General features: G+C 48.7%; 13 protein-coding genes and 1 long non-coding RNA gene across 26 annotated transcripts; 6 read left to right on the top strand and 8 right to left on the bottom strand.

Annotated features, from left to right (window-relative positions):
* Window positions 1-639: 639 nt before the first annotated feature.
* Window positions 640-4,251, bottom strand: ATP5PB (ATP synthase peripheral stalk-membrane subunit b). The gene is made up of 7 exons (XM_065698288.1): window positions 4,126-4,251; window positions 3,957-3,999; window positions 2,855-3,000; window positions 2,251-2,414; window positions 1,777-1,902; window positions 1,375-1,554; window positions 640-790 (listed from the first exon to the last, which is right to left on the bottom strand). The coding sequence occupies exons 1-7, from the start codon at window positions 4,151-4,153 to the stop codon at window positions 719-721; spliced, it is 759 nt and encodes a 252-aa protein (XP_065554360.1). The 5' UTR covers window positions 4,154-4,251; the 3' UTR covers window positions 640-718.
* WDR77 (WD repeat domain 77) lies at window positions 4,045-9,388 on the top strand. The gene is made up of 10 exons (XM_065698287.1): window positions 4,045-4,522; window positions 4,665-4,850; window positions 4,937-5,078; window positions 5,152-5,201; window positions 5,800-5,870; window positions 6,235-6,289; window positions 6,547-6,618; window positions 6,723-6,831; window positions 7,260-7,328; window positions 7,542-9,388. The coding sequence occupies exons 1-10, from the start codon at window positions 4,222-4,224 to the stop codon at window positions 7,699-7,701; spliced, it is 1,215 nt and encodes a 404-aa protein (XP_065554359.1). The 5' UTR covers window positions 4,045-4,221; the 3' UTR covers window positions 7,702-9,388.
* Window positions 9,389-12,165: 2,777 nt separating this feature from the next.
* On the bottom strand, window positions 12,166-27,028 carry C19H6orf132 (chromosome 19 C6orf132 homolog). The gene is made up of 5 exons (XM_065698524.1): window positions 26,757-27,028; window positions 22,379-22,494; window positions 17,549-17,624; window positions 14,318-17,204; window positions 12,166-13,961 (listed from the first exon to the last, which is right to left on the bottom strand). The coding sequence occupies exons 1-5, from the start codon at window positions 26,899-26,901 to the stop codon at window positions 13,856-13,858; spliced, it is 3,330 nt and encodes a 1,109-aa protein (XP_065554596.1). The 5' UTR covers window positions 26,902-27,028; the 3' UTR covers window positions 12,166-13,855.
* An 8,724-nt stretch (window positions 27,029-35,752) lies between these two features.
* On the top strand, window positions 35,753-39,017 carry GUCA1A (guanylate cyclase activator 1A). The gene is made up of 4 exons (XM_065698365.1): window positions 35,753-35,950; window positions 37,720-37,869; window positions 38,403-38,493; window positions 38,857-39,017. The coding sequence occupies exons 1-4, from the start codon at window positions 35,753-35,755 to the stop codon at window positions 39,015-39,017; spliced, it is 600 nt and encodes a 199-aa protein (XP_065554437.1).
* A 3,056-nt stretch (window positions 39,018-42,073) lies between these two features.
* GUCA1B (guanylate cyclase activator 1B) lies at window positions 42,074-49,430 on the bottom strand. Of its 2 annotated transcripts, none has more exons than XM_065698147.1 (5): window positions 49,311-49,430; window positions 48,297-49,036; window positions 46,218-46,367; window positions 44,741-44,855; window positions 42,074-44,104 (listed from the first exon to the last, which is right to left on the bottom strand). In XM_065698147.1, the coding sequence occupies exons 2-5, from the start codon at window positions 48,498-48,500 to the stop codon at window positions 43,977-43,979; spliced, it is 597 nt and encodes a 198-aa protein (XP_065554219.1). In that variant the 5' UTR covers window positions 48,501-49,036; window positions 49,311-49,430; the 3' UTR covers window positions 42,074-43,976. The 2 variants fall into 2 exon arrangements, with proteins under 2 accessions (XP_065554219.1, XP_065554220.1); XM_065698148.1 differs by having other exon boundaries at window positions 49,371-49,424.
* A 3,209-nt stretch (window positions 49,431-52,639) lies between these two features.
* IRF6 (interferon regulatory factor 6) lies at window positions 52,640-59,889 on the top strand. 2 transcript variants are annotated; one of them, XM_065698506.1, is made up of 8 exons: window positions 52,640-52,775; window positions 55,920-56,096; window positions 56,990-57,194; window positions 57,626-57,748; window positions 57,828-57,974; window positions 58,165-58,557; window positions 58,923-59,041; window positions 59,311-59,889. In XM_065698506.1, exons 2-8 carry the CDS (start codon window positions 55,923-55,925, stop codon window positions 59,530-59,532), a joined length of 1,383 nt encoding a protein of 460 aa, XP_065554578.1. In that variant the 5' UTR covers window positions 52,640-52,775; window positions 55,920-55,922; the 3' UTR covers window positions 59,533-59,889. The 2 variants fall into 2 exon arrangements, with proteins under 2 accessions (XP_065554578.1, XP_065554580.1); XM_065698508.1 differs by lacking the exon at window positions 52,640-52,775 and adding an exon at window positions 55,325-55,537.
* A 289-nt stretch (window positions 59,890-60,178) lies between these two features.
* Window positions 60,179-61,365, top strand: C19H1orf74 (chromosome 19 C1orf74 homolog). Its single transcript, XM_065698566.1, has one exon. It carries the CDS (start codon window positions 60,244-60,246, stop codon window positions 61,066-61,068), a length of 825 nt encoding a protein of 274 aa, XP_065554638.1. The 5' UTR covers window positions 60,179-60,243; the 3' UTR covers window positions 61,069-61,365.
* Window positions 61,366-61,888: 523 nt separating this feature from the next.
* Window positions 61,889-76,483, bottom strand: TRAF3IP3 (TRAF3 interacting protein 3). 3 transcript variants are annotated; one of them, XM_065698560.1, is made up of 16 exons: window positions 76,360-76,483; window positions 73,663-73,981; window positions 72,685-72,793; window positions 72,174-72,231; window positions 71,935-71,959; window positions 71,173-71,202; window positions 70,508-70,603; window positions 66,666-66,737; window positions 66,259-66,399; window positions 65,641-65,778; window positions 65,358-65,493; window positions 64,563-64,625; window positions 64,425-64,484; window positions 63,728-63,879; window positions 62,493-62,765; window positions 61,889-62,152 (listed from the first exon to the last, which is right to left on the bottom strand). In XM_065698560.1, exons 1-16 carry the CDS (start codon window positions 76,362-76,364, stop codon window positions 62,069-62,071), a joined length of 1,761 nt encoding a protein of 586 aa, XP_065554632.1. In that variant the 5' UTR covers window positions 76,365-76,483; the 3' UTR covers window positions 61,889-62,068. The 3 variants fall into 3 exon arrangements, with proteins under 3 accessions (XP_065554632.1, XP_065554633.1, XP_065554634.1); XM_065698561.1 differs by having other exon boundaries at window positions 73,663-73,978; XM_065698562.1 differs by having other exon boundaries at window positions 62,493-62,606; window positions 76,360-76,478.
* On the top strand, window positions 62,894-128,319 carry LAMB3 (laminin subunit beta 3). Of its 9 annotated transcripts, none has more exons than XR_010616684.1 (25): window positions 101,081-101,236; window positions 101,380-101,770; window positions 103,496-103,653; window positions 104,384-104,448; window positions 104,754-104,908; window positions 113,237-113,351; window positions 113,535-113,608; window positions 114,011-114,193; window positions 114,779-114,842; window positions 115,111-115,286; window positions 115,648-115,771; window positions 116,436-116,624; window positions 116,707-116,862; window positions 117,427-117,623; window positions 118,432-118,543; window positions 119,127-119,499; window positions 119,856-120,016; window positions 121,220-121,428; window positions 122,783-122,983; window positions 123,653-123,797; window positions 125,036-125,243; window positions 126,217-126,358; window positions 126,815-126,991; window positions 127,182-127,302; window positions 127,427-127,514. XR_010616684.1 is itself a non-coding variant. In XM_065698557.1 (25 exons), exons 4-25 carry the CDS (start codon window positions 104,400-104,402, stop codon window positions 127,955-127,957), a joined length of 3,498 nt encoding a protein of 1,165 aa, XP_065554629.1. In that variant the 5' UTR covers window positions 101,083-101,236; window positions 101,380-101,770; window positions 103,496-103,653; window positions 104,384-104,399; the 3' UTR covers window positions 127,958-128,319. The 9 variants fall into 9 exon arrangements, 8 of the variants coding, with proteins under 8 accessions (XP_065554630.1, XP_065554626.1, XP_065554631.1 ...); XM_065698557.1 differs by lacking the exon at window positions 127,182-127,302 and adding an exon at window positions 127,821-128,319 and having other exon boundaries at window positions 101,083-101,236; window positions 115,651-115,771; window positions 127,427-127,580; XM_065698551.1 differs by lacking the exon at window positions 127,182-127,302 and adding an exon at window positions 127,821-128,319 and having other exon boundaries at window positions 101,083-101,236; window positions 127,427-127,580.
* Window positions 78,522-81,895, bottom strand: LOC136023751 (11-beta-hydroxysteroid dehydrogenase 1-like). The gene is made up of 5 exons (XM_065698564.1): window positions 81,666-81,895; window positions 80,390-80,520; window positions 79,680-79,791; window positions 79,407-79,592; window positions 78,522-78,895 (listed from the first exon to the last, which is right to left on the bottom strand). Exons 1-5 carry the CDS (start codon window positions 81,751-81,753, stop codon window positions 78,537-78,539), a joined length of 876 nt encoding a protein of 291 aa, XP_065554636.1. The 5' UTR covers window positions 81,754-81,895; the 3' UTR covers window positions 78,522-78,536.
* Window positions 83,048-88,159, bottom strand: LOC136023566 (11-beta-hydroxysteroid dehydrogenase 1-like). The gene is made up of 7 exons (XM_065698127.1): window positions 87,943-88,159; window positions 87,753-87,844; window positions 87,043-87,173; window positions 86,385-86,496; window positions 85,591-85,776; window positions 84,186-84,329; window positions 83,048-83,502 (listed from the first exon to the last, which is right to left on the bottom strand). Exons 2-7 carry the CDS (start codon window positions 87,838-87,840, stop codon window positions 83,246-83,248), a joined length of 918 nt encoding a protein of 305 aa, XP_065554199.1. The 5' UTR covers window positions 87,841-87,844; window positions 87,943-88,159; the 3' UTR covers window positions 83,048-83,245.
* Window positions 94,642-95,645, bottom strand: G0S2 (G0/G1 switch 2). Its single transcript, XM_065698236.1, has 2 exons — window positions 95,528-95,645; window positions 94,642-95,266 (listed from the first exon to the last, which is right to left on the bottom strand). Exon 2 carries the CDS (start codon window positions 95,228-95,230, stop codon window positions 94,931-94,933), a length of 300 nt encoding a protein of 99 aa, XP_065554308.1. The 5' UTR covers window positions 95,231-95,266; window positions 95,528-95,645; the 3' UTR covers window positions 94,642-94,930.
* A 335-nt stretch (window positions 128,320-128,654) lies between the features above and the next one.
* Window positions 128,655-144,036, bottom strand: CAMK1G (calcium/calmodulin dependent protein kinase IG). Its single transcript, XM_065698563.1, has 13 exons — window positions 143,988-144,036; window positions 139,866-139,983; window positions 136,847-136,975; window positions 136,296-136,370; window positions 135,429-135,567; window positions 135,178-135,301; window positions 134,569-134,644; window positions 133,923-134,035; window positions 132,909-132,987; window positions 132,398-132,485; window positions 130,882-131,303; window positions 130,297-130,427; window positions 128,655-129,281 (listed from the first exon to the last, which is right to left on the bottom strand). The coding sequence occupies exons 2-12, from the start codon at window positions 139,955-139,957 to the stop codon at window positions 130,334-130,336; spliced, it is 1,431 nt and encodes a 476-aa protein (XP_065554635.1). The 5' UTR covers window positions 139,958-139,983; window positions 143,988-144,036; the 3' UTR covers window positions 128,655-129,281; window positions 130,297-130,333.
* Window positions 144,037-153,987: 9,951 nt separating this feature from the next.
* Window positions 153,988-180,764, top strand: LOC136023596 (uncharacterized). Its single transcript, XR_010616643.1, has 6 exons — window positions 153,988-154,167; window positions 166,358-166,414; window positions 166,743-167,943; window positions 173,604-173,777; window positions 174,251-174,396; window positions 179,511-180,764. It is a non-coding gene; the product is annotated as an uncharacterized LOC136023596 (long non-coding RNA).
* The last annotated feature ends 45,397 nt before the right edge of the window (window positions 180,765-226,161 follow it).

The raw sequence follows: 226,161 nt of genomic DNA, 5'->3' as shown, positions 1-226,161 counted from the left end.
TTCAGGGAAAATATTTCCTATTAAAAAAACCTGAAAGGCTTAGGCTGTATAATACACATTACACTATTTCCCGTGTTTTTCCAGGAAAAAACCCCACACTCTAGAATAAACTTATCCACTTCACCATTTTCACTCTCATACTGGGGATTTCAGTTGAAGCAAAGTCTTCCCGTTGCTTTTGACACATTTCCTGCCAGCTACATCCTCTCTTCTACAGAACAGAAAGACACTTTTGTCACTATTTGAAGCCTGGTTACGGAAGTGGTTTGGGGGTTTTTCAGATCATTTTTAAAAGGACATTTGTTCAGAGTACCACCAAGTATCAGCTCAGGTGAACGGGAGCATGGGTGCTCATCTGATTTTAGAACACGTTTACAATTTCAGTAGGTATCTACAGGTCATTATCACACCGAATTCTGTAACAAAAACTGATCACTGTATTAGAACGTGAATTTTGCACTGTGAAGTTCTGTGCCTGATCTCTGGAAGTGCTCATGAACAAAAAGGGAAGCAAACCAAACCGCACATACTGACTGAATAATCACCCATGATGAACTAACTGTAGTGAATTTATGTGACCAATCCAGCTACTTCAAAAAGTTGCTACTGTTGCAACTACTAGTAAAAGACAGCAGAGGATTTTGTTTGTTTGTTTAATGATACTTTAGAATTGTACAGTTTTCAACAGTAAGAGACATGTCAGTGGAATTGGATGCGGTTATGCTGTTGCTTGGGCAGTCTTCGATAACGCCTTCAGGTCCAAAATGCATTTTGCAATACTCTCCTTCTGCTGCAAAGGAAAGGAAAACAGCTTTCAGGAGACAGACTTCATGAAAGACATTTAAACATGTAAAATATTCTTTCTAATGTACTTTAAATATTCCTTTTTAGAATCACAAAATGGGTTACAGATCATCAGGGATACGCAGTTGTAACTCCTGAAGTCAGATTCAAATCCAGTCGGTGACCTGCACTAAAACATCTGCAGGCAGTGCTAGGAACATGTTTTCTAACTTTTGTTCTCTGCTTCATTCCTTAGAAGAAAGCTCATCTACAGCCCATCTGCAGATCTTAAGCTGCCAAAGTCTTATACGGAGAATGTGACAAGCAAGTTCCCCATTAGCTATACATCTTATCACAAGCCTAGCTCTATGCTGCACTACCACCACATACCAGCTTAAATCACCAGCAACACAAGCACCTAGTACTGAGTAACCAGGGTTGGTAGCTCTGGCTCAGGAACAGGAGTGCGTTGCAGCCTTGTTTGGAAGTCACTCAAAGATGACCTATCATCTTCTGGCTTAAGCCAAAATCGCTGGACAGCACTTATTTGTACGGACTAAAATGTAAAGCAGATTAAAACCAAGCAATTACCTGCTGAGGTGTGATGCTCTGAACAACGCTTTTCTCCACCCACTGAATCATGTGATCTTGTTCTTTCTGACGCTTTAAATTCTGCATAGCCACTTGATAGTCCAGCCTTTTCTTTACTTCGCTGTACACTGTCAGTAACCTCTCTCGGTAATTAGCTTCCAGCAACATTGCGATATTATTCTAGACAAAGATGACGAAATGAAAGGGTTAATGTTTGTCAAGAACACAAAACAGCAGCAGAACACATTCTATAGCAAAAGCTGCTGGATCTGGCAGTGGAACAGGCCCTGTCTGCAACACACCGAGGGCAAATGGTTCATTACTTGGCAGTGAATTAAGAGGCTTCCAGGTTATGAAGCAAAGACTGCAGAGGAAGCGAGTAGTAGGGCTGGAGCTGCATACCCGCTTTGCGTCAAAGAGGTAACTGCGGCCTTCAATGCGCCACTGCTCCTTCTTCTCCTGTTCAATGGCAGCCTCGAGACCTTCAATAGATTCATTTTTCACAGCTTGAGCTTTAGCAAGTTTCTCCTGAAAAGAAGAAACAAAAGCCATGCCTCAGGAAGAAAGTAAACTGCAAGAAAACAACTTATCTGTACTTCATTAAGATTTGAGAAACGTCTGAATAATTGTGCCAGGGTTGAGGTTAAAGGATGGCAAGTTGGCCAAACCGGAGTTCACAATCAAGTCATTCCTGCTGGTATGAGGTGTTCCATTTCTGAAGTAACACCACCAATGTAAGAGCTAAACCATACCTTATTTAAGCAACATTACTCAGGTATTTACAACAGCCTGGACACAGTACTCTTCCAAATCTTCAAGCAGATAACCTAGAATAGTTAATAACTTCTACAGTTAGATTATGGTTTGGTTTGTTACCTCATTAAGTTTGTCAGCAAAAGCTGCTACATCAGGCCCAAATTTCTTTATAGCATAAATGATGACTGATAATATGCAGGCAGCTGCAACTGTCTCATGGTTCACTACATAGATTTCTTTCGAAAGAAAGTACAGTATGAGTCCAGTTCCAAGCATGTAAGGCCCTGAAGAAAAAATAAAGCAGCATCATTTGTACAAAGCATAAAGAGGCTCATTGCAGACGTAGCTACTTACTAAAAGATCATGAAGTACTCTCTTTTACCATCAGGAAAAGCAGAAACACAATACCACCAACAGTGGTACAAGGACACCCACAGAGGTGGAAGCAACTTGCAGAATGACTGATGCTCATTCGGAAACAGACAGAAAACTCCATATAAAGGTTTTGAGGATCAGCAGGCAAAGCCATCTTCCTGCAAGATCAAGCTCATGACATTCCTTTAGCTTTTACTTAAAGCTAAAGGAGCATCAGAGCCAGAAGTGCTGTACTAATTCCTCCCAACCTCCTTCTGCTTATGCTTTTACCTTTTCAGCAAGCAGTAGTGGTGAACAGAACTAAATCAGCCTAACTAAACACACTATTTGTAATAAAGTACACACTCACCTGTAACTCCTGTTTTAGGATACAGGAACTGGAAAAACTCCTCAGGGATCAAACCATGGCGCACTTCTCCTCCTTTCTCAGGCAGAGGTGGCAAAGGAGCCAAGTGCTGCTTACTTGTATGCAGTGGTCTTGTGGCATGCAATACACTGTAAGTAATTGAGAAGTTTCTATTAAGCATCTTACTTTATAAAACAAACAAAACAAAAGCTCAAAGGAGGTTATTCTACCCCTCTCCTCTGCTCTCGTGAGACTCCACCTGCAGTACTGTGTACAGCTCCCGTGTCCCTAACATAAGGGCATGGAACTGTTGGAACAAGCCCAGAGAAGGTCCACAGGGATGATCAGGGGGCTGGAGCACCTCCCATACAAAGACAGGCTTAGAACATTGGGGTTGTTCAGCCTCGAGAAGAGAAGCTGCGTGGAGACCTCAGAGCAGCTTCCAGTGTTTGAAGGGGGCTACAAGGATGCTCTTCATAGAGGCTGGAGTAATAGGACAAGGGCTGATGGGTTTAAGTTTAAATGGGAGATTTAGGCTGGGTATAAAGAAGCTCTTCCCTGTGAGGGTGCTGAGGCGCTGGCACAGGGTGCCCAGAGAAGCTGTGGCTGCCCCATCCCTGGCAGTGCTCAAGGCCAGGTTGGACACAGGGGCTTGGAGCAAGCTGCTCCAGTGGAAGGGGTCCCTGCCCGTGGCACCGGTTGGAAATGGACGATATTAGAGTCTTTCCTAACCCAATTCTATGATTCTATGAAAACCACTACCCTTAGGTGCGGGTCAAACACATGCCCCATGAAACAGGGAAGCACCCATCAGACACGCCTCCTTTGACGAAGTGGGTGGGCCTACATAACCTCCAGAGGATCCTTCTCACCGTTACCAAGTTATTAAACCTCCGACAATAATTAGAAAAACGAAGTAAAACCCCAAACTAACGTTATTTAACCCCAACGAGCGGCGGCTTCCGAGGCGCTCCCCAGGCTGCCAAGGCCCCAGCGGGCCGGCAGGGAAGCCGGGCCGCGCAGCGCACCAGAAGCGCCGTTAGGCCTCGCTCGGAGGTCAAAGCCCTCAGCGCGGCCCTCTTGTCGCCCAGCCCCCGGTACTCACCCCACGGCGACGGGAGGCGGCAGACTCCTCAGCGCGGCCGGGGCTGAGGGAGGAAGAAGGGCAGAGAAGCGGGTCAGGAGAAAGCTCATGCAGGATGCTCCCCCCTCAGCCCAGCCCAGCCCATCCCGCCGCCCTCACCCCAAGGGGAGAGCGCTCCCTCCCGGCTCACCGGCGCGGAGGACGAGGCGGGACAGCATAGCGACCGGCACCGGGCAGACAAGCGCTCCGTCCCCTCCCGGTGACCGCCGGCCGCCTCAGCGACAAGATGGCGGCGGCAAACGCCTCGCGAGACGGAGCGGGGGAACGAGCTCTCTCGCGAGAGGAGGCGGCGGCGGCGCGCGCGGCGCGGGAGCACGTGGGGGCGCCGCTCGGCTCCGGTCCCGGTCCCGATCCCGATCCCGATCCCGATCCCGATCCCGCCATGGAGGAGCCGCCGCCCGAGCAGTCCCCGGCGGGTGAGGAGGAGGATGCGGAGGATGCGGCTGCGGCCGGCCCCGAGTGGAACATCCCTCCCAACGCGCCCGCCTGCATGGAGCGGCACCTGGAGGGCGCTCACTACCGCGCAGGTAGCGGGGCCGCGGCCCGGGGCCGGGCAGCGGGGTCGGGGCCCGGGGAGGGGGGGGGGACCGCTCGGTCCGTCGAGGAGGAGCGGCGGCGGCGGCGGGTCCTGCCCCTCGTCCTTTCCCACTTCCTTTGCCTCCCTCCCAGACGGGGCCCTGTTGCTGGGCGCCTCGGGGCTGAACGGGCGCTGCTGGGCCGGTTCCCTCTGGGTGTTCGCCGACCCGCGCCGTGCCCCCAGCGAGGGTTTCTGCACCGCCGGCGTCCAGACCGAAGCGGGTGTCGCCGACCTGTGCTGGGTGGCTGACAGGGGCATCCTGGTGGCCTCCGACTCCGGTAAGAAACCGGGATCGCGGTGGTACCCCCCCCCACCACCATGCTAAGGTGGTTCGCTGCTCGCTGAGGTGGGTACCCCCCCATAGGCGCCGTGGAGCTCTGGGAGCTGGATGAGAAGGAAACCCTCATCGTCAACAAGTTCTGTAAATACGAGCACGATGACATCGTGGTGACCGTGGCCGTCCTGGCCGGCAGCACCCAGGTTGTCAGCGGTGGCAGGGACTTCTGGTGAGTGTCCCCATCCCGCCTGCCCTGTGCCGAGGGCCGGCGCTGGGTGCTGAGCGCTTGCTCTTGTCCACAGCGTGAAGGTCTGGGACCTCCCGCAGCAGACGGTGCTGCACTCCTACAGAGGTGAGTGCCACCATCATGCTGGTTGCTGCAGGCTGAGCTTCTTCCCGGCTGTCTCACTTGGGGCTTGTGATCTAATGCTTGCCAGTCTATGAAGTCTTTGGCATGGATTTGTTTCTTTGTCTCTTGTTTGTTTTCCCCATAGAATGAATGCTGTAAGGCTTAGTTTGCCTTGCATCTCTAAGCGTAGAGTGTTCCTGCTGTACTGAAATCTTGCTGATGCTGGTGTGTGATCTCTTAACCTGTCTTTGGGTTGAACAGCCCATTCCAGATGCTGATCTCTGGAGAGCTGGCTTTGTGCTGTCTGCTGACAGCAGAGACTGAGCTCTGATTGATCCTCTCCCCGCTTTGTAACTGACCTCTTGTCTGAGGGGGCTTCCTCAAGCTTATGCAGCTTACAGGGACCTTGCAGCAGCTCGGGTTGGATTTGGCAGTTCCATCAGTTTGGTGGGAAGCACTTGGCTATTGCCGAGCAGAAGTTATCCTGTGTTTAGGCGTAAGCTGGTCTGTATCGTGGGGCTGTGCTTTCAGAGGTCCTTGGGAGTATGTGGGAAAGCTGGGTACAATCTTTGAGGCTCTTTATTCTTTGTGATTTTGGTAGCTCACTCCGATGCGGTGACATGTGTGGCTTCCTGTCCTGGTAAGGACACCGTGTTCCTGTCCTGTGCGGAGGTAAAGCCCACTCTCTGTCTAAATCTACCTGATAAAAGTAAGATTTAACTTTAGTTGCAGTTAAATGCACTTCCCAAGAAACCACCGATTGTGTTCCAAGCTGTATACCTGTGTTATTTCAATGTTCTAGTCAATGAGCTGACAGTCAGCTCACCAGGCAGATGTCTACAGGTTTGTATTAAAATGGGGGAGCTCCTGGGGATCACTGAAGAAGCTGACTTAAAGTTAATGGCAGCATCCTTTTGGAAGCGGTGGTGTGGTTTGGAATGTGACTCAGTAGCAGTTCTGCAGTGAATCTGAGTTTGTGTCTACCCCCTGCCACCAAGAGATTGTAAAATCTTTCTCATTCACTTTGGATTTATAGGACAACAGAACTTTACTCTGGGACACCAGATGCCCCAAACCAGCTACTCGAATTGGTACGTTTCTGCCTGCAGTCACTGCTTTGTGTATGAGTTTTTGTTAGAGGAAATAAGTCATTTCATGTCTGACTTCAAACCTAGCAATGCGGCATTTGCCTGGAAAAGCCTATTAGAACCTAAAGACATCTAGCACCACGCAAGTGCAGCAAGCTTTCAAGTATTTGTTTCAGCGCGGTAGCAGTGCTAAATGAGGTAGTGTAGGAGTATCTTTGTGCTGCCTCTTTTCACACACATCCCAATTTATTTACTCGCAGTTTGCAGTGCCTGTCATCACCTCCCTACCTCAGTCATGTGGCATCCACACAAAAGTGACATCTTCGCCCTGGGTAAGAAGCGATCTCATTACTTGACTTGCAGCAGACAAGTCAAGGTCTTTTCTTTTCACGTGACAATTTTGCTAATAACTTTGTTCTCTTTTCCTCTCTTGAAGGTGATGAAAATGGAACAATTGCACTCGTAGACACAAAGAACCCTGATTCTGCCCTCAGCTCCACTGTGCATGCCCGAAATATCACGGGGTTTGCGTTTTCTACACATAGGTACAGTCTGATCTACTGGCATATATGACTACATACACCTGGGAGCCTTATTTGTTTTAAAACCTATTTTAAAACCACCAGGTTTCATCTTTCTCTTGAGAAATCAATAGAGAAGAACAAAGTAAGCCAAACAGGGTTCTTGCCTTTTGAAAAGAGATGTGTCAACATACATGAGAACACTCCTGCAGCCATCAGAATTACTGACCCACTCCCTGTGGGGATCTTTCTAATTACAGTCACTATTGCTTGAAGGATTACTTGCTTTCTGACGCTAATATTCTTGCTTAGCGTGCTGACAACTTGCCATATGATGATGAAAACGTTCTGTAAGATTTAGCACCATAACAAGTGTGCTCTTCACAAGTCTGTCCCTAAGAAGCTTTCCTGTATTTGCTTGTTCTAACAGTGTTTTCATCTCTCTTCTCTAGTTCACCCTTACTGGCTTCAATCAGTGAAGACTGTTCAGTAGCTGTTCTTGACTCAGACCTCTCAGAGGTGTAAGTACTAGGCAGAAAGTATTCATTACCGTGGCTATTTGTCTTGTCAGCTTCTCCTTAAGTTAATTATTTATCCATATGCTGGGTGGAAGATGAAGATGCTCCTTAAACAGGCGAGCACCATCCCACCAAACTAGCAGTTAAGCATTGCACAAGCCCCTAACCCTTTTAGTGACAATGCTTTATGGCTGATGGAGTGTTCGTGTTTTGCAGGTTCAGAAGCCGTTCTCATCAAGACTTTGTGAAAGGCTTATCGTGGTCTCCTTCAGACAATGCCTTGCTCACTACAGTCGGATGGGATCATCAGGTTTTACATCACACTGTCCCCATACCGACTACTGAAGCTTCTGGAGTCAACTGTGTAAAAGAATAGTTTTATAAACTCATGGTCCAAATTCCTTCCTGGCACTACTTTGATTCTGCTGAAGTCAAGGGGGTGTGAACTGGAGTTCAGGGTAGGGGCTGTTGTCTGCCTTGAAGCTTGTGACTAAGAAGGTTCCTGTAGTAATTTTGAGTTAGGCATAAGTTAGTTGCAAGCCAAGCTTTACCCCCTCCTCGGGAGCTCGCTTCACCTGTGATAAGACTTCAGTATTTTATCCAGAGAAAAATTGACTTCAGGCACAGAGGAGACTTGGGAAGACAGGGAATTGGGTATAATTAAAAATGAGGACTCTCAATTCCTCCCTCAGTTCTCCAAACCATCCATGGAGTTTATAGAAATATTGGGGTGGGAAGATTAAAAACAACAAGGGCAAGAGCCTCATCCTTGAGCAAAGTTCTTTGCTATGTAAATCAAGTTTTCCAATTAAATGGTGTGTTGGCATTGAAAGACACTTGTCCTTAACGCAGCATGTGTTTTAGAGGTTGGTCATCAATATCTGCTAGTGTGGATCCTGTGGTGAGCACTGTTTGAAATGCAGGTATTGGAATACCAGTGCTTGGTGTGAGGAGTTGTGTATGATCAGGATCCCAGCTGCAGCCCTGTAGTTACACACATTTGTGACAGTGCATGACAGGCTGAAATACTGGGACCTGTGATCAGCATTGGCTTAGCAGCTCAAAGGGCCATGACTGTAGCATGCTGAAAGCCAAGAGAAGTTAGTTGCTAAGGCTCTTTGACACCATGTTTCATCTCCTCTGTGCTGAAGACAACTTACTCAGAGATAAGACCTGTGAACAAAAGTGAATTTAAGGGAAAAACTGGATTGATGACTTCAGTTTTCATTTGCTTGCTCTTATAAACAGGCTCTGCTTAGTGATAAATGAATACTCCTTACACACTTGTGACTCCTTGTGCCGGTGACTGAGGGGACCAAGCATTCCCATAATCACCGAAGCAGACTCCACAGAATCCTTAGTGTTTTTTGTGGTATGACACATACTTTTCAAACAAACTCAGCTGTTGCCCTGGAACGTATTTAATTGAAAACCAGATCATTGCTCTGCATGCATCGCCACTGCTCGAGATACAGCTTGGTCTGGCCGAGTGTTTCCTAGACAGAATAAAGCAGGTCCTGACTAATGAAACAAGAAATCCCATTGGAATGAATGCTACTCCTGTTTCTTTAGCACGATAGCAACACTAACACACCACTTCCACTGGGCTTAACCCTGCGTAAAGACAGGCTTAACTTTGAGGCAGACTAAGCTTTCCCAGGCTCCATACTTTCTCTTTTTAACCACATTTGCTGCTTTAATTCCTACATCATACAGGTGCTGACAGAGCAAAACTTCCTGATGTAGAACAGTGGATGGGAAAGGTAAAAAAGCTTTGCTAAAAACTGACAAGTTTCCTCAAAAGTACAAGCAAAACCATTACCTGTTACGGACCTGCGATGGTGTGCTAAGAACTGAAACAGGCCTTATGTTGCTTGTAAAAACGTTGTCTGGGGGGACAAAAGCAGAAGACGGTTTTTGACTCGGTCGTAGTTTTCATTTGTAGCTGGGTATAAGCTTCTCCAGGCCACTTCTGTAGTAGTGAAGAACCAGCCGAGATCATGCACACGATTAAAAGTTGTGATTTCAATCCCTGAGATTAAAACTGTTCTTAAATAAACGTACACCGTATCCCTGTTTAATGCCAGGATGATTCTTCAGCCATAGGGCAAGGTAGGCTGGAAGCCCTGCTTGTTTGCAGGAAGCTTCTCTTTCCGAAGCTTGGAGTAGGTTTAACTTCTTTTCAGCTATGCTGAGTGGAAAACTGTCCAGTATTAAACCATGTTAAGTTCTTCCCATCACCACCCAGTGAGCAAAACACATAATGGACAGTGAAGCCTATATGAACAACCGGGCATTATTGACTTATTCCTGCTTTTACAATGGCTTAAAGACTTCTAGCAGCACAACAAAACAAGAGATGAATGCTTCAGCATCTTTGGGTGAAGCTTTATGTTCTGCCACAGGAGGGCAGCAGCTGCCAGCTTGAGCGGCGCAGCAGCTTCCATCCACCCCCCCCAAATTGCACATTTCTCTAAGGAATATCTATTTCTTGGGCTTTACCACTTACGTTTGGGGGGTTTTGCCATCATAAGAAGCACGGAAGGATGACTGTATCTAGGAGTCCTTCTTGTTGCGTTAGCTTGGCTCCCAGCTGCCCTGTTGCTGGCAAGGCTGTATTGAACAGTTGCACCCGCATGCAGGCACAGCCACCAGCAGTCCCACATCGATACCTGTTGACGTGGTAGCTATGGAATGGAGCAAATTCTCTGGGGTTTGTGGTATTCTCGCCCTGTGCCTGCACTCCACACTGTTCAGGTTGGGTAGATACACCATGGCTAGAGTAAAAGCTTCAAACATGCACACTTCCCTCGTGAAGAGCCTGGTTCTGTAGCCAGAGCAGGATGAAAGAGCATGCACATAGCTGTAATTCAGAGGAATAAGCCACTGAAGACAAGCCTGCCTTTAATGTTGCTGCTCGCATTGCTCATACCACGTTTTCAATTGGAAGTACAACATTCTAGTTAGGACTTGCAAGTACGTACGAGTTCCATTCCTAATGAAAAGCCCCAACCCAAGGACTATTTATAGAAGCAGCACAGGCCGAACTGCACAAGCTCCTCCGCCAGCCTGCCTAACCAGCTGGATGTGAGGGGTGTTTGCAGGGATGGGGCCGTCAGGGCTTGGTGCCCGTTCACTCCTTAAAAACACTTTAAATTGCCATAGGGTTTATATCAGGTGAGGAGAAATTGGACCCAGCCCTCTATAAGCTGAAGTTCAGACTGTTGCTGAGGCCGGTTTGAGCTGCATTTCCCTGTCCTTTTAATCTTCCATGCAAAAGATGACAATCTGACAGCAGACAGACCACTTAAGCAATACTAAAAGAAGTCAGACCACACATAATAAAACAATACGTCCAGACATATTTAATGCAAGAAAGTTGGTGTTCAATGGCACTCATAAATAAGAGACTTTGTTCAACACTTTACAAGTAAAGCTCTCAGTTATACTACATTAGCAGGTACTTTTGAGGAAGAAGCAGCTGCAGGGGGTAATTTAAGTTGCATCAAGACCTGAATGACCAAACTGCATCAGAGAGGGCTGAAGTGAGACTAATCACATCGTCAGGCTTCAAACTGGGCTATAAGGTTGGTTCCTGGGCTCCATCGCTACTCCCCTTAGTTTCTTCCTCTTTTATTGCTAAATTCATATAATGAAACAGAGCCAAGGAGGAGCACAACAGGAATCAGAGCACATCTACGTGCTGTCCTGACACAGTTACCTGACAGAGGAAGAAGGGGGCTCTTCCCATCCCTGCAGCTGAGAGGTCCTTGCTCTTCAGTACGGATTTAACTTCATCCATAAGTGCTCCGGCTGCCAACAGCTCTGTCAGTGGTTTCTTTGTACCCCAAACAGTTCCCAATGGCCCCAGCATAAACGTGTGGTTGTTGCTGAAATCTGAGGCTTTTGCTTAATGCATTCAGAAGGAGCAGGGAGAGCCCAAAGTGTTTAAAGAATAGAACTGCTTAAAACATGCATGCCAACCAGTTTTACGGCTGCGAGCATGTCCTACCTGATTTACTTACAGCCTTAGTCCACCGTGCATTCCCAGCAGGGGAATGAGTGTTGGCTGTTTCATAGAGCTGACATTATCGTGCTTCTAATATTAAATATGAACAAATACACACCTAGAAACAAGACACTCCACGCTGTATAACACCACCTTACAGCTACCTAGGAATCGCATGTCTGGGTGAAACAGTAGATGTGAAATTCGAAGCAAGTGCTTCACATTTTGCCCTCAGAAGAAAACACTCTCGTGTTGGGGATACGCTATAATTTAGGAGAGTTCTTGAGGGGGGAAAAACTCACTCATACAGCCACCCTGCATTTCAGGGCAAAGTCAATGTTGAAGGCTGATGTCTCCCAACAAACCTTTACATTTAAAACTGCTTTTGAGAACTCATTTGCAGTTATAACTTCGTATTTTGGGAAAACAATATCAGGAAGGGGAAAACAATCAGGCTGCAACATTATCAGAAAGGCATCTTTGGGTTGTTTTGAGTTCAACTTCATCCAACACTAAACCATGACCCCAGAGCCACCCAAAGAGGGTCATGGCTTCGCTTCCATAGTAAGAATCCTCCAGGTACTCCTCACATGGAGAAGCTTCAGTGTTTTAAGAGGGAGGACTATTCTGCATGACACTGGCACACCTAAATACCCAGCGTGCTACTCCATAGTCGCTTTGCTCCATAAACATTTGTTCAAGACCAACACCCAGATATTTAAAACGTGTTCTTTCAATACCGGCTGGGGTGAGCGCATCTGGAAACCTTCCAAGTCTCTGCGATTTACTGGCATAGAAATGCCATTTGAATTAGCTGTTAGACCCATCGCGGTGTTTGCATTTTCACTTTATTCACAGCAAAGTAACGTTCAGAATACTCGGAGGCTGCTGCAATACTCGAACCAGCGGATCAATGATTAGGTGAAGTTGGAAACAACATGAAACACAGAACACCAACAACGTGACGATATCGAGATAACTCGATAACTCCACCCCGAACAGAAATGCATCACTGAGTTTTGGAGTTGAATCGTAGAGCAAAACCTGCTTCCAGGCACACAGACACAGGAGTGTGCAATGCGGGCTTAGCCGGAGTGGTACTAATGGTATTGATAGGATCGAAAAGAGAAAGTGCTTTCCATAAAGGTAGACTCATGTCTCAAAGTGCTTTTAGTTTGTCAGTGATTAGAAAACGTCCTCTACAAGTTTTTACACTTATCTTACAATGATTCTCAGCAAGTTTACTTAGAAGGAAGATCCTAGGTTTCTGGTTTCAGGAAGTTGGGATTGAACACTTTGGTCTATCATGAGGCTGCATATCTCGCTCTGTAGTGTTTTATACTCTTTAAGGCTACTCTTATCTCTCACCCCATGACATAACCATCACTGGAGGCACTGGCAGGAAGAGGGGACAGGCTTGCACCCAGCACCCAGACAAGCACTTAGGGAAACCGGCTCCCTTAGGTGTCACTGCAGGAATTCCACGCACCAGGAGCATTGAATACTCTACAATTACACTGAAATTTAGCCTTCTTAGTCCCCCACATCAGCCAAACCAAAGCCAAGTCTCAGTATAACAGCTTAGAAGGACTCTATGGCTTAGCTTTTAGAGGTGGGGTTTACATGGGAATGAAGTGGCAAGAGACCCCTCGAGGAAAGCACCACCAGCACAGCACCTTGGTGGGTCACTGACACCCACCAGCTGATAAAGGACTGCTCGGGGTTTTAAGCCTCCGAAGTGCTTTACAGCCACCCACCCAGGCCTCGCAGCCTTCCTCCGTGAGGAATAATCCCCAACAGAAACACAGTGACCAAAAGGCATCGGAAAGCAAGGGCCCATGCTCCCAAAGCTGCTCCCTGGGGAAGGGGGCTCAGATCTTGGGGGCAGAGCTGTCCCTGGCTCAGCAGGACAGGCACTGAAAGCCAGGAGCTGGTTTTAAGGCACTGGAGTAATTGATTTGCTTAAGGCTGTGGTAGGAGGTGGGGACAGAAGAGGTTAGGATGTAGACATCCTAAACTCCCTTTCCATCCAATTGGCCTCACGTTCTTACTTTAATTCCCCTACATTTAGCTTGCTTCCATTAGGCACATCTCCCAGTTGGTTTCCCCCTTTTCCTGAGCATTTTGATTTAAACCAACTGAAAAACCCAACTGAAAACCATCTCTCCAGTGGTGATGCTCTTTAAAGAGAACTAAGGATACTTTTTGGCTTTCTTAGAAGACCTATCAGTCTGAAAGGAATACAGTGGAGGGGAGAAATAGGAGAAGGAAAACCATGTTTGCTCACGTAACGAGACAGCAGCCTGTCGTCTGCAGTAACTACTCTCCATCACAGTCATCCAAGAAGAGTCCAAGTCCCGGGTTCGCTCCCCACCTCCTCCATCAGTGGTTTCAAGCAGTGCATTTGCCAGGCTGGGTTGGGACCACCCCTGGTGCCCAAAGAGAAGCAGACAACCAAGTGAGATGCCTTCTTCTCGCTTCCCAGCCAGACGAAGGTGGCAGAGCAGCCCTGAGGACAAGCCTATCGGTGCCCGCTCTGGTAGGTGTAGGAGATGGGCTGCCGAGCCCCAGGCCTGACCGTGAAGGTGTTGGTAGGTCCACTGTACTGCGAGGTGCCAGGGAGAGGTCTGGAGGGAAAACAGAGGGAAAGTCATCGAAATCCAAGGAAACACTTTGGGTTTATTCAGTATCACAACTCTATACTCTTTAATCTAGTGGAGCAGGGTGGCTTTTGTCACCTTTTGCCTCCATTCAGTGGCATGAGGTGGAGAGGGCCATAGGCACCATGGTTATGCCTGGGACCAGTGCCACATCCATGGTTCCTGGACTGAGGCGGCAGGAGAGGAGGAGCAGGCACAGCCAGGCACCGAGTGGCACCACATGAGCCAAAGGGCAGTGCCTTATCCCTGTCCTCTCCTTCCCATCCCTCCTCTCCTTCAAACCAAAGGGACAGGGGAAGGCACCAGCTCAGGGCTGCACGTACCTGGGGGCTGCCACGGCGCTGGGGGGTGAGAAATCCCCATTCTGCCCTTTGTACTTGGCATCGGCGCTGCTGTACGGAGCCGCTTTCCCAGCGCCATCAAGGGACGTCCTCCGGCCCTGGGCACTTGTGGGGCCGTTCCTATGGCCGGAGCTGAGGCGACGGCCGCCGTCCCCGGCAGAGGAGCTGTAACCCCCGGGGCCATAGGAGGAGAGGGTGCCCGAGGCACGGGGGGCTGCAGCAGCCCTGGGGTAGGAGCTGTCGGGCTCGGAGACATAAAGGCGCTTCTTGATGAGCGGGCGCGGGTTCGGGCAGCGGCTGATGTACCCGGCAGAGCTGCTGTAATCCGGGTACTGCGGCACCAAGGCGCTGGTCCTCCTGCTCGGCTCCGGGGCTGGGGGGTCGTGGTTGCCCCCATAGTTGCGGCCGTAGCCGGGCCACCTGAAATACCGCGGGGGCTCTGAGCCCCGGCTGCAGTCGGGGAAGCTGGGGCACTTGCGGTTCTCCTCCCGACCTGGGAGAGGCCCCTCGGTCTCATCCGCCTCGTTGCTGAATTCGGGGGGGGGTGGGATAATCCCATAGTCCAGCACCATCTCCCCGTTCTCCTCCTCCCTGTGCACGCCATGGCGGGGTGGGATGGGCTGTTTCGGCTGCCCTGCCTCAAGGAGCCCTCGCAGGAGGCTGGAAGCATCAGCCCGCCGGTGCCCGGGGATGCTCATGGGCTGCGCATCACCCACAGCGCGTGTATCCCGGCCCTGCTCCGAGGAGCTGGAGAAGGATGGAGGTCTGCTCCAGCCCGACCCCGCTGGTGCCACCGCAGGCAGCCGGGGCACCACGGTGAAGGAGCCAGGCTTGGACTCATGGCGGTAGAAGCTGGTGGAGGTGGTGTCCGACGAGGCACTGCTGGGTTTCAAGGGCAGCCTGGCCCGCGGCACGGCTCCCACCTCACCCGGCTGCCGGCCCCGCTGGGCTCGCTGCCGGGCTGCCAGCAGCAGAGCCATGGGGGACCCCGGCTCCACGCGCTCGCCCGTCACCGGGTGGATCAGCTCCTCCTCTTGCCCTGCTCCCGAGGGGCTCCTGGACAAGCCCATGGGGCCGGGTGGCTCAGCCGGGCTCGGGGCACAGGGTGGCTGGGCTGAGCCGGCCCCAGCCCGGTGCACCTTGTACTGGAAGATGGGCGCATCGGGCTGCGGTGCTGAGCTCTGTGCAGGAGAAACGGGGGGTGATGGTGAGGTGGGAGCAGGGGGCTCCTCCACAGGGCCCTGAGCTGGGTCTGAGGGGCTCACGCTGGTGTTGAGGGGCTCGGGAGAAGGGGTCGAGTTCTCTGTGGTCTTGCCTGTGGCAGGAGCAGGATGGTCCTCGTGCCCCGTCTCATCCTTCTCCACTGCAGCCGCTGGTGCTGGGAGCGGGCTTGGGGCTGGTTTTGGCAGCACTGGTTCACCCGGGTCAGGGCAGCTCTTCCTCAGGTCAGGAGGGCTCTTCCTCAGGTCAGGAGGGCTCTTCCTCAGGTCAGGGGGGCTCTTCCTCATACGGGGGGTGCTGCCACCATCCTCGGAGCCCTGTTTGTGGCTGCTGAGCCCCATGGCAGGTTTCCCTTCTTTCTTCAGGGACAGCACAGCCTCCAGCTCATTCCTGATCTTCATCACGCTGCGGGGCTGTGCGGTGGAGCCGCTGTCCGGAGCGGGGAGCCCCGTGCTGGGAGAGCCACCATTGGCAATGGGGATGCTGCTGGGCACCTCTTTCTTCTCGCTCTTGCCTTCTACAGGTAACTGCACGTCCTTCCCTGCAGGCTGGGGCACACTGAGGCTGGGTTCATGGCTGCTGGTGTGGTTGGTACCAGCATCCATGGGCTGGGGAGCAGCCGGCTTCTCCGCTGGCTTCTCCTCCCTCCGTGGGGAGCGCAGGAGGGCAGAGAGCTCGTGCCGCAGCCTGCTCAGGTTGCCAGCATCCCTCCAGTCATCCTCAGCGGTCGGGTAGTCCGGAGGAGGGAGGTCCAGGTCGTTGGCAGTGAGAGGCTCAGGGTTTGGAGGAGGAGAGTCTTTCTCGGCTGGTTTGGGCTGGGGAACCTTCTCCACCTCGGAGCCTGGCTGCGGGGACTGGTGCCCAGCAGGATTCACCCCTTGGCTGAGCCCTGCACCCGGCTTGGGGCTCAGCGGTGGGGGTGTTGGCTTAGTGATGGCCTGTCGCAATGGGGAATGCCTTCGCTCCGCTTCTCCTGCGTAAGCCTTGGCCGCGGGTCTGATGGTGAAGCAGGGCGGGAGCGGGGGCCGGGCATGGGGCTGCCTGGGGAAGGGCTCCTGCCCCATGGGCTGGTTCTCCTGCACCGGGATGGAGGAGGACCGGGCTGGGGCTGGCGGGGGCACCTTGAAGGACCTGGGGAAGGTGAGGTGGGGCTCAGGACAGTGCTTGGGCTGCAGGCTCTCCTTTGGGCCAGGGGCAGCAGGGACCCCAGCCTCGGCAGGGCAAAGCGGACCCTCAGCATCCGCCTGCCTCGTGTTCAGCACCGTCTCGGACTTCCACTTGGAGATGCCGGTGCTGAAGGGAGCCGGGTCCCGGCTGAGCGGAGGAGCTCCCGGTGGGGCTGGCGGGATGAAGTCCGGAGGAGCCGGTGTGCTGGGCGAGGGCAAGGCAGAGGATGGAGGCGGCGGAGCTGCCATGGCAGGAGGTGGTGGCACCACCTCAGGCGGTGGCGGTGGAGGCAGCATTTCGGGTGGCGGAGGGACCGGCGAGGCTGGTGGTGTGGGTGCCGGTGCTGTTGGAGGGGGTGGAGGGGGCACCGATGGCGGCGGAGGGATGTCTTCATCCAGGTCATCCCCATCGAGAGCCTGTGGGCGCAGGTCCCCCACCGAGCTGTACATCCGGTAGTTCCCATTGATGTGGGAGCCGGATCCTGCAAGGAAGAGCGAGAGCACAGCAGTATGAGCGCCTTCTCCATCAGTGCAGTGATGGCCAGCGCCGCCTCTGGCCAGCTATCCTCCTAGGAAGCTGGTTTATAGTGCCGAGCAGCTCTTTAAAGCTCGCAGCACTGTAACAGCCACTACGCCTCACCCCTTAGAAATGAATTCATTTTCAATGACTTCAAAACCAAATTAATAGTAGACTCTGTTTTGGTAGGAAAATCCCATGATCACACTGTCTGCTCCAGCGCTTGGTACCCGCATCCTTCCTTCCCCAAGGGCACGGTGCTGCTGAGCACTTAGTGCCACCCAGGATGCAGCAGAGGAGATCCCTTACCAAGAGCTGGTTTTTCCTCAAAGTCTTCTGGCACCGACGGCGTTGGCACAGCCACCCCATGGGATTCTTGGGCATTCTGCAGTAGTTGAGAAGAAGGAGCTGTTAGTTTTATGCCCAGGGTTATCAGAGCACAGGCCCCAGCCTGTATAACTGCTAAGTTGTCTACACAAACAGGAACTTGATGGGATGCAGGGCTGTTTCCAAGACATGGAGTTATAGGGCTTAAAGGGATGAGCAATAAAGGTTGCACAAGCCACAGCCACAATCCCCCTGTGCTGGTCAGGTGAAGAGGGGCTGGAGAGGCGCACGGCTCTTTCACATCCACATTTAGGGCTCCCCAGCCCCAGTTTCTCACCATTCACATCCCAAGCACGGGTTCTGTGGGCACTGCTCCCCACCAAGCACTGCCGGCTCGCGCCACAGTCAGGCACGCACCACACCGAAGTCGCAGGCAGACCTCCAGCTTTTTGGGAAACAGCAGATGTGAGCACTGAGGAAAAGTGCTGCCTGTGTGGTTTGTGCTTCACTCTCAGTTACTCCCTTTGCATTCACGCTGAACACTCAGCAGTGCCTTTAGCCAGTACAGGACCATGCAATTTAGCAGCCTACACATCTGCCAGGATGCTTTGTGTAATTACAGCCACCCACCAGGAGATATTCATGGCACACTGACTCACCTGCAGTGCTGACCAGGGCTCCTGCACACCTACCAGGCGCAGAAAGCCTCTCCTTCCCTCCACTGACTCACTGCAGGGAGATTGCAGCTGCTCAGCACGCCTACATTAACATGTCCTGAACACAAACTGATGCTGAATCAGGCTGTCAGCACAGACGTGACGGAGGCAGTGGCCTGGACTTCCACATACCAGCACTGGGAGAGACCCATAGCACAGAAACAACACTCCATGAGCAGCAGAAGCTCGCAGACCCCACGGGCAATGGTCAGGGACACACTGTCCCATTCCCAGGCTCCAGTGTCCACCCTCTTGCACTCCTGCTTACCTGGGGCAGGTGTTTGCATTAGCTGTTAACAGCCCGTTATCCTGCCATCAGCCTGCACCAGTGCAGTGCTGTTCTGCATACAAAAGCCTAGATAATGATTGAGCCCTGCCCTTTGCCTTTCACTGGTATTATCACTATTTTTACAGGAGATTGCTACGGGATTCCAAAGTCTCCTTGATCAAAGGTTAAGTTGGGTTTATACAGCCAGCCCCATGCAGGGTGCAGACAGTGCATTAGCATCACACAGCCCTGGGCATGGGGAATGAGGAAGAGGAGAGCTGCTGGGGCAGAGCTGACTTGAGGAGCAGCAGCCTGGGCTCCCGCAGAGAGCTTTTGACAAAGCAATAAGGAAATGCAGGTTTCACTTGCAAAGTCCATCAGATGGACCAAGGATCCTCTACAACCACAAAGATCCCTTCTGAATAATGAACCAGTTATTGGCAAGCCAGGAGAGAGTGAGTGGGAATTCACATTCCTGGGATTGCACAACCAAATGGACAACTTTGTGCTGATGGAGAAGGCGAGGTTTGCTGAGGCATGAGGACGGCTCTGCTTGTGGTAAGCCAACAGACTAGGTGAGCCTTATGGCCTCAGCTGAGACCTCTTTACTGCTCCCAAAGATACTGTACAAGGTAGAAGAAAGATCCTTAACTTCAGCTGGAAGCCAGAGGGAACACAAAGGCTAACAGAGGCACTTCAAGGGCCGGTAATGGAATTGTCCAGAGCAATGAGATAACAGCCCCAAAGAGGAGTATCTAAACCAGCTCCAGCAGTTCCCATTTGCCATGGAAATGTATTGCTGCCAGTCTGCAGAGCACACGGGGGATCTGTTCATTTGCAGGGAAACAAAGACGTCTGAGCGCTGCATTCCAAGCGCCATACGCGTCACATGTTTGGGTAGGAGTAGAAAGGGAACGGCAGTCGGAAGAGATCCATGCAAAGCTGGAGGAAACAGGCCGCATAAACGAGGAGCGATTTCGGACGTGTCATTTCGGCAGGGCCTCAGGACTGGGCGAGCCTGTTTCACACCAGAAGTTTCTGTAGCAGTTGCGAGCGCTCAGCATCTCTCCAAAACCGCCCGTCCCCACGTCATGAGCTGCCTTCGGAAATGGAAAGCATCTCCATGCGCTGCCAGGCTCCAGAGATGGATCGGGAGATTGCTCCCCTCTGCCGCGTTTGCTCGGGGTGTGCCCAGCCCAGCAAAGCTCCAGCTGATTCAGAGCAGGGCTGCTGGGGGCGGTGCGCCAGGAACCAGCATTTCCAGTTTGCGGTTCCTGAATCAGATTCCTGCGCGGAGGATCCCGGCGGGGGAGCTTTCGCTGTAACCACCAAGAATCGCTTTGCAGCACCAGCACACAGCCAGAAACCCCCGTTCTAGTGAAGGGGCCTGCCTGTCCTCGCGGTGCCCAGCTCCCCAGTCTCTCAGGAGCCCATGGCTCCCATAGAATCCCAGCCTGGTTTGGGTTGGAAGGGACCTCAAAGCTCCTCCAGCTCCAAGCCCTGCCCCGGGCAGGGACCCCTTCCACTGGAGCAGCTTGCTCCAAGCCCCTGTGTCCAACCTGGCCTTGAGCACTGCCAGGGATGGGGCAGCCACAGCTTCTCTGGGCACCCTGTGCCAGCGCCTCAGCACCCTCACAGGGAAGAGCTTCTGCCTAAGAGCTCATCTCAGTCTCCCCTCGGGCAGGTTCAAGCCATTCCCCTTGGCCTGACCCTACAGGCCCTTGTCCCAAGCCCCTCTCCAGGTTCCCTGCAGCCCCTTTAGGCACTGGAGCTGCTCTCAGGTCTCCCCTTCAGGAGCCTTCTCTTCTCCAGGCTGCCCCAGCCCAGCTCTCTGAGCCTGGCTCCAGAGCAGAGCTGCTCCAGCCCTCGCAGCATCTCCGTGGCCTCCTCCGCACTTGCTCCAACAACTCCACATCCCTCATCCATTAAATGAACTGGGTTGGGTTTAAGGCTGCTTCTTACAAGAAACTGACCAATATGCAACCAAAAGACATCCTGGGGTGTCAGAGGGACCAAGGTATCTCCAAATGTGAAGAGCTATCCCCAGACTCCAGGTTTTGAAGCAGAGCTGTGGAACTCGGTGGTTAACTAGAGGAATTTATTCCCTCAGGATGTCAAAGCTCTGCCAGCACCTGCAGAGCCCAGGAAGCCGGGTGGGCAGGGGGATGCGATGGTACCCAAGAGGCAGCCAAGCCCCCTTTCCTGCAATCCCTGCTGGGACTCGGGACAGCCTAAGGGAAGGTGATTTGGGGGGAAGCATCCCGGCACAGGAAGGCTGCGGGGCAGGGTGTGTGCATCCTCCTGACTCACAGCTGTGCCTCCGAGCTGCTTCCCAGAGAGCCGGTGGGTGCGAAGGAAGGGTTAAGGCCGGAGCTGCAGAGCAGCTTGGCGCAGACAGGTACGTGGCAGCGGGAGCGCCTGTGCCAATTCCAGTCCCAGTCAAACCTCATCAGAATAATGCAAATACCCAGCACAGACCAGTCCTTCCGAAATGTTTCTCATTCCTCCTGGTTTCTTTAAACCTGTTACTCTTGGAAGAGAAGGACAGGCTTGTGAGGGACCCTCACAAGAGCAATAGAGGGGAGAAAAGCCCCAGAGCCAGCAGGAAAGCACCATGGCTTGGGAGACAGCCCTGAGCCTTTATCTCAAGGACGCACGTACTCCTTATTCCTCCATCAGACACACTTCCACTACCATAGCATCTGAAAGCTCTAAGAAGGTGCAAAAAGCCCTCTAGAACCCTGGAGGGATGGGGTGCCCACTGTGGTCGCACACCCAAACTGTGCTACTGGAGACGGGTCCCTCAGGACCAGTCTTACAGTTCCCAGGATCCCAGACGAGGTTTTTCACTATGATCTTCAGGAAAGCATCACAGAGGGCACAACCCCTTTGTAGAACCTGCGTAACCCCATAACTTCCGGATTATGCTCTCCGATGGATATAATAGCCCCTCCCGACAGTTGTCACCCCCCACCCCAAGCTGTCCTCCCAGTGACACCCGCACAACCCCAGGAACTCCCAATGGCACCCAGATGACAGCAGCCAGCCCATTCTCTGCTGAAGGTGGTGGCTGCTCTAAGGGACAAGGATGTAGGAGGAAAAACATCCTTTGCTGTCAGAGACGATTTCCTTGTCAAGACCAAAGGCTTTGATGTGTTTTACTGTCTTTACTGACCTCCACTTCAGATTTAGCTATTGCCACCTCCAGACTATCTCTGAGCAGTCAACAGCTCACTGTACTCGCACACACAGCGGCAGGGTTGAAGCCAGCAGTGAGTGCATGTGGCTTCTGGAGTCCCAGCTGGGTTAAAGCCACCTCCGAGCCCTCTGGGTCTGGCTGCTTTGGTGCTTGCTGCTCAGTCCCTGCATCCAGATGGAGCACTGGGAATGGTTTCCCTTATACAGGGATTGAGAATCCTCCTCTGCCCAGACGCCTGCTGCGTCACCTCCTCGTTCCTGGGCTGTAAACAGGACACAGCTTTGCTATTGCTGTCTCCAGCAACACGGGTGATCCAGAGCCAGATACTGCCAGCAGCGGTGAGATAAAACGTGGTGCAAGCCAGATCTATCATCTACATGCTCAGCAATTTTTCCTTTAATTGAAAACACAAATCTAATGATGCTTACGTCTGATGCCTGAGCATCTTGCTTATGTCCAACACAGCCCTGAACTCAGATCACCTCCTAATCCCTCGTATCCAGCATTATTATAGAGTGGTTCTGCTTTTCATTTACTTTCTTCCCTCGGGTAGAGGATGAGAGCAGCAGCCAGCCCAGCTGGTTCTGGGCACTGCCACAACGAATCCCAGCACCAGGCTGGATACTCACAAGGGGTAAGAACGTCAGCAGCGGCCGGACTCTCGGACGTGGTTTAAGTGTTGCCGTGCCAGAGTCAGTCATTGTCCCAAAGCGATTGTCGCCATAATACACTTCAATCACATCACCTGAGGGGAAGAGAAGACTGTTAGGATGCGCAGCCACAGCACTGTGTTTGAGGCAACAGGAAAAACAAGCACAACACCTGATTTCTGTGAAGAATTTGCTGTATCAGCTCCCAGGAATGGCCAAAACCCATTAGATTCTGAGGAACATCCAAGTGTTTTGAAGATAGGGGAGAAAGACCCCAAGTGCTGGCAATGCAGCCCCACACTGCAGGGCAAAGAGCCTTCCCAGAGCTCCACATGCCGGAGTTTAATAAGCACAGATGTCAAGGTCTATTCTGAAAGGCTTATTTCGAATAGTAGCTAACTGAAATGTACCTCAGGAAGGTCAAAAGTTAGCAGAAGCACTCAATTCACTCCCCACCCAGGTGATGCTTAGGGAAGGAAAATGCTTCAGGAGCAACTGTACAGTGCCACAATGCTCTGACCCCTGGGAGAGCAGGAGTGGGTCCAGGGCTGGTACCCACAGACCAGCTCATGGACTTGACGACCACAAAGGTCTTCTCCAACCTAGTCAGTTCTGTGCTAAGCTTGGTCAGGATCTGACCTTGGTCAATCCATCTCCCATCAATTGATGGGAGAGGCAGCAGCAGAGCCTGACCACACCAGATGGAGGGAGGGAGGCTCCTGCCCTTCCTCACCTGCTGACCGCTGCCTCCGAGTTAATTACAGGTTCTTGTCTCAGCCCTCTCATGACAGCAGGTCGCTGTCATGACACCACAGAGGCAGCAGAGGCATCCCTCACCTTTGCCTTGTGGCAAGCAGGAAGGGGCGAGCAGAGGGGAATACCTCCCTGCACCGCTCGGACACAGCCATGGAAATGGGACACACAGGGGCTTCCCAAAGAGGATTTTCCCCTTGTTTTAATCCCATCATCCAAGGCAGCAGGAGGGAGGAGATGCAGCTGCTCTCCCTGCTGTGGTTGAGCACCACCAGCATCCCTAGCTGTGCTGCTGGAGCAATCTCTGACCCCGGATGCAATTGGTACCAGGGGACAAATAGTGCCTGCCACAACACTTGGACACCTCAGCCTGCCTTACAGAGACATGCTCTGGACAGCAGCTACTCTCAACGAAGTCACCGTGGCAGAAAGCAGCCACAGAGCCCCAGCGTCACAAGCAGGAAAAGCCACCAGGTCCTCCAGGTTCCCAGCCCTGTGCTTTTTACCCTGAACCACACCTTTTTGGGCCGGTTTATTTCTGACCATGAATAAAGCTCATAAAATTAGTTTAATTACGCTCTTTGTGTCTGCTTAACAGCATGAATTAACAGGCAGAAGCACCGGAGCACGTAAACCCCACCTTGGCTGGAAGGAGACACACAAATCGTAGCCAGGGAGACCAACATTAAAGGGAAAACAAGGGAAGGAGGAGGAAAACAAGCAGAATGGCTGTGAGCAGAGAGAGAACTGCAGGAGCGCTCCCAAACAGCCTTCCATAGGGGTTTCAGTGAGAAGAAAGAAGCAACCAACCTCCCTCTCCACCCTGCAACACCAAGAAGTGAAGAGCTGAGGTTTTCCACCCACTAAAAGAGGTTGGAAGCGAATCCTTCCGCTAAAGTGTGAAGCACAGAAAGTTCCTGTCGAGTATCAAGCAATTAAAAGCCAAGGAGCAGAAAGGGGGAGGTTGCAAAAGCTCCACAGCGAGGTGAAGGGGCCGGGCCGCGTTTCTAAGCCCCCAAAACCCGAAGCAGGATTGCCTGCCTTAGGAGCCAGCTGGTGGTGTCACCAAATCCCTGCCCTGCTTGGACAGGCAGCGATCGGGCAAGAAGTTCTTAGGGAAACAGAGCTTTAGTGAAGAAAGAGGAGGGCAGACGCTCCTGTGCGCGGTCTCGCTGCTGAAAAGCCCATGCATGAACACCAGGAATGAAGAACCCGGCCACGCCAGGGGCTGGGCAGCAGCTACCCCAGCCTCTGCTGCATCGATAGTTCAGGGGCAGATGAATTCCACACAACCTTGAAACCTGCCACTGCGTCCAGCAGGAACGTCAGCTTCTCCTTCCTCCCACCCACTACACCACAAGTTACCCTGGGATACACCCAGGAGCATCCATCGTGCTACCGCTGCCCTTATGGTCAGCCACGATGTCCTCTCCCTTCCACTACAAGGGATCCTTTGCATAAAGGACATTTTCACAGAGCCCCAGACTGGTTTGGGATGAAGGGAGGCAAAAGCTCATCCAGCTCCAACCCCTGCCACGGGCAGGGACCCCTTCCACTAGAACAGGGTGCTCCAAGCCCCTGTGTCCAACCTGGCCTTGGATTTCTTTAGCTTTCAAAATACCAAGCACTTCAGTTCGTGTGGTCCCACCAAGAGTTAGCAGGGCACAGGAGGAGCTGCTGGCTTCCCCAGGACAGCAGAGATGCCATCAAACAATCACTATTTTCCCATAACGCCCTGGGTGACCCCAAATCCAGTGAGTAAGCAGCATGAATTAAGGCCAATGCAGCATGAGAGTTTGGATTCAGACAGTTTGGTGGAGCAGTGATAGAGCAGTTCAGAGACTTGAAACGATGGGAGTTTATATTAAACAAGACACCAGGTAAACCCAGTGAGAAACTGCATTGAAGATCACAAGGTCTTTGATCCTAGATTACTAAGCATCCCTAACCTGAAGGTGCTTAATTAAAGTCAAATGAGGTGCTTGTAGTTGTGTTTCCTTTGCTAGATAAACAGGACTTGCCTGCTAAGAGCCTGTCACCAGCAAGACCTGTGCTCTGCCAGCCTCGTTTCCTGGAAGGAGGGATCAGGAAACGCCTTTGGAGGCCGCAGGAAGCGGCTCCCTTCTACCTTGGCTACACTTTGGGCACTTTCTGACATTCGGCCTGTCCTGGAGTTGTGTCCTCAGCCACGGGAAATCAAACAGGCAAATCTGCAATGCAGGCAATGGGACTTCTCGCTCCTTGGGGGTTGCATCACCTGGAGTAGGCGCAGCAGGTTTGACGCTGGGGTATCCACAGCAAGGAGGCGGCACCAGTCACTATATTCAGGAATCTCTGAGTCAGTGACATGCAGACCTACACCCATTCCACATTGCTTAACTTGTGTTTACTTTGTACCAAAAACTAAGGTGGGGATCAGCAGCAGCAGCGGACTCCTTCTGGCAGCGGCGATGGCTTGAAGCTGCACAGCAAAGAGTCAACAAACAGCGATGGGGCTTCACCGTGGCACTGCAGAAACCGAGGGTCGGGAAGGTCTGAGCCATGGACTGCGGAGCTGTGAGCACGGCATTCCTGGTGAGGAGCCCGCAGCTCCGCACACGCTCCTCTGAGCGCGGTCACTCAGCGCCGGTGTGTCACAAATTACATTAATGATATAAGTGCCGAGGGGATGCTGAGGAGTGATTCAACGGCTTTTATAGAGGCTCAGATTTCAAGGACTGCTGGCTTTCACTTTGGAAGCTGATCCACACAGCAGTTCCCCACACCTGAGAGGAATGCCTTTGTACTGCAATTGCAGCCACGGAAATCAGGCTGCTAATAAGCAGACACAGCAACTCCTTTTCTTTTTCCTTTTTAAATCCAAACCACATCAGAGAGCAGCTTGAATCCTCCTCGGATTTACAGCCCGTAGAAATCAGCGCTTTTCCTTTTGCGCTCGAGAGTTGCGCGAACCTCTCCGTCCCGTTTTCATTTTATCTTTAGTTTCACCGGCTCAGCCTTCAGGGTGTAACCACCTTGCAACAGCATTCATGGACAATACTTCAACACTGCACAGCTCAGCAAGCACCCAGGCCGTTCCTAAGCTTGGAAGGAGCTGCTGGAATCTTACAGCCACCAAACTTCATGCACAACCTGCTAATCTTTTATCTACCTGGCTCCACTGCTGTTAATTTGGCTCCCTCCTCCATGAGCCTCCAGGGCACAGTATTGCAATTAAAACCACGGAGAAACACAAATAAACCCGCGGAATGGGCAGCCCTCAACCCCCTCCAAGCACGGAGCCCTGCACGGAACAGGTTCCTAAAGGAAATAAGTAAAAGCTGGGGAGGCGCTGATCGAACGCGGAGTGGGAAAGAGCTGCGGGGAGCAGTAAACGGGATGGAAAGCAGCTCGCTTTAGGCAAGCTGGAGCTCCCGGAGAGGGGGCCGGGACCCACCGGAGCCCGGCGCAGGTCCCAGGCTCCCCGGAGGGCCCCTTTGTCCCGGAGCCCGCAGAGCGCACGCACCGCTCGGAGGACCCCGGCTCCATCCGCACTCCCTTCCCGTCCCCCCGGTCCCTGCTCCCGGAGCTGCCCCCCTCCGGGAGGTGGGGAGCGGACACTGACCGGTGCCCCCGGCGCTGTCCGAGGTCACCTCCTGCGTGAAGATCCACGGCGGGTTGGTGGCGAACAGGGAAGCGGCGGCGGGGCTGGGCTGGCGCTTCCCGAAGAGGCGGCTGAAGGTGCCCTGCACCGAGTGATGCTTCTTCATCGTGGCGAGCCCCGGCGCTGCCCGCCGCGCTCCGCACCGGCATCCCCGCCGCACCGGGGCCGCTGCCACCACGCAGGGATGAGGGGGGGCCGGGCCCGCAGAGCCCCTCCCTCGGCCCCTCCCTCCACCCAGGTGCCTCCTGTCGCACCGGAGCCGCCTCTGCCCCGTGAAGCACGGGGTGGTTTGGGTTGAAGGGAGCTTAAAGCTCCTCCAGCTCCAACCCCTGCCATGGGCAGGGACCCCTTCCACTGCAGCAGCTTGCTCCAAGCCCCTGTGTCTAACCTGGCCTTGAGCACTGCCAGGGATGGGGCAGCCACAGCTTCTCTGGGCACCCTGTGCCAGCGCCTCAGCACCCTCACAGGGAAGAGCTTCTGCCTAAGAGCTCATCTCAGCCTCCCCTCTTTCAGTTTAAAACCATTCCATTGTTTCACCACATCTGATTCCTCCTCCCAAACCCACCCCAACCCACACTATCAACCTTTTCAAGTTAGCCCCATACTGAGCATCCAGGTTTGAGATCTGCAGGTGTCCTTGAGTACAAGGAAATGCCAAATGGGGCCAGGGGAATCTGAAGCGCAATCTTTTCCCTCTGCTCTGTGTGTGTGTGCTGGGAAGCAAATTAGCACTGAGCTTTTGGGGAGAGCATCCAAGTCCTCATCCTCCACGCACAGATCCACACCAGCTTCAGGGGGACTGTGCCTGGCCTTAAACCTCACCCCAACCCAATGCAACCTGTGTTGTAACCCAATGCAACCCGTGTGCTGTGAGTGCTTGGGACTTCCTTCATGCAAAAGCTTAAAGATAGTGAGACTTGACCCCAAGTCTGTCTTGGTTTCGGGTACAAAAGCAAATGTCTAACATTGATGGCAATTTTCTGTGTCATACATGTCAAAAATGTGAGTTAATGTGTAACATTGGTTATTAATAAATGCTGGGATCTCTGGAGAACTTTAAACCCCAAATACCTGTCAAAACATTAACTCTGAACACAGCTCACAGCTTCAGGGCAAAGCCACCCTCTCTTATACCCATTCCCACCACATTTTTAGAGTTAAATGATGGAGGCTTCAGTGATAAATATCACTTAATCACTTCGAAGTTAAGATTTTTACCACCTTCCTTTTTTTTGCTACAAAGCTCAAATTAGGACAGTGAAAAATGAGTGCTGTTAGGGTATTTCAAAAGGAAAACCTGATCATGGCATAAACTGCCAGGCAGCACTTAAATACAGTGAATTAAGAAAAGGAGGGTTAAAATCTGGTACCACAGGGATTCAGTCCCGCAGTTGTAGCGTACAATCACACAATGGTTCAGGTTGGAAGGGACCTTAAAGCTCCTCCAGCCTCAACCCCTGCCACGGGCAGGGGCCCCTTCCACTGGAGCAGCTTGCTCCAAGCCCCTGTGTCCAACCTGGCCTTGAGCACTGCCAGGGATGGGGCAGCCACAGCTTCTCTGGGCACCCTGTGCCAGCGCCTCAGCACCCTCACAGGGAAGAGCTTCTGCCTAAGAGCTCAGCTCAGTCTCCCCTCGGGCAGGTTCAAGCCATTCCCCTTGGCCTGTCACTATCTAAAGGGGGTGTGCACAGTTATGCCCAATGCCCCATGCTCGAATGGCAGCCGGCTCCCAGTCCGCTCTTGCGGCAGCGGTGCTGCGGAAAGGACAGCTCTGTGCCATGCACATGACCTGCAATTAGTGGGACTCACGCCTTGCTGACAGTTATCTTAACTGCGGCTTGTGTGGGACAGGGAATGGAGACAATCCTGCAGACATCTGCCCGGGAACACGCCACAGGGACCGACAGTTGTGTTTCAGATGGGATGGGAGGAAAAGGGATTGTCCTGCCTGCAGGCAAGAGCAGGAAGAGAATGGAAACTGGGAAACGGCATTCCCCCAGACAGCTCAGTGCAGGACCCAACCCTGTGAACCCCAGACATGTAAAGAAAATTCACTGACAGCTCTTGAAAGCAGAAATTGGATGAAACGAAGGACCTGGCAAGGCAGATTGACATTAGATATTAAGCCAAAGCTCTTCCCTGTGAGGGTGCTGAGGCGCTGGCACAGGGTGCCCAGAGGAGCTGTGGCTGCCCCATTCCTGGCAGTGCTCAAGGCCAGGTTGGACACAGGGGCTTGGAGCAAGCTGCTCCAGTGGAAGGGGTCCCTGCCTGTGGCAGGGGTTGGAGCTGGATGGGTTTTAAGCTCCCTTCCAACCCAAACCATTCTGGGATTCTATGATAGGCAGGACATATGTGCTTGCTGATATTCAGTCTTTGGGTGAATTTGAGCAGGATATGCAGACAAAGTGAAGGAAAAGGGGAAAGAAAAGAGGAGCTATTTTAAGAAGAGAAGCCAATAAAATCCCATGGAATGAGAAAGCCTGGGCTCGTGCACGGCGGTGTCCTACAAAGTGTCATTGCACCAGAGACACATCAAAGGGGCTGCAGGGCCGCAGGGATGCTCTGCAGGATGAGGAAGGTGTGATTCAGCCCCCGAAGAACTGCTCTGCCCTGGGCCAGGGGGGACTCCAGAGCAGCTCTGGGCTTGGGAGCTGTACCCGAGCCACCGCCAGCGATGGTTGAGCCTCACCCTGGGTGGTGCGCGTTGGAAAACACACTCCTCACCGTGAAGGGCTGCGTGTTCCAAGGTGAATTTATTACCCCAGCGAACACAGGCTGCTCAGCCGCTCTGCAGGGGCTCATGTGCACCCTCCTGTCTGTCTGTTCCAGGTGAAAAACGTTTGCTCTCGACCTCCCTCCTCCTAACAAAGCACAGACCTCACCCCAGGGAAAGCCCAGGGCTTGCAGGAGCGGTGTGGAAGGTTTGCTTTGGGCAAAGCATTAATGTGAAAGGGGCAGCAAAGATGCGCAGCGCGGTGGTACGGCTGCTATTCGAAGGGAGGACGAGTGCCACTCTCCTATCTCCATCGAGGCCACACAGCTAAAGGTGGGCCTGGCACAGAGCTCAGGAAAGCACTTGGAAGATCGCCATCAGATTTTATGGCATAGAAATGGCCATGTGAGCTCTGCTCTGATGTAACACGCCACAGTGTGAGGCTGCCTTTGATCCTATTGCAGGTAAACACCCCAGAACAATCTGCCTTCGCATCAGCGTGAGGAGCTGCACCCTGCAGATGCATAGGGTGCATCTGCAGGTGTGTGAAGCGCTTGTGCGGTGCAGATCCTCATCCAGACCTGGGGAAGGATGGGAGGAGAAACCCTCCTGCCACGGACAGGCAGCAGCGGTGGCTCCGGTCGGATGCAAACCCTCCCTTGTCCCATAGGAGAAGCAGCTCCCTCCTCGTCTCCATGGCTGACCCCCTGTGCTCCCCAGCACCCCGTGCCCGAGCAGCCCTGCTCAGCCTGGGCCCCGCTGTGACAGCTCCCACCCTCATGGTCGCAGTGGCCCCAATGGTCACAATGGCCCCAGCAGCCGCGGCAGCGCTGCCCCCAGCTCCAGCACAGACGGTCCCGTGCGCCGGGGTCCCTGTGTGCTGGTCCGCAGCAGGGAGATGGCCTCGCAGGTGGGAGCTCACGGCTGGGCAGGAGGGATCCCGCATTCCCTGTCCCCTTCCTCGGGTGGCCGGGATGGAAGGGTCCTGGTGGTGCTGGTGTGATGCCTCGTCCCGCCCCTGCGGCACCACCAGCATCTGCTGAGAGCTCAGAGCAAACCGCGTGTGACAGCCCTGGGATGGCTCCATAGGGACAAGCTGCAGGATCAGGGCTCCCTTGCTGCAGGGCAAGGGGGGTGACAGCGGCACAGGACAGGACGGGCAGGGGAACCCTCATCTAGAACGGAAGCCCGAACCCTTGGTGATCCCTTGTTATACTGAAATCATTGTTCTCTCTGTGACCCCACCTGTGAGGATGTTCCCTGACAGACAGCAAGCAGTTTAGCAGGGATTAGGGATCTCTAAACACATGCTGCATGCAATAGGATTATGTGGGATTCTTCATTCAGCCACTGAGCTCTGGCAGTGCCAGAAATAGCGCTGTGGACATCGAGCTGGTGCTTCCCCTCAAAGACAGCGATCACGGAAGCAGATGCACTCCCCCAGCAGGGAGGATGCTTCTGCCAAGCTTTAGGTGCCCCGAGGGATGAGCAGCAACTCCCGGGGCAGCCGAACCCCATCACAAGAGTGCTTCACAAGGCACGGTACCCTGCCTGTCACCGGGAACGGCTGTCAGCCCCCATCACCGAGTGCATGCAAGGCTTGCACATCTCAGAAGCATCTACATGACTTAGCAGCTGGGTTTGCAAAGCAGCCACGGCCTCTGCTCCCCACCCCAACTGCACTGCTTTAATAACACGAGCACCTCCCTGCTGGGTGGACGCAGTTGCGGTCGTGTGCGTACTTGTCTCTTATCTTCCGAAGCGAGAAAGGCCACGAGCTGTAATCATGCATGCATGTGAACAGGATCGTTTCGGAACAAATCCGTGTCCGGGGCAGGGCCACACAAACCGCACCGAAATGATGGTCACGGTACAAACTGTGCTCTTCAGGAGGCAAAATCCCGTGATTTTATCCATTGACTTAAATGGAAAAGGTAGGGATAAAATGTTTGAGTGCTGGCTGAAATAACACTCGTCCTGAGCTCCAGCAATGGAACCTTGCGAGCATCTGGCAAACAAAGTGGGGAAATGGGTGGCAAAACCTGGTGGTGAATCCATGGGGATGTGGGCATTTCCCTCGAAGGGGATTTCTAAACAATTTGCTGGTGTCCCCCTCCTACCAGGTTTCGGAGGCAGTGCTCGGAGCACAGGGGACAGAAATAGAGCACCCAGTAAATAGAGCACCCAGTAAGCCGGGGCGTCACGGAAACTGGGAAACCTCCTTAGTGGGTTAAAAATAAAGGCAGACAGCAAAGCGTTTATTTAGGACGCCCAGGAGTAAAGCAGTTAATTGCTGGGGAAGAGCCAGTTTCCATTAGCACGGAGGAGTCATCAATGAACACAAGATAACTGAGTCACGGTTAAATAACAGCAGCAGAAATAGCTTCTCAGTCAAGCAGAGCCTTGGAGCAGCCACGGGTGACAGCTCAGCCCCACGGGTTGTCTTGGGGCACACGTCCACACCGCCTCCTCTGCAGAGGGGAGGTGTAAATGCACAGCGAAGCTGGCAATGGAGCGAGGACCACAGGGACAGCTCGTGCATAGGGCTGGTGGCACTGGCTTTGCCCCAAGACTTGGAATCATAGAATCATAGAACAGTTAGGGTTGGAAAGGACCTCAAGATCATCCAGTTCCAACCCCCCTGCCGCAGGCAGGGACACCTCACACTAAACCATCCCACACAAGGCTTCATCCAACCTGGCCTTGAACACCGCCAGGGATGGAGCACTCACAACCTCCCTGGGCAACCCATTCCAGTGCCTCAGCACCCTAACAGGAAAGAATTTCCTCCTTAGATCCAATCTAAACTTCCCCTGTTTCAGTTTGAACCCGTTACCCCTTGTCCTGTCACTACAGTCCCTGATGGAGTCCCTCCCCAGCATCCCTATAGGCCCCCTTCAGGTACTGGAAGGCTGCTCTGAGGTCTCCACGTGAGACCTCCGCTTCAGCAACGTGACCCAGCTGGTGGTGAGGAAGAGCTCTGCCCGTTATCAACAACCGGCACTTTCCCTGCACATCCCCGGGAGGGGGAAACCCACGTAGAGATTGGGAAGAGCAGTGAGCACAGCAGCGCAAGGCGCAGGGTGGTGGTAGGCACCCACAGAGGGACCTGCAGGCTGCTGAGCCGATGCCCCAGGCTGTTTGCAAGGGACAGTGCTATGGTTCTGTCATCACTGATACATCCCATTGCGTCTTGTGGGCCAGACGGGGTTGAACCATTTTCATGGCTGGTTTGCCATAGCTGTGGTTAGGTGCAGGCTTTACAAGGAACAGGCGCTGCTGTCATTTATAGCTGTTACAGTTGAGATCTTCATCTGGGGCTGGGGTTCCTTGTGCCAAACACAGAAAGAAATTGCATCCTCCAAAAGAGATGGAATGGGGGAGCCAGGTCAGACTGACAGCAGGAACATCAGAAACTGGATAGCACTTTATATTCCCTCTGCCCTGTTACAAATAACCAGCTGAAACGCAAGTCAAGGGAGAATCAAGTGCATCGAGTCTTGCCATGTGCATTTCTCACTATGATTTCTTCTATTTCCACTAAGCTGCTTCTGTATTTCCAGGGCATCATTTGATTTTAAACTCACTTTAAGCACTTTGAGCAACACCACCTTTGATTTTTAGCTAAAGAAATGGAAGTGTTCAAGGCCAGGCTGGACACAGGGGCTTGGAGGGGAAGGGGTCCCTGCCCATGACAGGGATTGGAGCTGGATGAGCTTTAAGGTCCCTTCAACACAAACCAGGCTCTATGAAATGTAAATGCCTGCCTTCCCTGCATTTACTCTGCCTACTTGACTGCCTTTGCAATGGGTGTAAGCAGGCTGGTATTCCCTAAGCTCTCCTGGTTTGCTTAACTTGCTGCTTTTTGGTTACTAGCACATAACCCTTGCATCAGGGCCTTCTATCCTGGGGAGGAGAGCAAAGTGTGCAGTCAATTGCAATGCATTTGTCTGGTTCTTTTGCCCCATAGAGGACTAAACCACCAGAAGCCCCTGGCAAAGACCACAAGAGACCAAAGGGAACAGAGGAGACCAAAGCGAAGCAGGACGTCTCCCACTCGCCGCCCATCCCAAAGAGCCGGCCACCTCCAGCACAGCACCACAGGGACCGGCCTTTGGCTGCCCACTGCATTCCTTTTGTCGCCCATTATGGGAAGCGTCAGCCCAGTTCCTTCCATTTTCTCTTCTACCAATCGACTTGCTCCAACTCGTACAGCCCCTTCTACACGGCGCAGAAGGCAGCGTGCGGGTACCGCTTCCACCGCGACACCGATCACACCAGGAAGGTGATGGATGTCCCAAGTGCAAACGTTGTGAAATGGAGACCCATCCGGGGCAAAAAGCCCCAGGGAAACCCAATAAATCCCAAGAAATGAAACCCGCGATGTGTTCTGGGGTGACTTCAGCTTCCCACCGGGTGCCTGAGCGACCACCAGTGAGCACACAGGGTGAGGAATGGGTGGTGAAGCTGTCACTGCTCCTCAGACAGACGTGCAGGGTGGGTTTTGCTCTCAGATCCTAGTCCGGTTTGTCCTGTCATTTGTTGCTACCAGCTTACGTGGAGGCACTGTGTGAATGGTGACCCAGCCAGGCCCATCTGCACAAGGAACCTGGCTTCTGCTCGTGCTTTGAAAGGACTTCTTCCTTCACTAGGCTTTCCCCAGACACAGGCAAAGCGTTGTTGGTAGTGAACGGAAAAGCACGTTTCATTTGTGGTGCTCAGAAAAGAGATGCTATTGGAGCTGAAATCGCGGGGGCACGCGCCTGCAGCTCTCCTCCGGAATGCAGCATGAAATATCCGAGGCAGAAGCTCTTCCCTGTGAGTGTGGTGAGGGATTCTGATCCTGGACAACTGGATGTGCTGCTAGCAAGCACCTGAAGGAGCTGTTGGGCCTGTATCCACATTTAATACCCAACCTTTCTGCTATGAATGAATGTCTCAGTACTGCAACCCCTCTCTGTGCCACAGGACGGGCTATCCCAGCCGCATCCCTTTGGCAGTGGGTCAAGGTCCAGGGCACCCATTAAAGTACCACTTTGCTTGCAGAGCTGTGCCTGTTGCTGCTGGCAGTGCAGGATTAGCTCTTCCCAAGCTAATTCCTTCTTCGTAACTGTTTTACACCTGCAGAATGCCACTTGCTTTAGCAGAGTTACTCCTAATTTGCAATACTGAGCTCTGCAACACATAAAAGCTGGGCTTTTTGTCTTAAAGTTATATAAATGGATATAAATTGTTACAGGACAGACTCTCTGCAGGTTGAGATCCAGTTGTCACATCCATTTCATTACTAGTGGATGATCTGGTCCATGCTAAGGTTATGCTTTATCTCCCAGTCCTTCCCTGCGTGCTGTGCATCAGGGTAAAACCACCATTGGTTGTGGTCATATTTACATGGTAATTCATCATAAATGAAAATCGAAGCTGCATTCAACAGCACTTGCATCAGCTGAGTGCTGGTAACATGGGATGTGCCATGTCCAGTACTGAAGAGACAGAGCGCAGGGCTCCATCAGCTGGGAGGAATGAGAGCATCAGCGAGAAGATCATCACAGCGTGTGGTGTCTGCATTTAGAGCACTTAAAGCTTCCCCAGTCAAAGCAATTATGCTTCTATGTTTGTCTCAGCACACCAAATTTACCCTCGTGCAGCAGCTCTTACAGGAGATGAAGTGGTGCCTCCCCTTTCCTGAATTTCAGGCTCAGACTGGAAATCCTCCAGGCAGAGGAGACCAAACCTCAGTAACAGCACTTCCGGGCGGTTCTTCTCTTTCTTCTCGCTCTGATTTTGGCCCAAAAGATATTACTTATGTGTCCACCCGTCCGTCCCCCCCCAAAATCATAAATGAAGTGGATTAGGAGATTACATCATCACAGAGAAAATTCCACCCTCGTAATCCCTGTAATCTGCAAGACTTGCCCATTTTACCTCCCTGCTATTTTAACCCTCAACTCTTAATGCCTGGCAGGAGCCCATCACCCCCCTGCGCCTCATTGGCCGCCAAGGAGGGATTTGCTGGGTACTTAAATGTCACCCTCTTGTCCAAAGCGGATTTTGTGCTTCGGAGTTTTCCTGGGCAGAGGTGGCTTTTGCCTCCATCACCCACACAGGGGCAGTTGGGTTCTTCCCAACAAGTGATCCCTGCAGCGCCGCCGACACCGAGACTCTAAAGGCAAGAAGCAGAAGTCGAAAAGAAGCCCTCAGATTCCACCAAACACCCATTGCTTTGGCTGCAAAGTGAGTGGAGATGGGGAACATGGACGGGAAGTCCGTGGAGGAGCTGAGCACCACCGAGTGCCACCAGTGGTATAAGAAGTTCATGACGGAGTGTCCTTCTGGCCAGCTCACCCTCTATGAGTTCAAACAGTTCTTTGGCTTGAAAAACCTGAGTCCTGCAGCCAACAAATACGTTGAGCAAATGTTCGAGACGTTTGACTTCAACAAGGTAAATATTGTCCTCCCCGCTCAGCCTGTGCAGGGCTCGGCGCTGGGTGTGATGTGTATGGGGGGTATTGGGGTGGATGTGGGGTGGATGTCTCTGTGCATGGCAGAGGGGTTGCACCAAGGTGATCTTAAGGTCCTTTCCAACCCTAACTGTTCTGTGACACCATGTGTGTCACTGTGGATGGTCTGAATCTCCTTGGTATCATAAATGATAGTTAAGTACAGTGAAAAATGGCAGCAAAACCTCCTTACTTATTGCCTGCTCTGGGGGAAATGAGACTTGGCCCTGAGCCGATGTTTTCCTTTTAAACGACTCAAATAGCGTGGTTTTATCTGTGTCTGTGATCCCTTTCCAATGAAGTGCCCTTTAATCCTTACATATCGAGTGCTGTGACAGAGGAACAAGTGAGCGGGGTGAGAGCAAGCACTGCATTCATGCAGAAACAGCGAGTTCCCAAGCGTGGCACGAGCTCTGCTTTGCAGAACAGACCTGGTGTGGTTTTCTATTGTTTTAAGTTCCAGATGGATTAGAGTTTCATCGATTTTATTCCCCTGTGCTCAGTCCCGTACAATAAGGAGCTCAGGCCTTTTATTCCCCGTGTAAAGGCTTTGCATCTCAGGCTGTGGCTATGCTGGATCCCTGGAGCGGGGTAGTCCCAGAGCATCTGCATGAGCTTGGGAATGCTGTTTTCCCCCCGCTGGAGCCATGCGACAAAAGCAGATGGATGCTGTGACTCCAAGGGGAAGCAACATCCAGGGCCTTGGAGCAAGCTGCTCCAGTGGAAGGGGTCCCTGCCCATGGCAGGGCTTGGAGCTGGAGGAGCCTTAAGGTCCCTTCCACCCCAAACCTTTCATGATTCTATGATTTTATCTTTAAGCCTTTACCTTGTTCACTGCCCCGTGTTTGAACGCCTGCCTGAAAAGGGAATTGATGCACAGGAAATCCTGCTGGGAATGGGGCTTAGTATCAATTTATACCTAATCTGGCTCCTGCAGCAGCAGGATAAAGCAGATGATCTCTCCCTGAACCGGCCTTGATGGCTTCTTTCATTGACAAAATGCTGGCTTATTCTCTATTGCTGACTGCCCATGGTTTGTAGCTTGTATCATTTTCCTTCAAAGCGCTTTCCATCCCAATGGTTTGTGCCATCAAAACGCTCTGTGGCACTTTAGCAAGCACCCTAGAAGCTGCGAACATCACAGGGCAGTGTCATCGGTGCCAATGGTACCATAACCCAGCCTGGGAGCCGTCTGTGGGTCCCACTGAACGTCTCTCAGCGCTGCGGTGTGAGCCGGTGCTCGGCAAACACTGGGGAGGAAAGTCAAAGATCGAAGTATTTGTGCTTTTGAGGTAAGCAGACGTGAAGCAGACACACAAATGGCACAGGGACAGAGCAGCTCCTTCCCAACACACTGGGGTAGCTCCGGAGCTCATTCCTCTCCTGAAGCTTTGCATGTGAGAAAAGAGCTGTAAAGGATAACATCAGGTAATCCATCAGGGTTCATCTGTATAAGCCTGTTCCTCTTTGACCTCTGAATTACCACTGCTTTGTATGGGCTCCTTCCGCTCAGGCTGGCTTTGAAGTTTAGCCCAAGCCATGTGCACCCACTGAGTTTGGTTGTTATCAACACACAAGAGCCCTGTGTGGACTCACAGAGCCCTCGGCACATGGACTCTTCCAGTGGGGACATCCATAAACTGGGCAGGCAATTCTCTTACTGCCTGACTCTGCTTCGAATCTCATTCAGATTCTCCCCTTCTGCTTTTAGGATGGCTACATAGATTTTATGGAGTACGTGGCCGCTCTGAGTCTGGTCCTCAAAGGGAAGGTGGATCAGAAGCTGCGGTGGTACTTCAAGCTCTACGATGTGGATGGGAACGGCTGCATTGACCGAGGAGAGCTGCTGAACATCATCAAGGTGAGCGGGCTCAGCCTTTTCCATTCCTATCACAACAAGGGTCATTAGATGCAGGTACATGGAACGGTTGCGACAGGAATATTCCAACCCGAAGGACACCTCCCTGGTAAGTGAACAGGCAGCGGCCAAACCTGCTGCGTGTCCTCCGCCAGTGCCACCGGCCCGGCCGCCCTGCCTCAAGCACCCCACTCCTGCGCGCTCAGACACGCAGCAAGCCCTTGTCTCGCCGTCGCAGGCTGTTTAACCACGTCCACTGCAACCCAGGCTGAGATAAGCACTTCAAGTTAATCATAGGATTTTCAGAGGTGGACGGCTCCTGGCTTATCCCAGTGCGGCCGCTTAATCTTTTAATGCATTGATTGCCTTTTTAAGTGACTTTAATCTCCGGGGTTTTTTAGCAAGGACTTTTTCCTTTCCGAACTGCCTGCATCACAGCTTTGGTCTCTCACACCTGGTCACTCAGCTGCTGGTACCCACAGGTACACAAACCTCACAGCACTCGGTACTTATCCCGTGTCCTTCTTCCCCTCCAGGCTATTCGAGCCATCAACCGGTGCAATGAAACGATGACGGCTGAGGAATTCACAAACATGGTGTTTGACAAAATCGATATCAACGGAGACGGTGAGGAACTGCCTTACGCAAAGCCAAACCCTGCTCCCACCGCCCCCCTGCCCCGCAGCCCACAGCAATTCCACAGGCTGGATGGCCCAAAACACCAGGATGCGAGGAGAGCTGGAAGAGAGCAGCTCCCCATGAGGGTTTGTCTCATCCCCTCCATGGGCTGGAGCCAGCCTGAGGGGACACTGCAGACTGTCCCTCCTTGTACTGGCAGGCTTTAGCCGGGATGGGGTTTGGGGTGTACGACACAGACCTGGCACATCAGGAAGGGCCCCATGTTATGGTCCATGTAACGCCGGGGGGGGCTGCAGTGGGAGCAGACAGGCTGCAGGGCTGAACAGACCTTTTCCCAATGTGCTCCTGCAGGCGAGCTTTCCCTGGAGGAGTTCATGGAGGGTGTGCAGAAGGATGAAGTGCTGCTCGACATCCTCACCCGCAGCCTGGACCTGACACACATCGTCCGGTTGATCCAGAACGATGGGAAGAACCCGCACAAGCCGGAGCAGGAGGCAGAGGCTGCCCAATAGGCTCCCGGGATGCCTTCCCTTCCTCTCTGCTTTCTCCCCTTTGCATCCTTAAAACAAATGTGTTTGTGGGAGCTGCCCCAGCACTGGTGCAGCCAGCGATAGACTATAGGGACCAGGGTCTGCTCCTAAGCTACTGCTCCCCTGGCACATGGTTCAGGGGAGTCTGGGGCTCTGCCTTGGTCCTGCCCAGAGCAGCAGTGAAGAGGGGTGCTGTGACGGCAGCTCATCGTGCTGCAAGCACACATCTCGCCCCAGGACTGCCAATGGGACCTCTTGTGTGATGCAGGGACACAGTGCACCAAGAGAGCCTCACACCAAGCAGTGGCCAACACCAGCGTCTGCAGGGGACGAGCCCTGGGGCTGCCGGCACTTGGCCCCGGTGAAAGGAGGTCCCCAAAGGACACAGGTCTGAAACCTGCACAGCAGACCTGAACCTTCTCTCTCCATACACATTTCCAGAGCACAAGATCAGCATTTTTGGCCGTTTCTGCTTCGATTTGCTATTATTCTGTTAGCAATCGTTAATGATCATGTGAGATAAAACCACCGATGAGCTAGGAAAGGGGGAGTGGTGAATGCAGCAGCTTCTCTTTGTTTTTAAAGCATTAAAAACACAGAATGGTGCCTTTTTTTTAACAACTCTCTGAACTTTCAGGGCATGCTATTAGATCTTAGGCAGAAGCTCTTCCCTGTGAGGGTGCTGAGGCGCTGGCACAGGGTGCCCAGAGAAGCTGTGGCTGCCCCATCCCTGGCAGTGCTCAAAGCCAGGTTGGACACAGGGGCTTGGAGCAAGCTGCTCCAGTGGAAGGGGTCCCTGCCCGTGGCAGGGGCTGGAGCTGGAGGAGCTTTAAGGTCCCTTCAACCCAAACCAGGCTGGGATTCAGTATTTCTGTTTGAAATATCTGGAAGGGCTGTGATGGCAGTAACCTGAGAGGGAAAAGCTGTGCGTGCTTTGTAGGAAGATTCCTGCATGTCTCATCAGCTGCACAACAGAACCTCTCCTCCAAGTTACACTCTGTGGCACCCTCGAGTGGTTTCAACTACAACGGCAGCAAACTGCACACGGTTTGAAGGGCTGTGCTGCTAGAGATGGGCCAGACACCATGTCCGCACCATGAGCATCCGCAAGCACCTGAGTATTCCTGAGCAGGTAATGAGTACCATCCACGGCACAGTGGGCTCAGGGAACATCCCCTGCGGAATAAACCCCAGTCACCCCTTATTAAAGCATCCTGGGCACAGGAATTGTATCTCCTGGTGCTGATAAGCAGTGCCAGGAGCAGGGGCTGTGCCCAGGACCCAGCACACGCACAAGGAGGTTGTGAGAGCAGCAGCAGCTCCACACCGAGCTGGGGCTGTGCCTTGGCTGCTCCTGGAGAGGGATTTCATCACCTCATGGTGAGGCAATACAGGACACCAGGAAGGAGCTCCTGGCTAGCTGAAAGTCTTGTTATTTGGCATTGGATGCTTGTAACTCATAAGCAACTTTCTGACCATTTTTCCTGGGCATCTTTTTCATTTGACTGTGTTTTACCATGAAGCTTTTGTACTTCCAATCTCATAGTGCGCTAATAAAGCTGGTTTACAAGGTTATTGCAGGTTGCGCTTTTTCTCACTCAATCATTCTGCTTCCAGCAGGACACATTTGCTGTCCCATACAAGTGCAGAAACCTTTGCTTTGGCATCATGAAGCCGCCAGAGGGGAGACCGAGCTGAGCTCTTAGGCAGAAGCTCTTCCCTGTGAGGGTGCTGAGGCGCTGGCACAGGGTGCCCAGAGAAGCTGTGGCTGCCCCATCCCTGGCAGTGCTCAAGGCCAGGTTGGACACAGGGGCTTGGAGCAAGCTGCTCCAGTGGAAGGGGTCCCTGCCCGTGGCAGGGGTTGGAGCTGGAGGAGCTTTAAGGTCCCTTCCAACAGAAACCAGGCTGGGATTCTAAATACAGGGTATTTAGGGGCGATGTGTTTGAGATACTTTCCAAATCTGAGGTGCACTTCTCTTTGAAGAGGAGGAGGAAAGTCATCTTTTCCCATCCTACTAGACCTGAGCACAGTTATGGTGAGAAATTGAGTGTGGTGAGACCACAGGAAGTCCCTATAGTGACCAGCAAGGGGCTGTACAAGTCCTGGCATAGCCGTTCTGTTCAACATGACATGGGAAGCTGCACATGGGTGCTTTGGGAATGACCTGGACACAAACCTTTCCCCTGGGCAGCCACCAAACCCCAGCTATCCATGGGTGAAGCTCCCCTCTCAGAGCACAGGAAAATAAAGAGCACGCCAAGCAGAGCTTTGTGCTTCCCCCAGAAATATCCTGGAGTATCCCAAGACAGAATTCCTGCTGCTCCCTGGTGCCTCTCCCCACCAGCCTACTTCAACAACAGCCTCACCTTCAGCTTTCTTACCTGATTATTCCACCTTCAATCCTGCCCACCTTCAGACGCATCAAACATCAGAGCGGACGGCAGAAGCTCAGGAACATCACATGGCATTTGCCTTTTCCAAGCCATCCTGTCTCCCAGTTTAGACCCCAAAGAAATCCGATCAGTCAAATCCAATTCTAGCTGGGCTGTAAGTCTGGAAAATGGATTATGCAAAAGGTCTGACATCAACAGCTTGATGTGAACGTGGCATTGAGTTTGGGAGGAGATCAAAGTGTTTATACCTATGGGTTTAAAAATAGGACCAAGACTAAAGCACCTTGTGGTTTCTTGACAAAAGATTACACAACTGATCATAGGAACGTTTTTCCACTGGGTTATGCCAGCACTAACACAGGCATTGCCACCATCCTGGGGCTTCCCAGGCCAGGGGAGATAGATCCATCCCACCAGCACATCCAGTGCTTTGAATCCTAAATGCTTTGAGGTTCCGACTTCAGTCCTGGCAGGGTTAGAACAGGCACTGTCTTCTCCACCTTCTAGTTGTCTTACCCAGGTTAGCTGTTACACTTAACACCTCCTTAAATTCATTAAGTCAGTTCTAAAGACAATGGTTTTGATCATGCTCAGGTCTTTGCCTTCACTCTGAGTGAAAATAAGTACTCCAAACCAGGCAGAACTTTCATACACAATTCCTTTATTAAATCCATGTGTTACAAAACTTCTACCACCAAGCGTCCAAGTGCTCAGTGTTAGGATGCCCTCTACCACCCCAACAGAGGACTGCTGGTGTGGGGGACACCCAACTCCTCTGCCTGATGTGACCAAGTGAACAGAGTAAGAGAACTGAAAGCACTGAAGTAAACCTGCGGAATGCAGCTATAGTCACTAAGCATCCACGTAAGAACTGTGCAAGCAGCAGTGTGTTAGGTTGGTCGAGAGGCTGAAATTTAAGGAAGTAGAGATTTGCATCCTCCCATGAAAACATTTGTTGGAAAACAAGCTGGAAAAATCGGTGAAGAGAATCTTTTCTTCTTCTCAAGTCAGAAGTCAGGTTTTTCTTCCAGCTCTTTGGCTGCTCAGCTATTGACCTGAATGAGCTTTAAACAGCTGCTTTACAGCAGCATAAACTGGAAGTCCAATGAGCTTTGATAAGCGAGCATGCCACAAGCTGGTGTGTATTTCCAGAGCACTCTTCAAAAGGCCATTTAGACATGGAAATGTGCATTCGAACTCTAGCAGTGATTGTGCCTTATCCCTACGGATCGCTCATATTCCTGAACTTGTTCCATTGGTTAAGTTGCCAGGACAAAGCAGCGAACTAACCGACTAATGAAAGATAATACAGTCATAAAGGCCACAAAAAAGGGATTGCAAATCTTTTCATGGGTATGAGCTGGCCCACTGATCCCATGGGAAAATTAAGCCACAAAAACTCATGTTATTTTCTTGCTAACAACTAAGGTGAACAAAACCATTGTTTCAACCCAAATTGTCTTTCCACATACATGTATCTATGTAGGAATATGGGATAGAACAGCAGCTCAGCCTACAACTGTGCAAACTTTATGCCTATATCCTGTGGCTAAGTTAAGTCCAGTGTAAAACCACTGTACCACTTCAGTAACTCAGATTCTGTCACTTGCGCCATTCTGTGGTCCTGCTGATAAAGCAGCACCAATCCTCTCACTGCAGAGAGCAAAACTTTGCTCTTCCCTTCTCTCTCCTTCCACTCAAAACTTGTCCCAGTGCAGTGAAAGTCCTGGAGCTCCTCAGGCTCATTCAGTCTTCACAGGGCAGGGAAAGCTGTTTAGAGGGATGATTCAAGTGAGAAACAGGGGCTCAAAAGGAGCAGAACCACACTTGCACAAGCCTGACCTCTACAAGTGGCTGTCAGGAAGAGGTACAATTTCTATTGCTGCTCGGTGTTTGGAAATAGCTTTTTTCCAGCCACACAGAACCCAGGTCTCTGAACAGGAAGCAGGAGCAGAGTCTGGTCCTCAGGAGGGAGATGCAAGATGGAGTTACTGCTCCACATCCCAGCCCACACCTTGTTTTCCTCAGCTGTATATTGGCCTGGCTCTGCTAATAATCCAGTTCTCACATTTGATAGTCACTTGTTGGTGTTCAATATGTATAGTCTACTAAACATACATACAGACATCCTGGATGTATGAAGACTGCCAGACCACCTCTTCTGCTGTTACTTTTGGGTTGATGTGTTCATGTCTCGCATGCCAACACTACTCTGCACTGGAGACAGTACCGCTGTCACTTCCCAATCCCATCTGTCATCAGGCTAAAACCCTGCTCAGGATCCACTACAGGAAGCCACAAAGTCTGTCCCTTGGGGTGCAACCAAAAACCACAGCTGGCAAACATGGTATTCTGTACATAGACTGACTTATACGTGGGGTACCAGCAGCACATGGGTTTTAGATTGAGATAGAGCTTTTTAAACCACTGAAGTTTTCATCTGGATGCCGAGATTGTATTAAAAAGGAAAACCACTACCACCCTAGAGCAAGAGAGCCACAGTTGTAGTCAGCATCACGTTTTCAGCTGTATCAAACCTGAATTTTCTCAAAACAAAGCACTCTTTCTCCTCTGCTCCAAGATCCATCCCCCAGGGTTTACATCCATTTGTAACATCTTCATCACCCACTTGTCCTTCCTGGCCCCATCAATGAACTCATCAAGAGACAGCTGCCCTGTGTGTGAGATGAGGGGAACAAGATGGGGAGACAAAACATGACCAGTAAGGCAAGAAGGGGAAGGCAGGAAAGAAATCCATCTATGTTTCAGAAAATATGCTAACAAGACAAAAGCTGTACTTCATTTCCCCATGCACTTCAGCCCAGCTAGCTGACAGACAAACCACCAGGCTGGAACCCAATGCATTCACACCTACCCCAGCCCATCAGCTAACATGAAATGCTGCATTAGCTTACACATGCTCTTCAGAAGGACTGCAAGTCTGATCCTGCAAGCTCCAATTTGTTTGGAGCTACTGTCTTTACTCAAGGTATTTGTGCTGGGACTGGACCTGCACTCTGGCTGCTGAAAGCTTTCAGAGGGCGAGATGTGTGTGGCATCAAAATCCAGTCAAAATAGTGTATTATACATACATATATATGTATATATATAATCCTCTGTGTTACACATAATTATTCTGTCCTGCTGCACCAACTTCCCCGATTCCAAACAAACCAGAACCAAACCCAATGTGTCTAATGTGAGTAACATAATAGCCCTAAGTGATTTCTCGATAGACATAATTAAAGTAGCCTGCCCAGCACAGATAACTTCATTACACATGAATGCAATCTGAGCCATCGATCACTTACCATCCCCGTTCTCATCCACCAACTGAAATATCCTGTCCACAACCTCCTCTGGTGTGAGCAACGGGGTCCTCTCCTCCACCTCTGACCGACACACTTTCTTCAGCTTGTAGATGGACTGAAAAGAAGTTCACAGGTTAGGAGAAGGACTGGAAAATGAAAAGCAGTGAACTCCATTATCTCCCCAGCAGCGTAAAGGTCTTATACAAAGGCTGTGGTTTTAACCCTTCTGGAAAGATCTGACAGTCGACAGCCTCAGACCTTTAATGAAACCTCTGACCTTATGCTCACACACACTGTGGATTACTTCATTTGCTCTTTGAAGCAAGTGCACTCCCATTTTCCTTACGCATCATGGTCACACCTCAGGGTTCCTTTGCAAAGAACAAGGAAAGGGCTTCACGGTTGGGAAAATCTGACTTTGGAGCATGACTTCTTAAGATCTGAGGCCAGGCACATCTGGACTTAACCTGACCTCTCCCCCAAGGAACCCGTGCCCAAGCTGCAAGATCAAGCCTGTATTAGCACACATTTTGACCCACTTTGTCACTGCAAAGGGGCAGATTTTATCCATTCCTCCCATGACAGCCACCTGTGCATTATTAACTTCACTCCCGAGGCTGACGGGTTTTGTCTGAACTCTTAACAGAGAGGGGATTAGGAAGAGCCTAACACAGCTCGGGCCAATTCCTGCCTGACCTCAAAACTATAATCGAACCTGCCCCAGACACACACCCCAGATCCTCCTGGTGCTACAGGTAACAAACTGGTCACACCTTCCGGCCAAAAGGGTCTGTCCACAGACCCAGTTTCTGTTTTCCCCTAAGGTATTTGATAACCATTGACAGAGCCTCATGGGTACTGCTGGGCAAGGGTCAGCACCTGCAGTATAGCACAAGCACCAAGATACTTACCTAAAGACATTTACCTGAAATAAGAAGCCAGGTACCCTGTGTGTGAGTGTCTGCTAAGCCCCATGCCTCCCCTCACACCTCCACACAGTCACTAGTTACAGCTAAGGGCAGAACAACAGAAACCCAGAAATCAATCACTGCAGGAGGGATTTCCACAGATTTGTGCCTCTCTATATCCTCACCAGCTACTAAGGCAGGAAACTTGACTCCTGTAACAGGCACGGGGTGAAACCCTCTTCTGCTGGCTCCTGCTATGGATCTTGGTGTAAGAAGGATGAAAGGAAAGGCAGAGCAGAGGTAGAGGAACTTCACGACAGTACCCCATGCCTTGTTTCTGAGCAGCAGCAGAGCCAGGTTGCCCACAGCCAGTAGAATGATTCCTCAACCACCCCATGGGGCTCCATCAAACCACTGAGCACATAACCCTTCCTCCAAGGTCAGGCAATTTCACTTCCTCACTATCCCACAACTGCCTTGAAACCTGATTATCACAAACCCCATGAACATCACTACATTGGCAAAGAACAGTGATTGCTTAAATGAGTGATGAGGCAATGCCTACTTACCTCAACAATTTCCAACAGCTCAGGTTTATCTATGCAGCCATTCCCATCCTTGTCATACACTTTGAATGTCCACCTCAGCTTGTGTTCCAGTTTTCCTCGTAAAACAAGATTCAAGGCAGCTACATATTCCAGAAAATCAATGGTATTATCCTGTCGGAACAGGAAAGCAGCTGCTGAATGATACTTAACTGGGAATACTTGCTGTAAAACCACTTACAAAACCTGGATTAAAACTGCCAAAAGATAATCCCATGGGACAGCTATTTCACAGACCATTTGTGCCAGTTTGAGACCATCGGTAAGCAGTCAGACCCCTGTGCACCAAGGATGAGTCCAGGAGGAGCGTGACACTGGAGAGGAAAGCAATTCTACGCTGCAATAAGGGGGAACACGCACCAGGACTCCAGAAGCTGGTGATTTAAATACCCCAAAGACAGCACAGATTACATGGAGGACAGGGAGGCAGATGAGGATCAGTGCAGGAGGTAGTGACTTTTTGGGAAGGGCTTGCCATTCTCAGTGACCTCAATTGCTTCACCACCAAGACCAACACCCAACCATCACCCCATTCCTCCATCCTTCCCTCTTCTTTGATCTCCATTCAACTGAGGAAAACTTCAGCCATGGAACGGATGCAGAGCTCTCTCCACAGCCTTCGGCAGGCACCCCTCACGCAGACCAACACCATCCCCAGGGATGAGCCAGGGCCCCAAATCACTTTACAGCCCTCCCCACCCCATCTGCAAACCCCCAGGTCTGGGCTGTGCATCTCTTTCCTGGCACTGAAATGCTCTGCAACAACACAACCACAATCAAACACTGCTGAAACTGGACTTTGAAGGCCAGCAAGCATAAAGAATTGAGCTTCTTACCATATTACTGATAGTCCTTCAGATGGTTAGGTCCTGCTTAACTGATTATACACCATGGGTACATTCAAGCAAAACCATGAGCCGAAGCCTAATTTGGTGTTCTTAAAACGTGCAAATACCAACATCCCTTAAAAAGGGATTTTCAGACTCCTCAGAGCTGCTCCTCAGAATGGGACTTCACCTCCTGCCCACCGCTTGCTCCGCAGCACTTCCAGCACAGCTTTCCAAACAGGCCTGGGCCCTGGACCTTCAGTAATTTGCAGGAATTTGGGTTTTGCCAACTTCAAATCCCAAGACCAGCCTGGCCAGCCCACACCTTCCAGAGCTTTTCCTTATCCATCCTGACAAACTGACTTTTGCTGCCACTTTCATGTGATTCTGCCACTGGTTGCAAGGGAAGCTTAAGGGACATTGGTGTACCTGAGATAAGACAGACTTGTTGCCCCTTTTGCTGTAGTTATACACAGCAACCCCCCTACTTTGAACATGACCAAGAGCTCTGGGGGCAAAAAATGGAGCAAGCATTGCTTACCCTTTTCAAGATGACACAAAAGCAATGAAATGACATTTGTTTTGAGTATCTAAAATAGCACAGGCTACGATTAGGTTCTTTTGCACCAGCACATGGGTATGCATGAACTGCTACTAAACCAGAAAGCCCACTTTTCCCAGGTGTCTGATAACAAATACAGCAATGGGAATTAAAACCAGAATGTCCCAATTGTTCAGCATTCCTTTGCTTTTGAGCACCTAAAAATCAATATTTTGTTACATGCCACCTACTCATACTGTATATATACATTTCCTCCAGTGTATAGCAAGCCTGAGTAGGACTTTCCTCCATAACCCTTCTATCACAACAGAGATTTGTTCCTCATGTAACCATCTTGGTTATTTGAGGCTCTTTCAACACTGCCTCAAAAACTGGCTGCCTAAAGTTCATAGGATCACAGAATGGTTCAGGTTGAAGGGACCTTAGAGCTCACCCAGTTCCAACCCCTGCCACGGGCAGGGACCCCTTCCACTGGAGCAGCTTGCTCCAAGCCCCTGTGTCCAACCTGGCCTTGAGCACTGCCAGGGATGGGGCAGCCACAGCTTCTCTGGGCACCCTGTGCCAGCACCTCAGAACCACCAAACCCACCCCCAAATAGCAGCAGAAAGACATGAATTATTAGATAAGTAATTGCAACACCTCCTCACCACTTACCCCATTCTTATCAAAAGCTCTGAACATGTTTTCAATGTACTCCGCTGCTTCATGGTTATCCTGGACCCCGAAGAACCGCTTGAATTCATGCATGAAGAGGGTCCCACTGGGACATTCGACCACAAACTTCTTATACCATTCCTGCAGTTCTGCAACATCAATCTCTGTTTGCTCCCCTTCAGCATTGGTGAACTGCTGTCCCATTCTGCTCCGTAAAGCAAGATAAAAACAGAACCAAAGGAAAACCCTGCCAAAGCCCTTTGCTTGTATCGTTCTTTTGTCACCTTTAGTTGCTTGTTCTTTGTCTTCTTGCTGTCTTGTGCCTTTACTTGATGCTAATGTTGCCTCACTATTTCACCTTCTTTATGCTTTGCTTTCTTCTTCCTCTTTTTTCCTCCTGGTTTTCACCACCACAGCTTTGGCTGCTCACTTGGTGATCGTAGAGTTGCTTCTCTGCCTTAGGGCAGTATAAAGTGTGGCATCAGGCACGTTTAAAAATAGCTAAGATCATTAGGAGATTCCCACTTATGAGCCACGGAGACCTTCAGATGTTCCAGGCTGTGCCCTATTTAGGACCGGAGTCCAGATGCTCAGGGTCCTTCTGCACACTAATAGCTTCATGTCAAAGAACTTGAAAGCCAGGGGTCACTGCTGGGGCTTGTATGACCTTCTTGTTGGGGATACCCAGTGTTTCAGAGAGAAGGGACATGGTATCAAACACCAGCTACAGGAAGCAAGCCCTGAAAAATAAAGCACACACCACTCCCATGAAGACATCTGCTAATGGATAAAGGTAATTAAATGCCTACTAAAGGGTTTCCTCTTTATAAAGGGATCAAGAGAACAAGTAAATGCATGCATGTATAAATACATGTATTTGTCCCATTTTCACAGCTCACTCTTAAAACTCTCAGTTAAAAGTAACAGAATTATTTAATTCCTCTAGCTTTTGAAAGCATTGAGCTATTCTTATTCTCCCTCCATACCTTTAATTATTAACCCATACCTACTTACCCTTACTAATGAATATTACTTGTTTCTACTCTAAAAGTCTACTCTAGCCTTATTCCATACCATGGCAAGCTCACAGACATCCAGTACCAAAGCTCAAACCCTCCCCTTACATACAGCCTACTGCTCTTTCCTTTAGCTGCTAGAGCCACCAGCTTTTATCCATATCATGCCAGGTGTTCAGAATTCAACCATTATCCATGTCAGCTGGAAGGAAATAGCCTGTAGCTATAAATGTGTCTGAGCCAGCCTTATGTTTTGATGGGATTCTTCTTTTAAGAGGATTGAGGCAGCATTGATAGGAAATAGTAGGTGCCCTGTTGCAATAATCCCTAGGCCTAAAGGTTCTATGCTATTTGCTTCTTTAACAAAATGTACTTTTGTTTTTTCATTACTTTGGAAAGAGAAGCTTCTAACATGGGTTAAGTTTCAGCCTAAAATTCAATACTGCAGAACAGCGCAGTGATTCATCTCCTACAGTAGGAATAGGGTTTTCTCTGGACCTGCTTGCTCCTGTAACACATCAGTGGTAGTGCATGTGGCTGTGTGTGTAGATACAGATAATGTAGTGTAGTATAATTTTGCACTTCTCTGTGTAAGCATATCCAGGCAATGCATGGTTTCATTTCAGAGTCCTAAGTGTGTACTGCCTCTGTCCTCTTGCAAGCATGGAGATGGATGGGAAGGACTAAAGCAGTTACTAAGAAAACTAAGACTGCTCTCTTAACAGGCAGGTACATTTTAATCTCATTTTAACAGGAGTATTGTTGGTTTGTCTTTGTGCCTTAAACAGTACAATGCAATTAATACGCTCCATCCTTCCCTTTGTAAAGGCTTCAGCCCACACCTCTTAGATGGCTTGTCTGCAGCAGAACAGCTTGAAATCTGGCTCATCAGGAAAGGTTATGCTGAATCTATTCCCCAGCACTGGTCTCTGCTGGACTTCTTGGAGCAAAGTCTTTGGCACAGTCACTGTGGTGTTTATAAGCCAGTTCTGTTGTGTTTTCCACTTCCTCATCCTCAGTTACAAAGGTCATGTAAAGAAACAGCTTTTTCCCTCTAATGGTATTTCATAGAACCCCAGACTGGTTTGGGTTGGGAGGGACCTTAAAGTTCATCCAGTTCCAACCCCCTGCCGTGGGCAGGGACACCTTCCACTGGAGCAGCTTGCTCCAAGCCCTTTCCAACCTGGCCTTGAATATACCTTGAACCATCTTGGCAAGTGCATGGGTTCTCTCTGGGTCACAAAGAGCTGCTGTGGGACACAGCGTGGGGAGACCTCATTGCTCTTTCTCCAGCAGCACATCATGGGAGTTCTGCATGTGCTGGGGTGAAGCTTTCCACCATTTCGTGCTGTGCTCCTGCACCACGGCTGCATGCTGGAATGCGAGTGCTGTGAGCAGACAGCAAGACTCCACATGCCCAGGACATTGTCTTGCCTCATTGCATAATGTTGTTTTGCCTTATGGGAACTTAGTGATCTGTTCCCAGGAGAGAAAATGGTTCCTCTTTGTTTTGATGACTCCAGCCTTTTCCAGCCAGGAGCAAAGGACTGCAAGAGACCCGGGTTATAAAGCTTAGCTGGTGTTACCGCAGGTATCACGATACAATCATGTTGCTAAAAGTACTGATGTTAATTTGGCACTGCAATAAAAGTCAATCCTATAGCTCCTGGTATGAAAATTCCTCTGCATTGTCCCAAAGTGTGAGCTCTCTACACTGTGTGAAAGAGCTGCTGCCGCACAGCCAGGAGGTTGTCACTTCACGCAGTACAGTCTGCCAGCCAAAGGGTTTCTTCATCTGGTTTGGAAAAGATGCAGGTAGAGGTAAATATAAGCAGGAAGAGCTAAAAAGTGAAGGGGTTGGTGCTGTTTGGCTGCTGGGTTAGGATCAATGCTTTATGTATTATGTCAGAGCGAACACTTTGGATGAGGAGTTGCAAACAGCTTACATGCCTCGTTACATGTCCTGCCTAATGAGCTATCCTTAGATTCTCACCTAGAGAGCTCAGAAGCTGCAGAGTTTCCCAGCTAAGAGCATGGAAAAGGAGAGCTTGTTTCCTGTCGGTTCACTAGCACAACATGCTGGCACACGCTGCAGCGCTGGCTGCTAGAGACGCAAGTAAAGCACAAACCCTGCGTTGGGCTGGAACACTCACTGGTATGGCATCCGCGTTGCCACTCGGGGAAGGCACAGGCTGTAATAAAGGTGCAGGCGGGCACAGCTGCCTGGTGCGGGAGGACCAGCCTCAGTGAAACTGGAGGCAAAAAGAGATCCTAAACCCACACTGGAGCGGCCCTCACCTGTCATTTTGCTCCATTATGTTCCATACCACAGCCATGACCTGCCCTAAGACCCCACTCATGGGCTGGGCAGTCGAGGGTCATTATAGAGGGTCTAGAAGCAGCAAAGCTCTGTCCCAGTTGGTCTCAACTCTCTGCCTCAGACAGCCCAGGGTGTGTGGGTGCGTGTGCTGCATCACCGGTGTCTGCTTCCTCAAGCATCAGCCCACAATGAAAGCAGACCTGTGGCATCCTTAAATTTACCCATTGCCAGGCAGGATGGGCATGTGGACAGGAGGAATGTGGGGAGGATGAAGGAAGCTTTTGAGGAGAGATCAAAGATCCCTCATAGTTTGGCTGGGAGTTCAGCTCTCTGTCTGCGTCTCTTCCCAGCTGCTTGCTATTTGGCCATATATTGTGTGTTTTTATACAGTGGGAATAACTATGGGGGAGAAGGTATTCATCATCATGGAATGGTTTGGGTTGGAAGGGACCTCAAAGCTCCTCCAGCTCCAGCCCCTGCCACAGGCAGGGACCCCTTCCACTGGAGCAGCTTGCTCCAAGCCCCTGTGCCCAACCTGGCCTTGAGCACTGCCAGGGATGGGGCAGCCACAGCTTCCCTGGGCACCCTGCGCCAGCGCCTCAGCACCCTCACAGGGAAGAGCTTCTGCCCAAGAGCTCATCTCAGTCTCCCCTCGGGCAGGTTCAAGCCATTCCCCTTGGCCTGTCCCTACAGGCCCTTGTCCCAAGCCCCTCTCCAGGTTTCCTGCAGCCCCTTTAGGATTTTTCTCTGTGTGTGAAGACTTTCAAACGTTCACCCAGGGCTGCTCCCGGGATACGTCACCCTTCCCAAAACCGGGATTCAGCACATGAATGGAAAGAGACGGGAAATCCCCACTCTTCTTCCCGTTCATCGAACCCCATCACTAACACCCTGCAGGATCCCCCCGCTCCTGACTCACGGCTCCCCACCTACGAGAAGACCCGAACCGGGCGGGGGGGGGGCGTGGCCTCCGGGAAGGGGGCGTGGCCGGGCGGGGCGGGGCGGCGGCTGCGCCGGGCGCACCTGGGCAGGTGCGGGCGGGGCTCACGCTGCGGGTGTCGCCGCGCTCCGCTGCCCTCGCCCCCCACCCCCGGCTCCGAGAGCCCCCGCGGGCCCGGAGCCGCCGCCCGCCCGCAGGGAGCGGTAAGTGGTGCGGGGCGGGGGGCGCGGGGCCCCCTCCGCGGGGTTCGGGGGGGACGCGGAAAGCCGGCGGAGCGCAGGGCGCGGTGGTGGCCGCGGGAGGGTTCGCGGGACGGGGCCGGGGGTGATGCCGGGTCGGGCTGCCGGGGGGGGGGCGGGCAGCGGGAGGACAGAGCCCGGTGTCTATGGGGCTGCGCGCTCCCTGCGGCTGTATTCGCCTCAGGCTACGTCTATCGGGTTGGTGTAAACGAGGCCCAAAGTTAGGGCGAGGGTGACTCGTCCCATCCCTTCCCCTCCGCCTCTTGTCGGACCAGAGCCGTTACCATCCTGGGAACCCAAATGATCGGTAACGGCTCATGCCCCTTCCGAGGTAACAAGGCTATCGGGCCGTGGAGGGGGTGAGGTTACACTGGGCATAGGGTAAGGGCTCGTAGTGCCCAGCGGGTGTTGCTGGCCCCGAGCAGGGCAGGGAGTGCGGGTGGCTGCAGGAAAAGCGATGTGCGGGTCTCTGAAACGTGGAGCTGTGGGTTCCCAGTGCAGGGACGTGATTAGGTGTTGGATACTCAGCTGAAGATTCAGTCTGTTTCTGTGTGCGAATACTAATATTAAAGGGTTGAGCTGCTTGCCTTTGAAAATACAATACAGATCCATGCAATACAGGATAATGCCAAGGTAATGAGCAGAGGTCTGTGGTGTAGCAGCAATGGTCCTGGAGAAGACCCCTTCCTTCTTTAGACGCCTCATGATGAGGGTAGAGCGGAAGCACATTTGGGTGTGCAAGATGGAGAGTGAAAGCTTCTATGCAGCGAGGCTGAGACGGGCGTCAGGTCATACCGTCCTGTGTGATGTTACACTGGTTGGCTCTGTGCTGGACCCCCAGAACTCTCACAGTCACCCAGGATTGTCCCTGACCTTGGTCTCCCATCTGCAGCCCTCAGGGAAGTGGCTGCAGGATGTCTGCTCATTCCTGAGCTTGCTTGAGTTGTTCTTGTTGGGGTGAATGTCTCCTCTACAAGGAAAAACGTCTGACTTAATAATAATTGTGGTACAGGGAATAATTACATCACTGACCAGAGATGCATTAGCAGCACAGGGATGTGCTAATTACACACACACACACAGAGCAGCCAATCTGAGTGGGAATAAAGCAAACTGGAGGATCCCTGGGTATGTGCACTGAGGAGTCCTGAGTGCTGCCTTGGGCAATTCCCATTAATAGTGTGAGATACTCCCCGAGCTCACCCTCACGGCTCCAGGAGCCTCCGGCATTGGTGGACCTGCCAGATCGAAGTTGAAGGCTGTAAGAGGCTGACTCACTGTCTGAGCCCAGCGATGGGATTCAAGTTGGTTTGGTCTCGGTTATCGTGTCAACAAGTCGTTGGTGATAAAAGGTCATAAAGCATTGTAATGTGGTGTATTGACAGACGTTGTCTGTGAGCAGAGGGACAATTCCGACCTCATTCGGCAATGCCATTACACCCTCCATGGGACTGAATGTATTTTGTTTGAGAAGCACGAGTTTTATTTCCTGATGTGTGGGTTTGAATTTACTCCTGGTCTTGCAAATGGGTATGTACATGGTGTATGTTATTAGAAGCAGAGGGAACTGCTTGTAAAGTTAAGAGACGATGGAAACAAGCTTAGTTTCCTTGTTACAATGAGAAGTAATTCTTCTTTTTCCAATCAATATCTGGATTTGGTCTCAATTCTAAGTCCAGGATTAACCTGGACTTTGTGTCTTTGCAAACACGCTACTGAAAGTTTAATTCTGATAGTGCTTTCTACCTGGGGAACTAAGACAAGAAGAGTTTCAGAAGCACAGGAATAACTTTGATGACTGCTTTCTGATCCTTTGCAGCTCCTGGGGAGCAGTCTGCTGACATGCCCAGGTCCCTGATGAAGCACGTGTTCAAACTCTTACTTAGAGATGATTTGCAATTGAATCTGAATGTCTTCTTTACTTAACAGAGAAAATAAGCTGTGTTCAGATGAATTTTCTGTGAACACTTGCATCTGAATGGGATCTGCAGGTATTTGAACAAATAAAACCTGTTCCTAGACTAGTTCTTGGATAGGATGTTTTTCATCTTATCTCTGCTACTAGACACATTTTGCAACTCCTGCAGCAGTATTCAGGGCTTATGGCAAAGGTTTTGCCTATCCTGTAACTGCTTTATTCATGTCATTTCTCACATCTGTTTCAAGATTTACAAATGAATATGGGAAAGACACCTTCAAAGCACACCTGTAGTGTAAAAAAAACCCCTTCCAAAACCTAAAGATACCAAATGCTGCCTCTTCTTGCAGAGGAATAATCGTTACTTCTGTTTGTTTGCCTTTTTCTCTGTTCTGCACTGGAAAAATACTATTGGTTGGCAGCAAATGTAGCAGCAACACCAAGCTACTTGAACAGCAGCTTTGATAAGTTAATTAAAGCATTGCTATTAGGAAAAAAAACCCTAAACATTAAGTCAACATCGCTTGATTTCTAGCAGGAGTGGGGGCAGACTTGCAGTTCACGTCCTTCTGGATAAACATCCTGGTTACTGTAGGTCAGTGATGTTTGCGCATGGTTTTACTGCATTCAGGGCACTCATGAAAAAGTCATTCTGTGATGAAACAGTCCCCTCCCCTTCAGCCTGACGCTTCCAGCTTCACCTCAACTGAGGCAAAAGCCTCTGGTTTGGCACAAGATCGTTTTTCTCCTCCTCGATGCAAGTCCGACGTGACTGAAGAAGCACTAGATCGGGCCCTTTTGCTAAGGCGTACGTGGAGGCTTTTGAAACTCTCCTGCCTGTTCTTGCTGTGGCTTGTTTGTGGCTTTATCTCCTGCACTACGTTTATGGCTCGGGTTTGATTGGGGCTCGCCCTCTGTGTGCTCAGTTCACGCACAACGCGCAGTCTCTGCTTCCCACACTATTTAACAGTGAGTTGTTCTTGTAACAGTTATGGTCCCTGTTTAGTGACGTATCTGTAACTCCTCCTGGCAGAAAAGTCATCTAACTGAACCCAAATTCGTGGTTTCAGGGTGCAGGAAGGTAACAGACAGCAGCAGTGACACAGCATAGGGTCCTTTTTCATGGAATTAACTGTATTTAAAGCATCTAAGTCTCAATTAACCCTTAGCAGCTGCTCTGCCTTTTGCAGACAATGGCATTACACCCGCGAAGAGTCCGCTTGAAGCCATGGCTGGTGGCCCAGGTAGATAGCGGGATGTATCCTGGCCTCATCTGGCTAAACCGAGAGGCGAAGCGGTTTCAGATCCCCTGGAAGCACGCAACTCGGCACAGCCCACAGCACGAGGAGGAGAACACCATCTTCAAGGTGAGGGAGGGGAGAGCTCAGACGCTCAGACACACACGGCTCTTAACCAGAGACAAAGGGTTGAATTGTTGGCCCAGGAGCTGGGCAGATATTTCAGTATCTGTTTCCAGGCACATTCTGTCCTATTTCTTTGACCTCAGAAAAGCCACTTTGTGCACCTGGATGCCAGGCTTGGCACTGAAAGGCTGTGGAGTTCTTTAACCCTTTCTGACCACCTAAGGCCAGATGATGTCTGATTCCTTGGGCTCTGGGAGATGACTGCTATTTACTCCACCTGCTTGGTTTAGGATGTGGTAGCTGGCCTGTTCTTTGCAGCAAACCATTAAATACTGTTACTGTTAAATAAATCTGAAGAGGTCCACCACAAACTTCCATTGCTGCTGTCCCTAATATTCTTATCCCAAGGGATTCATTATAACTCCTACACTCCTTTGAGGAACATCTGACCTCTGCCTCTGAGGGATCTCGGACTGATAGTCTGATCTGGGGCTGAGAGAGGGAGAGGACCAGTTGGACGGCTGTGGCTGCTCTTCCACTCTGTTCCAACCGAGCCTGTTCCGCGGTGTGCAAGTTATGGCTCACTGTCAAAAATTGCTTGTGGTGCCGAACCTAAGAGACCTAGAAAAACTTAGTGCCCAATGCTGTAACACTTAATGTGTATGAAGATGCATGCATGGGGTTTGGAAATTTGGATTTACATCTTGTTTTCTCCTCCTCCTTTTAATGGGAAAAACTATTAAAAGCGGGAATTTCCATTGCTGTTATCAAAAGAGGTATAGTTCAGACTTCTGCAAAGAGAAGGATTTTACAGTGAATTTGTTTGGAAGTTTGATTTCTGATAAAAGCTGCTCTGTTGAGAAGGCTGGACTGAGCACGGTGTACTTTGTCCCCAGGCATGGGCTGTGGAAACAGGAAAGTACCAGGAAGGAGTCGATGAGCCCGACCCTGCAAAGTGGAAAGCCCAGCTCCGATGTGCTCTTAACAAAAGCCGGGAATTCAATTTGATGTACGATGGCACCAAGGAGGTGCCCATGAATCCTATTAAAATTTATGAAGTGTGCGATATCCCGCAATCCCAGGGATCAATCATTAATCCAGGTGAGGGCCCTGCTGACACAGGGCTGGCTACCGAGAGGCGCTTGTCCAATGCGAGTTCCTTTCCCTCAACATTAACTCTCAAGCTGCCTTTGTGTGCAGCAGAAAGCTGCCGTGTGTAAACCTGGCTGTGCTTAAACTAAGAGGACATTGAATTGTTGTGTACCTGTAATAAAATGAATAAAGCTGTACATGCTCAGCTAAACAGTCACATATTGATGATAGCTTATCCTTAGCTTTCTAGAATTATGTGTTAAACTGAGAATAGCACGTGGTATGGATCCGCTTTTCCCTTCTCTGCTTCTATTTGGAAAATACACAAATAAATGTCCAATATTGTGCAGAGCCAATATGAAGATCACATTATTATTTCAAGGAGTGCATCACTGTGTTTCACGCCCATCAACTACCCACAAGAATGTGCTTGTTTGTAGGCTCCACTGGCTCAGCTCCGTGGGATGAAAAGGATAATGACGTTGATGATGAAGAGGAGGAGGAATTGAATCAATCTCAGCATGTCCCTATTCAAGAGACATTTCCATTTCTTAATATCAATGGTTGGTAGCATAGACTAAGGTATCAGTGAAGGAATTTGCTTGTAAAGTGATTTACTGAGGAATCGCTTCCTTTTTGTAGATTCTCCAATGGCTCCAGCCAGTGCAGAAAACTGCAGCCCTGAAGCTGTGTGGCCAAAGAATGAACCTCTAGACATGGAAATGCCCTCAACAGCACTGCAGCATGACTTCTTCAGCAGCCCTGAGCTCTGGATCAGCTCTCTACCAAGTATGTATATGGATTTCTACGGCTTCTGTCCTTGTTTTGACTTTTTCACTGTGGCTGTTTGGCCCTTAGCATGGGGAGCTGTGTATAGTTTAAACATCCCTGTGCAGTGTGGGTTGTGGGGTGTGTGTCTGCTGCTGATGCAGTACATGTAAAGGTCCAGGAAAAGCCATACTGACAGGTTCTCTCTCAGTGACAGACCTAGAAATCAAGTTTGAGTATCGAGGGAAGGAGACCGGGCCGACAACGACTGTAAGCAACCCGCAGGGATGCAGACTTTTCTATGGAGAGCTGGGTCCTATGCCAGACCAGGAAGAGCTCTTTGGGCCCATTAGTTTGGAGCAAGTGAAGTTTCCAGGAACAGAGCAAATCACCAATGAAAGGCAGAAGATCTTCACAAGTCGGTTGCTGGATGTTATGGACAGGGGACTGATCCTGGAGGTCAGTGGCCATGCCATCTATGCTGTCCGGCTCTGCCAGTGCAAGGTGTACTGGTCTGGTCCCTGCGCACCTTCTTCCACCACACCAAATTTGATTGAGAGGCAAAAGAAAGTCAAACTCTTCTGTCTGGAAACGTTCCTAAGCGGTAGGTAACTCCTGCTTGTGGGAAAGAGCTTTGGATGCTGGTCTCGCACTTGGTGGCACTATTGGAAAGGGTGGGTGCACTAGTTAGTTTGCTTGTGCTCGGAGCATGGGTAGGAGCCTCCATCTCCCTGACTTCAGAGGACATGGAGCAGGTGTGCATTGGAAGAAAGTCAATGTGCCCTCGTGTAACGCCCTGAAAAACCCTGGAGCGCCTTGCTGTAAAAGAAAGCTTTTCTGGTGCAAGAAATACGCTGTAATTGTGTATGTGTAAGAGGTGGCTCTGGCAAAGGGCAGTGTGTAGGTAAGAGCTGGGAGTGTTTCTAACCGCATGAGTACAACCCTGCAGCATTGTGCTTTTCTTCCTAGAGCTGATTGCCCATCAGAAGGGACAAATCGAGAAGCAGCCACCATATGAGATCTACTTCTGTTTTGGAGAAGAATGGCCTGACGGAAAGCCCAGGGAGAGGAAGCTGATTGTGGTTCAGGTAAGAGCTGAGGCTCTGAGGTGACACGCACCTTGCTGGGGACCAGTGTGTCGGCTCTGGATGGAAGCCTGCAGACATGGTTCTTCCCTGTTTGGGTTATTGACACCGGGAAACACCAATAGGGCTGATGGGTTTTGTGACAGCAAATACAAATGTTACTCAACAGCATCAGTCTGTGCCTGTCGTTAGGTTAGCATGGAAACCATCCCCTGCATCCCGGGCAAACCAGCAGGACTATACTGTGTGCCCCAACCGCCTCTTTCACGCAGGTCATTCCCGTGGTGGCCCGGATGATCTATGAGATGTTTTCGGGTGACTTCACGCGCTCCTTTGACAGCGGCAGCGTGCGCCTGCAGATCTCCACCCCCGACATCAAGGACAACATCGTGGCCCATCTGAAGCAGCTCTACCGCCTGCTGCAGAACCACCAGGAGGGGTGGCCCATGCAGGCGCCCGCCATGCACATGGCGCAGCCGCTCCCGGCACAGTGACAGGCGCTTGGCTCGGCCCCGGGCTTGCTTTATGTTGTACATACAGAAAAAGTTATTTCCCTACCGAGTGCCTTGCCTAAATCTGAATAAAATCAGTGTAAATCTGGGCTTCTGATTCCGTTTCAGTGGTCTTGTGGTACCTTTGGGAGCATTCCAAAGCAAGGGGATTGCAGGGGTACCGTAAGCTCCTTCACTCTTTCCAGCTCTTTAAGAAACTCATGTACAAATCACATCTTCAATGCTGTGGTATTTTTTTTAATCGACTATTGGTATTTTGTATATAAATACGTGATCATTATTTTTCCCCTCTCTAATCTGTGCTCTATTAAACCTGCCTGGAGCGTATCACTTTGTTTAGTTTTATTTCTCTCTTTTTAAGTGCTTTTCAGCTGACAAGCTGTACACGTTTATCGTTAAATAAACCAGCTCTGTGTGCTTTGAGAAGCCTCCTTGTCCCGCATACACCTCCGGAAGCAGGGCAATGGCTCCGTGCCGTGCTTCTCACACACACATCGCTCCCCTAAGCCCTGGCCGAGCGCGATGGCAGCGGCCTGCTCCCCACCGCCCCTTTCCTCCTCGTTGAGGCCGGGGCGGAGCGGCCTGCCCGGGCGGGCCCCAAGCGCTCCGCCCCGGGCTCCCGCCTGCGCCGGAGCCGCGGCCGCCCCGGAAGTGCTGGGCCCGGCGGTAGCTTCCCCTCCGCGTCCCGCGGCCATGGGCGCCGAGGCTCCGGCGGGCAGCGCCGTGCTGGCCCCGCAGCTTGTGGCAGCGGCTCGGGAGGAGCTGGGCGCCGGGGCCAGGCGGCGGTTGCCGGCGGGCCGGGCCCTGCAGCTGGCCGGGGAGGTGTTGGCGGTGGCGGCGGGGTTGAAGCCGGCCCTGCTGTACGACTGCGGCGCGGCGGGGCCCGGCGAGCTGCGGCGGTACTTGGAGCGGCTGAGGGAGGCCGGGCTGGCCCCGCGCCGCATCCATGTGCTGAGCGTTGAGGGCTCGGCCCTGCTGCTGCTGCACCCCGGGCTCGCCCGGCGGAGGCTGGCGGCCGTGCTGGGCGCACACCCCGCGCCCTTCGTGGATGTGTCGGCAGGGCGGCAGTGCCCGGTGCTCTGCGGGCCGGCACAGGCTGAGGCCATCAGGGGCCATCTTGAGACCCTCTTGGCCCACTTAAGTGCTGCTGAGGCCGCCAGCGCCGGCCCTGTGTCCTCCAGCGAGGTTGTCCCCGCGGGCTGGAACCTCTGCACCGTCGTCGGGGTGCTGCTGGGCTACCCGGCGGCGTACACCTTCTGCACGGAGGAGAGCACTGAGAACTGCCTGGCGCTGACGCCGCTGAGGGTGTTCACAGCCCAGGCCTCCTGCCCCAGGATAAAGGACGGCCTCGGGGTGCAGATCTACTCCTTCAGCATCCCAGAGAGCCTGTGCGGGGAGCTGGAGGAGGCGCTGGATGCCTGGTGCGAGGAGCTGAAGGAGGCTTTCGGTGCGCAGAGTGACTTTGTAGGTCTGTGCATCTCGAGCGAGGTGGTGTCTCTGCCAGCGGTTGCCTTGTAAAACACGAGCAAGCTCAGACTTCTTGGCCTTTCTCACTCGCATCGCGGACTCGGGATTCCCCATGCGTGTGGCCCACAAGAGGCCGTTGAGCACCAAAGGGTGAAGTTTGATGCTCTTGGGCCCCTGACCTCGTAGGCTGGTTGAAATCGAATGTGTGGCGTTGCAGAAAACCAGCGTGGATGTGCACACCTCGTGGTTTAAGCATCCATCCTGACTGCAGAGACTGCCCTGTGAAGTCAGGTTCTAGTTATTTGCTGCCAGCGGCTGAGGATTAATAAACACAATTGGAACACCGCAGTATCTTGAATTTCTGAAGCTTACTGTAGGCTCCACATTGTATTGAATGAGGGGCAAATGCTCCACTAGAACCTGCACCGTGCAGCTCCAAAAGGGGCTTCAACCCCTTGTCTTGGTTGGATCAATGTGCTAGCAGTGAAAGGGAAGCAGATGTGGCTGTGGGGATGTTTGGCCACAGGATGGGCTATCCGAGCCATAGGCTGAGCTGGGCACACAAGGTGGGAGATGGGAAAACTGCTCAGTGCATGAAGGAACTGTGCTAAAACACCTCCCTGAGCTGGGCTTCTTTGTCAGGTACCAGTAGAGATGGTCCAGGGTCAAATACCTCCTATTTAAGGAGGAAATAAGAGAATCCTGTAGTCCTCTCATGCATGAAAGCCAGGAAGGATAATCCCAAGTACATGGGATACCCCATCCCTCCCACCCTGCACAGGCCCTGACAGTGGTGGCTTTGTCCCTCAACACTGTGGGGACTGGGCAGCACAACTTTCAACTGGTTCAAAGCAATCAAACCAGCCAAGGCAAGGGGGATCTCCAGCCTTTATTGGAGCTGCAGGAGTTTGGGGTGAGGAGTGTGGAATGAAGCTTCCATAGACACTAAACACACAAGTAAGAAGCAGCAGAAGGTGTGCTGTGGCAAGGGAATGTTACTGGTGGTGAAGAAGTCAGTTCCTGCGGTGAAGTCCCTCATCGAGAAGGTCCCTCATGGTCTGTAACTTGCAAGGAAGGAGGCTATGGCCATTGTTACCACTGCCACCAGGAGAGGGACCCAGTGACCGCGCCGTCGCTGCGAGGAGAAGCAAGTGTTACAAGGAAATTGATGGGGAGAAGAAACTTCTTATCCCTAGCAAACATGTCAAAATGGGGATATTTATCTGGGACTTTAGAGCAGCCTTCTGATACCTAAAGAGGCCTACAAGAAACCTGGAGAAAGACATTTACAAGGGCCTGTAGGGACAGGACAAGGGGGAGTGGCTTTAACCTGCCAGAGGGGAGACTGAGATGAGCTCTTAGGCAGAAGTTCCAACATTCCAACAGAAACCAGATTGGGATTCTATGATTTTTGCAGACCAGTCTGCAGTCCTGGTCCAAAAGAATTGGGAATCGGGGTGAAGAGCATCTCGCACCTTCGCCTGCTTGCTCTGGAAGTGGTTGAGCTCATCCCGGCACTGGCGCAGCCTGGTCAGGCAGGAGCGGTATTCCTCGCTCAGGGCCTCCAGCTCCGAGCGCAGCTCCATGCACTGCAAGCACAGCAAGGGGCCGTTAGCAGGAGGGATCCCCTCTCTTCCGTACCCCCCGACAGCAGCAGGGCTCCCGCAGAGGCTGCAGCGCTTCGCCCGTGCGTGGGCACTGCGGTGATGGGGGACTTTCCCTCCTGCTACCTGTGTGTCCGTATGCACCTGTAGGGGACAGAGCAGATCTCAGCGTTACTGGGAATGTGGTGATGCCACAGCCTGTTGCCATCTGGACTTTGCTGCCATCTTTCACACCAACATGGGAGAGACAAGCAGCAGTTATTTTCGTGACTATGGATGTGGGTCAGGAAGGAGTGCACACTCATGGCAGCATTTGCCTCTCCTGCTGAAATTCATTCTACGTTTCACTGACTGCAAGAGCAATTACAAAGTCCTTTAAACTCCATGAAACATGGGACAGGTTGTGCTGCATAACCCCAAAACCCAGGGAGCACCTTCTGACCTGGACAACCCTGCCACCTTCCTGATGAGCAGTGCATTAGCAGAAGAGGCTGCAGGAGCCAAAGGGAGGGGTAATGGAGTCTCTCCCCAGCTGTTCCCTTTTAGCTGTGATTGTGCTTCATAAAACCCTCCTCCAGGTGATGCCTGATGGTGGTGGTGCACTCATTGGCCTGAGTTAGTAGGACAAGCTCCTTTCCTGTGTGGCTGCAAGCTCTGCAATGGTAAGTTATAAATCCTTTTTTGTAAGTCCTTGCTATCTGATTGCTGCTGTAAGAGCTGTGGGGCTGTTGTTGGCAGGGGACATGGTTTGATGGGAAACACCATGTAAGAGGTTAGAAAGCTTTGAAGTTTTGGGTCCCAGTTGCAAGGACGTTGGTTTTGTTGGCTTTGTTATGTGCAAGCCTTTTCCTTCTTGCCTTCTTTGTGCTCAGGGTTTCAGCTCTGAAAGTGTGGCTTTGGCTTTTCTGAGGCTGAGACTCTCCTGTCTATGAGTTTGCATGGAGAGGGCTTGCAGAGGCTGCATTGGGGGTTTAGGTAATGCTGGTATCAGGATAAAAAAATTGGAGATAATCCTTACAGGAGGTTCCCAACTTCCAAGAGCTTTGGTGCCTTGTGCTGCTGCTGGAGTGCCTACACCGGCATCTGTGGTTCAGCGACTTCCTCACCTCATTCTCCTTCGCTGTAAGCTGGAATGTCTTTTTCTCCATCTCATCCTTCAGGCTTTCTTCTCCCCACTCCTCCTCGGGGTGCTCTAACAGAGCTTTTTGTCTCTCCTTGTCAGGAGTGAGAGGTGGGGTCTGCGTGGTGGAAACCTGGTCTAGAAAACAGTCAGGCTTCTGGTGAGAAACAGCTCCAGGTTTTCAGTTTGCTTTAGAGCTTGTTTACTCAGTGTAGTTTAAAGGTAATATTTGTGTGCTACACACACAGCAGAGGACACAGGAGCTGGCTGAGTTATCATAGGCCTGCCTCTGCAGTAGCAATAAGTTACTCATCTTTACAGGGGTTTCTAAGTAGTTGCCAGAAAGGGAGGGAGAGTTAAAATGCCTTTTATTACTTTTTTTTTTTTTTCTCCAAGTACAACTGTAGTTGCAGTTCTAAACAGGAATATATTTTGGTTTGGGGGGAAAAAATGGCATAGCCACTGAAGTAGAATTTGCAGTGAAATCCATTTATTTTTACAAGTGTTTGCCATCATAAGTACACTTAGGGTTTAATGTTAACTAGAAAAATGTAATAACTTAGTTTGTGCAGCCTTAAAATAATCCTTTATTCTAACACAGTGTGGACTTCTCCTAGAGTCAGGTCTAACATTCCTGTGTCCAGTGTGAGCAGGGCTAGGTGGGAGTTACAAAGTTTGCTGACCTTTCCTTTGTGCCATTGCCTCCTGGGTCTTCTGTTTGTTGGTCTGGTTCTCTATCAAGTCTGTGAATGTAGAAAGTCAGTGTTACAATCCCCAGCACTGATGCTTTGGGTTGCTTTATGTGTGTTCGTGTTACTTACTGTGCAAATGGCTGACTGTCGCATCCAGCTTTACCCTCTGGTTTTGTTCTTCTTGCAGTTTATCTGAAATAGTGGTAAAAGGGAATCGAGGCTGATGTAAAACTCTGCATCTTTATGCAAGGATGGCAACTTTCCCCTTTTCCACATGTGCGGGGGGGATGTTGTTGAGCTCTTCTCTGAGGGGATGTGATTTTTTAGCTCTGAAGTGCTCTTTGAGTTTTGGCAGTTTTTTCTAGTGTGCCTCTATTAACTTACAGTTTATTTTAAGGCTGTTTGAGACCTGTTATGAAAACAGAGCCGCCACCCATTTACTCTTCCTTAGTTAGGCTTTAAAATAGCCACTTGAAGAATGTGCGTTTCCTTGTCTCTATCTGAATTAGTGCTTTAGGACACTACTGGCATGTATTTATACGCTGATAACATCCACTGCCACACAGCAGCTCCTCAGACAGTAACCCAGGGAGGCTTTCCTCACTGTGTTTGATGCGTCTAACAAGGATGCAAAAGTCCTCATCAAAGCTGAGGACCCTGAGATTTTTCTGTTTTCAGGTCTCCTGTTCCACCCTTTCTTCTAGAAAAGTCACTTAAGGCTTTTAATCTAGTTGGAAATGACTTTAGGAGCCCTTTGGAAACCAGAAGGTTTCATGGCAAGCACAGCACAGAGAGTGAGCCTTTTGCAAGTGCATGTGCTTGGCTTTAAGGAGCAGGTTTTTAAGAGTGTTTTCTTTGTACCCTCCCTCCTTATATTCACCTGGAGGACAGACCCCCCCTACCATTCCCCTGCACATATGATACCTTTGATGGCACGGATGTGCTCAGCCTTCAGGTCATTGTCCTCCTGCAGGGTGCTGGCTTGCTGGTGGAGGGCAGAGTGCTCGCTCTGCAGCCTGCACAGGGCCTGGTGGAGCTGCTCGTTCTGTGCATCTGCTTGCTGCAGGTGAGAACAGCCCCAGCATCAGCTCAGCTTCGAGTTGAATGTGTGACCACTGTGCTTCATCAACAGGGGTTTATTATTCAGAGACCTCAACCTGTGGGCTCCCAGTGGACTGGATGCTGTTCCTGTGGGGAATTGACGTACCTGAAGTTTGCTCTGCAGAATGTGGAAGCTGTTTTCAAGCTCAGTGTGTGCCGTGGTCATCTGGGTCAATTCAGCTTTGAGAGTGGTGTAGTGCTCCTTCCAGAAGGCAAGGTCCTCTCTCGTTGCTGCCAGGCTTCTCTAGGGAGGAGAGCAAGGACCCACGGGTGGGCTGTGACTGGTGGTGTGGTGGGACCATGCCAGGCTGCCCTGAATGACACCTGCAGGTGCTCATGTGAGCTGTGTGGGGCTGGGGCAGCACTGCCTCTGCCTGTACTGTGATGGTTGTAATAACCTGTGTGGGGCTGATGCCATCTGATGGGCAGAGTGAACCTGGGCAGAGGCTTGGTTGTGGTGCTGGGTGTTTTTAAGCCTGGTAATACTTGGGAGATGATTTACTTGTGTTTTCTGACAATTCCAGTTATCCTGTGTGTCAAAGGAAGTTTGGGGAAATCTGTTGTCATATTATAGAGCAGCTCCAGAAAAGATGTCCCTGAAGCCCTGAGGTCCCTGGATGTGTGCGTGGCTTGTTCCCTCTGTGAGTGCAGAGCAGAATGGGAGGGCTGTGCATCGCGGTTGGACTAGATTAAAGCAAACCTAGGTGTAAACAGTGTTGCTTACCTCAGAGTTTTGCAGCTGCTGTTCAGTCTGCAGTTTGTCCTCCAGCATCTTCTGAAGAGCCTCTTTGGCCTTCTCCTCATAGGTTTGCTTCTGGTCCTCCATGTCTATCAGGATCTTCTTCACACACTCCTTTGAGTAACTCTTCAAAGGAAGAAGTGAAGTGCTTGAAGGGGTCTTACCTGACTTACCTCTAGTCTTGTTAAGCCTGAGTGTTAGTAAATCCAGAGTGTAAAAGCTGCTGCTGATTTGCTGTGAAGCATTGCTTTGGCAAAGAGGACAAATCACTTTCAGATCTGTATCTAATCAGATTGCTCTAGAAACTGAGACCTGACTTCATCACATGCTTGGGTGTTCTCTTTTCAAGCCTTTCTTCACCCATGTTTGTTTCTCAGTGAATCAGATGTTACCTGGGTGCAAGCCTGCAGCTGATTTTCAAGCGCCCTTAGTTTGCACTTCAGTTTGTCTTCGTTCAGCTGACCCTGGGGAAGAAATAGGTGAGCTGATATGTGGAATCATGGACTATACAATATGCCCCCCGTGGTTTGTTAGCTTGTGTTTTGATTCACTTTCTTCCTTCATCTATAACATTGTTTCTAAAGTCTCTTCAATGCTTAGAGTTCAAACAAGCCTTCACCATCTCAGAATAAACGGGATATGGGGGAAGTAAAACTTTTATGTATAGAAGAACACTCCCGAGGCAGTTCTGCTGGTTACTGAGTGCAGCTGCTTGCAGTGAGATGAGAAGAGCAAGGGGATTTCAGGTTAGTCTGGATGGGTCTGACAGAGCACAACTGCCTGTCCCCTTGTATAGCCCTGTACCTGGCTGATGGCTCCTCCCTGCAACACTCCTTCCCTCAAGTTCCAGCTGGTGCTATGGTCTTGCCTTGTTGGTTCCCTTAGGAAATAGGCTGGGTCTGTGTTGCAACATCTGGCAGTTGGGCAGGGGGACAGAGGGCAACAGTGATTCATTTCTCTCATTATAATCTCCTCTCAGTGTTAGTCAGACTTTTGTTTCATGAAACCAGCCTGCATGCAAATTGAGATACATTTTCCACCAAAGAGTTCACGTGGGCTGGTTTTCCACCACCGATACTGAGAATGCTGCTATCTTCTCTGCTTACTGCTGTTTGAAGTCAAACCTCTGAAAAGCAACTCCTTGATGTTACAGGAATAGCTGTTAGACCCAAGCAAAACCAGATTCTCTGGTATTTTAGCACTGGGTTAGGTGTACACGGTCTAATCCCAACTAATCTTCCCAGTTGAGTTGTTGGTACAAAGAACGAAAGGCTTTATCTTCTCAGAAAGTAGGTGAGATTTTAAAAAGCATTTTTATAAGTGAGATAGTGTGCCTAATTTTCCTCTGCAGTTTATTGTATTTTATTCTATCTGGTTGGAGGATGGAGGCCTTATGGCTCTTGTGCACAGATGTGAATGACCATGGAAAGTGCAAGGCAGCACAGAGCTGGGCCTTTCCTATGCTTCACAGCAGAAATGTGTTGGCAAACTCCTTTCATGGAGATACAGCTTATAAATTGGGGAAAAGAACCTAAAGATTTCCCTACATGGAATAAGTTGTTTGTCAGGGCTGCTACCAGAACAGCATGGCAGTGTGGGGTGAGTGAGTGTGGGAGGAATAAGAAATGATGCTTCTGACCAGAAAAGTTATGTGATCAAATCGTGGTGAAGCCTGTGTTGAGGATTACCTACATGAAAGGGGCTGCTTTCAAATCCAAACACCAACAAACCCCCACCCAAACTAACCAAAACTAAGCCCAAAAATACCCACCGAGAGCCAGGAAGAGGACAGGGTTAGGGTTAGCATGCTTAAAATAGTCTTGCAAATACTATATTTGAATCCTCTGTAGCCTTCTTCTTTAGAGAGTTTGAGGTTACCTGAATAGGCAGCTCCAAAGCCTCTCCCAAACTCTACTGCTGTCATTTAAGTATTGCCATATGACTATTTTAAACTGATTTTGGTTGTCTTGTGATCAGTGAATTCTCTGCTCCTTCCCTTATTTTAGGTAGCTGGTGTAAATCAATAATAATAAATGCTGTTTCTGGAAGGCTTCCAGTTTGCCTGAGCACAATGCTTGTGCTAGACAATCGAGTGCATATAGCAGTAGCAGTAGTAATAATGCACTGGAAATGACAAAGAGCATAAACTCTGCAGAACTTCAGAGTACATCCAAAAGTAAGTCAGGTTCAACTTCAGAGGTCAGGAAGGGGAAAAAATGTATTAAAGTAGTAATTTTCAAGAAGAGAACTACTTAAAATGAATTACTTTTAATAATCAGAACTGAGGCTTAGCTTCTTTCATCTGGCAGCATTCTTGAATCAACAGCAAGTTTTACAACAGATTTAAGATACAGACCTGTGGTAGGAAGGTCTTAACCTAGAAGTAAAATTGTAGGAGGCAGGAGGAACTAAATGCTTTATCCCTTCAGTTTAACGGCATCCCCATTCTTCTGCAGAGCATTCACTTGCTCCATTGAGCCAGAAGCACCCACAGGCATGAGCAGCACTTCAGAAGTGACTTTGTGGCTCTTTCAAGGGGGAATGGCTTTAAGCTGCCAGAGAGGAGACTGAGCTGAGCTCTTAGGCAGAAGCTCTTCCCTGTGAGGGTGCTGAGGCACTGGCACAGGGTGCCCAGAGAAGCTGTGGCTGCCCCATCCCTGGCAGTGCTCAAGGCCAGGTTGGACACAGGGGCTTGGAGCAAGCTGCTCCAGTGGAAGGGGTCCCTGCCCGTGGCAGGGGTTGGAGCTGGAGGAGCTTTAAGGGCCCTTCTAACCTAAACCTTTGTGTGATTCTATGACTTCCACTGCACAGCATTGTCCATACCTCCCTTTGCCAGCTCTCCTGGAGAAACACCTTGCCTCCACCCTCTCCCTGTACCTCCCCTGGACTACCTCCAGCATCTGCCTTGCTTTTGGCTCCTGTGCCAGCAGCAAGGTAATTTTTAGCCTGGTGGAAGGCTGAAAGGGAGAGGCAGCAGCAAAGCCTCTGTTGTGCAGCAGAGATAGCAAGAAGCAAAGTGCACCCACCTCTTTCTAATCTGAGGTTTCATGGCTACGTCCTGCTGAGTGTCAGGATGCTTTTTCCTGCTCATATTATATTTGAAGCAGCAAGCGAAGGCGGAAGTTTCTAACCACAGCATGTCTAACACAAGGGGGTTTTAGACCGTCTCACCCAATCACTTGCTTTTCTGCCCCAACAGGACTTTCAAAGCACTTTTTTAAAGGTGCAGTGAACTGTAAATTCATATTTGATTAAATAACCCTGTTTTAAAGGCTTCATACATTGCATAAAATGCATCACTTTAATTTTACCTCCTGATAAGAAATAAATCTGGGTGCTGGTTCACTGCTGCCCATAGGTTTTGTTTGAGCTGTGAGGAAATGGTTTGTTGCAGAGCCATGATTCACCCATTGTGCCCCCATTGTGGTGCTGGGTCCTCCAATCTGTGTCTGGGGCCCAGAATATATCCCTGAAGGAAGCAGGGCAGTGGTGGGATGGAGGATATCCCCACACATCCTTGTGAGGAGCAGGCTGGATAGCTGGGAGCTGGGTGGAATGGATGGGGGGGGGGGTGGGGGTTAGCTGTTGTGATCCCAGATTAAGCAGCATCCTGGGTTTTTTCCCCCATCCAATGCAGCGTTTGCCAGCACTTGAGTTCATCACTGTGGTGCATCTGAAACTTTTATTTTGGCCAAAAAAAAAAAACCAAAATGGTTCAAAATGATTGCAAGTTGTTTTGACTAGAGATGAAAATTTGGTGCGAGATGGTGGTTTGGGTTTATTCCATTTTTTTTTTTACCTATTTACACACTTCTGATTGCTTTTTATTTAAGAAAAAGCAGGAAAGGCAAATATAAAACCCCCTAAAACCTTGCAGAAGGAAAGGGTTTTATGCTTCCTGTTGATCTGCAAAGTGTGTTTTATAAGTCTCTTGGGGCACAAAAGGGGGGGGAAATGTGAGGCCAAGTGATGCCCTAACTTTGTTTTGTGTTCAGCCCTCCCTGAGAAGAGAGATGACAGCAAGGAAAGAGGCAGGACAAGCAGCTACTTGCAGGGGAACAGCTCCATATGATGTCTTGTTTGCTGGGTGACAGCATTGCCTGTTAAACCTGTAAAGCACTGGAGCTGGGCAGAGCTACAGATAGAAAGGGAGCCCCATGGGGTGCTCGTGCTGCTACATGCAAACCCAGTCCCACCCATGGCCCAGCAGGAGCCTCCTGCAGCTCTCTGGTACCTGCCAGGACTTTTCTGATGCTTGCAGCAATGTGGAGAAAAGCTCCTGCAAAATCACCATCTTCTGCTTGAGCAGCAGCTCGCGGTGCAGGGCCTCCTATGGGGAAGGGGAGAGCTGGTCAGTGGGGACAGACAGGTCTTGGTGTGCTGTGGCTTATGTGTAGGGCTTCTTGGCCATGTTAAAGTTTGGCAGGCAGCACCCTTTCATTCATTGAGGGACTCTTCATCAGGGACTGTGGCGATAGGACAAGGGGTGATGGGTTCAAACTGAAACAGAGGAAGTTCAGGTTGGAGATAAGGAAGAAGCCCTTTACTGTAAGGGTGGTGAGGTGCTGGAACAGGTAAGTGCTCCATCCCTGGCAGTGTTAAAGCTCAGGTTGAACAGACCCTTGGGCAACATGATCTAGTGTGAGGTGTCCCATGGCAGGGGGTTAGGACTAGATGTTCTTAAGGTCATTTCCAACCCAAACCATTCTATGATTCAGTAATGATACTGTTCAAAACACATGTAGATGAGGCCCTCAGTGCCATGGGTTAGTGGTGGCCTTGGCAGTGCTGGGGAATGGTTGGACTTGATGATGGTAAAGGTCTTCTCCAACCTGGTTGATTCGGTGGTTCCCAAAGTCCTGCTTTCTCTGTGGGCAATTCACAATATTTGGTACCTACCTTGAGGTAGTTGGATAACTGCACCATTTCCTGAAAGAGAAAGGGCAAGTGTTTGAAAACAGTGGGTTTGTTTCTGTTTATAAACACTTTATGAACTGGCTCCAAAATCCAAGTATTTTGGAATCGAACTGAAGCTAATGGCCTGGAGGAGCCTGCTGGGCTGCAGTTGTTTGGTTTTTCCCATGGAAGTAACTGGTTTTTGCAGTTTACAGCATTGGAGTTGTGGCATCTTTGCCATGTCATGTGTCAAATCTGGGCTGCTACTGAATGAGACTAAGAGATACCATGGAGATGCTGTGAGGGCTGGAGCAGCTCTGCTCTGGAGCCAGGCTCAGAGAGCTGGGCTGGGGCAGCCTGGAGAAGAGAAGGCTCCTGAAGGGGAGACCTGAGAGCAGCTCCAGTGCCTAAAGGGGCTGCAGGAAACCTGGAGAGGGGCTTGGGACAAGGGCCTGTAGGGACAGGCCAAGGGGAATGGCTTGAACCTGCCCGAGGGGAGACTGAGCTGAGCTCTTAGGCAGAAGCTCTTCCCTGTGAGGGTGCTGAGGCGCTGGTACAGGGTGCCCAGAGAAGCTGTGGCTGCCCCATCCCTGGCAGTGCTCAAGGCCAGGTTGGACACAGGGGCTTGGAGCAAGCTGCTCCAGTGGAAGGGGTCCCTGCCTGTGACAGGGGCTGGAACTGGATGAGCTTTAAGGTCCCTTCCAACCCAAACCATTCCATGATTTTATGATATCCATGGGACAGAAGTCCCTGTGTTTTTCTTACCTTATTTAAAACTGCTATCCCACAACTGAAATAAAAAAGAGAGCATGTTACTGAGGTGAGCATGGTGGTGGGGTCTGTAGCAGTCAGTGGCTTTGGGCACCAGCTGCTCCGAGCAGAGTGTTGGTATTTGCACAGTGAAGCTTGTGCTGAGGTTAAACATGTTTGAGCCTTGGAAGCTGCTGCTCTGCAGGTATCTGAATCCCCAGCCCTGGGAGGGAGAGAGGGGAGGGCCAGCTTACTCTGTCTGTTGGCTTGAGTCTTTTGCTCCTGCCCTTGGGTTTGTAAGGGTCTGTGTCCCTGTGAAAGCAAAGTGAGAGGATGTGAACGATCCCCCCTGCCTGAGGGGCTGTGAAATTCTTCTGTTTGGGTGTCCATCTCAAATGGCATTGCTTCTAGAGTGGAGAGCTGCTGTTTAAACACTATCCAGTAATGCAACTCAATAGGGACCAGAGGAGAGTCCTGCTCAGATGGATGGAGAGGTGGAAGTGAAGTGATGCTGCAGACTGAAGTTATCCCCTAGGCCCCTGGGTACTCTGGGGCACTCACAGGGAAGCCATAGGGTGCTGATAGCTGTGGCCTGTTTTATCCTTCTGCAGGAGGAATATTCCTGCACCTGCAGGAAAACTCTGATTGGGGTGGTAAAACCCTGTGCAGGAGTGGGGCTGCTGGCAGGGGAGCTTGGGTTAGAGAATAGCATCCCAAATCACTTGATGGAGATGTGGGAGGGAAACACAAGCACCCTTCACCTACCTTGGGTGTTCACACCTCGCCTGGGGATGGCTTCTGCTGAAGTGCTGCAGGGGATGCTGAGGCTGAGCGGGGAGAGTGCAGGGGGGAACGTGGGGCAGCTCCATGGGTGCTGGAATGAGAGAGCAGCTCGAGTCAGCATCTGCAGAACGGGCTGTGAGGAATGGAGGGGAAGGAGCTGCGGGCAGGTCAGTGTTTGTACCTGCGGTGACTGGGTGAAGAGCATCAAGGAGATGCCAAGAAACCATGGCAAATCATAAGGATCTGCTGCTCTGGCTCCAGCAGCTCCAGAGCTCTGTGAGGAAGTGGGAGAAAACTTCCTGGTTTAGTGACCTGCAGGAGGCAGGTAATTGCTCTGAACTCTCCTGTGGTACAAAGGGAGCTTGAGGCCATGCCTGTGGAAGTCATCTTGTGTTCCACTCCCTCTGCTCACAGGGGATTGTGAGGCCCCTAAGATGAACTCGTAGCCTACCAGGGCAGTTGTTCATTTTGCATGGGTTATGAACTTAGAAGGAAATCTGTTTGGCTCCAAGATTGTGGTGTTTTTTGTTGCCTTTTTCTGTAGATGTTACTCGGGCAGTGAGCCCTCTGGGTCATTGTTAGCTGTGCAGCACAGGGTTGGTAATGAGTACCAGGGAATCTCATTCCTGCATCCTTCCTGCTAACAGTGAAGGTGCTGGAGGGAAGCCGGGTGTTTAGAGCTCAGTTTTCGAGGGTAAAAGTAATTTATGTAAGTGCAAAGCTATAGTCTGGCAGTTAGGAGGTGGGGTTGTGCTGGGAGGAATGGCAGAACATCTCCATCTGGTTCACGGTGTGGAAAACAGGAGAGGAGCGGGAGGGAGACAACAGCATTTATCCATGCTGAACTCCACAGCTTGTTAGGAAATGCACATTTTGGTCTGTGCATTCCTGCTTTTTGGATGTGCTTCGATGTGTGGGTGCTGGTAGTGCATGCTACCCAGAGCAGACAGAGCGCGTTACCTGGAGCAGGATGGATGGTCTTGGCTCCAACCGCGCAGAGGGATCCAGCGGGATGCGCTGTCCCGGCGGTGTCCTTCCAGCATGACCCACCACGTTCCTCCTCCTCAGGAACTCCCTTTGCCGGGGGCTCTGCAGCGGGTCCGGTGCCCCGGCCCTGACGTGGCGGCACGCTGTCACGTTGTGCCGCCGCCGCAGGCTCTCCCGCGTCTCCTGCCGCCGCTCACACTTCTCATCGTAGCTCTCGTGCCTGCGCTGCAGCCGTGGCTTCTGGGGCTGGTTGATCATGGTGTCTGTGACTGCTCCGGGGTCCTCTGTCCTGCTGAAAGCAAGGGGAAAGTCATGATCTGAGTGGAAACTGATTATTCCTAGGAGTAAATGCATGTGAAGTATGGGATGCTCATCCTGGAATCCTCAGGCAGCGGGTGCAAGCGAAGTTCCTGGAGAAATCTGTTGCTTGTGAACTTGCATGCATTGTCTGTATTAACACATAGTGCTGTTCTTGCCCCTCTGAGTGGGTGCTGTCCTGGGGATGCTAGGAACAGGATTTCAAATGCAGCCTCAGGCCTCACTTCCAAGTAATGATGCTTCCTCTGGAGAATCTATTTCCTGATAAAATTCCTGTTATTCAAACTGATTCTATTGGGTATGCTGTTACAGTTCTTTAGCCAACCTAAAGGAAATAGTGGAAACACAGGAAGAGTGATAGAATCTTATCATAATTTGTTTGTGTTGAAGGGACCTTAAAGCCCATCCAGTTCCAACCCCTGCCACAGGCAGGGACCCCTTCCACTGGAGCAGCTTGCTCCAAGCCCCTGTGTCCAACCTGGCCTTGAGCACTGCCAGGGATGGGGCAGCCACAGCTTCTCTGGGCACCCTGTGCCAGCGCCTCAGCACCCTCACAGGGAAGAGCTTCTGCCTAAGAGCTCATCTCAGTCTCCCCTCGGGCAGGTTCAAGCCATTCCCCTTGGCCTGTCCCTACAGGCCCTTGTCCCAAGCCCCTCTCCAGGTTCCCTGCAGCCCCTTCAGGCACTGGAGCTGCTCTAAGGTCTCCCCTTCAGGAGCCTTCTCTTCTCTTGTTGATAGCTGCTGTTTCTGCTCTGAACTTCTCATAAGTGTGCCTTTCTTTTGCCAGTTTGTTGGTTTTTTTTCTTTAATAGGTCTGAACAGAGGTGCTGGTTTGTGACTTAACCCTTGAGAAGCTGCCTTGTATTTCTGAGTGGTTTGCTTCAGGCATGAATTCTGCCTCTGTTTCTGGGGACTTTGTGGCCTGAGAGAGGAGCTCCTCCATTCCAGCTCTGTTGCAACCATCTACGTGTGCGCACAGGGTGTAGATATGAAACCTTCTCCCTCTTGCTGACTTCTCCGCACAGTTGCAAGCCACCAGTGCATTGTGTTCTACTGGACTTTAGTCATACCGAGCTGAGCAATAGCTACCCACAAGCACTCTTCTTCCTTCCTCCCCTCGAGCTAAAGTTGTGTCCCACTCTCCTGTCCCCTCACCCCGCCAGCAAAGGGGCTCATCATCCCTGTGCACATCCCATGTACATTGCTCAGAGGGTGCTCAGCCCCGGGGGCCTCTTCCTGGGAGCTGCTGTGACCATGTCTGGAGCTTTTCTTGTATTTGGCAAATCCCATTAATGTAGGAAGGAGGGGGAAAAAGCCCAGTTTAGTTTCTGACAACTCAAATATTCTTCAGTGTCAAAACAAAACCATCAAAACTTCATTGGTGTCTCTCTGTCTTAAGCAATAAGGAAATAGTTGAGTCTAATGGGGGGGGAAAAATGGGAACAAGTAACTCTTATTTAAATGTATAATACCTCTGTGCTTTTTAGAATGTGTAAAACCTGCTCCATAATCCCTTTTATTGTCCTTGTGCTAACTGTGGTGTACTCAAAGCTGGTTGCCAGTTTCTCACTGTGGGTACTTCAGCTCTTGCTCTGGGCTGGGAAGGTGTCTGCAAACCCCCATCCAGGACAGTGATCCCAGGGCTGAGCCTGTGATCAGGTTCAAGCCATTCCCCTTGGCCTGTCCCTACAGGCCCTTGCCCAAAGCCCCTCTCCAGGTTCCCTGCAGCCCCTTTAGGCACTGGAGCTGCTCTAAGATCTCCCCTTCAGGAGCCTTCTCTTCTCCAGCTGACCCAGCCCAGCTCTCAGAGGTTGAAAGCAGGTAAAAAAGGCTGAGCAGGTTGTTCCCATGCAGCTTTTGTGTCGGTACCACACCAGTCCCACTGTGCCCACCCAGGGCCTTTCCCCATGGTGCACACATGCTTTCCCTGGCCCAGAAGCCAAGGCAAGGTCTGGCAACAGCTTCACATAGTAATCCAAGGTGGGTGTATGCCAGCACCCTGTGATGTGCTCCCTTGAAGCTGAGTATGAGCCCCATAGCATGGGGCAGAGCCTATGTCTACAACCAAACTGTTCCCAGCTCTTCAGGACACTGTAAAAGAGTTTTTCAACCAATTTTTCTTAGTTTTAGAAATGGCCCAATTGCATGTTCAGTCCTGACCGCGGATGTCCTCCTTGGTCCCTGCTCATCCAGCTCTTCCCATCAGGAATAGCTCAGTCCCTCTCCCACCTCTCTGGGCTGCCCAGCCTGGCACAGCGCATTGCAAGAGCAGAATTTGTAATAGCCTCAGTGAACCAAAAATGCTCTTTCAAGCACGGTAAAGCTTACAGAATCACACAGTCCATTACTCACCCCATGCTGAGCAGACTGTTGAGGCCTTCTTGACAAGCTAATACTCTTATTTCCTCCTTCTGCTACCCTAAATTACCCTCAAACACGTCCTTTCACTTTGCTTTCCGAACTGTTACTCTTCTTGCTTCAAGGGAAACCAAAAAAACCCACCCGAAACAAAAAAGTGCTTCTTGCTGGTTCATGTTACAGCCTCCTGGTGTCAATGGTGTAGGCTGAAAGTGGGGCAAAAAGAGGAGAAAAAGGTGCATGCCGCTGCCTTTAGCGCAGCGTTTTCTGCTCCCCTTCATCCCTCACCACCCTGGTGCTGTGGGCACTTACCTGACCCAAAGGTCCTGTCCTACCCCTCAATGTCCACGGCAGAGCTGGGTGTTATCAGGCATGAACACGCTCCAACTGCCATCTCTCTCCCAACCACCTCATTCTGCTGCTCTCTGCTCTAAAACAGGAAACGTTGCAGCCGAGCCCCGGTTCCTGTCTCTGCTCACAGCCCGGCTGTGGGGCGCAGGGGCCAAGCTTGCAGTGGGATTTGGGCTATCTTGGGACCCCAATGTCCCCAGCTTCTCTCTAAGCAGAGGTCAGTTGTCTTTTGGGCCATCTCCCTGCAGTGGTCTCCAACAGGCTCAGGTTGGGTGTGGGTTCATGGAGCTGCTTGTGGTGTTTGGTGACTGAGTCTCCCCAAGCTGCTTTGGGGTAGAGAAATCCATGCTTGGGGAAGTGCAGTAATGCTATTATTTTAAGGCTTTTTGCAGATTGGAAAGGAAAAGAAGTGTGTATGGGCAGCTGAGGAGAGGTCACCAATGGCCAGGAATTCATCAAGATTAAGGTCTTTAGAGAAGTGAAAGCTGTGTTAATGCAAATCATGCAGAGAGGTGGGTTTAACCAGCTGGGTGCTGATAAGGGCTCTGTGGCCTTTGGAAAGGAACACAAAGTAAAAGCAGAGATCTTGTAACACAGGATTTATTTTTACAAAGACCAGCCTAGAAGGGATGTATGACCAAGAAAAAGGTCACGGTTTAAAGAGGCTCCTGAGGGTTTGGGTGCTTTGTGCTGTTCATTCTGGCTGTGGCTCAGCGCCACTGCCTTTGTGGCTCTTGGTGTGGGAAGGCTGAGCAGGAAACCTGCTGGTGAGCAGGATGCTGGCAGCAGATCCTGCTGTCAGGAGCGTCTCTAAAGAAGCCTCTTGGTCAGAAAAAAAGCCAAGAGTTCACTACTAAAAAGGATGTTTTAATGCTGTGTGTTACTGACTTCTGGTGTATCCTAGAAAGGCAGAGAGAACTGGGGTTGTTCTCCCTTAGGAACCTTCTCTAGGCTGACCTTAGAGCAGCTTCCAGTGCCTAAAGGGGCCAACAGGAAAGCTGGAGAGGGGCTTTGGTCAAGGGGCTGCAGGGACAGGACAAGGGAGGGAACGGTTTTATACTGAAAAAGTAATTGAGCTGAGCTCTTAGGCAGAAGCTCTTCCCTGTGAGGGTGCTGAGGCGCTGGCACAGGGTGCCCAGAGAAGCTGTGGCTGCCCCATCCCTGGCAGTGCTCAAGGCCAGGTTGGACACAGGGGCTTGGAGCAAGCTGCTCCAGTGGAAGGGGTCCCTGCCCGTGGCAGGGGTTGGAGCTGGATGGGCTTTAAGGTCCTTTCAGCCCAAGCCAGTCTGGGATTCTCTAAAACTGTCTCAGGTTGCCAGGGTGCATCAGCATGGGGCTGTCCTGATGGCATAGGAAAGGGCACCCAAGTAGCCAGATTAACACCCAAACCCCTCATGTCTGGCCCAAGGTGTCCTGGCATGCTCCCTGCCCTGGGGGCTATGGTCTTTTGATGTTTTCCACCTTATAGTTGCCCCTCATGAGGGAGTCGAGGAAGTCGGGGGCTATGGCCTGGAGGAGCATCAGTTTGCCCATCAGATGGGTTGGGTAGTACAGCTCCCGCTGGCGCAGTGCCCCGCTCTTGATGATCTCCAGGGCACATTCCTCCTTTGGCGCCGGTTTATTCCGCACGGCATGGGAGACCGCTCGCACCGCGTTCTCTGGAGGGACAGGAAGAGCAGTGTCAGATGGAGGGGCTGCCATAGGCACTTACTTCCTCCAACAATCTGAGCAGCAGTCCTACTTAGAGCAGTTAAAACTATAGCAATGGCCTTCCCATTCCTTTCTACCTCTTGAGTCACCATAGGATGGAAGCCCCACCTTCACGGGTTTACTGCAAGGATAGGAGGGTCAAAGCTCTCAGACCGCACTTTAAGGAGCTGGAGCTCTGTTTCCTTGATTGCACAGCCCCTGCAGCCTGGGTTCCAGCAGTGGTGGCAAAGCAAGGTGCTGAGCAGGCTGGGGCTGGAAGGCAGGTCATGGGCTTGACTCTGCCCGGAAATGCATTGTCCTGGAGTCCCAGTGATGCTGAGCTCACCTGTGTCAATGTAGCCCAGGACGCAGAGTGTGATGGAGATGTTGACCTTTTCCAAGATGAATTCCTGTCTCAATGAGCTGAAAAACCCTTCCAAGGCAAACTTAGTTGCAGTATAGGGAGCAATAAATGGGGTGCCAATTCTACCTGGAACAGAAACACATCAGGGTTTGTGTAGTGGGCAGACCAGGCTGCGTGGCTCTCCTTTCCTCTTGCCCTTCAAGTAGCTACAATATTGAGGTTTAGGGAGTTGGAGTTAGCTGTCATGAATGCTTGAGAGAAATAAATAAATGCAGGAGTGTTTCAATGTTGCATATGGCATGAAGTACCTTCAGATGTGGGCAATACTGTTCGTGTTTTGCTGTATGTATTCCCGTATGTAATATGTGGCCATGCAGTGGTGTATCATTGACTTCAGTGCATGAAGGTGATTAGTGGGTGCAAAGAGAATGGCAGAACAGGGCATGGGATATAAACCCCCCAGAGGAGTCAAATTGTGCATCCAGGATAAATCCTATGCTAATCCTGACCCCCAGTGGCCTGTAGCTTTCTGCTATATGGTCCTTATGCTGTCTTTTGAAGAGGAGCTACAGCAGGGATCCCCTGCAGGCAGAGGTAGGGATGTGGGCAGGGAGAGCCTGGCCCCTCGTCTGCTCACCTGCCATGGATGAAATGACAACGATGCTACCATTGCTCTCCTTCAGCATGGGAAGGGCAGACGCTGTCATTGCCACATAGCTGAGGAAGTTGATCTCCAGGAGCTTTCGGACGTGCCCAACATCCCCGTCAAAGTAGTTGAAGTTGCTGCGACCGATGTGATTTAGGATGAGCATATCGAGGCCGCCTGCAAGCAGAGTGTGTTTGCTGTTAGGAACCAGCATCTCAAAACAAACCAGCTTTTCGGTGGCTGGGATGGTCCCAAAGCACCTACCCCAGGTGTTCTCAGCCTCCTTCACCACCACATCGGGGAACGTGGCATCTTCCATAGAGCCGCTCACATAGCGGGCGGACGCGGCGCCCAGCTCCAGGCACCGCTTCACTACCTGCAGTGACAGTGAGAACAGCAGTGGCAGTGGACTCCCTTCCACAGAACCCCTATCCCACTGGCAATGGAATCCCCTCCAAGGACCACCCTGTCCCATGAAGGCTGTTCTGTTTTGGGGTGAATGGGCAGCCGTCACCCTGTTCCACTGGAAGCCCTTCTCCCTTTATGGGAGGAGACACATTGCTCAGAGAAACGTTTCTGGCTGCAGAGTTAATAGTACAAATATTTCATATTCAGAAATAGGAATATGATTGCTCAACTTTGGTTTGTTGTATACAGCATGCAAAACCAGTTCAGACTTTGAGGAAGGGCAAAGTTTGATCAGACCAGGCCCTGGGCAGACAAGTGGTGATGATCAGAATTCACAGCTGAAGGCTGCAGAGAAAGAAGTGCTGTGCTTTCAGCTTTGACCACACAATTTGTGGTAGGGGTGTCTGTATGTTAGAACAGGCTCATGCTGGGGAGACACTGGACTGGATCTGTGTGCTGTGTGACGTCCCCACATGCATGGGATAGGGTGGATATCTGTGTGCCTGTGGGGTTCAGGGTTGTGAATGGGGTTTGTCAGCCCGACATGAGCTCTGCTTGCCATTTACTTTCTTCAGCTTGGCCTCTGTGCGTGCCGTGAGCAGGAGGTGGGCCTCCATGCGTGCGAGGTGATAGGCCATCTGCTCCCCGATGCCGGTGCTGGCTCCGGTCACGATCACCCGCTTCCCACGGAGCATCTCTGGAAAGGAGGATGCAGAGCTCGGAGCTGGCACAGCCCAACTGCTTCCCCCCCCAACCCTGGTTGTTAATCCCAGTTTGGTGGGGAGCATGTGTGAGGCTTGAGCTCTGCATCCAGCCTGGGAAGACTTTTGGACATGGCAAGGGTTGACAAATAGAGTGGGGAAACTGCATGTTTCCTAAGTTGTGGTTTAAGCCCAGCCCAGGTAGCTCAGCACCATGCAGCCATTTGCACGCTTTTCCCCTCTCCAGGCAGGATGGGGAAGAGAATTGTGAGAATGTAAATCCCCACAGGTTGAAGTAAGAGCATAACAACTGAAGTATAATACACTACTACTAAGGGAAATACCAAGGGGAGAAGAATATAAAACTCAAAGGGGGAAAGGAAAAAAATCCCAAGCGATGCACAAAGCAATTGCTCAGCACCCACTGTCCAATGCCCAGCCTGACCTGAGCGGTTTCCTTTGGGTACCTCCCCCCAGTTTCTATACTGGGCATGATGGAATACCCGTTTGCAAAGTTCAGGTCTGGTGTCCTGTCTCTGCTCCCTCCCAGCTTTTTTGCCTCTCCTCACTGGCAGAGCACGGGAGGCTGAAAAGTCCTTGATCAGAGTAAGCGGTACTGAGTAACAACTAAAACATTGTCATGTTATCAGCACTATTCTCAGACTAAAGCCAAAACATAGCACTGCACTGGCTACCAGGAAGGAGAAAAATAACTTCGAGCTGAAACCAGAATCGTCAGATCATAGAATAGTTCGGGTTGGAAAGTACCTTAAAATCATCCAGTTCTGACCTCCTGCCGTGAGCAGGGACATCTCACCCTAGACCAGGTCACCCAAGACTCTGTCCAGCCTGGCCTTGAGCACTGCCAGGGATGGAGCATTTACGGACAACCATGCGTCCTAGCAGACCCACTTGTAATTCCAGGAGCTTTCCTGTGTGGTGCAGAGTGCTCTGACCGCCTGCACTGGGTGTTAACTGTGCTCCTCTCCCAGCCCTCAGCCCTCCCGTGCTCCACCTTTTCAGTGTGTGCTTTGAAATGCCCCTCCAACAGCCAGTGCTCTTCCATGTGGGCACGTGTTGCTGCTCCGGCAGCAGCCTCACTAGTTGTGGATTTAAATGTGATTTTTTTCCAATGACTTACCTTCGTTGAAGTTCTCAGGAGCTGAATAAAAATAGTAGGCCAGCACCAGTCCCAGCAAGGCGATCAAAATCTTCAGTATCAGACCCATCCCTCTGCAGAAGTACAGGCAGGAACAGGAGAAACTCCAGAGCTCTGCCTGCAGGCAGGTTGCAAACGAGGCAGGGAGTGATGGCAGTGTTGAACTGGTTCTGACCTTGCACACGTTTGCGCTTGTATCTGCTGGGCCCTCCTTTTGGCTTCCGGTGATTCAGCAAATATTAAACTAATCAGAAGTGTTGTTTTGGACTTTATGCTGTCCCTTTGTCCCCTTGTCTTGCCAGGAATGATAGAATGGTTTGGATTGGAAGGGCCCTTAAAGTTCATCCAGTTCCAACCCCTGCCATGGGCAAGGACCCCTTCCACTGGAGCAGCTTGCTCCAAGCCCCTGTGTCCAGCCTGGCCTTGAGCACTGCCAGGGATGGGGCAGCCACAGCTTCTCTGGGCACCCTGTGCCAGCGCCTCAGCACCCTCACAGGGAAGAGCTTCTGCCTAAGAGCTCAGCTCAGCCTCCCCTCGGGCAGGTTCAAGCCATTCCCCTTGGCCTGTCCCTACAGGCCCTTGTCCCAAGCCCCTCTCCAGCTTTCCTGCAGCCCCTTTAGGCACTGGAGCTGTTCTCAGGTCTCCCCTTCAGGAGCTTTCTCTTCTCCAGGCTGCCCCAGCCCAGCTCTCTGAGCCTGGCTCCAGAGCAGAGCTGCTCCAGCCCTCGCAGCATCTCCGTGACCTCCTCTGGACTTACTGCAGTCCAAACTTTTAAAGGGCAAAAGCCACTCTACATGTGCTGGTTTGTGTAGGTGATCTCAGGGCAACCTACACAGTAAATCTGGTTCCTGATTTTGTCTTAGAAGGTGAGAAGCAAACAGATCCTGGGGAGTGCTTCAATGGGAAGAGTTTGGGGAGGCTGCGCACTGCTTTGTCTCAGGATAGGTAATGGTTGGTGCTTGGGTGGTTGGATCCATTTGAGATGTAAATGCATCAGCTTGGGCACTGCTGCCAGTGCCCAGGAAGTGGTGTAGAGCCTACTTGGGCTGTGGTTTTTGCATTCCATATGCATCACTCATGGTGCCTGAGCTCTTAGCCTGGGGTATCAATGCAGCAGCTCCATGCATCTAGAAGGCATCTTCCAGTTATAAAGTTTGTGTAATAATCTACCAAGTTTGGGAATTTTTATTTGGGTAGCAGGGTGCATTTAATTTGGCTGTAAAGCCAGCAAAAAGAGGCTGAAAGGCAGTTGTTCCGAAAATGAAGCAATGAGTGATTATCACAAGGACTCTGCTTCCCTGTGGAAGGCGAGTCAGGGGCATCATGGTGGAGAAGAAGGGATAAACCCCGCAGCGAACGCACCGTTGGGTTAGAGACTTTTATTTTATAACTAGCTTGTTCCCATGTTTTCCCTCATCCGGGAATGCCGGGAAGGGACCCCCCCCCCTCCCATCCCGCACAACCCCGCATCTCCGACGCGCAGGCAGGACCGGTGTCCGCCGGCAGAGGAGGGTGTTGCACCGGGGAACCTGAGCTACCGCTCAACCCAGCCCGCAGCTCCGTTACCGGCGGTCGGGCGGCGCAGGCGGGTGGCGGCGCTGGCCGGTGCCGATGCGGTCCAGCCGGTACCGGCTGCGCACCAGGCGGTCCAGCAGCTCGGCGGCGCAGTCGCGCAGCAGCAGCGGGAGCCGGGTCGAGCCGTACCGGTAATAGAGCTCCCGCCGCCGCAGCGCTCCCCCCTTCAGGATCTCCAGCGCGCATTCGGTCCGCGGCGCCGGGGCCACGAGCAGCACGTCGGCGGCGGCCTGCAGCGCGCGGTCTGCGGGAGGGGGGAACAGCAGCATCACTGGGGGGTACCGCAGCAGGCACCTCCGGTTCAGGGTTAAGCCCGGGGAGAGCGAACATTGAGACCGAGGGGTCTGTGCCGGTAACGAGAAGCCGATAAAGAAGGGTTTGTAAACGCTAAACGTGGACCTGTCGGTCTGCACGTGGAAACAGAGTAAATGCATGAGTATTGGGCTCCCCTCTGCTGCCCGGTGCATGCAGAGCTTGCTTTCCCACTCGCTGCTGCATCACTGAATGGTGTTAATGGGAGGTGGGTGGCACAAGGAATAACGGAGTGATTGGAGTTGGAAGGGATCTTAAAGCTCATCCAACTCCAACCCCCTGCCACGGGCAGAGGCGCCTTCCACTAGAGCGGGTTGCTCCAAGCCCCATCCAACCTGGCCTTGAACACTTGCACTAACTGAATTGTAGGTTGTAGTAGCGGATGGCTTTACATAGCATGGGGCAAGAGGCAAAAGCCACCAATGAGGGTGATATTTGGTCGGAGAGAGGTAGAATCACACTCATATAGGAACAGTGGGTTTTGCTTGCCCTAGAGCAGGCCTAGAGGAGAAGCAGCAGCAGTTAAAGGGGAGAACCAGTAGCAGAGGGAGTTGAAGGGCAGGATGAGAAGCTGAGGTGATGCTCAGTACCTGGATCAAACAGCACTGATCTTACCAGTGTCGATGAAGCCAAGGATGCAGAGAGTGATGGAAACATTAATGTTCTGAATGTGGAATTCCTGTCTCAGGGAGCTGAAAAATCCATCCAAGGCAAACTTAGTTGCAGAGTAGGGGACCGTAAAAGGAAACCCGACTTTACCTGGACACAGAGTGAAGGTCTGTTATAGCACAGAAAGCTGGTCTGCTTGAACCTCTCCTTTGTCCTGCATCAGATGAACTCCCTTCTGGGTAAAATCCCAGCCTGGTTTGTATTGAAAGGGCCCTTAAAGCTCATCCAGTTCCAACCCCCTGCCACGGGTAGGGACCCCTTCCACTGGAGCAGCTTGCTCCAAGCCCCTGTGTCCAACCTGGCCTTGAGCACTGCCAGGGATGGGGCAGCCACAGCTTCTCTGGGCACCCTGTGCCAGCGCCTCAGCACCCTCCCAGGGAAGAGCTTCTGCCTAAGAGCTCAGCTCAGCCTCCCCTCGGGCAGGTTCAAGCCATTCCCCTTGGCCTGTCCCTACAGGCCCTTGTCCCAAGCCCCTCTCCAGGTTCCCTGCAGCCCCTTCAGGCACTGGAGCTGCTCTCAGGTCTCCCCTTCAGGAGCCTTCTCTTCTCCAGGCTGCCCCAGCCCAGCTCTCTGAGCCTGGCTCCAGAGCAGAGCTGCTCCAGCCCTCGCAGCATCTCTGTGGCCTCCTCTGAACTCTTTAGAAGCATACTTTACTGTTACTAAAATGTCACCCTGGCACCTGAACAGCAGCGTTAATATTCCCACCGGCTTCCAGCTCTTTTAAGGTCTTCCGGCCAAAGCTAAGGTCTCTGCTCAGGGTATGAGCGGCCTGCAGTAACTATGAAACCCTCAGGGGGGAGAGATGGAGCAAAGTTAAAACTCTCTGGCTTCTGAGCTGATCAGAAGACGAACCAACATACGGGCTGGGAGGGGGGACATCTGTTAGTAATTTAGTTTCCTGACTTAACAGAAATCTATTAAACAGAGTCATGTTTTTGTGAATAGAGTCAGTCAACAACTCCCTCCACAAATATTAGCAGGAACTTGACCTACCAAACCAGATGGACACGCAGAGAACTGATGCAGTGTGAAATCACTGCGTTTCCACTTTCCTCCCCCAAAACTGGGGGTGTTTGAGCTCTGCTGCTCTAATGGCCCTGACACCAGGATGTGGGATTTAATTATAGGGCTTGTCAAAAAGCACACCGGGGTGATTGGATTGTATCAGAGAACAAATTCCATTGAGAAAATGCAAAATAGACACGGGTTTAGGTTGCGTGTGGGGGTGTTTGGGTGTGTTAAGCAGTTATGGCTCCTTTAGAATGCCTGGGACTCTGCATGCTATGTGTGAAAAGCAGCCCATGGTGTCTTTTGACTGCATCCCATGACACCTACCTCGCTCCCCACTCACCTGCCATGGATGAGACCACCACGATGCTGCCCTCACTCTCCTTCAGCATGGGCAGGGCTGACACGGTCATTGCCACGTAGCTGAGGAAGTTGATCTCCAGGAGCTTTCGGACGTGCCCAACGTCTCCATCGAAATAGCCAAAGTACGACGTGCCCACGTGGTTAAGAATCAGCATGTCCAGGCCTCCTGTGAGCAGAGGAGCAAGCATGAGTGCTGGGTGGGAAAGGGCTACAACCGTAAATCAGAGCTGTTCCTGGGAGCAGAGTAAATGTACTCAAAAGAAATCAGGTTTTTGGGTCAGATCTGGGCCCTCTCATCTCTAGAGCAGGGGTTTAGCCCAGATGGTGGCTGCTAGTAAGTATTTTATTGTGATTTGGGGTTTTGTTGGTTCAAGACACAAGTGCCATGGAGCAAGGGAGGTCACCCTGGAGGTGTCTGTGGGCCCAGGCAGGAGGAGTGCTCCACACAGAGCTGAAATACTGCGTTTCCACAGCTGTGACCCATGACCGCAATAGCAGGGCTGTTGTGGGCCTGATGGTTTCAGAGCCCAGTGGCTGGGGGTGATGAAATCCAGGGCTGTGGTACTGGAACAGGATGTCACGAGGGCACCGAGCTGAAATTGAGAGCGCAGTTCAGTTTGAGGGATGAAGCCAGGTCTGAAAGGGGCAGAATTAAGGGGAAAAACTCCCTCCTGTCTCACCCCATCTCCATTTCACCTGCTTCTTTTAGCAGGCACATGGCAGAAAGGCGCATGTCCAAGGCGAGATGCAGTGTTCCACTGTCACTGAACATACCCAGTGAGGTCTGTGCCTCCTTCACCACATGCTCAGCGAAGGCCATGTCCTCCATGGTGCCGCTGATGTACTGTGCTGATGCTGCTCCCAGCTCACGGCACCGCTCCACAACCTGTCACACCAACAGCATGCGTCAGAAACCGCTGCCCTGCCCCAGGGAACCTGGTGTGGTAGCAAAAGAGGGTGTCTGCGTTCCCTGGGATGTGGTTTGGAGTGTTGGGAGCTTCAAAGGGAGCCTGAAAAACAGATTCCTTTGGTGAATGCGTTACCCAAGGCAGTCTGGCTCTTTATGGGTGCTGGAATTGCATGTGTGTAGGGTGAGCAGGAGCTTGTATATCACCGCCATGGAATGAGGGTGTGTGTGTGCTGAGGGAGCCTGTGCGTATGGGCCTATGTGTACATAACTAAGTTCAAATATCATAGTATGTGCTATGCAGAGTGCATGTATCTGCAGGAGAGGGATTTCTGTGCAGGCAGGAGCCCCGGGCAGGACGAGGACTTGTAGCCATGAATGTGACTGTGCCTACCTGCCATTTGTGCCATGGCGAGTACATGTGTGTATGTTCGTGCATGTACCCATGATGCAAGATTGGCATTCACATGTTAGTGTGTGCACTGCCATGAATGTGCATGTGTGAGTGCTCAGCTTGCCATTTACTTTCTGTAGCTTGGTCTCTGTCCGTGCTGTGATCAGAATGTGGGATCCCATCCGTGCCAGGTGATACGCCATCTCCTCTCCAATTCCGGTGCTCGCTCCGGTGACAATCACCCGCTTCCCTTTCAGCATCTCTGCAGACCAAGGCACAGGGATTTAACTTATCCAAATGCTACTTAGAAAAGATGTACATTAAAACCTCCCCTGGCACCTTTCAGAGTAAGTAAACTGGAAGCTCAGTGAGCCTGCGAGTTCAAAGGGTCCAGCACCAGGGCATCTCTTCCATCTGCTGGGAAAAGCAGCTCCTCGCTGCCTGCAGTGACATGGGGACAGAGCCTTTTTCCACGAGTCAGGACACAGCTTATCACCACCCTGACTATTTTGCAGTGTAATCACCCACAAAGTGCATGCTTCAGAACTCAGAATCCAACATTTAAGTCATGGCTGTAAATTCTTCTGCTACACAATGGAAAATCGAGTGTCCAGAGCCCTCTTCTCACACCAGCTGCCTCACCTGCTCCCTCAGGCAGCATTTCTGCATAGTCCTTGCTCATCTTGATTTAATATCTCTGTTAAAACAACTTGTCAATATCAGCCACCACACAAAGGCTCAGACCTGCTTTGGTCCGAGCTCTGTTACAGTTTCTATGCAAAACGCTCAAATGTGCCTTTAAACAGTTTTCCTTAAAGACAGATTCGCTTTTAATACTTACCCGGTTTGAAAGTCTCCCTCGCAGAATAAAACCAGAAGGCCAAAACCAGTCCCAAAAAGGGAATGAGAATCTTTTGCAACCGACCCATCCCACTGTGGAGCCAGGAAATAAAGCATGAAAAGAGAAGGGAAGGAAAAATCCCTCTGCTGCCCTGCTGCAGAGGGAAGCAGCGATGCCAATCCTTTAAAACCTGTTAGTGAAGGAACTGCAGCTTTCAAAGCACTGGAAAAATCACGGCTGGCTGGCTGAGTGAAGCAAACCCTTGGGTTTAGGTGGCAGAACCTCGGCCTACCCGGCGGTGCCGGTTGGGTTCTGCCCGGCTCTTTTCATATTTCCTGTCCTCCGTTAAAATGCAGAATTTTGCACAACACCCTGAAGAGGTGTGTCTTTGCCGAGCAGCATCAAGTTTCACTTGGAGAACATCAGAGGCAGCCCCGGTGCAGGTGGTTAAACAGTGCCTTTTATTCCTGCTGGCATCTCAGCCGGGTGCATAGGAGATGCGGGTCAGGTACCAGGGGCTGCTGTGCTGCGGGGGGACAGCCAGCACCGTCTGCAGCAAAGGTGCTGTGCTGTGATCACAGCTTGGTTTGGGTTGGAAAGGTCCTTAACTCCTCCAGTTCCAACCCCTGCCCCGGGCAGGGACCCCTTCCACTGGAGCAGCTTGCTCCAAGCCCCTGTGTCCAACCTGGCCTTGAGCACTGCCAGGGATGGGGCAGCCACAGCTTCTCTGGGCACCCTGTGCCAGCGCCTCAGCACCCTCACAGGAAAGAGCTTCTTTATACTCAGCCTAAATCTCCCCTGTTCAAGTTTAAACCCATTCCCCATTATCCTATCGCTGCAGTCCCTGATGAAGAGCCCCTCTCCAGCATCCTTGTAGCCCCCTTCAGACACTGGAAGCTGCTCTGAGGTCTCCACTCAGCTTCTCTTCTCCAGGCTGAACAGCCCCAATGTTCTCAGCCTGTCTTCGTGTGAGAGGTGCTCCAGCCGCTGATCATCCTCGTGGCCTCTGGACTTGCTCCAACAGCTCCATGTTGTTATGTTGGAGACACCAGAACTGAACACCAGAACAGCATTGCTGATCTGCGCCCTGAAGCGGCTTCCTGACACTGCGATGCTGAGGAGCAGGGACCCAGCAGCGTGTACCGTTGCCAAACAGCTCCAAAACCACTTTGCTGAGACAGATCAGGGAGAAGGGGCTGAGCTGAGCCCATCACTGGGGATGCAGCCACCCAGACTCTAGAGGGGCCATTGAGGCACAGGGAGGTTTGGAGTGAAACCCTCGCTTCCGATTTCTACAGAGAAGTAAGGGTCTTTGCTGCTGTGGTTCCTGCTTTGAGTTTTGTAAGAGCTCTTTACTTACCTCTAAGTGAATATATTCTGAGGAAACATCACGTAACATCCGTCTTTGCAGCAGCTCATTCAATGTCATTGATCTTATGCAATAGGTACGCATGATGTGCAAGCTTTGGTCTGGCACTGGGATCTTCATCCCAGAGTACAAGTACCTGCGATGTGCATGGAATGGGGATGCTGCGGGAGATTTATGTGTTCCTGAAGCTGTCTTGTGAGAGCCTCTGCTTTCCTGGTTGGGGGGAAGCATGTTTGTTGGGACCAGAGCCTCATCTGCAGTGTAGGGGCTGCACTGTAGTCTGATTTATGTAGGCACAATGCTGCAATTGCCCCTCTTGGACCCCTCTGCGTTAATCAGCAAGGAGGAATTATTTAAAGACATCTTTTTCCCCTGTTGCAGCTTTCAAAGAAAGATGAGTTAAGTTAGTGGCTTGCCTGGTAGGGCAGTGAAGTTCTCCGGCATTGCTTCTGCTTTATAGATTAGTATTTCCTTTCATGCCTTTCAACTTCATTCTCAACTGAGAAGCCCTCATCCCAGCTTGGGCAAATACCATCAGTATGGTTGCTCTGCTGCTTCCTGCCTCCCTTTGCTTTGAATTTGGGTTGTGATCATGGGGCAACCATTTTGTTCCTTGGCTTGAAAAGAAGAACGCACTTAACCTCAGCTGTGATCTTGTCTGTGTTGCCGGCAGGGAGGGAGACCCCTTCCAGGTATTGTTGTTTATTACTGGAGTTGGGATACTGCAGTAAAGCAATAACTGACAACCTCTGTGCACTGTCTGCAAGCGTGTGGGGAAGGTATCATGCTCCTTGCTCTGCATCAGCACAGGGAGACGTGGGCCTGGAGGCAGTCTGCTGGGTATGGAGCCAAATGCTTCTCTTGCCTTGCTGCTGTGTTGCTTAATGAGACTTGTGGGTTTGGGTTTGGTTTTCGTGCAAGACAAAGTAGCTGATAATGACTGAAATACTGCATGTTTTGAACACACACTTTTTATAGCACCAGCTTTTTGTGTGTGCCATTTAGGGTGTCCTGTGTGGAAATGACGCGTGGGGATGCTGGTGTGGTCCCCATCGGGGCTTGGGGGCTGTGCTGCAGGCTCTGGCCACCCTTGGCTGCCGCGTGCTTGGCCGCTGTCGCCCTTGCAGGGTGCTGCTGCTCCTCACTCCCACTCGCAGCTTTTTCTGGGTTTGTTTTGCTTTCTGCAACGTAAGAGCTTGTTTGTGACTGATTTTAACCTCCTCCTGGGGGTGGGGAGCGACGGGAGGGAGAGCAGGGCAGGAAGAGGAGACTATGGAGAAGTGTTTTCCTGTCTCAGCTGGTGCTGGCCTTGTGCTGCCAAACCTTAGTGCCTTGGCAGAGGGAGCCCAGTGGCATGTCCGGCTCCGGCCCTGGGAGTGGGAGCCCTGGGAGCAAGGGGGAGATGCCTGAAACTGCTTTACCCAGATTATTAAGGATGCATCCCCCCCACTGGAAGTCATTTCTGTATCGCTTGCCTGTTTGAAGCGTGTTTCTCAAGGGGGTGATGCTCGGCCTTGCTCCAATCGCTCTGCACGGGGGAGGTTCTTCATTTAGTGCCGCCTGGAGGAAACGCAGAGATGAAGGAAACTTGTCCTGACAGCAAGCTGGCAGAGCCCAGGAGGGAGCTGCGGGAGAGCCCCCGCTGTGCCCACAGCCCTGTGCTGCCTGGAGGGAGCACGTTCCAGGGCAGGGCTGCGGCGCCAACAGGCTTCTGCACGCAGCTCGGGGACTTGGAGCCCTTGGCAGGGGGTGGGATACCACTTCTGTCGTTCTCTTTTGAGTGATACTTGTTTCTTTCAACTCATTATCAAATCCTTGTTAATGCAGAGGATTCCCCCTCCTCCGCTTGCCTTTAGCATTTAAGCAGTATTTTGTTTAGCCAGCTTTCCCAGCATACTTTACCGTGACCACCATAATCGCTTTCTTTGCTGTGTGGAGACCTCAGAGCAGCCTTCTGTCTGAAGGGGGCCCACAAGGGTGCTGGAGAGGGGCTCTTCATCAGGGACTGTAGTGATAGGACAAGAGGGAATGGGTTCAAACTTCAGCAGGGGAGATTTAGGTTGGATCTAAGGCAGAAGCTCTTCCCTGTGAGGGTGCTGAGGCGCTGGCACAGGGTGCCCAGAGAAGCTGTGGCTGCCCCATCCCTGGCAGTGCTCAAGGCCAGGTTGGACACAGGGGCTTGGAGCAAGCTGCTCCAGTGGAAGGGGTCCCTGCTGGGGGCAAGGGGCCGGAAGTGGATGAGCTTTCAAATCTCTTCCAACCCAAACCAAGCTGTGATTCTTTACAGGTAGGGATATCACCGTTATCAAGCGCTGCCCTTGGTTTCACTCACATTAGGCTAATGTGCGTGTCAACATAATGCTGTTGAGCCGTGACAGATGTGTGTGTGTTTTGGCACAGCCACGTGCCGCCGTGTCCCGCAGGCGGTGCTGACATCCTGCAAGCACCGTTGCTGTCACGGCTGTGCCGCTCCTGGAAGATGCACTCTCAAGTACCAGGGTTGATGCCTCTGTGACTGGGTTTGGGTTGACACGACACTGCTTCTTACTGCCGGTATAGGTAAAGTACTGCCATGTTAAGTCATTTCTAAGCACTAAATCACTGAGGTTTTCCCACCCAGTGTGACCAAATCAGGAATTGTTGCCTTGATATTAGATTATTGGTACTGTGGCTGCTTTGGGTCTTGGCCGCTGTCCATGTTCCCAGTCCCCTTGGTGTTGGGTGGCAGAGACTGATATACTTATCTGGGCCCCTAAATTTAGCCTGGCAGCTCTTGAAATACCCAGGTGCAGACTGCAAATAGCAAGTGAGAGCTCTCTAAAGATATTTGGCTCATGCCTTTGGAGCAATTGGCCTGTGAGGGAGGGCTTGCAGGGTCTTGGGTGGCCTTCAGCTTCAGGTGATGAAAGCCTGGGCAGCAGTTCCTGGCTGAAATAGGATCTCTGAAGAGGTGCTGTGGGATGGGTACAAGTACTCAGCAGGTTTCACACCAGCTGCAGTTTCCCTGAGGATTTAATGCAACAGGAAAAGTCACATTTACAGGATAAACTAGATTCAGACAGGTCTTAAAGAGAAGAAACAGAAATCAACCTCATGCAAGCTCAGCAGTGAAGCTCACACTTTGGGCAACATGGGGCTCTCCTCAAGAGCTGATCCTTCAGGACTTTGGTTTAACTTAGCCTTAAATGCTCCTTATGCTTTGTGTAGCTTGCCTGATGGGTCCCTACTAGTGCTGACTGTTCATCTGGTTGCTGCCTGGTATATCCCAGTCCTTAAAATTTGTCTTTGTAGTTCACACAGGGACTTTTGGAATGACTTTGCCGTGCTCTGTTGTGTGTGGATGCTGTTTGCTGGCTGCATTTGTGCCAGTTGTACTGGCCAGGATTTGGTGGGGGAATAGAGCTGTGAGGGAGGATTGGGAGGTGGAGCTGGGAAACAGGCTGGTTTGGAAAGCTGTGCCGTGGTTTAAAGGCAGGGAAGTTTGCTGAAGTCTTCTAATCTAACCCATCTGGCGGGTCTGTTGTTCGTCACAGCTAAAGTGGTGTTGAATGGATTACTAAGCCTCCATGCACACCGAATTTATCGTTGTGGCTGAAAGATGGTCATTGTGGTAAAATCAGCCATGAATATGTGTCTAAATCACCACTCTGCAGGGAGCCAGACCTGTCTTACATTAACACAGTCCTCTGTGGAACTGGTAACACATCGGCTTGACCCCTTGGGCTCCACTTTCAGGGTAATATGTGTGCAGTAACAACCTCTGAACTTGTAGTACGTCAGGAGGCAGGAGATTGGCTTCTGCAGGACACGACTTCACCAAGGTGGCTCCAGAACTGCCGGTGCAGTGCCGTGATTTAGCTGTCTAATCCCATTAGCTGTCTTAGGAGGAGCTATTTTGATTGCTTCACAAACCTCTTTGCTTTAAGCTCCTAAACCCTGCGACTGGATCGCTGTGAAGAGGGGGTGTGGGCAGCAGGGCACCGGCATGATGAGAGGAGGCCATGTGTGTGCTGGGAATCTTCATAGAATCACAACCTGGTTTGCATTAGAAGGGACCTGAAAGTTCATCCAGCTCCAGCCCCTGCCACAGGCAGGGACCCCTTCCACTGGAGCAGCTTGCTCCAAGCCCCTGTGTCCAACCTGGCCTTGAGCACTGCCAGGGATGGGGCAGCCACATTTCTGCTCCATCTCCTCATTGTTTAAATTTCCCTATCCCATAGGGCAGGATGAGACACCTGGAACTGGTACAGAAGTGTTAATCTTGGGAACCGATGTGTGATGAACAGAGTTTGCAGCTACCTTAGGCAAAGATGTGATTCTCATCTCTGTTTAATCCATTTGTGAACCATTTAGTTTGAGTGTGCTGCTGGGAATTGCAGGTCAGCCTTCCCTGTCCCTGGGGCTGTGCTGCAAACATATAACGTGTGGAACTGTGGGGGGAGGATGGTGGATGCTCCTCAGTTTATGGCTTTCTTCAGGCCTGAGTTCTTCCATGTCTTACCATGAAATTTCCATTGGTATCAATGAGGCATTGGACTGTTTACCCTTGCCAGAGACCTAAGGCTTGCTTATGGACTGAAAAGTACTTCTCAAAGGCCATTTTTAAGTGGACCCTGTTCTTTTTCACATGAAGAAAAGGTGCTTTACACTTGACTGAAAGCTTGAACAGAGTTTTTGTGCAGACTCGATGGGATTCCTCCTGCAGTCTTCTGTCCCACTGGCCACTGAGTACATAAAGAGGGATTTTCTGCCACAGCCATGACTGGCAGGGCTATTTCCCTTCCTTCTGTAGCATGGTCAGACTCTTTCAGCTCTGCCTCTCTGGGCTAACATTCCATGGTCCCCAATGCTACAGATTCCTTTGAAACCCAGGAAGGGGTTTTAAATAGGTGCAAGTGCTTTCATGAGGCTGGCAGTGCCCTCAAGCTTGGATCTCTGTTTCCACAGCCTCCAGCCTGGCTCTGCCATCGTGTCTCCATACTTCAGTTTTTCCATCTGGGACACCTCTCTAACAGTGGAAGCTAATATTACTCTGCACAGTGAGGTGGCTGTGGGGCGTTTGTGAGGGATCCTGGGAACGAATGATAGATGAGTTTTCAGGTTTTAAGCTGTGCGGCGGCTGTAGCCCGTTAGTGGATTGCTGGGGGATGGACAGGGGTGGGTTCAAACAGTTCTGGGCCATGGCAGAGACAAATGTGTGCCATTAAACCCACATAACCCCATGAAGTACAACCCCGCCTCCAGTTTGGGGCATGTCTATCTCCTAAGGCAAACGCCACCTTCTCCTGTCACCCGAGTTGGGCTATTTTGTAAGCGGAGCAGCTGCTGGAGGTACAGAAATGCCACCCCATCAGCCCCAGCACAGACTCAGGAGTGGGATTTATTGTGAGGGTGCAGTCACCACCCTCAGCTGGTCCCTGGGCACCCTCAGCTACCTCAGCAGAAGAGCCAGAGGTGCCAGTGACACCAATTTGCACATCAGAGATGGCTTTGAGAATAAACACAGCTCGAGAGCATCGGTACCATATAAAATATTTATTGATCTTGCAAAATGTTGTAAAATGCATCTGTAATAAAAATAAGAAACCATGCTGTGCATCTTGCACATGTTTATACCAACAAAAGGTATTGTTTCCCCACTGCTGCACAGCAGCAAATATAACCGTTCACTTCTTCCAAGTCTTGCACTTGCGGTCTCCTCCTTCAGGCAACACTTCTCTCTTCTTGCTGGAACCACCACCAGGTACAACGGGACAGCAGAGTCTCTTGTGCTTGGTTGCTCAGCGGGCACCCCTCCGGTGCAGGGCTCTTAGGAGGCGTGCTGCCTGGTCACCAGGGCCCTCTGCATCACTCCCTGCTTCTTGCTCTTTCCCAAGATCACATCCTCCTGTTTGTGGGGAAGCGTTTGCTCTCGCCTCGGGTCAGGTCTCTTCTCCTCCTCTAGCCTCCCTTCGGAGGTGAAAGGACTGCACACCGTCTCCACCAGACCAATGACCACCCCAAAGAAAGCCAGCACACTGCCCAGCATGTACAGCTTGACCATCTTCCTGTTGGGCTTCTGGCTGAGCATTTCTTTGGCAAAGGGAATCAGCTCATGCATGGTTTCCATTTTTCTTTATTGCAGTGGATCTGGAAGATGTCAGGTCTACAAAAGAAGGAGAGGGACACCAGTTAAATCCAGCTGCTTTTCCCCTGTAGTGCTCACAGCTCTCCAAGCAATGCAAGCTTTCCCCAGCTCTGTTTTAAATTCGGATTTGGGATTTTTCCTAGAGGCTCACTCCAGGAAAACACACCCACCCATGGCCCCCCCCCGGCTGGGCAGACCCTTCCCATCCAGCCAGACCCCCTCAGTTCTTCGCACAGCATCCCCTGGTACCCCACATCTCATCCCAGCGCATCTCCTTACCCAGCGGCGGCAGCTGCGGGGCGGGGAAGGCTGCGGGCTGGCGGGGCTGGCTTCGGCTGGGCTCGGCTCCGCTCGGCTCGGCTCGGTTTAGCTCCGCTCGGCAGCTGCTGCCCGGCCCTCCCCGCCGCTGCCTTATATCGCCGCCGGGGCGGGCGGGACCAAGGCGGGGCTCCGGAGGGGGTGGGAGGCGGGGTGCCCGGAGCACGCGGCCAGCACGAGCCGCTTCCCCCCCCCCTCCACCATCGACTTGGCAGCTCCTGCCCTTAATCCCGCCAGGCTAAAAAAAAACCTCTCTTTTTTAACTTTAAATTTTCCGTTTTACAAACCTCCCTGGCGCCCCTCCCCCCCCCCCCCCCCAAGTGTCTGATTCCAGAGCCAGGGATCTTATGGATGCTTTTCCACGCTGCTCCTGTAAGAAGCGCTTAATGTATTGGAGGAGCTTTGCAGGGCTGGTACTCGGGGGTGAGAGTTTGCGACCCCAGCGTGTAAAATATGCGAGTGCCTGGGTCTAGGGCTTGGATTTGCTCGTGGTCTGGTGTCAGGTTTGGGTTTGTGCACAGTCTGCGCCAGCGCAGCAAGGAAGTGGGTAAAAACGTGCCCTAGTGAAGCATAACAGAGGTATTGCCCAGTGAAGTACCCGAGTGATTACCCTAGAGAAGGCATGAACAAAGGCATTGCTCAGGACAAGGTGCAAAGATGTTTGTTCAAGGTTACTATGGGTTCATAGCAAGGGGAACTGTTCGAAATGGGTAGGCACAATGTGTGACAGCACCTTGATGTCTTGGAAATAAGAGAGTAGCTGGGAATTCGTAGAATCCCAACCCGGTTTGGGTTGGAAGGGACCTTAAAGCTCACCCAGTTCCAGCCCCTGCCACGGGCAGGGACACCTTCCACTAGACCAGGTTGCTCCAAGCCCCTGTGTCCAACCTGGCCTGCCAGGGATGGGGCATCCAATTCCTAAGCTAGCAAAAGTTACAGGCAACCTGTTAAAACCCTACTTTTCACTTTTCCTGCATTTGATGGGGAAACTCTGTAACCCCCCGCTGTGTCACTCCTTGTGATTCATCTAAAGGATGGAATATTTCCATTCTGGGGAAAAACCAAAGGCTACACTATCACATTTCTTCCCTGGCGTGCTGCTGGAGCTCATTGCGTCACTGGCATGCTGCAGGTTGCATCATCTGCTCCATCCGTGCACATACACCGCTCCGGCTGGAAGAACTAGAATGCATATGGAAGTTGCTAAAGCCACGAAGAAGTTGCTGAGATTTACAGCTTCTGTGTTTGCAGGGCAGATGATGGCATTTCTCATCTGATCTGTGTGGTTGAGATGATGGGAATTGCTCTGCCAGGGTAGTATATAGTATATAGTGTTGAGCTGATGCAGTATCAGCACTTTAAAGGGTGGTGGGTATATGACAGAATCACGGAATGGTTTGCGTTTGAAGGGACCTTGAAGCTCACCCAGTCCCAACCCCCTGCCACAGGCAGGGACACCTTCCAGTAGAGCAGCTTGCTCCAAGCCCCATCCAACCTGGCTCTATGTGGAAAGGGGTGAAGATCAGTAGGAGGCTTCCCACTGTAAAGGAGGCTGCTGGTGGCTCCTCAGACTGGATCTCCTGGGGGGGCATCCAGGGGTGTTTGTAACCCCTGATGTGGTGCAGCCTGAAGCAAGCTGGAGCTGAAGGGAAAAGGGCAGAAGAGGGTTCTGAGGAACTCTGCATCACTTTTTTCTTGTGCTGGAGGATCTGCACACCTTCCGTTTCTGAAGAACTGCCTGCGGGGTTGATCCTGCCCAAGTTCTGCCCTAAGCCACTCAGAAGGGTTGAACTAGATGATCTTTAAGGCCCCTTCCAACCCACAAAGTTCTCTGCAATTATGTGATTCTGGGATGAGTCACCCCTCACTCCTCACATCCTGCACGTCCGTCCCTCTTCCCCCCCTGCAGCACATGTGCCGGGCAGGAGATCATTGCAGAGCAGGCAGAGGAAGGCTGCTGCTGAAAACTCTGGCTTTTGAATGTGCTTAGGAAACTGATTGCAAGAGTGGCTGTAAAAGTTGCTAAAGACTCGTCTGTCCCTCCTCAGTGTCTGGGTTTGGGTTTTTTCTGCTTTAAATAAAAGGTCCTTATCTTCTCTGCCAACTTGGCAGCAGAGGTTGCAGCTGATTCCTGCATTCAGACTGTGTTTTCTCTTCTGCAAGGCTCTGAGAAGCGACCATTGCAGAAAAACTAGCTGGGGCAGACAGCAATTAGACAGGGGAAGTTCTGGGTCACCATCCCTGCAGGCAGGGCTGGCTGGATGGCCAGGCTACCAGCAATTTGTGGTAAGATGGGCTGTCTCCTCGCAGCGATGAGTGGTGCTGAGCTGTTGGGGCCCTGCACAAACAGCAGAGAACAGAGCACAGCCCCAGAAACAAAGGTCAGTGGGAAGTGTTGGAATCGTGACATTTTGCCTAAAAAAAGGTTGTTGATGGTGGTTTTTCTGGGTTGTTTTTTTGGGGGTTTGTCTTGCCTTTTATAACCCTTCTAAACCTTACATTTGAAGGTCTTTTTTCTGCCCTGAAGGCTGGGAAAGGTACATTCTACTTATTAAATACCAATGGAGATGCCCATGCAAACCCCAAGTACAAAGAGGTAGAGCCATGCGATGAGCACAGAGATGATGCTGAGGGTTAGCCAAGCGGCTGATAATCATCTATGGCAAACGCCTCTTACAGCAGCACTCAGATTGTGGTGATTTAATTAAATAACATTTAATTTTGTTTCAAATTCGAGTAACAAAGTCTGTGCAAGTTCCTTGTGTGGACATTTAAATTGGATTAAGAGTGGATAAAAGGATTAATGATTAACACTAAATTAGACTAATTTTAGCTGTTCCTAATCTTATTTAGGAGAGTCTGCACAAGGAGGTTGTCAGGTTTAATTGCAACTTTGATTAAACCCGGCTTTGTAGCTGGGCGAGCTGATGAAGTTGAACGTCATCTGGAAGAAGGGCTCTGCCTGAATTTGCCAAGCAGCGTAAGCACCTCAGGCTTAACCTAAATATCACGGGCCTGGGGAAGGCCGGGATGTGTCCCCGCTTGGAGCGGCTCAGGGAGATGATGCTCCGCATCCTGGCTCTGGCTTCACATGTTCCTTTGGAGGCTGCAGGTGAAGCCACGCTGCAGCTCTGCCCATAGGAACCCACATTTAACTCTGCTGCTGGGGTGGATCATCTTCCACAGGGATAACCTTGAATGGGCGCACCGGGAGCTCTGCCCTTTGCAGGGGGCGTTTCCAGCGCTGCAGAAGGGCTGGTGAGGGCTCGGCTCTGGTTTCAGCTGTGTCCCTTGGCAGGGGCACAGCTCTGTGATGGCAGATGCCTGTCCTGTGCAGGCGCTGGGCACGCTGCGGGTGCATGATGGAAGCTCCAGGAGAGAGCTGATGGGAGGCAGGAATGGTGTGAGGATGACACTTGAGTAGGCCCCCACTTGGAGCACTGTGTGCAGTTCTGGTGTCCCAGCATATGAGCATGGAGCTGTTGGAGCAAGTCCAGAGGAGGCCACGAGAGTGATCAGGGGCTGGAGCACCTCCCATACAAAGACAGGCTGAGAACACTGGGGCTGTTCAGGCTGGAGAAGAGAAGCTGCGTGGAGACCTCATGGATCTGTAACGCTTTTGTGCAGAGTTGTGAGTCTGGGGGCCCATCCTGCCCTTGCTGGGGGCTGCCGCATGCAAAGTGGCAGCTTGGCCTCAATGGCCACTGGAGATCCTGTTCCATTAACCCAGGCCGTGGCTTTGGGTTTTGCAGGGTTGTGGAGAGGAACTTGAGCCAAAAGACTGAGCTGACCTCTGCCTCTTGGTGACAGCTCCCAAAATGTGGCACAGCATCACCTCGGTGGGAGCGCTGCTCAGGTGTAAAGATGTGCTGCCTCATCTTCCACACCCGTGTGTGGACAAGGGTCAGGGCCTGCTGGACTTTGTGACAAGCATGAGATCTGTGATGTGGTCTGGGACGAGGGGCTGTGCTCCCTGCTCCAGCCTGGGGACTGGAGCCAAAATGGGGCAAACCACTTGTACTTTGCCCCGGCAGGATCAAGCCACATGCTCTGCAAGCCCTGTGTTTTAATTCTAGCAGCTATGGGGAGGAGCAAGCTGCATCCAGGAGCAGGAAGCAGTGTGACTTCCAATGCACTTGTGGTGTTAAGGAGGATGGATACTTGGCCTAAAGGAAGCTCCTAAGTACCCAGGAGGACAAATAATGCAGGTCCTGTGCTGGGGAGGACCAGTCACCTCTGAGGCCTCTGTGTGCAGGGTTTTCAGGATGAGAGCTGGAATTTCATTTGGAATTCCTGAAATGCTTTAAGGAGAAAACGTGGCAATTAGCAAACCCAGTATTTTAAGTCGTGGGCTGGAGTGGGGAGGTGGCTTTGCTGGTCAGGTTTTACTTAAAATGGGAAACGAAAAGATTGGGTGGAAGGAAACATGGTTTCATTCCTGAAATGAGGAATAAAAGTTACAACATGGGACAGCATTTCTTACCCCTTAATTCTTCCCATGCAGCTTAAGTGCTTCCAGCTCCAGGTCTTGTACTGCCTTCCAGGTTTTTGCCCCTTATATTTCCATGACAAGGTGCACATAGGCTATCCCTGGCCTAAGGATGGACAGCATTGGGGTTTCATCCCAGCTATACAGTTGTACTCATTTAGCATCCTTTTTCCTTAATGGAGGTTTTGTGTTTCAAGAGATTAAGTGTTCTTGCACTCCGTGCTCTGCCCCTGATTCCCACTTTGCTTTGTGTTCCTCTGAGCTCTGGGGAGAGAAGTTAAAAGCTGCTTGAACAGGATCACTGCAGCCTGGTCAGTGCTGATTAACTGGTGTCACACCTCAACAGCTACATGGCAAGCTGCTGCATGAGGAAGGTGTCCTTGGAAAGGGGTAAAGTGCTCCTGAGCCTTTAATCCAAACAGAAAGCAAATGTCAGATCAGAGGAAGTAAAACAAAGCCACTCACGCAGGAGTCACATCCTGTTCAACTCTGGCTGCTCTCACTGGAGCGGGATTGTTTCCCAGTTCATGCCCCAGTTCCCACTGGGAGCTGATGAACTCTTGGTGCTTCCTGCACCACCACATGCATCCCGCTCCATCAGAGACCTCAGAGCCCAGGAAGAGTGTGCGGGGAGCCTGGCCTCATGTGGCAGCAGGGCTCCAGCAGCCTTCCTAGAGAAGGAGCCTGGTTATAAACGCAGAGGCTTGGCAGGTATTAGTGTTGCAGAGTGTGAGCTTGTGACAGTGAGTGACACACGTGCCCAGGCTGGCAGGGATGTTCCGTGCCCTCCCTTGTTTATAGGGGGAAATGAGCTTTTAACCAGCTTGAACTCTTCTGATGGCAGCCCATTGCTCTGGGTCCAGGATCGCACGATGTGGAGCTTTTCTGCCTCTGAAGAGCACCTCTGGGACAGAGAAGCCGCTGAGCAGAGACTTTGCATGTACCACAGAGCATGAGCTCAAATGATGCTGCCCGCATGAACATGACCGGGTGTGATGTGCTGGTGTAGTGTGGAGCAGGAGCAGGTCGTGCATCCCATCCTGGAGAAGGTGTTTCCAGCAGAGTCCTGTCCCCTAACACGTTGTATGTCCCATGACTCAGCGCACCATTTCCTGCAGGAGCTGGTTTGATTTGTTTTCCAGGGAATGTCTTACCCAGGGCTCTGCCCCAGCTCAGCACAGGTTGGTGTAGTTTAGCTTCAGGCTAAACTGAAAAGGCACTCATAGTCCTGAGAGCATCTTTTGTGTCCCTGACCCTGATCACAGAGAATTGCTCCAGCAGTTTTTGTAGTGCTTTTTGACCATTCTGTCTCCTCTGTACTTAGCCAGCCCTGCTGCCTTGATGAGCCTCCATCTGTAACACAGCCTCAGTCTCTGGAACCCAGGACCACGCTGTACAGGGTGAAACAGGCAGAGTACAGCCCGGAGCAGCATTTGACCTCCCCTGTCCTGTTGGGACACAGAACTGTGCCTGGGATCCCCTGTCCCTGAGCACCCAGCTGATCACAGCTGCTTTTTTGCCTTCATGCTGTATTGATTTGCAGTAGATACTCTGTAAATGTGACTGTTCCTTGCTTTTGGTCTTGTTTGAACTTGCAGAGCCTGAAATCCCGAGTGATGTTTTACCTGCTTTGGCAAGTCCCAGGGGCCAGGCTGGAGGAGGAAAGGATGAATTGAGTTATTTTGGATAATTCATTGAAGCAGCTTATGTTTGAGGTAGGATTTTCCAGTCCTGTTTGTGTGACAGAGCTGCTTTACAGTAATTCAGGGTGGAGCATCACCATTTCAGAGCATTGATGCTCAGCATTGCTGGCTCTGACAGGAGCTGGTTGTGCATCAATAGGTGGCATTTATGGTCTTTCCAAGAGGAGACTCAGCCTCCTGGTTTGACTACCAGTGGTTTAGGGCCTGGTTTTAAACCAGGCAGAACATGCAGTGGCCATTTAGCCAAGGCTTGCAAGAGTGCCATGTCCAGCATCACTTTGCCTCCTGTAGCGCAGGCCCTCCATAAAAGGAGGAATTGAGGGAGTTTGATGTGATTTCTCACACTTCAGGCTGTTGACGGGTTCAATGTGCTTGGGTCTGCTCACCACCAGCCTGCAGGAATGGTGTGGGCCCCCCACAGCCCATCTTATGTCACCATTTCTCTGTAAAACATCGCAGTGTTTCATCCTGCTTCTATTCCTGCTGCCAGCTAAGACGGGGAGGAGACATCCTGGCTGCAGAAGGAATGTGGTGTTACCGCATTGCTGAGCAGTAACGGGTGAGGGCAGGCGCACCCAGCGCTGGGGCACACCTCGGTGGAAGCCAAGCCCATGTTTCAGGTACTGTAGCCTGAGGGGCTGGTTTTTCCCCAGCTCTGTGTATACCCTTTCCCGGAGCTCCTCATCCTCAGCGTGCATCGCTCAGCGTGAGGACGGGCAGGTAGGTTAACACACACCAGCAAAGCAGCAGGAGCAAAGATCCGGAGTCACCTGATGTGATTTGTGGGGTCATTTCAGTAAAGTGAATGGAACAAGCTTGTTCTGAGGACAAAAAACTGTGTTCTAGTTGAAACACAGCACATGAGCGGTGCCTGGGAGTGCTGGGAGAGGGGGGAGTACTCCATGTGTGAGCTGCAGAGCTGCACTGAGGGAGCAGTCATCAGTTTGAACTGTCTTGTTAAAATTTTACTTTGATGGCACTGTAAAAGCAAGTAAACTGATGATACTGTTTCTATTAATACTCACCTAAAGCAACAGTGACCCCTGAAATGTGTCAAGTGCAAGAGAGCTCTGAATTAGGTCGAAAGCAGGGGATATGGGCTCCTTGTCAGCGAGGTGCCCAAACAAGAGCTGTGTTTCTTGATAAATGTGACTTTTTGACTCTTTTCACAGCAGGTGAGGTCACAGGATTGTGTTCTGTAGGTAACTCCCAAGCTCATCTTAAGTCATTTTGTGTCTTGAGAAGTTCCAGCGCTGCAGACAGGAGACTGGGTCTGTGCTCGAGGTCGCCTTCAGGCTGAAGTCTGATGTGTGAATAGACAGTGAGATTGTAACTCAGGTGGACATCCCAAATGAGGCTTTAAATGCTCAAATTGAGGTGCTGATGGCAGCCCTGCTGTTGCCATCGTGATGCTAAGCACGACATGGAAACCTGTCTGAGAGGGTGGGTGCACGTTTGGGTGCACCGCTCGGTGCCAAGCTGTGCAGCAGCTCTGGAGGGAGCTGGTTTCAAGCTGCCTTGGTGATGTCCCAGTGGTGGGAGATCACAGGAGCCCCAGGCGGGTTGGCTACAGAGGGGCTTTCACTTGCTGGTTACCTGCTGCCGTCACCCTCATGCGAAGTGATTTATGCCTGTGGCCGCGCGCCCCGTCTGGGAGCTGTCAGGAGTTATACAGTAACTGGGTGTGTGTGTCTGAGGATCCCTGAATCACTCCCTTTATCATCACTGCACCCACAGGCACCTTCTCTCCCAGGTGAGGCAACTGCTGATTAAAAGCCAGGAGAGGAGCCAGCGCTCAGAGGGCTGCTGGGGTTGCAAGAAGGGGAGAGAGCCCTGAGCCAGGGACGCCGTGGGGACCGGCGCTGGTGCTCCTGCTCACGCAGGGAGGAGGGCAGGTGAGGTTTCTGGCTCCCGGGGTGCGCTGGAGCTGTTCCTCCTCCGGGCTCTCCTGCAGGAGACACTTTGCAATGGTTTTTATGGGTTTCTTCTTTCGGTAGAACGAGCCTTTGGGCCGTGGCGTGCGCTGGCAGGTTTTGATCTGGAATCCATTCTCTGGAAGTGAATAGATTCTGGAAGCGCAGGGCAAAGTGGGATCAGGGAACAGAAAGTGTGGTGTGCCTGGGAAGAGGGGTTATATGGGAGGGGGGTGTATGCTGGTGTGTGCGTGCTGCTTAGGGCACCGTTTCTAGCCATACATTGAGACCTGGCATCAGTGCCGGCTCCCCGCCCATGCGGATCGTGGTGCTGGGGTTGTGGCTTTTCGATGTCCCTGGGGAGCCGGGCAGTCAGCAATTACAGCTCTGCTGAGAGCTGGTACCTGTGGTTCACCTCAGCAATAACATAAAGATACAAAGATAGTGTTCGGGGAAGAGGAAGATCTCTTATAGACTTTAGGAGAATCTTGTGCACGCTTCCCGAGTCAGATGATAAGCTGGGATTCTTTGTGCATCAAAAAATACAATCTGAGGGTCTGATTTTCCTCTTTGTTGTTCGTTTTTCGCCCATGTTATTGTCTTGTGGATCAATTAATATTATTTCCCTGTAAACTGAGAAGGAATGGGAAGGACCTGGACTGAGATTTGCATTTTCTGCTCATTTTCGCTCATGCTGCACATTCTTCCCTAGGTGTGTCCTTGGTGGAATGGAATCTCGCTGCCAGCTTTGGCCATGGACATTATTTGTCCTCCTGGGTAAGGCTTACCAGGTGGTGCTTCTAGAAGGATATGGGGAAAGCTGACTAAATAGAAACGCTGCTAATGTAAGCTTTATGTTAGTAGGAGTATTGTGGCAGCAGCTGGGAGACTGGTATTTGCTAATAGTGCTGGCAAAAGGCTGCCTTCTGCCTATGGGGCTGGCTATATAGGGAAACAGGGGACACCAGCCAGGACTGTTCAATGTGATGGGCAGGGAACTGAGCATCCCAGCATCCCGACGTGCTGGTTGGTGTCTGTGCCACCTTGGCTCAACCCTGTGTCCTGTTCTCCTGCTGCTGCAGCAGCCCTCCGGGTGCTGGGAGCACAGGGAGCCTGCTCCCATGGTGCCTGCTACCCCCCCGCCGGAGACCTCCTCCTGGGACGAGCCCACCTCCTGAGAGCATCCTCCACATGTGGCCTCTCCAAGCCTGAGACGTACTGCACACCCCATGGAGAGGTACGTTCACCTCCTCCCTCCACGCTCCTCAACCTCGCATCGGGATGCCAGTGGCTTTACCCATCCTGTCCTTCCTACTCTTCTATAGGGATGTGTTTAACCCATTTCAGGTATTTATCCCCCTTCCAACTATGTTGGGTCATTGCAGCACCTGCCCAGAGGAGCTGTGGCTGCCCCATCCATGGCAGTGTTCAAGGCCAGGTTGGACAGAGCTTAGAGCAGCCTGCTCTAGTGGAAGGTGTCCCTGCCCATGGCAGGGGTTGGAGCTGGATGAGCTTTAAGGTCCCTTCCAACCCAAACCATTCTATGAACACAGTGGTAGGGAAAGGGCAGCAAAGCTCCAGTGTGATGCACAGGAGTCAAAGTAGAGGCTCTTGCATCCGATATATCCCAAGCCTTCCTATCCCCAGACATTTTAGTTACAAACTAAACTCGTATTTCGCTTGTTGAAAATGAGACCATTTCAGGTCTTTCACAAAGATTTGGAAAAGCTCCTGAACTGAGCAACTGTTTTCAGTTATTCTGGCTGTGCGGGGGCAGATCCTGCTCCGGAGGATAACGTTTCAGCCAGCTGCAGATTCCCAGGCTTCAAAGCCACCACCAAATCACAGTAAGAGTTTAGGGATGAATCTGCCTGAGCAGAGAGCTGAAAAGCTGCAGGGGTGATGTCCCCTATGGGAGCCCTTCCTAAAGCCTTTCTCTGTCGGTCTGGCAACATTAACCCTGTAATTGCCATGGAAGGAGTTCAAAAGGGAGCAGGTTCAATGCAGGACAGGCAAAAAGGGTCTTTGAAGAGATGCTGGAGAGGTAAGGAGATGGCAGACCTCCGGGGAGGCTGTGTTTGCTACAGTGAAATCCAGCTCCAGTGCCTCAGCTGCCTTCTGGTTTTAATTCCCCTTCGAGTTGAAGTCCAAGATGTGGCAGTAAGTGGATTTATTGTGGAGCTGATGGTGTTCTGCTGGGCTGGAGAGATCTTCACCGCTCTGTGGGCTCAGGGATGGCCGGAGCTGGTGGTTGATGTGAAGCTGGGGTAGCACTCTGGCCCTAAAGGGTGTGAGCATCGCATCCTCCCGCATGCTGGGCTGTCTGTCCTTCGTCAGGCCCTTTTCCAGGCTGACAGTTGCAGCCAGGCTTTTCCTGCAGTCAGGCTCCCATTTGCTTTCCTTGGAGCCACTTTGCTGCTCCAGGGAGCAGGGCTGTTTGCTTGCCTCCCCAGCAAATCCCTGCTGCTTCTTATGGGTGCTGCGGCCCATGGGTAGGAGGAATAGCCAGCAATTATTTCTGCTTTGACTTCTTCTTTCTCCTTCTCAATTTCTGTTTATACTTGAGGAGAAACGTACATAAATATAGCTCTGAAATCTTCACTTAACATTGACTTTTGACAGTGACTTTTACTTGAGGGGTTTATACTACGGGAAGCAAATGTCTGCAAAAGCTTGATTAAGCTGGTTGTCCTAATGCCAGCTGGAGTGGATTAGTTATTCCCTTTGTCTCGTCTTGAGAGATCATTACGAGGGGCCTTCAGTTGTGATCATCTGCATCGTTTGTATCTTTGCAGTGGAGACTGAGCATCTCTTTGATGGCTGTGATATACTTTGAGCAGAAATGGTCTGTTTGATGCAGAGTTGGTGAGTGAGGTCCCATGAGCGGTACTGTGGAGAAAGCATCATAGCAGCAGTCTCTTCTAGTCTCTTTTCATATTGCTTATACCCTGCCTTACAAGTACCAGGGTTAAAGGAGATATGGAACAATTAACACTGATAGTTTCAGTTGGATTCTCCAGTTGAGCTTTGGCAATGGAGTCTTTGCTTCCTTACACATTCTTTCCTTTGCTAAAATGAGAGATGCATCATTACTGCTAGTAAAGTCCTCCAAGATCCTTATTTCAGTTCTGCAGTTGTAAAGGCTAATGGGAGTTTTGTGTAGAGCAACTCCTTGCTTTGCAGGACAAATTCACCTGCGCTGAGCATTTCCTGATTTTCCCTTCCCTCTTTCTACTTCCTAATTTAAGCAAAAATTAATCCCCTGAACTCAATTCTCCGAGTCCCATCCCATAAAAAGTAATCACATTTCATGTATTAACTCTTACGTCTTCTTTTTCTTTCCTGGTTACAAGTCTTGCCCTCATTTTGTTGCCAAATAGGTACAAATTTAGAGCGGGTTTTGCAATCTCAGCAGAGGGCATGGGATGAGGGGTTGCTCTCCCCTTGTGCCAGCTGGCAGGTCCACACTGTCTGGCCCCACCACCAGCCCATGGGTCGTCTTTTGCAATCCTGGTGGGTCACTTGCTGTGGGCATCGATTTCAGCCTCTGCTCCATTGTCAGCTCTGGCTCCAAGTCCCTCTAACCTTTATACTTTGCACTACTAATTGCTCCATTCCTTGGCTGTAGGCTCAGTCGAGTGAAACCCAGGAGGGACACAGCACTGCCATTTATAGCGTGGGGGAATGCAGCAATGGAAAGAGAAGTGATGGGGGGTGGAAGCCAGGCAGGCCAATGGTCTGGGTTGGAAATCACTTAGTGCTTGGGAAATGGTGGCTTGAGTCAGCATAGAAGGTAAAAGCAAGAGGGGAAACTGAACATAAAATAGAAGAATAAAGCAAGCTGGATTTGAAGCTGTAAAGGCACTGATGTGAGTGGAAAGAATGTCATTGACCGAGGTGTGATTCAAGGCCCTGTTAACTTGTCTCACTATTTAAATGTGAAGTCTGGTGCTTTGACAGGAATATGGAGCAGCTCACACTGCCCAGCTCCAGCCAGGGGAAGGCATGATGTGGCTTCCATGTGGATTAGCAGGTCCCATTCCCCTCACTTGGCCTGGCCTTTCCAAACAACAGCATGAGGGCTGTGCAGCCTTTGCTTCGCTGCTGCAGGCAGCAGTACCCTGCTGTGGTGTGTTCGCCCCCAGCTAGATTAACACTTCCCTGGAGAGAGATCATTGCTTTCCTCCAGGATTGTGCAATGCTTTCAGTTTAAAGGCATATCCAGAACTACAGACTTTTCCCATCCTTTGATTAATTCAGCAGAGTACCACAAACACCCTGCACATCACTGAAACCTTTTGCTGAAGAAGGCGGTAGTGAAGCTGGATGTGCTTGTGCTTCTGCTGCTGCTCTCTTTCCTGCATCCTACAGTGTGCCGGTGCCTCAGCACCCTCATAGGGAAGAACTTCTATCTAAATTCTCATCTCAGTCTCCCCCCTGGCAGGTTAAAGCCATTCCCTCTTGTCCTGTCCCTACAGGCCCTTGTCCAAAGCCCCTCTCCAGGTTTCTTGTCATCTCCTTCAAGTCTGATGTCCCATTTTAATACTTCGGGTATTGAATGTTGTTTGAATAAGGTCAAGGACCAGTATTTTTTTGCCTTCTCTCACCTGCTTTTCACATTGAGTACTTATATAGGGTGTATATATTGAGTATTCATATAGAGTATTTTTTTGCTCTTCTCACCTGCTGACCAAAAGGTGGGAAGTTACCTTTATCACCCTTGTGCCATGATGACATGGGGTCATCCAGGTAGGAACTGAGGTGGGAGGTACCAGAGGACCCTGAAGGAGTCAGCGTGCAGGAGGGCAGAGCTCCTGGCCTGGCACAGCTTCCTGCTGCTGATGGCTGGTCACAGCTGCCTGGCAGGGGCTGGGCTGTAGATCTCTCCCTGTGGTGTTTCAGCACCGAGTCATCTTTGTCTGCTTCCAAAAATACAGGCCAATGACTGCAAAAGAGGCTATGGGCAAGAGCAATGCTTCTGTCTGCCTTACTGCTGCTGTCTGATGGGTACATCTGCTTGCCCACCTGCATGAGTCAGGGAGGGAGCTCAGGACTGATTCAACACATGCTGCCTGTGGGGTGCTTGGGCAGGCCCTCGGTGTGTTGGAACAGGGGAGAGCACGCTCAGAAGCCTCTGTGCCTCCCAGCCCCTTTGCTTTGCAGTGTCACCAGTCAGACTCAGGGGTGTTAACACAAATGCAGCCGCAAAATAGCTGTGGTCAGTGGGACCGCAGGAGGCCCAAGCCCCTGCTCAAAGCAGGGCTTCTGGTTTTGGGTATTGCTTCACTGTGTCAGGGGTTTGCAGTGAACAATTCATATCCCCAACTTGTTGAAGATAATACAGCAGCTACTCGGTGCTTACCTTATTCTGGCATTCAGACACACCCTGCTCTTTGCTGCAGGGATATGTCCCTACCTGCAATGAATGTGCAAAGGTAAAACCCCCTATTTCCCATTAGTTTTTCCTCCTCCCCCTTTCTCTGTATCCTTTTTTTTGCCACACAACTGCAAATCAACACATATGCTGGGAGACATCACGTCATTCCCTTGCAGACAAGCTGCAGAGGCGACAGGACCCCGGCGATGCGTGCGGGCTGTGGGGATGAGCTGGTGCAACAGGGGGGTTGCAGATTCTCATCCTGGCAGATTCTAAATGAAGTTCTGCTGAGGGGAGATGGAAAGTGAGAACAGACGGGGTGAGGAAAACAGGCACCCACGTGCTTGCTTTTAAGCAAGAGAAATGAACTTCGTTTCCTTAAACCCCATCCCTAGGATGTTTGTTTCCAGCTTGTGTCTTCTCCCACATCTCTGCTGTTGCCTCTGAATTTGGGGGTCACAGGTAAAACCAAGCTAAGGGTCAGAGCCCTCTATTTGTGTGTTGAGTGTAGCCTCGGGGCTTATCTTCCAGTGTCACTTACAACCAGCCAAGCAAGGATGTGACATTAGATGTTAGTGCTGAGGGAGATATCTATGTTACAAAATTGAAGCACAGTCTGGTTTATCAAATACCAGTTGCTCACTGGGATGTTTAATCATGATAACATAACCATGGGTAACTTCTGCCTTTTCCTGCTCTGTGCACTTGGCATGTCCTGCAGCTGCGTTATCACGGGATGGAAATGGGCTGGAATAGAGACTGGCATAGCTTGGCTTTACCAGGTGCCTTTGTTCCCAAGGTAACTCGTTCTTGCTGCCCACCCTATTTATTAATAACCCACAGTCTCTCTGTGGATGGAAAAATTCCTGCTGCTTTTCAGATTGTCCCCAGATAAACTTGGAGCAGTAATTACTGTCCCTATAGAATATTAATTGTGCAAGACCAAGCAAGGCTCCCGTATGGGAGGCTGCGTGCCAGGAGCCCGACTGACACAGTGCCTCTCACTGCCGTGCAGCTGGGTTAAAGCAGGACCCCCGAGGTCCCTGCAGCTATGAAAGGTCTTCATTTCATGACTGGAGGGAAGCAGCTTCCCATTTTTGCTGATGAATAACTTCAGTTTATTTTGGGTTTGTGCTCCTGTGCCAGGAGGTTTTATTTCAAGGGCTCTCAACTCACATTAAAATGGCAGCTCGAGCTACTTAAAATACTTTGGTCAGAGTCCATCAGCTTAAAATGGTTTGAGGTTTTCTGCCCCGGCGTGAGCCGAAGGCAGGGGAGGCTGCTCAGCCCTGGCTCACAAGGTCAGAGCAGGGGGAGAGCAGCAGAAACACGCAGCAGAGGGGGCACAAGGGCACTTTGCACTGCGTCCCCGCATACAGAAGTGTTCAGGTACATGATGTAATGTATGGGCAGTTTTACAATAGCTGATTGTTCTTCTGCATGGACTTTTCGGTTTTTCCCTCCACAATTCCCAAGATGTGAATCTCTTTGTTAGAGGGAAATGCTTGCTTTCCCTGTAAAACAGCCACCTCCTGGATCACCTTTCAAAAGGCAGGAATTAACTTCCCCTAATCTCTGAGCCTCCATAAACCCCTATTTTGGGTGACTTACAAGTAGCTTGGAGGCACAGAGGGCAATTAGTGTTTCCCACGCAGACCTACAACTTCTTTTTCCTCCCTATAAGCTGTTTCAGCCCCACATCCCCTACCTACTTGTCACACACCACTTCTCCTTTGCTGATGGTGCTGCAGAGCCGGGGCTGCCCCTGATCAGTGACCCAGCTTGGACTGTGACCTCTTCATCTCATTTGTCACATAGTACTGGTCTATTCCTGGCAAGCCCAGCTCCAAGGGATCTACTGAGCCTTTTGCTATGCTGGTAAAAAAGGAAGGGGAGATGTGGGGAAAGGTGTGCATGTTGTAAATCTCTGCCCAGCCTGGTGCAGGGCTGTCATTTTTGGTAATTGCCTCTGTCCCAAGGAACTTTGAGACACATAGTCACACAGTCACAGCAAATCCTCCCTTGTGCAATGGCTTTCACAATTTAACACTGGAAGCAAAATTCATTTCACATCCTTGGGGCAATCTAAGTCTAAACTGGGGAGGGGGACAGAAGATTCCAGGGCTACCTGAGGATGGTCCATCTCGCAAGCTTCATTTTCACTTAACACTGCATTTTAAGTGTGGTTGCAGCTTCAGTGCCAGCACTGGGTGGTTGCTACTAGAAGGTACTTGTGTCTCTGGCTGTGTGAATGGTCTAATAAGTATGAGTGAATCACTCCTAATGAATAATTCAGCTGCGATTAACCTTTCCTCTGCAGAAAGTCTTTGTGAAGTTTAATCACTGTTGGGAATTGTTCTTTCTGGGGGTAATTCCTGTAGCTTCCTGACCATTTGGTGCTAGGAGCCAGTATCCAAAACGACTTCTTCTGCCTGGACCTCATTATGTTACTTCTGATTCTTACTGGCAGAGCCGGGAGGAGTTGGTAGAGCCAGGGAAATGGCATGATTATATATTTTGAATTCTCTGTTTGCTTGCTCTGCAATATTGTTATAAATATTGCAGTTAGCCAACTCCTGTTCTGCAATATTTATAGACAGAGAACATAAAGACTCTGGAAAATATTATGGAAACAGATCAGTATAAAGGGAGGATTTCTCCTCTATATCGGTCCAACTGCTAAAGGTTCCCAGGTCTGGGGCTGAATAGAATCAGGCCTGGGCTTTGTTAGGAACCAAGACCAGCCCATGGTCTGAGCTCACAGCTCACTGCTGCCCGATCACCTTTCTGGTCAAGGCCAACCTTCTCCTTGTGTGGTTTTATGTGAGACTGAGCAAAAAGGTAATTCTGGACAAAATTCCCCATGATTTTTTCTGGCTTTCTATTAAAAAAAAAAAAGTTTTGGTGAAGCCAAGTCCCTTTTTGTAGAAATGAGACTTGGTTTGTTTAGGTGGGCCTGTATCAGGGGTAAGGCAACGTGTAAGCCGTAATTCGTCTTTTAAAGGGGAAACCAGCGGTCTTTGTGCCACCCCGGACCTCTGGCCAAGCAGCCTCTCCCAAGCACATTTCCTCCTACCCCAGCATGTGTGTGGGGTCGTGGTTAGGGTTTGGGTTGGAATTGGCTCTTTTGTTCTAAGGATCAGATGGGGAGATTTTAGCACGGAGCAGGGTATAAAGTGCTTTTTGTCACCGGTTGTCTCTGCTTGGCCACTGAAAGCTGGTCTCATCACTGGGGTCTCAAACGTGTCCTGTTCCTTCACTGTCTCCTTATGCCACCACAGCAGCTGGGGGTGTCTCATTGCCTTCTCAGTGTCAGGTGTGCCTTGCACCAGATGCACTTCTCTCCTCCAAGCCCACTTTCCTTCCAGGACAACCTTTCGGAGCCATCCTGCTCCTCTGGCAAACGCTATTCCTGATCATTCCCAATTTCTCAGGCTTTGGGTCGTGTTGATGTGGAGCTCATGTACCCCTGCTCCTTGTCTCTTGCTCAATCTCTTTCCTGTTGCTTTCTAAACATCTCTGAGCCTGCCCATGTTAGTGGCCGCACGGAGCGTTGCCTGGTTAGTAGAATGTGGGTATTTGTTTGCTCCTCAGGGACTCGGGCTTTTCTGCCGTCCCCGTGCTGCATCTCTGTTTGCTCCTTGAATTACTTGCTCAAGTGAAGGGCTGAACTTTGAGCCACTCGACTTCCCACCCACTGACTTATCACCCCCTGAGCTGTTTGCTCCCGCTGTGCTCCCGGGGGAGAGCGCAGGAGGCTGAGCATCACCCCAAGAGCGGCCTTTTCAGGTCACCCAAACAGGCCCCTCGGCTGTGTGAAAAAGGCAAACTGGTCCTGGAAAGCTGCAAAGAGCTTTCTACCAAGTGTTGTCATTGTGGAAAACGGGGTTTGCTTGAAAACAAAGTCATTTTGATGGTTTGCCAAAAATGGGTTTTAGTTGAAAGCATTTTGGTTTTAGTTTTTTAGTCCATAAACCCAGGATTTATGTTTTCTAACAGGGCTTGAATGGGACCACTTGAGTTCTGGGTATCATTAGTCTTACTGATGGCAGTTCTTCAGCTTTAGGGATGCTGTTTGTTCCTCAGGAGTCCAAGCTGCACTTGGGCCCTTCACCCCTGAGGACTGCAGTGGGGTCTCTCCCCTGGCCACACCAGGATGGTCGCTTCCACTCTTCCTTTCTCTTCCAGTGGAGCATGAGGTGCTGCCGATGCGACTCACGATTGCCGCATGCCTACAACGGCCACCGTGTGGATAACGTCCTGTCCTCGGCCGGGCACTCGCGCTGGTGGCAGTCCCAGAATGGTGAGTGCCCCAGGACAGCGCAGCTCCAAGGCGCCAGTGATGAACGGCATGAGGGGAGGAGATGCTGGATTCAGTAGATGGGAGGGAAAGAAGGAAATAAGTGGTTTGGCTCAGGCAACGGAGTGGTTTCTGTTCCTCAAGTCCACAGTCTGCACCTCTGAAGCTGCCTCTCTGTGCCCGCAGGCATCGAGCGCGTCTCATTGCAGCTGGACCTGGACCAGACATTCCAGCTCGGCAGCATCCTGCTTCACTTCAGGGTTTGTGGCTCTCTGCGAGATGTGGGGATCTCCGTGCACAGCTCCCTGTGGGCTCCTGAGAGGAAGCACACCAGGGTCCCCATCCCTCCTTTTTCCTGCCCGTTCCTCTGGGTGTTTGGGAGCAGCAGAGTGGGGTGGTGGGTCCCCATCTCTTGAATGTCTGCCGAAAGACCTGTTTGCTGCTGATGTGTACTTTGTGGCTGCAGCAAGGCTGACCAAGGGAAGCTGGGGGGACCCAGAAGTTGTGGGTAACCTGCAGGGGAGAGGGGATTGCTCCAGCAGCCTGCAGAGACCTGAGCCTGGAGGGAGAAGAAGGAAGGGCAGAGGCATCCCCAGGCCCCATGGTGAGAGCCGGCTGGGGTGTTGCCACGTTACAGATGTGCTTCTTCCCTCTCTCTGCAGTCACCTCTGCCCGCTGCGATGCTGATCGAGCGCTCCACTGACTTTGGCCAGTCCTGGGACGTGTACCAGTACCTGGCCTCCGACTGTGCCACCGCCTTCCCCCATGTCCCCCGGGGCTCCCCCGAGAGGTGGCAGGACGCTCGGTGCCAGGTGCTGCAGGGGCACCCCATGCACGGGGGCAAGGTAGGATCCGTGGGGGCTTGGGCAGGGATTCCCACCCGTGCCTGTTCCCCCCGCTGTGACACTGGGTTTGGGGTGGGTGGCCTTGTGCAGCACTACTGAAACATGTGGTGTTACACGTGTTACATCTAGAGAGGGATGGAGCCCGTGGACATCCAGCACTGCCGAGGGGAGTCCTTAGGAGGATTCCTGATCCTCTGGGAGGAGAGCCCTCACTGCTTTGGGACAAGTGAGGTGTTATGTTGGTTTTCCTGCAAAATCATAGAATTATAGAATAGTTTGGGTGGGAAGGGACCTTAAAGCTCCTCCAGCTCCAGCCCTCTGCCATGGGCAGGGACCCCTTCCACTGGAGCAGCTTGCTCCAAGCCCCTGTGTCCAACCTGGCCTTGAGCACTGCCAGGGATGGGGCAGCCACAGCTTCTCTGGGCACCCTGTGCCAGTGTCCAGCAAAATTCTCTGCAACTCTTAAAGCTTTCCCCTGTGTAGGTGATGTTCTGCAGAGGCAGATCCTGAGCACACACTTCCCAGAGCATGAGAAGAAAGCACCTTCTGTTTCCTGCTTTTTAAATATACTTTTTTTCATCTCAGGTGAAATTCAGCATCCAAGACCTGGCATCAACCATCACTACCTCTAACAGCCAGACCATCGAGAGTAAGTGATCAGCCTGTTTCATGTTTGAGAAGGGGAGGGGAGGATGATGCACCTCATGGTTCTTCCTATATGTGATGAAGAGCACAGAGCCAGGGTAACCCTCTTGGGGAAGCAGGTCCTCTGCAAGCAAGGCCTCGAGTGATGCCTCCAAGGTCTTTGCTGATGCCTCCATCTCTTGCCCTGCATCCTCTGTGTGCATTGCAGCGCACTTCTGCTGCTGGTGCCTGGGTGCCTGCTGCCCCTCACACCTCTCCTTGGTCTCCAACAGAGCTGGGGCAGTTCACAAACCTACGCATCAACCTCACCGGGCTTCCCCACATCCCGCGCCAGGGCTACCACTCGCCCAGCACCTTCTATGCCTTGACTGAGGTGCAGGTGCTGGGGAGCTGCTTCTGCCATGGGCACGCCGACCGCTGTGCCCCTCCGGGAGACCCAGAGACCACGGTGAGCACTGGGCTCAGGGGCTGTGGGGGTCATTCTTGGGGGGACATGCAGAAGGCTTCAGGAGGCTCCTTCATGCCCAGGAGGATTTGCCAGTGCCGGCTGTTAGCTGTTGTAGGGTTTTCTTGTCCCTAATTTATGTTTATCCACTTTACCTTGAGTGTGGTTGTCTTTGGGTAGGTGGTAGAGGTGGTGGGACTTGCCCAGCCTGACGACCCTGGTGCTGCATCAGCCCTGGCTGGGGGCTGGAGCTTCATTGCCGTGCAGGGAATGAGGGCCAGGCACGTGCTGGAAAGGCATCAGGAGGATGAAGCTCTAAACCCAGCAGCCACCGGGCAGGAGGGGTAATGTTTTGTCTTTGCAGCAGGTCCATGGGCACTGTGTGTGCCAGCACAACACCGATGGTCCCAACTGTGATCGCTGCGCTGCGCTCTACAATGACCAGCCCTGGGCACCCGCTGAGGACAACGATCCCCATGAGTGCCAAAGTATGGTGAAAACCTTTTCTCTCTCTTCTTCTCCCTTATAACAGCTTTTCAATTCATAGAGCAGCTCCCAATGCCTAAAGTGACTCCAGGAAACCTGGAGAGGGGCTTTGGACAAGGGCCTGTAGGGACAGGCCAAGGGGAATGGCTTGAACCTGCCCGAGGGGAGACTGAGCTGAGCTCTTAGGCAGAAGCTCTTCCCTGTGAGGGTGCTGAGGCGCTGGCACAGGGTGCCCAGAGAAGCTGTGGCTGCCCCATCCCTGGCAGTGCTCAAGGCCAGGTTGGACACAGGGGCTTGGAGCAAGCTGCTCCAGTGGAAGGGGTCCCTGCCCGTGGCAGGGGTTGGAGCTGGAGGAGCTTTAAGGTCCCTTCCAACCAAAACCATTCCATGATTCTTCCTGAGGCCTTTCCTAAACCCTCCCCAGCCATGAGTGACAGGAGTGAGCTCTAAGACCTTTACTGGGACACTTTGTGGGGTGGATGTTAACACCCGGCTCGTTTGCACACTGGCTTTGCCCATGGTCTCACTGTCAGATGGGTACCACTGTCACCCTGCTCTGTCAGCGGGTGTCACCGAGTCACGCAGGGCCTTGGGCACCCTCTAGTGCCGGAGCTGCCGCTGCCGGGGGTTGCAGCACTGCAGGGACCATTTTGGTGGGATTTTTAGGGTGCAACTGCAATGGGCACTCGACTTCGTGCCACTTCGACCCCGAGCTGTACAGCGCCAGCGGCGGGGCGAGCGGCGGCGTCTGTGACCGCTGCCAGCACAACACTGAGGGCAACAACTGTGAGCGCTGCGCACCCCACTACTTCCGCAACCCGCAGCAGGATCTCGCCCATCCTGAAGCCTGTCTGCGTGAGTGCCTGGAGCCCCCCATAGCACCTTCCCTGGGCCCCTCGTCCTCCCCTCAGCACTGCTATTTCCTGCTTGTTTCCAGCCTGCGAGTGCGACCCGGATGGCACCGTGCCGGGCTCCATCTGCGACGCGCTGACAGGGCGCTGTGTCTGCAAGGAGAACGTGCAGGGCGACCGCTGCCACCTCTGCAAGCCGGGGTTCTCCCAGCTGGCCAATGCCAACCCCATGGGGTGCCGCAGTGAGTACAACCCCTGAGACATCCCCTGCACCCCACTTCTGTGCTCAGCATCAGCAGTGGCTCTGAAGGGGACCTGGTTCCCAGCTTTGCTCTGGGGGCTCCAAGCTAAAGGCCTGATTTGTGGAAGCTTATAAGTGCTTCCCCAGGTTGTGGCCTGTCTCAGGTATAAGCTTGTCAAAAAGCCCAGGGAAAGTGGAGTTTGGGACATGGGTAGGGCTGTATCCCCTTACCAGGAAGCCCCAGGGGATGCAGGAGGTGATCCCTTGCCGGTGAGCAGGGCTGTGCATGGGAGAGGGCAGCTGTGGATGGGTTCAGCATCGTGCATGTGGCTGGGCTGGAGGGATGCTGAGGCCCCTTGAGCTGCTGAGTCCTGCTGCATGGCTGGAGGAGGTGGTGTGTTAGGTAGGGGTGTGGGTCCCTTGTGCCGAGCTCAGGTATGAAGGGGAGAGCCAAGAGAGCGCGTCTTTGGGTGGCTGCACGGTCGTCCTGTGCACCTGGCACTGTGGGAAGCTAGGCTGGTGCTCGGCACCCATTTTTAACATGACAAACCCCTCCCTGTTTCAGGATGCACCTGCAATGTGCTGGGAACACGGCAGGACATGCCCTGCGATGATGAGACGGGGAGATGCTTCTGCCTGCCCAACGTGGTGGGGAACGACTGTGCCCAGTGTGCGGGCGAGCACTGGGACATGGGCAGTGGCCACGGCTGCCAGCCCTGTGGCTGCCACCCGCATGGCTCCCGCAGCCCCCACTGCAACCAGGTACCACCAGCCTGCCCCAGGCATCCTCAGGGCACATTCAGCACATTGCAGCAGCGTTTCTTTTTCATTTCCCTGCTTTCTTTCATGCACACACCTGCAAAGTTGCTCTTCTTTTTCTTTGCTGGGGATCACTCATAGAATCAAAAGCATCTCTTGAGTGGCTCCATTGTCCCATCCCATCTGTGGGAGCCTCCACAAAAAGGGCTGTGCATTCCCTAGGGTGTTCTGCTCTTATTTTCCTTTTCCCATGTCCTCGAAAACACCGTGACAGACTACTCAGGAAAATAGAAGGTGGTAATTATCGAGGCAAGATTAAGCCATTTGAAAAGGCCTGGTATTTAGTAAGGAAGTCCTAATAAGAGATCTTCATACAGGCGAGGCAAGCTAATTATCCTCATTTGTCAATGAAAAGCGTGTGTGTCACTTCAGGCCTCAGAGACAACTGGGAAAATTAAAGTTAAATGTAACAAATAAAAAACTATGACAAATCCAAAGAGCCAAAGATAGGTCCCAAACGGGCTCAGCGCAGGGAGGGGGCCTGAGATCACAAAGCAGCTGCTTGTGGGCGATCCCTTTGTCTTTGAAATAAAGCTGAAAACGCTGCTGTGGAATGCATGGGCTCTTTGGAGACTGCATCGCCATGGCTGAGCCTGCAGCCTGACACAGCAGCATGGACATGTCCTGGGGTGCAGGCTGAGCAGGCAAGGTTGCCCATGTGCTGGTTTTAGTGCTCAAGAGCAGTTGAGGAAGGGCTTTCCTAGGAAAGAGCCCAGAGCTGGGGCTCTCTGATGGGTTTCTCTTCCCTCAGTTCACAGGACAGTGTCCATGCAGAGAAGGCTTCACAGGACGGACATGCTCTGCTGTACAGGAGCAGGTGTGCCCTGACAGGCACTACGGAGACATCCGCATGGGGTGCACAGGTAGGGAGCATCCCTTTCATTGGGGCTTGGTGTTTCTTAGCACTGTGAAATCACAGGTTACCTGGGGAAGAGCACTTGGCCCATGTCCTGACATCAACATTTCCTATGCTGTTTTGTAAGAGAAATTTTCCCTCTGCAGAGCCTCCCAGTTCATCCCCATCTGTAGGTATTCCCCAGTCCCCTCCCAGCAGCCCTGGGTGAGCCTCTGCAGTCTGGCCCTGCAGAGTCAGGGACTGGGCAAGTGGCTGGGCTTGGGGGCTCTTCCCATTCTTCTGCCCAGAGAAGCTGTGGCTGCCCCATCCCTGGCAGTGCTCAAGGCCAGGTTGGACACAGGGGCTTGGAGCAAGCTGCTCCAGTGGAAGGGGTCCCTGCCTGTGGCAGGGGTTGGAGCTGAATGAGCTTTAAGGTCCCTTCCAACCTAAACCATTCCATGAGTCTGTGATTTCCTGGATTGTGCAGGGGTTTTATTTCAGGTTGTGTTGGCATCCCATTAACAGGATCTGATTATATACATATATAAATCTATATTTTCCCCATTTTTGTGGGCTTCACCTCTATATCTCTCCCCCTTTCCATCACCCAGAGTGCAACTGCGACTTCCAGGGCACGGAGGACGTGGGCTGCGACAAGACCACAGGCCAATGCCTGTGCCGCCCGGGTGTCACAGGCTCCCGCTGTGACCAGTGCCAGCGCGGCCGCTGCAGCACTTACCCTGCGTGCGAGCTGTGCCACCCTTGCTTCCACACCTACGATGGGGACCTCCAGCGCCTGCGCCTGCGCCAGGCCGGCCTCAGCAACAGCACCTCATGGCTGGCACCTGGGAGTGGGGGGTCCCGCCTGGGCCCCCGCCTCTCGCAGGCAGAGGACAACGTGCAGCAGGCTCAGGGCATCCTCAGCCGCTCTGCTGTGACAGAGCAGGGCCTGGCCCAGGTGGGCAGCACGCTCACTGCCATCAGGTGAGGGATGGGTGCTGCTATGGGGTGCATCCCTTAGGTGGGGGATGTTGCAAAGACAGGAGGCTGGGGGACCAGCTCATGGTTGGCGTCATAGAATCATAGAATGGTTTGGCTTGGAAGGAAGCTTAAAGTTCATCCAGTTCCAAACAGATGCCTGGGTGTGAGAGAGCTGCAGCCCAGCCCTGCTCCCTGCTGCCTCCACAAACCTGTGTGGGGCATGGTGTGTTTCTGGCAATCAGCTCTCCAGGCTCAGAAGTGCCTCCTCACTGGGTGCTGTCAGCGTCAGAGCCCTGCTTTCCGTCTACAGGTGCTTTGCTTTCTCCTTGAATTCATATTTTCTGCTTTTTCTCTCCCAGAGAGCAGGTCCAACGCATAAATCCTGACCTTCGTTTTCTGGATGACACTGTCTCCCTATCGAGGGACCTTGAAGCACTGAACAGGAGCTTGCTTATCGCCAACACCCAGTATCAGAGCAAGAAGACCCAGTTTGAAAGCAGCCGCAGCAGGGATTTGTCAGGTACAGTGCTGCAGCTGTAATCTCTCTTAATTTGCAGCTGTTAATTTACCTCAATGTGCCTGTGCCTGGTTATTTCCCACTGGTTGGGTGGATGAGAGGGACTTTTTAACCTGCTCTCAGCTTAGGAACAGCAAATAGATTCTCCCTCCTCAGCAAGAGGGATGCTTTATACCAGCCTCTGGTCCATGACTGGATTCACACTCTTGGGTTATTTGCTCCTGTGTTTTGGGGCTGGGCAGCTCGCTCCACGGGCACCACATTCCTGTCCCCAGCACAAACCCCACTGCAGGGGAGCAGTGGGAAGGGGAGAGACCTGCTCTGAATGTGTCACCGAAGCTGGGAGGAAGCTGAGCTAATGAAGGTTGTGCACAGATGGAAGGGATGGAGAGGTGGGGAAGAGAGCCAGGCGGCTGTCAGGCACTGAGAAGAGCTAATTAAGCCCTGTGATGATGCTGGTGGTAGGCTGCCATTATATCCCTAATTCTCTCCAAGCGTCTCGTTGCTGCCTCCCCCCTCTCTTCTGTAGCACAGGGCTCAGCTGGCTGGGGATGTAAAAGCTGCAGCAAGTGGCTGCTGCCTGGGCAGGTTGGCTCTGCACCTCACCATCTGAGCAGGGCGTAGACGTGCACGTCCTGACCACTCTCCTTCCAAGCTGTGCTGCAAGGGAATGGTGGGACCTGCTTGGGAGCAAGGAAGAGGGCTCCAAAGGCCCTGTCCTCCTCTTCCAAAGCCATTCTGGGCTTCACAGAGCAAAGTCCAGGATCCGCATGTGCACGTCATAGAATCATAGACTAATTTGGGTTGGAAGGGACCTTAAAGCTCCTCTAGTTCTAACAATCTGCCACGGGCAGGGACACCTTCCACTAGAGCAGGTTGCCCCAAGCCCTGTCCAACCTGGCCTTGAACGCTGCCAGAAGTGTTCAAATTGTCCTGCTCTAGTTTTCTTTCAACCTTTTAACCCCAACCCCACGTTCAGGCCTTCAGGAGAGCTCTGTCACTCACTGCAGGAATGGCTGAAAGGCATTTGGTAGTAAGAGGAGCTTTTTTTGTTATGCCATAGTGACTAATCCCTGTGGCTGTGCCCTGCTCCTCTCCGTGCACACATCCACTCGCAGGGTATAGTCGATGCCTTCATTTGTGTAGCTATGCTGCATTTATGAGTCACAGAGGTATTTGTGTCACTTACGGGTTTTATTCCTGCAGGAGCCTTCAAGACGATCAGATCTGCTTACCAGACATCCACCAATGCCAGCAGCCTCGTCGCTGGTGCCTCTGGGCTGCTGGCTGAGTCCCAGGAGAGCCGCCGGCGCGCTGCGGGGCTGGAGGGGGGCCTGGCAGAGAGCACCGCCAAGCTGCTGACCCTGAAGGGCGAGATAGCCTCATCTCCCAACCTGAGCCCTGTCATAAACAAGGTGAACGCACAGAGTGGTTTGCTGACTTCCCTGCTGCATGTGTCTTGTTTTCAAGGGGGCCCTGTAGTGCTCAGGAGGCAGAATGCTCATCCTGCAGTCATGCATCTTGCCTCAGAGAGTCCAGCATGGCAGGACAAAGTCTCTGTCCAGAGACTCATAAATGGCATCCAAACAACTTGATGTTTTGGGACATCAATGGAGAATTTAGGGGAGATTTAAAGGAAATTGAGATGAGCTCTTAGGCAGACGCCCTTCCCTGTGAGGGTGCTGAGGCGCTGGCACAGGGTGCCCAGAGAAGCTGTGGCTGCCCCATCCCTGGCAGTGCTCAAGGCCAGGTTGGACACAGGGGCTTGGAGCAAGCTGCTCCAGTGGAAGGGGTCCCTGCCCATGGCAGGGGTTGGAACTGGATGGGCTTTAAGGTCCCTTCCAACCCAAACCAGTCTGGGAATCTATGAGTTGTCTGAGCATCCCTTGCTTGGGGATCACTGATACCAAAGTGTTGTCCACCGCCCCCTCCCAGGCACACACTTCTTCCTCCAAGGACTCTCTCACGTGTCAGTTCTTGCATCTCAAAGTCCCACTTAATTTCTGGATGAGATTTCTTTTATTTCTTCTTTGCTGCTTTGTTATTGCCATGGAGATCCATTTCGGTGTCTCCTAATGCACGGTTGCTGTGGAGACCACCAACCTCCCCTCTCTGCTTTTCAGGGCACCAGCACGTTCCCAAGCGACCAGCCTGTACTAGTGCTTGCACTGGCTCTGGGTTCGCATGTACCCCTGCTGCAGTGCATCCTTTGGTGGGTGGTAGCTTTAGAAGATGCTGTGCAATTCAAACCCCTGATGTCCAGGCAGGAGGACAGGGTTGCCTCATCCCATTGTCTCTCCCAAAGCAAACTGCACAGCTTGGATGGGGCTTTCTTGCCACGAGGCGAAGAGTTGCTCTCCTGCAGGAAATGTTTGTTCCGTGTTGATGTGCTGTTACTCTTCATGAGCCGCTGGGGTTCAGCTCCTGCTTTGCTCATGTTTATGCTCCAGCTTGGGGTGGTGAGGAGATGCTGACCTTGGTGTGCATTCAGCACTGCTGCACACGTGCATAGCTCTGGCTGCCCTCCTCTGGTACAGTGATGGGCTCCAGTCGTTTGGGCTGTGCCTATTTGGGATAGCCGTCACCCCACTGGGAAGGGCTGGCTCCATCCTTATTGCCATGCAGAGCTCCTGCAGCACAAGCACAGCAAGCTCCCCAGCTCCCATGGGGAGGGGGTGCTGTGATGTGCTGCTTTGCCTCCCTATGGGTACCAAGGTCTCCCCAGCCAGGTCAGTGTCCTCACTGCCCCATCGCTCTCTTCCTCTGCAGATCTGTGGTGGCTTCCGAGTGGAGACCTGCACTCCTGCCCGCTGTGAGGGGCTGCTGTGCCCGCGGGACAACAGCAGTGCCTGCGGGGCCGGCCCCTGCCATGGCATCTTCCCACTGTCCAGGGGGGCCCTGGCCACTGCTGGGGAAGCTGCCAGGGAATTCCGCAGCGTGAGCGCCCGGCTCCGGGAAACGGCGCAGTTGGTGAGTGCGAGCCCATGGCCAAGCCCCACAGTCCATCCCTTGGTGCCAAAGCGGAGGCTGGGGGGGCAGTGGGGCATGGGCCGGGATCAGTACCCCGTCTCTGCCTGTTTGAGACTTGGTCGCTTGGGCAGCTTCAGAAATTCAGGAGTTTCTGAGCGGGAGACTCCCTGCTGTGTGCGTGGGTCCTGCCTCCTTCTCCCAGCACAGGAGCCATGGAGTTAAAGGCATGTGAGCGGCTCTGGAAATGTCACCGGGAAGCCTGTTCTTCTGCTTTGGGATTCATATGGCAGAAGGGCTGAGGATATGGAAACCTCTCTGTTTCCTCAGGTGTATCGGCGCTGACATTTGATGCAGGATACTAAAGTACATGTGTTAGTGCTGTTGCACATTCTTTTTATGGCCTCTTGGGTGCTTGTGCAAAGATAAAGGGAGTTTTCAGAGTAATTCAAAGTCCATTTCAAATGTGTTTTAGTGTTGCTCTGTGAGAGCTTCCTTTGCAAATCCAACCCTCAGTCGTCAACGTTTACACTCCTTTAAAGCAGTGGCATATTAAGAATGAGCTATAGCATAATTCCAGAGTGCCTTGTCCTGCTCACTCGGAGTTGAAGTGAGGCTGCTGGGATTCCAGATCAAGAAGAGATGGCTCCATCAGGATATTGTTGTTTGCAGATTAAAACGACAGAGACGTCTGCAAAGCAGATTCAAAGCAACACTCGGAGGCTCGTGGACCAGATGAGCGTAACACGGACCCAGATAGAAGGAGACGTGCGGCGCATCCAGCAGTTCATCCAGCAAGTTCGGAACTTCTTGTCAGGTAGCACTCTGCAAGCTGCGAAGGGTGTGCATGCAGGTCTGTGCAGGGAAAACGCCACTTATAGCTCATCCCGGTTAAGCTCTCTGATATCCACTTCATCTGCACTTGGGTATTTACATAGCAAAGGCAATGCGCATCCCCTGAGGCAGCAAGGGAGGGCAGGAAAACAGAGGAGGAACTTCAGCAGTGTCCACGTCTGTGTTTGTCAGCGGTTGCAGTGTGGCCAGCTGACTTGCACAGGTTTAACTGAGCTGTCCAGGTCGACCCAAATGAATCCCGGCTGTTTCAGCTGTGTCAAATTCCCTGGGATGTCACCAGGACAAACACCCCTGCAGAGACATTTGGAGGCCGTCTGTGAGGGATGTGGGGCGGGAGGCAGCACACAGCCTTGACTTGCTGCACGTGGAGCTTCATGGAGGGGTCTCCAACATCCCCCGAGGAACTGCTCTTGAATGCAACTGAATCAGCAGAAGTGGAAGGCTGTGGAGGAAGCAATGTTTCATCTGTAGCATGGACACCGGCTTGCTTGATGTCCTGCTCTTGGCTGCAGTGCCTTGTGCCATCCCCGGGGGCTTGAAGACAAACCCATCCCCACGGCTGGTTGTCTCTGTGGATCTGCAGTTGGCATTGACCCGATGCAGACCATTGACCCGGTGTTTTCTGGCCACACTCACTGCCCAGAGATAAACAGAAGCTGTTCTCTGGAGCAGACCATTAATCAGTCCTGTAATCCAAGGGGATGACTTATTGTTCACAGACAGATTGTAATAACATAATGAGCCTCATGAGCATTACCCAAATAAGAAAATCAGGTCATTTGGTGCTGCCTGGTGTTAATGATGAGAGAAGATGTTTCTGAGCTAATCGCTGGACTAATGTCCCTTGGGCTCTGCCTGCTTCTGATTCCTCAGATTTATTAACTGTTATTTGTGAGATAAAAAAGGTTTGTCTTGAAACACAACCTCATCTGCTCGGTGAGGTCCGTGCTGGGCTTAGCCGTGGTGTTCTTACTGCCAAGTTAAAGGTATCATTTCAGTCCTCTCCCGAAAGTTTTGCTGATGTGAATGGGAGGTGCACTGAACTCAAGGAGATTAATTCAGGGGGATCCTGGGAGCTATCTGAAATAAGAGACTGCGTGCATGAGAGCGTGCGTGACTGGGTGTACGTCTGATCCTGCCTTGCATCTGCACTCCCACCTTTCCCCTCTCCCGTTCCTGACGCTGTCTGTTGCTCTGCAGACAGGGACACGGACCCTGCCACTGTCCAGGAGATCAGTGAGTCTGTGCTTTCCCTGCGTCTCCCCACGGATGCTGCCGCAGTCCTGAGGAAAATGACTGAGATCCAAAAGCTGGCCACTAAGCTGCAGTGCCCGGAGAGCATCCTCGCCCAGACGGCTGAGGACATCGCAAAGGCCAAGCAGCTTCAGCAGGAGGCAGAACAAGCCAGGTCGGTTGGGGTTCAAGGGCTCTTTGGCAGCCGAGGTCACTCAGCTGGAGTGAACGTGGTGGTTCTGAGTTGGGTTGAAACTCAGCTCAGCTGGAGCTGTGCTGACTTGCACAATGGGAAGTAGTAGGCCAGGATTTTCCATGTCCATAGAGTACCTAAAAGAATGAATCTGCAGTCTCTGCAAACACCCAATGCAAACAAAAACTCTGCCTGCCAAGAATAGATCCTGTTATAGATACAGAACGAGAAGATCCTTACCAAAAATAGTGGAGGCTTTTCTCTATCTCTTGAGCCCACGTGATGGGAGATGACAGGGTTGCCCTGGTATTACTTGATATTGGTGACCTACATCCTAATTGCACAAGAGAGCATGAGGAGATTAAATGGGCTCTTTGTTTTCTGGGTGAAAGTTGGGAGGATTATCGTGTGCTCCCTTAAAAAGTCATTACAGCGTGTCCTTGTGAATTTGGAGCATCTACTTTGCCCCGTGTTGACTTGCAGCAATACCCCAGCGAGGAGGTTAGTGAGATAAGTATGTAAACTCCTTGACAGTGTCAGACACCTGCTTAACCTGCAGGAAGTGATGAGACAAGCTCCATCACCTGGCCTGAATAGTCCCGCTGCAAGCAGGAAAGTATTCCCTGAAACTGGTTCAGTGGTTATTGCTTTCCCTTGGACACTTTTTCCTGCACCACTTACAAAATAAAGCTTTCTAACTCATTTAAAGGAAGGCGTTTCTCTCCCCTTCTCAGTTTGGTTCCTTCTGGGGGTATGAAATGGAACTAACACTTCAAACAGAGTGCAGTGTCCCCAGATGTGTGGGTTCGTGGCTTTTGGGGTAGGGAGGTTGCAGTCTTCTCGGTGACAATCCTGGCTTGCTTCTCAAGCTTCCTCATTTTGCCTCTGCAACCTTGACTTCCAGTGCCTGCAATTATCCGCACTCACTCCTGGCTTTTTCCCCACATTTCCCCAGGAACCGGGCGAATGCCGTGGAGGGCAACGTGGAAGAGGTGGTTGGGAATCTGCGGCGAGCAAACACGGTGCTTCTGGAGGCCCAGGGTGCTATCAGGGGCTCTGGCTCTTCCCTTCAGTTCATCCAGGAGCGTGTTAATGAGGTAAGTGATGCACGGTGACTTCCAGTAGGGATACTGTGCCCTGCTCACCGCTCCATTCCTCCCCGCTTGGTAGAGTCCTGCAGCAGCACAGCTGGGAAATGGGGTCTGGTGAAGGTTTTGCTGTAAAAGTCTCTTCTTTCTGACGTGTCTCACTTGTGTGCTTCTCCAAATTCCAGTCCCTGCTGAGATGAGCCCTGCGCTCGGCTGCACAGGGAGCAGTCCCCGCTCCCTGCCGAAACCCTGCTTAGAATCATAGGATCCCAGCCTGGTTTGGGTTGGAAGGGACCTTGAAGCTCACCCAGTGCCTCCCATGGGCAGGGTCGCCCTCCACTAGACCATGTTGCTCAACTTCTGCAGTACATCCACTGGGAAGTGTAGCTGCACAGAGGGGAAAAAGCATCAGGAGTAGGTTTTTGGATGTGATTTCCTCCCTGATGTGGAGCTCTCTGCTTCTAGATCAAGGCCGTTCTGGGTCCAGCCGAGAAGCACGTGAAGGCGGTGGCGGGGCAGCTGGACGGGCTGATGCAGAGGCTGTTGCAGCTGCAGAGCGGTGCGGACCAGAACCGCCTGCGGGCCACGGATGCGCGGCAAACGGCCACGGAGGCGGGCGAGCAGGCCAGGACGGCGCAGCAGGTACCGCGCTCGGGCAGGATGGGCACAGATGTGCTCCTGTCCCCCCACTGTCACCAGGCAGCAAAGCCAGCTGTGTCCTGGCTCGTTGTTAGATAAGGCGAGGAGGCTTCCCTGTTCAAGCCGTGGCTTGCACGTTGTTGTGTCGCTTCTAATGAATCTGATGCAGTATCCCACTGCCGCACCTCTCCAGGACCTTTCTCAATCCTAATGCCCTTTGCTGGAAACTTATTCCTGCTGTATCTCCTGCCTGAGGCAGGGTAGCCCGGGCAGCATCTTTGAGAGGGCATCACAAACCTATGCATTTGCATAAGGTAATGACAAAGCTGTAGCACAGCATCCATTTAATATTTAAAATGGATTCAGCATTAGAAAATCCCCTTTCCCCAAGGCTATTTGCTTGATCCTTCCTGGCACTGCTGATTTCTTTTTCCGCAGGCTTTTGAACAAGTGAAACAAATGTACGCTGAGCTGAAGGGAAGGATGGAGCAGAGCCCAGCTCTGGGAGAGCAGGGCAGCAGGGTGCAAAGCATAGACCTGGAAGCACAGGCTCTGTTTGAGGAAACGATGGCCATGATGCTCAGGATGGAAAGTAAGGCTCTTTGTGGACTCTGTATCCCAATCTTATGCGCTGGGGAAGGGTTTTTGACTAATGAATGTTTGGGGCAGTCATGTTGGTCTGGGGAGCAAGGGGAAGGCAGGATGTTCATTTTTCTCACCCCACCAGAGCTATGCAGGAGGGAGGTGGAGGCTCAGCCCAACCTGATGTGAAGGGCAGTGGCTGTGATGCCTTCCTCCTGTCCATCACCACCTTCCTGCCCTCTCTCCTCAGCTTTAGAGACGGAAATTCAGGAAAGCAACAAGGCTTTGATGTCCAAGTCGGCCAGGCTGTCGGGCCTGGAGGAGCGGGTCGGAAGGATCCGGGATGCCATCAACAAGCGAGTTGCCTACTACGAGAGCTGCTCGTGAGCGAGCTGCCTCCCTCCTCTGCAGACACTGACTGGTGTATTTATTCCCGTTTTCCAGCTGCAGTTCTCATGTTCTCCCAGCATCTCTATTTTTAGCAAACTGAGCTTCTGGACCTCTGGAAAACAGGTGCACTGAGCCAGAGGAGTAACCCCATGGAGAGGGTTTAACCTTGGCTGGAGCTGCCTGGTGGTTGGACATCGATCTTCTGTGGCAAATAAAACATCCCCAAAGTTGTTATTTCCAGAGGGGTTTATAAACCAAGAAATTCTTGTTTCTTTTTCTTGTTTTAGCCAATTCAAACTCTTTCAGCTGAATTCAGTTGCTCCAATTAAAACCCTCATGTGAGGTCTTTGGAAACTTTTCATCTATGCTGCAGTTAATCCGTAAAAGTTGCGGTGGCTTCAGTACTTCCCTCCTAGCTCTTTCTTGAGATAATCACATCACAGAGATGGAGCATTTTATCTCCAGCATAATGCCAGCATACCTGTACGTGTACAAATAAGAGAAAAGCAACCTCCTTCTCAAAGGTGAAGGCAAATGTCTTGTTTGACTTTCTGCCACAATCTGCTTAGTTGCCACGTAACGCTGTGCCAGAAAGATACCAGAGGGAGCAGGTCTGCAGATGCACAGGGAATGCTTTAGAAGGGACTTAATAGACCATTGCCACATCAATTTTCTATGAATAACCAAGAGGCACTTTACAAAACAAAACTCAGCTTTATTAAGCAAGTATTTATTGTGCAATTACAGACTTGGAAGCAGGGAACTTAAACCTTTCTGTGATTATTATCAGACATATGGAGATTGCTAGCAGGTCATAGCTCTCCTTTTGTAGCTGAAGTGAGAACTGTGCAGCCCAGGCAGCTGGTGGATGCCGAGCTTCTGAGTGCCAAAGCCTGGGGCTATCCAAAATCCAAGATGTGGGTAGGGTGAAGATTGTAAAAATGACCTGCCACTGAGTAAAGCTCTGCATGGCTTCAGTTGATAGGATTTACATTGTGCGGTGCACTTATTACGCGTCGGACAACTAAACGGTACACCAAAAACAAAAGCTTATAGCACTGAGCGATGTCGTATGGATAATGTACACTGAATATGCTAGCAGTAGCCTCAGACTTTCCCTTGCCTTCTCCCAGCTTTAATGATCCATAAACACCCCGAGGTCACTGCACTGATGGATTCCTGGGACTAATGTGCTGCTCGTCACCACTCGGTCGCTGCTCTCTGAGATGCTGCTTCCTGGCGGGACACAGCCTCCTTTCTTGCTTGCACTGTTGATGTCTGGCTTTGTAGTGCAGAAAAGAGTAAAACAGCCCTTCTGTTTCTGCAAGAGGGAGGATTTCAGCTGAGGATTGAACTTTGTTTCACTAGGCTGCTACCTTCAAAATGTGCTCTGTTAATAAGCAGTAGCATGGGGGTTAGGAACAGCTTAGATCCCTTTGTCTGCCTTAGTTATAAAGGGGAATTAGATGACTGATCTTTGGAATGGACCTTTCTGGAGCCTGTAGTAGATCTTACTTGCATTTGTCTCTTCTATTAATCCTTTGTATATTACAGTCCTGTTCATACAATCTCATCAGAAGAGAGTGTTATAAAAGATGACAGGAGGTAGTTCACTTTATGTAGCTTTGCACAGCACTCTGCTAGCATATGCTCCACTTTGAGGAACATTCCTTATTGCAGGATCTAACAGCAGTACTTCTTACTGTTCATATACAGTGTGGTACCAATCATAACAATTTAGCTAGGCCAGAATTAAGCTAAGTTATGGTCAAACAGGACAAAATGTTCATGGTTTTACCATGCTCAGCTACAAAAGAACATCTCCATGCTCTGCTCTCTGATAACAAAGCAACATAAACTGACCTGCCTGGACCAAACTGGGAAAGGGAATGGCCCCTCAGGCTGCAGGGATGCCCTGCCTATGCCCAGCCATGGACCAGCAGCCTGTTGTCAGCCCTTTGCTCATGGTCACAACTGAGACCCAGCTGAAAAGCCTTTATCGATGAAGCTGTTTGCTTCCAGTGTGATTCCCACTGAGTAGCTTTGTGTAACTGTAGTGTTTGATGTGACAGGTCTATGCCTGGTTTCCTTTCACATGTTCCTTGGGCAACCCTGTTGTGATATAAAAGTTGGATTCAGAGTCACTGGACTGGCCTTAATGGAAGCTGAAAGATGTTTTCTTCCTTGAAAGATGGTTTAGTTAAGGCTTTTCTGTTGCAAACCCCCTTCGAGTTGATGTATTTAATGTACACTCACTCGGCTGTTTGTGCCTTTCCCTTTTCCATGCCATAATGGGATTAATGAGAGCAGAAGGTGATTGGATGCTGTGCACTTACCGCTGGTGATGTGGGGAGCCCGGTGCCTGCCTCCTCATCACATGATCAGACAAACTCCAGTTTGCCCAGTGCCACAGTGAGAAGAGTGTTTACTGGTTTTCATTGGAACGAGGACTTCTGATTTGAAATGACTGGTTGGGAATGGAAGAGTTGGAAGAGAAGGAAGGAAAAAAGAGAAACAGCAATATTTAAGATCATTCTGCAGGTGAACGGAAATTGTGGTTTTAATGTAAAGGACATCAGCTGCTGGAAGCCAAGCTTACTCGGCACCAGCTGAGTAATTGGCATCAGCAGCTCTAAGCACAGGCAATCCTGGTTTCTGGAAAGCAAATGTGCTCCAGCCAGTGGAGTGTGGCAGCAGAGCCCTGGTGCCTCAGCTCATTGCAGGCTCTGGCAGTTCCTACAAGCACATAAACACTTGGCTGGGTACTGCTACGCAGCCATCAAAGCGTGTGCTTCTGTCCCTGTTCCCCCCTCCCTTCTATCTCCACCTGGCCTGGCAACTTACATGCCAGGCAACTGCTTCCAGAGACGGTTATTCCCATGTACTTTGTTGGAAGTTATGGCCAATGCCTTGATACCTACTGGGATTTTGCAGGCTTTTTGAGCAGCACTGTCTCGGAGCAGAAAGATGTCTTTGTTTTCTCGTGCCCCATGCAGGCAGGACCGCAGCCACAGGAAGTTCTGCTTGGTGGGCTGTGGTTATCGGGCAGGACCAGGCTGCTGCCGGTGGGTCCGGTCTCCGAGGGGCTTTGCGGCTTCTCCTCTCTCATTCTTGTGTCTTGCTCCAGCTGAGCGGGAGGGTTTGGACAGCCCTGAGTGGGGACCGGAGGCACTGACGTGTCCTTGTCTTCGTCTGGTGTCGCTGGCCGGGTGGCTGCCATGGGTGTGCTGGGTCTGGATGCCTCTGAGGCTTGCGAGTCGGGGAGGGGGCTTTCGGCCGCTGCGTGAACGTTCATGTGGAGCTTCCTCATGTGGTGCACAACGGCGGCGGCGTTGAAGGCTTGCTGGGGGAGAAGACAGAACCCCACGGTGAGCACCTGGTGAGAGGGGTGGCCATGAGGGGTGGCCATGAGGGGTAAGGGTGGCAGCTCTGTAGTGTGGGGCTGCTATGAGGGGCGGCTGTGTCTGGGGATCTTTAGGAGCAGCCATGAGGGGCGATCAGTTTGCCCGTAGTGACGTGGTTTAGTGGTGGGCTTGACAGATGGGTAATGGTTGGGCTCAATGATCTTAAAGGTCTTTTCCAACCTGTTGATTCTATGATTCGATGCCAGGCTGGGTGGGTGCTGCAGGACAAAGGGAATGTCCCCCTGAGATGACTGCACAGTGCGTGTAAAGTGGGAAGTGCTCATTCCTGGCATAAACACTGTGGTTTCCATTGAGTGCAAACTGCTCATGTTTCTGGAGGTGACAGCCACTTCTACATGAGGAAATCATGGAGAAAAATACAGATTTCATGTGGAAATCATGTAGGAAATTGGCAGTGTTCAAGGCCAGGTTGGGGCTTGGAGCAACCTGCTCGAGTGGAAGGTGTCCCTGCCCATGGCAGGGGGCTGGAACTGGAACTGGATGAGCTTAAGGTCCTTTCCAATCCAAATCATTCTATGAAATCAGGGGTAAATTAACCACACTATGAAACAGAGGCTGGCACTGAATTCTGAATGCACTTAAAATGCTGTCACACATGTGGTTCCTTTGGCATTCCTTTCTCCACCTAAATTCTTGCTAAAAATCTTGATATAAATGAAGCACCGAGTTATCTTCAAGGCTGAAAGGAGGAAAAGCTGAATTAAGCTCCCCAAAAGATCTGCTGATGGAGCACCCACTTCACTCTCACTATAAAAGGCAAATAACCCTTTCCCCCTTCCCCGCAAGGCCACTGTAGTGCAGTGTTTGTGGTGAACCTACCAGTGTGCGGTGCAGGAGGGAATCTCAGTCCCAACAGCCTATAAACTGACTGCATCCAGTTTTCAGGCAGCCCTTGCAGGATCTCAGCTTTTGGGTGCTTCCCCACACAGCTGAAGCCCGGTGTGTTGCTAGATGGCAGCAACTGGCATTTGTTAGGGGAATGGCTCTAGGCTTCCACCAGTGAATGACTTACCCTCCATTTGCTCTTTGCAAAGTTTTTCTGGATCTGAGCACTGACAGATGGGTATATGTCACGGTGGAGGGCTGTATTTCCATTAATCCTGCAGATGGGGAGAGAAGAAAATGGGCTCGTAGGCAGATGGCATTTGTAAGGCATTCCACATTCTGGAGGCAACTAACTGCTTTGTACGTTCAATCAGCAATAATTAAACCCCAAGGAAAAACAGCAACAAAATGTAACGCAAACACACACTTCAAAGCCTGGGAAAGCTCAGGGTGGGATTTCTTCGTTGCCTCTGTTTATGGAGGCAAATATGCACAAATTGCATCTTTAATTATTCATCGCTTTCTTTCTAAGCACACAAGAAAGAAACACCCAGGGCCATGCGGAGGCAGGCGGTGACGTTAATAACGGGGGCTGAGGAGACACCCCTGTTCCCAGCTATCACTGAGCACGTGGAGCCAGAGGCGGAGGCTGGTAAATCCCCATCCACCAGCTACTGCCGGGGCCCTGGTGCTCTCACCATGGGTGCCGCAGGGCTTCCTCACAGGTAAACCTCGTGCTGGGGTTCTTCTCCAGTAAATGTCTGATGAAATCCTTGGCTGGGTGGGAGGGGAGGAGAAAGAAGCACAGAGAAAAGGGTTATTTTCTGCTTGTTCCAAGATATGAGCCTAACAGGGCATGGCAAAGGCTAGTGGGTAAACATCACAAAGGTCAGCCTCAAGAAGGCATTGTACTGCTTCATTATGCCGTTAAAGGGAGACATTTGTGCTGAAAGGCTCCAGATGAATAAATGTTAACTGGGGATGTACCAAACTTCACATTTAACTGCATTAAGCTGAGTTGAATTATTCACCTAAACAGTAACTCGAAAAACCGTAAGAAAGTGCAAACTGAGCAGGTTTAGAAGTTGCCTTACAGAGCCCGTACATCCCTCCCTTATTTTTATTCCCTTGTTTTGCAGGGAGGATTGCAGTGGTTGTTATTAAGTCCTAACAAACCTCCTGCTACTTTTGTTGTATATATCAGAGACCGATGTTCAAAACACGCTGCTAAGATGCTGGTTTCAGTAAACTCCATGCAGGTGAGCTACACGCGCAGGTTCGCTGGTGGAAGGGTGCAGCGGTGGCTGACGTGGCTCATTGTGTTGCTGCAAGGAAGCGTGACTTGATGGGGTGAAAAGGGGAAAAGAAGAGGAACCCCAAGCAAACAGAAAACCAAGGTGAAAACCTGGAGTTCCCTTATTTCCAAGGGAAACCTAAGCCCACTCTGAGCTCACCAGTCATTGGGGAAAATCAGGGCTACGTTAACAGAGGCTTCAGCCTCTGCATTGCAGGAAGGATACAAAGCACCCCAAACTCTGCCAGTGCAGCCTGGCTTTGCTGTCATCACTCCTCTGCTGTGGTGGTGGGAGCCTCTGCCATCACTTCCCACATCTGGGGGTTTGTTGCTGTGTGAATGAATCAGTTCAAGACTTCATCCTTTCCTATCCCTACTGGGGAGGTCAATGATCCAGGGCTCTGGATTGCAGCTTTACCTGATGCGGAGATATCATCCCAAAACGGGGACTCAAACTCATAGTAGCCTTCCTTAATCTTTTCAAACAGTTTGGATTCAGTCTCTTCATAGAAAGGAGGATATCCACACAGCCTAGAACAGAGCAGAAAGCCAGTGGTCCTTCAGTGCTGGCGTCCACAGCAGCCCGGCAGACAACACAAATGAGTAACAGAGGAGGCTGCTCTGTCCATCCGTCTGTCCCTCACATCTAAATGCTTTGGTAAAGCTGCAGAAAAGAGTTAAAAACTTAACTGCAGCAGCAAAAGGACAAGGCCACAGCTGGTACATAGCTGCATGGTGTGGGAGGAAATGAAACAAAAAGTACCAGGGAAGATTGAATGATATTTGTAGGCAACTGGAAAAAAAAAAAACCAAACCAACAAAGCATGAGGCACATAATAGAGAAAATGTGATTCCTTTCATCTCCACTCCAGGACTTGATTCCCCACATCCCTTTAATTTCTATGCTCTAGTGAATCTGTGCAAAGGAAGAATACAGCGCTGCTGAATTCCTGCAGCAAAATGGGAGGTCCAGTATCGCCTCCGCTGGCACTGCTGCTCTGCAGAGGTGTACGAAGCCATGGAGGAGTGGGGAAATAAGTGGGATGCTGTTTGCTCTTACTCACAGGATATAGGTAATGACTCCGATGGACCAGCAGTCTACGGCTTTGCTGTATGGCTTCTGGGCAAGGACTTCAGGGGCTGCAGAACAGCAAAACTAAATGACAATTCTAAGCAATAATAAATTGTCCAATACAGGGAAAATCAGCAGTTTCTTGTACATTTGGCCTCTGAGGTGCCAGAGAATGGGCCAGTAACAGCCCCATTCCCCAGTTGGATTTTGTCATTGCATAGAAGTACCACAGACAATTTCTGCCTGCATCCTGAGGTTTTAACCAGTAAGCTGCGGACCCAATCTGGTGGACATTACACAAAATCCCATTGTGTTAAAATGATTTTTGTATTCTTTCACTAAATACGTGATTCATGCTGAAATCTATTGCTCTGAAAATTATCCTTTTCTTTGCACTTTTGAACAATTTGAGCTTTTTTCAGTCTCTACACTCATCTGTAACCCAGTCTTTATGTGGTCCACACACTGCATCTGTGACTAACACGCTGTTGTTAATAATGACAAGGTTTTTTCCTTTCTGCTAGGCAATGCACTGCACATGCACAACCCTTTTTTTCCAGGCAGTCCACCAGCACAAGCCCATTCCTGATCCCTGGCTTACCAACGTATCCCGGAGTCCCACAGGCAGTGGACATGATGCCGTTCTGTTCCATTTTAGACAGGCCAAAGTCCGTGATCATGATTTTGGAGTTCTCTTCAGGAGTAAGGTAAAGAAGGTTTTCAGGCTGTGAACACACAGTGGTTAGAGGTCGAGATGTGTGGTAGAAAATGGGGAAGCCAGGGACAGAGGTTGTGAAGCTCCAGTCACATCAGCTCCCTGGGGTGCTGCTGTCGCTGAGGGACAGGTCTCACCTTCAAGTCCCGGTGCACTATCCCGTTTTCATGGAGGTACTTCACGGCAGTCAGGACCTGGTGGATCACCACACTTGCATCTTTCTCGGTGTAAACTCCTCGTTCCAAAATGCGGTCAAACAGCTCTCCCCCAGATACCCTGTGGGAATGGGAAGTCAGAAAGAAAAAGACTGAAAAGGTAATGAAACAGAGCAAATCATGCTGTTGTGTTGGGCAAGCCAACTTTCTGGTCCTTTTACAACTCTACCTACAGCAGAACCAGTCCTTGAGCAGCAGTTTTTTGTGAGGCTCCTCTTGGATGCAATTTCAGGGTACCAGTAAGCGTTAGTGGGAAGCCCAGGGAGCTTGGGTAATTTACAAGGCAAATCCCAGCAGGTCTGAGCTGCAGGCATCCAGCAGAGTCTCCAGGCTCTGCTACACAAGCAGAGATGTGGGTTTTTTTGTGTGATTGCTTCCTTTAGCTAAATTTGCAAGTTAGCAGTAGCAGCCTGGTGCTTGGAGCTGGTGCCCACAGCGAGCTGCTTTCTCTGCAGCTGACATGTTGCCCATTTTCATTTCTAGAAACCCTGCGTGGCACAGCTTTAATTAGAAATGCTTCTGTCTCTGCCCTGCTAAACTGTGCTGAATTAATTTGCATAAATAGATCCTAATCTTGGTTTAGAAACTTGCTGCTAAAACCAACATGGGCTGAGGTCCTGGTTAGTTCAACCCATGCGGCTCTCGCCTCCTTAGTGAGGGGTGTTTGGGCATGCAGCTTTTACATGGGAGGGACTCTGGTGTGTAGGTGGTGAAATAGGGTACATCATCCTCGTCCTGCCACTCTTCTTCCTCTGTGGCCCTCAAAGAAATGGCTCTGCTGATACTTACAGCTGCATGACCAGGTAGAAGTGGGTTGTGCTCTCATAAATATCTTCTAAAGTCACGATGTTTTCATGCTTTATTCTGCAAAGATAGATCACAGAATCACAGAACAGTTTGGGTTGGAAGGGACCTTAAAGCTCCTCCAGCTCCAACCCCTGCCACGAGCAGGGACCCCTTCCACTGGAGCAGCTTGCTCCAAGCCCCTGTGTCCAACCTCGCCTTGAGCACTGCCAGGGATGGGGCAGCCACAGCTTCTCTGGGCACCCTGTGCCAGCGCCTCAGCACCCTCACAGGGAAGAGCTTCTGCCTAAGAGCTCATCTCAGTCTCCCCTCGGGCAGGTTCAAGCCATTCCTCCTTGTCCTGTCCCTACAAGGACGTATGGCTCTGTTGGGGTTACAAACCCAGCCAAGGAATGAGGGCAGAAACTTTGCTAATCTGCTAATTCACAGTAACATTTATACACCCTTTAAAAAGAAATATATATTATTACTGTAGAGCCACACACCTTAGGAAAGGATATTTGTCCCACTTCACGTTACAATGTCTATATACTCACTTTTTCAGCACTGCTATTTCATTCTCCAAGCTGCTATCCCTTGTGAGAGGAGACTTCTTGATGCATTTCAGAGCAAAGAGCTTGCCAGTGCTTCTTTTCTTCACTAGGAAAACTTCTGAAAAGGCACCTCTGCAGAGAGGAAAAGAAGTTGGATTTCAGCAGTGGCTGCTGCTGTGAACTGGGAGAATACTCACAGAGAGAAAGAGGAAACAGCAAGAAAAACCGATATGGCAGTAATTTAAGTGGATGCTGACCGTAGACCTAGAACTACATTCAGGCCAGGTTGGATGAGGCTTGGAGCAAGCTGCTCTAGGGGAAGGTGTCCCTGCCCATGGCAGGGAGTTGGAATTGGATGAGCTTTGAGGTCCCTTCCAACACAAACCAGTCTGGGATTCTATGATCTCCAGCAGCCCTGAACTTAAGATATTCAATGCAAGGTTATGCAATATTTAGACATCCCCTTTCCTCCCAATTTTCTCTGTTCATAGAGAAAAACTTAATTTTACATTGTCAATCACAAAGCTGTACTGAAGTACCGGACAAAAGGATCCGTGCAATGAACTGAAATAACATTCTTCAGGTCCATCTGTGGAGACGGTCAAGTGAGTGTGCAAGGCTGTGCATGAATTCAGCTGTGCTGGGTTTGGAGCACACCTCTGGGGAAGCAGATGGCAAACAGGGTTTGAGCCCACACCTTGGGTGCGTGCAGGAGGAGGCATCGTCCATGGTCTCTTATTTACTGCCTTTCGGGGCACTGCTGGTATTTTCCCCGGCCAAGTGAGGGGCTGTATCAGTAACCACATCACTAATGAGTGTCTGCAGCTTGGACGCTTGTTGGGGTAAACATCCCCCATGGAAAGATCCCAACAGCCTCCACTCTAACTGAAGTTCCTGCTTTAATACAAAACATATTTCTTCCAAGCCCCCATGGTCTTAAAGCAGTCCTTCCCTTGCCCTGGTCAGCATTGTCTCAAGGGCTGAGGTAGCTGAATTGCATGAGAGAGCCCAGTTAGGTTGCAATTTGGGTATATCAACCAATGTTCTGTATATCTAAAGTGCAAAATAACCAGGCAACATCAGTTAATATTTTCATTCAGCATTCTTTTTTCTGCTAATACCTGTGTAGTGACAATGTGACAATGAGTGTCTTGTATGTTCCTGATAAAGGTTCTGTCCAGTGCAGCAATGAGCAGGTATTTATAACATGCCTAAAGCTCATAATCCTGTTAAAGGTTTGTCTTAGGCAGCTGAACACGTGTCAGGACAGTGACAGTGCACACTTTGCCAGGTCGGTCCTCAGTAATCCTCATCAAATGGGCAACAGATTAATTGATGGCAGTTAAATGGAACTTGCCACTGAGTCTGCAAAGTCAGGCAGGAGCTGGAGAGCAGAGTGAGGAAGATGAGTGCACTGGAACCACCTTCTTGGTTGGGATGCTCTTGCAGCAAACCCAGCAAACAAGGGCTGTATCTCCTGTAATCTACTAAGCAAAGAATCCAGTGTGCTGTGCAGACAGACTGGAACATGGAGCTGTTCCTGTCTGGCACATGGTGCTTTGCTCATGTGTCTTTGTTAGCGAGTGGCAGCCGGTGATGCTGCTGGTGATGGGGAGTAGGAGCCTAATGCAGCTCCTCACTTGGCTCTGCTTTCCTCCTCCTCCTCCTCCAGTGGGGCCATAGGTGCTGCAGAAACAATGTGCAAGACCATCGGGGTTGTGAGGAATTGGCAGTGGCAGGACTGGTTCCTAGCAAGGAAAAAACCAACCCAAAACCCAAACCAACACCCCAAAGTTCATAGATTTTCTGATGAATTTAAACCTTTGCTTCACTCAGTCAGTGGTATGTAATAGTATTCTCTCTTCTGACCCAAAAAGCAGGTGGTGTTGAGACCTTTTCCTTGTTTCTCCTTTTAAACTCTGAAGGCTGTTTTATGGAAATGCCTTTCAAGTTCCTCGGAGCTCGCAGGAATAGACAGGGACATTCCCATTAAGGTTGCTAATCCAACAGTGATGGATGCTGGGGGAAGGTGATAGCAAGTTTCCAGGTAGTTTTAGGTCCTGGATCTTCATTTATATTTTTCAGCCAGCTCAAGTGATGCATGTGGGAAAAAATCCCAATTTCTAATACTGAATTTTCCTGTTAATGTAATAGTAGGAAATGAACAACCTACAAATCAGATGCTGGGGCATCTGTTCTATATATCTGTCCCAAACAGTTTATAATAATTATGCCCCTTATTAAAAAATGATGAATCAACAAGTTGGCTGGGAGAGAACAAAGCTTTTTTCCAACCTCATTCCTTTGGGGAAAGCTGCTGGATAATTTAACTCATTTCTGAGGCTGACCAGGGATGTAATGATTTAAAATGGCGCCGAGCTCTGGAGTAGCTGTTTTTTGGGAGTTTTGCTGTGGGTTCTCAAGTCACAGAAAATGTGGCCGTGACAGAACTCACTGGTGGAGGTAATTCAATTCCACCTCCGCCACCTTGGGAATGTTTTCGTGTCTCATTCACATGAATAGGCAAATTAAGCTGTTAACTCACACAGAAGTATCGTACAACTCGAACATCCTCGTTCTTGTTTCATCCCCCAACTGAGTCAGGGTTTGAGCTAAATAGATGATGTATTATTAGGATACCTCTCTCAGAGCCATCCCTTGACCTTGCTTGGCCTTGCAGCCGCAGCGGACCAGTGCACTCAGCAGGAAAAGAGCAAAACTGAACTAAGCTGCCACTCAGGCTTAGAGGGCCAGGAGGAAAGGGCAGAGCTGGCTTGGAGCTGTGCTGCAGGGCTGGGTGGGAAGGAGCCGCTTTGGTGCTGCTTGGCAAGTGTGAGCCATGAATCAGAGCAGCAGCAGAGCTGTGCAGCAGCGACGGGCACCAGCCCCTCACCTCCAGACTGGGGCTTGGCTCAGAGGGAGTCGGGTTCTTGTGACATTGGCCCAGGAGGGAGTCGCTGCCTGGAGCTGGGCAGGCAGTATCTAGCGGTGGCCCTGTCTGCAGAGCAGCTCTGGTACTTACGATCCCAGGGCCTCCATGAAAATGAATGTTTTTCGGATGTTGCTCGTCTGTTTCTTCCAGGAGCTGCTGTCATCCTCTTCCTTGCGACCCATCTCCTCCAGAGTGGAAGCAGGGGACGCTGTGAGGAAGAGGAGAAGGAGAGGTGACTGGGGTGGAGGGTGCTCGCATGAAGAAGCTAGCTGGATTCGGGATGCTGTGAATGGTGCTGGCTTGGTAAGGGCAGTCAGACTTTTCAAGCATGAGAAATTCTGTGCTGGTTTTGCTACTCACAAGTGCTTGTGCTGGCCATGTCCCTGCTGTTATGTCCTGCTCCAGCCATCAGTGCAGCCTAATACCAGCTCAGCTGGGTAGGAACTGGTGACCATATGGTAATACTCTCTTGTCAGTACACTCATTTAGCACGTGTTGGCAATTACAAATGTTTATGTTATGCTTCATATTTAGTGGTTAAAAAAGCCCTGCTGAATGGTTGCTAATTTTAACTAAAGCATCTATGACTTAATGGATTACAAGTTAGGTACAACCAGCAATGGAGATGGATTATAGTTTTAGCTGCCTTATTGCTCAAATAATAAATAGTTTAAAAGAGCTCGTGACTGCAGGGAGGGGAACTGATACAAAACATTCTGTTGCTGTGTCTTGTGCAGTTTGCGCTGCTGTCACCTTTTATTTGTGTTAATTGACAGATTGCTTCTGCTCTGAGTCACAACCTTCCCCCTGCCTTTTGCTTGCAGGGAGCTGATGTGATACCAGGGTGCAGAGAAGGCAGAGAGATGCCCAGCTTTGTGCCCTGTCTGCTCAAGGGACGCTTGACCTTGGTCAGGTCCCAGTTCCCCACTGCTAAGCTCTTTAGAGCGCAGGCTGGGCAGCAGGGCTCTAATACAGAAAGTAACAGTGTCTGCCTGCGGGGAGCTCACCGGAGCAGTGGGGGACTTAGTGAGGGCTTACACAAGGTCTGGGAGGTGTGAAATGTTATGCAAGCATCTAAGAACTCTTAATAAGATCAGGTCTAACATTACAGATCTAGAAGTACACTGGAAGGTGAGAACGAAGCCCCCAGGCTAGACAAAAACGTATGAAAGTAGTGGCTTGTCCATGCTATTGGGGCATAAAAGAAATGCACTGAAAATATCCCCTGCAGGGGGATGCTGGGTGGTGACAGCAGCGCCCTTGGCATGGGGAGCATCCGCTTGGAATGTGGAGCACCACACTTCCTGAGAGCAGCAACGGCTGCACCTAAGCCTGTGAGACGCAGCTGAGCCTTTGAAAGGCAAAGCACAATCTTAGGTGGAAAAATCAGTGTTTCAGGAAAGGCAGAAGTATTAAAGCAGCAAAAAAGCTGGAAGAGCTTGTTTCAAGACAGGCGGTTGAGATACTGCGTTCCTCCTGTACCTAATTCATCTCCTGAATTAGCATGGGCTCAAGGTTTCCAGCTCCTTGACCCACTTTTTTAAAGGTTAATTTAACATTATTGAAACCAAAATTGACTCAGTTGTAAACAGTTGAAGGCTTCAGTCCACAAAGTCACCAAAGGCCAGCGTGCACTTGACCTTTATTTACCTTATAGATTGTGATGCATGCGTAACCCCTAGGAATGCAACTCCTTATACTACCCAGCCATCTCTTCCTGTTTAGAATCAGTGCGGATCAAAAGGTCTTCACAAAAACCTTTCTGCCAACACCTTGAGCCCCCAAATGAAGTTTGCTTTTGCAGCCATTTGCCCATCCCAAATCTCTATAGATCTGTACGGTCACATCAGGAGGATTTTCAGCAGAGGCATTCAGCTGCTGGTGGAAGGTGAGTTTTATCCACTTGAAGCAATTATCAAATGCATGATGCCAGTGTGGTGTTGAGTGATGGATAAGATTCAGATGCCCTCTCCATGTCCCAGCTGACTGTCAAACAAAGAATAGGAAGTATAAAATAAACCAAACCCAAGTAGGTCAGCCTGGCCCCAGGGACAAACAGTATTTTAGTCTCTGTTCCTGTGCAGCCCTTGCACTGAAGCAAAGCCCAATTGTCATGGGGGCAGGCCGGTAGCAGCACAGTGCAGAGGAATCCCTCCTGGGATTAAAAATTCTCATGTTAAATTCCTTGTGAATTGAACAAGTTTCTCTTTAAAAGGGATTTTGCTTCCAAAGGAAGGTAGTACCGTGTTTTCTTCAGTCTCCTGTGAATCATCTGCTCATCTTATAGTTCCTCCTTCTGTCACTCTCTGTGTACGGCATTTGGTTTTGCTGGTATCTGGAGGAAAGGCTGGATGAGCAGCTCTGACTCCCTACACGTGTATTTGATTTCCTGCTTTCTCAGTTTTTCTGTGCCATCATGAGCAAGTCATTTCCTGCCTCCCCTCGCCTTTCTGCGAGGAAGGGGAGTAAAGTGCTGCTATTTTGGGAGCACAATAATGAAATGTTTGGATTGCCTAAAATGTAAAGCTGCATACGTGCTCGGTTGATGAATACTTGCTCACCTTCCTCCTTCCCCATCTTGAATCACATTCTTCTCAATACCTATTCCCTATTCCTCTTTTGATGCATAGGAGAGTGAATGCAAAGGGGCATGGTGCAGGACACAGAGGCCTCTCAGTCTGGCTGTGACTGTAGGATTATGAGACCTGGTTGAACCACTTGTTGCACTTTGCAGCAGTTTATGAGACTGCAGTGTCTGTTTGTTGTCTGGGGTTTGTTATTTATTCAGGCTCTGGCCCAACAATGTCCTGACCTTTCTCAGCACTAGTACACAGTGCATGGGTAAACGGGGTTTAATCTACTTTTATCTACTCGCTTAGTTAAAGAAACTTTACTCTATGGAGTAGAAAACATCATAACAAAAGTTGGGCAAACAGACTTTGTGCCTGGACTGGCAGGTTTTCCTGCCAGGTGATGTATCCATCTGTGTGCTTCCATTACACTCCTGACATCCCTTGTTTGTCAGGTCCACCCTGGCACCCTGTGCATCCCCCCAGCTTGGCGGGCATGACTTCCAGGCACGGCAGTGGGATGCACGGACACAGCTCACCCAATATGCACTTGAAAAACAATGCATTATTCTGAACACCTAGTGCAGAGAAGGGTCCCTGTTTGCTCTTTCACCCATTCACCTTCTGACAGTGCAAGAAGTGTGTTAAGATTGCATAATGAAGTGGAACTACTCATTAATTAGACCTGAGGTAAAGACCTTTGGAGATGAAAGTGAGGTACTTAACATTGCTTTAATCTATTTAGTTTCCCTCTTCCCCATCACAACAGACCAAGCAGTATATGCAGGACTTCGTATATGCTGAAAGTAGAAAACAGTTACAATATTAATGTCTATCCTTTGGGCTCTTCTACAGACTAAGTCAATAAATGTGGCTGCTGCTATACTCGGTCTGCTCCAGCAAATGACACATCATTGCTTAGAATGTAATGAATGTTATTATGACCTTGCTTAAATATTTCCTGAAGGAATTTGTTCCACTTTCATATCTCTCAGTAACAAATCCATCTGCAGACAGACACTCTGCTTCTGAATGGATTATACTGCATTAGCAAAATTATTGTGAGACATGATTAATAGTCTTGTGACAAAGTTCCATGTGGAGGGGGAAGACACATGCTGCTTTCATGATTTTGCCTTTAGAATGGGCAAGAAGTTGACAGAGAATATAAAATCAAAGGGCTTTGCTTTTAAAAATACACCAAAACAAGCAATCTGCATGTGAATGAATGAACTGCCAGGCCAGCCTCTGTGCTCAGGGACAAAAGAAATGGAAAACATGAGCTCGCCATTAAAAACAAGTCCACGTTAAACATCTCGTATTCATCCCACCGCTCCATCGGTCCAAAGGCAGTGCATTGACTTGAACACTTGCAAAAATCACCATTTTCACTGTAACCATTTCAGATTCCTTTAAGTACTTTGGAAGTAAAAGGTGAGAAGACAGCTTTCTATGAAATTGCTAAATATGAGAGGTGTAGGATACGAGACTGACAGCCTGTGCAGAGAAGTCCCCCAGTATTTTCCTGTTACTAGATAAAATCCACTTAAAACCCCCCAGGTTAACCAGAATCCCACCTGCTTCCCTGCACAGCGCAGGCAGGAAAAGCAAATGGCTATTAAGGAAATGCTGTTTTGCTTACCCAAGTCAGCCAAACAAGGGAACTTCTGTCTGCTGCTGCTCCTGCTCGGCTCCCGCGGTCTGGAGGGATTAGAGCTCGCCTGGGTGCTCACGGGCAGCGGGGAGGAGGAGATGCTCCGCTGTGATGGTAACCAGGGAGCTCTTCCAGAGGAGTAAATTGCCAGGAGCAGGAGCTGCCTGTGGGTGTGCGTGCACGTCGCTGTGGATAACGGCAGCGGTACCTGGCAGCGCGGACACGGGAGCACGAGAGCTTCACCGGGGGAGACTGAGCTGCTGCTGGGAGAAGCGGAGCAGAGTGAGCAGCAGCGGCTGCTCCTCACATGTACCCAGCTGGTACTGAAATGTTCCTGGGTGGAATGCAAAAATCATTCGCCTTAACCGGAGAAATGACTTCTTGGTATTAACAAAAATCAGGGAATCCCAGACTGGTTTGGGAAGGGACCTTAAAGCTCCTCCAGTCCCAGCCCCTGCCACGGGCAGGGACCCCTTCCACTGGAGCAGCTTGCTCCAAGCCCCTGTGTCCAACCTGGCCTTGAGCACTGCCAGGGATGGGGCAGCCACAGCTTCTCTGGGCACCCTGTGCCAGCGCCTCAGCACCCTCACAGGGAAGAGCTTCTGCCTAAGAGCTCAGCTCAGTCTCCCCTCGGGCAGGTTCAAGCCATTCCCCCTTGTGCCCCATTTTCTTTTGTTGGAAGTTCTGCGGGGCCACACAAGATGGACCAGGATGGGGTTTCCCACCAGGATGCTCTGGCACCCCAACCCTCTTACCCCCAGCACTGGGAAGATGATGCTCCCCATCATTTTTACATGGCACATTAAACCATGGAGAAAAAGCACTGCCGCAGGGATCAATCTCCATCACCAGAGTTCTGACTGTTTTAAACCATACAGTGGCTCTGTTTTGACTTTCAAAACCTCTGTGTGTGTGTGCCTTCCCAAGCAGCACAGCACATATGAATATAGGAAATAATAATTCTTTGAATTTTCTCTATAGTGGTGAATTTTTCGATGGCAATAACAACTTTACTGACTGCACTCCGCTGATTTACACTGCCATCTAGAATAATGCATGAAAGAAGTACCCATCATTGTGTAGTTTAGTTTTATATCAGGAATAAATCAACTCTGAGGCAATACTAGAAAATCGCATTATTTTTCTTAATACTTTTGTCTTCAGTAGCTTCATTCCCTGGCGATGGCTGTTTGGTTTTCTTCATTTGTTTGCTTCTGGGCTCTAGCCCTGTAACTCTTTTGTGTTAGGATCCTGGTCAGAATTTCTGGATGTGGATTTGAATGTGAAGGTTTTCTTTAGTGCCAGGTTTTGGTGGAATCTGCATTGATCTGGTAGCTTGAAACGTTTGTGCCTGTGGTGCTTGGTGCCCTCCTGTGCCCAGCTGTGGGCTGCTCTGCTGCTGTGCCTGAGAAAGGTGCTGGCCACTTGTGCCTCTTGTTTTCATTCCCGTCTATTGATTCCACTTTTAAAACATAAAAACAATTGAATGCTTTCAGTATTGGTGTCTCTGTGGTGCTCAGTTCTCAGCTTATTTCCTATTTTATACAATTTGGTGTCTGATCCCAGGGTTTTGTTTGCCTTACATGGAGGAGAGGAGCGCTCATGGCCCAAGCACCAAGTTACCCACAGGGTGCTTAAGGGGAAATGAAATATGACGTGATCCAACCTAAACCATTCAGTGATGCTTTGGTGATAATGCAGAGAACAAAAGGGAAGCGTTTACTGCACTCCAGTCCTTGGAGTTTGTGTGGTGTTATCAGGCACCAGATAAAAGTAGGAAGAAACTTGCCTGAAAAACAGGAAAGCAGAGCAGGGCTCTGCAGTACACTAGGGCTGCAACGTTCCCCACATCCACAGTGTTCAGAGTTTGGCCTTCAGAAACACACAGAGAAAAACACCAACAGCCCAGTGGGAGCGAGAAGGAAAAGGTCCCTTGTGTGCTTTGCTATGGGAAGAATCAATCTAGATGGCAGCTCTCGACCTTGCCTAGTAGAAATCCGGGACAACAGGCAATTCAGTTCAGGGACTTTTCCTGAGCTCTCAATGGGCTCGAGTTAAAATAGCAGTTATTAACCAAAGCCACGCAGAGCAAGCAACAATCTAGTTCTTAATGGCATGAATCAGAAGTGAGGAGGTGTGATGGAAACAGGCAGCGCAACATGCAAATCACAGCAGCCCGTTTGTAGAGGTGTTTGAAAGGCACCGTTAGCCCTGAGCCTGTTCTTCTGCTGAGAAAGGACCTGGGTGCTTCTGTGACAACTGACAAAAGGAAATATCTCCTGAATACTCTCAGTGGCAGCAGGGCTGTTTGTGCAGGAGGCACATGCACAGGGGGTTTCGAGCCGAGAGGTTTTGAGATGTGATGCTCTGCGTGTAAATACAAACTTGGAAAGCAAATCCAAAGAATCAGTGTTGGCAGTCTCAGGGTTTTCCAGGAACGGGACTCATGGGTTGTAAATCCATGGGCCTGGCAGCACCAGAATGGATGCAATCCCACATGGCTGTGCCAGCCTTCTCCCTGCCTTTGCTCTGCTGTAGCATCTCTGGAAGTCCCTGGCTGGTGCCTGCAGAGAGCACTGCAGCACAGCCAATGAAACCAGCACGGACTTTGGAGCAAAATAAATACATAAGGACTTTAGTGAGCAATGCAATGGGGATTTCTAAGAGGTTGGTCAGGGTAAGGTGTTATTCTAGATGAGCTCCTTGAAATAACAGGTAATTCAATGGCATATTCCTCTCAAGTGGAATCTGTAAGCATTATTTGTTTTCCTTTGTTGCCTTAAAACAGACACTGACTTTAAAGCAAGGAGGTTCTTCTTTTATAGCGTGACTGCCATATAGTGCATTTCCCATGTTGATAGTTCATACTCAGAGTTAACTAATAGGAAGTAGCAGCCAATTAGGAACCTAAAAGGGCTTTTCATTAGCTTTCTGAAAAATTAAGTACTAATGATGTAGGTTTGAATAGATGTTTACTCGGGGGGTTAGTTATGCATCCATAAAAAGCAAAACTTCATTCTGTTGATCTGGGGAGGGGAGGCTCAGGAAATCACAGCGACTGCTGGCTGGAGATGCATGGGGAGCCTGGAAAAGTTCATCCTTGCCAACTGCTGCTGTGACCACTCGTTTCTCTGGAGAGCTGTGGAGGGAGCAGCCGTATTTCACTGGACAGATGTAGGAAACTGCAAAGCACAGCCAAGGACAGCCTGGGACAGCGGTGGAGAGCGCTCCAAGAGTCAGCAGTGATGTGCCTGTTCTAAAGGGAACACTGGACACCATCATGTCTGGAGAGCACGGTGAAGTATCAGAAAGAAAATTGGCATGTATAAATTCAATGGGTAGATTTAGATTAGGCATTAGGCAGAAGTTCTTCCCTGGGGATTGGAACTGGATGAGCTTTAAGGTCCCTTCCAACACAAACCAGTCTGGGATTCTGTGTTTCTGTGCTGAAAATTACCCACTTAGAGGGTGCGGCTAAGACAGACATGCAGGTCACCTGAGCATCAAAGCCATTATCTGCCATGTGCACTGTCACATTTCATAAGAAGGAGGTGAGAAGGTTCCTCTGACAAATGGCTTTGATTTAGTGCTGCTATAATGAACTGCATGGAGTGTCTCAAGATGACAGAGTACCTGGAAGGTAGTCTATTCACGCGTAAGAAGAACTGCCATCTCTTTAAACAGAACAGAGAAAAGATTACTGAAATAGGTTTGGATATATTCCCTGTGCCAGAGCAGACATGTTAGCTGCCAGAAATCATCCCACAGCTATTTTCAAATGGTCAGAAAACAGATACACTCAATAATTACATCCAGCAGGATCCAGGCAGATGAAAACATCTCTGAACATCACCAATGGTCCATTATGAGTAACAGCACCCCAGGAAATTCTGCTAAACCATGGCTCTGGTCATCTCACGTGTAGGTGAGTAAGGTGAACGCTTCCAAGTGCCGATGTTCAGCCAGGTCTTGTGGGAAACACAAGGACCACGTTACAGAGCTCCAGTCAAGGCTACCAAGGTGCAGTTCGCAATTTCAGGCAAAGCCAGCTTTTATCAGTACTCCCACGTGCCAAGAGATGGACGCCGTGACTGCGTATGAAATGTTTTGTCATCTCGCTTCCACTTTTCAGCAAGCTGATGAAAAAAAGGCAGAAATCCCTCAGACATGTTGTCTTCCCAACTCCTGATATGTGTTGGCTACTTACAGAGAGTAAGAGAAGTCTTCGGAGCAGATGTGAAATTCAGATCTTGTTTGCTCACTTGTCATCACTCCCAAAGCAAAACAAACACTCCTGCTCCTGCAGAAATTAGCCCTTGTGTCGTGCTGCTCTGCCTCACCACGTGCTTGCCCGATCATCCCCATGAATCATAGAATCAACCAGGTTGGAAAAGACCTTTAGGATTAAGTCCACCCATTACCCCAGGACTGCCAAGACCACCACTAAAATGGTGGTTCCGTTCAGTCCATAGACTGGTCCCACGTTCTTAAAGAACCAGTCATTTCTACTGGTATTTTCTTTTTCAAATATGCTTACTAATACACCTTTTAGTTTACTTTTTAGTAGTTTGGTTCCAAATATTGTGGGGAAAAACATCTTTTCCAACCTAAAATTTCTAAAATTTGAGTTTGTGAAATGGCTGAAGTCTTTATTTTAATGCCAGCAATAAAGCTGCTCTGAAGCACCAGAGAAGCAGCACTAGTGAGCCCAGCAAACTGTAAATCAGTCTATGTGGCAATTAGGCTGAAGATATCACTCATCTAAAAACTATCTAGAATGGCAACTTGCTGGACCTGAGAGTCGGAGGTAATCCAGAGACAGTCATTAAAAGTGATTTCATGAACAACCTCCTGAACAGAGAGCTCTACACCATTTATCAGTGCTTTCCCTGTGTGAGTTCCTCTGCCTCCAGAGGGGTATTTGACAAGTAGTGCACAGAGCCACCTATGAATAGCACAGAAGCAACCAGGTTATCAGTTTGTTACAAATCCTAGACTGGTTTGGGTTGGAAGGGACCTTAAAGCTCATCCCCTCTGTCAGTTTATAGCCATTTCCCCTCATCCTATTTCTACCTGCCTTTGTAAAAAGTCCCTCTCCAGATGTCTCGTTGTCCTTTAAGGTACTGATAGGCTGCTATAAGCTAACACAGTCCTTTTATTAAAAGTAAAGCAGAAGTTTTCTAAGCACGTTAGAGAATAGGGCTGGAATAGCTGAGTGAAGAAAGGGATAAACCACACAAATAGGTGCTGAATGCCCCTGGGATTTTGCATGCCGGGAAGGAACAGTGCTGGCTGTCAGCACACAGACGAGCACACCCCCGGCTTCGCAGCCTTTATTTAGCAAACCCCTTTTCACAGTTGTTTCAGGCAGGGGAGGTTTCCAAACACATGCTCTCAGCTCCTCACACAACTGCAAAAGCACAGTGCCTGCGGCAGGGTGGCCTCTCTCTGGCACCCCATGGGTCCCCTTGTCCCACACAGACATCGTGGATTCCATGACAGTGATGAAAGAGGTGTTTTGATATCAGTGTGGTGGAAATGATTATTATTAAAGTCTAAAAGCATGTCAAGCTGCCCACGTGGCCAAGTGGAAGGACGTGATTTTTAGATCTGTTTTCCCCACTCCCAAATATCTGGGTTTTTTTAGTGAAATTGGCAGCAAGAGAGTTGTCCCCCAATGAATGACAATGATTTAGGGCACAGCGATGACCGTGAACCCCAAATTCAGAGTGGTGTGGGTGTGTTCTTTAGCCTAGCCCCTTTGCCAAGGGTTTTTCATATGAGACCAGAATTATGACAGCCCTTAAAAGCATCGTGAAAGTGCAGTAGCTTCTAACATCTGAAATTTATATTGATGGCTTTTGTACCAGTGCCACCTCCCTCCTCATAAAGCTGCACATCAGCTTTGAGATGCCAGACAGGAGACCACCTGCCTTTCTCCTGATTTATTACCAGAGTCATCTGGTGCCATTTGATTCCTCCCAGTGTGAAACCATTCATTATTTATATTGTGAAGAACTAGAAATAGCTGTCAGGTGTCCTTCTTCAGGTTGGCACTGGCAGAGAGGAATGCAGGGTATTCTGAGCATGTCTATCATAGTGCAAGATGTAAAAGAGAAACTACCCTGAGGACGCCTTAGAAAGAGCAAAATGAGGAATGAAAGTGTTATTTCTATGCAAGATACCACTCGGACCCTGTGCTGTGGGGAGATCCTGCTTACCACCCCCTAAATGTTCACAAAGAGCTCTAAACAGCATGGAGAGGACTTAGTCCTTTTCTTCTTTCTGCTTAAACCAGTCTGTATGTTTTGAGCTCCGCTGATTTGGTCTGTGAGGTTCTCCCGAGTTTAAACAGCTGTTCTGGTTTTGCTTGGTAAATAGGTTTCTTGGCTGTGAATCTTATTGGTTTGCATCTTAAAGTTTCATTTCAAGCTTCTGGTTCATAATAGAACCAGGTTCTCACACCTGTCATTCTCACAGCCCAAATCGCAACCAAAGCTCTGAGCATCTCTCCCAAGGATACAGAGGGAAATCACAAATAGAGTTGAAGTATGAGATGGTGATAGCACACCAGCCATGACAGCTGCCACCACACAAGATGAAGGTGTGCTTAATGTGAGAGCTTTGTGGTTACAGCATCAGTTTCTTTATTTCTTCGGTGATTTGATCAGTGCTTCATCCTCTTGACTCAGTGTAAAAGCAGATTTGGAGGAAAGGTGAAAGGACAGACAGGATGGGAGCTGGAAGGGGGCATGGGATTCAGAGGCAGGAAAATCAGGGTTCTTAGGAAAAGGTGGTCCTTCTGGAAGCGCAAGGCCTTTAGATGCAAATGCAGCCTGGAAATCCTTCTCACGTGGTGTTTCACTGAATTAAAATGTTAATATTTTCTGCAGATAAATAGAGAAGCAGATGAAGAGCAAAGACCACTCCAGCAGATACTTCCTAGCAAAGCATTTTCTTACTGTTGTTTTCTGTTGCCTTCCTACTCTGCTTAAAACAATATATCCAATCACATATGATGTATTAGTGCAGATCACTGCCAGGATAAGGAGCCAAAGAGTGAGTATCCAGGAGGATGCTGATGCCAGCTCCTTGGGGGACGAGAGGGACACTTGCCAAAAGGAAGATAGTTTCCAGAACTTACTAATGAATTTGCAGAGATATCCCAAAATCATACATCCAGGCATCTTGCTAGAATGAAACCCAGTTGTTCCTAATGGAAGTGTTCAAGGCCAGGTTGGACACGGCTTGGAGCAGCCTGCTCTAGTGGAAGGTGTCCCTGCCCATGGCAGGGGTTTGGAACTGGGTGAGCTTTGAGGCCCCTTCCCAACCAAACCATTCTATGATTCTGTGTTTCTGTAATGTCTTTACATTGTGCTCATTCAGCACAAACCACTTTGATTTATTAATCCCAAATGAGCAGATGCTGTTGACTTGCAAAATATTTACTCCCTAAGCAAAGGTTTTGCCAAATGGCTTTTGCTGTTGGGAGAGAGCAGAATATGGGATACTTTCCCTGGATGCTACGGGAATGGGATTTGAACACGCTGTTTGCATAGGGCTCGCTTGGAGCAGGTACAGCCTGGCAGGCTGGGCTGGCACTGTGGTCACATCATACCCTTCCTGTGCTTCACATTCTGCCAGTGAAATCATGTTTATCAGCAAAAGTTCATTTGAACTTTATTAATCTTTGAGGCTCTCTCTTTGTTTCCCTCCCCATCCTGCAGAAACCTACATTCACTTTTCTCCCTTAGGGAAAATGAATTCAAACAACTTTTTGTGCAAGAAAAGGAAGAGCAAATCAGACCATTTTCCCGAGGCCACAGAATTCCTCAGATATCCATTTCAAGGTGTTTATTACAGCCTTTCATCCCGTCCCCTGACTGTTGAGACCAAATTCCCTGCCTGGCAACAGGTGGGATGCCAATGTATTTTTAGCAGTCTGTTTGCTTTGATTGAACCCTTAAACAGCATCCTGCTTTTAAGTCCTTGAATTACCTTGGGGCTAACAAGCTCGGCTGAACTTCTCCACACAAGTTCAGGAGTTACATTCCTATCTGTGACGAGGAACCATCCTGGCTGCAGAAAACTAGAGGTTTATTCTTTCTTGAGGGGACCTGGAGTATGTCATAACTATTAACTGGCACGCTGAGCAGTGAGTTCTTGATTTGATTTTACAGCAAGGGAAACAGCAGAGATTGATATCACCTCAGTAAGGGCTGGATGAGGGTGTAAGGTCATCTTCATCTTAGTTCTCCCCGAATCTGACAAAAGACATAAAAATGCACCAAATGCCCTTAAGACAGGGATGTCACCCCTTTCTGCATGATCTTGTGCACACAATTGTTTCTGGGAAAGCAACGGTTACGTACAGATTTTCCCATTTCTTTTGTCTGCATGAGGAGAGCTGTAGCCATCAAGAACCTCCTTGAAATTTAAAAGGGATATAAAGGAAAATAAAATCATCCTTTCTCGGAGCTTTCCAGACTTTCGAACCTTTCAGCGCCATTATTTGTAGGAGACATTAGGTTTGTTGGCAGTGGACTGGCTTCTTGGCTTTGCTAATCTAATAACCCCCCTGGATTAAAATTGCCCCTGCAACCAGTAGCTGGCTGGAGTCCAGCCATGAATCCATTTCAGTGCCCAGGGGTTATCCCAAGTGGAGCTCCTTCCTGTGGAGGTGGAGGAAGGCAATGGGAGAGACAGAGCCACTGGAGCACAGGGATGCTGACAGAATTTCTGCATCAAAATTGGAGCATTGTGCTGTGCCAGAGTCTATTACATGTTTGGAAAGGTTTATTCCTGCTAATTCCTATACATAAAGTAAAATTGTCTTCTGCTGCAGGAAGTTGTGACAAGCCACAGCAGAGGGAGGAAAGGGGCAGAGGTTACCCACCCTGAGCTGCATCATACCAACTCATTGGGTTTTGGCTAAACAAAGCCAAATCCCATTCCCACTCCTTACCACAAGCATTCAGCAGCAAGACTTGGGAGGTACACATATGGATGCACAAATCCATGTGAAAACTCTTTGGAGAACTTCTTAATGCTTTCTGTAATGAATATAAGAGGGATCATTTCTTTTAATGGACCAACATCTCTGCAAGATGTCAGTCACTGCTGCAGAGAGAACAAAGCATCTCCCTTGTGTTCCACTGCAAAGTTCTTAATGAAGCTCTGCCCATTTCTGGGAAGCCTAAAAGTCTTTGTGCTTGTTCCAGCATTGAGCTGGATACAGACCACCAGAGTTACCGAGTCTCTCTCTTGGGGCCTGGCTAGAAACCGAATTGCTTTTATGAAAAATGTGTTACTTCTGGTCTTCTTTTACCCATTTGTTCAGTTCTTTGCTAAAATTATCCTTTGAGTCATAGAAAGCTCTTTTAGGCTCCTCCTTTTGTTTTGCCCCCTAAATGGCTTTTAATAATGAAGTGTAATAGAGAAGCTTTGATTGGATTCCTCACTCAGTTGGTTAATTAGGTATATCTAAATAAGTTACAAAATGCATTCCTTTGGACTCAGTTCCTTTTCCTTTATCCAAACTGAAATACACTGTTCTCCAGAGAGTTCCTGTTTGGGAATTGACTGAAGGGAATTATTTCAGATAATTAAGATCACTAAGCAAAGTAATTTAATTTTCTTCCCTGCCTCTTCCTCCCTCCAAGAAATGTAAATGTCTGTAAAACTTGATCAATAAACAACCTTTTCAAAGGTTAAGCTGGCCAAGTATGCTCTAAGTTAGGAGAGACCAGCATGAAGTGAAAGCCAGGAGGGATGGTTAGAAAAGTAATGAAATTTCTAATTAAATTATTTGAGATTCTGGGGGGACCTGGGTTTTGGTTGGTTTTGTTTCGGTTTTGTTGGTGTATTTGTTTTATTTGGGTTTCAATTCTGAGCCTTTGCGAAGGGCAGGGCAGGGATAGTGGGTTCAAAGACATGAACCTCTATGGCCAACTTAGTTGTACTGAAGTCAGCTGTGCTGAGGCAGGGTTAACCTGGCTGAGACCCAGCAGGTGAAGGAGATGCAGAATGGTGGGAGAAAGGTGAATTGCATTGAAATAATGAGGCTCCACTAGTGACATGTGCAGCAAACCTACTTAGCAAGGACTGTAGAGGAAGAGCAGAAGAGAAATGGAGGTTTTGGAAGACTGCAGAAGCTGGGCAAGAAAAGGTATTTGGGGTTTTTACTTTCTTTACCTTTTTTTGTTGTCTTGTATTTTCATTATTTCTGTGTGTCTGGTTGCTACGCAGTTTGGCTACAATGTGTGGTTAGGGAAGTCTGGAAGAAATTTGCTCTAGCTCTTTTGTCAGAGTGAGTAATCAGAGGAAGAGAGGATTGTTTTTCTCTAAAGCACAACATTTTTCATCTTTACCAACTTTCTGTTTAAAGCTGGAGAAGGGATGAAGTTGGGAGTGCCTTCCCTTTGTGCTTGGCCTTGGGGTGATGAAACAGGAGAAGGGATGAAGTTGAGAATGCCTTCCCTTTGTGTCTGGCCTTGGGGTGATGAAACAGGGACCTGTTTACCAAACTCCTTTTATGTAACCAAAGAAACTGCAAAGCAATGAGGTTTCTCTCTTCAGTGGGATCCTGAGTCATTCCAGTTCCTGCTGCTTTAACTCACAATGTCTTTTGTCTCTTTGCAAGTGTTTCTTCTTGTCTCAGCTGTGTCCTATCTGTGTCCTATGCTGCTTGTGCAGAGAGTTGTTGCTATTCCTATAGAAAATACCTTGAACACTTCCCTTTCCCTGCAGCTGTGGTATCTCAGAGTGCAAGTTCAGAAAGTCCTTAGTCTCTCATCAGTACTGGATGCAGACAAGCAAAAAATAGCAATGCTTAAGTCTTAAGTAGCTTTCAGGGTTTAAACTTTATTCAGTCCTGTATCCTGGGCTGTGCCTTAAGCTCAAACCTCATCTGTAGCTGGGTCAAACCTTCTTGACCTGGTTTAGTGTTGCCTTGGGCTGTGTTGGGAGAGTTTAGCTCCAGGTCTGTGGGCAAAGAGGGTTGCTGATGGAGGAAAGGAGCTGGAGATCTTTGTTGGAGTGGAAAAATCTCCCAATGCTGTAGAAGTTCATGCTGGAATTGCTAAGAAATGAGCTGGACACTAAAACACTGGGGATGTGTCTGAATGTCCAAAGTACTTCTAAAAGTCACTTTAGCTTGGAAAAGACGAGGCTCCCTGCTTGTGTTTGTGCCTTAAACTATTTTGTCTTCTGTGGTCAGAGTCTACTAGAGGCTGTTGCTGCTTTTAAGGTCATTTGTAAGATGATGCATACTTCAGAGAAGCAAAAGGTCTGGGGCATTTAAATCTGGCTTCATAGGAAGAACAGATCCTGGACAGAGTGTCCAGGTCTCATTGACAAATGCCTGCAGAGCCTTTGGGAACAGTGGCTACTTTCCGTAGCACCAGGCTTCCCACCTGTTAATTTCCAAAGCCTGGCTCAGTTTTTTCCAGTCACTTTGTAATGAGTACATGTTTGTATTAAAGCTTCCTGTGGTGTGTTCATTATAGTTTCTGTTTTACAAGGGCCACTGACCGAAAAGCACAAACACTTCAGCAACCTGTCAGTGCTTGGCTTTGAAGCTGGCGTAGGGGTGAATACCAAAGATCTGCTATCTTAATAAGTACAGGAGGTTACAGAGATGTTAATACCTGATCTTGCAGAGCTGACAGGATTAAAGGTGGTGGAATCAGATGCCTGTAAAACATAAGGTTCTGGGTGCTGCTGTTTTTTCCTGAACTCAAATTAGCAGGTTGTGGCTTCGCTTGCTTGGATGAACATGCTTGTTGGTGCGAGTCTGAGTGGGAGCACGCATACCTTGGGCTAAGAGTGGGAACTGATAGGATGGTCTTAGTTCCTTCAGTCTTTGATGGTATCAACCTCTATCAGAAATACCTGAAGTAATGCCTACACTTTGTGGCTGTGAAATGCAATCTTTCAGTTCATGGCTTTCCAAACAGCCGTGCTGTTGTGGTTAGGAAGCTTTGTGGAGTGAAGGCATGCAGTGTGCATCTTATCAGCACCTATTCCTGCAGTGCTCTGTGACATGAGGCCAGGAGGGCCCCGGGGATGTGACTCTTGCCCACAGCACGTGCACAAGGTCCACTAGGCAGCAGCCAGAAACACGGGGTTTTTTCCACCACTGTGTCAAACTGAAACATTTCTTTCCATACAGTTGGGATGCTGAGCAGCTCACATGCGCGTGTCAGCAGAAAGGAAGAGGCACCTTGGGGATCCCAGCCTGCTCCAGGGCTGTGTGCAGGCAGGTTACACTGGGAAAGGGTCACTCCAGCAGGGATTTGTGGCAATGAATTTCTTGTGGTTTAACCCCAGCAGCAACTCAGCCCCGCAGAGCTGCTCCCTCACTCCCCTCTGGTGGGATGCGGAGAGAATCAGAAGAGTAAAAGTGAGAACTCGGGGGGTAAGATAAAAGTGGTTTAATAGGTAAAGCAAAAGCTGTATGCACATGCAAAGCCAGTCAAGGAATTCATTCGTTGCTTCCCATCGCAGGCTAATGTTCAGCCACTTCCAGGAAAGCCTGGTTTGTTCAGTCTGTCCTTGTGGTTCACATGATGAAATTCCAAGATGCAGACTGTCTTCTGTAACAGCTACAAGTCCTGCTTGAAGTCCTAAAGTAGTCACTGTATGGGTATGGAATAAGTGATTCCATGTCCTAGCTCTTGGGATTCTGTGTTCATTAAGGGGTTGGAGCCCTTTGCCCATGTTGCTTTCACAGTCCTTACCCTGAAATGTTCATAGTTTCAAGCCCCAGTTCTGCAGTAAGATGGTTTTGGCTGGATCTTTCAAGGTATCTGTATGTGACAAGTAATAATCTGTCCAGAGGTGGTCTAGCAGTAATGAATTAACTTACTGTATTTTATGATGTTTGGTGTGCCTTCTCGGCACTCAGAGGATCTCAGATCTTTGATCCAGAAGGTGTGATTTATTGGGCAATTATATATCTACACACCATCACTCATGTTGGAAAGGGGCACTGTGATCTCATCAGTCTGGGGGCATGTGACATGGAAGGACTTTTATCAAGTGGGGGGGGCTGATGGATGAAGAAGTCGGGGAAGTATTGGTTCAAGCCAATATATTATTTTCTACATTAATATTGTGCAGACAGTAGCAGAGACCGTGCACAAGTGTTAGTGTTTTTCCATGATGAAGAATTGCCCCTCTGCAAAGTTTCATTTTAATGACGAATGGGCTTTGGGCATCAAGTGATTTCTTATGTAAATGTTAGTTCTTTTGTTATACAAAGAAACAGGGAAAATAGACAAATATTTTTCTTGGGCTGTCAGGAAGGAATCTGTATGTGCTGCTCTGTTTTGGGGGATGATGTGGAAAATAGCATCCTGCAGGTCCTGGTGTGGCTGGAGCCATCCGAGTCAGCACAACCAGTGTTTGTCTCTCCAGGAACAGCGAGCTGCAGAAGCTGCAGTGTGTTTTTATAAGGAATGGTGGCCCAGGCCATCCCCTTGTAGCTAATCTTTACTACAGGTTTTAGGCCTGGGTGGTGGCTTTGGAAAGGTGAGATCAGAAGATTTTTGATATGTTTAGTCCTGTTGACTTTCCGAATGGCAAATGGCTCCTGAATCCAGGCCAGAAAATGCATTGTATGACGTGGGTCTTCCCCTTCTCTTACTGTTCATTTTTAATTTGAAGGTCGTTCCTCTGAGTTTAGCAGAGGCTTTTCTGTTGATGACTGATGCATTCCTCCTGCTATCTGTTCTACCTTGTAATACTGGATTTATTAATGTATCAACAGAGTTCCTCCCACATTCATCAGGGCCAGATGGTGGCAAGAGGGACTTGTTCTTTAAAAATTACCTTCCTTGTCTTCCCAAGCCCCCACCATCAAAGGGTGGGGATTAATCTTAGACTAAAAGTGTTTCAGTTGATGCCTGCCTCCAAAAGTCATTAGTAAGATAACCAGGTAATGAGACTGATGTAAGAGGCCTTGACTTGTGTTGACAGAAGAGAGGGTGAACCACTATGCACCTCTTTTGCTTTTGTACAAGGTGCAGCACAGCCTTACATTGGCAGCTGCTGATGGCAATGATCTTTGCTCTGCAGACCACAGATACTCCGTAACTTAAGCAGAGATAGCCTATCCCCACTAGAGAGATTCCAGACATTAGTGTGCCTCTGTAGGCTTCTCATGGCTTGTATTTCTTGAGGTACTACAAGCAATTGGAGATGTCTGCAGTAGAAGTCTAACCTTAGACGATAATGATGAACTCACTTGTAAATAGTGTTCCTATTTCTAGTAGCCTAATGCTCGAGCTAAAAGGCATTAATGCTGATTTGCTCCTGGCATCAAGCATCCAATTGTTTCATGTGCTTTCCGTGCATGTTGGCTCACATTGATTTCTTGTGTTTCGTGTCCCAGGAAGATGTGACCCCAGGCTTAGAGAGCAGCAAGGTCTCCATGTGATAATTGGTTTTGTTTTTATCCTGTTGTCAGGATAATGAAGGTTTTCACCTGAGTTGTCTGCATGTTAAAGGGATGTGAAGGTTAGTTTGAACTTACTTGGATAAAAATGCCAAGGAGTGTATTTTGAACCATTTGGCCTGCTTGGTCATCAGGCAATGGAACTCTGAAGGGGCACCTTAGCCCAAACGTCGGTGCTCCAGGTTTTGCAAACACCAAGCAGGGGATGGGTGTATTTTCCCCCGGCCCCCACTGGAGGTCACTGGAACATTGTTTACCATTGTCCGTTAGAACAAAGGAACTGCAAAACTGACATTTCATGGAAATCAGTGTTTGAAATTTTCAGAGATTTTACCGATTTTAGGTATGAAAATAAATGCCCAAATTGCTTATAGGCTCTGTGTGCAATAGGTATTTTATAAACATTTCTTATGCCCTGAGAAGACATCAGCAGAGTCTTGATTTTACAGAAGTATGAATCAACTGATAGGAATTCTGAGAGAGGCTCCTGGAATGAGTTCTCTGTACCCCAGCTTTCTTTGTCATATGCTGATGGACGTGCCCTAAGTGCAAAAACATACCTTAAGCCATTCCATATTTATCAGCAGGAAACCTAAATATTACCATTGCCAATCATTTTATTGTGTATATGTTGTTATATATGCTGGGAAAAAGATGAGCAGTTTGGTGCTCTGTAAAGGTCATCTTGTTAAAATTGGTTCAGAGCAAGGAGGCAAAGAATGTTTTGTTTTTCCCCCCCTTGCCCTCATGCAAGCAGCAGTTCCTACTCAAAGTTTAGGAAGTCTGCTCTGACATCCCTCCTGTTCTGGGTACAGATCCCCCTCATGCATGAGGAGCCCTCTGCCCTTGGTGCTGGAGCAGCAGCAGATGCTAGACGAACAGGATCTAATTATCAGTAATAAGAAAAGTTTGGCAACTAGTCATGGAATCACAATTAAAAAGACCCCAAACCCAACAAAGCTTCTTCTCAATCCGTCTGTCAAAGTGTGTGCAGTTGCTGTTAATGATAGACTGAATAATAATTAGTATGAACTAAAAGGCTTCTTTTGTATTCCCAGTGATATTTAAAGCCAAGAAATAAACTCCTGACTTTTGGATGGTATCCAGTTTCATTATAGTACTGGGATTTATATTTTAGTCTTTATATGTAAAGTGCATTTGTGAAATGTATCAGTTCTGGGCAAATTAGGTGCTGTTTGCTGTAAGTTTTGACTGAGAGAGTGCATGCAGTCAGTCAACTAAGCAGCGCTTGGTCTCCTTGTGTGGGAGGAGTTGGGGGTTTCCATTTGTGATGGTGGTGCTTCCTTTAAATGTGTTCCCACAGACAGTTGATGGATCCAAAAAACCCTGCTGGAGTGGTTTTCAAATAGCTATGAGCACATGAAAAAGCTCAGAGAGCAGCACTCGCCACAAATGTTTCTGTTGCAGAAGCACAATGTGATGTTGAAAAATGTTCAGCAGGAGTTTAAACTGCTTGCAAGGCCATAGGGAATGTAGATTTGGGGCAAGAAGGGCGCAGGGTCATGCAATGCAGCAGCTTGTGGGGTTCTGAAGGGGTCTCCAGCAAATAGAAAATGCTAACATTGGCCTAATGGCCTTGCTGGAGTGGCTGCTACAGACATGCTCTCCAGGTGAAGAGTTAAACTGAAGTGAGACAGAGTCTTACTAGCAGCTCTTAAGATGCTTGTCCTGTCTCTGCTACCTGCCCTGGGCTGCTGCTCTGTGCACCGGAGGGAGATCTGCTGTCAGGCTAATGGCAATGAAAACACTTGTGTTATAAAGACTTCAGAAAAGTAACGCTTGATTGTGTTTAGTGAGTAATTTTCTGAACCTAAATAATAGGTTCATCTTGAACTGATGATGAATGCAGGGGCTTCAGCCCTGAACCATGGAGATTTGATTAATGCATTAAAATGATGAGGTACTCAGTTGGAATAAGAATGTACTTGCCTATAAGCTCTCTGTTATGAGTGTGAGGGATCCATGCTGGATGCTTGCGAACACAGTCACTCCTGTAGACTCAAATGGGGCAGGCCATCTTCTGGCGTGTTCCTGCTGGAGCAGCTCTGCTCTGGAGCCTCAGAAAGGTTGGACTTTGCCAAATGAGCCACGAGGAGGGATAGCCCCATTGGCACCGCAGCCCCAGACCCAGGCCTGGACCAGCTCTGGAGCAGTGCTCCTGCTTCTGCTGCAGTTAAAAGCTTGTCCTTAAATGTTTGCACTAAAGCCCTGGAGCCCTAAGAAAGACGATGCAAATAACTTGACTCTTTTCCCATGGAAGCAATTAAGAATCTGTGTTAATAAGAAATCAAGTTGTTTGTACATTTTAATGGTTTAAAAGATGCCCTAGGGAAATCACAACCAAATAAAGACACCGTTTGAGGCAGCCCCTCACGAGTCAGGCAGCTCCACCTATGTCGTAGATATGATCAATTAAAAATTACCAGGAGAAAATGATTTATTTTAATTGAAACAGTTTACACAGAAGGATTTTCCATTGTGATGGTTGGAGCCTAGAGGGAGAGCGGCGTTGTTTTGTTCCCCCCTGTTTAAGATGAAGGGAAGCCATCTTGCCAGGTTGGGAATGCCGTTAGGAGGCAGCTTTGTTAATCACAGCCTGGTTTGGGTTGAAGGGAGCCTAAAGCTCAGCCACTTCCAACCCAAAGGGAGGGACACCCTCCGCTAGAGCAGGCTGCTCCAAGCCCTGTCCAGCCTGGCCTTGGACACTGCCAGGGACGGGGATAAATGGCGAGCACTGCCTAAACCCGGGTTTATCAGCGGGCTGCCAGGCGGGGGCCATGAACCGCGCTTATTTGACACCGGGGCCCGGCCGTGCTCGGCGCTGCAGGCCCAGGCGGAGAGGCGGCACCGGTCCCCCCCTCCGCCGCCATCGCTGCCGCCTCAGCCGGAGCCCGGCCCCTGAGGCGGTGCCCGAGCCCCGCCCACCGTCGCGTGCGTTTCCCGCTCGTGCGGCGGCGTGGCGGGAACGCGGCGCGGGGCGCGCTCCGCACTGAGGTAGCGCTGTGCTGAGGGAGCGGGGGAGGCCGCGGAGCTGCTGCGAGGGCAGGAGCAGCTCTGCTCTGGAGCCAGGCTGAGAGAGCTGGGCTGGGGCAGCCTGGAGAAGAGAAGGCTCCTGAAGGGGAGACCTGAGAGCAGCGCCAGTGCCTAAAGGGGCTGCAGGGAACCTGGAGAGGGGCTTGGGACAAGGGCCTGTAGGGACAGGCCAAGGGGAATGGCTTGAACCTGCCCGAGGGGAGACTGAGCTGAGCTCTTAGGCAGAAGCTCTTCCCTGTGAGGGTGCTGAGGCGCTGGCACAGGGTGCCCAGAGAAGCTGTGGCTGCCCCATCCCTGGCAGTGCTCAAGGCCAGGTTGGACACAGGGGCTTGGAGCAAGCTGCTCCAGTGGAAGGGGTCCCTGCCCGTGGCAGGGGTTGGAACTGGATGAGCTTTGAGGTCCCTCCCAACTCAAACTGTTCCGTGATGGTTGTGATGTGAAGGTGGCAGAGCGCAGCTCTGTCCCGCTGTGTGTTCGTTTGGGAGTGCTGTGCTACTCAACAACTGCTTGATGTTTTTCAGCCATGGGAGTTCATGGTTTTTGTGAGCCTCGCATGCAGTCTGCCTGCCCCAGCACCAGCTGGTTCTGTGCTTTGTCCCAGTGGGCAAAGGTACGGGTACAGGTAGCGGTTTAGAAGAAAAAACCCAAATCATTAAAATGTCAAGTTTATTTTTTCTTTCAATTCTGTCATTTCAAAACCCATTTCATTATTTGGAGTCCCAGCTTGTGCTTTACGTAGCGTGAGTGTTGGCAGCACCGTTTCTCCTGTGGCTTGGAAACAATCCTGTAAAGCAGGCCTCTTGGTTTATAACGTGCTAATATCTGACATATGCGAAGAGCATGAGCCATGGTTTTCATACGGCCTCAGTAGCTGAGGAAAATATTAATGTGACAGGAATAGAAGATGGAGCTTAAGGCACAGTGCTTGTGTTTGAGGCAGCTGAGAAATGGGGAGTGACTGAGTTGTGTTCACTGCCGCTTGGGTGTGTGATATGGATGTGGTCTCTATAGGGCTGAATTACTGTGATTTAAGAAAATTCACAGAGCTACGTTTAGTTTTACGTAATTTATGTCGGCATGTACACAAAAATCAACAGATTTCATTATTGTTGTGGCATGTTCCTTCCGACTTGTTCACTCCTATGATTATTGCAATTTGTTTCTCTTGGAACTTGTGTAAGGGGTGACAAGACACCAAAGTTATGGTGAGTTACACAAAGGACTCCTTTGCATATTAAAGACTTTGTGTTGTCACTTGACTAAATTTGGGAAAGCATCTACCACTGTGAGTGTCATTAGAGAGAGATGAATTCCAGTGCTCATTACTGGGGTGCTGTGACAAATTGGTGGAGGAAGGACCATAAAGTGTCAGTGTGCTTTTTTTTTCCCTGAGCCTTGTCGAGGCTCATTTTGCTTCTCTCAGCCTCTCACAATGTCAGTCCCTTTATAATAAATGCAGCTCGCATATGAACAACTCCCCGGACTGATTTCTTTCCACTAGAAGAAGTGATTTAAAAGAAGCCGAAAAAAGACATTGAATGTGTTCATTATTGATAATCTTAAAGATTTACTGTGGGCTTTCAGAAAAGCTGCTGCCTTAAAGCAAACTGCTTTTATCTCCTTTTTGTTTGCTTAGTTGGCTTTTGTGGGTTTTGTGTTTTTTCCTGCAGCAGCTCATGTAGGTAGGAGCTTGAGGTTTGTTTTCTTTTTCCTGAGGGGGGATTTGCCAGCCCCTGCCAGCAGTGGGAAAGCTCAGTGGGACCTGCACAGGGATGTATTTTGGCAGTGGAGTGGTGCGTGGACTGCATCAGACTTCGTTTTAGGTGCCTCTGGCCACTCGAGGCAGCCAGCTCTGGGCGTGCTGGGGAGCATAATGGGGTTACCGGCACAGAAACTGAGTGCTCTGGTCTCTGGGAAAGGGCTAGGCTCCTGCCCTCAGGCACCAAGCTCCTTTAAAGCCTTCTGAAATAGCCGGTAATTGTAAATGGTTAAAAAACAACAGAAAACACCTTGGCAGAATAATGGAGAAGTCTGCTCAGGATCTGAAACTGTTTCCTGCCTTGCCCTTCTGAGCCCATGGATAATGCCTCATCTCCATCCTTCCACTGTACCATTCCAGAGCATCTTTCTTAGGCTTAGGGTTGAAATGTTCTTCACATGGTACGTAATTGCATTAAAGTGCAAGAAGCCAAGAGGAAATGGAAGAGCAAGGGGGTGTTGAATTCAGATGAATCCCAACCTGCTTCCCCATGTTAGCTCAAGGAAAGTTGTCAACAAGGTAATTGCACACTAGTTTGTGTTCTGCTTCTAGCTTTCTCCTTGAGGGAACAGAAGCAGTTGGTGCAGTGCAGGAGATGGGATGGCAGATGGGAGTCAGGTGCACGGCGACTAAGCCAAAGCATGGGAAACTGGGAGAATGGGAATCTGTACTAAAAAGCTCAAGAACAGTGAATTTCTCCGTTGGTTTCTGACCTTTCTCAGCGCAGACTAGAGGGCAGAGGTAGTCATCCTGTGCTCAGAGCCATTAGATATCAGGGATGTGTGAAGTACAAGATACTGAGCTAGGAGGCAGGGACCAGATGGGCTTATTCACCTCTTCGCCCTTCTGTCTCCAGAAGTTCCAGAACCTCTAATTAAAGCCAGAAATAGGTTTAGGGAGGAGCAGATAGCATTAAGAATCCAGAGATGTGAATGAGCTGCCATGGTGTTACCAACTTGTTTCACCCAGGTAACCTCTTGATGGGCCCTACCAGAGCACAGTGGAGTCCTGAAGCTGCTGTCTTAAGGAAGTTACTGCCAGAGCCAGATGAGGAGGTAGCAGAGAGTTTATTAAGGGGAAAGTAGGTTGCGTCACAAGCTTTTTTGCACAGCTCAGCCCTGTGCAAAACATGCTTGTTATATCAGAGTAATGAAGTTTCCTATCTGGATGACTGGAAGTGGAGAGCACTGACCCAAAGGCCCGTGAAATTGAGAGAAGCAGCCTGTACTAAAACCTTAAAATCAGGACCTCCAGTAAAAGTTTGTTCACCATTTCCCCCCTCTATTTGGAGATGAGCACCTCTGAACTTGAGCGTATTTCTACACAAACCCAAAATCTCCGGAATTTAAATCACCGAATAAAAGCGAGGGGTCCAAGCTGCTTTTTGCAGTGGGGAAGGAACGAAGATAACCTGGTGTTTTATCAACTGAGTTGTACAGATGGATACTATAAAAGCAGAGCAGAGGAAGTAACGTTGTTACCTGCTTATGTGGAGACTGGGTATGTCATCTTCTCCCTGTTGATGCTCTCCTTTGGCAGAGTGTGCTTTCAGTAACCTGATGCAGGCTTTTGGGAAGCAAAATGCCATGTTGTAGCCTTTTGAACACAGAAGGCATAACTGGCCATTGGAACTCACAGGCATTTAGAAGCCTCATGGCTAAGAAGGATTTGCAGGGTTCTGAGTAAAGCTGGAAAGTGTTTACCCCAATGCTAACAGGAAATACAAGGAATTTGGTGTATTCTTGTCAGGTTCAATACAGTGCAGTGTATCTTTGTAACTAAGTTCAGTGTTTTCCTGCATGTGTAAGTAGAGACTTAGCAGGCAAATGTAAACCCGGTGACACCTTGAAGCAAAAGCAGAACCGAATGAACACTGTTTTTTTCCCTAAGCAGCTGGAACGAGCCAGGGAACTTGTGCAGAAATTGGCTGATTCCTCTGCTCTCGCTCGCCCTTTCCTAGAATGCTTCTGCCTTCCACACCGTATTTGCTTCTGAAGCAAGAGATATTTCCCAAAGGGCTCTGAGCGTGTGTAGCTGTATTTCATCCCCATAGCTAATTCAACAAAGACTACTGGAACACAGAGTATCAGAAAACATTTTCTCTGTGTTCAGAAAGCAAAACCATATGCTCAAACCCTGTCATCAGTTCAGAGGCGTTTAATAACCTCATACTTCACCAATCAGAATAATTAAACAGGCTCATTATTTTAAATATTCATTTTGTCCAGATTCCATGTTTGGCTTTCTTGGTCAATTTGGTTCTTGCTAATCTGGGGGAAGGAAAGAATGTTCTCTAGTGCTTAATTTGCATTAAAAACACTATAATTTGTAAGTAAATTGGAAAGCTTTTAAGCAAAGAGGGAACATCAGTGACTTGACAGTCAAAGCTCTCCTTTGTTTCTCAAGCATAATGTTCCCGAAAGATGCTCTTCTTTTCTTGGAATTACATGGCGGGAAGAATGGAGCCGTGTAATTGTTCATTAATCCATGGTTATTAAGAGTGTGGCGGGAGAAAGCACCAGCAATGAAAACCAGACCCGGGGCAGGGAGTGTCTTTCCTGTGATACCTCTCCTAAAAATTGACTTTAAGTCATTCAAGGGGGTAAAATAATGGTCAAAAGAGCTGTTGCCTCTCTGCATGGTGGAGGTTTGGGAGGTGGAAGAACAGCCAGGTGCAGTAAGACCCCTCCCTGCCTGCCTGCTCCTGACCAGCCCTGTTTCTGGGATCTGACTTTCTGCTTTTCACTACTCCCAGTTGTGCAAGACTTCCTCATACTGGTGAGCTGGTGGATGTCCCACAAGGAGTAGCAACTGAAACTTGGCCAAAGGAGTAAAAAGATACCAAGATATGTCATTGTGGCTCAATAGTGTGTGTGAGGAAGCATCTGTTGTCTTACTTGACCAACCTGACACAAAGAAAATATCTTAAGTGGTTTGATTTTTAATGAATGCCCAAATAGGCTCTGCTTTGCTACTGAAGCCAGGACACCTCTTTGTGGTATAGCTGATTGCATGGATAATTTTTCAAAACAATCTTCTTCTGTTGTGTTAAACATGTTGCTTTCTTTGTTGCTTCTACCTCCTTAGGGAGGAGGAGGTGGAAGGGAGAGGAGTGAGAAATGCAGGAGAGAAGCTTCTTTCAATGTAAGTCTATTGTTGATAATTGCATTTTTAAAATCTTCTCCACCTTCAGCTGAACACTGATAAAAGAGTGATGACTGAATTATGAGCTGTTCCACTTACCTTCGTTCTAGTTCTTACATTGTTGTGATACTTGAATGTATTTTTGTACATCTTTTGGGGTTCTTTTAATGTTCATGTGGTTCCTGTGGCCTTCATTCGCTTTAGGACTTCTTATAACTCTGCGTCCATAATTTTGTTATGGATATATAAGGCTAGAATAAATTTAAAATCTGTTTTTTTCCATGTCTCCAAAGTAATTGGATCCATTTTTCCATTATTCTGTTTCTAGGCCAGGATCATGCAACAAATACTGGTATAATAATGAAGCAGTCTCAGGAGTCGAATGGACTAGTTTTGTGTGCGCAGAGCTGGGCTCCATTCAGGGCTGTTAAGCTGCTCCCTCTCACTGAAATCTGGATTTCAACCTGCTGTGGCACTTACACCATGAGTACAGAGAGCAACTGGAGTGGGGTGCAGCATTTTATATCCCATATGTGTGTGTTCTGCATTGAAATGGACTCCAGATGATGGGGTGTAGGGAATCCAACCCCAGGGTTTCTTATTTCTGCATGCAAATGTCTGACAGGATCAACTCACAGAGGATACTTTTTCATTTTGATTTGATTTAGTTTTTATTTCTTGATTATCTTCTTAAACATCTAGAGATGTAATGGCAGCCATGAAAATCTCTCAGAAGGAAAGGAAAAGAAGATTGGAATAGCAGTAAATACTAACAGAAAGAGCTGAGCTCTTAAATACATATACCTAAAACCACAAAGTGACAAGCTTTGCTTTTTTTTGCCAGGCTTAGCTTTTTCCTCAGAGTCATGGAGCTTTGCTTGGAGCCAGCAGGTGCTGTAACTGATGATTGTATTTATCTGCTGTGGCAAAAGGATGGCAAATCAAGATGGATATGTTTCCACCTGTCTGAACTGACAATTTATCACCTTAATTCCTAATGGATCAAGCATTTGCTAAAAGAGGGTAATTGTTTAGATGTGAAACTTGGCTTTCTTGATGCAAGGGATGGATGATGTGTCAGGTTGTGGACATAAAGTATAACATCATATTGTGCTAATTCTTGTCATGCTTATGCATGTAATCTGATAAGTATAAACCAATGTGACTATCTAACATGTAAAAGTAGGAAGTGTCTCTTACTACTTTTGTGGGGAATGCCCACTGCTAATTCGGAGGGTGAGGGCTGTACAGAGGCAGTCTGTAGTAGAACAACTGTATTAAGAAAGCTAATGAAATCAGGTGGAGTACTGGGTTATTCTGCTTCCATGGCCAGAGCTAGCTCTTGATATGACAAACTAAGCCGTGGAGTTCCTGCACAGAAAATTCAGTGCTGTTTTATGTGAGGAAATGGTCTCTTTCTCCTAGGAAAAGGTGTTGCGGATTTCTTCTGGAAGTACATGAACAATATGAGAAGAAGGTAGCATTTTCCTTAGAAAGAGACATTTGTGAGAGGAACACCAAAGTTCCCGGTGAGTTTATGAGCATGATGTTAAGGACAGAACTAATAAGCAGATGGAGGAACTCTACCTTTGTAAAATGCCTTTCACCACTTGCCAGAGTAGCAAATAAATGTTTGATTGCCATTAAGAAGGTAGTTCCAGCTTGCTAATGTATAAGTAGGAAGATAAATTATCAGTGTGTGGAGCAGGATCATCTTCTGAAACCCTGTAGTTCAGCATGTTCTCCTTGCTAAGCCTTTTAATCAGCCATCTGGATAGGGCGGACTGGGTTTGGAGAGTAAGAAAAGCCTGGCTCATCATGGAGGGTATTACAGACATAAAATTCATGCACCTTTGATGGGAAGCTGCTGGTGGCATATGTTATCTGTGGCTGTTGAACACACATTTGATTCGGAATACAACCATGGGGTTGTCAAGGATTTGACTGTTCTTTCTAAGCTGCCTGAGGAGTGTTATACCCTATTGTTTTTGACAATGCACCTCAATTAGGTCTTAAAGCTAAAATTGGTAGTACATGCTCTGTGAAATTGGAGGAGCTGTGGTGGATTCCTCAGGGAACTCAGCTGCTTGATTTAGGCTTAAGGATGATGTTTCTCCACGAGGGAGTCACCAGTCACAATAATTACATTGCTGTCTTCTCATAATATGATTTATTTAGATGTTGCCGTATGAATTAATTCTCTCTAATTGCTGCTCTTCTCACTGTAAATCAAGGTTTCTCGCTTTCTGGAGAGTAGTGAACATGATCCTACACTGAAGTAATTAGTCCAATTAGAAAGGAAAGCAGATGTGGAAAACCAATTACTTTCAGGAATATGTCTGCTCCTATGTAGTCCAAATGCCATTCAATCAAAATGTAATAGTAGTTTAATAAAACACTGTTTTATTTGTAAGCTCTATCCAGCATTAAGACTTCACTGTCTCTTTTGGAGAAGTCATTTTGGGCTGGCTTTGTGGGTGCTGAGCTTGCTTCCGACTTAACTCCTGGTTTACAGTTCTCTGAGAGAAGAAACATGGAAAGATCACTGTGAGCAAGAGCAGGATCCCATTCCTTCTTGGACACGCTGAGCTGCAGTGAGAATGAAATGAGTTTGGCATTTATACACTTGCCAAGGAAATAATCCAACAGAGAATATTCAAGTAGAGGTGGAAATGGGTCATTACACTTGCACACCCCATTTTAGATGTGAAGCCTGTGGTGGGACTTACCCTGAGGCTAAAACCACATCAAAGGGATGAAATCCCATGGCTGCTTCCCAGAGCTGGGTCGGTGCTGGTTGTTTTCCAGTCATCTGGGACCTGGGCACAAACTGGGCAGCAAATGCCCATCAGCATCCAGATCATGTCCTGAGCCAAATAGCTTAAAAGCTGCTGTTGTAAAGGAAACACAGAGTAACAGTATTAGTTGCGCTGGTGATGTGAGAGCCCAGTCTTTCACTGGAGTATTCTACATGGAGCTGGACCCATCAGTTTCCCTCTTGCACTCATTTTACAGCTGAGTTCTGCAGTATTTACCAGCAGCAGCAAGGTTGCCTCACTCTGTTCAACTCATTGTAGTTGTTAAATGCAGCCTCAAGTCTCTGCTAAGAGAGAATGGCCACCAAGCTGCAGCCAGCAGTTGCAGTCATACAGCATCAGAGCAATTCTGCAAAGCTTTAGTCTAATGAAGATTTCCATTAGAGAGGCAGGAGCCTGTGTAGTTGCAAGAGGTGGTTCCGTGTTCCTATGCCCATTATGTCTCACCCAGTTTGGAAACAGGATTTATTTAGGATGTACTTTGTTTAGCATACAGGAGTAATCAATAAAACATCAAGTGCCAGGAATGGAGGGAAGCAAATGCTCTGCACTTCTCCCTGTAATTAATTCTACAGTGCTATTCCGTCACAGCCCAGCACCAGGAGGGGCAGGACCAGAGAGCAGAGCAAACACAGCTTGTCTGTCTGCAGTGGGAGCCAGACAAAGTCAGAATGGTCTCTTTGGGGGTTGTTTTTTAAGCTCTTCATTAAAATACCTGCAGAGGAGTTTCGCATTGGAGGTTCCCCCATCTATTTTGTCCTCTCTCCTGCACAGAAGAGTGTTTTCATAATTGGTCCATTAAAGGAGGTGTTAAAATGTTACCAATTGTCAAAGGCAATTAAGTGTAGCAACCTGTCACAGGTGAATTAACAAGACTCCAGGTGTTGGGAGCAAATTGCATTTATGTGGGTGGAAAACAGTTCCAGTCTTGGGTGGTTGTACAGTTTTGGTGGGCTCTGTTTTGCTTTGAGTTTCTGTTTTTAGGGGAATATAGGTATGTATCAGCACCTGAGCTGGCTGCATTTGTAGGGTCTCTGATACGCTATGCATTGTATAGCCCTGATTTTGGAGATGCTTGAAATCCATAGCTACTCTTTCCTGGAAGAAAATCCATTTTCTTAGCCAGACCTGTGTATCCAGACTGTTTTCAGATTTGCTCTGGTCCAACAGAGCCAGAGCTTGTGCCCCTTTGTTACTTCCCAGACTAAGAGGTTTTAACAGGTTTAAACTTAAATACAGGAGATTTAGGTTAGATATATGAAAAAAGCTCTTCCCTGTGAGGGTGCTGAGGCGCTGGCACAGGGTGCCCAGAGAAGCTGTGGCTGCCCCATCCCTGGCAATGCTCAAGGCCAGGTTGGACAAAGAGGCTTGGAGCAACCTGCTCTAGTGGAAGGGGTCCCTGCCCGTGGCAGGGGTTGGAGCTGGAGGAGCTTTAAGGTCCCTTCCAGCCCAAACCAGTCTGGGATTCTGTAAGAATTACAGGTTAGTCTGTGTGCTCGGATTCTTGGCAGGAATAATAGAGCTACTGCTTGGAAATGTAGTAAGAATAAATGCACTGAGGGTACTGTGATTCCTGCAACGATTCGCATGCAGCGGTAGTGGAAGCATCTCTAATACCCTGCAGCTGCTTATTTTTATTGAGTAGCACATCTAACTAATAGCAAGATTCGGTAAAAACATTGTGAGGGGAAAAAAATGATCACATCCAGTTCAGCTTCTTATTTGTGCATCTTACGCACTATACATACAACCTATTGTAGCATGGCTTTAAGTTTTGCATTCACTAAAGTACTAATTTGTCTGTGATTATGGCTTCTATAGTTCTCAATAAAGTTCTTGCAGATACTTCTTATTACAAATGGTGAGAACGCTGTTATCTGTGCTCCATGCAGAGCTATTTTCAGGCAGACCTGCAGTGCCCCAAACTTGCTGCTGAGAATATTGAGTTTTAACCTTTGAATGAGTATTGTGGGGTTTATTTCTGGTTCCAATTTTAACATACAAGATCTGGAGTTACTAACTTGGGGGTGGCCAGCAGCTGTATGGCTCCTGCCAAAGCCCATGGCATGCTGCCCTCCCCCTGCAGCTCCCAGCACTGTGATGCTAAGAGAGACCACAAAAGGGTGGAACTATCACATGGGCCCATAATTATCACTCTTTGTTCCTTTTCTCTTCCTGATGTATTAGATGCCCTCCCTGCAAAGAGATGTGTGATTGTGTGTATGTGCACACGCGTGCTTGAGGGTGGGTGAAACCCTAATTGTATGTTATTAAAATATTATGATTTTTTTCCCTTTCCAAGCTGTAGCAACGTGCAGCACCTCCCTGATGCCTGGTGCAGCTGCCTTTGACTGGCATTTGCAAGGTTGTCCTCCAGGTGCTGCAGCAGAAGTCTTTTGACACAGTGTCAGTAATTAAGTGTACAATTAAGAGAATGTCTGCAATTAAGTTCAATCAGTCAGTCAATCAAAGCTACATTTGTAAAGAGTTTCTAAAGGGCCTCTTATCCAAACCTCCCCTCAGCTTCAGAGCTCTGCGAAGTTAACACCACACACAAGGCAATGTTTATCTGAAGCAAGTCAAAGAAAGGGCTTGTGAGGTTTGTACAGAGGCCTCACTGCCTCCTGGATAAAAATTTACTTTAGGTAAGGAATTTAGGCACAGGATCGAAATGCAGCTATTAAACAGGTTGAAAACTGCTGGCTTTTCTAGGTATGTCCCTGATCTTTCAGCTTGGCTCAACAGTATTCTCACCTTCCTATGGGAAAGACTCAACAAGGACAGATTTTCTGGGTTTGTGCCATTTTAGGCATCTTGTAGCTCATGCCAGTGGTGTTATTTCATGGGGAAATTGAAGTGGCTGTGCGCTTGCTGCTTTTTTGCTGCCCAGTAAACACATCTTGAGTGAAAGCATTGCCCTGCTTGGGGTAGTTACATGTAATGATTTTCCTTACCTGTGCCAGTTACAGCTTAGACTGTGCTTGGAGTGTTGTACTGCAACTCAGCTCAGCAGATACTTGCACATGCAGAGGATTCTGTTGTGGCTTCTGAGCCAAAGCCCTTGCTGGGAGTGGAGCAGTTCACATTTCACAAGGTGAAATAATGAAGCTGCCAGTGTCAAAGTGCTTGTTCGTGGCTTGTGTGTCTTTGTAACGGGAGTTTAAGAAATGCCATCTCTGAAGTCAGAGCAGTTGGCCTGCTTCTTGTTCTTGCTAATGTGCCCTTTTTGAGAGTGACATCTCTCTTGATAGACTTGGCTACCACGTTTCATAGAATCATAGAATCCCAGCCTGGTTTGGGTCGAAAGGGACCTTAAAGCTCATCCAGTTCCAACCTCCTGCCATGGGCAGGGACACCTTCCACTGGAGCAGCTTGCTCCAAGCCCCTGTGTCCAACCTGGCCTTGAGCACTGCCAGGGATGGGGCAGCCACAGCTTCTCTGGGCACCCTGTGCTAGCATCTCAGCACTGGAACAGGTTTGTCTGGTTTATATTCTGTGCTCTGTGAAGTTGATAGTGAGGCTGTTAGTAACCAATGTTTCAGATATGCCCCAGATCAACCCATTTCAATGGGCTTTTCCAGTTGCCCCTCACCAAGTTGCAGTGACAGATACTATTCAGGACTTGGTATTCATGAATAGCAGCAGGAAAGGGCATAGGGGTTTAAGTTGTTCTATACACATAAGCTTTGTGTCATTATGAGCAGGCCTATAAATAGGTGTGGGGAGTTGCAGCTAGAAAAAGGCTGTGTTCATCTGTATGGGTGTACCCTGGTGGTGAGAAGGCTGCTTTGACTTATCAAGGTTTTAACATAATGCCCCAAGTACTGGTGCTGGCAGCACCAGGAAGCAGTGTCCAAATGCGTGAACAAGGACTACTAGCTGGTACTTTTTTGGCTGTTTCACTTTGATCTCATTCCTTTTGCCTGAAAATAAGTTTTTCTTGTCTGAATTGCCAGCTCTGTATCATCAATTACTTTCTAAGGTCTGGAAATATTCAGTCTTCAGACTGCTCATATTACTCTAAGGAGTAACTTGAGTTTTTTCTGTCTCTGGTACTACATCAGTGTGAGCAACAAGCCATGGTTCCTTTGATAAGGAGCTTGCATTTACATAGCACCTGTCATCTCTTAAAGCAGTCTTGCTGACTGCACAGTGTATTGACAAAGACTTGTCCAGAGCAATGTGTGTCTCTGGCAGTTTGGCTGCTGTCTCATTATATTCATTGCTTTAATGTATGGAAAGCTGTTAGCCAAAGTGTCCTTCGCATGGGGGGAAGAACAAATGACTAAGTAATATATTGCTTGTAGGGCTGTAAATATTATTCCCTAGCATATCATTAATACCCAACTATATTTCTGTCTTCATCCATACAGCTCGCAGTGCCCTACAGATGAAGGCCTCTTGTGCCTGGGAAGCTGAAGCCAGCTGGGGATGATGGAAGGGGGAGAAAGTGGCGAGTGCAGCATCGTGGATCTGCAGCAGAACCAAGCAGTTTCCCAGCACAGACTCCTTCCCTCTGGCCCTGTTGCTGCCCAGGCACTGGGAAGGTGAGTTCCCTTTATTTTATTACCATTAATTGGAAAATAAGCTAACCTGTGCATTTTTCATCTGTTTACGCTTCACACATGGTACTTGCTCTCTTGCATTTTCACTCTGTCTCACTAAAAGGTAACAGGGGAAAAACCCCAGTTTGTTGCCGGTGTTCTTGTTACCCCCACTATCAATCATCACCACAAGGCTAAGGAATGGCTTGCTAAGGTCTTAGTTCTGGGATGCCCTGAAGAAAAATACTTTAGGAAAAGATCTCAAGAGTTGGTGGGTTTGGTTTTTTTTTCATTAGGTATTTCAAGATACCTATAGAGATGGAGTAGTAGATGGATAAGAAAGTACAGAAAACTGAAACAGGATAAGGTTGGCTAGATTCTGGTCTGAAAATATGTTGTGGTCCTCCTGTTGCACTCCTTCTCAAAAGAAATAATTACAACTTTAAAACATTAAGCAGGGAAATTCTTTTTTGTAGATACCCAACACAAGGTGTGGGTTATGCTGAAGAACAAACCTGGAAATCAATGCTGGAAGCTCTGACAACTCGCACTGCTGGAAGAGCTCAGCACCACTGTACATGGAAGCTGGCTGTTGGCTTTCCAGGGCACCAGCCCTTCACAGGTCTGTGTTGGTAAGAAAAGCCATCAGCAAGTAGTTTTTGAATGCTTTTAAACTCAGTCAGATAGGAGGGAGAAGGAAGGATTAGGCAGGCAGCTGAGAAATAATACAGCACAATAAATTCTTGAAATCTGGTACTAAATCTATCAAAGTAAATAATGTGTCCTTATGGTAGGAGGACATTATTTGTGTTTTGTTTTAAATTTGCCAGACCTAATTTCTGGGTGCGTTTGTCTTGGGGAAGTGAGAACTTTGAAAAGGCAATTACAGTTGGTGAATGATTAGTATTAGATGTGACACTTTTATGCATCAAATATGTTTAGCTGCATTAACCTTCAAGGAATTTACACTGACACCTGAAAAGATCCATTTCATGCTCAGCTTGAAAAATCTAAATTCTCCCTTAACTTAAATCTTATTTACATTCCCTTTATTACAAAATAAATGGGTCTAAAACATTAATAGATTATTGCCAGATTCTGAAGGCAGAGTGGCAGGAGAGCTGGAAGGAACCAGGCAGTGCTGGTGTGAATCTGGTGAGAAAGATCCTTAAGGGAAATGGTGTGATACATGTGTGCTGAAACGTTACATTCTGGTTTCTTTACTGGATAGACCATCCTAGAGGGAAGGTGACTGAAAGCGATGAGGTTGCACATCTAATTTATCCACATTAGGGTTTAATTTCCTGTTAATAAGGTATTTGAGCCTTCCAGAAAGCAGCTTGTGGTCTTTGTAGGCTTTTAATCCTTACATATTATGTGGAAAGTAAGTACATTCTTAAAATGGGTTCTTACTGTAGCTGTTCAAGAAATGCTCAGATTACTGAACTGCTCGTGTACTGCTGCTCTCCGTGTCCCAGCACACCCGCTCTGTTTGGATCCGTGCTGTATCCAAACTTCCATGCAGTTCCCCTTCTCTGTCAGTGAGAAGCAGTTCCTCTTGTTGCTGATTCATCTCCATGTCTCTTGTGCTTCACTCCACTGAAATCTGGTTAGGTATGAGACAGACTCCGGTGGAATGAAGGACAACAGAATCCATGGATCGTCCTTATTTCACTTGGAAAACGCAGGCGAGTGTGTCATGTGTTAACATACCTTTTAGGGACAGCTGGTACACCTGCATGTGTGACTTGTATGTAGATGTGAAACTCTACAATCAGTGCTTATGGGGATGCTATGGGCTGAAACTTTAATTTGCTCTTTTTCCCTCCCCATGCCCCTGTGTTTTAGAATTCACTTTAATTTTACCTTGTAACAAGTAGCCAGGTACACTTTGTAATGTGAACTGTGGGAACAGCTTACCAAAGGATATGGCACTTCTCCATCTTTTGAAGGTCTCAAACTGCCAGGGGCTTCTCCAAATTAAATGCTCAAGGCTTTGAGCTTTTATGGCTTTTGCAAGGGAGGTCCAGCAAGATAATCACCATAGTTGCTCCTGGCCTTAAATCCCTGAATTTGCAAAATCCAAAGAATGTCAGTAGGCAATTTTCTTGTACATGCTGGTTCTTTTTAAAGACCTTTGGCAAGAATGAGAATGTGTTAAGCTACTACTTCCCTTTAGCCTAGATAAGGGAGAAATAATCTCACTTAGTCACAGCCCCACATGATACGCTAATTGGAGTCTCCTTGCTTCAGGCTTCTCGTAAAACACAGGCAGATAGCAGAGCAAGAAACACACTGCTTGTCCCAACATGGCATTGCCAGGCTGCCACTGCTCATGCACACACCTTAGTGCAGCAGTGAAATGGATTATATATATTACGGGATTGCCCTGAGGTGCTATGAAGATTCAAGTAGTTAAGCTAAGCACTGTCCAAACCCTCTAACAGATGTGTAGCCTCTTCCAAAGAACTTGCAATCTGTAAAAGAGACAAAAATAAAGAAAATGAAGACTGTTAGAAGTGTTCCCCCCAAAAAAACGTTTCAACCCATCAGTACAGTAAAGATGCTTAAGATTCTTGCAAAGGAATCTGATTATAGATTGAAATATTTAAGATATATCCATTTTTTTACCTGTAAAATTAATACTTAAGTCCAAGTATAATGCATATAGTCAGCATTGTGTGTTGCTTCTCAGATAAAGAATTGAAAACATGGTGGGGAGGTGGGGGGAAATGAGCCCTGAATGGCAGAAATCCCACGAGTGACATGAAAGTTCACCATATCCCAGGAAGGAATGGCAAATACTGTTTCCAATTTGGGTGGCTTTGCTTCACAGGGCCCCAGGTCACAGTTCCGGTCTCTTTGATGCTTGGGAAAACTGGGTCTTTCAAAGTGCCTGGTGAAATGAAGGCTCCAGGCTGGAGTAGCAATGTGTTTTGGCAACTCTTCCATGCACCTGGATAACTGAAAATTTCCACTTTTAATTTGGTTGTACCTTGCAGCTTGGGAAAAGCTAGGTCAGGATGCAGTGACTTGAACTGGAATGCTTACCTGTATTTTAACAAAACCCCCTAAAACCCAACCCACAAAACCCCCCACTATGTAGGTGCGGATAGAGGATTTAACAGAACAAATAGTTCAGGGTGTTTCTCTCTCGCTTGTGCTTTTAAATATAAACCTGCTGTCTGTTGCTGCATTGAAGCCTCTCCCTTCATTTGTCAAGACATGTTAAAAGCTTTTGGGTAAGTCCTGAGAAAGGGTGGCCCAGGCAGGAACCCATCAACTGAAATTCCTCTATGCAATCCTGGCTTATTTGAAATGCCTTTTATCAGGCAAGTTACAACTGGCTTTAGCACTGTAAATGCCTAATGCACAGCTTCCAGCTATTAACCACTTAATGCTTGGAATCCACAAAGCCATATGCCCAAGAGAGCAAATAAACAGTTCAAGGCTTTGTCTTCCTTCAGGAACAGCTCAGATTAAGTAAAGGTGCTTATCAACAACATCTTACATTAAAACAATGATAATAAAAACTTGCAATACAAGCTCCAGGGACCCCCCACCACCAGCTAATTCCCCTTTTCAGTCCTGAACCACCCATGTAAAGTAAATTAAAGGGTACCAGTATGGGGTTTTTTTTCATGAGATACCACTTGTTTTTTGTTCCTCCCTGGGGAGATGTCTTAAGAGTCAAGCTGCAGTCTTTTACGTCTACCTGAGCAGTAGCAAAGATCTGCTGTATCCTCAGAAGCAGCAAACCTTTAACTAAAGGTCAGATAGAATTGTATTGGACTTCCCTGAACTTTAAAGTGAGCTAATTTTCCTATATTTCTTTGTAGTGGAACTAAGAAGTAGATGTTCTGAGCCAAAGCCTGTTGCAGTTGTTACATTAAATGGGCTTTGCATTAGGCCTGGTAATTGCAAGCTCCTGAAACTTTCAGTGCAATGCCCTATGTGCTCTCAAAAGTGCCGGTAACTCATAATCCCGGTTAGAAGATATTTAATAACTTGTTTTACTGGAACATAAGCTTTTATTTAAAAGTAAGCATAAATCAAAGTTGGTTTCTGAAGCTCAGATCTGATGCTAAGTGAAACTTCCAGAGGCAACAGTCTTCTGCAGCCCCTTCCTTATCCAGGTGTTATCTGAAAATGACCTTGGTTTGGGCCTTTTCTAGGGAACATTCCTACTCAAAGTATCATCTGCTGCTCATTCAAGGGTTTCCATTTTTTTTTCTCTTACTCTGGCATTACCTTCCCACTTGTCCAAGGCTTTTGCCTGAGATTACCTGCTCTTCATTTTTAAAGGGAAAATAGCTTTGCATTTGTCTTTTGAGCCAGTTTTACAACATAGTAATAAGTTACATTTGTAGCTGGCTTTACCACTGTGCATTGCTCTCGGAGAGGAACCTGATTTTTAGAGCAGTAGCTGAAGTAATTTATAAAGCTCATGATTGTCTGTTGTAAAAGTGAGCGAGAAGGCCTTTGGATGCTTCTCTTTTGCTGGTACAGAACAGCCAGCATGAACAAGACATTCACAGAACAGCAAACAAAGCAACCTGAGCCCACTGGCTTCTCTGGTCCCGGAGATAAGCTCTATCCCTTCAAGAAAGAGCTTGCCTAGCTTAATACTTCAGCATCTGCAGTGCCACATAGCAATACAGGACTTTGGAGGTCAATACCTTAGCAAACCTGTCAAACCAAAGCAAGTTAAAACTTTCCTATAACGAAAAATAACAAATACAACTACTTTGTTAAATATTTCACTTTTTCATGATAATGCTGGATAGGTAGGAAAACCTCTTGAGTGATTTGCATAGAAAAGAGAAGAATCAACTGGTTGAAATGAAGCTAAATTCTCATAAATGATGATTTAGATGGTAGCTCACACCTGGTATTCATTGCGCTGCTATAGATCCAGAGCAAGGCCATGGGTTCTAATAGAATTACACTATTCTTAAATGCCAGTGATTCTTGCCAGTTTACGAAATACCTTTCCATGTCTCATCGATTGCTGTGTTGAATAACTTTGCTATTGTTTCTGACTTAAAATACCCATAGGGAATCCCAACCTGGTTTGTATTGGAAGGGACCTTAAAGCTCATCCAGTCCCATCATCCAGTCCCAAGCCCCTGCTATGGGCAGGGACCCCTTCTGCTGGAGCAGTTTGCTCCAAGCCCCTGTATCCAACCTGGCCTTGAGCACTGCCAGGGATGGGGCAGCCACAGCTTCTCTGGGCACCCTGTGCCAGCACCTCAGCACCCTCACAGGGAAGAACTTCTTTCTTATATCCAATCTAAATCTCCTCTGTTTAACTTTAAACCTATTACCACTTAAGAAGTTTGCATTTTTCCCGTTAAAAGCCATTTCTTGGCCTAAGTGTCCACTCAGTGAAGAGCGGCTACCTTGATGTTCATAGGGAATGAGCATCTCCTGTATGAAGGGTATTAATGCACCTTGTTACAGCCTCTTTCCCCAGACCCCATCTCCACACCAAGCGACTCCCACAAGGTTCATACACCACATCAGAGCACGTGTTCGTAGCATTCACTCACCTGTCGTGGTTAACTAGGTACCAATCCTGGCTTGCAACTGCTTTACTTAACTTTAAACCAAAACAAAAATAACAACAACAACAAAACAAAAAAGCCTAAAGGAGACAGGAAACTGCAATAAAACAGCTGCTGAATAAGTAAGTTCAGGGACTTTTTCTTCCTTTTTTTTGGTGCTTTTGAACAGAATCCCAGCGATGGAGCACGCGGTCCCTTTGCTGAGGGGCAGAGGCGCGCAGGGCCCCCTTCACACCAAAACAGCTCCGTGGACCTTAAGAAGGCGGCGGGGCGCGGGGGGAGCCGCTCCGCCCCTCCAGGTGCTGCCCGCAACCTTCCGTCTTTATTTGCGCGCCTGCTCAGGAGGCCGCGCTGCCCCCCCCGCTCCGTGCGCGCAGCCAATGGAACGGGCGGCGAAATCGGCTCCTCCCCTCGCTCCGCGGCCGTGCGCGCTGCCTGGGGGAGCGGGACCCGGGCCCGGCGCTCCCCTTGAGGCCCGAGGGATCGACCCGTGCCGGGGTCCGCCGGCTTCCCCCGCAGCCGCGGCTGTGCCAAGGGGTGAAACCATCAGCAAGAACCTGCCTTTTGCGTTTCCGTCCCCAGAGCGAGCATCTCCAAATGGCCTCTTGCTCCCAACGGCTGAAGGATGCGGGATGGGGTCTCCTCCCTTTAAAGTGTTGGTAGTAAAATGAAAAGACCTCAGATAGATTTAGATGAGATGTTAGCAGGTTTATTAACTGTGAGGGTGGTGAGCCACTGGCACAGGTTGTGACAGTAAGTTTTCTAAAAGCATTAATGCAGAATGTAGTTGACCCATTTGAAAAAGAACTCTTTGTCAGCTCAAATTGCCCCATTGTTTTTCTTTTATTTGTCTTTCCCTCTAAGAACCATCTCACTTGGCTTTTCCAGAGCTGCTAAAGAGATGGGAGACATATTTAAGAGCTACCTCTTGAGTATACAGCGTGTTGTGAGGTTGGGAACATAACGTAATCCCTGTAAACTAGTAATTCAGGTAGCAAGAACCTGCCATGGAGGTGTATCCTTACGAAGAATTTGGATAGAAGAACCTGAAGTGCAGGGATGCTCTGTCAGCATGCTTCCACGCAACGGTTATAATTGCAGCTCTAAGGGAAGCCAGTGGATAGTGAGACCCCTGGAGATGCATTGTGCATTATGTGCACCTCCTGAGGCTTGCTTTTTTTCTCCCTCTTTCAAACCTTCATCTTTGTCCTCCTCTCCTACGGGTGCAGGGCTGGAGTGTGCCCACCTACCTGGCCAGCCCTGGGCACGGCGCTCCCTGAGCTGGGTCTGCCTTCAGCTTCTGAACGCTGCTTTGGGAGAGCTCTGCAGGCCGGGCTTGACCTGTCCGTGCTTTGCATTTAGCCAAAATTCTTCTGGATCTTTTAAATCTGCTAATCCTTATAGATCAAAATATTTCAATTAGTTTGCCTTTCCAGTGGAACAGGGTGTAGGTAACTAAGTAAAAAAAAAAATCTAAATAATCTAACTTCTTTATTTCTTTCTATAGCGATAGCAACTTACTGTTATTCTTCCACACTGTTTTCCACGTAAGGACTGCATGGGAATCCTGCTTTCACATTTGTTTGCTGGGTGAATTGAAGATTCTAAATCCAGGCTGCTTTGGTTGTGACACAGGTCATGAGGTTTGCTGCTTTAATTTTAATGTGCTGAATTGCGCTGAGCTACAGTGTCCATCCTGACTACCCACAAGTATGAATTAAAAGCTCTTTTTGCCACACTTTTTAAACAGGGAGGTGAAAATGTCAGCCTGTAAATGTCTGCTGGAATACTTCTAGAGAAAAGGAAGTCAGTGTTTTCCATAGGAGAAATACATACTGAAGATTATCACTATTCATTGCTTGCTTTTATTTTCTATGTGAAACAGTAAGCCAGACTCTCCACAGTTTTGCACTGCTGCACAGTTTGAAGCCAGGGCAGTAGCTCCTTTAGATACAGATCAGTTCTTTATTTGCTCCTGCAGTATAACAAACACCTCTAAAGTTTACAACTGCTACTGTTAAGGGCAGATGTGGTGGGACTGGCTGTGACATCGCTGGCTGGGCAGGAATGTAATGTTGTTCCATAATACCCAATCATTTCAGCTATCAGTTTCCTTAAACTTTCAGCACGTACCCGTTAGGTGTAAAAAAAAAACAAAACCCCAACCTGCCAACACATCATAAAGCTGCTGCTGCAAGCTCTGAAACCCTGCTGATGGAAATCTGTCAGGGGACGAAGGCTCTTTCCTGCAGTATCTGAAAGGCACATTCCACTGTTTGGCTTCCAAGGAGGAAACCTGTGTGGTCTTGAAGGCTTGTCAGCTTTGACCTCTAAATTTGTCCAATAAACTGAATCAAATTATTTACTTGGTCTGCAGGTTTGAGACATCAAACACAGCAGAGGAAAGCTCAGGGCCATGTCTCCTGAAATTGCCCACTGTAAATTCAGTCCACAAGCAGGTGGAGAATAATTACTTGAGGGTTTTCCCCCGTTTGCCTCCAAAGTTTATTTATGATTGTGAAAAATACCTTTATAAAGCAACTGCCTACATAGGAGCAATGATTAAATGCAGCCCTCAGACTATGCATTCTTAATGTTTCCCATCACTGAACAACGAACCACAGAGGAACGCCGTGTTTCACGTTTATTTTGCATGGTTTCTTTGACTCTAATGTGTAAGCAACCGTCCTGCACCCTTTCCCTGTGCAGCACTTACTCTCCCACATGCATAGAAGGAAAATCATCTTGCAACCTTTCTGAAGTGAAGCCAAAAGCCCTTGTTTGATCATAGGGAGTCATCTTCCCCACTCCGCTCTCCTGCAGCCTCCTCGAACAGAGCTCTGGGGAGACCTGTGGCCTTTGGGAGTCATCTGTGGTGCAGTTTTGCGCAACACCGACACGAGTACATGCATTGTTCAGCCAGTTAATTTCTTCAGCTGCTTCTGTCTCTGTGGAGATGGGATGTGCTGAAGCTTATCGCTGTGAATAGTGAGAAATACTTGCTGCAAAATTAAGACTTAAAGCTTGTAAGAAAGTCTTTGTATTGCAGAGCAGTAGAGAAAAGGAGAAAGATTGAGACTTGCTTAGGTTTCTTAGAGATTTATTCCTATACCATCTCCTAACCACTTGTTTGAGACTACAGATGTATCATTTGAATTACTGATTCATTCTTTTTAAAGCCTGCTTCGCAGGTATTCTTGCTTTCTGATGGTAGCTGCTCAGAAATATATGTTCTCATTTCCATCACAGCAATACAGGAAACATGTAGTATTTCACCATTTGGGTAAGTTCTGCTCATCCCTGACAAGCAAATGTCTTTGGGATGGCACCTATAGCAACTGGAATAAGCTTACAGCTACTGGAACTTGCAAGGAAAAAGGCAGAACATGCCAAAATATTTCCGGGGTACTTGACCTGGTGTCATTTAGTGTAGATGGGAATTCATTAGATCCTTAATGGCTTGATATAGTCAAGACTCTAATCATGCTCCCCATTCAGCAAGACATTTGTACAGAGGCCAGTCAACTGCTGACAGGTTCCAGGGATTTTATCTCAAATACTCTCAGCCATAATTGCTCATTTGCAACTTGCAGAGGAAAGAAAACGATTACCCCAACCTCTTGCATCCTCACCCCATCGCAGGCTCCATGCATGTTTCCTTTCTCCCTTTCATTTCCAAATTTAAAACAAAATGCTGCCTCTGTTCTGTTCTCATTTCCCCTTTGGCAATGGGAGTTGGCACGAGCAAGCACACCTGGTTCTGCAGCGTGGTTTAGTATCTGGCTCTTCCACATTAATACATTTGGCTCTTTTCTTCCTTTAGAGGCATCTGATTGAACTGCAGGATGTATCTTGGCAGTGCTCTGCATCTCTCCTGAGAGCTCAGTACTTGTGAGCCTGCAGGAGGGCTCCCAGCTCTCCTTGCTGCACTAGCTGGAGAACATAACTTACTCTGTGCCCAAACTCTTGCAGCCTCTGGTTGTGGGGAGTTGTGACAAAGCAAGTCGGTGGCTGCTCTGAGTGAAGTCCGAATGTGCAACAAACAAGTAACAGGTAGTGTTTCCAAAGTAAGTTACAGAAAAGCACCTGCGGGTGCCAGGACGGGGTAACTTGTGGATTCTGTGTTCCCTGCATTGAGCTCCCTGTGTAGGGGGAAAGGTCTTGTGCTGTTGTTTTCAGCAGAGCTCCTCTCAAACTGAACCAGTGTGCAAATAAATTCATGGAAGCATAGCAGAACATTGGGGGTTTTATTCAGTTAGGGCTCCTGCAAAAAAAAAAAAAATCAAACTTTAGACTCTTTTTGCCCAAGTTTGGTTTTGCCATTTTCCCCTTGTTCTCCTCTTCCATCACTAAAGAGGTAAAACAATAAGTAGAAAAGGGAAAGGAAGAAAACCGTTTTCCAGGATATTTAATTCTGTCTTTGCAGCAGAGAACACTTTTATGAAAATACTTACTTCTTTAAAAGAAGGAAGTTTTAGAGGGAAAATTACTTGTACATGTTTTTTTTGCTTGGGTTCACTTGGTTGCTTCAGAAGGTACCGTTCACTTAAGCCACCACTGAAAAGAGCCAACAAGCTCTAACCTGCTGTCTGCACTGTTACTTTTAGGTGCCACAACCATGTTTCAACAGAGTGCTCAGGGCTTATAAAAGGACGCTGGTGACACATCGCATTAGCTCTGTATTTCCCACCACTGTTTATGGGATGGCAAACTAAGGCTGAGTGTAAGAGCATGCCTGTGGGTGCTGAGGCACTGGAAAGGATCTTTCTGCCCTTCCAGTAAAGCAGAACATTGGAAACATCACTATTTCTTCCATAGTTTTTTTCATTTTGCTCTTTCAGACTTGTACATTCTTGGGGGTACGAAGTATTGACCAGCTGAATCCTGATGTGCTAAAGCAGGGAAAAGGAGGAAGCACAACCTTTACCTGTAGATAAGATGGTCTCTGCTGTTGTTTCAGTAACTAGAAAAAAAACAGCCCCCAAGTAGTGTTTGTGTGATTCAGGTTTGTGTCAGGGAAGAAGGGGGCTTTTGACAAGAACAACTGAAAAAATACATAAATCTGGGCATTAAGAAAATGCCAAGTCTGAAGCTATTGAAGGTATTGTGTTTAAATGAGTTAGTACGGACACAAAGCTCCTTGAGAAGACAATGAGGCGCCTCCATGCCAACGTTCTCATCTCTCTCTAGATGATGTGCTGGTGTGTATTAATTCCTGTGTAAGAACTGTGTTCTCTGCCAACATAGCTGTACCCATCTGAGAGCCGTGCAGGGGCCAAAGCTGCAGCATGGCCATGTCCAGTTATACCCTTGCTTTCGGGAGAGGAGACTTGGCAGCTGCTGCCCCATCTCTGCTGAAGCTCTCCAGGGGGCCTCTTGTATGGGAAGGGCTTAAATAACCTTTTGATGAAATAATTAAAGATTGATTATACTTAGTAAGACAGTGTCCCAAGGCTCTAAAGGTAGCAGGCCCTTTCTCCTCTGCCTTTGAAGATCAGACAGAATGGCCATACTTTAGTTGCTGGAAGGTTACTTGCATTTTCTGTGTCTGCAAGAGGTCAAAACCTGAATTTTGTAGTAATTCTTGAGTCTTTACTTTAGAACATAACTATATGCTGTGAAGTTTTTGCTTGGTCTTTAGATCTGTGGGTAAAAACATCAGCATTACAAGATGGATCAAATGCAAGCTTTGGCTGTCAGTTTATCTCTTCCTGCGTTTGTTACAGTTCTGCAATAACGTGTTGCCCCCTGGCTGGTATTTGGGAGTTAGCCTAAAAGCCAAACTGCTTTATGCACAGTTCAGTGGATGAGTGTGCATGTGTGTGACAACTTCCCTGAGCCACATGTGAGTAACTGATGAGACCAACAATCTTCACATGGCTCATACTTGTTGCTTGCAGGGAGATTCAGCTGCCAGGTCAGTCTAAAGCTCATGGAACAGGCTCTGTAGTCACAGGTCACTTCAGAATGAAAACCCTCTGTGCACACTTGGGGCTGCACGCTTGGGTTGATAGGAAGAAGGGCGAATGTATCACCCTGCTGACAACACTAATGCAACAGTGATTTAAAAATAAACCTTTTCAGCTGATATATGTGGCCTAAAGCCACATAAGGCAAGAGAAAACTCTTTGCACCTACCCTCATAGGGAAAAAGATGATTTTTTTTTTTTTTACTCCTCTGTGAATTTTAGTGCTTTAGTGCCCTTTGAAAGCCCTTAAAGAAGCATTTGGCATTGTTGTAGCTTATGCGTCTATGGAGGTCTCTACCTCTCCATACACAGATGTGTTTGCAGAGCCCTGTGTTCCCAGGCTGCAGTCCTGCTGCATGCTCCCTACTGAATGAAGTAACTGATGGCAGCGGTTCAGAGCTAAGGAGGGGCTGTATCAGGAAGCTGATATAACTGAATCACAGATACAGATATATGTCTATAGAGATCTGTGTTATTTATAGTATAAAAATGTACAGAGAAACAGCACAGGGTGGGAAATTAAATTACATAGAAGCCTATTTCCTGGAAAATATAGAGGCAGTTTTCCTCCCTCTGTTCTGTAGTTTAACACAATGCTCCAAAGTTACATTCCACAATAAAAGGCATTTTAAAGAATAACTCTTGGGGGTGGGATGGACAGAGGATAACTCATTTTCCAAGGAATCTGTGGACCACAGGAAAGATTTGTTTTCAAACAAGGAAAGCCATAAGCGATAAAGCCAAGTCTCTTTGAAAGCACCATGGGCATACATGTGTAGCTGCATGAACTGTAAGTCAGCAGGATGTCTGAGGACAAGAAATAAATTCTGTTGCTGTAAACCTACTATACCAGGAGACCTGGGCTCAAACATGACACAAAGCCCCCACCTTCAGCAAAGAGTCAGCATCTTGGTTATATCCAAATGAAATGCACTGCCTGCTCTTTTAGAAAGGTTTTTCTAAGAGTTGTTGGGTTTACTTTCATTCCTGAAAGAGGCCATTCCTGGGAGGAATGTCAGTGTGCAAACAGAAAAGGAGAATACTTGATTTCACAACTGAGGAAGCAGAGCAGCATGAGGGCAGCTTTGCAGCTGGAAGGGTGATGCTTGTGGGTGACAGCACGTTAGTACTCTGGGTGTTGCAATGTACAAGGCTGATTTTATGGTTTCAGAAGCAGCTTGGTCTGACTTCTACCATCTTCATATTTAGGGCATGGATGGGAATGGTACTGGCAGGTCTGCATTCTTTGCAGATAGCTTTTTCCAAGTTTTCTTGCACTTCATCTATTTGTGATTCCAGCCAGGGTAGGTTTTGTTTCCTGCAGTGTTGCTTTTGCTACCTCAAGCGTGTGCCAGCATGTTCCTCTTCAAGAGGAATGCAGAGAGTCATGCAGCCATGGCTGTGCCCTTTCTAAATAATGGATTTGGGCACAAGCATCTTTCAGACTCCTAATCCTGGATTTACCCTCTCGTTGGAGCACTGGTTTGGGGGGGAATCATAAGTGTTTCTCTGCTGCTGTGTACAAAGGGGTATGCCAGTCTTCAGGGGAAAAACTACCTGCAGTGGTGAAAAGTCTCTGTCTGTAAGAAACAATAGTTAGATAAAGCAGTGATATGTAGGACTTAGTTTTCTGGGAAACTTCATGTTCCATGTGAAATGGTGTGCACGGCTGCCATGTGATTATGTGATTGCTGCTGTGAGTACATATGTGTTCACAGAGCAAAACCACCAGCAGCTGTTCTGACTCCATCCTTGTAAAACTGCAAGTTCTGACAAAGCTGCGTTTCAAAATGTAGTACTGAAAAATGTGGGTTTAGTTTGGATAAGGATCCTTGGCTTCTGGAGGCTTTTCCATTATGTTCTGGCCTTTTCTGCTGTTTTTTCTAAATCTATTTACTGATAACGTCAGGATGTGATTTTCTTGTGAGTTGGCTGAAGCTGAAAATACCGAGAAACATGTTTCCTGGTTTGGGTTCTATTTCATTTTTACTGGCTAGAAGCAGGAAACAGCTCCTGTAAGTTCCTGCAGCCATTGGCTGTGCATCTGCTTGAGATTGTGTGCTGGGGTAAAAGCCTCTCCGAGCGTTTGACATGAGTAATCAAGAGAGGTCCTTGGAGAAGTGACAGTGTTGAGGACAGACTTAGTCAACAAGTCCTTGTTCAACCCACTCCCCCCATTAGCCCTTTCCCCAGGACCTTTCTGCCCAGCATCAGCTCCCTGCCCAGCTTGCTTTGTGGGGTGCCCCTGTGCTTCCTGGTGGGTCAGACACAGACCTTCCTGTGAGCCGGCTCCTCGGAGCTGTTCCAGCACGCCGAGCTGCAAGGCTTTGTCAACTCATTCCTGGCCTTTTGTCTGCAGCTCAGAGTGCAGTTTGTGAGTAACCTGAGCCCTTCCCTTTCCCCAGCATGAAGGTACATGCTAGCTTATCTGAGCAGCAATTCCAGCCTGGGCCAAAGACACGCCTTTGGGAACGCTCCTTTCTTTATCCTTATTCAGCTTTGGGTTGTCTCGACTTGTTCCACGATGCTCTCTAGGCTACAGTGCATCTGCGAGCGAGCCCCACGCGTGAGCTCTCCATGATTGGTAATGCCCCTTCAGATCTGCAGAAAACAGCCTCCCTGTGAGGGTGCTGAGGCGCTGGCACAGGGTGCCCAGAGAAGCTGTGGCTGCCCCATCCCTGGCAGTGCTCAAGGCCAGGTTGGACACAGGGGCTTGGAGCAAGCTGCTCTAGAGGAAGGTGTCCCTGCCCATGGCAGGGGTTGGAGCTGGAGGATCTTTAAGGTCTCTTCAAACCCAAACCAGTCAGGGATTCTGTGACGTAACATCTGAGGGTAGCCACCTTTGGTCAGTTGGTGTGCCGTGTATGATTGCTTGTGAAAACCTGGGACAATCCAGACATGCTGTGGATAATGTACTCGTGTGCATGGATCCTGGCTTTAGCTGGGTATGTGAGAAATGGGACACCCAGACATGTTTTAAATGTAACACCCAGATTTTTTTTGTATGGCATTTCAGTAAATAACTTTTAATTTGAGGCTGTGTTCTTCTGGCCAAGTTGAGTACTGGTAGTGTGTAGGAATGTACGCATGGAGCCTGGTGGCTGTTTAACACCCGAAATTTAACACAGGAATTTGAAGCTTGCTGCTTTTAAGGGAAAAGCAGTAGTTTCCATTTCTGTGTCTGTAAGTGACATCTCTAAAGGCAAAATCGCTTTCTTTGGGGGGCTCAAAGGGAGGCCCCATGCAAACCCTGCACCGGATCCCACCTGATAACACAAGGAAGAGGTGAAGCTCAGCCGGAGGCTGTAGTGCAGGGTGAAAGGCAGCGCAGTTCAGGAGGGGCTTGGGGTGAACTCTCGAGTTGGGGCTGTCAGAAGGGCCCCTGCAGCTCCCTCCTGTCTTCCTGCGTGTGGGAACGACTGAACCTTTCTGTTCAGAGCATATATTAAAATAAGAGATGGATCGTTTTAGTCATTCTGCATAATAGCTGATGTTCTGATCTTTATGTAGATTGGGGGGAAGAGGGGAGTATGCATATGTGTGGCTTTAGTTGAGCAGGAGATGAAAGGATTCAGAGAAGTATTTAAAGTATAAGCCTCAGCTTTGCTGGAAGTCCCAGGGACTGAGGCCCAGCCAACACTAATAATACTAATTGAATGATTTTGGTTAGAAGGGTGATGTTTTCACCGGGGCAGCTCCTCAGACACATCCCCACAGGAGGGGAGTTGCACTCCTGCCTCATGCCACTGGAGCTCTGGGTTGGCGAAAATGAGTTGTGATAGAAATAGCATCTGTGTAACTCCAAACTTGCACATGCATGAACTTCACTGGTTTCAGATGGGGTAACTGGGGCAGTAAAGAAACTGTTGGCAAGGTCTTCATGTGGGTGAAGTTGCATACCTCTTGGAGTGCTGTGCTCTCGGATCAGGACTGGGACAGCCTGTGTGTGTTAGTAACAGCTGAAATACTGATGTGGTGCTGGGGCTTGTGGCTCCCATTTTAGCTTTTCCCCATATTTTCTACCTCTCCCAGTGTGGGATGCATAGCTTCAGGGTGTATTTGCTCCATGAACAATTTCTACCTCGATAACTTTGACCACACCTTGGGGAAAAAAAAGAGGAAGAACTGCAAGGTACTGCCTGCAAACGATGGGCTGTTATTGCCTTCCAGCATCACACAGGCAAAAGACATAAAATGGATGCTATGGACTAATATTCCTCTCTTGCATTATTTACTGTTGCAATGTGTATTCCCCTGCCTGCGGTGACATCTCAGCTCTGGGGTTTTGATGCTGACAATTATAATGAGACAAAGGAAGAGAAGCAGCTCAAGTGTGATTTGGATCCCTTTGCCTTTAAAAAAAAAAAAAGTAAGATTTTTCTAACTCTCAGCAAAATCCCACCACATGAGACCACGTTTTCCATTCTGCCTGTTTGCAGAGCCTATATACAGGGGCTTTATGCAGAATCGCAGTATGTCATTGTGCTGTTAATGACTGAGGCTTAGCTTGCCTTCCCTGATGCTAGCTTGTATTTTCGTGTTCTGAGAGGACATTTTTTGATGTGTAAGAAACTAATGTTAAATGTAAACATAGAAGCTACTTTAGGGAATCTGTCTCATTCAGCCAAGAGTGAAGCTGTTCCACAGTTAGAAAGCCAGTGCTAAAGTTTGCACCAGCAGCTGTAAAGATGCAAGTGGTTTATCTTGACTTGATGGACAGGAGGTAATTTTGCAGGTATTGTAGATATTATTCCCAGAAAAAAACAAGATCATTCCCCTCCATCCCATTGAGAAAAATGCAGAATTCTTCCTTTGCCCCTGCGAAGCTCAGGCAGAGCACCTGGAAACTGAGTTTAAAAGCTACCAAGAGAACTCACACCCAAAGCATGGTCCCTCCGTATCAGCTCTGATACTCTGATAAGGGAGATGCTGCTATGAATTGAAACTCTTGGGTGCTTTGTCTCCTTTTCCTGCCTAAGGTTGCTTATGTGGCTCTTAAAGGATAGTGTGGGACTGAAGAGCAGTGTTTGCTCCTGCTGCATCCTGGCCATGCTCCCACCAGCCTGCCCGCACGTGCCGGGCTGTATCATGATAAACTGGGAATGCTCTGCATGTGCTGTGCCAGGGAACGTGCCCTAGGACCACGCGCTGTGCTGGAGGATAACTTGCTTTTAAAGATGTCCTCAAGGCACCTCTTGGAAAATTCAGAGACAGTCTACATGATGTGACTGTAAGAGGCTGTTGTGACAGGATGAGCGCAACTCATCTCCTTGTCTGTGTGTTCCAGGGCTGGTGTGGCTGCAAAGTTCCGTGTGACACCATTCTGCCCTTTTTAAGCTCCTTTAGTCTGGTTACATTTTGAGACAGTTAATGCAGATCTTTACCAGATCAAGGAAGTAGAAAGTCAAGCTGAAACTCTGCAAGTATTTCCATACCCTGCCTCTGCCTGAGGCTTTTCATGGCTGAATGTGGCATGAGCTGGGAGTATGTCAAGAAATATCTTTAGTGGACACTGGAGAAAGTCAAGGCAGGATGTCATGGGGACTGTTGGGCTCTTGGCAAAGGTTTAGGCCTGATCAAGGAGGGCGTTCGTGGCAGGACCTGGCTGTGTGCCCTCCCTGGGTCACACCGTGTTACCTGCGAGCTCTTGGGTGGAGCAGTGGCTCTGCTGCTGCTGCTCATCTCACCTGACTTGAACAAGCGACATTCTTGCATCAGGAGGTGTCTCCCTGTCTGCCCAGGCTGAGGTATCAAACCTCCTTAGCACCACCGGGCAGTCTGTTACCTGTCCCCAAGCCAGGTCAGTGACTTAAGGAGATCTGCTTTACACATGTATTCACAGGTGACATAATGGGGTCTTTGCCTGGTCCTTGACTTCGGTACAATTTTAAAGCATCGCCATGATTTCACAAGCTTCCCATTTTCAAACAAAACTGAATACAAGTGTTGCAGGTCCACAACTCACACTTTGCACCAACTGTCCTTCACCAAGCATCCAGCAGCACTCAATACCACAGCTAAATCCTCATCTGCTTTGAATTCGTTTCTTTTTTATCTAGGCAGCAAACATGAAGCAACTTGCTTCATCGATGTATTGCTCGGGAAGGACTAGCAGAGGCATCAAGCAGCCAGGGGAGTTTGACATCAGTCACTGTCTTACAGGTATATTCAGTTTCTCAATCACATGCAAACTGTTCTTTGTCTGTACTTGCAGAACTTTGCAAAGCTACTCACTTTGAGAAGCTGGTATTCCTGCCTGCTGCAAAGCAAACTGGCTGGGTCCCACATTGGTTATTTGTAGTTTTTCACTCTGTGCATCACTGTATTTGCCTACAAGTGTGCAGTGAGCTGTGAGCTGCTCTGCTTTTGGGGCTGCATATCCATGGTGGCAGCCCCGAGCTGGTGGAGCAGAATTTGCCATTGTCTGCCTGGGCTCAGGCTGTTTCCAAAGACAGAGCAGAGCTCGGCGTGCACAAGCCTTACACTCAGCTCTCGGCCGCATCACGGGAAGGGCTGTACGTGATGTGTAGGTAACACATTGCAGATAAGCAACAAGCCTTCCTTAGTGGGCTGCCCATGCCTGGCCTTGTTTACTGTCTGGTGACTCTCTTATGTGAGTTGTGGAGAAGCAGTGATATGGTCTCATCTTTGCTCTGTGTCTGTTCCAGGAAGTGTCTGGTAAGGGAATAAGAGATGCTGATATTTGTGTGTTTGCTGTTTGTTTATTCCTGTTACCGGTTTACAGAGGTATGGAATACCATGTACAAAACCATCTATTATATGCAGATGTCTTTGGAGGTAGTGGGCAGCCAAGCAGGTTCCTAAGGCTAAGAGCAGGTACACAGACCCGAGGGAAACAGTCCTTATAGTTTCTGCATATACCCAAATACATAAATAAAACATTGGTCCAGGAGGTGTTAGTGAAGGAATAAAAATTAATACCTAAAACCCCACCAGGCAAAAACCAGACCAGTACTTTCAGGTTTAGAGATATACTTAAAAAAACCTCAAACCCTGATGGAGAGTATCATCCATTACCCCAAAACCAGCATGATCTGTAAGACGATAGGAAGTTGTCAGGAGGTCTGTTTTTCCTCTCAAGTTCTATGAATAGAGAATATTTTAAGGGGTTCATGCTCATTTGTATTTTAAAGCTTCCTATTCTGAAGTGCAAGACCAGGGGCTACATCTTCAGCTGGCATAAATCTGCCTGGCTGCATGGAGCTAAACTGATTTACGCTGGCTGAAGATCTGGCCCTGGATGTAAGAAATGGAAGCAGGTGGATGTAATCTCTCTAAATTTCCACTCAAGCTGCACCCGCCTGGAGCACCAGGAATTGAACAGCACTTTCCCTACGAGTAAAAAAGTTATTAGCTTCATATTTGTGTTAGTGCTTCACTGCCCTCCCTCTTGACTCGATCATCACACGTAGCCACGGGCTGTCTCTGGCAATGACTCCGTCTCTCCAATGAAATTAAAAATCACTTTTGTTTCATATCTTTTTAATAAGACGTGTCCTTTTTAATAAAGGCCTCTGCTCCTTAATGGGTGATGCGCTGATGAACAGCAGGCTCAGAGATTATTGCATTTCCCTGATTTGAATTCCTCTTTCTGCATTTCAGCTGGAACAATAAAGCAAAGTAAAAACCCCCAAAGACTCTGCACGTGCAGCACAAACACAGTTTTGCCACCACTTCTGGGTTGAAACTGATGCCCAGTGAAAGTGGATGCAGTTAGGTGTGAGGAGTAGATTTTGTTCTTGAAGGAACAGTCTAGGAAAGAAGAGAGGCACAGGTTTTGTCCAGGACCACAACTTTCCCCGAAGTTAATGGCATTGTGAGAGCTGAGCATCTCCCTCATCACAGACAATTAATGACTTTAGTGGAAGTGCTCATAAAGGAAATAAGGACAAGGCACAATGATGTGCAGGAGAGAAGGAAATATTTCAGTGGCCACTGACTGTGTGCACGGAAATATATGCACAGAAATGCCTGCTGCTCGCCACCATTCACTTTTGGTTTGCAGGGTAAATGAAGTCCATACTGTTTTCTTGAGGGTATTTTCTTTCTTGTTCAGAAGTGTTTCACCTGCAGTAAAGTGCTAATCCTGCAGCAAAATCAGAGCAAGCCCTTGTGTAGGACAGTCTCATGGTTTAGCTGTTACACTACGGCTGATGCTGCTTCAGCACTCGTAATGTCCCCTGGTTGATGGTGCTTTATATCCTAACTGCGGGTCACAGCTTTAAGGTGCAGATGGCCACCAAGGGGCCCAGAGTGGCAGGACACCAGCATCATGAAGAAGCATGGGGCATGTTCTGTCTTTAATATCTTGGCTCTTTGCATAATATTTCACTATATTTCATACATTTCCCTTTTAAAAAGAAATGAAACCAAAGAACATTTCAAAAGAAAGTTATTTTCAAATGATTTTATTTTAAAGTCAATTAATTTGATTTCTAAATCTCATCCAGAAATTTTTCCAGGTTTCTATTTGATTTTCTTACAAAATGAGTTCAGTGATGTTGAAATGACTTTGCAAATGTTTTGATGCTATTAAATGATTCTGGGAACATTTGGTTTAAATTACACATAAGTAAATAGACTGTAAATAGCCCCAGAAAAGAAAAGACAAAGGTTAAATTCCAGGAATTTGCTGAGTATTAATTTTACTCAAATAATTTATGCAGATTTCCTGCCTCTCGATCGTTTCAAGTTTGCAGAAATCAAACAAAACCAAATGTCTCTATGTTTAGCTTCTTACATCGATTCATTTATTCCTGGGATTGTTTCAAACACAGACCTGAAGTAACTTTCTAAGCCAGGTTTTTTATTCTCAGCAGTGAACAAGCAGGGCAGTTAAACCTGAGAAGCTCAGGAGCCTTTGGAGACAGCACGTTTATATCCTGTCCTGTAACGTCTATAATCGGGATGTCTGGAGAATGACACCTTAGGGTAGTGAGCATCCCCCTGCCTGGAGGGGGATATTCAGAGACCCATAGTTTGTATTGGGCTGGGGTGGTGTGAGGTGCTCAAGGAATGTGTATCCTACTCCGAGTAGGCTAAAGGGAATGCAGGTGAACAAAAAGCATCCCATTAATAGTAGGGAATAGGGCTGAAGGGACCCTCAGCCTTAGCAAGTTTCAAACCAAAATATAACAATAAGAAAGACTGGACTTGGGCATACATTGCTGTTCCAAGCTTTCCTTCCCAAAGCTCTTGGTTTCAGATCTGCGCACCAGGAGATGCACATCCTTGGGGCAGGGATTCTCCTTCTTACCCACTGTGGGGGATAGATTTAGTCACTGTCAGATGCTGTCTGAGTGCAGGTCACTCCAGAGCTTGGTTCCCTTTCCGTTTACGTGGGTGTAGAATGAGATATCTCAGATAACACGGTGCTGGTAAGTGTTGAGTTTCTCCTGTGTTTGGCTGCATGTTCCCATCTCCCTGGTCTGTCGTCTTCTTGCTCTTCAGGGAGAATAAGAGAAATGGGGCAGAGTGGAAGGATTTTTGCAGGTTTTTTCATTTCTTAATCCTATAAATTAGACATTGTTTTCTTTAAACTGTATTGAGAAGGCTGGGTCTGATGCCCCTCTGCTAAATAAAGTAGACAGGGCAAAGCCTGAGAGCATCGTCACCCTTATCCCTTTAGGACTGTGTCATTGCCCATTTGCAGGGTGGATAATTTAGTTCAGAGCAGCCCAACATCCCCCAGGCTTTAGGTCGGGAGGCTCTTGAACCCTTCCAAAAGTAAGCTCTGTGCCACCCCTTCTCCTCCAGCCCAGAGGAGTCTGAAAGTGATAAAACCTTCCTTTAATTAAACCAGAACCTCCAGCTCTGCTGCTACTCGTGTGCTGTGGTTTCTGGGGTTTTCCAGTGCAGAAAGTATAACTGTGGGCTATGTTTTCAGGGATGGCAGAGCAGAGGTGATACAGTTGCAGGCTTTTTGCATACCTCTAATCCTTAGGCTTTTCTGCTGCACAAGTTACAACAACGCCAGGCTCTTCTCTGCCCAAATCCACCCTAGGAACTGCTGAGTTAGAGGGAAGGTGCTGCTGCAGCAGGGATGCTGGGGCTCCAGCCAGCATCTGCTTTCCTGGTTCTATGGACTGTCCTTACAGAAGTGCTCAGCTGCCTCAAAATCCTGTTGTGCACAGGCAAAGTTCAAACAGAAAAGGATCAAAAATGGCTGTCAGGGACTTCAGCAGCTTGTCTTTTGTTTATCAGCCCCCTATGGCAAATTTGGTAGTGCTTAAAACCTGATTGTGGCAGCATTTCCCCAGTTAATTCAAACAAGATCTGGTACAGTTAGTGTTGACCCGTCGCACATTGGAGGATATTGCATTCTTATGCCTATCCTGCACCCAAATCTTAGGTCCGAAAAGTCTGGGCTAGTCAGACTAGTCCAGGCTTTGCAGCACTTGCTCCTCCTTTGTTCCAGGCACTAAAGTTTGTGTATTAATAGATGAAGCACCTGAGCACTGGGCTCTGTTAGGACACAAATGTGAAAACCCAGGCTAAGGGTGGCTGTGCTGCAGCACAGCAATGTGGGAGCAGCTGCCTACACAGCAGAGACACTACATTTACACTGGATGTGTACATGATCCTAAACCAGCCCTTGCCAATTACAGAGCTCTGAAACAAACGTTCCTGTTTTAAAAGGATTAGAGTGTCAGGCTTTCGAGGGCATTGTGAGAGGTGGAAGGTCATTTTGCATGTTCTCATGTCCAGGTGAAATCTGTGTTGTCTTACTTAAGCCTCATGCACTTGGTGGGCTTGGGCTGCAGGCAGGACTTGCTGCCAGAATGAGCTGTATCCATAGGGTGTTCAGGGGGTCTCTGTGAGCAGCACTTGCTGGGAGAGCTGGGGAGTAGATGCTCACTTTAGCACTGGTTTGCAGCATTGCCAGTTCATCTCTCCAGCTGAGTGCCACCACCTCTGGAGTGTTACTGGAGCCTCTGCTGAGTTTTAGGAGGGTAATTTGTGTGCAGGCTTAAAATATTATGGGTATGTGTTTTCCAGAGTAGCCTATGGTCTGTCTGTGGCTTTTTATGTTCTTCCTCCCAGTGTGTGTCTGTGTTGGAGCAGGGATGGAGAGGAGCGGAATCCAGGTGTGTGAGCCATGCGTTGTGCACTGGTTGAGGTTCAGAAATTCCTACCCTGGGGTGGAGGGGGAAGTTGGAGGAGAAGAAAAAGAAGAGAAATGGGAAAATAAAGTAGGCTCCACCACCTGCCATGTAATGATCCGTTCTGGAGATAAGGCTGTTTTAAGGTGCATTCCAGACATCTGAGTCCTGCCCAGACACAGCACAAAAGAAAAGGGAGACTTAAAACAACAGCCAGCTCCTCCTTCCCCCAGATCAGGTGTGCACACACTTAAGAGAACAGCAAACCCTAATAAAAATCTCTCTCCTTGCTGATGTTTTCTTACAGTTTCAATTCAAAGCCCCCTTTAAGCACACATGCACATACAGCCCCTTTCATCAAGTTGACGCCTGTCACTGGGGGTTAAATACAGGGGATCCAAAGCCAATCTAAATATAATATCACCCTGGAAAAGCTGCTGGCAAGTGCTGCATGAGGACTGGAAAATGCCCCATCCCCTTCAGTGATGGTTGCAAGGAGACTTGTCTTGGTTAGAAAACAAAATTAAAGACAATTACCCATTTCTCCCTTGAAATGGGAAGATTCCCTACAGCGATCACGGATGCATGTCTCAAAATTAAAGTGGGATTAGACTTTAATGTTACGCCTCATGCAGCAATTATGGTAACATGGGGCTGATCCTGCTCTGTGCTGCTGAGACTCCTCGGCGGTTGCATGAGGTTGCAGTTTCTCAACTAGGAGCGGAGGCATGAGCTGTAAAGTTGGGAACATGGTAAGAGCAGCAAGGTCTTTATGAGGCAGTACTAACCTCTTTGTAATGAGTCTCCCCCTGGGTTATCTTTGTGCTCCTCTGACTGTGAACCATTCATGATGGAGACAAGAATAAGGCCTTTATATTGTTTGGAGGTGCTGCTGGTGTCACTATAAACTGACATCCTGGGGGTATGTAGCATGTCTCTCTGGGTGACAAGGCTCATAGAAAGTTGCTAATTCACTGGGATTTGCCCTAGAGAAAACTGCAGAAAGAACAACACGTAATTGTAACAGCATCTTAGGAAAATGCCAGTGTGATAAAAGTGGAATCACCCAGTAAAAATGTGCCATAAAACTCCTAAATTTCAGCCTCACTTGTCATGCTGCTTCTAAGCAAATTTGCTCTCTGTTGGACTGTAAAAATCAAGTGGTAGACACTGGCTTTTGATGCAAAAATAGGAACATAACTCCGCAAGACAGAATTTTTATCTGGAATCTTAGAGAAGTTGTTTTTGGGGGTGGTTTCTTTTGGAAAGGCAGTTATTTTTAGAAAGGATGAGAATTACTACTTACATCCCTTTCAATCTTCTCTAAAATGAGTATTGGTGTGAATTTTAATAAGTGCAATAACAACTTGTAGGATCATGCACTGTGCTTATACAAGTGCTGAAACAAACTAGAGGAAAAGTATTGAAAGAGTCCTGTGATCTCATTTCTGTTTCTCACTGGAGTTATGATGAATGTGCTGTGGTTAATCACAGCAGAAAATACGTCATTATGTTTGATCGATGAATTCTTCTTTTCTTTTGGACCTCATCAAAGTTTGGCTTGGGTCAGAGGCAGTGTTGATGTGCAAAGGTATTTTGGCACTTTTGAGCAGACAGTTTTCGAGGGTCTTTAAAATATAGATTAAAATCAATTCAGAATGGGCTGAAATCCACAGAAAGGTTAGACCTTTTTCAGGCATTTCCCAAATTTTAGTTTCCTTGTCTCAATGCACTGTACAGCTTTCTGCCCATTTAGCCCATTGCTATTCAACTCACAGAACTTCCCTGATAATTACTTTGCCCAATCTAATTCCTTAAGGTCCTAAAATGCAAAACAATTCTTCTCAGGACAGAGATTGCTTTTGACAAGCTTTAACAGGGGGTGGAAGGTGTTAAAATGATGTGATCTCGGGTAGGGTTTCACTGCTAAGCCATTTTCTACAAGGCTTCATTTAGCAGATAGCAGATTCTATGATTCTGTGTGGAGTGATTGTGTGGAAGAGAGGATTTGAGTCTGTCCTTGCTCATGCCAAAGCCTCCAACAAATTACCTCCAGCATCAATGGGGCAAAGTCATGGAGGATGCCAGGTGTTGTTATCACACAACCCATGCGATCTGAGGTTGCTACTGTAAGTGCTGTATCCTGATGTCTTGAGAAGACATTTCTCACCTTGCATGTTTTTCTGTCATCCTTGGTGCAGGAATTACACCCATTTTCACCAGCTGCAAAGCTTATGTTCAATACTGTTGTACTGAGCCTCTTCAGTTCTCTTTATTTTCCATTCTCTTATCTACCAAGCTGATAAAATGGCTTTTTCCAAGTGCAAAACTTCTCAAGTTTCAGTGAAAGGAATTTCTTCTTTGTGAGAAATGGGAGAGAAAGCTCATGTACCAGTCTGTACTGATGGCATGGCACAGCTTATAAAAAACAATGGGTTTTTCTCCTCCTATGCAGAGCAGCATTATGGTTAAAGAAAGGTAAAAGGATGTTGATGCCATGGCACTTCATGGACATGTCGCTGTGCACATGTGATGCCAGGCTGTGAGGCCCATGTGTCTGCATGAATTGGAAGGAGTAGAGGGGATTTGCCTGGAGGGTTATTTACATTCTACTTGCTCCGACAAGCTCTGTGCCACACCAGGGCTGTGCTGTGGGGCACATACTGTAATGAGAGATCGCTTGCTCCTGTGAGTAGTAGTGTGCAGAGTAAACCAGGTGGACGGCTGGATGGCCCCACAGACCTCTGCAGAGTATGGGGAAGGTGGCTCCAAGAGCTTCCTTTTCCTTTGGAGATGCAGAGCAAGGGCAGGATCCAAGGGAGTGGAACAGCCTGGGTTTAAGAGAGCCTAAAGGCAAGTTACGTGGGTATGTATTAATGTTGTGACCACATTTGTCAGGAGCCAGAGGGGAGAAGGGAGAGGACACATCCTCGGAAGTTTGAACCCGTGCTGCACGTTCCCTGAACCTGTCCTGAGGATCAGTGCACCCAAAAGGAGCTGTGAGGCGTGCTGAGCCAGTGCTCTGGAGCACGCTGTGTTGTCTTGCTCACATGGTACAAAAAAGGGCTTGTCTCCAGCTCCTTCAGCCCTCTGAGACTGTGGGAACCTTCATTTGTTACTGCAGAAAGGAGTCTCAATATTTTATGAACAAAGCATTTTACCACAGGACTTTGGTGAATATCAGCATAATTTAACTGTGATTTAACGGAACCTTTCATTGACTTTTTAAATTATGCCTCACCATCACCTACCCTATAGGTTTCCTTGCTTTTCATCTTGCAAATCCCATTACTTATTAATTTCCCCATAATACATAATAGAGGCAGAAAAGCATATAGCATCCCATTCAGCAATGATTTACAAGTCTCTTAGTTCTGAAGCAACATAAGAAAGAGCAGACATTTTATGAGTTTCCTCTGTGCATGTTTTCTTTGGAAAAATGTATCAAGCAATGCATATGAACCTGAGGCTGCTTTGGACATGATCTCATACCTACAGCTCTTGCAGCTTTGCAGAAGGTGTGATCTGATGAAGATTACAGAAGCACAGTCAGGGCAGAATTAGCAAGAAGATGGTGAGCAAGATTTACCTCATTCTTATTATGGTAATGGATGTAATATCCATGGAAATGCTGATGGGCTTTGCTTAGAGAGGAAGAACTGCAGGCAACGAACAAATACACAACCCAGGTTCTTTACCCACATTCCCAATCAGGCTTTTGCTGGCGTGTTAATCTTTCTACAGGGGGCCCATGAGAAACTTTGATTCCCTTGGCATTTGGAGAAAATGACTAGGACATACCATGAATCAGAGGGGCTCATTTAGGAATGAAGAAACTATTACTCATCCTGCTCTGGCATGAATGAGCAGCTGGCAGCATATCCTAAAATTCTGTGAAGACAACAGGAGGCAAAAGGGAAAAAAGAAGATGTAGCTCCAGTGCACCTCTTGTCAGCTCAGCAGGCAGGGTATGAGGTAGCACAAAGACAAATCTGCTGAACCGAGCCTTTATATGCTTGCTTTCTGTTGCCGTCCATCTACTCTTCCCAGCTTTTTTCCAGTACAAGCTGGGGATCCTAACAGAGCACATGAAGCCAAATCCACCCAGTTAACTCTGCACTGAGTCGGTCCTAGGAGTTGTGGTCTGTAAATCTGCAGACTGCTGTAGTTCAGGGAGACAGCGCTACTGGATGATGCTGTGGTCCCACTGAACCTGTGATTAATCAGATTTCCTTATGTGTGTTTAGACCCCTTATGGTATAGATAATGTACTGGAGAGGGAGTGTGCTGTGTTCCCTGCAACAGGCAGGGTAAAGCATCAGGATAATGTGGTGCTTATTAACACTTCTTTGAGGGGCAGCCCACATCTAGGGCAGTAGCTGATTAGATATCGAGCAAAGTTTCTCACAGCAAAGGAGCTGGAAGCACAGGGAGGAAATAAAGGCTCATTTTATCTTGTCATGGTCCCATTCCACAATCATTTCCAAATACTGCATCATCTCCTCCTATGCTTCCTTATCTGTATGCAGAGGTGAAGCTTAGACTGAGCAAATTATTGCACAGGGACATTGTTCTTTCTCCTACAAATGAGTATCTGAAGTTAATGTGACCACTGCTGGAAGCTGAGGTTACTGGGGGGGCAGGACCCTGTCCCACCTTGGTGTCCTGTGAAGGCTCTGGCTTGCTCCTCTGCAGCATTCCCCTTCATTGAACATCAGAACACACTGCGATGCTGCTCCGGGATTACTAAGGAGACCTGGCTATGCACAAAGAGCAGGGCTGGGGCCATGTTAGCAGCACATGTGTATTTTCTTTCTTTTTGCAAAGCAGCAGAGCTGGAAGCGCCGTGCGGGCGCTGGAATGTTCCCGGGGCTGCAGGGACTTGCCTTCGCCGCAGGAATGCTCGCAAGACGCAGCACGCTGCCCTGGCCGCCGTCTGCATTCATCCCCCCTCGGGGGGCAGGCAGCTGCTGATGCTGCTCTCCAAATGTAATGTGACATTTTTCTCATTATTATTATTATTATTTCACTGGCCTTCTTTTCTCTCTGCTGTAGCTTTGCTTTTTTTTTCCCCCTGCTACTTCCCTACATCAGGCTTCCTGAAATGGGCATTCCTACAGGCAAAAGCATATTGTCAAAACAACCCCAGAGTTGTATTTTTTCTTGTTTCCTCATCATGGCAAACCCTTCTTTTACAAAGGAGTCCTTTTTTCCTGTTCTTTGCCCCTAGGTATTCTGTTGAATTGATTTCTCCTCTCATTTTACAGATGAGATATTCCAGGAACAATCAAACTAATATTAGTTCTGTCAGACTTAATCTGGGATACATTAATCTGGGATATAGGGGGGAATCAGATCCAGAAAATCTTGGTGTCCCTTTTTATTGGAGAGCTAATAAAATAGACGGGTGATGACTGGGTACTGAAACTTAAGCAACCAAGAACAAGAAAGATATTTTATTCAGTAGTTGGGCTAAAGCTTGATTTTCCAGTGATTTCAAGGAGTAAAATCAAAGAGGGAGATGACACAACATTGACTGATTTTATTTTCTAGAAGTAAATTAACAGGTTTAGGGGTTTTTGGGTGGCTGTCTCTGTACTTATCATGGGCATATATATATATTTGCTCGTTTAAAACCAGATGTTAAGTCAGGAAATGTCTGAGCCCTCAAACATCTGATGTTAAACCTCTTCACCGATGTCTCTGTAGCAGCCAGGCAGGGCTGGGCAGCCCAGGCTCTGCTTAGACTCAACTAAGATAGAGAGACACACACACACACTTCCAAAGGGCCCTTTGTGGCATCAGTTTTAGATGTGATGAATCATACCTTGTGCTGATTTCTCTCTCTTATCTCTCAAGGGAGCCCAAGGTGACTTGTTTGGATCTGGATGAATCACACCCTCATGGCCATGGAGAAAATAATGAAAGCTTGCAAGCCTAGGCCCAAATCTTTGTAGTCATCTTGACTAATTTCACTATTTTACTGAATAGAATGATGAGATGTCTTTAAATAGCCTCATTCTTTACTGGTAGATAATGCAAATAAATACCTTCTCTCCCAGCACAAAACCACCTTACTTTTTTTTCTCCCTGAGACACCATAGGCAGTGTCATTCCTTTGAGTACCCACTTTCTTTAGCTGGCCTCTTTCTTTTCTAAATAAACACATAATTTACCTCTGTGTGCAGCCTCCAGAGCTCCTCATGCCTTCCTCTGAGGAAAGATTTCAAAGAGATTACCAGATCAGACTCACTTCTAAACCATCTGGTTTCTGTACCTCGTGTCAAGGTTTCCAAACTGCATTGATGTTTCCCAAGCCTTCAGTGGCTTGTTTTGAGTTCTCCTGTCCTTTGAAATGCACGTGTTCAAGTGTGAAGTTCTTACCCAGAAAGCTCTTCTCCCTGTATAATATAATGATAGAGGTAATATAATGATGGTAGAATGAAGCTTTTCCAGGAGATCAGCTTAAGTGTGTTGTCCCATGGGAATTCAAATTCACAGCAATAGGCTGCTTCCTTCCACATCCCTTCTTAAAAGTAATTCGTGGTGGTAACAGGTCATTTAAAAATAGGGAAGAAAGCTAGAAAATGAGGGTATGGAAACTGATACTTTGTGAACTGGTCAGGATTGATTAAGTGCTTATTATTTCCTCTGTGTTTATTTCTTTGCTTCATACCTGTCACTGAATCACACTGTAAATGCCTTGTGAGCTCTCTGAGCATGGACTATCCATTTGATTTGAGTGGATTATTTTGCACAGAAAGGTCTAGCTCTCTGCTGCCATAAGAATTAAGTTAATGTTACTAAAAGCAAGATGTATTTCCTTGTGTATCCCCTTTGCAGTAAGGTATAAACCAAATACTGACTTCAAAGGATACATCTTTGTTCTAAATGTAACGCTCAGAAATGTTTTACAGTCAATTATTTGCAATTAGAACGTAAAGAGAAACCCCCTTCCCCAAACAACCTATAATTATAACTGAGCCTTTCATGAAGTAGAAATCCAGTAATTAAGTAGTTTCAGAAGTTTTAATGTGCTGGGCAATTAAAAAGTGTTGGGGCAGAGAGCAACGGTGCTGTGTGTGTTTGGGGGCTGAAGTTATAAATGGCACTTTTAGCAGAGAGATTTTACTATTGATCCTCAGGGTTTGAAGAGGTAATCCTGCAGTGTGCAGTCATTACCAGGCCTTAAGGACATCTCTCATAAGCCTCCACTACTGCGATCAATAGGAATAAACTGTCTGTCAGAGTTGTCCTGGCACCCAGCTGAGGACCAGCCCCTGAAACTCCCTCCCTGAGCAGCCTCATGTCACCAGCATATGACCAGAATCCTGCTTAGAGCATATGGAAGAGTGAAATCCTTGTCTTCATCAAAGGATAAAGTCTAAGGGAAGTGGTGCCAAAGCTTTCACTGATGGAAAGTTTGAGTAACAAGGGCTAATTTTGGTCATACTTACCAATGGAGATGTTTCAGTGCAACTTAGCAGCTTTCTAGAACCATGCTCTCATTCCCATCTTCATGGTACTTAAATACTATGTGCTCAAAGTACAAATTGGAGTGGCTCCTTGCAGTCGTGTTGGGCATCTTGGTGCTTCCTTCTTATGCTGATCTATAAGATCCCATTTTTGGTTTGTTCAGTCTTGTCTTTGATCTGTTTATCCTTTGCTTAAAAGTCATGGGAAGAAAGTATTGGTGCGAGTTCCAGAAAAATACATACTTCAGTTTTTTGGAGACTTTTCTGTTTTTCAACTGCGTAATGGAATTTGATAATATGGTCAGAAAAATAGATATTATTTTATAGACTTTTAAAGAAAATATGTATCTGTTCCTCCTGTATAATGATTTAGAATACCAGTAAAATGATTAGCTTGCTGTTTAATGCTGAAAAGGCAGAGCTTGTAATAGGATTTATACACCCCTTTTCCGTTTCTCTTTACATCCCACTGGGAAAGAAAACGAGCAGAGATTGTGACAGCGTTAGGATGGAGTAAGTTTAAATAGTCTGTAGCAACTTTTTGGTTGTGCCCTTAGTGTCAGAGAGCTTCAAGGGTGTTAACATTGGAGGAAGTAGCAAAAATAATACCAAATACACAGCTGTAAAATGTCAATAAGGCCTTGAACAAGTTTATCTGGCTCTCCATGGCAGTAGATGGCAACTTATTTGGCACTTTAAATAGGTAAAACGTTAATTGCTAATAGTAATTTGCTGGGGAAAGAAGCTAAGGCATGGTGAGAGTATCATAATGTCTGTTATGTCTCTGGCTGAGACTGTTTAGCTACTGGAAAAGATGATACTGTTCCAAATGTTATTATTGTGTGATACATTCAAATGATACAGGATCCAAATACTCCAAAGGCCATAATTTGATAAAATGATATAAACGGTTACTTGAAAAGTAAATTACTGGATGAATTCTAGGGGGAACCATGAAGAAATGATTTATGGGGATGATCTAATAGGGAATTGAGGGATGTGAGTGGACAGCCACATAAAATAAGTATGTTGAGGCACTAAAACCTTGGACTAGCACAAAGTGTGTGTTTTCAACCAAAACTGAACTAGAACTGACACAGTGCATGTGCACAAGACTTGGAAGTAATTAATTATTAGGGAAAAAGTAGTGGTTGGGTAATAGATGTTCCTTGTTTTCCAATATGAAGTTATTACGTAGAAATATAATGGAAGTAGAAGTGAAACAGGTACTTTGGGTTTGTAAATGATATTTCTCTGATGTTATTTAATCCCATGATTTACATTTTCCCTCCAGGAAAGAATACAGAACAGGAGATATCTGTGTGCCTATGACATTTACAGTGTGTTATCCTTCTCGGTGTATGAGGACAGCATTAGAATCCCGTAGAAACTTCCTTTCAGGGGACAGTCCAAGTCTGCAGCAGTTTCAGATGGAATCGCACCCTCTTGCTGCCTCAGAATATGAGGACATACTCACTTTTCTCTGTTGTCTGCACACTGCTGTTTAAATCAAAGCTGCCTGGTGCTTCCTGACTCTTTTCTTGCTAAAGCTTTTCTTAAGGTGCTCCACTGAAATCTGATTTGGCAGAAAGGCTCTGGTACTTTGTGGAGCTGGAGTGCAGCTTCGGGCTAGAAGCGGTTGGAAAACCAGAGATCTTAAAGGGTAAAATCTTCAAGTTTCTTCACCTTTTCCCTATTTGGTAATGCAGTTTTCTCATCTGCTTTTTGAGTTTCCACCCTCCCCCACTGCCTCTCCCCTTCCCTACCATAGGTAACCACACATTTTGATGGAGGTTTAATCTCCTTCCTTCCTTCCTTTGCAAACCCACCTCCTCCCTTGCCCAAGGCAATCTGTCAACTCAAATGCATCACAAATCAACTTGACAGTGGAGATCTCCCCTTGAGCAACAGCACTGGGAGTTAGGCTCCTGCTGATTCTCAGATAGAGAGGGTGGGGTGCATTTTCCACATAAAACCCAGTCACAGCTAAATGGAAGTAAATTTCCATGCCCCATTCCCTTTGTTTCAACCTCTGCTTTCAACAAAGCAAATCCACAACCTCAGGAGGATGCGCAGGGCAGTGCATACATGCATCCAGGCTGGAACTGCAGTGGCAGTCCTTGTGCCTGGTGACTACGTGTGACATCTGCTCATGCTTCTGTCACTGCTTTTTCTCCTGCTGTTGAGCTGAGGATCTTGGGCTGCTTCAGAGAGATGAACTGAACTGCACAGGTGGACCATTACTAGAGCCCCCGTTATGCCGAGATGGAATCTGAGGGTTCAAGAAAGTGAAAGAGATATTCAAGATGAGAATATTTTCTTTTTGACTTCTTTCTCAGTGATTAGAAGCATGGAGAAGCCAAACATGTAACACTGAGTCCTCTCAGTAACACAAACCAGCTATAAACTCTGGTTGCTCTTGGACCTAAATGAGCAAGTGTACTGATGTTAGGCAGAGAGCTCCTCCTTTGCTCAAGGAAAAAGACCATGTCTTCTTTGGGTTTATATGTATAATATTAATTCTATTGCAAAGGAGAAAAACTAGAAACTAGTCCCAGCTTGTGCTGCTTTTCCAGGTCTTTTTCAGGTTGGTGGGAGAAGGCTGCTCATGCATTCTCATGAGAACAGACTAGATACACCAGGAAAATGTAAGCATCGATTTCCTGTCCTTAAAAGCCTTACTTTTATCAGTGAGTTGATGAGAGTCTTTGCAAGCACATTTGCTAAGCTGAAGTCAGAAAAACCCTCTTGTTTTGTGTATGAGAACATACACATGGTTTGTTTTCAGAAGTGTATGGCCACCATGTGGGGCTTCAGAAGGAGTTGTTATCAACAAAATAATGCACTTTGAGCCAGAACGAGAGAAAGGAAGGAAGGAAGGAAAAGAGGCCACTGATGATCGGCTTCTCCTGATCAACAGCTCTGTGTGAATCCTGGAATGTCAAACAGGCTGACCAGACATTGCAAAATCATCTGCTGCTGCGATGATTTTGGGAGGCAGAGTTATTTCAAGTACATAACCTCTGTGATTCGGGGAAGGGAAGCTGCACCTCTGAGCTAGGTTTGAGCACTTACCATGGTTGATTTATTGGTTTTATAAACGCAAGGTCTTTAATGTTCAGTGCTTGAAGCACATTGTAATTTTAGCTACGTTATTACAGTTGTTGACCAGTGCAGGAATTATCTTCAAAGGCTTTGAGTTCCTCTTAGCAAGCTTTCCCACTCCAGGTACCAAGTCAAAGGAAGCCAGGAAGGTCTGTTCTTTAAAGGAAACAAGCAAAGTGTCACAGGTTGAATGTGCATGAATGCTCTGGAAACACAATCTGCAGAAACCCCAGAGTAAGCACAGGGATTATTTGCTAGCGCAGAAACTATGAGCAGTACTACTCACAATACCTAATCTTAATGTCTGTTGAATAGTTTCTTAGAAATTAGTTATTAGGCTCAAAGTCCTGGGAAAGAAGTTGCTATAAAAGTGTTTACCAGCTAACAAGTGTCTCTCTAAGCCATGTCTGAAATGGCAGCACAGCAGAAGGATGTTTGTGCTCCTTGCCCCTGCTTAGCTTCTTCTCTAGTGCGCTTTGCCTTCAGGAACTGCCACAATGAAAACTCTTCCCACCAGAATTAAATGCATTTAAACTCATTTTTGGAAATTGTCTGGGCGCAGCCTCCTGCAGAAATGAGATGGCACAGAACTGATTAAATAATGTTTATGCAAATACAAATGTTGTCAGGGCGTTGTTTTCTTATTCTTCAAGATCCAGCTTGTTGAAGACTTTTGGCTGAGTGTCAGGCTTATTGCGCTCAAGTGAGCTAGTAAGAGCTTGATTTAGGGTGGGCAATTGCCAGAGCCTTGCAGAAACTCTTCTCCAATGCAGCTTCTTCCCATCTCCGACCTCAGCGATCTGTGGGGCCTCCGGTCTCTCCACCTGCTGCTGACATCCTAGACTTCCACTTTTTACCTCCTCTTGTTCCTTAAAAAGCCCATGGTGCTCAGACACCGTATCTATTGTATAGTAAGAGCTGCCCTGCTTTGAGTTCACATTTTAGTCCATCCAGTGCTCATGTAGGTAGTTTACTTGTCAGAGGAATATTGTCATTGTTAGAGCTGTGATAGCAGGAAGTTACTGACAGGTGCTGAGAAGACAGTCGTTTGCAACAGCCTTGGGATATACAGATTCCTGCAGAGAGGAATTCAGAGGCTTTTAGATAAATTGGCTGATATTAAAGTGACTTTCTAATGAGGTCAAAGATGTTGGATTGAATCTTAGTAGAAATACTAATAAATCCAAATGTGCACCTCTCTCAAGCTGCTCTTTACTGATCTGTGCTCTTTTCCACGTATTCCACTTTAGACTCCTGGGCAGATGACTCCCAAGTTCACAAACAGCAGGAAAAGTCTTTGGTGTCATTAGTCATCAGAGGAAATATTTGCGTAACTGCTCAGATTTGAGCATGTATTTGCCTGTGGTTTTAGGAGGCTTTGTCTGAATATTCTTTCAAACAACAGTTCATTTGTGCAAGTACTCCAGGAGAGCGGACAAGAGCCGTTAGGACTCGTGGGTGCTATTGAAACTAATTCCATGCCTTCATTTGAACAAATGTTTGCCAGTTCTTTTCTCCAGTATTTACACAGTTCTGACCTAAGCTTCATTAGCTCAGCAGAATCATTTCTCTGCTCCAGTACCCACCTGGCCAGCTGGAACCACGGCATATTTTCATGTGGCATTTTCAAGGGGAACCCTGAGGAAAGCCAGCTACTCACTGATAAGCAATAGAGAGTGGGAAAGCCTGTGTCTCGTGGTGGTGTGTCTGCTGGTGAGCCACATCCGAAGGGATGAGTTCTCATGGTACTTCTGCCGAGAGCAGTTTTGCTCCCTTTTAAGATGCAGTTTGAAGTTACAAAACCAAGTCAAGTGTTGTAGGTATCTGTAGATTTTATTGTGCATAGTCTGTTGCTGGCAACAGTCTTGGGGTGACAGCAGTGTGATCAGATAGACATTGAAAATGTCAAAATGACAAATGTGTTTTTATGTGCAGCTTGGAAGGGTAGAAAGCAGCTATTGCATGTGAGTGGCTCATTAGTGTGCACTCTCTGGACCCATAAGGTTTAGGTGAATTCAGCAGCAGTCAGTTCTTCACCCCACATTGTATATATATCAGATTTAGCTATTTCTGATGCTGGCTGGAAAACACAAACTGATAATCAACCATGTGACTGCATTTTGCCACTTTAAAATGGCTTTAGCTGCTTGCCTGAGATAGCCACTCGTAATGCAGCATGGCCCAGGGCTTGAAGATGATCTCATCATGGGTGCACTGGCAAAAGCCAGTTGTGTCCTACAGGGTTAATACTGGTTTTAGTTTGGCCATGCTGTGAATGAGATCAGAATATGTGCTGATGCTAGACTAGATAATGATATGAAATGGAAACTGGATGTCCTGAGGTTCTGATGGATGTCTCACCTGTGTAACTCCCTTTGCTAAATTCCAAACTGCCTTTACACAAGTGGGTCTTCTGCAAGTCTGTCTAGTAGTAGGATTGGTCTGTTCAATCTTTCTATGGTTTTACTGCTGTGAATAGTACTTCTGTTGTGGCAGTAGGATTTTATCACACTATTTTTCTGTGCAATGAAAAACATATATTTTAGGTTAATATTTGAATTGGTCTAGAACCAGATAAAGCAGAAAAGTGGAGTGTAGTTTGTATTGTCGTTTGTCTTTCTCCTGAATGCTTCTGGGTACGGCCACTTGTGGAGACAGAAATACATCCCAGATTGTGTTTCCTGTGTTATTTTCTCGGTAGGAATCAGACTTCAGAATTTAGCTGGGATAGTGCTGAATCCCAGCGTCATGGATTTGAATCTTCTGTCATCTCTTCCCACTGAATAGTTGGTTTGTATTTAAGCTTCAGGCTTTCGCCCTTCCCTGCCTTCTAAAAGCACACTTTAATCTCCTGAAAAACATGAGCCCCATAGCTCCTGGGTGCTTTAATTAAGTGAAATGAAAGACTTGAATTTCCATAAATAGAAGAGCTTCCAGGAGCAGCGGAGGGCTCCGGCCCAGCACCCACCACGACGCAGTTAGAACCACCTCGGCCAGATCAGGGCTTCTGGAGGTGGGGAGCAGGGGGGGTTTGAACTTCATCCCCAGAGGTGCTGCTGATACGGTGATGAGAGACAAAGTCCAGGACTCGGTATGATAAAGCCCAGGGAAGGTGGAAAGCGCTTCTTTTCATCTACCCGCTGCTGGGGAAGGGAGAGCTTTCCCAGCCTGACTTCAGTCACTCCCTTGGTCCAGGTCATGATTTTGAATCAAGACAGACACCTAGTGGCCAGGGAGCTGGAATGTCCCCGAGCTTTGTGCCCTGGGGACATCCCCTCCTCGCGCTATCTTCGTTTCTTCTTTCTTCATATTTATTTGTTTGTTTCTTTGCAGGAAGACGAAAGCAAGATCTTAATGCTGATACTTAACCTACGCGCTGCGTTTCCTTTGGTCCTTGTTTGCCTCGAGCTGTTCTTGAGCTTTATCGTGGGAACATGACACTGAAATTCAAGACTATTTTTGTAGGAATATAGATTCCCTTCTGGAAGCTTGACGTATCCCAGCATTGCCACTGAGAGCAATTTGTGCAAGCTAACAACTTCATCTCATTTTAGCAATGAGGCTAAAAATTGCTTAAACCAAAACTGCTAGTGAAAGGTGTCCCTGCCCATGGCAGGGGGTTGGAACTGGATGAGATTTAAGGTCCCTTCCAACACAGACCACTCCATGATTCTGTGATTTTATGATTCTACTTAAAGAGAGGGACCCCAAAGAAGAGCGGGATATGCTGTGAGACAACACAGAGCACGAGCTGATACTAGAGAGTGCTCTCCAAGAATTGTCCCAATAGCATCGTCAGAAAGCAAGGCAGGAAGCTTCTTGTTCACCCTGGTGACATCTAGTTTTGTCCTACCCAAAAGACCTGCTCCTCGATGGATACTGACATTTACTTGTTCTCCTAAGCAGAAAAATAGGGGTTTCACATCAGTTGCTCTAAGCTCTGAAGGCCCAGTGTGACGATGGGATTTCATCTTGGCAGCCAGCAGCACCATCCTTGGTTGCTTGCAAGTTGCAAAATTAAACCGTGATATCTGTGCTCCCTGTGCAAGCACTCTCCCTGTCTTTGGCAGCAGCGGAGGATGCGTTTGCTCTGCTGAATCCAGAAGCCTCTGGTAATGGTGCCGAAGGCAACAACTGAATTTGGCAAAGGGCATTCCATCATCAAAATGCAGCAGATCAAAGTCCCAAATACATTTACCCCCATGCTGTAGGATGTGCTTATAAGCTGGCATCTAGTTTGAATAGTAAAAGCTCCCTGATTGGGGTATGCACTGAGGTGGTCTTAAGGAAAAGTGTTAACAGGATGAATTGAGCCAAATGACATGAAATCAAGGCTGTGGTTAAAGCATTATGGCAGCATGACCATTCTAAACACAGTATCTAACCAGCTGGTAGAGCAATTCCAGAAAATGCATTTTGTGGCCAGTGGTTATTTCTTTGTGCTGATGAAATGGGTATTTTTCTTCAGTGAACTGAATCACAACTAATTGAGTTGTAATCAGCACAGGCCCCGAGTTCAAATGAATGTTGCCTTCATAATACTTTGTAGACATGCTGAATCCATTAACTATCTTCAAATGAGATTTTGTGTTTTTAATCAGGAGGATCTTAGCAAACCATTACACAGAGCATTTATGCTGTCACACACAACTTCCCTGTTTGCTTAACATGGGAAGGGGGAAATTATTTCCCATTAATTCAATTCCTGATAGGGTTTACAGCTTGTTTTTAAACTCCAAAAATAAATGCAGTGTTCTGATAGGTGAGCAGGGCTGTCTGTGCAATTCATAATTGTCTTTCTTGTGTCTTCAGAAGGCAGCAAGTTACCCTGCTGAGATCTATCGATTCACCTCAGACCTAAATGCTGGGAAACTTCTTTATTGCAGATCTGCCTTTGCTTTCACTTGCAGCCTTTAGCAAGAATCCAGTGTGGCACCACTCAGAAGTACTAGGTTTCCTCCTGAAAAACACCCTGTTCCCATAATTCTTGATGCTCCTGAGCTTCCACATTAGCATTTCTTTCAGGTAGTACCAACCTGCAGGGCTCAGGCTGTCTGCCAGCAAAGGGATGTCAGCCCATGCGCTCCCCAGCCATGCTCCAGTCCATCCCACCCTAGGACCACTGGGAGAAGGACTTGGATTGATGTCTCTGGTGACTTCAGGGAGCTCACAAGGTAGCCAAAAAAACGGAGTGAGGAGGGGCAAGATAGTACCAGCAGAAGAGAAACAAACAACGTGCCGATGCGTGGCAGAAGAATGGGTTCATGGGTTATGACATTCCTAAAATATCTTTATTTAATAATGAAAACTTCATTATCCAGCCCTCTGCCAAAGTGTTGCCATGGGCCTGCTGCAACTCCCTGGGAAGATCTTTCATCTTGACAGAAGTTCTAAATTACAGCATTAGTGCTCTAACGGAGAGGAAGTTATGGCCTATTTTGGCTGTCCAGGGAAATGAGACACACATTACTGTGGAGCAGGTTATTGGAATCTAATCACTGAGAATATTAAAAATGAGGTAGCAAAAAAATTCTTTCTGTGTGAGCACTGGGGATAAATTAAGTGATAAACCTGAGTGTTTACTGGAGTTTCATTATTTTATTAAAAAGTAATTCATCTTTATTACACTTGAAGCTACTACGTTTCACATCATTAAGAAAGCAATGCATGGAGCCCCTAAAGCTAATTTTCAATCTAACTATCAGAACACATTATGTTTTGATTTTTATCACAGGTAATGCAGCATCCTCTGTGGCTGCATGTGCTGACCTCCAGAAATGTTTGATCCAGGATGTTTGAGAGATGAGGGGGTGAAACCAGCCTGTGCTCACCAACTGATCATCAGCTCTGCATGCACTTGGGCTCCTGGTGTGGTTGCAGTCCTGATGTCCAAGTGACTCTGTTGTTAGGATTAAAGCCACGATCCCAGGTCTAGATGTACAATCTCAGCTGAGCTGTCCTCTCTAAGCACTTTAACCCAGTGCTGAATGACTGAGAAAAATCCCTCCTGTATTCATAAGCAATCCAGCAGCAGACACATGCAGTGTGGCTGAGAAAGTCCATTTCTGGTTTGTGTGACTCCTTCTTCTGGTCTTCTGACACAGGCTGGCTTTTACTTGCATTTTGGGTTCAGGCAGAGCCAAGCCCATCAGTTCCACACAAGTCCCAGCTGAACACGTAAAGCTGTGTATCAGTCTGTAGGAAAACTTTCCAAGATGTGTATTTGTGGGATTGAAGAACCACCTGGAACCAGAGAAGCCTCACCTGGGAGAGCTTCACTTGGTCTGGGTAGCTCATGGACAGTCGTGCTCACAAAGGTTACTCCTTATCACAAAGCAGAAGTAATGTAATTGCAGAGTTGGATGAATACTCTGTGAGTGCTCACTTTAGCTTTGAAGATGTTTGGCTGGGTTAGTGTCCCTGTTCAAGCCCATGTGCCAAAAATATCACAGCAAAGGTGTTTACTGGCAAAACCCATTGCTGAAAGGGCAGGTTTTAGGTAAACACTGGAAGACATTCATAGGAAACAAATCTGGTACTCACGGTTGTAAATATTCCCACCAAAATCTCACTGAGTGAGGCAGACCCAGTGAGGCTCTGGATATGCACCACTGAGGAACTGATTCAGTACACTACATCTGTATGTAGAGACAGTATAAGGGACAAAGCATGAACTGGTGGCAGCCCAGGCTTGTTGCTCAGCACAGTAGCTCAGCCTTGTTTCCTGACCCAGGCACTTGGCTGGCTGGTGAAGAGCATCTCCTGTTGTACAGCACTTGGTTGTGAAATACATTTCCTTCCTGTATAACCTTTGCCTCCCAGCAGTTCCCACACCCCCCTCAGCCACCTCTGGGTCCTGCTTCAGGCTCTGGGTCCCTCAGCTTTCTTCTGCCTTCTGGTTACAGAGCTGAGAGTGAGGAAAAGTGTAACTCCAGGGACTGCAGCTGCTGGGAGAGCACAGGAGTTAGGTGAGAGCAGAGCACCCTCTCACGCGTGGCGCTGGTAGGACAGTGCCGAAGGCTGTTTAACAGAATGATCCCATATCCAGCATCCCCTTTTCCCTGCTGCCTCTGCCCACAGCATGGAAGTACCTTTAATTTGGTCTATCAAAATCAGCTTGTGCTCCTGTGATGACTTTTATTATAAGTTCTGAGTGCTTGTGTCATTTGTAATTCCATCAGCTGGTAAAGATCTCTAGGTTCAGGTAATTTTCTGCTCTGGAGGGTGGCTTCTGAGATGCCAACAAGCAAATAATATTATCTTTATGAGTAAACAAGAGAGTACTGCTGTAATTCAGCAGTCATGTAGCTCCAAAATGGAGAGGAAAGTGGCCATCTATCAATCCTCAGTGTCTGAAAGCAAAGCAGACAAAAGCAGTCTTTGACAGTTATGCTAATAAAAGAATTGTATGTGTAGGAAGAGAGGACATACACTGTTCTTACATAGTGTAGTAATTTAAAAGCAAACCCATTGTCTCTCTAGGGCTTGTGTACACTCATGAAAATGACCTTCAGCAAATTTAGTTGAAACTTTCCAGGTAAAACTACTTGTGTAAATGGCTTGTAGTAATTGAATACAACTTAAACATATTAATATAAATATTAGTGCATTAAGTATTATAATAGATTAACTTTGCACCTAAGCAGACTGCTTCTTAATGTAAAATAAATGCTTTTTAATCCACTTTGAGTATGTCCAGGCTCAGGATTTAAGCTCTGCTAAAACACAGTCACGAGACCGAAGCAAAACCCCACAATAATTCTGTTGACTTTCCTCACTTCTATTAAGTTATTTCCGTTTATGGCAGCCCTGCTTAGGAGAAAATTGAGGCTGGTGTCATCTGGTCGTGTAAAAACGGTGGCTTGTGAGCCCCATGGTAGGGATGAGCTGTGCAGGCAGCATGGGGAGAAGTAGCACAGAGGAGCATTGCCTGCACTGGTTCTTTCCTGGGGCTTTAGCTGTGCTTATTCATCCTGTGCTAAAAAGGAAAGTTTGATTTCAAGGTAAATGAAAGAACAAAATGTATCTTGTAATTGGATTTACTGAAGGGAAGCATAGCTGAGTGTCTGTGTGTATGTGACCAAGAAATCTGGGTTTACTGCTAGGCAAAATCTGTTCTCTAGTTATTAGGGAGGAACGTGAGCATAAAGAACATCCTTTCAGACAGGAGGAAGAGCAGATCATGCCCCATCCTTGGCAGTGTTCAAGGCCAGGTTGGATGGGGCTTGGGGCAACTTGGTCTAGTGGAAGGTGTCCCTGCCCGTGGCAGGGGTTGGAGCTGGAGGAGCTTTAAGGTCCCTTCCAGCCCAAACCAGGCTGTGATTCTGTGATGCTGCTCCGCAGACAGACTCTGAGTTACCTGCATGAGCACGAGTGGCCCAGAGAGCCACAGGGTCTCCTCTTGCAGGATGACTGGGATCATATCAATCCAGTCCCATTTTCCTGGGAAGCAATAAGGGTGCCGTATAAAAGTTGTCTGTGGACAGTGCACAGCATTGGCTGTCCTGTAGGTGCTGGTGCAAGGGTGTGTGTTGTGTGAGAGCAAGTCTGAGGACAGGGATCTACAGTTTAAGATTGCTGCTGTTACCTTCAAGTAATACAAGTGGCAGTAGCGAATCAGCCTGAGAATTATCTGTACATTTTATGCAGACCAAGAAGAAGTAATTGCTGGGAATGCCTCACTCAGGATTTCGAAACAGATAACAGTATTGCTGCAATAAAATACAAACGCAGTAAAGAACAGACTGCTCCCAGTGTCTGCTTAATCAATGGACTGTGAAGAGAGTGAGGTGATAAACTGACTGTGCTCAGGGCTAATTTTATGCAATATAATATGTTCATAGGATTAGTCTATTTAAAAATAATCTTAATTTAACTTTTTTGAATGCAAAGCCGTTCTGCACTACTCGTTTTCAATATATGCCTTAAAACAGATGAGGAAGGCAGAAACATATCCTTACTGTGTATGTATAATTTAAACAATATCATCAACTGAGTATTGATTGCTGACTAATGTGCTTATTAATTAATAGATGTCTCCACGTTAAATACATTTCTCAGAGCTGTTCTGGGACCATTTAATAAGATAAATGGGGTGTTGTAGTACAGTACTTTGTCATCAAATGTGTAAGTCACATCAGAAAGAAACGTAAAGCCATGCCTTATGTAGCTGTTTGCTCCCAAAGGCTGCTCGAGCAGGGGGTGGTGCAGTGGTGGGACCATATTTCAGACATCAGCTTCTGCCTCTTGGTTTTGCTTACCCAACCCCAAAACCACAAACCTCTCTGCTTTCTGAGTTAGATCAAGCAAGCCTCCCGGTAACAAGGGAAGCCAGGAAGGGCCTTGCTTTGCTACTCCAATTTACCAAAATACTCCACAAATGCCACTACAAAACCAGAACAAAGGAAGAGATGAAGTGGAATCCTGGGAAGAAATGTTTGCCATAGATCAGTAGTTTATTCCTGCAGTCGGATGCAAGGGAACCAGCCGTAAAACCAGTGATCATCATGAGCCTATTGCTCTTGACCTGCAGCTTTTGTAAGCTCTGTAATGGTCTGTGAATCTCCTCTCCTTTCACTGTCTATTCCCTTAGCAGGCCATATGCTCACCAGCAATTACCCTTTATTCTGTCTGCAGGCAGCCACTGCTTTGTTGTTATTGTCTTCCTGGTTTTATTTGCTCCTTCAAGGCAGGTTACAGCCCTTTGGCTGGCACCCAAATAGCTTCTGCTCTATCCTTGTGTAGATCATTTCCTGTCTTCCATTATTTCTCCCAAAGTTGTTAAAACTTACAACTTACTACTGACATTTCCTGTCTTTAGCAGGGGCAGAAGCCACCACATCAGTTTTAAGCCAAGCAGCTGTTTGTTCAGTGCTTCACCATCCTGCTCACCAAACTGCTCACCAAACTGCTGTGCTTTCCATATGGAGCAGGTCGCTGAAGATTATGGATGATAGCTTGCATCTCAGATGGACTCCATAGCAAATTTCCTTTACTCCTTCTATTCTCCTGTGTGCTGAGCAGACCTTTTCACTGACTGTTTGATTGATGGATATTCAAAAGGCACCTTTATGAGGCCTATAAATAATCCCTTAAAGGTTTTCTTTTCTTCTTCCCCCCAGAGGTACCACTTAATCAGTTCTCCAGGTAATGGTCCTTTCCCCACCTTTCATCCCACTTGCTGTTTGAGCTGTATCTGCTGTGCTCTGAGCATACCTGGCACTCATCTGTGGTTGCAGGGAATCCTGGCGTGCAGCACTTCAGGTTGGCCTTGCTGGGCATTGCTTTGTGTTTCGTTCTCAAAAGCCTAACTTGGCTTTTTCTCCTCAGTGGTTGCTAGTATGTAATTTAGGTACTTTGTGTTGGGGAATTTCCTAACCTAAAACTTGTAAGAAATGAGTACAGCTATGGATAGTACATGTCCCTGCTCTGCAGAAGGCCACACACAGGGAGCTGCAAGGAAGTGACCAGGAACATGAGAGGGGCAGAGCTCTCCCTGCTCGTGCCCTGTGCCACTTGGTGCAACTGACAGCTGAAATGACTCCGGTTTCGTTTTCAAACTCCAAGACTGTAATTCTGGCTGACACAGTGTGAAATCTCTTTCCTTTGTTTCAATTATTGCATGATTTGTGGTGGGATCAGTTTAAAAAGTACTTCCCTCCCTGTGTTTTTATTCCCATTGAGTTCACTCTTTGCAAGAAAAACTGTCGGGACAATAGAAGAGGAATGCTGTCCCCTGAGCTTTGTGCCTGGTCATGCCTTTTGCAGGTATCTTACAACCTCTCTTCCATCATGGCTTTGATTAATAGGTGGCTTTTAAAATATATGGTCTCTTTTCATCAGACCTACATCAGATGTGTGTTGTTTGCCAGCTGACAATGGGAACTGGATCACACTGGGCAGGTAGGAAACAGCAAGATGAATGAGAGACAAAGCAGGTACACATTAAATGTGACACCAGCTATAACTGCTCTTGGGGTAATTGAATAGAAGTATATATCTGTGTTCCCCATACCCATTTAAATCTGCTGCTTCCTTACTCCACTCAGCCAGTGTAAACAGGCCTTTGCAATGAGCATAAGTGAGTCCTGTGGCTGTGTTAAGGGTGGTGTAAAGGGACTTGGCACCAGTGCGAATCAGTCTGTACATATTTAAAATAAATAGAAGTGCACATAAAAAAATAACCCCTATTATTACCCAAGGATGCAGTGGGAGTACCAGGGGAATGGCTAAAGTAACAAAACTTGACACCAGTGATAATAAAAGAGGGAACGAAAGCAGAGAGATCACCCCAGTCTGCTGGGTTTCGAGTGCTTAATCAAAACTGACTTCTACTACTGCAGCTGCAAAAGAAATGTTTCTAGCCTCCCATTAATTTCCATACAATAACCCTCTAATGGGGGAGTTGCCGGGGAGAGGAGGGTGATCAATCTGCTGTAATGACACACTAGAGACTAAGGGAAAATGCAAACTTGGAGCAATTTCGTGGCAGGTGCAACCTTGGAAAGTACAGCTATTTTTCTGAGTTAATTTGTTCCCCTGATATGTTTGAAATCCATATTTGTACTTTAAAGGTCTAAAATGCAAGATGATTAAAAAATATAACCAGATTTCTGTAAGCTTTTCAAGTGTATCAGGTGATATATTAATGCCCCTCTTTGGAGCCAGGACAGCTGTGTATCTTTTATCATTTGCTACCAAAAATAAAGGAATGAGATTGTTTATTCTAGCATTCCCTTTCTGTCTTTAGCCTTCCATTTACCTCCCTGGCCTGATGCTCATTTGTCTCCTAGGTGAATTGATCCTGAACACTATAGGAAGTAATAATAGTAATAATAATGGTAACTAATAGCAGTAATAATTATTATTCTTGTTATTGTTAGTAATAGAAGTACTGTGTAATGATAATGATTATTATGGCTGTAAGTTTTAAAACACGTTAATGAGTTAACTCAATTTCTGTTACCCTTTGGGTGTCTTCATCTTTTGGACATTAGTGAAAATGGCAGCTATAAATTGTAACAGGAACAAACACAGAAACATAGAATCCCAACCTGGTTTGGGTTGGAAAGGACCTTAAAGCTCATCCAGTTCCAACCCCCTGCCACAGGCAGGGACACCTTCCACTAAAGCAACTTGTTCCAAGCCCCTGTGTCCAACTTGGCCTTGAGCACTGCCAGGGATGGGGCAGCCACAGCTTCTCTGGGCACCCTGTGCCAGCGCCTCAGCACCCTCTTCGCACACCCAAGACATCTTCACATGGGAACAGACACTGAAGCACAGAACTCATGTAATTTTGGGTCTTGTCCCCAGTTATTATTTCGGTAAAACCCCTGTTTTTTTGACCAGCCTTGCACTTTCATGGTGAGGTGAAGCAGCTTTGGGGTAAGTGAGAGCGTTGTCCTGTCTGGGTCACCTTTCGCTGGCACTGTTGGGGGAAGATAGGAAATCAGAGCACAGCGAGTGCCAGTGCAGGTTTCCACTGCACATGTAACGACTGTTCCTGGTCTGTGGAGACTCGCTGCTGTGGTTTGTTATGAGCATCCCACTTGTGGCCTTGAGGCACTTGTAATTCCCTGCTGTGCTTTTCCCACCTCTTTTGACAGCCGTTGAGTTTGGGGAGAGGCCCTTTTCGTTCTGCATGTCAGACTGGAGGCAGCATGGCTCTGACATGGTGCCAAGGCAGTTCTCTGTGGGTGACCCCCGAGCCACACTGCTGGAACCCAGTGAGTGCTTCCAGCATCGGCAGGGTCAGTTCTGGCATCCCCTGCCAAACCTGCAGCCCGTTCCTCTTTTCACCTTGTGGTTTGGGCTTCTGAAAGCCAATCTCATTTATGCTGATGACTTCTTTTCCTTTCTCAGCACTTAAGAACTACAGCCAGAATCTTAAAAGTATTGAATTTTCAAGCTCTGGAAAGTACAGGGGCTTTGCATGAGAATTGGTACCTGCTCTGCTCAGATGCTTTTGTGCTCTGCAGTAAGCACCAATCTGCATCTTGAGATTTGTATCTTTGGAATACAGCCCTTTGTGGCTGAAGTTAAAGTGTATGCTTTTTTACATGAAAAGATGCTTATTATTCCACTGTGATGCTGCATTTATGGGATGCTTGTGGCATCCGGAGAAGCTTGCTGTGACTATTGTTACATTCTGTTTTAGGTACTATTTTAAATACATACTCTTTCCCACCTGTCCCAGCTTAGAAATTGTGTTTCAGCTACACCTCTGAACTTCCCACTGGCTTAAGTGCCTTAGTTTTTCCTGCTATACCCTCTTTGGCTCCCATTAGCATTCTTAAGTGGATAAACAAAGTAATTGGTCATCTAAATGAGATTGCAGGATTTGTAAAGGTTCATTTCTGGCTTCCCAAGTTTGATCTCAAGTCAGTGTAGTGAAGTATCTGCCTAATTCTCAGTACATCATCAAAATCAATTTATTGGAATCAAATGCTACAAAGAAAGTAGCCGGAATGATCTGAAGTATAAAACAGGAGCTCCAGGAGGACAGGCGGAATCCACTAGAGCTGAAATGTGGTGACAGCCTCCTTTTCGGAGTTATTTCTCTGATGATTACATATGTAACTTGAGGGCTATATATTTTATCTCAAGGGCTTTTGAAAGCTCTGTTCTGGCTTCCTTACTCATAGAGGAGTTCGGAAACACAGCTGACTTCAACAGAGATGGCATTTTGGTTCAGTTTGGCTGTGCTTTCGCTTGAATGTCATTGTTGAAACCTCTGATGTTGAATAGTCCTTCACATCTCCATCAGGTCCAAAGGGTAAAGTAAGAGTGAGACAGGCAGGGTTTAAAGCTCTTTTAATGCAATGAGGGTAGATGCTGGGAAAGCTGAGGTCTGAATAGTAAAGTTAGAAAAAATCAACTAGGAAATAAGACACACTGTTTAAATGAGGAGAAACCTCTGGAGAAAATTCCTAAGGGAACAGAGCAGATTCACCACCACTTGCAACTTTTATAACCACATCATTCATCTTTCTAGGTAATGTATCTACAGTTTGAGAAGGGCATGGCATGAGATGTGTTGGTCTGCTATTCATGTGATCAAAGAAAAACCTCAGCTCCTGACTGAAATAAGACAGGATTTGGGTACATAACTTGTTTTCAGCTTCTGAAACACCTATTAGGTGATAACATTTGGTTGCTGATTTTCTGACTTTATCTATTGTGCCAGTTCCATCAAACTGCATTGGTTTTCTCCTGCAAAATCCAGATGCTTCTGGATATGACAGGTTTGCTGTCAATACGGGTTCACCTAATACAATTTGCATTAAGAGAGGTCAGGTTCAAGCAGCTCTGGAGGGATGGGCAATGCTTTCAGTTTGGTTTTCCTTCCACTGGCCTGCTTTCTTGATCTCTTTGGTGATTGAGGATGTGGATCTCTGCTCCTTGCCATCAAATATTTATGACTCTGTAGTGCTGGTGATCTGCAAAGCAAGGCACGTTCCTGCTGGAACTACAGTGTGTCTGAAACTTCTTGGTCCTCTTCAGTGGAGACCAAAGAAGTAAGAGCTCAGAAATGCAGGCTCTCTGAACTCATGGGGATGTGCACCTTGAATCAGACAGCACATTATCTTCTCTTACCGTCTCCACTGGATAACAAACCCTCTCACTGTCCCTCCAAAGAGACAGACCTGTATAAGGCAGTTTGCTTTCACAGGCCATAAAGTTATACATCCAGTTCTTGCATTTCTTCTCTTTTTGTTTATGCTTTCAGAAAAACCTCCAAGCCTGCAATCTCTGTTTTGCCTCTGTACATCCATTTTGCCAAGCTGGATTCCAACCACTGGTTCACTGAGGAAAGCAGCAGCAAAAGAGCTGGCTGGGTTTGCAGTGTCCCTTTCTGGAGGTGGGTGGCAGATGGGGGATTTGGGCTCAGTTCCCAGCAGAGACACCAGCCTCGAGACTCCTCTTCCTATCCCTGCACCACTGTTCAATAGCTTCCTAAGTCATCTAACAGCAATAATGCTGTTGTTTTCAGAGCAGCATTTTTATACATAGGAATTGGTGGTTTTGAGAAAATCCAGATACTTATTACTTCTGCAGTCAGGTCTGTAGTTTTGCCTTTGAATAGCTCCCGTTTCCTCTTCTCAGAATGACTATGCATAAACAAGTCCTCGATTAAATACAGGAAAATACTGTGACATTTAAGAAAGATGTAAATAGAATAACTCATTTTGCTGTCTAGACAAGAGCCTTGGCTCTGACTTGTACGTGTGCTTCTGTGGCTTGCTCATATCATTACTCTTCACCCCTGCTCATAAACCTCCACCTAGAAAATAATGTAATTTAATTAGGAATGTGGAATTAGCCTATTGCAGTCACACTCGGTTAAGCTGAATCAGTTTGTGAATTTCATTGTCATTGGGGCTGAAAAAAAGAGGTATGTTACATTAGCAGCCTAATCTTACGTGCATATTGTGAGGGGGATTACAGGTGCAGAGCAGATCACCACGTACCCAAGAGCTGTTAGGATTTGCACCAGAAGGACATCCATGTTGCAGGATGTTTACACACCTTCTCTGCGCTCCTTTGGTTTACATGGAGGTTGAGCAGAGGATCCTGCTCTGACCAGGGTGGTTTCCATGTCAGAAATGTGTGTCCCGTTGTGAGGTCCCACCACAAGGTTCTGCTGGGGGATGTGAGCATCACCTGCTTCTCTCTGAAGGGAACAAATGATCATGGTGACAATCCAGGCAGCAACTTCGTGTTCTTCTCTACCATCCATCCGCTTCCATCCTAATCCACCATAACTGTTTTGGTCTACTTTTGGAGCCTTCGCTATCTCCTTGCCTCTCTACTGTAGTGTGTCAGTTACGCAGTGAGAGCAGTGATGCTAAAGGTCTACAACTGGGTTATCCTTTCTTTTAACATGGTTTAGATTATTGAAAGGAAAATCCTAAGGATACTTGTGTCTTCGAAAGATGATCCACAAATAAAGTCATCTTGGTTTGAAGTTCACATATATTTTTGAAGGCAATTGGGATAGGAAGAGTTTAGGCTGCAAACACTGATTTGTCATGCAGTCTCACAAGTGCTTTTCAACACACTTTGATCCTCTTTTTTTTGGCCCAGGCATTAGATAATGCTTTAGAAGCCATTAGAAAAAATAGTGACAATTGAAATGCTTTGAAAAATGACAGTTTGATAGTCTAATAATAGCCCCTACACTGATCTGGAGAAGGTTTTCTTTTTTTGTATTAATTATGTACAGTACATTTAAAAATGTCCTTTTCTCCCCAGCAAATAATTTAACCCTTTCAGTCCTGGAAATGTGAAAGTTGGAGATGCTGATGTGAGTGTATATGGCACATACATCTATTTAAACAGGTAGGTAGACTGTAAAGAGCTGGCAAAAGGTGCTGTGGCATTGAGAGGGGAAGAACTGGAGAAGACAATGTGGCTGCCTCATCCCTGGTAGTGTTCAAGGCCAGGTTGGACACAGGGGCTTGGAGCAACCTGCTCTAGTGGAAGGTGCCCCTGCCTGTGTCAGGGGGTTGGAACTGGATGAGCTTTAATGTCCCTTCCAGCCCAAACTATTCCATGATCCTTGCATGTGTCCTTCAAGGGAGCCATCCATGCTGCTGCTCCTGGGGGACACCATTACTGCGTGGTCTCAAGGAAGGTTTTCTGTAGGGAGAAAATCCATGTTGGAGGATGCGTAGATGCGAGTGTACATTTCATTGCAAGATCTTGTTTTTGCAAAATCTTACTTGGCAGCGATAAATGAGCAACTTTCGAGCCTCAGAAGTGATTAATTTCTCACTGGAGCTGTCTCTGAGGCTGTCACAGCCTGACAATCCTGACATAAGTGTCATTTATAATGTCACAAATCTATTACACAGAAATGTCATTACACAATTACTCTAAGGATGAGGAAAGGTTCACTGGGGGGAGAGTGTCTGATATTAACTCAATTATATATCTTAATGTTATTGTTCGCTTGTCCCCCCTCGTACAATTACACTGGGTCTCATTTGCTCCTTTTGTGCAAATTAGCAATTATTTATTGCAGTGATACTTCGAGACAACCCAGGTAGGGTTGGTGGCATTGAAACTCTGGCACAACCTTGTGCCTGTTGCCATAATTGCGATCAACATGAGGCTCCTGGTGCTTTGGTAATTGGCCCTCTTGAAATGAGGGCGCGATATTCGGCCTCCCCCCCCACTTCTTTTCCTGCATCTCTCTGAAAGGCACCAACATATGGGTGAGACGATAAATCCTCCATGTGGTTTTGATAAAGATGGCTTGTTTTAATGAGGGTGACTTTTTGTGCTGCCTAACAAAAGAGGCTCTTTCTTGTTAGAAGGACAGAGGAGTTCAGCAAATTCCCCTGCGCTGCACCTCAATTATTCCTTAAAATTGGCATAAATGTAGCCTTCATTTAGTTCTAACAGGCTTTCATCCTCCTTGGCCCAGACACAAACAAGACTTACACTGGGGCTTGGTGTAGTGACGAGATTTGAATGCATTATGCATGAGGAGGTTGAGCTAACAGCACTGCCTGGGAGGAAGAAAGGGATATGTGGGGCAGTGCTACAATGCCCATCTCTCCCTGGACACTTATGGGAGCTGAGCTGTCGGTTTGATTAGGGGTCACTTGGATCCAGCTCAGTTTTGTGAGCTGGAAATGAAACTGCCTATTAGGATACAGGGAAAGACTTGGTTCTGAGGGCACTGAATGGTTGTGTGCAACTTCAGCAAAGTGGAGCACTCGCGTACCACAAATCTGAGCTGACATACCGACGTGTAAATACAGCAAAAGGCCAGGAATTTCTGTGGTAATCCTCCAGATTTCTACCAAGACAACTGGGATGAGGATCAGGCCTTTTAAATTGCTCCCTTTGCCTGTTTACTATTCTGGGAAGCTATTGTTCTCAAAGGGACATCTTTAAAGCAAAAGCTGGTAGAATAATTTATTTGCGAATAATTTATTCAGTGATTGATGGGAAAAGCTGCTGAATAAATAATTCACTGAATGCTAATGGAACATCAGAGATGGTCGAATAATGAAAATGTTTATTTGCAAATAATTTATTCAAAGAAAAAATGCTGAAACGTATCAGCACAATTATTCGTGGGGAGTAATCCAGCCGTTCCTACCCGGCCTGCTGTGACATGTTGCACAAAGATGTTTCTATCACCAAAATGGAAACTCCAGGTAGCTCACCCATGTTTGCTCCAAGTGAGGAGCTCCGAGATGCTGCTCTCTGGCAAGAGAAAGCCTTGGGTAAGGAAATCCTCAGACTTGAGCTCAAACTGAAGGTTGAGCCCTAACTCTAACCATGATGGCAGTTTCATATCATTGGCCTCTTCCACCCCTTATTTATTATTATTAGCAGCCGCTTTATAATCTGGAATTCTCTCTAAGTCAAAGTTTTACCCCTTTTTTCCTGAGCAGGGAAAGATGTGTTCCTCTGTCCTCTCTTTGGGATGAGCAGTGCCATTGCTCCTGAGGAGCGTGGTCCCCATGCTGGGGTTCCTGGTGCAGGGAAGGGGTTTCCTCCACTGGCAGAGCTGGAGCACTGGGCAGCTCCAGGTTGTTCCTCTGGAATTCAGATGATCAGAAGCTGCTGTGAAAGGGTTGGAAGGAGGCAATACATAGTTTGTAAAATACAGACTTGGGAGAGAGCCCTGACGTTTCACAGCACAGCATGAACGAGAAGGAAATATGGCGTCAGCTCCACTCCTGTGTGTCTTTCTCCAGTCTGGATCACTGAGCTCTTTGAGAGACCTACCAGTGCTTAACTGGTCATTGAGCAGCACCCGCGGGGACTGGGGAGATGTTGTAAAGATGTGTTCTGAGGAGTTCAATTCTAAATCTGCTCTGACTACAGCAAACAGAAATAAATGAACCAAAGCCAAAGTCCCCACAGAACTTTTGCCCTTGATCTCCTTTGGCAGATGTTTAGAGCATGAGCTTGGGGTCCCCAGGCAGGAGACCCTGCATGGGGCAGGTACCGCAGGCGCTGTGATCCTCAGCTGTGCTATTTGCCAGAGGAGAGCTTTCGTGCTGCACACAGCTGTACAATAGGGCTCAGGTGCTCCTGGAGAATTGAAGTGATTTTGTGCTGATACTGGGGCTAATACGAGAAAAATCTAAATTACATTTTAAAAGGAATCTACTCTTTTATCT

Source organism: Lathamus discolor, chromosome 19 (assembly GCF_037157495.1).
Source record: "Lathamus discolor isolate bLatDis1 chromosome 19, bLatDis1.hap1, whole genome shotgun sequence".
NCBI classification, from domain to species: Eukaryota; Metazoa; Chordata; class Aves; order Psittaciformes; family Psittacidae; genus Lathamus; species Lathamus discolor.
Note: the sequence above shows the minus strand (reverse complement) of the source record. Positions and strands in the feature narration are given on the sequence as shown.

Bases quoted from the DNA above. Each gene is read 5' to 3' on its own strand.
- ATP5PB (XM_065698288.1), bottom strand. From the start codon at position 4,153: ATGCTGTCCCGCCTCGTCCTCCGCGCCG. The intron at 1,903-2,250 runs GTAACAAACCAA...TCTTCTTTTCAG, and splicing joins TTGCTGACAAACTTAATGAG to GAGAAACTTGCTAAAGCTCA. The intron at 791-1,374 runs GTAATTGCTTGG...TTTCCTTTGCAG, and splicing joins AGAGCATCACACCTCAGCAG to CAGAAGGAGAGTATTGCAAA.
- C19H6orf132 (XM_065698524.1), bottom strand. From the start codon at position 26,901: ATGAAGAAGCATCACTCGGTGCAGGGCACCTTCAGCCGCCTCTTCGGG. The intron at 22,495-26,756 runs GTCAGTGTCCGC...TCTTCCCCTCAG, and splicing joins GGACAGCGCCGGGGGCACCG to GTGATGTGATTGAAGTGTAT. The intron at 13,962-14,317 runs GTACGTGCAGCC...TTTTCCCTCCAG, and splicing joins AGCGCCGTGGCAGCCCCCAG to ACCTCTCCCTGGCACCTCGC.
- LOC136023751 (XM_065698564.1), bottom strand. From the start codon at position 81,753: ATGGGTCTGATACTGAAGATTTTGATCGCCTTGCTGGGACTGGTGCTG. The intron at 79,593-79,679 runs GTAGGTGCTTTG...CTCTGCTTGCAG, and splicing joins GGAGGCTGAGAACACCTGGG to GCGGCCTCGATATGCTCATC. The intron at 78,896-79,406 runs GTGAGCAGACGA...TTTCTGTTCCAG, and splicing joins TGTCATTTCATCCATGGCAG to GTAGAATTGGCACCCCATTT.
- C19H1orf74 (XM_065698566.1), top strand. From the start codon at position 60,244: ATGGGCGCCGAGGCTCCGGCGGGCAGCGCCGTGCTGGCCCCGCAGCTT.
- IRF6 (XM_065698506.1), top strand. From the start codon at position 55,923: ATGGCATTACACCCGCGAAGAGTCCGCTTGAAGCCATGGCTGGTGGCC. The intron at 57,195-57,625 runs GTGAGGGCCCTG...GCTTGTTTGTAG, and splicing joins GGGATCAATCATTAATCCAG to GCTCCACTGGCTCAGCTCCG. The intron at 59,042-59,310 runs GTAAGAGCTGAG...TCTTTCACGCAG, and splicing joins GGAAGCTGATTGTGGTTCAG to GTCATTCCCGTGGTGGCCCG.
- CAMK1G (XM_065698563.1), bottom strand. From the start codon at position 139,957: ATGGGTCGCAAGGAAGAGGATGACAGCAGCTCCTGGAAGAAACAGACG. The intron at 134,036-134,568 runs GTGAGTAAGAGC...GCTCTGTTCTAG, and splicing joins GGAGTCATTACCTATATCCT to GCTGTGTGGATATCCTCCTT. The intron at 130,428-130,881 runs GTAGGTATCAAG...ATTCCCAACCAG, and splicing joins AAAAAGCCTGCAAAATCCCA to TCATTTCAAATCAGAAGTCC.
- G0S2 (XM_065698236.1), bottom strand. From the start codon at position 95,230: ATGGAAACCATGCATGAGCTGATTCCCTTTGCCAAAGAAATGCTCAGC.
- TRAF3IP3 (XM_065698560.1), bottom strand. The intron at 72,794-73,662 runs GTAACGCGCTCT...CTCTCATTCCAG, and splicing joins GACCATCCATCCTGCTCCAG to CACCCATGGAGCTGCCCCAC. The intron at 63,880-64,424 runs GTCAGCAAACTT...ACTGTTTTCTAG, and splicing joins GGCAATGGCACAAAGGAAAG to ACCAGGTTTCCACCACGCAG.
- GUCA1A (XM_065698365.1), top strand. From the start codon at position 35,753: ATGGGGAACATGGACGGGAAGTCCGTGGAGGAGCTGAGCACCACCGAG. The intron at 37,870-38,402 runs GTGAGCGGGCTC...CTTCCCCTCCAG, and splicing joins AGCTGCTGAACATCATCAAG to GCTATTCGAGCCATCAACCG. The intron at 38,494-38,856 runs GTGAGGAACTGC...GTGCTCCTGCAG, and splicing joins AATCGATATCAACGGAGACG to GCGAGCTTTCCCTGGAGGAG.
- LOC136023566 (XM_065698127.1), bottom strand. From the start codon at position 87,840: ATGGGTCGGTTGCAAAAGATTCTCATTCCCTTTTTGGGACTGGTTTTG. The intron at 85,777-86,384 runs GTATGTTCAGTG...CTCTGCTCACAG, and splicing joins GGAGGCACAGACCTCACTGG to GAGGCCTGGACATGCTGATT. The intron at 84,330-85,590 runs GTGAGTGGGGAG...CTCTGTGTCCAG, and splicing joins GGTGGTCTCATCCATGGCAG to GTAAAGTCGGGTTTCCTTTT.
- WDR77 (XM_065698287.1), top strand. From the start codon at position 4,222: ATGGCGGCGGCAAACGCCTCGCGAGACGGAGCGGGGGAACGAGCTCTC. The intron at 5,871-6,234 runs GTAAAGCCCACT...TTGGATTTATAG, and splicing joins TGTTCCTGTCCTGTGCGGAG to GACAACAGAACTTTACTCTG. The intron at 7,329-7,541 runs GTAAGTACTAGG...CGTGTTTTGCAG, and splicing joins GACTCAGACCTCTCAGAGGT to GTTCAGAAGCCGTTCTCATC.
- LAMB3 (XM_065698554.1), top strand. From the start codon at position 104,400: ATGGAATCTCGCTGCCAGCTTTGGCCATGGACATTATTTGTCCTCCTG. The intron at 114,843-115,110 runs GTAAGTGATCAG...GGTCTCCAACAG, and splicing joins TAACAGCCAGACCATCGAGA to AGCTGGGGCAGTTCACAAAC. The intron at 117,624-118,431 runs GTACCACCAGCC...CTCTTCCCTCAG, and splicing joins GCAGCCCCCACTGCAACCAG to TTCACAGGACAGTGTCCATG.
- GUCA1B (XM_065698147.1), bottom strand. From the start codon at position 48,500: ATGGGACAGCAGTTCACCAATGCTGAAGGGGAGCAAACAGAGATTGAT. The intron at 44,856-46,217 runs GTAAGTAGGCAT...ACTTCTTTTCAG, and splicing joins AGCTGTTGGAAATTGTTGAG to TCCATCTACAAGCTGAAGAA. The intron at 44,105-44,740 runs GTAAGTGATCGA...TCTCACACACAG, and splicing joins GGTGGATGAGAACGGGGATG to GGCAGCTGTCTCTTGATGAG.